This window comes from Oryctolagus cuniculus, chromosome 11 (assembly GCF_964237555.1).
Source record: "Oryctolagus cuniculus chromosome 11, mOryCun1.1, whole genome shotgun sequence".
Classification (NCBI taxonomy): Eukaryota; Metazoa; Chordata; class Mammalia; order Lagomorpha; family Leporidae; genus Oryctolagus; species Oryctolagus cuniculus.
In genome coordinates this window covers 99,829,047-100,117,404 of record NC_091442.1, presented here as the reverse complement: position 1 = coordinate 100,117,404, position 288,358 = coordinate 99,829,047, and the positions used below count along the sequence as shown (strand labels likewise).

Genomic DNA, 288,358 nt, shown 5'->3' with positions numbered 1-288,358 from the left:
GTGAGACGCCGTCCCCCTCAGGGTGAACAAGATGGTGCTGGCAGGGAAAGGAACTGCTGAAGAAGTAAACAACAAAATGGCAACGAGGTGCATGCCTCCCATGTGATCCCGTAGCTGATTGGATAGAGGACGCATGCCTTTCACATGATCAGCTCACGGATTGGTCGCTGCAGGTATATAAACCGTGTGGCTTTGTGCTGGGGGCACTCTCTGGACTCCCGAGTTCAGGAGGCCCGTCTGCGCAGACGCCGAATAAATCCTCTTGCTTTTGCATCAGCCGGTCTGGACTCTGAGTCTTTGGGGTGTGCCTCTCGACGTGTTAGCATCCTCACTCCGAGGGTCTAACATTTATAGTACTTTGAAATACATTGCAGAACTTAACTGGTAAAAGCTCAAGCATCCCACGGATAGAATTCTTTCCTATTTCTTTGGAGTGGGCCTCTCCTGGTACCTATGCTCTTACAGAAATTTCAGGAACTGTGGCTGAAGAAATAATGCCGGCTTCTGTGGTGGAAAAGAGCAGTCGTCAAGACAAATGTCAGAACTAGAATTAAGCTGGTTGGCACACATTAAAATGCAACATAATGGTGTATTTGTCCAAGTGGCTCTCTCCTGCAGTTGGCTCATGAGGAATAATGATGGCTTACTGAGGGGAAGCAGGGGCTCAGCCGCTTGATAACATTGTTGCACTGATGGTTTGAAGTGGCCCCACTGTCTCTTGCATTTGGCTGGAAACAGCAGCCATTCACTCATTCAGGCAGGGCACTGAAAACAGACTCTCAGCCATGCAAAACAATGTCCATTTTGAAAGCCTTAAATAAAGCAATCTCTGCATAATTTCCATTGTCATTCTTCTCCCACTGTTTATATAATATGGCCAGGAGTGGAATTGTAAACTAATACCACATTCAAGAGACTCAAACAGCACAGGGCTGTGTTTTCAGGGAAGAGGACTTCCCAGCTTCCGCAGGGCTGGCATGCCACCGTACACACGACCACCTGCCTGATTAAAGCAGTCCGTTCTTGGGAAAAGAACATTGCCACGGAAAGAACGAATTAATTTGGCATTTCATTCCGTTTCACTCAGCACGCCGTGTGCTTCCCTAAGCATGAAAACAGCATATCTTCACAAAATCATGCCTAAAATGATGTGCCTACTCACAGGAAAGATTGATTTGAATAGATTCAACCCCCAAGAGGGCAATCCAAGACGAAAAGTTTTCACCAAAAGTCAAGACAGATTGTCCAACTAGTTTTTGCAACCAACATAAGCCATGTTATCGTTGCCCATATTTCAGCTTATAGACCCTCTCTCTGTGTATATACATATACAGACATATAGATTTATTTGTAGCTCTTCATCTACCGAGAACAAACTTGCTAGGTCAGCATAAACTATTGCTATTGAGGTGATGGGGAAAAAGTATTCTCCAACACAGAGAATCGAAACATAAAGTTATTGAATGTGACTTTTGCCTGAGAGGCTGTATTTGGGTTGCTGAAAGAAGAGGAAAGATGAAATGGCATTAAAGTGGGGCTGGGGATTGACAGAAAAATTGCTTAAAAGACTAGCTGGTAGACACTGTGTTGAAAACAAAGATTTGAGAGGTGAAAGCTCGGGCAGTACAGAACTACCACCATAGGATCAGGGCGTCTGTGACTAAAAATTAACAGGAAAATAAATAAAGAAGGAGGGAGGAAGGATAGGGTTGGAAGTATCATTATGCTCTTAAAACTGTACATATGAACTGCATGAAATTTGTTCCATTTTATAAATAAAACAATGTGTATAAAAACATTTATAAATAAAACAATTATAAAGTACAATGCGTAGATCCATGGTGGGAAACTGCATTGTAACAAGGAAGAGATCATGAGAAACAGCTAAGGAGAGGGTGGAAATCCAGAGGTGACAAGGCTGTGCTGCTGAGATGAGCTAGAGCTCCAGTTCACGGACACAAGGACAAAACGTACCATTCACCAACACCACAGCACAGGAAGTGGAAAATCAGCCAACTGTTGAGGTTTTTCCCCTTCTTTTCCTTTCACTGTTGCCACTGAATTTGCAAGTTTGGTTTTTGCCTTGCATCCACCAGAGACCTTATTGTTAGGGAAGCTAAAAAGCATCCAAGATAATATTCCACGTGTCTGGGCAGTTTCCATGCCACTGACTTTTGATGCCACAGACACAGCACTATTATAGCCACCATCCTCCCCCTCCTAATAGGTACCTGTGAACAGTTCATCACAAGCAACTTGAATTCTTTTTTTTTAATCTATTTTTTAAATAAATCTTTTTTTTTTTTTTTTTTTTTGGACAGGCAGAGTTAGACAGTGAGAGAGAGAGACAGAGAGGAGAAAGGTCTTCCTTCCATTGGTTCACCCCCCCAAATAGCCGCTACGGCCGGCGCTGCTCCGATCTGAAGCCAGGAGCCAGGTGCTTCCTCCTGGTCTCCCATGAAGGTGCAGGGCCCAAGCCCAAACACTTGGGCCATCCTCCACTGCCTTCCCAGGCCACAGCAGAGAGCTGGACTGGAAGAGGAGCAACCGGGACAGAATCTGGTGCCCCGACTGGGACTAGAACCCGGGGTGCCGGCACCGCAGGCGGAGGATTAGCCTAGTGAGCCGTGGTGCCAGCCAAACTTGAATTCTTTCAATACAGGGATGATGCTGGTGGGCATCACAGGTAAGAGCCCAACACTTATAAGCAAAGAGGATAAAGCAATGGTTTCTCAAAATGGCTACCCACTAGAATCATCTGTTCAGGTATTTGATATTCTATACTTTGAGGCTGCATCTCAGGCTAGCAAAAATTTCTGGGGATGAGATACAAGCTTTTTATTTAAAGTTTGAGACCACTGATATTGAGAAATCCCTGTGTCCCACTGACTTTGTAAAGTCCTATACCACAGATGCACCCCATCCTGTCCAATGCCTCAACCATGGCCAGTAGACTTAAAGAAGCTCCAATGTCATTTTGGGCAAATGATCACCGATTCATCTCCCCTACCTGGCAGAGCCACTCTAATACCAACAGTCAACAGCTTGATAATGAAGACAGCCAACAGAGGTGGCATCAGACAGCAAGAAGCAGATTCAAGACAATAAGAAATTTAACCCTGGGGCCGGCACTGTGGCGTAGCAGGAAAAGCCGCCGCCTGCAATGCCAGAATCCCGCACGAGTGCTGGTTTGAGTCCCAGCTGCTCCACATCTGATCCAGCTCTCTGTTATGGCTTCGGAAAGCAGTGGAAGATGGCCCAAGTGTTTGGGTCCCTGCAGCCACGTGGGAGACCCGAAAGAAGCTCCTGGCTCCTGGCTTTGATAGGCCCAACTCTGGTTGCTACGGCCATTTGGGGACTGAACCTGCAGATGGAAGACCTTTCTCTCTGTCTCTTCCTCTATCTGTAACTCTACCTTTCAAATAAATAAATCTTAAATAAAAATAAAAATATATAAAGTTACCCCTGGCCTGTTTAAGAAATAAAAGAAAGAAAGAAACATTAACTTACATATCTTCCCATCCGACCTCTGACATATAGTCCCTAAATATTATTGCAGCTGTCATGTTATGTCAAATTGGGAAAATTTACTACAGGTATTTTTCTACCCTATAGGTTTTTTTTTTTTTTGAAAGGCATAGTTACAGACACAAAGGGAAGGAGAGAGAGAGTTTCCACCCACTGGTTCATGCCCCAGATGGCCAGCCGGGGCTGGCCCAGACTGAAGCCAGGAGTCAAGAATTTCTTCCACCAGACCTCCCACGAGAGTGCAGGGACCCAAGCACATGGGCCATTTTCTGCTGTTTTTTCCAGCCCATTTTAGCAAGGAGCTAAAGTGGAGTGTGCCGAGTACTCAAACCAGCACCCAAATGGGACGTCGGCATCACAGGCAGCAGCTTAACCTGCTGAGCCACAATGTCCTTTAGGGTTTTTTGCTGTAGGTTTTAACATTCTCCCTTAATAAGTAGTAACCTGTAGGGTCCAGCATTGTGGCACAGCAGGTTAAATCAACTCATGGGATGCCAGCATCCCATGATGCTGGTTCATATCCTAGCTGCTCCACTTCCCATCCAACTCCCTACTAACGTGTCTGGGAAGGCAGCAGAAGGTGGTCCAAGTATTTGGGCCTGGGCTACTCACATGGGAGACCTGGATGGAATTCCTGAGACCTGGCTTCAGCCTGGCCCCAGCCTGGCCCCACCCTGGCCATTGGGGCCATTTGCGGAAAAATTAGCAGATTGAAGGACTCTTCATCTAACTCTGCCTTTCAAATAAATAAATCTTTCAAAAAGTAAAAGTAACCTGTTAGCAACTGAGGGGTTGCCCTGACCCCACTGGCCTCTTTTTATTCTTTGGGAGCCAAATGAGAATGTCGTAGCCCTACACACATTATCCTTTATAGCCACACTCAAGAATTCTATTAACTCTGAGTAGAAAGTAATTCCAAAAATTCCCTACTTGATTTTTTTCATATCAACTGAAGCTATAAAGGCTGACTGAGCTCTTCGATAATCCAATCACACAAAATGACACTAGATATCTAATGCCTTCTATATTGTTATGTGTTTGTTACAAGATGCACTATAATACCCTTTTCTACAGCAAATTTTTATGCCTCTATTCTTTATTAGGATGATTTTTTAGTTCTGACTTTAAACCTGATGTTGGTGCTATAACTCTACAACCTCATAAAACTGCTTAACACAATTCCCCCTACACCATTCTCTTTAACTTCTTAATTTTTATAATTCTTCTGAATTACTTCAGCATTTTTGTTACCCCTGTTTCTTTAAAAAGAAAAGAAAACAACAACTTGAAATTGCTCCCAAATGCCTACTGAATGAAGTTTAACCTCTGTGGGCTGCTTTTTAAAATATTTCAAAATTTGACTTCAACGTTCATTCTTGGCTTTTGGGTAACTGATCTCTCGTTATCTCTGGAACATGCCATGCACATTCCCCTTGATACACTTGTGTTTATGCAGTTCCCTGTATAGTGAGGACTGCTTCTGGGATTCTCCTAGGGTGGGCATGTAGCCTGGCTGTTTAGATACTGGTTAAGATGCCAGCAAAGAGGCATCTGGTCCCTACACAACAAATGAAACAGTCAATGAAATCACTGTCCCTGAGTGACTAGGGACATGAGAAGGGGCTGATGAGCACATTGAAGATTCAAATTAACCATCAAGAGAATGGGGGAAAGCTGCCAGTCAGAGATGAGTGAGTTGATGGCCAAGCATCATAGTGGACTCAACTGCAACCGGAGACTTAGAATTAAATGACCCATATCACAGTTTCTGAATTTGATACCTGACTCTGGCCCCTGACTTCAGCTTCCCACCAGTACAAACCCTGGGAAAGAAATTGGGTTCCAGACTCCCATGTGGGATGAGTTCCCAGCTTCTGGATTCAGCCTGAGCTAGCCTCAGCCACTGAAGGCATTTGAGGAGTGGATGGGAGGCCTCTCCCCGTCCCCCCTTCTTTTTTTTTTTTTTTCTCTCCCACTTGCCCTCTCTCCATATCTGTGTCTCTGCCTTTCAAGTAAAAACATAAATGCATAATTTTTAAGTCATTGGTGCTCAGTCATGAGTTCTTGGAGCAGTTAAATGGATTCATGGAATGTGCATAGTTCTTGAAGTTATGATAGAAGATTGTGTGTGTCCTTGCTAGGTGGTAATTTCAGTGGCCTACAATGAAGCATGCCTTTCAATATATATGCTCTTGTGTGGTTTCCTCCTTGTGAATCTGAATTCAGAGGAAGTAACTCCACGCCAATTCTGGCTCAAATCTTAAGAGTTTATGCTCTGAAGGGAGCCAGCTGCCATGTAAAAATTCCAACTGCTCTGAGACCACCAGACTGCCAGGAAGTCCAGGCAGCCACATGGAGAGATCCATGAGGACGAAAACTGAAGCCGTTGGCCAAAAGCCAACAATCAGCACCAACTGCCAGCTATGTGAGTGAGACCACTTTGGAATCCCTAGCTGCCCCATCGTCCCAGCTGAAACCAGACGGAGCACAAGAACCACCTGTCAACCCACACAATCACGAAGATATTAAGAAACATCAAACAGAGCTCAGTTGTTTTGAGTTTCAGGTTTGGTAAGGGGTTTTATTTTGTTTTTGTTTGCAAGTGTGGGTGATCCTGTGCCTGGCTGGAAGACTGCCTGCCTAGCCTTTGCAGGAGGTAAAGAGGGTATGGTACACCATGCCCCCTAGGGGAGAACCCTGGTTGAGGACTCAGCACACTGAGGCCCACCCATGACCTGACTGCTGGCAGGCAGCAGAGGCCCCAGGCACATTTCCCCCACCCCCACTTCCTGTTGAGGGGCCTTTAATTGTCAGCTAGATAAAAAGCTCCCAGGTGTGGCTCAGACTCATAAGACCACCTGGAAGGCTACGTGGGGTACGTTACCTTCAAACTGAAAAGCATAGCGGTGCCAGTATTGGCTTTACCCTATAGAATTAGTGCTGCTACCCTGAGCTACCCTGCCCTATAAAATCTTGTACCTAACTGCTAATAAATGGACATGCTCACCAAAACTGTCTGTGGTGCTTCTTGTTGAAGAATGCCATCACCTCACCTTCCTGACAGTGTGGACCTCGCAGGACAAGCCCACATGCAAGGTTAAGAGATAACAAAAAAGACGTGATGAGGATGCTGTTGAGTAGAAAGTTGTTTGGGAGAAGGACCAGATTTTTGATGGAGTTAGTGTTGCAAGGTAGCTTAAGCATTTTTATATGAAGACATCCTGGTAAAATACTGAATATAGTACCAGCCATATGGTGAGCACTTGTTAAGTAAAATATCTTTATGTAGACAATATTCCATGCTAGATATTGCAGGAAGAATTTCTGAAAGACAAGTCATATATATACATATATATATACACACACACACACACACACACATATATATATATTCATAGGTATATGTTATTTATCTCATAGAACGGAGACAGAAACAGAGTGTGATGATAGCATTACCTAAGATCAGTGCATGTATATCCTACCGGTTCTGTTTGGAGGACTGTGGCTAGTGCACTAGTTTTTTCTGGTGTTTCATGATAGCTGATGCTTATTCAGTGGAGACCTAGCACACAGGAAGTATAGAGCACTCAGGACCTCAGTTCCTTTTGACTGTGAATTCATGAAAATGTTCCTCAGGAAAGTATTTGGAGATTATGAAAGGCATTAAATCAGACTTGATGCTCTTTAGCTTATGAAGCTTAATTTTCCATGGCAGTGCCATTTTGTCTATCGGACCATGGAATGCTTCCCCTGTAGAACAATAGTCTCAGGTTCATGTCATATCTACATTTTGCCCAAGGCTTCTTATAAGCATAGCAAAATCTGTTGTCTCAGAGATAATAGTCTTTCTACATCACCCATATCTGAAGGCCTTTGGGCTCCATGCTACATTGCATTTCTCCAGCATTACAGGTACTGTAACCTTCTGTGTTATGTGTCAGAAAAGCTCTGTCATACATAGTCAGAAAATATTTGCCTGGAAGACGAATGCAGAGCACAATATGATGTAGGTGGAAGTGGCTCCTATCGGTTCGTCTTGTTCCATTTCAGATAATAAGGACTTTCTGCCTACTTGTTAAATGAGTATTTCTGCACCACTGGAACATTAAAAAAAAATCACTAAAAACCAACTTACTATTCAACTAATTCTAATTTCCCATCTTGCCTTGGTTTAATGACAATCTTCTTTTCACTGCATTTGCTGCTTATTTTTCATTGCCTCCTGCCTTTCCCTGTCTATTCACTGTGACTATTCTGTGGGGGTTTTGCTCTGGAGCTTGTTCTTCCTCCTTCTCAGACCTCTTTCCGCTGGACTATGAAAGGCATCCCATTGTTTTTGCTTCAGCTTTTGCCCACTGATATTCTTTCTTCCTCACTGTGAAAATGTAACCTTTCTGAATTTATTCTCTCTCCATCAAAATCTTTATTTTTTATTGCCTAATTCTAAAATAACAGCATCCTATTTCTTTTCTTCATAGCCTTTTACTTAATAGTTGAGAAAATTAGGGAAATTGAGCTGAACAATGACCACTTCTGGTGGCTCATTAACATTCCTTAATATTATTAGTTATAAGAGATAAGAATAGCAAGTAATACGTGACATTTCTAGCTGTAGGATGTTCAAGTCTTTCTCTAATGTCTCTGCCTTCAGTTAGTTTGTCTGTAAAGGGAGTTTGAAAACAATATAAAAATACATGCCTCAAAGGACTGGTGCTAGGATTACCTAAAATTACCATATTAAAGCATGTTTAAACTATGAAAATGCTAATGCCAAGGTTGGTATCCAGTCATCCAGGTGTGTATTCACCTGGGAACTTCCTGCGGATTAAAAATTAAATTAAAAACTCAGACATAACAAGTAAATAAACTAAACAACACACAATTACCAAACTTAGTCTCAATTGTGCTACATCCTTTCTGTCACCTAGAAACTAATTAGTACAACATAATCACATACTTCCTGCCCAGTAAACATACAAGTCCCAGAGGAACAAATGATTTGTATCATGAATCACTGGCCACCGCTTACTGGTAATTATCATATAAATGAGGTGCTTCAAGTTGACCTCTGATTCCCTAGTCCTTTTCTGAGACAGCAAAGATACACCCGTTATGCAAAAACTTGATAAAATTTAAATTACTTTTCTAGCCTTGGCCTTCTGGATGTTCTTTGTTTGAGAAGGAAAAAACAAGATGACAATAACAACAACAACAAAACCTATCAAAACAGACACTAAAATACTAAAATATTAGTACATAGCTGTTATGTTTAGAAATGGTTCCCAGAACTCAAAAATTGGAGAAGAATTTGTAACAAAGACACTGAAGTAACCATCCACTTTAGATAAATGGAAGTTAGTCTGTTCAAGCCTTTCTCAAGGAGTCTACAAGTCAAAATTAGAGGCACTCAACTCTGATCTTGATTAGTTTATATGAATTTCATCATTCATCTTACTTGTCTCATTCATAATTTCCTCCTTTGAACAACTCCTTGATTCTGAATCTTGAAGATACAAAGGCAGGATCTTCAAAGAGTTCTTGGAAAGTATGTATTATGAAAAATTTGTGCATGGACTTCAGATTTTTTTACACCAATATAAAGTTTATGCTTTAATTCTATTTTCCATAAACTTTTTTAAGAACCCTTAACATACATGGTAATATACTACAAATATTATTCAAAACCATCATTTTCAACATGAACTATACATCGGAATCATCTTTGGAGCTTTAAAGAGTACTGATGCTAGGATTCATCCCTCAGAGAGTCCAAATTGATTGGTCTGGGTACACCCTAGACATCAAGAATTTCAAAAACTCCCTGGGTGATTTTAATGTGCACCCACAATCAAGCCATACTTGCCAGTTACTACGTACTGTTTCAGATGTGGGTAGTTCCTCTTCTTTTCCTTCCTCATTCCCATATGTTGAATTTCCTCTCTGAGGAGTCCTTTTCTTTCAAACATGGAGAATGCAACCCACCCCCTGACAGCAGTGAATGCACCTAGCAGGCACTGGCACACAGCAGCAGCAAAACAAAGCACCCTTTATGCCTTTTTTCCCTCTGTTCTGGCCCCCAAGACTACCAGGACCTGGCTGAACCTCTACTATGTATCAAATAATGCAATCCCTCTGAAAGAACCTAAATGACTTTCCTCAAGTGGAATTTTTGCAAAGTATTCTATCAATTCAATGAAAGCATAAAGAACCCATCACCATTATTTATTTCTCATACTTAGAACAAAAACTTTTTTCAATGAAGAGACAAATGGCTCAACGTTTCCACAAATCTTTGGTCTCTGTCACTTGTCCTCCATCAAACACAACCCCTCCTCCCAACACACACACATACCTGTACCACTACGTCTTTTCTGATGAAGGATCTGAGTCTCACAGATCATACCTTTTAATTTCCTTTTATTATAGTATTGGTACTACATCTCACAAGAGATTTATCACACAGAGAGGGTCATACAGATGCAGTCATGTAGAGAGTTTCTATAAAAAAGTGGTTGGATGCATGAGTAAATGGACTCATATTTCTTTAATCACAAGTTTGGAATATGATAAAAGACATATAAAGAAATGATAAAATTAGGGGAGACATACTTAAAAAGATAATATTGTGAGTATGCAAAGCCACCTGAGGTTTGGTTTGGTAGCCCCTAGTGAGAGCCTCCAGCCGACTTCGGGATGGCTCCCAAATCGATGAAAGGATGAAAGTAAAGCTTTATCACATAGAGGCTTCTCCAGAGGAGTCTCTGTTTAGAGTGTTTGCCAGTCCAGTCTCTGATTTCAGTGATCATGTGATGGACAAGCAGGGCCAGAAATAGACAGAAAGAACAATATTCTATCAGCCAATGTTCCCAGTCAATCAGAATAATTCATGTGTTTTCTCTTTCAAGAGAGGAATGTGGAATGGAGTATGGTTGAAGTCTGAAGTCATCAGTGAACAGAAAGAGACAGAGCGAGAGCAAGAGTGAGAGAGAGAGAGAAATTGCCAATGTTCTGGTTTTTCCACCCATCAGTTCCAGTATAATAACAGTGTCTACTTCATCAGTTTCTTCATATAGTAAAATATTCGTGGGGGAATTTTGACCAAGCATCTTCAACTATCTGCCTGATTACTGAACAAGTCAGGCTGTCTTTGGCACTTTGTTCCAAGTCCTCACTGATGACTTGAGAAGAGAAGATTATAAAATACTTAACAGTGGGTAAGATTATTGAACTGTCTAGCATCCCACTCTTAACATGCCTTTATAAACCCATTCAGCACAAAATAGTCTTTATCCTGACTAATCATAACTTAAAATTACAGAGTGAATAATCAACCACGATTATGGAAACATCAAGGGGGTTGTCTTAATGTCACTTTGTGTGACCCATTTCCTAACCCACTCCCAATCAGACCCCCACCCTCTGCCATTTCTTAACTCTAGCAGGGACTGGAAGGAAATATTCAGAACAAACCAGATGGCTGGAGAGAAGCAAAGCTGTTTTTAAAGGTTGGCTAAATAGGTCAATGTTCTTCCTAAGGAAACCAAACTGTTAGCTCTGGGAACCCCTTAGACAAGGAGTGAGGTACAAGAAGGAGACAATTTCCTCTCCAGAGAATTGGAGGTGATTCATTCACCTTGAGGGGGGCCATGTGCTCGTTAAGCCCACCAGGGAAACATTTCGTGAACTTGAGTAGCAATTTTCTAAATGAGGAGTAATTTCCTTAATGAATCTCCCCCCAAACCTTTTGTGAGGATAATGATGTGTGATTTCTGAGGCAGAGACAAAGCCTAAGAGGCCAGAAATGACTTGGCCACAGTTGTACAAAAACTTCAGAGACTCACATTTGCTCCTTCAGCCACTAGACTACCCCTAGTGACTGTGAAGAAGAGACAAAGAACTGGGGCATGGGGCCCAAATCAGCCATCAGAGCCGCTGCCACCTGCTGCCTTCCAGAGACACCCGCTACGCTCCTGTTCCTTACCAGGAACCTTTCTGGGGCCTTCTCGCGTTCATCCTGCCATTTACCTATTGGCTGTAGGTTATTCACAAATGCTGAGTAATCAGAGAAATAGCATTTTCAACTTCTCAGAAAGAGAGGTTAAATTAATCATTACCTGTACAAAGGAGAATTTACTGAATACATAGAGTTCAAAGGAGCAGGGTAAGTTTTTCTCCAAATAGCATATAGGTAAAAAATGAGAAATATGTATACATGAAATATCTTCATGTATTTGCATATGTTCTAAGATTCTTGAGTCATGGATTTCTAGCTTTATTCCATTGTGATCAAAGAAGATGCATAGTACGATTTCAATTTTTTTTAATTTTCTGAGATTTGCTTTATAGCCTAGCATGGTGGTCTACCCTAGAGAACGTTCCATGCACTGGTGAGCAGAATGTGCATTCTGCAACTGTAGGATGAAAATTTCTGTAGATATCTGTTAGATTCATTTGGTCCATAGTGTCAATTAACTCTGTTGCTTCCGTGCTGATTTCTCTAGGTGATCTGTCCGTTGCTGAAAGTGGGTATTGAAGTTCTCCATTACTATTATATTAGAGTCTATGTCTCCCTTTAGATCCATGAACATTTCTTGTAAATAGCCAGGTGCCCTGTAACTGGGTGCATATACATTTTTTTTTTTTAATTTGACAGGTAGAGTTAGACAGTGAGAGACAGAGAGAAAGGTCTTCCCTCTGTTGGTTCACCCCAAAATGGCCGCCACGGCCGGTACTGTGCCAATCCGAAGCCAGGAGCCAGGTACTTCTTCCTGGTCTCCCGTGTGGGTGCAGGGCCCAAGCACTTGGGCCATCCTCCACTGCCCTCTCATGCCACAGCAGAGAGCTAGACTGGAAGAGGAGCAACTGGGACTAGAACCCATCACCCATATGGGATGTCGGCGCTGCAGGTGGAGGATTAACCAAGTGAGCCATGGCGCCGGCCCCAAGGTGCATATACATTTATTATAGTCACATCTTCATGTTGAATTCATCCCTTAATCATTACATAGTGCTCTTCTCTGTCTCTTTTAAGTTTTTTTGTTAAAGTCTATTTTGCCTAATATCAGTATGGCTACATCATCTCCTTTTTGGTTTCTATTAGCATGGAATATCTTTTTCCATCCTTTCACTTTCAGTCTGTGTATATTTTTGTTGGTGAGATGTGCCATAGGCAGCAAATCCATGGGTCTTGTTTGTTAATCCATTCAGCCAGTCTATATCTTAAGAACTGAGTCCTTTACATTCAAGGTTACTATTTATAAGTAATGACGACCCTGCACTTTTTCCTAGATATTCTATCATTTACTTTGGATCTCTTTTGTACTTTTACTGGAAGATTTTCTGCCTTCACATTCTTTCACAGTGATGACCATGTTTCTGTATTTCTGTGTGTAGCACATCCTTGAGCATCTTTTGTAAGGCTGGATGAGTAGTGACAAATTCTTTCAATTTTTATTTGTTATGGAAGGTCTGTATTTCATCTTGATTCATAAATGAGAGCTTTGCAGGGTACAGGATTCTCGGTTGACAGTGTTTTTTGTTTTTTGTTTTTTTGTTTTTCTTTTTTTTTTTTTTTTTTTTTTTTTTCTTTTCTTTCAAGACTTGGAACATATCTTGCCATTTTCTTCTAGCCTGTAGGAATCCGGATGAGAAGTCAACTGTGAGTCTAATTGGAGATCCTCTGAAAGTAATCTGGTGTTTCTCTTGTGCACATCTTACAATCTTTTCTTTATGTTTTAATGTTGAAATTTTGACTACAATATGTTGAAGACCTTTTCTGGTCATGTCTATTAGGAGTTCTATGTGCTTCCTGTACTTGGATGTCCCTTTCTCATAATTGGAGAATTTTGCTGTAATTACTTCACTAGAAAGGCTTCTAATCCTTTCCAGGCCTTCAGGAACTCCTAAGACCCATATGTTGAGTCATTTGATGGTATCCAGTAAAGCTTACACTGTTTTTCAAGTTTTCTAATTTCACCTTCTTTTTATTTTCTTTTTTTTTTTGACTGACTATAAAATTTCCAGAGATTTTTCTCCTAGCTTGGATATTCTTTCTTCTGCCTCACTGAGTCTTTTGTTAAGACTTTGCACTATATTTTTTATTTGTTCTATTGACTTCTTCATTTATAATATTTCATTAAGATTTCTCTTAAAATTTCAATTTCATGGGAAAAATTTTGATTCATGTCATGTATGGATTTCTTTAATTCATTGATTTGCCACTGACTTGTTCTATGTAATCCTACAGTATTTTTTTAAATTCCATTTCTAGCATTTCTTCAATCTCTTTATCTTCTCATTCTAGTATTGAAGTGTTGTTGTGTTCTTTTTTGGGTGTCATGTTGTCTTCCTTATTCTTGTTTCTTGAATTGCTTTGTTTATTTTTAGTTATTTGTGGAGATACTTTTTTTTCCCCTCTGATGGCTTTTATCTTTGGACTCTGCTTCTGGCTTAGTGGTACGTCTTCTCTTTCAGTGAATACCCAGAGGCATGTGCTGGGTGTGGCCAGGGAGCTCTGTTCAGTGCTCCAGGGTGAGGGGGTGTCCAAGGTGACACCCAAGTTGGGCATGGTAAATCTCTTTTTTTAATCAGAGGGGAGGGTTTTATCACCTCCATTGGTATAGTCTCATGCTCACCTCCTCTCCTCCAAAGAGACAAATGCTCATGTATTAGCCCCAGTGGATGCAATGTTCACCATGCTGCCATAAGAACCACACAAAGGATCCATGTAGTCCTCAGTGTGAGCACAGATCCTGCAGCAATGACCCTCACCATGCAATCAGGGAGTCCTGAGCATGTGGTGCTGCCAACAATGACTGCCCAGAGAACCAGCCATAGCCTGTGCCCTCACATGCAGTGTTTTCACAGCCCCAGCATACAAGGCTCCAACAGTCATGAGCACCCAGCTCCCTATCAGTTCTCCCAGCCAGACTGAGGCATCTCCTTTTGGCTGGTTGCTGGGCACGTGAACACAAGCTGGCACAGCTGTTAGTATGTCCAATTTGGTGCCCACCCTCTCTCAGCTAGTTACAAGATGCTGGTGCCAGGTGCTCATGGAGAGAGAACTGTGCCCTCCCCCTTTTTCCTATAGGTTGGCAGGTACACTGTTCCCCATAGGGCTCCAAGCCAACTTATGCCAGGCTCTTCCCACAGCTTTATCACCAATGGCATGGGCTGCTGCAGTCTGGTCTCACCTCACTCTCTAAAGCTAATGCTGAGGTTCTCAGCTACTGGGCTCCTGTGTTGTGCCTGTGTTCATGCTGTGTGCCCACATCCTCCACGAAGATCCCCAGTATCCCTCTAACTTGCATGGAGTTTCCTCTGGAGTTTTCTCCCTAACTCTTCCCTGAGATTGCACTCTCTCCAATTTTTTTAAAGATTTATTTATTTATTTATTTATTTATTTATTTATTTATTTCAGAGGTAGAGTTACAGACAGTGAGAGGGAGAGACATAGAGAAAGGCCTTCCGTCCATTGGTTCACTCCCCAAATGGCTGCAACAGGTGGAGCTGCACCAATACGAAGCCAGGAGCCAGGTACTTCTTCCTGGTCTCCCATGTGAGTGCAGGGGCCCAAAGACTGGGGCCATCCTCTACTGCTTTCCCAGGCCATAGCAGAGAGCTGGATTGGAAGAGGAGCAGCCAAGACTAGAACCGACGCCCATATGGGATGCCAGTACCATAGGCGGAGTATTAACCTACTGCACCACGGTGCCGCCCCCTCTCCACTCTTTTTTTTTTTTTTTAAACTATCTTCCCTTAGACTACAGCAGCGAGCTCCCTCCCTATTCCACCATCTTCCAAACTTCCTTAACATATTTATTTGATAAGCAGGAGGACAGAGAGTGAGAAATAGAGAGAGTGAGAGAACTCCCATTAGATGGTTCATTCCTTAATGCTTGCAACAGTTGGGGCTGGGTCAGGGCCCGGGCCCAAGTGCAGCGTGGGAGCCTGGAAATCACTTGCACACAGTGACCTGAGCCATTACTGCTGCTTCCCAGAGCCTGCATTAGCAGGAAGCTGGAGTCAAGGGCAAGCGCTGGGCTTTGGACCCAGGTTCTCTGTTGACTCTTCCAACTGACTTACAAAAACAAACACAAGAACTGTACAACTAAGAGGGTATGTACACATATACATACATGTGTCAAGAACATGAGATAAGAGATGTCTGTGAAATGGGAAGCATTTAAAATTTATTGAAATTTTTATCTACATTTTTCAAGGGTTGGCAATCACTGAAGGAGTAGGAATTTAAAAATCTCCTTGAAACTCTTCAAAATTATATGAAAGTTAATCACAGAACATTATCCATACTATTGGGAGTCGGGCATTGCTCTAAGCTCTTATATTTTTTTTCTTCTTTGGTCTTAATGAGGGCCCTCTACTGCAGGTACCAGAATCACTCAATTTTATAGGTAGGTGTGGGAACCGAGAAAGGCTACGTAAAATGCTCTAGGTCTTAAAGCCAACAAGTGGCCAGAACTCGAACTCAGGTTTTCTGAGTTCTTTTTTTTTTTTTTTTAATTATTTGACAGGTAGAGTTATAGACAGTGAGAGAGAGAGAGACAGAGAGAAAGTTCTTTCTTTTCCATTAGTTCACCCCCCAAATGGCCGTTACAGCTGGCGCGCTGTGCCGATCCAAAGCCAGGAGCCAGGTGCTTCTTCTGGTCTCCCATGCAGGTGCAGGGGCCCAAGCACTTGGGCCATCTTCCACTGCCCTCCCAAGCCACAGCAGAGGGCTGGACTGGAAGAGGAGCAACTGGGACAGAATCCAGCACCCATGTGGGATGCTGGCGCCGCAGGCGGAGGATTAACCAAGAGAGCCACAGCGCTGGCCCCAGGTTTTCTGAGTTCTAAGGCTCTCTTAACAACTATATATTTGTATTTCCATTTCACATTTGGAGAAATCAACCTCTAAATTTAGAGAAATTTATCAGGAATGGAAGGAAAGGAGAATATCAAGTAAATACAAAACAAAGGTATCCATATCTCAGGGATAGATATCAAAGGTATATTTCAGTTAGCCCATAAAAAAAGATAATTTCTAAAACAGCATACAATTCCATCTTTTTTTAAAAAATGATTTATTTATTTATTTGAAAGGCAGAGTTACAGAGACGCAGAGGCAAAGAGAGAGAGACAGAGAAAGAGAGAGAGAGGAGTTAGAGAAACTTCCATCTGCTGGTTCACTCCCCAGATGGCCATAATGTCAGGTGCTGCACTGATCCAAAGCCAGGAGTTAGGAGCTTCTTCCAGGTCTCCCACTCGGTGTAGGGGCCCATGGACTTGGGTTATCTTCTACTGGTTTCCCAGGCCATAGCAGAGAGCTGAATCAGAAGTGGAGCAGCAAGGATTCAAACCAGCGCCTTTATAAGATGCCGGCACTGCAGGCAGCGGCTTTACCCACTAAGCCACAGTGCCAGCCCCTACAATTCCATCTTAAAATGGTACCAATGCCTTATAAAATATTGAAAAAAAAAAAAAGAGTGCAGTAGATCCTCATGGTGGATATGTTCTAAGTCCTCCAATGGGCACTTGAAGATGTTGGTAATATGGAGCCCTACTAGGTATGCTGTTTTTTTGTTTGTTTGTTTTTTTACTGCACATATAAACATACCTTTGATAAAGCTTAATTTATAAATTGCAGACAGTAAGAGACTAACAGCAACAATATACTGCAATAAATTTATTAAAGCTTACAAATTATTTCTAGAATTTTCCATTTAAAACTTTCACACTATAGTTGACCACCATTGATTGACCACAGAAAGTGAAATTGCAAATAAATGTGTATGGGGCGTCCTGTTGCTTCAAAAGGTAGAGCTAAGCAAGCCCACTGTAAAAGGTAATTTGTAAGAAAGACCAGAGCAGGGTGGTTAGAGGGGAAGAAGTGTGTCAGGAGGGGGAATCTTTTTGGGAGAGGTTACAGCACTCTAAAGACTGCAGCCTAGTTTTCTTGAGGCTTATTTGCCTCAAGGAGGAAAAGAAAATGCATAGATGAGATATGTTGGTGACAGCTGGTAAAATATATGTTTTTCTTGACTAATTCAAATGCAAACTACAAAATTAACACAAAGAAATGGTTGCATCTTGAGGTCCTAATTCTCTATCAAGAGCTGTCAACAACCAATTCAGCATCGGTCTCCATGAGCCATCATCTCCTGTACCAGGTGTTAAGAGAGAAAAAAGGAAATATCTTCCTGTAGGGAAACTTCTCCATCTGGGAAGCTTTACCATCATGGATAAGTGAGTGGCCTGGGCACCAATAAATAAAAGGTAGCCCCAAACCATGTAAGAAGGGTGAGTTATCCCTCCTGCTTATTCTTTTTTTTTTTTTTTTTTTAGAAACAAGGGTTAAGTGGTTGCCACCAAGATCCACTGGCCCCTGATTCTGTGTTCAGCTCTGCACTGCCTTCTGTATTAGCTTTGTTCTCCTACAGGCTGCATGACACATGCAGCAGCTCCAGATCTTTATGACTTTAAAACAACTGGAAAAGATTAATGTTCTCCTTATACCAGAAAAATAAAAATAAAAACTAGGATTCAGTCTCAATGGCTCTTTTTGGTTTTTCTCTTTTTTGTGCTTATCCCCAAACTGCTTGCTGATAGTTTTAACTGCAGTGAAGTTTTCTACCCGCAGAGTTATGACACTAGTGTCAGTTTCACATGAGCTAACAGCAGACAGATTCATTATTCCATGTAAAATTAAGATTTTCCTGTCCCAAGAAGGGAAAGGACTGTTAAATGTTATTAACACAGGATCACACTGATATGATCAGAACCTGACCACCAAGACGCCATTATTAGAAATGGTAAAAGTAACAAAAGTCACCTAAATGCTCTTTACATCATAAGCATCACCAGGCACCTTGTTATAAAGGCAGAATCTTGGGTTAACCCTACATCAGCATCTGCAATGTTTTTAACAAAATCTTTAGGTGGTTTACATGTATCTTAAAATTAAAGGAGTTCTGTCCTAAAGTACCTTCTGTTGCATCTTGGTCTTTTGTCTCCCTTTTTTTCAGTTGCAAAGAGTGTTAATGCTAATACCAGTTAGTCAATTCCCTATACACTAATTCTCCATTTGGACAGTTTGTCATGTCCATTTTAAAGACACACAGTGCTAACATAATCACACGAATACTGAGGCTTAGAACAGATGACATCCACTGTGATACTGAGCCACTCACTCATTTCTCTATGCCAGAGTTTCCTCAGCTCTCTTCTAGTGCAGTGTCAAGGATGATGTAAAATTTTCAATTTCTTATTGCCATCCTATGGGATGCTCAAAATAAGCACTATTGGTGCAATTCTAGAGTAGTTGTTTAACTCTAATTACTCCTCTACTCATCACAGCTCCAGACGTCCATGGATTTGCCTGAAAGATTCTAAAAACTATGAAGCAATCATTCCTATTGGAAAGATCTAAACTACTCAAGTAACATTTTCAGTTTGCATTCAATTTATACCTTGGAATTTCAGATATTTTTAAAGATTTTGCTTTTAAAAAAATGATCCCAGTTTTTCTCTAAAGAAAACACACTACAGAAGCTCTATACGTGCTCCCACTGGTTATTGTCATTCTTCCTGGGGCACATTAGTAGTTCAGAAGACTAGGAAAGCACTGTGGGTTTCGTCTCTCTGTGGCCAGTCAGCTTTGCTGTTAACTGTAACCATGAACTTCATCTGGGTCTGCCATCTAGAAATTTGCAATAGGCAAGTAAAGCCAGAATGGATCAATCCAAAATCTACTTCATTTTTTAAAAATACCATCAGGTAAAAAACCTTTTTATTTAAAAATTGTATCAAAATGAATACTTTTTTACTTACATTACTTACATTTTGCTTGATTTTTATTTTAAAGGTTATTTATTTGAGAGGCAGAGTTACAGAGAAAGAGAGTGGGAGCCAAGGGAGAGGGATCTTCCATCTGCTGGTTCATTCCCTAGATGGCCGAAGCAAGGAGTCAGGAGCTTCTTCCAGGTCTCCCATCTTTTTTTCTTTTTCTTTTTTTTTGACAGGCAGAGTGGACAGTGAGAGAGAGAGAGACAGAGAGAAAGGTCTTCCTTTTTTTGCCGTTGGTTCACCCTCCAATGGCTGCCCCGGCCGGTGGGCTGTGGCCGGTGTACCACGCTGATCCAATGGCAGGAGCCAGGTACTTCTCCTGGTCTCCCATGGGGTGCAGGGCCCAAGCACCTGGGCCATCCTCCACTGCACTCCCGGGCCACAGCAGAGAGCTGGCCTGGAAGAGGGGCAACCGGGACAGAACTGGCGCCCCGACCAGGACTAGAACCCAGTGTGCCGGTGCTGCAAGGTGGAGGATTAGCCTAGTGAGCCGCGGCGCCAGCCTCCAGGTCTCCCATGTAGGTGGCAGGGGCCCAAGGATTTGGGTCACCTTCCACTACTTTCCTAGGTGCATTAGCTAGGAGCTGGATTGGAAGTGGAGCAGCCAGGACTTGAACCTGTGCCTGTGTGGGATGCTGGAGCTGCAGGCAGTGTCTTAACCTGCTGTGCCACAGCACTGGCTCCTGGTACTTCCATGTTCACATTAACTTTTTATAATACTCTTGAATGAGGCTGCTGCTGGCACAATGTGGTATACCATTTCACAGTGATCTTTTAATCTTTCATCATTTCACTTTTTCCATTTTTAATTTATTAATATAAAGTGAACAGATTTCATGTATTTCATAGATATGATTCTAAGAATATAATGATAGTTGCCACTCTCCTTCTTCCTTCCTTTTTTTTTCTTTTAATTCTTTGTAGTAACATATAACTTTGGATTTAATTTACAAACACATGCATAATGGTCCTCTAAATAAGGAGTTCTACCCATACAAATTATAAATACCACTGTCCCAAAGGAATATACAAGGGTTATTAAAAAAATCAAATCATAAGATGTCAGTTTTGCTCATACATATTGCGGGTTTTATGTACTGTACATTTTAGCTACCACAAATCAAAGAAAACACATGATATTTGTCTTTTGGGGTCTGGCTTATTTCACTAAGCATAATGGTCTTCAGTTGCATCAGTGATCTCCAATTGCATCACTTTGTTGCAAAAGATGGGATTTCATTTATTTTGGTGGCTGAGTAGTAGTCCATCATGTATATGTACCACATATTCTTTATCTAGTCATCAGTTGATTGGATAAACCTTTTAAGGTGTGTCAGCAAACAACATTATATCTAAATTATCTTATTGTATCTATATCTACATAGGAAATAAAAATATTTTTAAAATTCTCAATGAAAACAGAAGTTTTGGTCCTTTACATAAGTGGTATGGTATGAATGTCTGTGTCCATGTAAAATTTATATATTGGGCCGGCGCTGCGGCTCACTAGGCTAATCCTTTGCCTTGCGGCGCCAGCACACCGGGTTCTAGTCCCGGTCGGGGCGCCGGATTCTGTCCTGGTTGCGCCTCTTCCAGGCCAGCTCTCTGCTGTGGCCAGGGAGTGCAGTGGAGGATGGCCCAAGTGCTTGGGCCCTGCACCCCATGGGAGACCGGGAGAAGTACCTGGCTCCTGCCATCAGATCAGCGCAGTGCGCCGGCCACAGCGCACCAGCCGTGGCGGCCATTGGAGGGTGAACCAACGGCAAAAAAAGGAAGACCTTTCTCTCTGTCTCTCTCTCTCACTGTCCACTCTGCCTGTCAAAAAAAAAAAAAAAATTTATATATTGAATTCCTAATCCTGGGGCTTTTGTAGGGGTGATTGGATCAAGAGGGCAAACCCCAATGAACTAGATTAGTGCCCTTAGAAAAAACAGACCTAAGTAGCCTATTTGTGCCTTCTATCACATGAGGACTAAGAAGTTCTCGGTCTGCAACCTGGAAGAGGGCCCTCACCAGAATCCTACCATACTGTCACTCCAATCTTTGAGTGTTCAGCCTCATACGACCATAAGAAATAAACTTCTATAGTTTATAAACTATTCAGTTTATGGTATTTTTTATAGCATTCTGAACAGACTAAGACAATAATATTTGCCCATTAGAAGATTTTTTTTCTTACTTCAGGGGAACTAAATATACATACTTAGACAAACACATGTATGACTACCTCATTGTTCAATCAACTCCCAATCACATATATCTATTAGAGCTCATGGAGTTTTAAAACTCAATACTGAATACAACATTTTAATAAGAAAGAATAAATAATATGGATTTCATTGTTTACCCCAGAACTCACATGGGGTTGATTGGTCATTGCAATGAATTACAATTCTTTCTGACAAACATGATGATCTCATTAAAAGTTATAGGCTTAATGAAATTACAATTTCCCTCCTGATCAAGAAAAAAAGCAAAATGACCCCAGGGTGAAATAGAAAAATCATTCACTGAAAATTAAATTTGGTTTCCATTAATTCCTAGGGCTGCTATATCAAAGTGTCACAAACTTGGATGGCTTAAGACAACAGAAATTTATCCTTTCATAGCTTGGAAGGCTAGAAGTACAAAATCACAAAGTCAGTAGAATCGGTTCCTTCTTGGGGGCTCAGAGTGAGCATCTGTTCCATGCTGCTCTTTCAGCTTCTGTTGGTTATTGATTATGTTCAGTGCTCTGTGGCTTACAGCTTTATGTCTCTAGTCTCTGCCTCCTTCATCACATGGCTGTGCCTCTGTATGTCTGCATCTTCACAGGACATTCTACTCCATGTATATCTGTCTCTCTATTTCTTCCCCTCTTATTATAAGGATACCAGTCAAACTGGATTAAGAGCCCACTCTATGTCAGTGTGTCCTCATCTTAATTTATAGCTTAATTATTTCTGCAAAGACTGTATTTCGTAATAAAGTCACATTCACAGGGACCAGGGATATTTTCAAAATAGAAATAGGAAATTTTCACATCACTGCTTAAAATGTTTATTGCCCTGTGAATGAAATCAAAATCCAAAATTTGGCTTTTTTTTTTTTTTTTTTTGACAGCTAGAGTAAGACAGTGAGAGAGAGAGAGAGAGAGAGAGAGAGAGAGAAAGGTCTTCCTTCCGTTGGTTCACCCCCAAATGGCCGCTGCAGCTGGCGCACTACACTGATCTGAAGCCGGGAGCCAGGTGCTTCCTCCTGGTCTCCCAAGCAGGTGCAGGGCCCAAGCACTTGGGCCATCCTCCACTGCCTTCCCAGGCCACAGCAGGGAGCTGGACTGGAAGAGGAGCAACCGGGACAGAATCCGGCACCCCGACTGGGACTAGAACCCAGGGCGCTAGCACCGCAGGTGGAGGATTAGCCTAGTGAGCTGCAGCGCTGGCCCAAAATTTGGCTTTCAAGATCTGCGCTCTGCCCACTCATCCTATCTCCCCTTGCACAATCTCATCCTTTTCATATTCCATTGATGGTGGCCTTCCCTCTTTTCTTTCTTTTTTTTTTTTCTTGGCTATATCAAGTTTGTTTATTCCTTAGGGATATTGTAGCACCTGCTGCTCCTCACCTGGTATGCTATTCCTTCAGGCCTTTGTAAAGCTGGCCTCTGTCACTCAGGTCTAGGCTCAAAAGTCAACTCCTTAAAGATGACTTTGTGAACACACCAGCTCATGTTGTCCTCACTCCTAGCAAGCCACTCTGAAAATTAATGTATTCTTACATATTCATTGTCTGGACCATAAGCTAGAATATGGCCTAATTGGCTTTCAGCTCACATTTTTACAAGCAGAAAGGTTCAGTGCTTAAGATATTTGGCTCTAGAATCAGATCATTTGGGTTTGATCCTGGGCAACTTACTTATGTTGGGAAGGTTTCTTATGTCTTAGTTTTCTCATTTGTGAATTAAAAATAATATAAGAAAGCTATCTCATGGGCCTCTTTTAAGTTAATGTGTAAATAGCACTTAGAATGATGCCAGGCACAAACTCAATACCCTATAAAGGCATTAATATTGTTATATTATTATTCATTGTTGTATACAAATGCCTAGGACATTATTGGTCACATAATCAGCATTCAATAAACATTTGCTGAGGGGTAGATTGGATAAATAAATGAAGGAAGGAAGTAGTTGTCTAACAAATTCAACAGTTTTATTTCAAGGTGAAATAGTAGCCTGATTTCCCATGACTAAGCTCAACCATCTTACTGACCTAAATCCAAAAGAGAAATCACTGCCTATGTGAATATATAGAGAAAACAGGTCTGTTCATTTTCTAAAACTTGTTCCAGAAGCCAAAACATTTCCCATAAGGACTTCAAGCTCAGAGGCTATCCCATCTCAGAGAATGAAAGAAAAGCTTCCGAGCTTTCTGTACCCAGAAGCTGGCTGGTGTAGCGCCCCAACAGAAGAACTAACCAAACCACAGCACCTCCCCAGAGTGGGTCAACACTGTTTGGAGAGCCCGCCTGATTCTGCAGAGTTCCTTAAGATTTTGGCACCTCCACGCCATGTATTGGTTGATGTTTCCAGCGATGAGTAGAGAGGGGAGGAATAATTAATCCATTCAAAGTCTAGGATTACTTTTCCTTACTGGTAACAAGAATAAGCCTCCCTGGTAGGGATTATTTCTTAGTCCTCCAACTGAAATTTATAATTTTGAATACATTTACCTTATTAGCAGGCACAACAGCAATCCAAAAAGAAATAAACACGAACATTATTCAAAATTTTCTTAAAATTCAAATAGTGGGCACACACTTGGCACAGCAGTTAAGACCTCATGCGGGAAGGCCACAGTGCATACTGGGCCTAGGTTTGAGTACCAGCACTGCTCCTGATTCCCCCTTCCTGCTAATATGCACCCTGTGAAGTAACAGGTGATGGCTAAAGTAACTGGGTCCCTGCCACACACATGGATTGAGTTTCTGGCTCCTGGCTTCAGCCTGAATCAATCAGTCCTGGCTGTTTTGGGCATTTGGCAAATGAACCAGCAGATGGGAGGTTCTCTTTCTTTCTTTTTTTTAAGCTTTCATTTAATGAATGCAAATTCATAGGAATATGTGGTTTTTTCCCCCATACCCACCATCCCACCCCCTCTCCCATCCCACCTCCTACTCCCTCTCCCATCCCATTCTTCATTAAGATTCATTTTTAATTAACTTCATATACAGAAGACCAACTCTATACTAAGTGAAGATTTCAACAGTTTGTACTCATTGCTTTCTCTTTACTGCCTACCCTTCCCTCCTTCCTTGCCTCCCTCTCTCCATTCCTTCCTTCCCTTCTATCACTCTGCCTTTCAAATAAACCAGAAATTTAAAAAGAAAATAAAAATGCACATTTTATAAATTTTTTACATTACCTCGCCTCCTCAATAGTATGCCCTTCTTGACCTTTTTTACTTAAAAAAAAAAACAAAACGGATTATAAATGCTTTTCTGTTATAAATCCCCTGAAGTGGGGGCAATATCAAAAATCAAAGCAACCTCAGATTTGTGCCTGCTTTCATGTTTAGTTACCCCAGAAACCTCCGTAAGTTATATTTCAAAACCATTTCCAGTGTTTACTTGTGACTTTTTGAAAAGCCTAATGGCTAGTGCTTACAATCAATTGGGAGCCTGATAACAATCCTCCTCTACTGGAAACAGTGCCAAGAGCAGCCTGGCCTCGCAGTAACTCAGAGTTACAGTACTTTTAACAAAGGCAAGAATCCCTTGCAAAGCAGGGGAGCTGCGTTTCCAGGACATAACCATGACGGCAGGGGGAAAGGACAGCGGCGCTCACACACACACAGACCAGCCGCTTGATGACAGGCGCACTGTCACCTCTGCAGTTTCATTATGTGGATTAAGGGGAAGAGACTTCAGCGGCAGCATGACCCGACCAGGCTGAGCCTAGAAAATCACGAAGTCTTGTCACTTTCCTGCGGTGACTTGTTTCATGACCACAAACAAATCACTCACTTCCACCTGCTCCTGCTCCAATTTCTCCTAACCACAAAGAGGGTGATATAATAAAAACAACATACATTGCCAACTATGGTTTTAAGTCTTCGCTGATCTTTGAAGGCTGCATACATACCATTGTTAACAGGCAAAATAAAAAAAAAACGCTCCATGTTAAAGATGCCTTTTTATGCATATTTAAGAATTTTGTTGAAAGATGTTCACTATTCTAATCCTAAATCTGAGCAAACTCAAGGATGAATCAACGTATCTGAGGCTATCTTTGCTCCTTTCTGAAATACTTTTTAAAACGTCTATCCTTTATTCTAGGGTTTCTGTGCTAATCACAGGCAGTTACACGTACGAAAGTGCCTTGAAAAATAAAAAGTGCGATGAAAATGTACAAGCTGCGATGGGAGTCCAGCCAAACACCCAAAGTGCACCTCGATCTCCCTCTTCATTGTGATGTGACAAGAACTGAGTGTCTCTTCCCTGAATTACAAAACACCAACACATGAGAAATGATTCTGCCCTTTAGAGCGTGTTCCTCCTTCAAACCCATAACCAACAACGTATGTTTTCCTTTGCCTCCCACAAAATACATAATAAAAAGAGCGCAGTCTCTGGAGAATATGCAGTTATCAAAAATCAATATGAAAACTCAAAGGAAAAGGAAAAGAAATAGCAACACGTCCCATCGGCAGGTAAATAAGTCTTTGATGGATCAAAACTGAGAACAAGTGTCTGGAAGAGGAACATTCTAGCAGGCGCTGTTCCTGGTAAACAAGAAAGCAGATGCCACCCCACATTTTGTGAAATATTTATGACTCCACCACACACCCTTTTGGGGGAGCAAATTGATGACTCTTCTGTCCAACACAATCACCTGGGTGTGCCAAGCACAGCCTCAATCCATCACACTGACGTGATTTGTTTTGCCTGATTCAGAGGCTGCTTCCCTTCAGCCCAATGTCCAAGAGGGAGAGGAGGAAAAAGAGAGTAGCCAAGGCTTCTCCAATCAATTTTTTTTTTACATTTTTTAACCTCAAGAGTTATTGTATTTGGGGTATTGCTGCTAGAAACAGAAATGTTTAGTCTCCTTCAAGCTGGACAGTGGGAGACAGTGCTAATCCCATTTGGCAGGTGTTACTCACTCCATATTTACAGCTACACACATAATGCTGTGCTGCAAGGTAATGTTTCATTTTGCATAATATTTAAAATCAGAACACTTACTATCTAAAATTAAATTCATGATGGAAATTTACATCAACGTGGATGGAAGTTACTATTGCCCAGATTCAAGTACACAACCAAATTTGAGTTAATTCTTTAGTTCACAGAGAATTGTTCAAATATTCAAAAGTCTACACTGAGCATCCATTAAGTACTAGACAATGAATTATGCAAAGGTGTTTGCTTCCCTTAAAGAGGGTCTCAGACTCAAGAAGAAAAGTAAGCAGAATACACTAAAGGCTAAAATAGAGAGACACATGCAGAGTGCTTCAAGATCACAGGGGACAGGCGGCTTTTTCAGGTAAGGAAGTTGTCAGTCTGAAGGTGACTGTCAAGCTAGAGCTTGAATTCAGATTGTATCCTAGGCAGAAGTGATAGCAGCTACCAAGGCATGGACGTGGAGCCCAGCACAGGCCTTGCAGGAAGAAAGAGTTGCATGGGGCTTAGTGAAATGAGGCTGGATTCTAGGTGAGAGTCAATGAAAGGGCCTTGTAAGTCACAGCAGAAAGTTAAAACCTGATCCTCTAGGCTAGAGATTGACCAACTATGGCACATGGATAAAATCCAACCCACTCACTTATGGTCGTTTTGTCTCTACAACATCAGAGTTAAAGCATTATAAAGTTGAATCTAAAGTATTTACTATCTGATCATTTATAGAAAAGTTTGCCAAGCCCTGCAAGCTACTACTGATCATCAGATTCTGAAATGTGGGGGATCTGTCAACAACGTGGACAGTGTGGAGGAATGACCTACAAGACTATTTTAGTAATGTAGCACAAAAAATTATGATGCTATCTCAACCTGTACTACTCAAAGTATGTGTCTTCAGGGTAGAAGCATCAATATTACCAAGGAGTTTGTTAGAAACAGATTCTTGGGCCCCACCCCACACATGGTAATCAGTATGGTAATAAACTTCCAGGTGACTACTATGCATTTTTAAGTTTGAGAAGCCCTGGTCTAAACTACAGACATGGCTATAGGTATATGGAAGAGGAAAGATATTAGAGATAATTAGGAGGTAGATTTGATGATGGGTGAGCAATAGCATGGAGCAGTCAGGTACAGATGGGACCAAAACTAAATATGATTTCAGTATTTTCACTTTGGACAGCTAGATAGATGACAATGATGCTACTAGTAAAGATCAAAAACAGAATGAGCAACAGAAATAAATAAATAACAAGGCTCTGCTCCCAGTTTCAACTTCCTGGATTCAAGGAAGGCAGAAGAGATGACTCAAGTAGTTAGGTCCCTGCCACCCATGTGGGAGATCTAAGTCGAGTTCTTACCTCCCAAATTCTGGCCCAACTGACAGACAGAAACTCTCTATTTCTCTCTCTACCTCTGGAATAGTATTTTTTTTTTAAGAAGAGGTACTGAGGAAAAGATAAGAAATTAGGAGATCATCTAGAAAGAACTGAAAAACAGGTTTGGGGCTTTTGAGAAGAAAAGGAGTTGGAAATGTTCTGTGGGGAGTTGTGGGGAGCAACTCGGACTAGACTAAGTTACTGGAATTAAGACTTATTCTATGCATCTGCTCTCCCACAATATGGCGCTGAGAAGGGAGAAACAGCTTCTACACAGCTGCCTCCAGTTCAACCAATAAACTGTAGGACCTGCTCCTGATTGGAGGAGAGCAGCGTACTTGGCGTGTGGGTAGCAGAGTTGGGATTGGTGGAAGAGGACTATAAAGGAGGAGAGAGACACCATGCACCAGGAACATCTAAGGGTAACATCTATCTGAAGGAACACCTGTGCAGCCCCCGAGAGAGCCGGCCGGCGGTGTGCCACTCTCCTGCGGAAGTGGGGAAAGTGGCAGGGGGAAGCCCTTCCACGGAGGTGGAAGGGACTGTAGCCAACCCGGGAAGAACCAGCAGCAAACCCGGGGAGGGCCGAGCAGACGAAAGAACAGCGCAGGGTCCTGTGTCGTTCCTCCACGAAGAGGGGGAGCGACAGGGAGTCATTAGCATTTTGTAGGGGCCAACGCCAGCCATGCCAGTATATCTACTTACCCAGAAAAATAAAAAGAGTGAAAAGAAAAGAGGGGTAGGGACTGAACCCAGAAAACAAACACTTAAGACAGCAACAGAGGAAAGGGATTTTATTAAGGAGGCCAAGAAGAAATGGCCACAGATAAGGAGTTAAGAGAAACGATAACAGCTGTATTCCAAAGGGATCACACCATATCTGGATCTGGACAGTCTATTCCAGATAGTCAACAAAATTACATTTTACAGCACAGTATAGCGGTATCTCTTCTGTCTTGAAAAATGTTCAGTAGCTCCACGTGTTATCTACAAAGTGGCACTAACAGTTCTCCCCTCAGACCCCAAGTTCATCTCTCACAGCCATCTGCTATCCTCTGTTTCAACCATCTTGAGACAGTCAGTTGGCACAACTTGCATTCTCCTACCCTTGTTCCTCCTGCCTCTCTCACTTTCTTCCCATCCGAGTACTGATCTTTCCTTAAACTCCCTGCTCACAAAACACTTCATCCATGATATATCTTCCTGGATTTCCCATCCCCAATTAGAATCAATCTCTCCTTCTCTGTCTTCCAATTTCACATAATTTGTATATTTCAAAATAGCTCTAATTTAAATCTAACTTGTTCTAAATAAACTCTGGGCATGATTATCTCCACAGCAGGTATATCATGTATCCCAGGGAAAAGGCACCAAGTCTTTTTAAATTTTGTCCACTCTTTTTGAAAGACCACATCTAGTAGGTAAGAGATTGTGAGAATGAACCAAAAGGAAGTATACTAGTTCAGTAGGATAAACTGTTTTCCAAATTATCATCCTCAAGTAGAGAATCCCATGGCAGATTACGTAAACAGTTGTGTTAATTATTCTTCAGACTGATTCTACTATTTCTTTCCAGAAAGCACTAAGAAAGACTAGAAGATTCTAATCTACCCATCCTCCTTCATGTGGGGAGCCTAACCTTAGAGCTGCCTGCCCTGTTACAGTCACCTCCAGGAGTGAGAAACCCAACCACCTCCCCTCCATCCCCACTTCCTTGTTTAATCCCAGCCCAGATAACCTCAACTGTCAGAAATCTTCTTGCTCAAACATCTTCACACTTAGATATCTTTTCTCCTTGTCAGTACAAATGAAAACCAGTGGCTAAGTTGTTACAGCTTTTCATGTCTTAAGTTTTTTTCCTTCCTCAGGGCAAAAAGAAACCAGAGGTGGTTGGGGAGGGCAGCCTCTTAAAAACGGACCACAATCCTGTGGTTTTGCTCCAGGTTGTATGGTTTATGTGCCAGGTGAAAAATCTATGCAATAAAAGAAGCACAGAAAAAATACTCAGCAGTGGCAAGGAAACTGAGATGCAAAATTCATCCCCCTCCGCAAAGCCAGTAACTTAATGGTGAGCTTTATGACTGGAGAACTGCATGCGGGCATGGACATGATCAAAGCGGGGTGAGGCAAGGAATACAGAAGCTGAGGTATAAAATTGTAAAGGCGGAAAGACCTGCAAAATATATTCTTCTCAATATAACACTCCCAGCAGAGAGATAATTAAACTTCGAATGTGAGAAAGCACACTCAAACTATTTCTCTTTTTTCATCCACTGATCTGCATTCTGTGACGTATTGCTGTCACAATTCAGTTGAAGGAGATATAAAAGGACACAGAACCGCATTCATGAAAATCATAGATAAAAAACCACCAGGCTGGTAAAGCTGGGTTCTAATCAAAGTGTTGAAACTTCCAAACTGAACTCCAACGGGCCCATTACATGAATATATGCAAAGGCACGCCTTCATTCTGAAGAAGAGGAGAAGCTAAAGAAATTACATTAGTTGCTTATTCCCTACACCAAAATAAACATCATTACGCACTTAAAATTCTGAATAGTTCCTAGCCAAATAACAAATACTAATATCCTAAAAGGCTATATAAATTCTCAAGTTAATCCATAAGGGTCCTATTCACCAAATTCATCAATTACTACAGCTAAAAATTAGTTGAATTAGAATGTGCTGAGGTTTTTAAAAATTACATTTGTAACAAAATAATAAGAGGTCTCAATTTCCATAATTTGAATTTCCTCTATATGTTCACAGTCCCTGACTGTGAAAATCTCTGAAAGTCACCCTTTCTTGGCTGGAATTCTAGCTGTCACACAGTAACTATGAGACTCTGGGGCAAGTAACCTACTCTGTGTATGTCTGTTTCCTTATATTCAAAATGAGGATGAAAATAGCATCCTCCTCACTAGGTTGTCATGCAAATTAAAATAGTACACAGGAAGTAAAAGTGAGAGATAGAATATGCACTCAGTAACATTGGTTGATTTGGCGGGGATATTTGGGAGAGGGTAAAAACATTGTTTAACACTTTTCGTTTGTGGTTTCTGTGCCCATTGTAAGTAAGTAAAGTCTGAAGAAGGTGCAGACCCTTACATTTGCTCACTGTTCTTTCCTTTTGCTGAGAGTAGTCAATGCCATTTTCTTACTATAATCTATGCACCAAATTTTTCACATGTAATTTTCAGGGAAAGAAAATAAGTTTGTGACTATTATCAAATCAAGTCATATTTTCAACAACTTCTCTGTTATTGAGATACTGACACTATATATAAAGTAGAGATAATAAAATATTCAGGAAAGGTTCCTAACCTTTGAGGTTGACATCAAGGAAAACAAGAATGCCCTTTCCACAACAGGTCCCTGGGCAGCTCTCCGAGGATGGCCATGGGTACCTGCCTATGAGAGGTTCTGCAATTCCTTACTGCACTCTTTATTACATGGCATCACTGTGTATCGCATCAAGGTGATGTTTAATCATTAGGCAGCAATATCACACGATAAATGACAGAATAAAATATGTTCCCAATAATACCGAAAAAGAAGTAGAGGACTTAAAAAAGTTCATGGAAATGTTTTAGTGCACAAAATTTGAAATCCATGCATAGTTTTTCATAATATGCATTTTCATAAACTTTTTGAAGATCTCTTATATTCATGAATTTTATAAATTTTACATCCAAACAACTCACCATTAAATTTGATTTTCCACAAACTTTTTGAAGGAGCCTTCAACATATAGATGTTCTCCTTATAATTTCTCAAATTTCATAAACAAAACCAAAGCCAAAATCTAACTACTCTTCTGGTAATTACACTCACCAAGGTGTACATTTCCATGAGGTTCACAAGACAATTATAGCAATGAAATAGTCACTGCATTGAAGAACGATGTACATTTTTAAAGGTTTTCTTTGTTATACTGTTTTAAATTAAAAAATATTATATTCTTTCTGAACAAAGTAATATTGGAAATGGAAAAGGAAATACAATGAAAGATCATAATTAACTGCTGGCTGTCTTCATTCTTATCTCTTTCAATGGAATCACCGAATTAAACATTTGCTAAATGGTCTTCAACATGCTTATTAAAATATACTATAATATATACACATGCATATATAGAAGGTTTTTGCTTTCTATTTTACAAAAATGAGGTCAAAATATAGATGTTATTATAAAACTTATTTTTTCTCAACTAATAAAACATCACAGATATCTTTCATGGTCACTAGAGGTTTAACTCACTTTTGATAACTCCATAGCAATCCATATTATAGATGCTACATAAATTATTCCCTAATTTACCAAAGTTCATTTTTTTCAGTATTTTTTTTAACCACAAGAAAGCTGGATCTTCATATACTGATATTTTACATGGGGGACCGCTGTGCAAAAAGAAAGTCATTTTTATTAATAGCTATTGTGAGATTACTTGCACCCATGAGTATATTAACTCCCTACCATCTTTGCCAGAACTGGATACTGTCACTTTCTTTGATTTTTGCTACCCCATTAGGTGAAAAGGCATCGTGTTGCTATTTTCTTTTTCTCAATGTAGAGTTTTAATGTTCAGCAACAATTGTCATTTGACAATATCTATCATATTTCACTAAATTAGGGTTTCCTGACCCCCGTAGGATTCATATCTGAAGGCAGATCATTGCTTGTTGCTGGGCACTGTCCTTTATACTGTAAGAGGTTTAGTACCATCCCTGGACTCAACCCAGTGAATGCCAGTCACACCTGCTCCCTCAGTTTGTGCAGTCTCACCCCGCTGAGAACGTCTACTCTAAGTGCCTAATTAGAGAGATCTGATTTTTAAGTGTACCTATTACATTTAATAACTAAGATGGCACAAATCACCTCCAAGATATTTTTCAGAGATTTTGGAGATAGATTTCAGAACCTGATCGGCCATCTAAAGTTCAGGTCAAGTGCATATAGCACCCAGGTAACATGATGAACCGCTCCTTAGGCACACAACTATGTTAACCCCTGGGCATGATATCTATTTTTAATTCCAAGGTCAATAAGGTTTTTTTTTTTTTTCATTTAATTACAACTCCCTGTTTAGGATTTGTGAACAGGTAAAGATAAAAAAGAAGTGTTAAACATTTAAGTTTCTCTTCACCATGCCAAAATTTCAAGCAAGGGTCTTACTTTCATTATTTCTTCTATCACAGTATTTTAAGTTTCCTAATCCAATATAAACCACCATTTTTTCCTAGAATTTCCTATAATTGGCAAAAGATTCTCTTGTGTTAGAAAACATGATTCCTAAGTATTTTTACCATTTTAATTCTCTAAATTAAAAACCCCTACAAATTCCCTTTCTCAAGGAAAAACTGGTATCTTCTAATTGTTTTTAATGCAGAACAGTTTTTTTTCAGTCTCAGAAAAGAAAAATATCACAACAGAAAAAGCAATAGGAAAGTTTAATTGAAATTCAATTCCAAAAGCAAGAAGCAACATAACAATTAGTTATCTTCACCTATTCTTACCAACAGAACGCTGTCTTATTTATAACAGTGATAATACAAGACACAGACACACACAGAGAAGTTCTCAGCAAAGAAACTGACCTTTATCAATTTATTCCAGGCGTACTTTTCTGGCTTTAATTAGAAGCCAATATTTCTTTCTGATAAATTCATAAATAATAATTAAAAGGCTACCAGCCATTCCCAGCTGGCTTCAAGGTTTCAATTCTCTGTCATGGCAAAGGGGATGGTTTTAAAAAGGCAAAATGCCAGTCATGAGATCTATCTGACTATTGATAAAATACTGACAACAGCATTACAGGGAATCAATCAACAAAGCAAAGAGCTGACCACAAGACAACCATGGAAACCTGCCCTCCACTGCAGGACACAGGCTTTTGTGAAAAAATCGCATGGCCTGACAAAATCTCTCTGCATTGTTACAGCACGGGCTTCCAGCACATGCCACCCGGACTGAAGTCTGTTTTAGAAATTTATACATTTCGAGCTTAGAACTACTAACAGGGTTTACGTGGCAAGAGAAAACTAAAGTTTCTTGCCTATGATTGCGACCACTCTCAATCCTCTTTTTCCAAAGATCACTTCCCCCCAGTCCTGAAAAACGTGGTAACATAAGAGTTTGTGTCACAAGAGCTGGGGAGTCGATTAATAGCTTATATTTTCATCTCATTTCAACTCATTACCAGCTATTTCAGGTAGCTTTGTTTAATTATTTGAATCCAAAAATGAGTTGAGAAATAAATCTCCCAACTAATGCTAATTGGTTTCCTATTATATGCATTTTTAAAAGTCTGAATAAATCACTAGATTAAATAATAAGCAATTGGGGCTGTTCTTCCAATTATAGCACCTCCAGCAAAAAAAATTCATTACACAGAAACAAGTTGAAACAGGGTTAATTCATCAATGAATTTGGTACAGCATATAATGAGATTGTAGATATCGAAGCCACTTAAATTCATTTAAGTAATCAGAGTTCAGAGACTTAAAAATTAAGCTAACTTTTAACTAAAAGAACTCCAAAATCAAAAATGTATACAAGGAGGTAACAAAGCAAATGGTGGCTGGCTGGGCAGGCCACAGAAGTGCTACTTGAGGTAATCCCGTGGCTTCGGGAAATGGCCCATTCCAACCAGTCTCCCCCATCATCTGCACACAGGAGAGCTCTGGGCTGCGTAACGCAACTGCACATGCGGAGCAATCATTCTAACATCAAGCATCGAGATGCCTGGAGATTCTGACTTCTAGTGGTCAACTTTGCTTTCTCCATCTGTACTATCTATAATCCAGCCATAAGGAGAATACCTGTGACTGTTCCTTTGCTGATGGGAAGAGTATTTAGAATATTAAAACAGGCTTATATTATTTGTTTCTACGAAAAGTTATCATTACTGACATATCCACTGAGGTCTATTTCTGAACATAGCAACATGTCAAAATGCTTATTTGGAAGTGTGCATCAAGTCATGAAGAGGGATAAACATTTAAACTATTTTTTTCCCTTCCAGATTTAAATATTTAATTAGGGTTTGAAGTCTGATTTGATTTGTTTATTTTTGCTTTTGCTGTTTACTTTAGATGTGTTTAGCCACAAGAATCATAGAATTAAGGAAATCATGAATGCAGCTTGGTTTTTTTTAATGCCAAAACATTCTAAAAGTTAATATACAATGTATTGGCAATATTATTTATGGTTGTAAAGTCTGACTTTCATCTCAGGCATGTCATTGTAAGTTTCATCCTCCTATATCTTGTCCTTCATAGGATTTACATGATTGTAAGAAATTGTGTAACTATTTTCTGATGTCTATGTACTATTTGAACATACAAGCTCTCTGATGTCATAGATTGTGTTTGTCTTATTTATGGTGGGGTTGTCAGGGCCAACCACTGTGTTTGGCTCACACTGCTTGACACATAGTAGAAACTGTCAGTGTTTAATATTTTGTGACTATACCACACAAAGTATATGAAACATAAGCCTAGAATTTAGTTTTGCAATTACAAAGAATTATAATACACACACCAACATTACACTGCTCAGGGAAGACCCCAGACTAGGAACAACTCCCATGTGTCTTTCCCATCACAGGCAGAGGCTTAGCCTACTATGACAGAGGGCCAGCGCCATTTTATAATATTTAAAATAATTTTAATGTATCATAGTTTTGTCAACCAGTAAGTCCTCTGTGCCACACAATATACTAGTTTCTAATTTAATCCAATATTCAAAACAACCTTACAATGTAGATGCTTTTATCTCCATTCTATACACATGAAGATATTTCAACAAGTTAATGGAACAATGAAATTAAAAGATGTTTATGTCAGTAAAAAAAATTTTTGAAAGACATGCAGTTTTTTTTTAGGTATTTCACATGAACTTTTGGCAAACCTGTTAGAAAGAAATTGAACCACAGAGAAAATAAACTCATTAGCAACTGGGTATTCTCTAACCCACCAAGCCATATGGTTAGGTGTGCACACCATAATCCCATCATCATACAGAAACGGTAAATAGTCAGGTAATATACATGGTCATCCCATAAGAATATAACGGAGGGCTGGGCATCTGGTCTAGTGGTTAAAACGCCAGTACTGCCCACATCAAACTACCTGGGTCTGATGCCCCTCTCTGGCTCTTAACTTCAGCTTCCCACCAATGTGGACCCTAGAAGGCAGCAGTAGTGGCTCAAGTAGTTGATTCCCTGCAACCCATGTGAGAGAACCCAGACTGAATTCCTAATTCCAATTTTGGCTTTGGCTCAGCCCTGGATGTTACAGGCATTTATGGAATGAACCAGCAAATGAGAGTGCTCTCTTCCTCTCTGTACCCCTCTGTCTCTCTTCCTCTCATTTTCTTAAAGAAAATAATCTATGAGCTGGCGCTGTAGCACAGTAGGTTAGGTCTCTGCCTGCAGTGCCAGCATCACACATGGGTGCCATGTGTGTCCCGGCTGCTTCTCTTCCGATAGATCCAGCTCCCTGTTTGTGGCCTGGAAAAGCTGTAGAAAATGCCTGGGGCCTTGCACCCACATGGGCGACCTGGAGGAAGCTCTTTGCCCCTGGCTTAGAATCTGCCCAGCTCTGGCCATTGTGGCCACTTGGGAAGTGAACCAGTGGGTGGAAGACCTCTCTCTCTGTCTCTCCCTCTCTCTGTCTGTGATGCTGCTTCTCAAATAAATAAATAAATAAATCTTTAAAACAGAAAGAAATAAAATAATCTAGTGGAGTTGAAAAATCCCTGTCATCTAGGGATATCCTAGCCATCATAGCACCCCATTCATTACTTCAGGTTGGTCATGATGCTGATGAAGACACACCTACTGCATTGCCAGGTGTATGAAACTATAGCACTGTCCTTGACAATGACAATGATAATGAATGGCCACGTCTGGCTTTTGTATTTACTATAATATGTTTTCTTCTTATTTTATAATATACCCCTTATACTTCATATATGAAAATGTTTACTGTAAAATGGTACACTGTATTACCTGGCAGGAGCCTCATACATGTTGTGTTTAGTGCATGTCTTGATTGTAGCAAGAGCCCACAAGCAGCAACTGACCCACAACATGTGGGTTTATGCAAATACACTCTGAGACATTTGCAAAATGACCACCCCATCACTGCCCAAGGAACTTACGAACAAATTCATGGGTTAGGGGTAGAAAACCCAGGAATTGAACCCAGGTTTCTGGTTTCAAAGACGATGCTCATTACCACTACTTGTGGTTACCAAATAAAACTTAGGATGACTAGCTAAATTTGAATTTCAGTTAAATAATGAATTTTTAAAACTGTAACTATATCCCAAATAGTGCATGGAACATATTCACACTAAAAAAGTTTTTTTATTCATATTTAACTTGGACTCCTATATTTTATTTGCTAAATACTTAAACCCGACCACTACCCTATTTTGTCTTCCCACTCATAAACAAGTTATTATGCTTTGCCTTGATCATCATCTATTCAACTCTCATAGCATCTCATGTTTCTCCTTTGCATAAGTTATAAAATTATAATAAATTAATTATCAGTGAAATTAGTTCATTATATTTCAAGCTTGGCAGATTGTATATGTGTGTGTATATGTGTGTGTGTTTATGTGTGTTTAGCTATCTTATAATAGCTTAAAAGTTAACAACAATTGCAAAAGACAAAATTGTTGCAATTACTCGTAGTTGTCTTATTTTATTATAATTTCTACTTACTTTCTCTTCTGCCCCAGATGACTTTTAAGCAAATCTCAGAAAATATTTTATTGCTTCCAAAAGTATCTCAGCATGTGTTACTAAATGGACTATTTTTAGAAAACTCATAGGTCATCATTTTATGAAAAAAAATTAACAAAACTTCCTCAGTACCATTAAATATCTACTCAGTGTTCAGTGATTTCTGATCACTTCATTAACTTCTCTATAGTTCATTTGTTGGATATATTTGACCACACAGATTTACCAGGGAACAATAAAATAACTAAAGTTTGGATAGGTCTCCAATAACAAATCAATCATTTACAATTTAAAGGGTCACTAGAAAAGAACTTTAATTGGATTCCAGTTTTCACTTTTATTATGAAAGCAAATATTGGAATAAAAACAGGAAGAACTGGGGTAACATAATTTGTAAATGAAAATGGGCTTTAGACATTGATTTAAAGACTCTTCATAGAGATTTCAGACTCCCCACTACAGTCCATTCAGCACAATGAAGGCTTGGTACCAACTAGTGCTTCTGCCACAAAACATTTTTAATACTAGAATATATAGCATTCTAATAGTTCTATAGGCATACACGTGTATGTGTGCATGTATATATATATATAAAAGGGTGCTTCATAAAGTTTGTGGAAAATGGAATTAAAAGATAAATTTAGTTTAGTGTAAACAATTTTTGGAATCCATGCATACTTTTATCATAACATGAGATTCTCATGAACTTTTTGAAGAATACTGATATGCAAGGATTTCAAAACTATTTACACCAAAATAAACCTATGCTTCTTTAAATTTTTTAGTTGAGAAACAGTGGCAGAGAGACAGACTTAGAGACAGACAGAGCTCCCACCTCTAGGTTTCCTCCTTAAATGCCCACAATGGTTAGGGCTGGGCTGGGGCCCAAACCAAAAACTGGGAACTCAATCCAGGTCATCCAAAGGGTGACAGGAATCCAATTACTTGAACTGCTGCCTCCCAGTATCTGCATTAGCAGGAAGCTGGAGTCAGGAGCCTGAACCCGGAGACAAATTCAGGCATTGCAATGTGGACTGTGGGCCCCCTAACAGTCTTAACTATAAGGCCAAATTTCTGTCCCTAAATTTATCTTTTCATTTCATTTTCCCATAAAATTTTGGAATTACCTTTGTATGCTTAAAATTTTTTTCCAGGCATTGGTATCAGGCCTGTGATCCTGGAGAGAGGGGGTAAAAAAACCACAGGAACCTGCATATATTCCCAGGAGCATGATCCACTATGAGGTACAGATGGAGGAGTGCAAATAAAAGCACACTGGTATCGCTCAGCTGAGGAAATGGGCATCTAAGTCCGGAGCTACTGACTCAGCTGGATTTGCTGGGCAGGGTAATAGACTTGAACAGTGCTTTGAAGAATTCCTAGAAGTTTGCACTGAGATCCCTTTGAGTCCTTAAGCTGAACCCTAAGCTGTGTATCTGTACTGGGGGACCACAGAAAGCTGGGCAAAAGACATTTACTGGAGAAATAACGAGTACATATCATGGCCCCATATTAACCAAAGAAACTGAAGTTGTAACTAAAAATCTTTCCCCAAAGTAAAATAGAAATTCAGGTGGATTCACTGAGTTCTGCAAAACTGACTTTTTTATTTGTTTATTCATTTGAAAGTCAAAGTTATAGAGAGAAAAGAAAGACAAAGAGATCTTCCATCCACTGGTTCACTCCCCAAATGGCCAAAACAGGTGGGGCTGGGCCAGGCTAAAGCCAGGAGCCAGAATCTTCCTCCAGATCTCCCACATGGGTGGCAGGGCCCAAGAACTTGGACCATCTTTTGCTGTTTTCTCAGGCCATTAGCAGGGAGCTGGATTGGAAGTGGAGCAGCCAGGACTCAAAGTGGTGCCCATCTGGGTTGCTGGTGTCACAGATGGCAGCTTTATCTACCACACAACAGCACTAGCCCCCAAAACTTTTTTTTAAGTTTTTTTTTTTTTTTCATTGTAATCTACTCAAAATGCAGAGAGAGACAGAGAAAGAACACAAATTCTATCTGATGCTTTACTTCCCAAATGTCCACAATAGTCAGGGCTGGGCCATGACAAAGCTGTGCGTCCAGAACTCCACCTGAACGTCCCATGTGGGTGGCGGGAGCTCAAGCACTTGAGCCATCACCTGCAGCTTCCCAGGATGCATTAACAGGAAGTGGACTGGATGCAGAGTAGCTAGAACTTGGACCAGGCACTTGAATATGGGATGCAGGCATTCAAACCAGTGGCTCAACCTACCCACTGTGCCCTAATTACATGAAACATTTGTGGAAAAAGTAATACCATTTTCATTAAAATTGTTCAGAAGATGGAGGAAAAGGAACCGCATCCTATCTCATTTTGAGGCCCACATTCTCTAATTCTAAAACCAAGGATGTTTCAAAAAGAACACTGTAAACCAATTTCCTTCTTGAACACAGAAGCAAAAGTTATTAACATAATATTAACAATTTGAATCCAGAAATAAATTAAAGTAGAAGGCTAGTTAATTAATTAATTGAAAGGATAAATCATAGAGATCTAAGTGGATTTGTCAATAGAAAGCAAGATTGATTTAAGTTTGAGATCATCTGCATAATTCATCATATTACCAAAATAAATTACATAACCATATAATCACCCAAATATACTGTGAAAACCACTGGGCAAAATTTGGCACCCACTCAGATAATAAAAAAAAATCAATACACTAATAATTTTCTCAACCCGATTAAGATGCTCTGCAGAAAACCTACAGTTAACACCACACTGAGTGGTGAGAGACTGAATGATTTTCAGCTACTCTCAAGGACAATGTGAGAGAAGGAGCAGGCATTCGGCTTAGTGGTTAAGATGTTGGTTAGGATGCCCACATCCTGTAACAGTAACAGAGTGTGTGAATTTCACTCCCAGCTCTGTCTCCTGAATCCAGTTTCCTACTTATTCCGGACCCCAGAGGAATAGCAGTGATGGCTCAAGTAATTGGGTTTATGTCATCCCTGTGGGAGACAGATTGAATTCCTGGCTCCCAGCTTCAGCGCTGGGCCATTACAGGAATTTGGGAAGTGAACCAATAAACAGGAGCCTACCCCGCTCTGTTTTTCTGCCTCTCAAATAAAATAAATAAATAAATAAATAAATAAGAATAAAATAGGGCTCATAACTTTTAACCAATATTGCACTGTCAATAAGACCAAAATATAAGTGAATTTAGCAAGGTTTCAGAGCACAGTCAATATAAAAGATGTGTTCTGATAACTAACAATTAAAATAATTTAAAAGCTAGCAATTTTAACAGCATCAGAAACATAAAATACCTCGGAGAAAGTTAACAAAATTACTGCAAGATACTATAAAACAATGCTGAGAAAAATTAACCACCAAAATAAAAGTTTTACCAAACGTATGCTGAGAAGATTCAATATTGTTAAATGATCCTTATTAAAATCCTTTACAACTTCAATCAAAATCCCAGACCTTCCTGCAGATACTGACATTCTAAAATTTACATGGAAATACAAAAGACCTAGAAGAGCTAAGACAATCTTGTAAAAGAACACAGCTGAAAACCTGACATTGTCTTATTTGAAGGCTACCTATAAAGCTCTGATTATCTGGACAAGGTGATTTGAGTGCACAGATGGATGAATAAGGAGATCAATAGAATGGAATATAGGATCCAGAAATAGATCCATGTTACACGTTCTACTGATTTGCAACCAAGGCAATCACATAGTTTAATAGAAAAAGAATCTTTTCAACAATTGTTCTAGAAAAACTGTCTTTATAGAAAAAGACACATACTGACTCATACTTCATGCCACATGCCGATATACATTTAAGTGAATGCAAATGCCAAAAATACAAAGTTCCTCAATGAAGAGATAGAAAAATATCTGAGTAACATTGAAATAAGCAAAGATTTCCTAGAAACAAGAAAGCACTAACTATAAATTTTTCCTTTACATTTTAAAATTGTATTTTTTGGGGGGGGGCAGAGAAACAGAGAGAAAGAGATGGAGATGAAGAATTCCCATCTGTGATTCACTCCCCAAATGCCCACAACACAGGGGCCAGGGATGGTAGAGGGTGAAGCCAAGGCCTGGGAACTCAATCCTGTTCTCTCATATGAGTGGCAGGAATCCAGTTACTTGAGCTTTCACGCTTCTGTCTTCCAGGGTTCGCATTAGCAGAAAGCTGGAATGAGGAGCCATAGTATTGTGTATTGAACACAGGTGGTCCCGATATGGACAAAGGCATCTTAACTAACGTCTTAACCAGCTGACCAAATGTCTACCCTTACCATGAGCTTTTAAAAATTAAATATACATATACATAATGGACATTACCAAATTTAAAGTTTTCTACTCACGAAAGACACACTGTGAACATTAATAAGGAAATTGCAGGCCAAGATTACCCTTATACCAAAACTAGATAAGGACAATACAAGAAATAAGGTTACAGATCAACCTGTCTACATCATAGAAGAAAAAAAATAACTAATAAAGACTTAATTAATTAAAAGTTAATTAATACAATTTAATTGATATTAATTTCTAGAACAGGGAAACCTAATCTAGAGGTATAACAAACCAGAAATGTAGCTGCCTTTGGGTGAAGCTCGCCAACAAGAGATTTTCCTGGGCTGGTGGAAGTACTCACTTTGATACAGGTGTGGGTTATACAGGTGTACACAGTTGTCAAAACTCATCTAGGGCCAGAGCTGTGGTGTAGTGGGCTAAGCCTCTGCCTGAAGCACTGGAATCCCATATGGGCACCGGTTCAAGTCCTGGCGGCACCACTTCCAATCCAGCTTCCCTGCATATATAAAGCCTTACAGAAAACTTTAAGCTAAATATATCTCATTCAATTCACCCATTCATTCATTCATTCATTCATACAAATATTCAAAACCTTTACCAAAACCCTGAAGCCAGGTAGATAGGATAAACAAAAATTAACTAGTTCACAAGAACCTAGGTGCCAAGTTTCAAGAGACAGTTGATCCTCATTATCTACCAATTTCATTTGTGAATTCTGTATCCACTAAAATGTACCTATTACATCAGAATCAATATCCACAGTGCTTTTGTTTTCACTCAGAGACAGGTACAGAGCAGTGAAAACCACGAGCTGCCTGATGCGCACGTCCCAGCTGAGGTGGAACGGGGATGCTCTGCCTGCTGCCTCAGCTCTCGCACTGGGAACGCATGTCCCCCGCGAAGTTTATTTAGTGCCACGGGTACCATCTTTTTGTGCTTTGGCCAATGATTCAGCTGTTTAAAACGGTCCTCCAGTGTAGTGTTGCAGTGCTGTGCCATGTTCTTAGGCACGGAAGGCACCCCGCAGGGAACAGATGCGTGCTTGGAAAACTTCCTTCAGGCATGGGTTACATTCGTGCTGGCCAGGAGCTTTGTTTGAGCTAATGAATCAACAACATACATTACACAAGATGTCTCTGGACAGATAAATGAACAGGAACTGCGTTTGGCAGAACATTATGACTAGAGGCTTATAGGAACCTATCTCTGTATTTCCCCCCAGGAGCACTGGTTCAGTGGTCACCATCAGTGTTCCATTGACTTTGTAGACCCCAACTCCCATGAAAAATGAGAAAAGACAGAAAAGCGTAACATGATCTATAAATGTGCATTATTCAAATACTGTTACATCAAGGAAGATGGCTTCAGTAAATTTAAAAAAATTAAAAGTTCAAAAGGGGGTGGTGTAGACGAAGAGCAGAGGAAGGCATCTCAGAGAGAAGAAACAACGGACACAAAGGCACAGGATAGCTACAGTCACAGGTAAGATCCAGCCTCTGCCTATTTTTGAAAATAAAGTTTTATTGGAACACAGCCACATCCATTCATTTACTTATTGCCTATGATTATTTCATAGAGGCTCCAGAGATACCATATTCAGGGGATGAGAAGATGTCTGTAGCAAGCTGTTCATGTGGGAAAGGGATGGTGGAAGACAGATGGTTGGCAGAAGTCAGACAATGAAGGGCCTCAGACTCCGGGCAAAGGGTTTACTTGAGGTAGTGTTCAATAGGCATGTGGATGCACTGCGAAAGAGAGGGGAGGGGAGAGACCTGAGGCTGGGAGGCCACAGTTAAGGGAATATGGTGGGTCTTGCACTGTAACATAGCACGTTAACTGCAGTGCAGGCATCCCATACTGCAGTGCCAGTTCAAGTAACAGCTGTTCTGCCTCTGATCCAGCTTCCTGCTCATGTGCCTGGGAAGACAGAAGATGGTCCAAGTACTTGGGCCCCTGCCATCTATGTGGGAGACCAGAGTGGTGTTCCTGGCTCCTGACTTTGGCTTGGCTCAGCCCTGAATGTTGTAGCGATCAGGGAGTGAACCAGTGGATGGAAGACCTGGACTCATGAACCAATACATTTCCGTTCATTATAAATTACCCAGTCTGTGGTATTCTGCTATGGCAGTGCAAAGTGGTCTAAAATGACAGTAGAGGGGAGGTGGCAAAACATGGCTCTCATATTGCCACTGCCCCAAGTTCAATGATTGAATTAGAATTAAAGTCTGACTTTCTAAGAGAGGGATGAATTGAAAGATTTGTTGAACTTGTGTGTATCAGGCACGGTGCTCGGTATAATTACAGGACAATTAACTGAATGGGGATTGCTTGGTATAGGGGGTACAAACAGTGTCTTCAGAGACTAGTTATCCCTGTGCCAACGCCCATTCCTTGTGGAGGAACCCAGCTACCTGCTTTCCAAACTCATATCTTGTTGTTTGTCATCAGCACAGAGGAAGAACACATTTCCCAGGCTGCCTTGCTATCTGTGGGATAGAACTGCTGTGCTTACTTCTGGGCCTGGACAATGAAAACTTCCCTTGGGTAATCCTCTCTGCATTCCCATCTTCCACTTGGGGTCAAAACTGAGCGCTGTCTTGGAGGTGCAGAGACTCCATCTGCTGAGGTCTCTGCACTAGTGCCTGGAGAGAGGCCCTGTTCCAAATCCCCACTCTTGGTTATAGGTTTGACTTTTTACAAATGAAATACAGACTGCTGCATTACATCCACTAAACTCCAGGATCCGTTTTTGTGGTATTTCCGTAAATATCTTAATTAATATACTGTTTTCAATCTGATCAGTACTATATCATTTTTACATAAAGAGTTTCTTTCTTTCTTTCTTTTTTGGACAGGCAGATTTAGACAGAGAGAGAGAGACAGAGAGAAAGGTCTTCCTTTCCGTTGGTTCACCCCCTCAAATGGCCACTAGGCGCGCTGCACCAATCTGAAGCCAGGAGCCAGGTGCTTCCTCCTGGTCTCCCATGTGGGTACAGGGCCCAAGCACTTGGGCCATCCTCCACTGCCTTCCCGGGCCACAGCAGAGAGCTGGACTGGAAGAGGAGCAACCGGGACAGAACCCGGAGCCCCAACTGGGACTAGAACCCAGGGTGCCAGTGCTGCAGGAGGAGGATTAGCCAAGTGAGCTGCGGCGCTGGCCAATATAAAGGGTTTCACATACATAAGTGTGTGTTTAAAGAGAAAAAGCCTTCCTCTATTAATAGTGTTATAAAACTACTGATGTAATGCAACCTTTCCATTTCAAAAGATGTACTGAGTTTCAGACAGGTTAGATATTTTGCCAAGGCAGGCTACTGAGCACCTAATGATTCTACTGACTTAGAAAGAAGTCCTTCCCATGAAATCAGTGCTACAGATAGTATTAATACATCTGAATGCTAAAAGAAACCAAATTGAGTGAGATATAATGGTTGTTTAACTGATCTCCCTGTTCTTGCTAGAAATGGAAGAAAGAAAAGCTAACCCCCATAAGCAAATGTTCCGGTCTTCTTCTATTGACTTAACATTTTCTGGGTACCTGAGGTTCTCCTAGCTTTTTTCTAAGCTTTATCATAGACTTTGCAGAAGGATTTTTGTATTTGGCATTTATTTTTAAAAACTAGGCAGTTACTTGAAAGTAGTTGGACTAATTTAATATTCAAGATAAATCCAATCAAATGCCAACCAAATATGTGCTAAGCATTGAACTACATCCTGGGAATGCAATAATGAAATTTCTTATTACCAAAGAAGTTGTGAGACAGACACATAATGGGAAAAATACATTCTAGTGAGATAAATGTTAACAGATGAATGAAAAACTAAGTGTCAAAGAGCCAGACCTATTTGATTTTATGTAGGTTTCGTATGATTTAATATCCTAGAGAATCATATATATCTTAAAGATTATTAATAACTGGTCAGAAATAAAACTTAAGAGAACACTAATGAGTCTGTTCACAATCACCAGTCAACAACCCCATATCAACGATGACCAATGATATTGATGAATTTCCACTTCTGAGTCATAAAAACAATTAAGGTTGTATGAGTTGTTTCACCAGTGAAATACAAGGGAAGACCAAAACTTTGGGGTTAAAATACTTGTGGATTCCTACCAGTTCCTATTACACCAGACAGAGGTGATGAATTTCTGTACTTGGTCTATTGTTGGGATGGAAAAGAATAATAGAATCTTAGAGATGGAAAGGACCTTGGAGATCATTTAATCCAACAAAATGAATAAACTTCTTTTCCATCGCCTATAAACGGGGGAAATGTGATGAACACAACTTTTTTGAGTTATAGGTAGTCTAATGAATTGAGACGGCCATGGTTCAGTCTAAGACACTCGAGTTTCTCCATACCTCAAAAATAAACTTTTTTCATAAAAACAAAGTCAATTTAAGTTAGGTGGTTTTGATCACTTCTATGAATACACTAGCAATGTGGAAGCAAAAAGAAATGCACCTGAAAGAGAAACAGATGAACTTCTACTTGGCTTCTCTCTGAGTCTGAAACACAGAAAATGCTGCGACACTCCACTTAATGCTTTTCAAAAACAAATTATTTTTGAAGATACTTGTGGCATATTTTCAAAAAGCTACTGTGAAATACATTTAACAAACAAGAATTTCCCAGTTACTGATAAGATTGTTCTAACAATAGTCTGACAATAATCATAGTTTCTTAATTTCTACCTTTATTAGGTCTTTGAGGCCATGTCAAAAGAAAAGGCTGTTTTCAGATGTCCTTATCCCCAGCATCTTCTGTAGATCTCCAGAGCCCCTGGCTTTCCACAGAATGGGAAACTGTCTTGGTTACCATCATTATTTTAATCAAAGAGTTTTTTCAATAGTTCATAAGGAAAGCACATGCATAGAGAATGAGGGGAGTTCATCATATGTTCTCAATCCTGGCTGTACATCACAATGACCAAAAGGAGATTCTGAAAACAACAGATCACCAAATCCTACCCCTAGGCACTGATTACATAGATCATGTATGGGCAGGGAATAAGAATTTCAATGTTTCCTATCTTGAAGTTTCCCAGGCAATACACATACACAATTAGGTTTGAGATCTAGTAATGCAAATTACCAATCTTTCAATAACAAATTATTTGTGTTTCTATTACATGCAAATCTGTTGATGCTGTGATATATATAAAAGAAAAAAACGTGTGGTAGTCCACTTCCAATTCCAACTTTCTGCTAATGTGTACTCTGAGATGCAGTAGGGATAGCTCAAGAACTTGGGTCTCTGTCACCCCCATGGGAGTCCCATACTGAGTCCTTGAATCCTGGCTTCATTCTGGCCTACCCCTGCATGTTGCAGACTTTAGTGGAGTGAACCAGAAAATGGAAGATCTCTCACTGTCTGTCTATCTCTGTCTCTCTACCTTTCAAATAAATAAAACTAAAAATTTCTTAAAATAAAAAGCCTTTTGCTTTATCAAAAATAATCAAGTGGGGATTGTGACACAATGGGTTAAACCATTGTCTGCAGTGCCAGAACCCCATTTGAGAATGTCAGTTCTAGTTCCTGCTGCTCCACTTCCTAGCCAGCTCCCTACTAATGCTCCTGGGAAAGCGACAGAAGATGGCCCAATTGCTTGGGCCTCTACCACTCATGTGGGAAACCCAGATGGAATTCCAGTCTCCTGGCTTCATCCTGGCCTAGCCATGGCTGTTGAGGTCTTCTGAGGAGTGAACCAGCAGATAGATGATATCTCTCTTTTTCTCTCCCCCCTCCCTTCACTACCTATAACTCTGCTTTTCAAATTAAATAAATCTTTAAAAAATAACAATAAAGACAGCTCTGACCCCAACTGTATCTTAAGAATTAGTATTTCCATGATAGATGATACATGTGCAAACACATTATTACCCCCAAACACTCTCTGCTGTTATTGTCATAATTTTGTAGTTGACTATATCCTACCAAAGAGCTGAAAGGATTTGTCTTGTATTTCATTTTTTCTTGTGTTAGGAAACATTTTTTTTCTCTTCTTATTTTAAGATTACCAGTTAAAAAAAACCACAAAAGTAAAAAAAATTAATTTTTTTTTTTAAAAAAGACTACCAATTAGAAGGCAGCCATTAGTTTTCCATAGCAGGTACAATGATTTGCTTCCTTTCCTTTCAGAGGAAGCCACTGCTTGCTTTCTGTTTGGTGGATTGCACTATCTTTCCAGCCACAGCACAATTACAAATCACCCTATAAATTGCTTTCATTACTAGAGCTTCAAGGGGATTTCACAAGGTTTTCTGTATGTAATTACCCAACTGGAAGTTAGCCAGATTCCGTGGACTATAGCCCCTTACACTTGTGAACAGGTCTATGTGATTGTTAGTAATCACACCCACATGGCAAGCTGGTGTTTCGAAATCCTTAGAAAGAGACTTCATGCTCCATGAAAACAATGTGGCAGATCACAAGAGGAGTAGTATTTCCATGGAGCTGCCAAGGGAGTGTAGGTGCCACTAGGTGACAATATAGCTGACTGGTATTCAAAATCATCTGTTTTTGCAATGAAGGTGTTTAATAATTGAATGCTAGAACAGATGTGTACTTCTTGAATTATCTCCAAGTTCATTTTCTGAGAAGTTCCACACCTTTCTCATGGCTTTATTTTTACCTGCTATGTGTGTCATTTTTCTTCCTTTTCAATGACAACGTTGTTAACAATGCAGCTCTCTGTGAGCATGAGAAGGGCCCAAGATGTCAAAATGTACTCTAATGATTTTTCACATCGAATGCTGCTGATTACTTGTAAGGGGCACCTATTGACACTGCTCGTTGTCATTTGCCACTCCAATGTTTTTCTGTTTTATTCACAGAATGATTCTCTCCTTGTTTTCCTCTAGTGATGTTATTGGAATTTAGTGGAACCCCGTGTTGTTTCCTCTGAGCTCATATGGTTCACTTGGTTTTCAGTACTATTATTGAGGTATTGTGCTGTCATAACACTCATTCTTTTCTTTTAATTAAGTTCCTTTAAGAAAACTCTTCACTGTTGCTCCAAATAAGTCCTCAACATTCCTCACATAATAGGCTTTCTTTCTTCCCCCTGTGTTATCTAAAAGCTTGCCCAGAGAGCAGGGAAGTTTCAGAATTAGTACCCTAGATTTATACAAAGTTCTGATCCTGGTTTCACCACTTAAAATCTGTGCAACCTTGAACAACCTGCTTAACTGTTTTGTCCACCTGTTGTCTTGTCTGAGACATGAGGGTTCTCTTACATGGGTTAAGTGAATTTATAATGTTAAATATGCCTATTATTATATTTGAAGTCTCTCCTTTTTTGGTGAGTCTTTTGCTGCTGCTCCAGCCCACAGTATTCCCTCAAACCTCTTGAGTAAATATATATTTTTCACTCAGTATGCATGATTCTCTATACATAAAAACACACACAATATTTCCATATATTATGTCTCGCTCAAGATCGAGGAACCAAATTTTTGACTTCTGTACCAAACACAGTGCTTGACATATGGTATAGATGTAGAGCGTTTGTGGGATTGTGATACTGAGACTATGAAAGCTAAAAAGATTTCTCAAGAAAAGTGCAAATTTCTCAAAAAAAAAAAAAAGTAATTCTCACATACCACTGCAAATACATCCCACTAAGAAGAAAAGAATTACCAGAAGTTGCCAATTCTCTGAGAAGTTCAGCTTTTGAAACGGAAATATTTGGTTAGGAGGGGCTCTTAACACTATGAAAGAAGCATTGACTGATAAGGACTGTGTCAGAAAGAGGAAAGCCCAAGTGAACTAAGTTTGATGAAAAGAATGTAAGAGACAACCAAAGGGGCACTTCCAAATTTTATTCAGAACCAGTGTTGACAAGAATAAGCAGCTTTCTGTCTTAGGTGGGTGGTCTAATTCAATGGATCACCAAGAAAAACATGTCTTTGGAAAAGTGGGAGATTTCAAACCAAAAGAGGTAGCCCTACAAACCAGTAAGAAGAAACGATAGCCTGAGGAAGTGTATCAGTTGTGGCCAAAGGCTGGGAAGCCACATGGGGACATAAAATGAACTTTGAATTTGAACTTGGTTCTGCCAATCAATCAAGCTGTGTGACCTTGGGCAAGTTACTTAACCCCTCAATGACACAGCTTCTTGATCTGTAAAACAGAGATAAAACAGTTCCTTTATAAGGGAAAAATTGAAAGGACTTTTGCAGAGTGGACAATGATAGAGAGAGAGACAGACAGACAGAAAGGTCTTCCTTTGCCGTTAGTTCACCCTCCAATGGCCACTGCGGCTGGCGTATCATGCTGATCCGAACCCAGGAACCAGGTGCTTCTCCTGGTCTCCTATGCGGGTGCAGGGCCCACGCACTTGGGCCCTCCTCCGCTGCACTCATGGGCCATAGCAGAGAGCTGGCCTGGAAGAGGAGCAACCAGGACAGAATCTGGCACCCCAACCGGGACTCGAACCCAGCGTGCTGGCGCCGCAGGCGGAGGATTAGCCTGTTGAGCTGCGGTGCAGGCCAGGATTTTTAACCGTAGTATTTGCATAATATGTAGTCCCATGGAGCTGCTCAACAAATTATTATAGGTGCTGCCATTAAAAATAATAATGCTTATAACAGTGCTACAGTAATGGCATCTGGATTTTCTTCTATCTTGTATGAATTTTATCTCAAAGGACAGAGACAAAATTTCTAGATAATTGTTCAACTTCTACAAGTAGAAACAGAAGAACCAGAAAAAAAAAAAAAAAGAATTTAAATGCATACCCTGAAACAAGAGGCCAAAAAACACCCTTCTGGTTTTCTTTTTTTTTTTTTTTTTTTGACAGGCAGAGTGGACAGTGAGAGAGAGAGAGAGAGAGAGAAAGGTCTTCCTTTGCCGTTGGTTCACCCTCCAATGGCCGCCGCTGCAGCCGGTGCACCGCGCTGATCCTGGCAGGAGCCAGGAGCCAGGTGCTTTTCCTGGTCTCCCATGGGGTGCAGGGCCCAAGCACCTGGGCCATCCTCCACTGCACTCCCTGGCCATAGCAGAGAGCTGGCCTGGAAGAGGGGCAACCGGGACAGAATCCGGCGCCCCAACCGGGACTAGAACCCGGTGTGCCGGCGCCGCAAGGTGGAGGATTAGCCTATTGAGCCACGGCGCCGGCTCCTTCTGGTTTTCAAAGAAGACAAGAAGAAAGGTGGAATCTGTGAACAGACCAGCTAATCGGATGGTTTGAAACACATTAAGAAAGAACAGTGATGGCTAAGACATGCTACCAAAAAAAGTCTTGTCTGGCTGACTTTATGTTCAGCCCCACAGCCAAATACACAAACATTTTTACAAATCTGAATCAAGTGACTAGATCAGGAGGTGAGCAACAATGATCTCCACTACAGTACAACTAGCCTCTCTCTTGGTCACAGCCAAGCAAGTCCTCATTGCCCCACACATAGTAGGCACCCAATGATTCCTGTTTGAATTGAGTGGGTAAGTCAACAAATAAGTAAATGAAATGAGATAGACCTACTATATCTTTATCTGTATAGGATGGCCAATAAAATTTTATAATATCCTTATAGATGATAAAGAGAAGTAAAAAGATGGAAATACCCTGAGAGGGAAAGAGAGAGAGAGAGAGTCAACTAGAGGAACCCTTATACCCAAACGGTGTTGATCAACTGGCTCATGGCAATGTCTATGAGCAATCCAATTTCAGGCCTCAGTGCTCTCCCCATGGCTCTGTTTTACTCGAAAGTCCTTGGGGCAGGCACTGTGGTATAGTGGGTAAAGCTACCACCTATGTTGCCAGCATCCTATATGGGCACCAGTTTGTGTGTTGGCTGCTCTAATTCCAATCCAGCTTCTTATTAATGGCCTGGGAAAAGTAGCAGAAGATAGTTCAAGTCCTGGCTTTGGTTGCAGCCATTCAGGGAGTGAACCTGTGGATGAAAGGTCTCTCCCTCACTCTGTAACTCTGACTTTAAAATATATAAATAATTTTGAACAAGTCTTTTCAATCAATAACTGGGATAAATATACAGCAAACAAATTCAACAATTTTACTAATGACTTGGGGTTAGAAAGAGCAATGAACATCCTGGAAATTAGAATCCATATTTAAACAAACTTCTATAGGTTGAAACAACAGATCAGATCTGAGAAGAAAATGTTTCAATATGCTCCAAAAACATTAATATATTTTAATGTTAAACAAAAAACTTCATATGTACAGGATGGAAGGAGGAAACTTAGCAAGAATGTGAATTAGTGGACAAACCCCAAAAACTATTATAGAAGAGCTAACAGCCTCCAAACACAAAGATAAGGAAATGGAAAACTAATTATGCTAATTACATGATTTGATGCACTGTAACCCCCCACCCCAAATATGTAGCACCATACAATAATTTTTTTAAAGCTTTATTTATTTATCTAAAAGGCGGAGTTACAGAGCCGCAGAGTCAGAAAGAGTCTTTCATCTGCTGGTTCACCTCCCAGACGGCCACTATGGCCAGAGCTAGGCTGATCTGAACCCAGGAGGCAGGAGCTTCTTCTGCGTCTCCCATGTGGATGCAGGAGCCCAAGGACTTGGGCTATCTTCTACTGCTTTCTGAGGCCATAGCAGGAAGCTGAGGCCACAGCAGGGGCCAGCACTGTGGCATTGTGCCCACAATGCTAGCATCCTCTATCAGCACTGGTTCAAGTCCTGGCTGCTTCACTTCTGAAGCCTGTAACTCTGCTTTTAAAATAAGTATATTTTAGGCCAGCGCCGTGGCTCAATAGGCTAATCCTCCACCTGCGGCGCCGGCACCCCGGGGTTCTAGTCCCAGTCAGGGTGCCGGATTCTGTCCCGGTTGCTCCTCTTCCAGGCCAACTCTCTGCTGTGGCCCGGGAGTGCAGTGGAGGATGGCCCAAGTCCTTGGGCCCTGTGCCCGCATGGGAGACCAGGAGAAGCACCTGGCTCCTGGCTTCAGATCAGTGTGGTGCACCGGCCACAGTGGCCATTTGGGGGTGAACCAATGGAAACGGAAGACCTTTCTCTCTGTCTCTCTCTTTCTCACTGTCCACTCTGCCTGTCCAAAAAAAAAAAAAAAAGTAAATCTTAAATCTTGTGGCACAGTGGTTTAGCCACCCCTGGTGACACTAGCATCCCATACTGGAGTGCTGGTTCAAGTCCCCACTGCTCCACTTCCAATCCAGATTCCTGCTAATGCGCCTGGGAAGGCAGTGGAAGATGGTCCAAACACTTGGGTTCTTGCTACCCATGTGGGAGGCTTTAGTCTGGCCTAGCCCAGGCTGTTACAACCATTGGGGACTGAACCAGCAGAAAGAAGATCTATCTCTCTGCCTTTTAAATGAGGTAATTAATTAATTTTTTAAACACTCAAAAGTTGAGAGCAAGCTCACGTAGACACTCCACAGGATGACTGCTCTCAAGAAAGCAGTCTCACACCCCCTGACGGGAACAGCCTTAGGCCACAGTTGTTGATGACAGGCTTAGTGCATCACATTTGGTTATGAGAGTTACACTTTTTTTTGTTCAAGATTTATTTATTTATTTACTTATTTATTTATTTGAAAGGCAGAGCAAGAGAGAGAGAAATCGATCTTCTATCAGCTGGTTCATTCTGCAAATGCAAGCAACAGCCAGAGCTGGGTTAGGTTGAAGCCAGGAGACTGGAACGCCATCTAGATTTCCCACATGGGTAGCAGGGAGCAAGTACTTGAGCCATGACCTGCTACCTCTCAGGGTATACATTAGCAGGAAGCTAGAATTTCAAGCAGAACTGGGACTGTAGCCCAGGTACTCCAAGATGGTGTCTAAACTACTATGCCATGAGGCCTCTTACTAACTTTTATCTTATTGCTTCTCTATCAGATCTTGGGTTACCTTCATCCCACAAAAAGATAATTGAATTCCTCCAATTAATTAGTAAAGCTATGAATGACGTACCCAATAGGTCCAGTTATAATTATGCCATTCACACTAGTCACCTGATGGAATTTACTTTAGAAAGATTCAGACACACTTAATTCTCTAGCTCTTCAAAGGTCTACAATCAAATAAAAGTCAGTAATAATGATTATATATCTCATCAAACTATGGTTGTGCGTTTAAACCAGTGAAATACCTCTTTTTAAAAAGTGGAAACAATATAAATTATTATTAGATAACTGATAAACACCACAATGATGAAATGTTCTTGCTAGAGTAAAATAATTGAGATGATAATTGGGCATAATTAGCATTATTATGAGTCAATCATATTTCAGTGAAAAGAAAACATATTTGGCTAAAAGGATGTAATTTTGTTGTTGGTACTGTACAAATTCTCTCTGGTTCAGCTAGGTCATTCATTGTATTTGCCAATCAATTATTTTAGAGATGACTGGAGATTTCCATTTTAACAAGAGCCTATTTTTTTAAAAAAAATGGCAAAGCTTTTAGAAGCCTCTCTCACTGATGCATCCTGAGTCTATTCACTGGCTCTTGTCACTCTTTCTAATCCACGTATCTCCTAACTACTTGCCCATGTCACCATCAAGCCCACAACCTGAGATACAGTAACAAGAGGATGGTATTTAGAAGAAAGGATTACTTTATTTTCTGGTTTATTATTTCACTCACATATTGAACAGGGGAAGCTTAGGGAGTAGCCAATATCTTATCATAGAAAACAATCTTTCTCATTTTCTCACACAATCCATGATTTTTAAAGTTGTGTTTATTCACTAGAGAAAATTCCTGTGTATGCCATTCACCCTGAATGCTATAGAAGTATAATTCTATTCTACAGGGCTGTTGCTGTGGCATGGTGGGTAAAGCTGCCACCTGTGATATAGGCATCCCAAATGGGCACCAGTTTGAGTTCTGGCTGCTCTACTTCCAATCCAGCTCCTTGCTAAAGGCATGGGGAAAAGCAGCAGAAGACGGTTCGAGTGCTTGGGCCCTTGTGCCCATGGGGGAGACCCAGATGAAGCTCCAGGTTCCTGGCTTTGGCCTAGCCTGGCCCTGGCCATCGTGACCATTTGGGTACTGAATGGAAGATCTCTCTCATGCATGCTGTCTCCCTCTCTCCCTGGTGCTCTTTCAAATAAATAAATCTTTAAAAATATTGTACTCTAGAATTAAAACCTCAGAATATTTTGTTATTCGTCCTTCATCATACACACACACACACACACACATACAATCTTTTTATAAAAGAATTCTAAAGATCTTGATTAAAAAAGGAAGCAAATCTTTACAAGTATGGGAAAACATATTAGTAAAAATAACAGAAATTTTCTATTGAAAAAGTTTAGGCAAACACCTTGTGAAAAGAGAAAATTAGAAACACATAAATCTCTATTTAAAGTCCTAAGGACCTGGAAAGTTTTAGTAATAAAAGCCAGAGAAACTGGGTGTGGAGAGTTTAAAATGTAGAATAGGGGTCAGGCATTATGGCGCAGAGGGTTAAGTTGCCCCTTGTGAGGCCAGCATCCCGTATCTGAGTGCGCAGAATTGAGTCATCGCAGTTTCCTGATAAGGTGCATCCTGGGAGGAAGCAGACTATGGCCAAGTACTTGGGTTCCTCCCACTCACATGGGACCAGGATAGAGCTCCAGCCTTTGGCCTCGCCTAGTCCTGACCATCGTATGTAAGGGGTGAACCCGCAGATGGAGATCTTTCTGTCTTTCTCCCTCGTTTTCAGTCTCTCTGCCTTTCAAATATTGTTTTTTAAATGTAGACTAGAAAGTGGATTTCTGGCCGGTGCTGTGGCTCACTTGGCTAATCCTCCACCTGCGGCACCAGCACCCCGGGTTCTAGTCCCAGTCGGGGAGCCGGATTCTGTCCCGGTTGCTCCTCTTCCAGTCCAGCTCTCTGCTGTGGCCCAGGAGGGCAGTGGAGGATGGCCCAAGTGCTTGGGCCCTGTGCCCGCATGGGAGACCAGGAGGAAGCACCTGGCTCCTGGCTTCGGATTGGCACAGTGGGCCAGCCACAGCATGCCAGCCATGGCGGCCATTTTGGGGGTGAACCAACAGAAAAGGAAGACATTTCTTTCTGTCTCTCTCACTGTCCACTCTGCCTGTCAAAAAAAAAAAAAAGTGGATTTCTATAGGGCTAATTCTTCAAAAATATTCTCAAACACACTGAAGAGAAAAAAAAAAAAGATGGCCCTAGAAAGGATGCTGCTAGCAAAAACCACAGTCACAAGAAAGAGGCAGCCCAAGCTGGTGGATGAATAAGCAGCTTGGTCAGCTCTGTCCCTCATAGCTATACACACACCAGGTCACTTTCCCAAGAGCTACAGGTGCCAGATGAGAGACCACAGTGCCTCATCTTGTTATAATTAAAAGAAAAGTCACATTGAAGAAAGCCAAAAAGAAAGGTGTTGTCCACGACACACCTGCCCCAGCTCCAAGGAGTACAATGTGGAGAGGCGGAAATGGAGGGAAATGGAGAACAATCTGAATCCCGGTATCAGGCCCACTTCAAAATAATTTAGCCAGGCTGGGCCCACCAGCCCTGGTCCCAGCCCCTTGCTGTAGAGTGCGTATTTAAGAGTTTTTGCAAGCCAGGCAGCCTCTGCCACCCCTCTCCCAACTCCCAGCAAGGAGACAAACTCCAGCTGTGGAGAGAAGATAGGCGAGGGAACCTAAGACCACACCTTGGAGCTCAAAGCTGGGCCTACTGTGCTGAGACCTGGCATCTGGAAAGCCCCAAAGCTCCCACTGTCCAGCCCGTGTTCACAGCACGAGCATCGGGCAGACACCTCCAGCGAGTACTTCTTATTTTGGTGTGTTTCACTGCCAGCCTCAGGTGGGCCCATAGGGCACCCTAAAGACTTTTGGAGGTCAAGGAACTGTAGGATGCAGGGAAACAGCATAGGGTCAATCTGGGTGGCAGGGGCCTAACATTATCAACCTCTTCCAACTCTGAGAAGGTAGCAAGGGACTAAAGGATTGTGTTTAAGACATCAGCACTAGGCTGGTAAAGCCCTAAGCTGAGCAAATCCGTAGTTTCGTCCCTAGGCTAGTGCACGTGCATGGGGTCTCCAGACTTGCCCAAATGTAAGGTGAAGATCTGCAGCCTAGTGAGACAGATTTGGTTTAGCAGGCAGCATCTCCAGGCTCTCATGGGTTTCATGTATGCCTCAAGGTTGCACAGGCTTGATGACTGAGACTTGGGTGTGACCCACCAGGGGCCTGCCCAAGTAGCTGAGTGGGTACTTCTTTCACCTCTCTTACAGCCTTGGGCAGATAGCAAGGACTCACGGGACTGTTTTGGAACTCGGTGCCAGGCTGATAGAACCCAGCAAAGAGCAGATTCTAATGGCCCCTGCCTCCGAGGCAGTGCCTGCAGACAGACTCTGGATCTGCTCCAGTGTCTAGTGGAGTTTCACGGTGACAGGCAGAGTGGACAGTGAGAGAGAGAGACAGAGAGAAAGGCCTTCCTTTGCCGTTGGTTCACCCTCCGATGGCCGCCGTGGCCGGCGCGCTGCGGCCTGCGCACCGCGCTGATCCGATGGGAGGAGCCAGGTGCTTCTCCTGGTCTCCCATGGGGTGCAGGGCCCAAGCACTTGGGCCATCCTCCACTGCACTCCCGGGCCACAGCAGAGAGCTGGCCTGGAAGAGGGGCAACCGGGACAGAATCCGGCGCCCCGACCGGGACTAGAACCCGGTTTGCCGGCGCCGCAAGGCGGAGGATTAGCCTAGTGAGCCACGGCGCCAACTCTGTTTGAGCAGTCTTATACTCCAGCAGCCTCAACAGCAGTTTATAGGTGCAGACAGACCACAGCTCACCTTAGCAAAGCAGACGACTTAGAATTTCTGGAACAGCCACAAAGATAGCCAAATTACTAAACTCATCTTACTGTGTGCAGGTGACATTGTACTCCAATAAGCAACAAGAATTCTCAGTGAACCGTAACCTCAACCAAAGGCAAAATAATGTGCCAGAAACCAACCATCTAGGAATTAAAATTTCCAGATGCTTGAATGAAAATTTCAAAGTAGCTGTTAAAGGAAACAGGAAATTCAAGAGGACACAAATATCATAACAGAGAGTTTTGATAGAGAGATGGAAGTAATTAAACAAAATCAAGCAGAAATCCTAAAACTGAAAAATATACTAAGTGAAATTAAAAGGTTAATGGCAGATATAAATAGCAGAACAAATCAAACAAAAGAATCAGTGGGCTTGAGGACAGGCTATTTGAAAACACACAGTTGGAGGATAAAAAAGAAAATAAATGTATAGAAATGAAGAACACTTACAGGATACATAAGAAAGCATGAAAATAGCAAATATTCAAGTTACTGGCATTTAAGAGGGAACTGAGAATGCCAAAGGGGTAGAAACCATGCTCAAAAGCACAATGACAGAAAACTTCCCAAACCTAGAGAAAGACACAACTATGCAGATACAGAAAGATCAAAAGTCACTAGATTCAATCCAACCAAGTCTACCACAAGACATATTATAATTGAGCTGTGCAAGGTCAAAGAGAGGATTCTCAAAGCTGGAAGAGAACAGAAGTAAATAATACATAAAGGGGTCTCAATTTTCCTGACTAGAGACATCTCAACAGAAACCTTATAGCGCAAGAGGGAGTGGAATGAGATTTTTACAGTATTGAAGGGGGGAAAAATGCCTTCAGTGCTGTATCCAGTAAAACTATCTTTCAAATACGAAACAGAAAGATTCCCAAACTACAGCTGAGAGAATTTATCACATCCAGACCTATATTATTAAGAAATGTTAAAGGGAGTTCTTCAAACTGAAAGAAAGAGTTGCTAACAGTAAACAACAAAAAAATTAAGAAGTAGAAAACTCATTGGTAACTAGCTATTGGTGCAACTATGTCAAGAAATTCAGAAAACTATAAATACTATGCTAAAATGATAAGAGACAGGTAATATGGAAGAAGTAAAATATGACATCAAAAATTCAAAATGTTGGGAGCATCAATGTTGAATATCTTCTGATAATTTCTTATCACTTTGATTTCTGTTTGCCTCTTTTGCTATTATTATGACCAATGTTAAGTTATTATCACTTCAAGATGGCTTGTTATAGCCAAAAGAATTTTATATAAGCCTCAAGGTAACCACAAAGTAAAAACCACATATAGATTTACCAAAAATATTAAATGAAGAATCAAAGTAGACAACTAGAGGAAGTTGCTTATGAAGATTGCCCAAAGGGACAAATACCACATGTTCTCCCTGATAGGTGACAACTAACTGAGCACCAAAAAGGAAACCTGTTAAAATGAAATGAACACTATGAGAAACGGTGACTTGATCAGCCCTCGCCCTGACTGTTGATGAACAACTTGATATGTTATCCCTCTTAGTATTTTTTGTTTGTTTGTTCTACTTAATACTTTTGGTTGAATACTGTAATCAATACACAATTCTTCTTAAGTGCTGAAACTTAACTGAAAAGTGATCGCTGTTAAATATAAGAATGGGAATAAGAGAGGGAAGAGATGTGCAATTCGGGACATGCTCAAGCTGACTTACCTCAAATGGTAGAGTTAGAAACATACCAGGGGATTCCAATTCAATCCCATCAAGGTGGCATGTACCAATGCCATCTCACTAGTCCCAGTGATCAATTTCTGTTCACAATTGATCATAATGATAGGACTAAGAACCAAAGGGATCACATAAACAAGAATAGTGCCTGCAAATACTAGCTGATAGAATAAAAAGGGAAAGAACGATCCAACAAGGGAAGTGAGATATACAGCAGACCCATAGATTGGCGGATGTCCTAACAGCACTCTGGTCTCATAATCAGCCCTTAAGGCCTGCGGATCCAGCTGAAAAGCTCATGAGAGTATTTCAGGCATGGAAAGCCAAGACACTCTGGGGGAAAAAAAAAAAAAACCTAAATGAAAGATCTCTGCTAGTGAGATCCCAGTGGAAAGAATGGGTCCTCAAAGAAGGAGGTACCTTTCTCTGAAGGGAGGAGAGAACTTCCACTTTGACCATGGCCTTGTCTAAATATGATCAGAGTCAGTGAACTCAGGGGGCTTCCATAGCCTTGGCAGCTCATGACAAGAGCCTAGGGTGATTACTGATGCCATAAACAAGAGTGTCAATTGGTTAAGTCAACAACAGGAGTCACTGTGCATTTACTCCTCATGTAGGATCTCTGTCCTTAGTGTGCTGTACATTGAGATGTAATGCTATAACTAGTACTCAAACAGTATTTTTCACTTTATGTTTCAGTGCGGGAGCAAACTGTTGAAATCTTTACTTAATGTATGCTAAACTGATCTTCTGTATATAAAGAGAATCGAAAAGGAATCTTGATGTGAATGGAAGGGGAGAAGGAGTGGGAAAGGGGAGGGTTGCGGGTGGGAGGGACATTATGGGGGGGAAGCCATTGTAATCCATAAGCTGTACTTTGGAAATTTATATTCATTAAATAAAAGTTAAAAAAAAGATTGCAATTAGTAGCATAGAATGAAAGGAACTACAATAAAAATACAAAAAAGTATCAAAATAGCAGTAGTAATACCTTACCTAACAACTAGCTTAAATGTCAATGATTTAAATTCTCCAACTAAAATATCTATATAGAGCAACCAAATGGATTGGAAAGTATTATCCAACTATATGATGCTCACAAGAAACTCATTCACTTCTAAGACAACACATAGACTGAAACTGAAAGACTGGAACAAGATACTCTATGCAAATGGAACAAGAAAGAAAGCAGGGGGTAGTTTTATCTATGAGACAAAATAGTTTTAAATCAAAAGCAGTAAAAAGAGATCAGGAAGATCATACAATGATAAAAGGTTCAACGCAACAAGAGGAAACAACAGCTAAACTATAAATGTACCCAATAATGAAGCACTCAAATACATAAAGCAAATGTTAATATACCTATAGGAAGAAATAGACTCTAATACAATAATAATGTGGAATTTTAACACCCCAGTTTCAGAACCAGATGAATCATCAAGACAGAAAATCAACAAAGAGACAAATCCTGGATCAAACTGGATCTAACAGACATCTACAGAACTTTCTACTGAAACTTCCTACACATTCTTTTCAACAGCACATGAAACATTTTCCAGGGTAGATCATATGGTAGGTGGCAAAGCATGTTTCAAACATTTTTTAATGTTTGTATATTTTCATCTATTTGAAAGGCAAAATGACAGAGACACAGAGAGACAGAGACTGAGAGAGAAATCTCCACCTGCTGGTTCACTCTCCAATTGCCCAAAAGAGCGAGGGATGGGGCAAGCTAAAGACAGGAGCATGGAACGCCATCTGAATCTCTGATACAGGTGTCCATGGCCTAAGCACTTGGACCAGCCTCCACTGCCTCCCAGGATGTATTATCAGGAAGTCAGATCAGAGCAGAGTAGCTGGCACTAAAACTAACACTCAAATATGCAATGGGGGCACCTCAAGTGTTGGCTAAACCATTGTGCCACAATATCTGCCCCTCCACAAGTTTAAAATAGTAGAAACCACATGCAATTAAAAAAGAATAAAAAAAAAGAAAAACGTTGTAAACTACCAAATACATGGAAATTAAACAACTTAATCCTGAAAAACCAATGGATCAAGGAGGTAATTTAAAAATTTCTTGAAGTGAAGGAAAATGGAAACACAATTTACCCAAACTATTGGATACATCAAAAGCAGTACTCAAGAGTGAAGTTACAGCAATTAATGCCTACATCATAAAGCCAGAAAGATCTCAAATAAACAACTTATCACTACACCTCAAAGAAACAGAAAAACAAGAACAAACAGAATCAAAAATTGGTAAAAGAAATAAAATGAGGTGGAAACTAAAAAAAAGCTATATAAATGCTCAACAAAATAAAAAGTTGGTTCTTTGAAAAGATAAACAAAATTCATAAACTCTTAAGTAGACTGTCCAAGAAAAAAAGTGAGAAGTTTCAAATACACAGAATTAGAGATAAAAATGGAGACATTATCACAGAAATACTGATACCACAAAAATACAAAGTATTTTTTAGTATTACATTATGTGGCAAAAAATTCTATAACCTAGAAGAAATGTAAAATTTCTTGGATACATACAACTTACCTGGGTTGAATCATGAGGAAATAGAATAATATGTAGACAAACCAATAACAAATAGTAAGACTGAATCAGGGAAAAAAGAGTCCCACGGCTCAATACGCTAATCCTCCGCCTCCAGTGCCGGGAAACCAGGTTCTAGACCCGGTCGGGGTGCCGGATTCTGTCCCAGTTGCCCCTCTTCCAGGCCAGCTCTATGCTGTGGCCTGGGAGTGCAGTGGAGGATGGCCCAGGTGCTTGGGCCCTACACTCGCATGGGAGACCAGGAGAAGCACCTGGCTCCTGGCTTCGGATCAACGCGTGCTGGCCGCGGCGGCCATTGGAGGGTGAACCAACGGCAAAGGAAGACCTTTCTCTCTGTCTCTCTCTTTCTCACTGTCCACTCTGCCTGTCAAAAAATAAAAATAAAAAAAAAAAAAAGCCAAGGACCAGATGGTTTCATTGATGAATTCTACCAAAAAAAATTTTTTTTTTTTTTTTGACAGGCAGAGTGGACAGTGAGAGAGAGAGAGACAGAGAGAAAGGTCTTCCTTTGCCGTTGGTTCACCCTCCAATGGCCGCCGTGGCCAGCGCGCTGCGGCCGGCGCACTGCGCTGATCAGATGGCAGGAGCCAGGAGCCAGGTGCTTTTCCTGGTCTCCCATGGGGTGCAGGGCCCAAGCACCTGGGCCATCCTCCACTGCACTCCCGGGCCACAGCAGAGAGCTGGCCTGGAAGAGGGGCAACCGGGACAGAATACAGTGCCCCGACCAGGACTAGAACCCGGTGTGCCGGCGCTGCTAGGCGGAGGATTAGCCTAGTGAGCCGCGGCGCCGGCCTTTTTTTTTTTTTTTTTTTTTGACAGCAGAGTGGACAGTGAGAGAGAGAGAGAGACAGAGAGAAAGGGAATTCTACCAAAAAATTTAAAGAAGAATTAACATTAATCCTTCTTAAATTATTTCAGAAAAAAAGAGGAGTGAATTAATCCAAATTCATTCTATGAGGTTAGCATTACCTTGATACCAAAAGCAGACAAGAACTCGACAAAAATAAAGCTACAAACCAATATCCTTGATGAACATAGATGCAAAAATCCTCAAGAAAATACTAGAAACCAAGGCCGGCCTTGCAGCGATGTGGGTTAAGCCTCAGCTTGCAATGCTGGCATTGCATTTGAGTGCTGTTTTGAGTCTGCTCCACCTCCAATCCAACTTCCTGATAATGCACCTGGGAAGACACCGGAGAAGATCCAACCACTTGGGCTCCTGCACTCACGTGGGAGACCTGGATGGAGTTCCTGTGGTCCTGGCTTCAGCCTGGCTGAGTTTTGGGTATTGTGATCATTTGGAAAGTGAACCAGCGGATGGAAGATATTCTCTCTCTTCCTCTTCCTGTCCTCCTCCTATCTTCCTCTCCCCCTCTCCCTTCCAACTCTCCTCCCTTCTCCCTCTCCCTCTCTGTAATTGCCTTTAAAGTAAAATTAAAAAAATCTTTTAAAATAAATACTAGAAAATCGAATATAATAAGACCTTAGGATCATTCACCATTATCAAGTAAGATTCATCCCAAGGATGCAGGGAGGCCGAACACATGGAAATCCATAAATGTGATACATCATATTGAAAGAATGGAGGACAAAAATCCTATGGTCATCTCAACAGATGCAGAAAAGACATTTGTTAAAATTGAACAACTGTTCACAATATAACTCTGACCAACTTAGGTTTTGAAGCTTATCTCAACATAATAAAGACCAAATATAACAAACCAATAAGTAACATAAATTAAATGGGGAAAACCTGAAGGCTTTCTAAGATCTGGAAGAACACAAGACACCCACTTACAACCTTTTATTCAACATAGTTCTGAAAGTTCTAACTAGAACAATTAAGCAAGAGAAAGAAATAAATGACATGCAAATTTGAAAGAAGTTAAACTGTTACTGTTTTCAGATGACATGATCTTATATGTAGAAAATCTCAAACATTTCACCAAAAAGCTGTTAGAATTAATAAACAAATACAGCAGAGTTGAAGAATAAAGTCAACATACAAAACTCATTGTTATACACCAATGGTGACTCATTAGCAAAAGAAATCAAGAAAGCCATCCTATTTCCAATAGCCATCAAAAAGGGAAAAGAAAATAAGGAATAAAAATTTAGAAATTTAGAAAAAAATTTCACCAGAAAAGGTAAAATATCTCTATAATGAAGTCTATAAATAACTGATGAAACAAATTAAAGAGGAAAGCAACAGAAAAAAAACAACAACAAAGAAATGAATTGGAAAGCCAAATAAATGGAAGAATAAATATCATTAAAATGTGCATACTACCCCAGCTGATTTACAGATTTAATGTATCAAAATCCCAATGACATTTTTCACAGAACTAAAACAAACAAACAAACAAACAAAACAAACACTACTAACATTTGTATGGAATCACAAAGGATCCCAAATAGCCAAAGAAATCTGACCAAAAATAACAAAGAATGAGGCATTATACTACCTGATTTTAAAATACATTGCAAAGCTACAGTAATTAAAATACCATGGTATTGGCATAAAAACAAATCCACAGACCAATCAAACAAAATAAAGACCTAGAAGTAAACCTACACATCTACAGCCAACTGATCTTTGACTAAAGTGCCAACATGCATTGGAAAAAAGACAGTCTTTTTAACTAGGTGCTAGGAAATGTGGATATCCATATGCAGAAGAATGAAACCATACTCCTCTCTCTCACTATTTATAAAAATCAGCTCAAAATGAATTGAAGACCTACCTGTGAGACTAGAAACTTCGAGACTACTTGATGAAAACATAGGGAAACATTCGGACACCTGAATGAACAAGGATTTTCTGCACCAGAAAATCACAAGAGCACCCCCAAATCACAGGAAATAAAAGGAAAAATAATGAAATTTCATCTAACTAAAAAGTTTTTGCACAGCAAGGGAAATAATTAGCAAAGAGATAACCTATGGAATGGGAGAAAATATTTGTAATCCATACATGGGACAAGAGGTAAATATCCAGAATATATACAAAAAACTCAGTGGAAAAAAATCCAATTTAAAAATGGGCAAATGATCTAAACAGACATTTCTCAAAGGAAGAAATACAAATGACTGAGAGATACATGAAAAAAATGTTCAACATCACTAATCATCAAGGAAATGGTAAGTAAAAGACAATGTGCTATCCCTTACTCTAGAAAGATTGGCTATTATCAAAAATACAAAATATAACAAATGTTGTTAAGGATGTGGAGGAAAAGGAACACCTGTACACTGCTACTGTTGGGAAAGTAAATTAGTACAGCCATTGTGGAAAACAGTATGGAGGCTCTGCAAAAAAAAAAAAAAAAAAAAAAAAAACCAATTATATATGATTCAGCAACCCCACTTCTGGGTATATAACCAAAGTAAATAAAATTCATTCTGCATATATATATCCTAAGTAAATGAAATCCATCTGTCAATGAGGCATCTGCACTCCCATGTCTATTGTAGCACTATTCCCAATACCTTAGAAATGGAAACAACTAATGTGTCCATCAGCTGATAAGTGGGTAAAGAACATGTGGTACATGTACACAATGGAATACTACTCAGCCACATAAAGGATGAAATTTTATTTTCAACAGCCTCGATAGAACTGGATGTCATTATGTTAAATGAAATAAGCTAAGCACAGAAAGACAAAGATCACATGACCTCACTCATATGTGGAGAATAAAAAATTAAAAGTGAAAAATATAAGTATATTGTTCAGCGTTTAGGACAGGTTGATTGCTAGGTATTAGGTTATAACTAGATAGGAGCAACAAGTTACGGAGTTCTACTAAACGATAGATTGAAGATTCCTAATGTTAATTTACTGTATACTTCTGTATTTAAAAACTAGAAGATATGACTTGGGGATGTTTTCACTACAAAGAAATGTAAAATGCTTGAAACTATGTTTTCATGATTGAAAATTATAATGTATACATATAATGAAATATTACATAGTATTCCATCCATATGTATGCATTTTTATGTGTTGATTTCTAATAAAAATTTCAAAAAGAATAAATATAGGTTATATAATTATGATATATATTACAGAATACTCATAATAATGATTCTGGATTGCAACAATGAATAATTGCATATTTAGGTCTCTTGATACAATCCTTATTTAAAGTGAGAAGCAGCTCACTCCTCACTCTGCTCCTCAGAGGTTCTCTAAGAAAGTTATGATAGGGAACTAAAAATTTCACATAAATTTAAAAGTTCAGAATGCTTCCTTGATAGTCAACGTAGTCCATTTTATGTTGCTGGAAGAGAATATTGCCAACTGGATTTTTAAGGAGCAAAAACTTATTTAGCTCACAGTTCCACAGCCTAGAAATTCAAGACCATCATGTTGACATCTGCCAACAGACTTTGTGTTGTGTCATCTCACAAAGGAAGGCAGAAAGACAAGAGAGGGCGAAGGCAAATGAGCAAGACAGGGGCAAACTCACTTTCAAAACAAATCTATTCCCATTACAACTAACCTACTCCATAGATAGTAATAATCTAGTCCTGAGAACACAGCTCTAGTGATTCAGCCACACCTCCCAACAATGTTGCATTGGGGATAACATTTCAAATACATGAATTTTGGTGGAAAGATTCAAACCACAAGGCCGGCACTGTGGCTCACTTGGCTAATCCTCCACTTGCGGCGCTGGCACACCAGGTTCTAGTCCCAGTTGGGGTGCCGGATTCTGTCCTGGTTGCTCCTCTTCCAGTCCAGTTCTCTGCTGTGGCCCGGGAAAGCAGTGGAGGATGGCCCAAGTGCTTCGGCCCTGCACTCTCATGGGAGAACAGGAGGAAGCACCTGGCTCCTGGCTTCAGATCGGCACAGCATGTCGGCCGCAGCGCGCCGACCGTAGCGGCCATTTGGGGGTTGAACCAACCAACTTCCAGCCAGGAAGACCTTTCTCTCTGTCTCTCTCTCTCTCACTGTCTAACTCTGCCTGTCAAAAAAAAAAAAAATTCAAACCACAAACCAATAATCAGAACTTTCCATAGAAGTCACAAAAGTCCAAGGATCTCTTTAGGTATACATTATAATGAAAACAAAGCGAATTTTCACAGTTTAAATGGTCTAAGGAAATTCAATAATAGTTGGCATTAAAAAATGAACTACAGGATGCTTAAAAATAGATAATAGTAGTTGCACAGCTCTTTACAACTCTCAATGCACTTATCAATAATTTATTAGGAAAATGTCAAAATGTCCTTGTCAGTAAGGTACACGGGATAATGGTACTTGTTTTTTAAAAACAGCTCATGCAAGAGACTGCAAAATAGCTATTCAAGGCACACTTCTAATTCTTGGATCTAGTCATATTTTCAAGTGTTATAGAAGATAAATTAAGGAAAGCAACGTAAAAAATATGCAGCCTTCTGAGAGCGGGCATTTGGTGCAGCAGTTAGGATGCTGCATGGGACGCCCACGGTCCATATCCTTGTGTACAGGTTCAAGTCTCAACTCCACTCTTTATTCCCGCTTCTTGCTAATGCACAGCCTGGGAGGTGGAGGTGAGAGTTCAGATGACTGGGTTCCAGTTACCCAAGTCGGAGACCTAGATTAATTCCCAGCTCCTGGCACAGTTCTGACTATTGTGAGCATTTGGGGAGCCAACCAGCAAGCAGAAGACGCACTCTCATTTTTCTGTTCTCTCTCTCTCTCTGCCTCCCTCTCAAGTGAAATAAACAGTTTTACACAGTGAAACTCAGATTAAGTCTGGTCTTATTACTGACATATATTTATCATTGTCCTGTGGCTAAGGACTCAAGGAAATCTATTTTGCAATTCTTGCTTTTCATCAGATCCCCAGCTGATCACCATATTATCTCATTACTTCAATGAAGTTAGTATTTTTACCTCTGTCATCTCTTATTTTTCCAGATGTCAACTTTTCACCTTAATGAAATGTGAGCATGTAGCAACAACATAACATGAACGAATTTTAACAAGCACAATGGAATGTATGTCTAAAAAAGTGATATTGCCATGGAAATCACAAAAATGTGAGCCCTGGTAGCAAAATAAGATTAAATAAGGAGCCTGCTTTACCATGTTTGAAGGACAGCATTCAATAAGAATTATAATTTGTGGCATGGATGGTTGAAAACATAATATTTTTACTTTTTAGCTTTTCCCTGTATATTACATTCTATTGAGAACATTAGTGTTTCTGTTACCCATAAGACTATTGAGTAAATAACACTCCTTGTGATTCAAGGGTACTAATATATACCTTACAAAAATCATAATTTTACTACAATGATATTCATCAATCTTTTCATTGCTCACTAGTATGCACTAACTACCATATTATGTACTGGGGTTGCATAAAAAAAAACAAACTTCACTTTCAAGAAACATATGAAGTAATGACAGTGATTAGTTCAAGATATAATTTTTGTCAACATTCACATAAATATTATATCAAAGAAATGTAGCCAATTTGATTCTGTTACTAATGTTCACCATTGCATTTACTATTAAAGGGGACCAAAACATATAATCCATCTTCTATGAGCCATTTCTAAGTTCCCTTCCAGTTCTATGAGTATTTGAGACTTCTAGTATGGTATTTTTCTGATTATGTACAGGATACAATTAAGCTCTAACCTTAAATAATAATGGATATGCTTAAAGAATGTAAGTAAACAAAATAAACAGCAAAAAATATGATATTATAGAGGGTCAAGGGAGAGACCACAATTAGTTGCTGGACTCCAGAAAGTCTTCTTGGAGGAGAGAGCATCTACTGTTTTTTGTTGTTGTTGTTGTTGGTTTTTTTTGTTTGTTTTTTTGTTTTGTTTTGTTTTTTTTGACAGGCTGAGTGGACAGTGAGAGAGAGAGAGCCAGAGAGAAAGGTCTTCCTTTTCCGTTGGTTCATCCCCCAATGGCCGCTGTGGCCGGCACACTGTGCTGATCTGAAGCCAGGAGCCAGGTGCTTCTCCTGGTCTCCCATGCCAGTGCAGGGCCCAGGCACTTGGGCCATCCTCCACTGCACTCCCTGGCCACAGCAGAGAGCTGGACAGGAAGAGGAGTGACCGGGACAGAATCCGGCACCCCGACCGGGACTAGAACCTGGTGCGCCGGCGCTACAGGCGGAGGATTAGCCTAGTGAGCCGCGGTGCCAGCCAAGCATCTACTGTTGATACCACAGCCTCAACAGAATATACAAATCTGAACTGAATGAAAAAGGTGAAAAGTTTTAGGCTTTTAGTGTTTGTGTTTTTTTTTTTTTCAGTAAAATAAATTAAATATGTTTGTACATAGCTCCATACACAAAAGCATCCTTTTTTACAAAGAAATGATTACTTTTTATAATAATTAAATCTTTAGTACATGTATGGGAGATAAATATTTTAAATATGTAGTCTGATTAATTCATGTCTGCACAGAAATCAGCTTACAGAGCAACCAGAGTGTAACTGGAAGTTACATTTTGCTTCTTCATTAAAACAAAAATCAACACGTGCATATAGATTAGCTAACTGAAGCTGGGTTTCAAATGGCTTCCACATTTGGCACAAGAACTTTCCATGCAGTTTTTTTTTTAAGATTTATTTTATTTATTTGAAAGACAGAATTACAGAGAGAGGTAGAGACAGAGAGAGAGGTCTTCCATCCGTTGGTTCATTCCCCAGATGGCCGCAACGGATGGAGCTGTGCTGATCTGAAGCCAGGAGCCAGGAGCTTCTTCCTGATCTCCCACGTGGGTGCAGGGGCCCAAGGACTTGGGCCATCTTCTACTGCTTTCCCAGGCCCTGCAGAGAGCTGGATTGGCAGAGGAACAGCCGGGATTAGAACCAGTGCCCATATGGGATGCCAGCACTTCAGACCAGGGCGTTAACCTGCTGCACCGCAGTGCTGGCCCCTTCCATACAGTTTTATAAGCAAGTGCCCTAACTATCTTAAGCTAAGGAACTAACAGTAAGTGTTGGTGCTTGGCTCATGGATTAGCCTGACAGACTGCATTATTGGTCCCAATCTGTCACCATTCCCCTTTCTCTTGCTCTTTAGCATTTGACTTTTCACATCTTCCCCAAAGACTTCAAGTATAATTCTCCACCTCTTTCTTGACTTTGGGTTTGGTCATGCAATTTGCTTTGGCCAAAAGAACAAAGCAAAAATGTTAGTGGGCCAAAACCCAGGTTAGGCCTCAACAGATCATGCACATTTCTCCTATTTGCTCCCTTCAAAAAAAGAGATTTATTTACTTATTTGAAAGGCAGAGTTATAGAGAGGCAGAGGCAGAAAAAGAGAAGTCTTCCATTCACTGGCTCACTCCCCAGATGATCACAACAGCTAGAACCAAAGCCAGAAGCCAGGCGTTTCTTCCAGGTCTGCCACACGGATGCAGGGGCCCAAGAACCTGGGCCATCCTCCACTGCCCTCCTAGGCCATCAGCAGGGAGCTGGATCAGAAGTGGAGCAGCCAGGACTTAAACTGGCACCCATATGAGATGCCAGCACTGCAGGTGGGCGCTTTACCAACTTGGCAAGAGCGCGGGCCCCTCTCCTTATCCTCTTGTGCTTATGCCAAAGCATGAATAACAACAACAAAAATCATGGCTGTGTCCACCTGCAGGTCCCAGGGAAATCTGAGGTATTTGGAATGGAACTTTCCCTGGTTATTCTCAGAAGAATGAATAAGCTAGCCAACCTGCAGAAGTCCCCTCTGCCAGCCCAGGACAGCAACCCAGCAAAGCCAAGTCTATGTCAATTGAACCAACCCAAAGGCAGTTATGTGGTGTTTACAAAATGTTTTACTTATTTATTTTTTAACAATCTACTGATTTTAGGAGTGATTTATTATGCAATAAAAGCTAGTTTGTATAGTTTCATAGTTTTCAATTATAAGTAACAAAAACCCAACCCAACCTGCTTCACCATTTTTCAATGCATTTTTTTGCCAAACTGAAAAGGCTTCAGGAACAGCTAGACCCAGAGGTTCAACATGTCTTAACGAATATCTCTGGAAATTTCTCTGCATGTCTCCTTGCCTGTGCTGTTCCATGTGTCAGTTTTGTCACTGGATCAAGCTACTCTCTTGGGGCAAAAATGGCTGCGGAAGTTCTAACCTGTTATCTGCATTTTTCACTTTGCATTTTCATCTTGAAGAAGAGAGAGGGTCTGTATCCAACTACTGTGGCTTCCTGAGAGTTACTCTGATCTTATATGCTTATTTGCCCATAAACCAAGCAGTGCAGCCAGGGGAAGAAATGTTCTGACTGACGCATTCTAAATCCTAGGTTCCTAAGAGGTGGAGGGGTCAAACTTAACAAATTCCATGGATTTTTTTATAATGAGACCTACTATTGGGAAAGGGGGAAGGGGAAAATAAGTATAAGAGAGGAAATCAGCAGTGCACACAACAATGTATTTCCTATTTTATCATGCATGATCACACCTTTCTCATATTGTATCTCAGATATCTACCCCTGAAAAATACTTATATTAACATAAAGATATGCACTTAGTTGAATTTACTGTATATGTTACAAGGTATACAGGTTTTTTTAAAGATAAATAAAGTATAAAAAGACAAGAAGACAAAAGAAATTATAATGCCACCATTTATCCTTCAGTAATTAGAGAAACACTCTATTTGGAAATCTCAGTATCACCTGCTTTGCATCTGCTCTACCAACTGAGAAATGCAGATCTGGCAAAGAGAGAAAATCCATTCTAAGTAGATCTGTGACAATACAGGGCAAGGGGGTCTTGAAATCCACCAAGAGTTTTAATCAATAAGACTGTCAGCACGGAGCATAAGAGAAGCTAAGAAAAGAAGAGTTTGCAAAAAAGAATTCCAGAAACAGCCCGAGCTGCAAGGTTCTGGGGACACAGTAGGGCCAATGAGGTAAAGGCACACACCCCCTTGTCTTCTCTGATCTAAGAAGGTTGAGAGAGGAAAAGACTGATGGGCTCTGTCCTTTTAGATTCAAACTTCCTGAATCAAGGGGAGAATTCTAAAACCCATTGTCTAGTTTCCAAAGTTGAGTTTGAAAAACAAGCTCTTTCTTTCTGTTACCGGATTCTCGGTTGTAAACTGAAGCTTCTTGAGTGTGCCTGCTTCATAAAAGGCAAAGGGACATAATTGAATTTTGCATGCCGCTTCTAAGTGGATTGCTGGGGTATACTAGGATTAATTAGTTTCGTGTTGTAATTCAATTCAAAGGTTGCTGATAAACTAAGACCATCAAACTCCATTAGGAGAAACAAAAACTTCTTAATTATGACAGCATCTTCGGGGCTGTGGATAAGTTTTATCAGCATGTTAAAAGTTCAGTTTCAGTTTTCTAGAATTGGTGATGGAGCCACTGCAGTGGAGCAGAGAGACTTCCATGATTAAAATCTTTTCACCGAATTCTTAACTTTTCAAATTTGGTATCTTAAAAAAAAATCCTGGGGGCTGGCACTGTAACATAGCTGGTTAAGCCACCACTTGCAAAGCTGGCATCCCTGTGGGCGTCAGTTCAAATCCCAGGGGCTCCATTTCTGATCTAGCTCCCAGTTAATGGCCTGGGAAACAGCAGCAGATGGCCCAAGTGCTTGGATCCCCGTACTCCTATGGGAGTCCTGGAAGAAGCTCCTGATTCCTGGCTTTGGGCTGATTCAGCCATTTTGGGGGAAAGATCCAGCAAATGTCTCTCCAACTCTGTATGTAACTCTCTCAAATAAATAAAGTAAATCATTTCTTAAAATTTTAAAAATAAATGAATTCTTGGTTTTAGTGGCTCTTTGTGCCCTTTTGAAGGTGAAATTGTATTTTGCAAAAATAAAAAATCCCCAGGAGAATGAGTCCAGTCTTGCTACAGGCGTGACTGTAAAATGCACAAGGTTAAAGGGGTTGGTTTTGCACTAAATCTTTATCCTTCACTGTACTTTCCACAGCATCATGACCCCTTATGCATGGGAAAAAAAAATCTTTTGGCACTGAAATATTTTATTCTGTGTAGAGAACATTATCAATATGACATGTGGTCTTGCAAATAACTTTTCTTACTCTCATCCCCATTACACTCCACCTTTGCATAATAACACACAGTGAGGGGTGGGCGTTGTAGCTCAGCAGTTAAGACGTTACTTCAGCTGTCTGCATCTCATTTCAGAGTGCCTGGGTTTGAATCTCAACTCTGCTTCTGATTCCAGTATCCTGCTAATACAGCCCTAGGAGGCAGTGTGAAGGCTTCAGTACTTGGTCCCTGCCACGCACATGGGAGATCTGAATTGAGTTCTCAACTCTTGCTTTGGCCTGGTCCACACCCAGTTGTCTTGCAGGCATGGTGGGGTGTAAACTAGCAAATGGAAGATCTCTGGGCTTGTCTGTCTCCCTATCTCTAGGTCTCTCTGCCTTTCGAATAAATAAAAAAAATAAAATTTTTAAAAAAGAAATGTTTTAAAAACAACACACAGTGAACACATAAGCATGTATATGCACACACTAGCTGATATCATATTGCATGCACATTGATACTGCCATTCAGGATCTGACCAACTTTCTTTGCAGCTTGCCACACTGGGGCCCTTTAACATCTTTCCATAGTCAGTACAAGGGGCTTCTGTACATCTAGAATACTCCCTCCAGGATGTGACTGTGCACATCCACTGAGACGCACACACATGCTTCTAATTCCTCTCCATGACTCAGCTCTCCGTGCAGCCCTCACTCCACCTGGGACATGTGTTTGACCCCCAGGAGTAGTGTAGATGTCACTCCTCTGAGACAAGTCAGCACCCAAATTTTGGTTGCAAGTGAAATATTAGAGTACCCTGTCACATACCAGTAACCCATTAGAAGTGAAGTTCCTGAATTACGGAAGTATATCTTATTCATGGTAACATCATGGAATGGTGTGGTGCTTGGCACACAGAAGGCATTTTATGGACAGTTTTGGAATAAGTGGATGAAGGCCAGTATGATTGCAAAATTGCCTATGAAATTTCTGCCTTTATCTATTAAAGATCTCCTTTGCTTCCCCCTCCCCATCAGCCAGGCATCTTTGTGGACTGAGGCTTTTAGCAGCTTCCCAAAGTCCATTCTCGCCATTTCCCCTAGAAAAGAACACTTGATTTTTAACTGAGAATACTAACATGGGATAAACTACATTGTCCATTTGAATAAATTATGCTCATTAAAACATAAAAGTGTTATATAGGACCTCTGGGAAGTATTCTTAAAAGCCAAAATATATGTTCTTTATCAATTTTTCTTCCTTCTAGCTACTTAAGATATGGAAGTGATAGATGGTTATCTAGTAGCCATCTTGTACGGTGAGGCAATACGCTAAGGACAGAACTATGCCCCTGAATGTTCTGGAGCACTAAAATAGCCATATAATACCATAATGCCCTGCCAAAGTTCTCGTATAGGAGAGGAAAAACACAGAGATCAGCAGTCACTGTGATCGCAAGTATTTTTGATATAATGGCTCAACCTAATTTTAACTATCACAACCAGACAGCCAGAAACTTTCTATATCCAAGCACAGGTCTTTTTCTTTTAAAGATTTTATTTTTTTATTATTTGAAAGGCAAAGTTACAGAGAGGCAGAGGCAGAGAGAAAGAGAGGTCTTCCATCAGGTGGTACATTCCCCAAACTGCTGTCACGGCCGGAATTATGCTGACCCAAAGCCAGGAGCCAGGAGCTTCTTCTGGGTCTCCCATGTGGGTGCAGGGGCCCCAGGACTTGGGCCATTCTTCACTACTTTCCCAGGCCATAGCAGAGAGCTGGATCAGAAGTGAAGCAGCTAGGACTTGAACTGGCGTCCGGATAGGTTGCTGGCATTGCAAGGTTTACCTGCTATACCACAGTGCCAGTCCCATGCATAGGTCTTATGAGTCATTCCTGGTTTTTTTTTTTTTTTTTTTTTTTTTTTTTAAGACATGAAACAGGAACCAGTGTCTGGTTACAATTTTTTGTCCCATATATAATTTCCCCCTGGGAAATATACTCATCTTCCCACCAATTTTCATTAAGCAATGTGCTCTGAAAGACCGTTGAACAAGTAGTTCATCATGAAATAGGGTATAGTTGGTCAAACATACTTTCTAGACTTTAAGCTCTATGAATGCAGGGAACATGTTTTGATTATACATCTTACTTGGTTTCATATATTCCTCTCAGTAAGTATTCCAAAACATTTATTGAAGTTTGATGTATATTTTATTATTATCAACATTAAGTACATTCTGAGTATTAAGCAAAGAGGATAAATAAGGTAAAGCCACCGCCTGCAGTGCCGGCATCCCATATGGGAACCAGTTTGAGTCCTGGCTGCTCTACTTCTGATTCAGCTCTCTGCTATGGCCTGGGAAAACAGTAGAAGATGGCCCAAGTTCTTGGGCCCCTGCACCTGCGTGGGAGACCAGGAAGAAGCTCCTGGCTCCTGGCTTTGTATCAGTGCAGCTTTGGTTGTTGTAGCCAACTGGAGAGTGAACCAGTGGATGGAAGACCTACCCTTCCCTTCTCTCTCTCTCTCTCATTCTCTCTCTGTCCCTCCCTCCCTCTTCTTCTCTCTGTATAACTCTGATTTTCAAATAAATAAATAAATTTTAAAATGGAAATAAGACAAATTCTCTACTCTCCAATTATTTTATGGGATACCTAAATGAGTTTTCTCCTTCCCCATTTTCTATCTTCCAATCCTACTTGATTCTTCTTTGTAGCGCTATTCCCTCCCCGGCATTTCATTTGCATATGATCATACTTACGTAACACTGTCTTCTTCCTCTGCAATGTAAGTTCCCCTAGAGCCTTTACTTTGTGAGTGATTAATAAATATTTGTTAAATGAACTGATCTTTTTCTTTGAGCATGAGTCTGTGGTTATGTCTGGAATGACTAGCCACTAAAATAACAGAAATGTTGATGGGCCCAGGAAAGAAGGCACTGAACACACTGCCTTGCTGTACAATGATGGCAGCCAGTCTTGCTGATTTGGGCTTTGTTTTGGTAACATAATAGGTTGGCCCACATTCAGATTTAGCAACAGAGCAAGCACCCTTCCAGAAATCAAATGTCATACAGAACCATGGCTGTTCTAGAGGAAAGGGGCCTTTTTCTAGTCTGCACAAAGGCTCTTATGGACTACCGGTGGCCCTGCATGGAACACTCATGAGGCCGATGAAAACTACATTGCTCTCCTACAGTAGGGATGAGGAACCTAATCCTCAGGGTTTCCACCTTTGTAGTCCCTAAGGCATCTTTGAGAAGACAGAATTCAATGAAAAGCACTTTCAAAGTCACATTATTGATACCTGTGGGGATACTTCCAGCTCCAAGCATCATTGATCAGGTGGGGCTTTCCAGTCTGAAACAACTGAGGCCTAAGGAGGGGTGAGGTTTTGAAGGGAGCTGATTTGGCACTGATTTCAGAGAGGAACAAGTCAGGGAGTCTGGCAATTGACATCTGTAAGCATTTAGATTATAACAGAACTAGGGGCAATAAGCAGCCTGGATTTCTAGATTGAATCAAGCTGAGAAAACCTAATTGCTTTTTTTTTTCTTTTCTTCTTTTTTAAAGTAGTGGGAATTGCATAAAAGTGGGATTAATAAAAGAGCAAGAGAAAATGAAGATGTAACACAACTTAATTTTGGCAAAGTACTTGATACAGTATCCAATAAAGTCTTACTTGCAAAAAGAATTCAAATTGGGTTGGATTTGGACTCCAGCATTCCAACTGGTTGGAAGCTAGGAGCTGGTGACATAGAAACCAAGGACAGATGTGGTGTGTCACATTACAGAGGTGTCTGGTAGCCCTGCCCCAGGAATCAATGAAACTCTAGTGTTAGTTAACAGCTTCATTAATGATCTACATGATGAGACAAGAGAGTATCTTAATGAATGTTATTGAGAAAACTGTGGGGAGACGTTGTGTATTCCACTCTCACTGAGAGGAGGCTTACAACGCGAAAATAAATATGCAGAAACAACTGAGAAGAATCTGGTATTCTGGAAGAAATGGTTTGCGAGATTTTAAATGCATTTCTTAAGTCTTACAAAATAGTGTTCTTGAAATTTGAGTAAAACAAGTATTCAACCCAACCATGAAATTAAGTGCTAACCTATATGCCCAGGACATTTCTTTCTACCAGAATCAAATATATAAATAAATAACCACAGGATACTATAAAGTAGCAGCTAAGTAAAAATAACTTCTTTTCTATTTGACTTTCCCTTTTTTTCCTAGCATGTTAGTGGAAAACTCTGATAAAGAATTGGTATAAGGAACAATAGAAAGGGATTTAATTCATTTAACAGTGTGTGTGTGTGTGTGTGTGCGGAGGGGGGTGATAGCAGCACATAGAGGTAATACTCAAAAAGCTCCCCTTAATAAGAAAAGACAAACTACAGTAATTTCTTGATTTTCTTTTCAGGTTAAGAAAAAAAAATCTAGGGGCCAGTGTTGTGGCATATGGGGTAAAAACCACCCTGCAGGGCCAGAATCCCATATGGGCACTGGTTCTAGCCCAGGCTACTCCACTTCCAATCCAGATCCCTAATGTACCTGGAAAAGCAGCAGAAGATGGCCCAAGTACTTGGACTCCTGCACCCACATGAGAGACCGAGTAGAAGTTCCTGACTTCTGGCTTCAGATTGGCCCAGCTATGGCTATTGTGGCCATTTGGTGTTAAGGCAGCTAGATAAATATTAGCCTATATGTGTGTAAGAGGGGCTAAAGAAAATGAGAAGTTTTAAAGAAAATTAATTTATGTATAATGGAATGAGGACACAAGTCCTGAAAGCAGGACCCAGCCTCTTGGCTCTCTCCCCCAGCCCAAGGTGTCCTTGCCTGTTCTTTATCCAAAGGAATTCCCTGAATTGAATTATACAGCTGGCCCCACTGGACTGAAGGAGTACTTGCTTCTCCAATAGATAAGAGCCCTGATGGTCAGTACTGTCTGGAAGGATTTGTTAAGGGAAATTCCACATCCAAAAATCCCCCACCCAGACTTCCCCAGAAGGGAAGAGGGCAGAAGGAACAGGGGACCCATCCTGAAGTCCACAAAAACCCCAGTCTGAATGTAGACTGGGCTCTCAGTCCTTTACGGAGATGCCCACCTGGTCTATCAGGTGTAAGAATTTCTGTCTCTTCACTTTTTCCAATACACTATGCTAGAATCAGCTTCTTGTCTGCTTGTTCATTGGCCACATTCTTTGTTGTCGACAGACAAGTTCCCAGGGTTCAAATCAGTGGTGACGTAGGCAGTCAGATAGCCAATGGAGAAGGCTAGTGATTGATACCATTTCCGGCCTTGGAACTAATCAGTGTAGTCATGGGACTCCGGAACATGAATCTGTAGTTTTTATTCCTATTGACATGTATTACAGTAAAGGAAACTTGGTCATAATAGTTGAAATAAGTTTCTAGATATATTACTGAGGATATAATTTTAATATTATGATAGAACTAATAAGGACAAGTGTGATCCTCTGAGTTGACAAGGTTCAGAACATGCCATCCCAAAATATGACTGTAGGAGACCACAATGCATGACCCAAAATATGCCTCTTTAGCAGAAGTATTACATTGAGATGATTATTTTTAAAAACAAGAATAAAAGTTACTCTTTTGTTGGAGAAATTTATTTCTACAGAGGAGATCTCTATTTGTAAAGGTGTCCCCCATGGCCGGCGCCGCGGCTCACTAGGCTAATCCTCTGCCTTGCGGTGCCGGCACACCAGGTTCTAGTCCCGGTCGGGGCGCCGGATTCTGTCCAGGTTGCCCCTCTTCCAGGCCAGCTCTCTGCTGTGGCCCGGGAGTGCAGTGGAGGATGGCCCAAGTGCTTGGGCCCTGCACCCCATGGGAGACCAGGAGAAGCACCTGGCTCCTGGCTTCGGATCAACGTGGTGCGCCGGCCGCAGCGCACCGGCCGTGGCGGCCATTGGAGGGTGAACCAGCGGCAAAGGAAGACCTTTCTCTCTGTCTCTCTCTCTCTCACTGCCCACTCTGCCTGTCAAAAAAAAAAAAAAAAAGAGTCTCAGCAAAGAACTACAGGAAGCAGAGAGAGAAAAATATTTTTGTTTTCCTGCTGAGTCACTGTAAAAAACAAAAAAGTTTGATAGGCCATGAGCAATTTAAGTCCTCATGCACAATGCCGGCATCCAATACGGGAGAGCCAGTTCAAGCCCAGCTGCTCTACCTCCAGTCCAGGTCCCTGCTAATGCACCTGGGAGGTAGCAGAAGATGGCCCAAGTGTCTGGGCCCCTACCATCCACATGTGACCTGAATGAATTCCAGGTTCCTGACATTGCAGACATTTGGCGGGTGATCCAGCAGACAGAAGACATTATCCTCCTCATCACCCTTCATCACTCTGCTTTTCAAATACATAAAGTAAAAATTTAAAATAGAATCTGGCATTATGGCAAATGGGTTAAGCTGCTGCCTGCAATGCCAGCATCCCATATGGGCAATTGAGTTCTGGCTGTCCCAGGTCCCACTTATTCAGCTCCCTGATAATGTGCCTGGGAAAGCAGTGAAAGATGGCCCAAGTGCTCAGGAATCTGCACCCACGTGGGAGACCAGCCAGGAAGAAGCTCCTGGCTCTTGGCTTTGGCCTGGCCCAGCCCCAGCTGTTGCAGCCATTTGGGGAGTAAACCAGAGGATACAAGATCTTGCTGTTACTCTGCCTTTCAAGTAAATAAAATAAATCTTTAAAACATTTTAAATATAGTTTAAAAGATTGAAAAAACACTAAGAAATGTATTGTCACCAGAGGCGATGTACACACATATGCACACTCACATAATAGCCACTGAGTTAAGGAGTTTCATCATGAAGGCTCTTGTAACCATATCACTTTGAATCGACTTTGTTTTTTTCTAGTGTATTTAGGTTTTTATCCCTAGGTGCTGGATAAATGTACTGTAAGAAAGGATATTATAGTTCTAAAGACGTGCTCACCTCGGTGAACTCAAAAGGCCTCCATAGGCTTGGCAACTCATGATAAGAGTCTAGGGTGATTATTGACGCCATAAACAAGAGTGTCAATTTGTTAAGTCAACAACAGGAGTCACTGTACTTACTCCTCATGTAGGATCTCTGTCCTAAATATGCTGTACCTTGTGATTTAATGCTATAACTGTTACTCAAACAGTATTTTACACTTTGTGTTTCTATGTGGGTGCAAACTGTTGAAAGCTTTACTTAATATATGCTAAATTGATCTTCTGTATATAAAGATAATTGAAAATTAATCTTGATGTGAATGGAAGGGGAGAGGGAGCAGGAGAGGGGAGGGTTGTGGGTGGGAGGGAAATTATGGGGGAGAAAAAGTCACTGTAATCCATAAGCTGTACTTTGGAAATTTATATTCATTAAATAAAAATTAAAAAAAAAAAAGAGGTGCTCACCAACTTACTCCACAAGGTCATTTGCAGTCAGAGAGTTCCACGTGTAATGAATTTACATTCTGTTCTATGTTTGGATAGGCCACAAACATGTTTTTTGGCCTTTATACACCATGTCAGAGAGATGGAGAGGGAGCATGTTCTGTGACTTTCCACTGTGTTGTGCATTACCTCTACGTGCTTTGAAACTCTTTCAAGTTCAAGCTTGGTTTTGCCCTAAAGTTTTTCATGTTCTAACTATTTCTATGAGCAGTTTGAGAGCATGGTCACTGTAGTCCTAGAAGGTTTTCTCCCCTGGAAGCTGATCACCTGAATCTCTACCACCTTCCAAAGGCTCCCTCTGTCGCTCCTAATCTGCTAAGGAATATGCCTGCCCAAAACTAGCTGGAGGAATTGCTATAGAACCCACAAATCTGGGTCCACTTGTTTGATGATCAACAAGTCAATGACTGACCCTAGGGTGGTGAAAGGATGTAGGTATTTGTTGCAAAACACAGAGTGAGGAGGCAGGCAGTTTTCACCTAATTCCTGGGCTCCTAGACAGGCAAGGCATGAAGGGTCTTACAGACTGAAACTGGGTTGAGAGGTGCATTTTCAGTGCAGGTCCAGGTCCCTAGCTGCTTGATAGTGTTCTTGGCTTTCCTTTGAATGGTCAGCAATACTGTTTTCTTTAGGGAATTCTGCCGATGGTAAGGTGGAATCCACGTAGGTGGCAGTTCTTTTCTGCTCAGGGTCTGAATTGCCTAGAAAATAAATCCCTCTTGACAAGACCAAATGCCCAAGTGCTATCTAGAGGGGAAATAGATGATTTGCATGGGTATGATGACTGGGAACTTTGAAGGGACTGGACCACATCACTCCCTCAATTTAATGAGTTCCTTTGGTAACAGGTTGATTTGCAACCATAAAAACAGGGAGAGGAATGTTTAAGCTAAGGGAGATGGGGGCTGGGTGACTGTGTGTGACTAGGTCCTGAGGGTATCTAGCATTGGCATTCAAGGCACTGGATAGGGGCCTGGATTTACAGCCATCTTCTCTCTGGCTTAGTAATTAACTTCCACTGTAGAAGACCTTCACTACATGTTTTTCTTTGAACTGTTTGTTAGTTACAGAAATTTGTTTATATTGCCAATTAATGCTATTTTTCCACCTGTGAATATTTTGGGGTTATTCTGGATTGGGCAGAATGCATCACAACTTTTTACAATGATAATTGATGGAATTTTTTAATTTAATTAATTTTCACTTAGTGACAGGGTTTTCAGAAACAAAGGCATTAAAGGAGGAATAGAGGTTTCTGGTTTATCTGTCTAGAGTCTCTTTCCTTACAAATCCAAGGAAATAACTCTTTCGAAGTTAGTAAAAATATCAACACCCTGGTCCCTGTATTTTATTACCACTGCATTGGTCCTCACCCGGTGGTGCGGTGCCACTCTGTAGGGACCTCAGGTCTCAGTTGAATACCCCTGCTCATCTGCCCAGAGGCTGCACTCTGTAAACAGTTTTTCCCTTGCTGGGGGGACTGAGCAGCAGGGCAGCAATAACAGGGCTGACAGGCTCTTCCGGATTGTCAGCAGATTCAATTTTCTCCAAGAAGTCCAGCCCCCAGCTAAGCTGAGTGACAGGAAAGCCATGCCAAAACAGGAGCCCAGACTGTCTGGAATGCTTGAGCATTTAATGACTGACAGCGGGAGTCCAGCTGTGTGAAGGGAAGTAGCACAGAGAGGGGGAAGGAGGTGGGAGAAAGTTCTGCAATGGGGTGGGATGGAGCGGGGGAATGGAAGCATTTGGAAGGGGACCCATGCAGACACACACACACACACACACACACACACCACCTAAGAAATCACCAGGTAGATTCTTAGTGTCAAGTTCATGGTAAGGCAGAGAGACCATGAAACTAAATCCTAACCTTTTTTCTGATATAGTTTTCATATATTTCCCCCCTCTCATCAGATGCTAACACAAATCACTCTAAATGTATTTAGATATTAAATGCTTTTAAATACTAAATGTATTTTTTTAAAAAAAGAAAAACATTGATATGCTTCCTCAAAGCCAAAAGGATTTTACTAGCTCAAGTGTAACATGAGTCCTAAAGACAGGCTTTTTAAAATATGGAATGCACTTACTCAAACAGGTCTAGCAGAAGACACGTGACAATCTCTCTCTTACACCTGATGGGGTAAATTAAGGGTTAAGTGGGCTTCTTTTGGATTCAGCAGATGACAGTCAAACTGAGTAGGAAACAGTGTTACTAAGGACAGACTCTCCCACAGTTGATTCTTAGCTGGGAATTACTATTAAAACAATGGAAATAAATTCTATAATAGAGACATTTAAAATCTAGAAATCTGCATTATTTGGGGTGTCATTCGTGTGAATTACACCTGATTAAAATCTAATAGAACAGCCCATCAATAGAGACACTTCACAATCATTAAATATCACTAAAAACAGAGAGTGAGAATTCCTACTTTTCCAACTTTGCATTAGGAAAAATTTCAAATACACAGAATAATTCAAAAAATTAAGTGTCATGAATACCAATTTACCCAGCACCGAATGAATAGTTATTAGTATTCTCCATTCTTGCATTATGTTAACGTAATGATCCCGCCTAACGTTGTCAAGTCTCTCCTGCCCTCTCTGCATTGATTAATGTTTTCTTTTTCCATTCAGTGATTTAAATTCAGTTATAATTATTGGAGTTCTGATGCTCAAGTTGCCACAAACACAGGCCAGTGGAAGCCCCCAAGGAGCTGACTTTGGAGCCCTCTTGTTCTGACCTTGCTGGTGTTTGAGTGCTTCTTTGTCTCCCAGTACTATTCATTCCTGGCACACACTGTCCCACCCCCAAAATGGAATTAGCTGTTTTTCTAATGAGCTCTGGCTTTCTCTGAGTGAGGAGCAGATTTAGAAAACAAGATCCAGTTTTCAGATGTGCTGTTTGCTACCAGAGCATTTTTGTTTCTGAGCCTTAGAAATAAACTGTGGACTCGTAAATTATAAATTCATATTGGCATTTTTCAAATTTCAGTAACAGAATCTTGCTTAATCCCTTCATTTTATGCTTACAACACCTTGGTTTCTAACAGCATTAACAATGTTATTTGTTGTAGCCCAAGAACATCCAGAAAATAGTTAACAAAACTCTGAAACTAGCATTACCAACAAAATCACTGAAATTTAAGATTTCTTTATGATTGTTTTAACTATACATCCCACTAAGGAACACTCAGAGCATAAAGTACTCAATCTATATCCTGATTCTACAAATTGTCAGAACTGTGATTCTGAACAAGTCATTTCATTTCAATAATCTTCATTTTTCCTTGTGGTAAAACACAGGTGACAAATACTCCCTGAGTCACCACACCTGTTGTGGGAATCAAAGTCAAAATAGATCAAGTATAAACTGCCAGAGAAATAGAAGAAGGTGTTCCTAAGGACACCTTTCATCACCCATTCTGCTCACTCCCAGGCACCTGCATCCCCACCCCCACACGCTGTTCAGCTCTCAGAGTTATCTCGACTGAATTCCGTCCATGAATCATCTTTGCATGCGCAGGTTGTTCCTGGATGATGGCAGCTGTGCACTGCTAATGGCCTCCCTAGCATCAGGGCTGCTCTAGTGCAGCAATTATTTGCATTAATCAAAGGCTTCAAGCACATCTCCCACTTTCGACTGAATAGTAAAAGTGCATATTCATGCTGTGCCCAAATGAGAGATTTCGCAGGAAAAGGGATACTTTGGGCACAGGTTGCCACTGTGGAATTCAGCTTTTAACCAACCCCTCGTTCACAGAAGGTCAATTTTGCTGGAGAATATCTTCTGTTTGCAAGTTTTTGTCAGAAAAGAGAAGGTAGTGGCAAAAGTGCACTGACACACTTGCAAATTAATCGATATTTGAATGGGATGACTATACTATTGTATCCATTCCAATACAGGAGAACTCTCTAAATGTGGCAATGAGAGCTAATCAGCGAAGACAGACACCTGTTTGAATAGTTCCAGGTGGGATTTTAAATGAATTACTCTCAGCCTTGCATTTGAAGGGGCTCCCGTGGACACAGCATGGACCCCAGGGAAGTAAAACACCAGTTCACTCTGAACATATGGGCAGTGACCATTTTCCCAAGGCTCCGTGGGTCCACAAACGAGGCGTCTCAGATAACAGTGTGCTCTATGAGCTTTTCCTTTCATGCTCAGTGGAGAGAAGACAGCAAAATATATCTCACCAAACCAGAACAGATTTTAAAGGCCTGCAAGATATGACCAAAAGAGGGCTCTGGGAGCTTGCAAGGACTATTGTGAGCCTACAGAGTTCTCTGAGAATAAACTAAATCCAAACGCTTCTCTAAAAAATAAATTCTTTATATTTTATTTTGCCTTATTTAAAAGGCAGAGAAAGAGATCAATCTGCTACTTGGTGGTTCACTCCCCAAATGCCTGCAACAGCTGGGACTAGGCCAGACTGAAGCCAGGAACCCAGAATTCAACCCAGGTCTCCCATGTGGGTGGCAGGGACCCAAGTACTTGAACCATCACCTGATATCTCCCAGGGTCTGCATCAGGTGATTATAATGGAACTGAAATATCCTCAAGGTTAGCGATGTCATAGCCACTGTAACATCACAGCACCATGCATTGCTCACATGATTTTTGGTAATGTTTGTGGTACAAGCTTGTATAAACCAAGCTACTATGCTGCCAGTTGTATAAACAGTACAGCCAATGCAATCATGTGCATGACATAATACTTGATAAATGACTGTTACTGATTTATGTATTTACTGTAATTTTTGTCATTAGTTTACTCCTTCTACTTAAAATACTACTCTATGGGAAGACGTCATCCCAAGCAGAGCTGGAATCAAGCACAGGCGCTCCAGCATGGACCCTGGTGTCCTAAGTGGTGCCTTAACCACGGTGACAAAGACTTGCTCCTGAACCCAATTAACTATCCAGCCCAGAGGGAAAGGAAAAGAGACACTGAAATTTTCACAGTTAGTCTGTGGTGGCATTTTCTCTGCACGCTGCAGGAGTATCAGAACAATAAGAAGGAGGTTCTGCAGCGATCGAGAGCTAAGAGGCCCACTGTACTGAGGCAATACGTATCGAGGAGCAAGGTGGGTGAGCTGCGGAGCAGACAGACTGGGCCACGCTCTAAGATCCCCTCCTCCTGTGTGTCCTGAATTCTGCAGCCTATCAGCAGTCAGCTCATGTGATTGCTTTAAAATTTCTCCCTGTATGTTTTTTCCTAAAATAATAACTTACATTCTAATGAAAGAATCATTATCATATTCCGGCTTACTCGTTCCCACAGGATTTTAACTACTCTTTACATATTTATGATTCTGTTGGCCTAAAGCCGAAAGAAATTTACAAATGAACAAAGGAAAGGAAGATGTTGCCTTCTGAGAAAACTGTCATAAAATGCCATTTGTAATGATTATTTGCTGTTTGCACTGCCCACATCCACTCAACTTTTGTCAGGTAAACACACCCAAATCTGCCTCCAGAGAATCACCTTCTCACCCACTCTCAATCTTCTGTTAAATTAATCTTACTCTTGGCTCCAAGGGAGGGACATGGCTCAGGCCTATCACATCCCCTAGAGACCTTGAGAACAAGTCTGGGAAGGGGTTATGATCCATCTCAGCGAATAAGCACTGGGGAAGAAAGGGATTCTCTTCTTTATCAAAAGATTTACTTTTTTATTTATTTGAAAGGCAGAGTAACAGAGAGAGCTTCCATCTGCTGGTTTACTCCACAAATGGCCACAACAGCTGGAGCTGGGCCAGGCCAAAGCTAGGGGCCCAGAGTTTCTCCTGGGTTTCCCAGGTGGGTTTAGGGGCCCAAGCATTTGGGCCATCTTTTGCTGCTTTCCCAGGCCATTAGCAGGGAGCTAGGTGGAAATGAAGCAGATGGGTCTCAAATCAGCCCCCAAATAGGAAGCCAAGATTGCAGGCAGAGGCTTAACCTGCTACGCCACAACGCCAGCCCAGAATAGGATTCTCTTCTGCCTTAGATATGAATCTGGCAGGATTTAGCCTCGGCTCTGTGGGTAGCAATCAATGGAGCCACAATAGAGATCCAGATCTGCATTAAGCCCTGGACTTTACAGTTGCATAAGCTACTAAGTTCTGTTCTTTCACTTACATGCACTTGGAGTGGACTTGCCTGCATCCTTACCTGACTAGACCTGAAAAGACCCTCCCAAAGAGGTTCAAAACTGTGTTGCATATCTCCCCCTCCAAGGAAGGAAACGCCCTGCTTTTATCTGTTCATGCTGTAATAACAATACCACAGACTAGGTGAATTTTAAACAACAGAAATCTATTGTCCACAGTTCTTACAGAAGTCGTGGAGTTCAAGGTGCCAGGAGATACAGAACCTGTGAGGACCCACTTTCATAGATGGTACCTTGGGGCAACAGGTGTTAGAGGTTCAAAGTCCAAACCATATGGCACAGGCTTTAGCTTGCGTGAGGGGCTCATGGTAGTGGTGCAGCAGGTGCAGAGGAAGGATCACTTAAGAAGACAGGAAGCAGAGAAAGGCTTTTCTATGGACCTTCTCTCAAGAACTGCCTTCCAAGGGCAAAAATCCCCAATGACCTGAGGTCCTTCTGCCGGGCCTCACCTCCTGGAGGCTCCACCCCCTGTAACAGTGCCACTCGGGGGACATACACAGATCTTGAGCAGATATCTGAACAATAGCAGGGCCTCTCTGGTCCTGTGTTAGGGCACAGACTCTCTGCTCATGAAGAGTCTCATGATCTAACCATCTCATCATACCAATATGAGACTCGGTGGGCTAGAATCACCCAGCTGAGAGTACGCCGTAACTCTTTCCATGCCTAACTTAACATTGTAGAGTAGTGGGAAAAGGTTCTGCTCAGGTACGAGAAGACCTGCTTTCTTAACTGTGAGAAGGTGGTCGAGTCCCTGAGTCCGTGTGCAGTTCCTGAGGATTCTCGTCGAGGAAGTTGAGGCCAAACTGGAGGATTTCCCACTAATTCCTCTCCAATGCTTGCAAGAACCCTGACTGGCAAGATTTTGGAGAAATAATCACGAAAAAAAAATTTTCCCCTCAGAAGGGTACTCACTCAAATGGACAGAATTTGGTGTTCTTTAATCACCTTCCTCATAGAATCTAAGCCTGGTGGCAAAGAGCATGGCAATGAATCAAAGACACATACGCTGTAATACACGCACTTTCCCACCTGCTAGAAAGGCCATGCATGTGAATCACAATAAGCCATCTTCCATTTTCAAATCAGGCCAGCTGGGCAGAGCTACCCCACCTTTGATAAATAAGAAGGAGAGCCTCATTAAGAGACCCTCCATGCCTTTTCTTTCATTTTTCTTTCTCCTTCTCCTTTTTCTTTCTTCTTCTTCTTCTTTTTTTTTTTTTTTTTTTTTTGTTAAGAATCTCTGAAAGCTGCAGTTAACGATTGGAACAGTCTGCAGGCTGCAGTTAATGATCCACGTGGTGTTTGTATCTCTGCTGAACTTGTGTATTTGCATTTAAAAGAGATTTAGGGGTAGATGTAAACACTTTGATGGGATTTATGGCAGAGACAAAGGATGGTTAACATTTTGATCCAATGGATAGAAAACTGAAAAGCTATCATTAAATTGGTAACCAATGGTATTGAAGTTCTTATTTTAAAATCACTGATAGGATGTTTGGAGCATGAGGGATCAAAAGAGAAGATAAAACTAAAGGGAAGGAGAAAGGGATCACTGGTCTTGTACGTGGAATTTAAATACTTTCATTTCATCATCATAAAATGCAGACAAAAGGTAATTTATGAGTCTACTAATCAATACACACCTGAAGTAGAAATCTGAAATGGTATTGGCCATTTTGCGGGCAATTTGAAATAGAAATAAGTCATATGTTACATAAAGATGTTTTGGTCAATGATGGACAGCATATACAACAGTGTGTTCCCGTAAGATTATAATGGAACTGAAATATCCTCAAGGTTAGCAATGTCATAGCCACTGTAACATCACAGCACCATGCATTGCTCACATGATTTTTGGTAATGTTTGTGGTACAAGCTTGTATAAACCAAGCTACTGTGCTGCCAGTTGTATAAACAGTACAGCCAATGCAATCATGTGCATGACATAATACTTGATAAATGACTATGTTACTGATTTATGTATTTACTGTAATTTTTGTCATTAGTTTACTCCTTCTACTTAAAAGAAAGCTTGCAGTAGGTGGCATTTGGCTCAGTAGTCAAGATGCCGCTTGGGACATCTATATCCCATATGAGAGTGCTTAGATTGGAGTCCTGGCTCCACTCCTGATTCCAGCTTCCTGCTAATGCATACCTTGGGAGGCAGCAGGTGATGCCTCAGGCACCTGGGTATCTGCCATCCACATGGAGACCTACACTAAGTTTCTGGTTCCTGGCTTTGGCCAGCAGAGTCCTGGCTATTGTGGGTATTTGGGGAGTGAACCAGCAGATGGAAGATCTCTGTATTTATGTCTCTGTGCCTTTCCAATAGATAAACTATGAAATTAAATTTCAAAAAAAGTTGGCAGCTTCTAACATCTCAGGTTTACCACATCTCTTGATCATAGTTTGTTCTTGTGCTTGATTTAATCTCTTGTAGTTTTTCTCATCATTGCTTTGGAAGCAATAGGTTATCCTTTTTATGGACCACATAGCCTAGATGTGTAGCAGATTATAACACACTGCAACATTCACAATGACAAAAATCCCCAGCGACAAACTTCTCAGAATCCGTCCCCACCATGAATGACGCATGACTATACACGAAGGCTGCGCCTATAGGACAGCCTTCAGAAGGATCACTGGGAAACAGGGGAGAAGCAGCTTGGGAACATCTGTCAGTTCATAAACACCACATGGCAGAACCTCTTCCATCTCCAATGTCTCTGATACCCCTAGAGCTCCTGGACACTCCCCTGGGAAGACTGACCTGTGCACTTTCAGGAAAGAAAGCAGCACCAGGGTGAAAGGACTGAATGCAGACCCACCTGTGGATGGCAGACCACAAGCTCATTGAGGGCAGGTACTACGCTTCTGCCATACCTCTTCCCTATTCATCAGTGAATTCTGAGTACCCAAGAGGCTGCCTGTCACATGGTCTGCAATCATTAGCAATCAGTGAATGGAAATTTACCACTAATCCCTGTAGTGTCCCAGCAGACTCAGAAAACCACACAGATGACACCAGTGTCTATGGAATGGCCTGTGCAAGGAATGTGTGTGTAGTTTTAAGAGGCATAAAGAAGAGACAATGGCTCCAGCTTGGTGGGATCAGGGAAAAGTTCATGGATAAAGTATCAGAACTTTGCAAAAATTCTACAATTGAGTGTTATTCTATTCGCTTATAAAAATGACGTGCACCTATACTTAAGGCTCAAAAATTTCACAATTTAGAAAGTATTGCATCTGGGTGTTCCATCCACAGGTGGGTCTGCATTCAGTACTTTCACCCTGACTCTGCTTTCTTTCCTGAAAGTGCACAGGTCACTCTGATCGCATACAATGGGTACTCAGAATCCACTGATGGATAAGGAAGACATATGGCAGACGTATAATACCTCCCCTCCAAGTGCTTTCAGTCTGGTGGTGACAAAGGAGACATAAATTACAGCACAATAAGAACTTTGTGAGATAAGACTCTTTTAGAAATAAAAGGAATCCTGGTTCCTCAATTATTTGTTAAAGGGATGATTAAATGAATATAGGAATGAATAAATCACTGTTTATTTCCTTCCCTTTAAAGGCAGTAAGAACTCCTTAATTATACAGGTGTGGAAATGGAGGGTTAGTGAAGTTAAATGACTGTCAAAATCTGATATTTGGTTGATGATGGCTTTGTGTATTTTCTGTCACTTTGTTCAAAATATTTAGAATCATCACAATGTCCTTATTTAAAATTCAGTCTCAGTTTAGAGGGAAAAAACCTCTACATCTCAGATTTATTGGTGTTTAGAACATGAACATAGATCCCTTGATCTATAAAACAATGTTCCTATGGGGAATCAGATGGCATAAAGGGTAGACTGTCTACTGCACAATATTAGTTCCTTCTTTAGATATTTATTTAAACTCTCTTCAAAGCTTCAAATTCTTCAGTAACTCCTAGGAGTGATAACTGTAACTCTCAGGAGGTATGTCTAATGTTTAAAAAGAATCGTTCACTTTTAGGACAATGAAAGAACTATTTACACTTGCCATAGCAGCCAAATCTATTTATCAATAGCCTGTCTCCACTAAATGAATTAGCGTAACTATTCATAGGTCCCAGGATAGTGATGTTCAGTATATCTCAGGCCTTTTGAACTAATTTTTCCACTACTAATGGCAATGAGCAACAATGAAAGAATTGTCTATTGACATTGGACTAAGTAGAGCTGTAACAGAAACTGCATTGGTCCAATTTAAGTGTTCAATATTTAGATCAACTTTCCCAACCTTATTTTTTAATTTTTCTATCAAAACTGTTAACTTCTCTGGACTCAGTTTTCTCATTTGTGAAATGAGACAATCATAGTCTCATAGAAAATCTCCTGTAGTTCTGATAGTCTAGAATTCTAGTATTTCCATTTTATCAATAGAGGAGGTACAAAGTCAGGTTCTTTGGGCCCAGACACCTTTTTTTATAAAATAAAATAATAAAAATAAGCAAACATTGAAAATGAAGAGTTTATGCCATTTAAAATATACCAAATCCCAGTTAAAAACCAAACCAAGGTCATGTTAAATTTCAAAGATGGAATAATGGCACTAAGAGAACTCTTCAACCAAATTGACCCAGATAGTTGACTGTCACACAATTCAGAGAAGAAATTGCTGAAAATTGGTTTCTTTATTACACAGCTCTATGTAGGACAACTCCCTTCAAAATTATATCTGCTTTGGTTCTGCTGGTGAGGGAAGCTTAGCCCCTTACAGCTACTTTACAGCCTCTGTCCTCACCAACAAGAAGATACAAAGGTGACTGGAGACACCTTAGCAGGTTTCAATGCTTCTTTCATTTATTAAACCCATGTTGAGTTCCTAGAAAGTAGAAACATTGAACTAGATGCTGGAGGTGCTGTTGTGAAAACATCAGATAAGGTCTTTGCCTTTGTAGATTTTAAAATCTAGTTAGTGGGTTTAAAGTGGAGGCTCACATCCATTAGCAACAACTAAAAGACTGTGAACACCAACCAGAAGGGACTGGTGGCCATGGGGATAAAAGTGATGGGCTGAGGGGGGCCAGCGCTGTGGTGCAGTGGGTTAATGCCCTGGCCTGAAGCGCCGGCATCCCATATGGGCGCTGGTTCATGACTCGGCTGCTCCACTTCCTGTCCAGCTCTCTGCTATGGCTCCGGATAGCAGTAGAGGATGGCCCAAGTCCTTGGCCCCTGCACCCACATGGGAGACCCAGAAGAAGCTCCTGGCTCCTGGCTTTGGATTGGCATAGCTCCAGCCATTGTGGTCATCTGGGGAGTGAACCATCAGATAGAAGACCTCTCTCTCTCTGCCTCTTCTCTCTCGGTATAACTCTGACTTTCAAATAAATAAATATTAAAAAAAAAGTGATAGGCTGAGGACATGCTAGTCCCCCAAACGGAAGGTCTTTCTCACTTTCCCCTCACCTTTGTCCCTTGAAACAGGTCATAAAATCCTCTTTCAAAAAATGCCCTCTGTGTACCCAGAGGAAAAGAACTTCTTTACCTCTGAAGACACTGGAACACAGAGAAGAATATGAACAAACAGGCCTTGCTAAGTTCTCCCCAAGTTTTCAGAATTAGGTCATCTCCCTTTGTTAAATCATATATCCAAATAACCACTTGTTCATCACATCTGGCAAAAAAAAAAAAAAAAAAAAAAAAGGTACACTTCTCTTTTTGTCTACATTTTTGGAGGCTTCAGTGTCACATAAGACTTACACTAAATATAGTTAGACACTTTCCTCTTTTTGATCTATCTTTTGTTTTTGGGACTCAGCCATGAACCTAGTGATAGATAAAAAAAAAAAGAAATATTTCCTTTCCTATAGAAGCAAAGAGTCAGAGGTCATCACTATAGGAAAAAAATATGGCACAAGGGGCCTCTGGGGAAGCCCACATAGGGAAAACCAGAGACCACCTGCCATAATCAACACCCATATGCCAACCATGGAAAGGAGTCACCAAGAAGGCATTCCAAGATGACAGAATACGGAAAGAGTATATTGCTCTAAACAAGGGGAAGATAGTAAAAAAAATAAATAAAATGGAGGAGGTACACTGAGGAGAGAGAGAAAAAACTGCAATGTAAATTCTACGGAAGGAAGAAGGAAGCCCTGGTTCCGTGTGGAAGGTGCAGACACACAGCAGCTAGCACGGACACAACATACAACACCAGTAGCTGAGAGCTGGAGAAAGCACCGGTTTTGGAGAGCAAGGAGCGATCAGACTACAGCAAGTCCATGCCACTGCTGATATAGCTGGACAGACAGCATGACAGACTACACAGTCTTTAAGTCTGTTCTGGAGCCCTAAGGGCAACAGGGTATACACCTAACCCAGAGGGAAAAAAGGGTGTTTCTCCCTCCTTATCTCCATAATAACAGTGCCTGGCAACTGGCTGAGAGAGGAGGGAGTGCCATTTTTGACATAAGTAGCACCTACAGAACCTCTTCTGTGCACACTCAGAAACTGGCACGGACAAGACACCATCTTGGCAGCAGTAGCTGAGGCAGCAGCTCAGGTGAGCGCACCTGGTAACAGGCAGTGAGGAGGAGCCATTCTGACATCAGTACCTGCTGCAGAGGGCCTTGTGCATGCCAGCAGCCAATGGGAAGAAGGCACCATTGTGAAATAGACAGAGGCAGTAGCCGGGGATCTTGTCCAAGTGTGTGTTCCAGAGATTTTACCAGAGGGAAAAATCTGCACTCCGCACTGACTTTGAGTCTGGCTGGGAGGACTGACATGGGGCTGGGCACCCATGTGGGACTTTGGGGTGCCTTCCGCCTCTCAACATATCACAGGCTCTGGTGCTCAAACTGCCTAGGTGGGGCAACCACAGACAGCTGGCTCTGGGAACATCTTAGCCTCTCCATGGATAGGCTAGGCTAGTGGGGCTCAGTGGATCCTCTGCACCCTGTGACAGTGGATGCCTTGAGTGCTGAGACTGTGGGAACTCTGTGATTCTAAGAGGGCACAGGGTGTAGCTGGGTCTCCGGGTAATCAATGTGTATAGCTCCACATGCTCAGAGCACCTTGACTGCCTGGTGTGGGTCATTGTAGTGGCATCCACGCTCATACTGAGGATTGCAGAGATCCTTTGCGCAGTTCACGTGGCAGTGCTGATAAGTATTGCACCCACTGTTGGCTAACATCTGGGCATTGATCACACTGGAAGGGAGGAAATGGGATGGGATTATGTCAACAGAGGTGATCATACCCTCTGTTTTTTTTGTTTGTTTGTTTGTTTGTTTGTTTGTTTGTTTTTTTTGACAGGCAGAGTGGATAGTGAGAGAGAGAGACAGAGAGAAAGGTCTTCCTTTTGCCGTTGGTTCACCCTCCAATAGCCACCACGGCTGGTGTGCTGCGGTCAGCACACCGCGCTGATCCGATGGCAGGAGCCAGGTGCTTCTCCTGGTCTCCCATGGGGTGCAGGGCCCAAGCACTTGGGCCATCCTCCACTGCACTCCCGGGCCACAGCAGAGAGCTGGCCTGGAAGAGGGGCAACCGGGAAAGAATCCAGCGCCCCGACCGGGACTAGAACCCGGTGTGCCGGCGCCACTAGGTGGAGGATTAGCCTATTGAGCCGAGGCGCCAGCCCATACCCTCTGTTCTAACAAGAGGAGATCTACCATACCCAACTTAGGTGTCCCTACGGATACTCCCCCAACCCTAGAGCGCTCATCAGAGCACCCTGACCACATCTAGCACACGCCTCTGGATATTCACTGAAAGAGCAGACACTCCACTAGGCCAGAGGTTTTATTCAAAAGCAAAAGCCACCAGAGTAGAAAACCAACATATATTTCCACAAATGCCTAAAAATAGATATAGAAATTTAAGAAATAAGAATAAGAAAGACAACAGGACCCCTGCCCCCAAAGGAATACAACACTTCATTATTAGAATGAGAAGATGGAGAGACTGAAATGCCTGAAATGTAACTCAAAAGATTAATCATAGGATTACGCAGAAGCAATGAGAAGCAAATTCACAAGTTAAAGAAATCCATTCAGTATATGAATGGAAAATTTCCCCATGAAATTAGATTTTTAACTGAAATCAAACTGAAATATTAGAAATGAAGAATTCACTATTTCAAATAAAAAATACAGTGGAAAGCCTTAACAACAGATTTGGTGAGGCAGAAGAAAGAATAACTGGCTAGAAGACAAATTTTTGGAAATTTTTCTAACAAAACAACAACAAAAGAAAGATTTATGGGATACTATCAAATGACCCAATATATGGGTCTTAGGAGTTTCTGAAGGTATGGAAAGAGAATGGATTAGAGGACATATTCAGTGAAATAATTACAGAACACTTCCCTAATTTGGAGAAAGAAAGGGACATCCAAATACACAAGACACATAAAACTCCTTACAGACATGACAAGAAAAGATCTTCTTCATGACATATTGTAGTGAAACTCTCAACAGTAAAACATAAAGACAAGATTCTAAAATGTACATGAGAGAAACTCCAGATTACTTTCAGAGGATCTCCAATTAGACTCACAGCTGACTTCTCATCAGAAACCTTATAGGTTAGAAGAAAATGGCAAGATATAGTGCAAATCTTAAGAGAAAAAACTGTCAACCCAGAATACTGTATAGTGCAAAGTTTCATTTATGAATGAAGGTGAAATAAAGACTTTCCATAACAAACAGAACTTGAAAGAATTTGTCACCACTTGTTCAGCCATGCAAAGGATGCTTAAGGATGTGCTAGATACAGAAAAACAGAAAGATAGCTATCATTATGAAAGAATGTAAAGGCAGAAAAATCTCCCAGTAAAAGTACAAAGGAAATCCAAATCAAACAATAGGAATATTTACAGTTAAATGGCAGGGCCAAGTCATTGCTTATCAATAGTAACCTTGAATGTAAGTGGCATAAATTCTCCAATTAAAGGATATAGTCAAGCTGAATCAATTAAAAACAATACCCATTTATTTGCTGCTGATAAGAAAGATACCTCAGGAACAAAGATACACAGAGACTGAAAGTGAAAGGATACAAAGATATTCCATGCTAACGGAAAGTAAGAATAAAAGGGGCGGATGTAACCATCCTAATATCAGAAAAAGTATACTTTAACACAAAAACTATGAAAATAAAGAAGGGCACTGTGTAATGATTAAGAGATCAATTCAGCAGGAAGATGTGACTATAATAAATGTATATGCATCAAATGCTATTTATTTAAAACAACTGTTAACGGATCTAAAGGGAGACATAAACTCCAATACAATAGTAATGGGGGACTTCAAGACCCCACTTTTGTTAATAGACAGATCAACTAGACAGAAAATCAACAAAGAAACAACAGAGCTAATCGACATGATGAACCAGATGGACCTAACTGATATCTACAGAACCTTTCATCGCATAGTTGCAGAATACACATTCTTTTTGTCAGTGCATAGAACTTTGTCCAGGACACACCCCATGCTAGGCCACAAAACAAGTCTCAGCTAATTCATAAAAAATTGAAATCATGACATGCATCTTTTCTGACCACAGTGGAATGTGAGGCTGGAAATTAACAACTCAAGAATCTCTGGAACAGATCAGCTGCAAACACATGGAGACTGAACAACAAGCTCTTGAATGAACAGTGGTTCACAGAAGAAATGAAAAGAGAAATAAAAAAATTTCTGGAAATGAATGACAGTGACAATACAACATATCAAAACTTATGGGATACAGCAAAGCAGTGCTATGAGGAAAGTTAGTAGCAGTTGGTGTCTACTTCAAGAAATTGAAAAGGTACCAAATGAATGAGCTATCAGTCCATCTCAAACACCTAGAAAAACAACAACAAACCAAACCCAAAAACAGTAGGAGAAAATAAATAGAGAAGCAATAAACAAAATTGAAACAAAAAAAATACAAAAGATCAGTAAAATAAAGAGCTTTATTTTGAGAAAATACACAAAATCTATACATCATTGCCCAACTAACCAAAAAGAGGGAGAAGACCCGAGTCAATAAAATCAGAGATGATATAGGAAATGTAACAACATACACCACAGAAATAAAAAGAATCATCAGGAATTACTATAAAGAACAATATGCCAACAAATTGGAAAATGGAGAAGAAATGGATAGATTCCTGGACACATACAATCTACCAAAATTGAGTCATGAATACATAGAAAACATAAACAGACCAGTAACAGAGGCAGGAACTGAATCAGTAATAAAGACCCTCCCAACAAATAAAAGCCCAGGAGCAGAAAGCTTCACTGCTCAGTTCTACCAGGCATTTAAAGAAGAACCAATTCCAATTCTTCTCAAGGAATTGAAAGGGAAGGAATCCGCCCAAACTCCTTTTTTGAAGCCAGTATAACTGCGTAACCTTAATTCCTAAACCAGAAAAGGATACAACAGAGAAAGAGAACTATAGAGCAATCTCCCTCACGAACATAGATACAAAAATCCTTAACAGAATAACAGCTAATTGAATCCAACAACACATCAGAAACATCATTCACTCAGACCAAGCGGGATTTACCTTGAGTATGCAGGGATGGTTCAACATTCACAAATCAATTAATTTGATATGTCATATTAACAAGCAGAAGGAAAAAATGATTACCTCAAGAGATGCAGAAAAAGCACTTGATAAAATACAATATCCCTTCATGATGAAAACCTAAGCAAATTTGGTATCATAGGAACATTCCTCAACACAAGCAAGGCAATTTATGACAAACTCATAGCCAGCACCTTACTGAATGGAGAAAAATTGGAAGGGAAGCATTCCCATTAAGCTCTGGAGCCAGTCAAGGATGCCCACTCTTGCCATTCAGCTATTCAATACTGTCCTATAATTTTTAGCAAGAGTCATTAGGCAAGAAAAATAAATAAAAAGGATACAAGTTGGAAAGGAGGAAGTCAAATTTTTCATATTTGCAGATGACATGATCCTATATATAGGGGAACCAAAAGACTCCATTAAGAGATAACTAGAACTCATAAAAGGGTTTGGTAAAGAGGCAGGATATAAAATTAACATACAAAAATCACTAACTTTTGTATACACAGATAATGCCATACTGAGAAAAAACTTATAAGATCAATCCCATTCATAAGAGCTACAAAAAATTAAATACCCTGGAATAAATTTAACCAAGGAGGTCAAAGATCTCTATGATGAAAATTACAAAACATTAAAGAATTAAATAGAAGATACAAAAAAATGGAAAAAAACTTCCAGTTTGCAGATTGTAATAACAACATCAAAATGTTCATACTGTTGAAAGCAATTTATAAATTCAATGTGATCCTAATCAAAATATCAATGACATTCTTCTCAGATGTAGAAAAAAATGATGCTAAAATTCATATATAACCATAAGAGACCCAGCATTGTTAAAGCAATCTTATACATCAAAAACAAAGCTGGACACATCACAATATCAGATTTCAAGACATACTACAGAGCATTTATAATCAAAAGAGCCTGATACTGGCAGCAAAAATGAAACAGATGTATAGACCAATGGAACAGTATAGAAAATCCAGAAATCAATTCATGCATCTTATCTTTTTTTTTAAAGACTTATTTATTTATTTAGAAGGCAGAGGTATAAGAGGCAGAGGCAGAGAGAGAGAAAGTCTTCAATCCACTGATTCAATCCCCAAATGGCCACAATAGCTAGAGGTGGGATGATCTGAAGCCAGGAGCCCAAGGCTTCTTCTGGATCTCCTACATGGGTGTGGGACTTGGACTATATTCCACTGCTTTTCCAGGTACATTACCAGGGAGCTGGATTAGAAGTAGAACAACCAGGATTTGATCCAATGCCCCTATAGGATGCAGGGACTGCAGGTGGAAGCTTAATCTACTACACCACAGTGCCAGCCCCAACTAACTTGTCTTTGACAAAGGAGGTAAAATCAATCCTTGGAGCAAGGACAATCTCTTCAACAAATGGTGCTGGAAAAACTGGATCTCCAGGGCTGGTGCTGTGGCACAGCAGGTTAAAGCCCTGGCCTGAGGTGCTGGCATCCCATATGGGCACCAGTTCAAGTACAGGCTGCTCCACTTCCGATCCAGCTCTCTGCTATGGCCTGGGATAGCAGTAGAAGATGGCCCAAGTCCTTGGGCCCCTGCACCCACGTGGGAGACCAGAAGAAGCTCCTGGCTTCTGCCTTCAGATCGGCGCAACTCTGGCCATTGCAGTCATCTGGGGAGTGAAACAGCAGATTGAAGACCTCTCTCTCTGTCTCTACCTCTCTCTGTAACTCTGTCTTTTAAATAAATAAAATAAATGTTAAAAAAAACCCTGATCTCCACGTGCAGAAATATAAAACAAGACTCCTATATTACATCATACACAAAATCCACTCAAAATGAAGCAGGGACGTAAAACCATTACCTGATACCATCAAATTACTAGAGAACATTGGGGAAACTCTGCAAGATGTTGGCATAAAAGACTTCTTGGAAAAGACCCCAGAAGCACAAGCAAGCAAAGCCAAAATTGACAAAATGGGAGTACCTCAAGCTTAGAAGCTTCTGCACTGAAAAACATTCAAAAAGTGAAGAGGCAACCAACAGAACAGAAGAAATATTTGCCAACTATGAAACAGATAAAGGATTACTATCCAGAATCTATAAAGAGCTCAAGAAACTCAACAATAGCAAAATAAAAATTCCAGTTAAGAAACAGGCAAAGGACTCAAACAGCTATTTTTCAAAAAAAGCAAATTCAAATGCCCAATAGACATAAGAAAAAATGCTCAAGACCACAAGCCATCAGGGAAATGCAAATAAAAACCAGTGAGGTTCACCTTACCCTAGTTATAATGGTTCTCATACAGAAATAATCAAGGGGCCAGCGCTGTGGCATAGTGGGTAAAGCTGCCACCTGCAGTGCCAGCATCCCATGTGGGTGCCAGTTAGAGTCTTGGCTGCTCCACTTCTGATCCAGCTCTCTGCTATGACCTGGGAAAGCAGTAGAAGATGGCCCAGATCCTTGGGCCCCTGTATCCACATGGGAGATCCAGAAGAAGCTCCTGGCTCCTGGCTTCAGATCGGCACAGCTCCGGCCGTTGCAGCCAGTTGGGGAGTAAACCAGCGGATAGAAGACCTCTTCCTAACCCCCGTCTCTCCTTCTCTCTGTGTAACTTTCAAATAAATAATAAATCTTTAAAAATAGAGAAAGAACCAAACAATAAATGCTGATGAGAATGTGGGGGGAATAGGTACCCTAATCCACTTTGGTAGGAATATAAACTGGTGCAGCCATTGTGGAAGACAGTGTGGCAATACCTCAGAAAGCTGAATAGATCTACCATATGATCCAGCCATCCCACCCCTGGGAATTTACCTAAACAAAATGAAATCAGCATGTGAAAGAGTTATCTGAACCCCAATGTTCATTGCAGCTCAATTCGTAATAGCTAAGATATGGAATCAACCCAGATGTCCATCAACTGAAGACTGAAGATAAAGAAATTATGATATATATATATATATACACACACACACACACACATACTATGGAATACTACTCAGTGGTAAAAAAAAATGAAATCCTATTTTTTACAACAAAATAAATGCAAGTGAAAATGATTATACTTGCTGAATAAGTCAGTCCCCCAAAGACAAATATCATGTTTTCCCTGGTTTGTGGTAACTAATAGAGAACCTTAAAATGTAATGTATAGGAATGAAATTGACATTTTGAGATTTGATGATTGTTTACAGCCCTTGTCTCTACTGCTGAAGAACAGTCTTTTTCTTCAAACTATTTGTTGAACTCTTTATTTAGTGTAGGGTTAATCTTATGAGTACAAAGTAAACTGAAAATAGTTCCTTATAAAAATTAATAGTGAGAATAGTAGAGAGAAGAGGAAGAAGGGTAGGAGTGTGGGTGGGAGGGAGGGCAGCATGGAAAATATCGTCATGTTCCCGAATCTGTATATATGAAATACATGAAATTTGTATACCATAAATAAAATTTTTAAAAAAGAAAAAGCATATTTTCTATACCTAGTCAAACTTTCAGATAACTGAAGTCAGCCAACATCTTACTGCAATTTCATAGAAGAGTCCTGTTTGGGGTCGTTGTGCCCCTCCCAGAAGATACACTGAGGTTCTAATTCCTGATACCTGTGAATGTGATTTCATTTGGAAATAAGGTTTTTGCAGATGTAATCAGGTTAAAATGAGACCAGGATGGTGGTCCCTAATCCAATATGACTGATGTCCGCACATAAAGAGAACATTTAGACACAAGAATAGGCAAATAACAAGAGAAGACAATGTGGAGACAGATAAGGAGAAAGCAGCCTTGTGACAGGGAGGTGAAGAACGCAGTGATGCATCTTGGGAATACCAGAGATTGCCAGAAAACACCAGAAACTAGAACAGACAAGAAAGGAATCTACCCATCAGGTTTTAGAGGTACAATGGCCTTGCCAAATTTTGGATATTTAGCATACAGATCTCTGAGATAATGAATTTCTGTTTTAAACCACTCAGCTTATGGTACTTTGATAGAGCAGCCCTAGCCAACTAACATAAACCATAGCCATCCAGATAAGCCACTCCTGAATTCCAGGCCTAAACAGACTGTGTAATATAATTTAAGCTTACTGTTGCTTTAAGCCTCTAATGATCACAGACTGCCCTTTTACTGTTTCCTCTTAACACCTCAAATGCTGAATCCTCTTGTTATTCATCCCCATTCTTTTCCACAAAGTTTCTCCATCAGTGTCCATAACAGTGGATTTGATTTTGGAACTGAGCCCCAAAACAGTGCCTTGAATGCAGACCCTGGATACCATCAGGACATGGTCTGCCACCCTCCCCTGCTTACCTCACTGAATTGAAGGAACCATACAGCTAACCCTGCAAGATTCTAATCACCAGACTCATTTGCTTCTCTAGTAGATAATACATTAGTGGCTGGTAGTGACTTGAGGGGCTTCATTTAGGGGAATTCCAGGCCTAGGACAGAAAATAACTATCACCTGCATGTTGCCTGCAGACTGCATAAAGTCCACTTGGCCATCACACCAGCGGAGCATCCTGTTGATGCTTCAGGGCTAGACCACTGGTTTCCAACTAGCCCCTGTCCTAAAGCACATGCCACCTTCTTCCTTAACTCAGCTTCTTTCAAAGTCAACCAGAACAGGAAACAGAAGCAAAGTATGATGCCTTGCCAGAGGCCAACATGTAGCTACCCATGTTCTTGAGACCCACAGATCTGCTACCCTCTCCTCGGTCAACACTTTAAATGTTCTCTTTCCTTCTCCCCCAAACCTTATCCTAGTTATCCTGATTGGACACCAGGGACAGGGACCAATCTTTTGGTAACAATCACAGCTTTCAGGGCCCTGCTTTTTAGGATGTGTTTGTGCATGCATGGGGGGAGGGAGGCCAAAGCAGAGAAGTACATGTCAAGCAAGCTAAGCATGTGCAAAAAAAAAGGAAATCTAATGGAACCACGGAAGCCACAGCAACACTGGAAATTGAGTACACTGGATCTGTTTCAGAAGCAACAGTTCTCTTAAACACAGCAATTCAAAATTCAAAGTCCATCTTACCATGATGGCCTGGTTCCAAGCCTTTGCAATCAAAATGCACCTTCCTTGGATTTTCCACCTTTCAGTCACAAGTGTTCCCCCACCAGATTTCAGTCATATTCCCCCTGCCACCTTGCTCATGAGTAATAATAAAGTCTCTCTCCTCAAAGGATTGGCCCCACAGTGAGTAATTGGAAATAGTGGGCAGGGGAACTTAAACTTAGAACACAAAGTTTTGGTCCAGTATGTTCTACAGAAATAGTTGACCAGCTGGGACCCAGGCTTCTTTACTTCAAGTCCAATAACCTTTCTACTACATTGCATTGCTGATCATTATCTTTGAAGAGGAAGAAATGTCATGAATATGTAGCTTAAATACTGATAATGTTTTTGGAGTCACTGACAGAACTTTCTACCATGAGATATCCTCTGATAATAAAACCAATCTGACCTAGATCTATGTTTACTCTATATGATCTTCTACATTTATATAGAAGATGCATCAAATGAACAAAGCTCATGAATGTAATCAGCAAGACTGACATATGCTATAAAGAGCATTATTGGTAATTGTTCAACTCCTCTCTAGATAAAGATAGATAGATAGATAGACAGACAAACAGATAGATAGATAGAAGAAAGTAATGGAGGGTTGATTAGGTAAACATACAGAGAAAGAAACTGGGAGAAAACACACAAAAACACATAGAATTCCACACGCCACAAAGGTAGAATAATGCTCAAATTATTGCAGTACTTTCACACCATGGTTTTATCTACCTTGTAACTGGATCCTTGTTTCTACCTCTCTTCACACTCCAGTGGTTTTTTTAAATTTAGTGCATCATTTTTTCAATTTCTGGTAGAGGGACTAGATGGACATAGTCACATCTCAGTTAATGATTATTGAACCTCAATATTATCATTTTAGAGGGCTCTTATTTAACATCATCAATTTATTGATTACAGTTTGATCCTGATGAGATTGCCACAGAATATTTGAAGTTTGAAGAAGAAAAGAAAGATAGATGTAAAGTACCTTGGCCTACAATTTCTCTTCTCAGGAAGCAAATGACTGAGTTACATGTGGCCTAGCACAGGATCCAGTTAAAACACATTAAGCTTATTATGAGCTAATAAGCTACTTGTAGCTTCAAATTCAACAGCACCTCTCCCCATCATTATTTGATTATTTATTGTATTATCTTCCCATTTTGCTGTACTGAGACAGGGAGGTGTAGCAAGCAGCTGAGCCATCTGGAGGTAGTTCCTATTATCCTCAGACCTAGAGGTTATAGGTTTGGTTCATCTTGCTCTAAAGATGAACAGAACCTCACCCCACCCCCACACCGATCCCCACCCTGACATGAAGCAGGCTCATACCAGTTTAGGAGACCAAATCTGACCTACATTGACCTAAAACTCACATACACTCTTTGTAATATAATAACATGTTAAGGGGCCGGCGCCGTGGCTCACTTGGTTAAACCTCCGCCTGTGGCGCTGGCATCCCATATGGGTGCTGGGTTCTAGTCCCGGTTGTTCCTCTTACAGTCCAGCTCTCTGTTGTGGCCCAGGAAGGCAGTGGAGGGTGGCCCAAGTGCTTGGGCCCTGCACCCGCATGGGAGACCAGGAGAAGCACCTGGCTCCTGGCTTCGCATCGGCACAGTGCGCCAGCTACAGCAGCCATTTAGGGGGTGAACCAACAGAAGGAAGACCTTTCTCTCTGTCTCTCTCTCTCTCACTGTTTAACTCTGCCTGACAAATAAAAAAATAAAATAACATGCTAAATGACACAACTACCCGCCACAATGACAGGAAACATGGAATCACATAAAGAGGGACAAGCGGGCGTATCCTAGATTTGCGAAAGCGCCATCTACTTTCTCAAAAAACATGAATATTCCTCCCTTTATTAGAAACAACACATAAAATGTTAAACTCAGCTCAGAGACAGAGCCAGTCCCCTCCAAGTGAGCCCACACTCTGTGGAGTGTGTACTTTCACTTTCTCAATGGAACACTCGTTGCTTGCTATTCATTATTCTCTGACACTGAGGAATTCTTTCTTGAGATGAAGTAGAAAATCTGGGTACTAAGCAGTGACTTGTGTGACACCAGTCAAAAAAAAGTCAATTACTTGGAAAACAGGAAAAAAAACATATCAAATAATGGTAAGGGCAATTTTTATGATGTTTTTTAAAACACAGAACATCAACTCTATGGGCCCTGAGTAGGGGATGTTATTTCAATTTTATTCTTTGGGCTATAGTTACTTTTCAGGAAGTTACACACAAACACAGCATACTGAGTACCTATTCATGCAATCCACATAACCACAAAGACTTGAACTTCATCAATTCATTCTATCCCAATGCAGCTGAATTAATATTTTTCTCATAGGTTTGTTTGCTTTTTAATCAAAGCATAGCAAATAGCAAATGAAAATGATAATTTCCTGTGGACCCACTGATTTTTTTTTTAAACTATTGGCTGTGATTAAGTGAAGACAAAACTACATGCTGTGGTAGTTGAAATACTTCTGGAATTTATTAACTTCAGCATACATGCTAAGGCCAAATGAGTTTCTTTAATTTCCATAATGAAATTGTTTTTGTAAAGTTAAAAATACTGTAATGAGGCCAAAATGGTGCGTTTTCAGGGGGCTCCCATGGTGAAACAAATGAGATTTTAGCTTCTCTAATTGGCCATACTGCAAGCTGGCTTGATGCAGTCCTCAACACGGGATGTTTGTTATCCTAACAAAAAAGGGGTCTACAGCTGTCAGCATAATACTAGATGGCTTTTCAGTAGCCAGGCTATCAGGAGGTACACTGCTGCTCTCTGGCTGGGACCACCCAAAGGGAAAGAGCAAGTAGAGGACAGTACTTCTCTTCCCTGATTAAGAAGTTACTCATAAAGGTAATTTGTTTACAGCTATCAAAGGGAAGCTTTGGAAGGAACTGGGGAGAATTCCCAGAATCCTCTGAAAGAATTTTATTTGATTAAGCAATGAATATGGATATTTTTGCTACTTTTTCTCCCCCCTCTCATGAATTAAATCTCATTACCTGTCAACACAGGCCTTTGGAGTCTTACTGTTCCTGTAGAAAACAAAAGTTAGTTAGGCCCATTTTGTTTGAGGCAGCTATGCCAAACTCAGCTGGTGAGCCACCACAGTGGGCGCCATGGTAACAGCCTATAACCCTCTTTGAGCTTTGGAAGGGTTTTGATGTAATATTGTCCTCATTTATTTTTAACCATTACTTTCAACTACAAAGGGAAGTAAAATAGAAGTCTACAGTCAAATTAATTTTTAGCCACCAGAAGTAAGTCAGTAACAGAATTTTCCTGGTTTGTAATAAGTACTTTATTTTGAATGTAAATATTCAGCAGGATCCAGAAAGATGAATAAAGTTGCTGTGATTTTACACACGAATCAGTTATACTTACTGGATGCCAGAGAAGTGAATCATTCATATTCCATCAAAATATATGAAAAATTAATAACATTCACCAAATGAGTTCAAATCTCCTAAATCCAATTATTCAAGGGGATAAGTATTTAAAGGATAATGTAAGCTGCTATGGTAGGCTATAATTATACATTACATTCGTAAAATGTGTATTTCCAACAGCATAGATCTAAATGCTATTTTTGTATTGTTGTAGAGAACATTGTAAATCATCACATATGAATTAGATGAAATAGTAAACTTTCTCTCCTTGCCCCAATAGCTTCTATCTACATTAGTTTAATTATTGTTTCTAATTAGTTCACAATGTAAAACAATCCCATTTTATAAAGATATCACCTTCTATTCTCCCTATTTATTGGTCTTATTTTTCATTTCTATTTTTTTAGTAAGCTTTCAAATAGTAGTCACTTCAAGGATTCTAATCAATTCCAAAATGAGTTTAAATATTAAAAAAACTATCTCAGTACACATCTGTTACTTTAAATTTTATAAGTATAGAATCTAAGTAAAAATGGAGTGATTAGTTATATGCATATATTTTGCAAATAAAAGGAACAAAATAAAATGTAGCTCCAGAATGATGGTGATATCAATTGTACATGAGATTCAAAAAATACATGGATAGTAGTTATTATCTATAAACATGTTGAAATATACTCTTACATGATTTATTTAATTACAAAGAATTCAAATTCTGATATTCTCAGATAACAGCAACCCTTAGCAGTTAACAACATAGATTCTAGAACCCAAGATATCTAGGTTGGCATCTTAAGTCCCTACCATTAGTTGCAACCTTCCATACTTGAGGCCTTCCCATCTTGGTTTCCTTACCTGTAAAATGAGGGTCATAGAAGCATATACCTCACTGAGCTGCAGTACAAAATACGATCATGCACTAGGACACACAGTGCCTGCATGTGTTAACTCACACGACAGCCATGACGTGATGAAGATGATGATGATAACAAAGTCCACACTGAAGACTCATGCACCACATAATACTTTGTTTGAGCATATCAGAAATTTTTCTTCATGCCTGGAAGCCAGAGTTTACAGTGATCAGAAACAGGTTTACATAAACATGTAAAATATACTTTGTTCTTATATTGCTTGACATAAAGTACAATATTTTAGGTAGGAGGAATGTCAAATGCCTCAGTGTTAGAGACAGTAGTGAACTTAAAAAAAAAAAAAAAAAGAGGAGCTGGGAGACATATTTAATTGGAAAGAAGAGATGAAGAAAACAGCAAAGCCAGCCACATGCCCGAGGATTTCTTTCTGCTATCAAGAATGACTAGAAGTGGAAGTCAAATATTCAACAATAATTCAACAGAGAGCTTCAAAGAGCAAAAACTAGCTTCATATTATTGGAACTGTCCAAGGTGAAGCCATATGCTTTCATATTTCTTAGAGAAAACAGGTCAGTAGAAAAGAGGATTATGTGTTAATTGAAGTCTACCAAACTGCCTTTTCACCAAACATGCCAAGCAGTATAGCTTTCCAGCCTTTGAGGGACTCCATGTGACCCAACTGGAGAAATTATATTTCTCTCCTATATTGGACATTGATCTTCTGCCTTTCCTATTTGGCTAGGTCCTACCTCATGATGCCTATCTCACATGGTAGCAGAAATTGCAGCATGTGAAGACAAAAACAAGAAAAATGTGGCCCGAATAAACTGTCACTTAAATATATTACGAGGGTCGATGAACAACACTCATTAGTAAGAGCAAGCCATATAGTGTCTGCACTAAAAGTCATCTGGCATTAGATCAAAATATTCATTTAGAGTCACTGAAATGGTTTTCTAAGCTGTTTATATCCATAGACAATAATAGAGAAAATTTGTGTTGTAGTCCCAAAGCCCTTACAGTTTGGATATCTTAATTCACTAATGGATCATTTTCTTTTTAAATAAAAATATATGTATATATGTATATGTGATACAAACACACACACACACACACACTCAAGAGCATTTATCCACTTATATTTTCAGAATGAATTTTCAATTGTGCAAAGCCTTTTGCAACATCTCCACTCATCTCAGACATGAATACTGTAACATGTATGGGCATAGCTGAGGCAAATTTATCATGACAGCAACCAAATAATAAATCTGTATCTCTATAACCAGTTCCATTTCCGAATAATTTCTCTGTCGCACATTATTTTAGTCTGGCAGATTGCTCCATTCTTTTTCTTCCCCTCCCTTTACTTTGGGGTTAAACTGCACTTTCAAATTCACATTATTTTGCAGAGAGCATGTCACCTTCACTTAAGTTGCTATAGCTGGCATTTCTCTTCTATCAGCTGAAGCAGTTAATTTACTTGCATTGACCAGTCAACAGTGTAATCTACCACCTGATAATTGTGTTCTTCTTGGGCCACCAAAGTCTTAACACATAAAGAAGACTTAATTTTTGAAATACTATAGTTTGAATTTTTATGGTTTGATCTTAAATTCTTTCATTTGATAACCTGTTATATATTTTATGAAGAACTAGAAGAGGAGCTTGAAGGCTCCAAACATTAAGAAATGACAAAGAGCTGGAAAACGCTCACTACCCTTATTTGATCAGTATACTCAATCTGAATAAATAAATGCTTTGAAATATCACACTGTACCCCCAAAATGTGGACAACTACTACACATTAACCTAAGAAATTGTATGAAATCTTGTGAAGTATAAAAAACTCAATTTAAAAAATTACTTGATTTACTGAGAAACTTCATGACTTGGTGAAGTATGATTTTAAAAAAAAGTAAACAAATCACATTTATGAAGCTATGTTTTATTTAATATAGGAGAACAAACCTTAGTGTAATTGATACAGCAATACAGAAATGTCAAACACAGTGAAATGTATCTTTACGGGCTTCTGGATAAATTATTTGTTCATAGGCAGGCAGATTATTACAAATAAAATAATTTTTGTCACTGACATTATTTTAAAAATGAACTTTGTAGGAAGAGTAGAACAAATATGCAACACCCAAACAAGTATAATATAGAGTGTTCACATGCCAGTGATTTAATATTGTAAAACTGGAATGAAAATATTTCTTAAACCCACCAAGTCATAGTACAAATAAATATTTCTGTTAAGTCAAAAATGTTAGACCATTAAAACATGCTAAAGTTGAATTTCACAGTTATTTTAATTTTCCATAAATAATTACTACTTCCATTTTTCTCTAGACAATTATAATACAAGGAAATGCTAATTCATACTTATCAAAATAAGATAGAGCTAAGAAACCAGAAACATGCCTGTTCAGTCTGCTACTTTATTTTGGGCTAAGAGACTGCAGTTTTGACAGTGGGGCCATCTGCTAGTAACTTTCCTCATCATCATGCCAGTCCAGTCAAAAGCAATTAAACCTGTTTTGCCATTATAATATGTAGATAATGATGATAAATTATAGCTTTAAAATGAGTCTCAAATTATGCATACGCGAGGTATTTTCCTTACAGCTACTGATGTAAAAGATATTCCTGTACTTGTGAAATTTTTCAGCTATTTTATTAATGATGTTAGCTCTATAATGAGCTACCTACCAGGATATTTTGCAGGCACAGAGCCTAGCAGTCATTATAAATCTATTTATATCCCAGCAAGATGTTTCAAGTGCAGAGCAGAGCCCTAACATTCCGCATCGATGTTGAACAAAATATATAGCACATACGGCTCCAACTTGCTATGTTTTATTATGTCACATAATCAATAAAACACATAAATACCACCAATAAAAAGTAGCATGGAGAAAATGCTATGGCTCTGGCACAACATGGGGTTATACAGTGGAGAGAAGATGAGGCTTAATGATTTCAAGGAACAGAGCAAACCTGTCATTCTTGAGGCCAGCCATATATAACCTCTGATTTTCCATCAAAAATGTATAGGCTGTTTTCAATGCAGAAACCATGAATAAGCCAATGTTCCAAAATGATAACGGATCAGTCATTTTTCAGGAACGTCTATGAAGGTCGCCTTATTGGACAACTGTACTGCTTGTTTGGGTTGAGTTTTCCAGTTTGCACCTGTTAGTATAATAATTTTCTTTACAGAATAGTTGTTCTAACTTTATTTCCACCTTTTGATTTTTAATTGTATCAAGAAACAAAAGACACACACACACAAAGGAATGAAGAGACGCAGTAAAAGTCATGAATGTCCTGGGAAATTCTGCTGAAATAAATTTGACTGGGGTGTTGTACTCCACATTGCAACTACCAGGGGTCTTTCAGATAGTTGATGGAAAATGGAATTAAAAGATTATTTTGGGGCCAGTACTGTGGCATAGAAGGCTAAGCTTCTGCCTGCAGTGCTGACATCCCATATAGGTGGCGGTTCAAGCCCCAGCTGCTCCACTTCTGATCCAGCTCCCTGTTAATGTGCCTGGGAAACTAGCAGAAGATGGCCAAGTCCCTGGGCCCCTGCATCTATGTGGGAGACCTGGAAGAAACTCCTGGTTCCTGGAGCTTCGGACCAGCCCCGCCCTAGCCATTGTGGTCATCTGGGGAGTGAACCAGCAGATGGAAGATTTTCTCTCTCTCTTTCTCTCTGTATCTCTGCCTTTCCAATATAAATAAATAAATCTCTTAAAAGATTATTTTGATGCAAAATCCATGTATATAAGAGCTTTTCCAAAAGGTTATGGAAAATGTATATTATGAAAAAATTTTGTGTGGATTTCAAAATGTTTTGCAGCAAAATAGGGTCATCTTTTAATTCTGTTTTCCACAAAGTTTTTGGAAGAACTCTCATATATGTGAGCTGCTCTCTACAGTAGGAAACTGCTGTGCTTCTGCTAGTTTGAGTCACAGAGTTGAGGCCCTCCTTATATTGTTTCCTGCGACACTTTTATCTAGCAAGAAACCATTTGGCATAGTAAACATATATTAATTATGGATATCCAACTTTCTAATTCTGTTTTATCATCAAAACTCAGACTAATGATTATGGGGAGAAAGAAACAATTTTGTCCGGAAGAAAAGAAACTCTTAGCAACACTGGAAATGTTCTGCTTTGCAGTGGTTCATTGCGGTCTATCTTTTCATTAGTATGTAACACTCATAAATAAGGCAGGAGGTGGCGGGACATGGAAAAATGAGACACTCACCAATTATATTTGCCACACTGCTATATAAATGGATGCAATCTATTGATATTTTAATAGGTCTTCTCCTAAACTGTATTGGAAATAGGAATCTCGATTGCAGCTAATTATCTACCTGCAGACAGGCATTCTTCATCATGTCTTATGCTAAGGATGCACCCTGATTTCACACCATTCTTCAAATCAACATTTTATGTCAGACATTTAGCACCCCAGGGTGTTTCCCAGAACAAATGTGAGTACCAGGCACTTACCCAGGGCCAACAAACTACCAACTCTAGAAACCAACAGCATGTCTGTCTGTCTGTCTGTCTGTCTCTTTCTCTCTCTCTCTCTCTCTCATAGTGAGGAACCTCTTCGCAATAGAGATCCATGGTTAAAATCTTACATTAAGTAAATATGCAAACCTTCCAATAACAATGAGGTTTCTTTACTTCCAGCCGTGTTGTGAGTTGAATGTATGCAAAGGTTAAAAGTATTCATTGTACCAGAAAACAGCTTTTGCAATGAACAATTAAACATTCTTATATTAGCCTTATAAAATAAAAATGAGAAGAGTAGAAATAATAAGAAAAATAACATAGAGGTGAAGAGGAAAATAACACAGAAGAAGGAAAAACAAAGGCAGTTTTCCAACAGTATGAAACAGTACAGAACGGTAATTTTGTTTCTGAGGCCATGTGACTTGACTATGAATAGCCAGGAATGATGAAGTTTAATTTTTTTAAAAAATATTATTTATTAGGGCTGGTGCTGTGGCGCAGCGGGTTAATACCCTAGCATGAAGTGCTGGCATCCCATATGGGCACCGGTTTGAGACCCAGCTGCTCCACTTCCGATCCAGTTCTCTGCTATGGCCTGGGAAAGCAGTACAAGATGGCCCAAGACCCTGGGCCACTGCACCCATGTGGGAGACCTGGAAGAAGCTCCTGGATCCTGGCTTTGGATTGGCACAGCTCCAGCCATTGGGGCCAATTGGGGAGTGAACTAGCAGATAGAAGACCTCTCTCTCTTACTCTCCCTCTGCTTCTTCTCTCTCTGTGTAACTCTTTCAAAGAAATAAAATAAATATTTTTTAAACTTTTATTTAATACATATAAATTTCCAAATACAGCTTTTGGATTACAGTGGCTTACAGATGGTTACACCTGTAACCATCCCATCTCCCACTCCCTCTCCCATTCCATTCACATAATATTCATTTTCAATTATCTTTATATACAGAAGATCAATTTAGCATATACTAAATAAAGATTTCAACAATTTGCATCCACATAGAAACACAAAGTGTAAAGTACTGTTTGAGTACTAGTTATACCGTTAATCCACATAGTACAACACATTAAGGACAGAGATCCTACATGGGGAGCAGGTGCACAGTGACTCCTGTTGTTGATTTAACAATTGACACTCTTGATTATGGCGTCAGTAATCACCCAAGGCTCTTGTCATGAGTTGTCAAGGCTATGGAAGCCTTTTGAGTTCGCCAGCTCCGATCTTATTTAGACAAGGTAATAGTCAAAGTGGAAGTTCTCTCCTCCCTTCAGAGAAAGGTACCTCCTTCTTTGATGGCCCGTTCTTTCCACTGGGATCTCACCCATTTAGGTTTTTTTTTTTTTTTTTTTTTTTTTTTTTTTTTTTTTTTTTTTTTTTTTTCCAGAGTGCCCTGGCTTTCCATGCCTGAAATACTCTCATGGGCTCTTCAGCCAGAACCGAATGCCTTAAGGGCTGATTCTGAGGCCAGAGTGCTGTTTAGGACATCTACCATTCTATGAGTCTGCTGTGTATCCTGCTTCCCATGTTCGATCATTCTCTCCTTTTTTATTTTATCAGTTAGTATTAGCAGACACTAGTCTTGTTTATGTGATCCCTTTGACTCTTAGTCCTTTCATTATGATCCATTGTGAACTGAAATTGATCACTTGGACTAGTGAGATGGCACTGGTACATGCCACCTTGATGGGATTGAATTGGAATCCCCTGGCACGTTTCTAAGTCTACCATTTGAGGCAAGTCTGATTAGCATGTGCCGAACTGTACATCTCCTCCATCTCTTAGTCCCACTCTTATATTTAACAGGGATCACTTTTCAGTTAAATTTAAAGAAATAAAATAAATATTTAAAAATATTATTTATTTTATTTGAAAGGCAGAGTGACAGAGACAGAAAGAGGGAGGGAGGGTGGGAGGTAAGGAGGGAAAGACAAAGAGGGAGGGAGAGAGGAAGGGAGGGAGGGAGGGAGGGAGAGACAGAGAGAGGGAGAAAGAGAAGCTATTCATCCTTTGGTTTACACCTCAAATGCCTGCAACAGCCAGCACCAGGACAGGCTAAAGCCAAGAATTCCATCTGGTCTCCCACGTGGGAGGCAGGGGCACAAGTACTTGGGCAGCCATCATCTGTTGCTTTCCCAGGCATATTAGCAGGAACCTGAGTAAGAATCAGAATGGTTGGAACTTGAAGTGGCACTGTGACATGGGATGCTAGCATTGTGGGTGGCAGCTTAACTCACTGTGCTCCAATGCTGGTGTCTGTGAAACTTCTCTTTAAAGTTAGGCTGCAGGAAGAGCAATGAATATCATGCAAACAGCTTTACAGTCTCTCTGCTCCAGGTATGGCTGTAGCTCCACTAGCTGTACAACCTTACTTCATTTTCCCAGAGTCTCTATTTCTGCATCTGTCAAGTGAATAAATCAAAATATCTCATAGGATCACTATGAAGACTGAAATAAATGTTACAGCAAAGTATCTGCTGTGTCCCTTGCCCAAGGTTAGATGCTAAAATAATGCCTCTTGTGCTCAGCACTTATTTTAGTTAATTTTTTTTTCCTGGCCTATAAAAGTTGTATATAATCACCATAGAAAACACAAGGAGACTTTAAAAGTTTATGGAGGGGAGGCATTTGGCCTATCAGTTATGACATAGTTGTCCATGTTGCCTACTGGAGTACCTGGGCTTGGGTTCCAGCCCTTTTTCTCAGTCCACTTTCCTACTAAGCAGTAGGTGATGGTTCAATCAGTTAAGTCCCAGACACTCATGGGGAAGACCTTGATGGAGTTTCCAGGTCCCAATTGCTGCTTGGCCCAGCTCTGGCTGTTGTGGACATTTGGAGAATTAACCAACAGATGGGAGCTCTCTACCTCTCAAATAAAAATAAAGCCAAAAATAATAAAAGTTCATGTCAAATTAAAAAAAATGTTAGATTTATTTTGTTACAAAAAAAGATCCCTCAGGGCTGATGTTGTGGCACAGTGGGTTAAACTGTCTCTTGGGACATCTGCATCCCATATCAGGGTGCTGGTTCAAGTCCTGGCTGCTCCACCTCCTATGCAGGTTCCTGTTAATACATCTTTGGAGGCAGCAGGTGAGGGATCAAGTGCTTGAGCCTGGCCACCCACGTGGGAGACCTGGGTAGACTGTTGGGCTTCTGGTTTCAGCCTGGCCCAGCCTTGGCTTTTGTGGAATTTTAGGAAGTAGACCAGCAGGTGGAATAAAACAAAAAGTAAGGCCCCTGAAATTTTCTTCTTGTTCTCTCCATCACAAAATATGCTTTCTCCCCATCACTAGTGACTTCTCCGCACAATTAAGACCATCACCTTTGCTGCCTATTCCAGGAAGCCAGGAGTTCAAAATCTCCAAACTTGTGGTTTGAAACTTTGGATGCACATTTGAACATTCAGGCATTCTTTAAAAATATGAAGGGTGAAGCCTCTAGTTAACTGAGCTGTGGTGCAGTTTGGGCTTCACAAGTTCTGAAAGCCACATCAGGGATTCTAATGTGCAACCAACACTGAGGCCACGGCTTCACTGTGTGGAGGCGTAGATGGGCGAGCAGAGGTGATCCGAGTCACGCTTGAGTCTGAGCTTGCTGGTGAGCATAGATCCCTTAACTTTAGTTCCTATTTTTAAAGACTCTCTTAAGGAGCAGAAAACACCTTCTACTCTATCTGGAGGGTGAGTAGCCTTTGATAGATGCTATCTTTTAAAAACTGTCCCCAGTCAACTAAATACATATAATGCATTCCATTTTTCCCTATTTGACCCCTTCACTCTTATTAATGAGTTGCCTGTGTGTTTCTGTATTTTTATTTCCCTTGGCAGAGAAGGGGAACTGCTCCTCAAAGAGCATGCGCAAATCCAGAGAGGGCAAGGTGGCAGCCAGACCGTCAGCATGCTTCCTCCCTCCCGCTTCTCCTCCTAGAGTTCCAACAGTCCAGCTCCTGAGACACATAACTATCCCCAGGTAAGTTTCTTCAACTTTCACATCAGGCTATCCTGTCTGTCCAAAATTAATTGTTATTTCCAAAATTCTGGTAATGTAATGTAGTGTTCTTACTATTCAATGATGAGTATGTAGTACTTCATTGGAACCGTATTTTTAAAATTTCTTCCTTAACACATCTACTACTGAAATCCTTTCATAATAATTAAAAGGTGACTTGACTGACATTAAACCCAAGTCTGACTTACCTGAAAGTTACACTGTGTTCCAGAAATCTTTTAATTCTTCTAATACTCCATGGGGAGGCGGGGGATTAAAACCATGCACCCACTCTTTTCAAGTTGATGAAAACACTGCACTGAGTTACCTCCCCTGCACATCCCTTCAGCAGCAGTTAACTGATAAACACTAATCCATCCACTGACTCTGCTGACATTAGTCAGTTATGTTAGGGCCAAACAAAAATAATCAGGCAGAGAAACAAGCAGTCTGAATGGCTGTTGCATCAAAATACCCATATTGATTTCAACTGCATTTTACAATGAAAAGCAGAAAAGGGTTTTCCAAGAAGAAAGCAAGAAAGAAGCAATGGGATATTTCCTAGTTGTTGTTCACTTTTTATATATATAAAAAAATTTGCCTTGGATCATACTCATTTGGAGCTGATAGGGGGATCTCTCACTCCTCTCCCTGCAATTTAAAAAAAAAAAGTGGAACTAATTTACACAGGTTGAGAAGGTCTGTTGGTCTGTTACTGTGGCAACAGCCATCCCCCAGATACAGCATAACTAATAAGTTAACTAGACGCACCTAGTCCCAACCATCCAGCATAAGCCATAAAACTAAACTGCTGAGAATCACGGGCAACTTTGCTGAGGGAGGAATGGTGCAAACTGGTACACTGGGGAAGCCAATAATCCAATTTAGAAGTGCAGATTCTCATTCCAGTTTCATTGGCATGTTCATTTTGAACTAAAGGGATCTGAGCAGTAATTCTATAAACAACCGGCACTTAGAAATCAGAAGCTACAAGATTCTCTAGAGGTATAATTGCTTTTAAACCAAGCAACTTGAAATCGCGTCTGCCTGGTGTAGCAGGGAGAAGAGCAGAAAAAAGTCTTAGGAAAATGAGGAGTTGGTGAAGACGCTGCAAACCAGGCATGGCTTTGATATTTCAATATATCCAATTGTGGAATTACATTTAATAAAATGAGGACTTTTATAGCACTTACAATTGTATTAGGTATCCTTATGTTTTATAAAAGCTAGATTTTATAATTCAAATCATAGTTTTTTTTTTGAATTTTGTAATTCAAATCAGAAGAACTGATGACATGAATGAAGAGCCCTGGTTCAAATCATATCCCTGCCATCTTGCAATCTATAGCAGTGAAAATTTTGGTAGGTAACATAACCTCGCTAGTCTTTGGCATCAAGTCTAAGATGGTGATGATATTGCATGTACTTTATGATTTTTAGCACCAAATGGAACAAGTATGTGTTTTTCATAGTTCTCAAAAAATGTTGGCCCATGGTACTAGTAACTTTCAATTTACCCATCAAGTTTTGTTTATATATTGACTATTAAAGAAAGATTCCATTGACCACAAGACATACAGTTTACATTACCAAAAGACAAGTATTCTAACAAAAAGGGGAAAAATATGTGAAGGTATCATTCCTGAGTATTCTGAGGTAGAATGCTATACGCAATCATCAATAAAGACATGAATATCTAAAGAACAGTTTCTTAACTAAAGTTAAGTAAGGTTGTTGGTATGAGCTCAATAGTAACAGTACTAGTTAACCGCTCTCACTAGGCATCTGGCCTGCTACTCTGCCTTGTCAAGGTCACCAAAGACCTCTACTCGGCAGCATTTGGCTCATTGCATCCCCTCTCTCCTCCAGGCTGCGCTTTCTGTGCTTGACTTCTGTTTCCCTCTTACATCACTAGTCATAATTAGACATAACTCTGCCTTTCAAATAAAATAAATAAAAAGTTACAGGGTTAATTAAGACAAAGAAACTGTTATATTGCTGAAGTTATCCTTTTTTTTTTTTTTTTTTTTTTTTTTGACACGCAGAGTGGACAGTGAGAAAGAGAGACAGAGAGAAAGGTCTTCCTTTGCCGTTGGTTCACCCTCCAATGGCCGCCCTGGCCAGCGCACCCCGCTGATCCGAAGGCAGGAGCCAGGTACTTCTCCTGGTCTCCCATGGGGTGCAGGGCCCAAGCACTTGGGCCATCCTCTACTGCACTCCCTGGCCACAGCAGAGAGCTGGCCTGGAAGAGGGGCAACTGGGACAGAATCTGGTGCCCCAACCGGGACTAGAACCCGCTGTGCCGGCACCGCTAGGCGGAGGATTAGCCTATTGAGCCACGGCGCCGGCCTGAAATTATCCTTTAATCCTTCCTTCTTTCAGTCCTTTCTTCTTTCCTTCACATTCCATACCCATTCCACCTGAACATGCTTTTACCCTGATACATATTATGACCTCCATCTAACCATTAGCACTCTTGGCACCAGGAATCTTCTAAGCTACTATCATGTTTCAGTGCAATCATTCCTGTAGCACCTTTTTTTTTAAAATCTTCCTATTTTTTCCCCTTTACCTCCAAAATATATTTTCCTCACAGGGACCAGAAAAATTGTTTAAATACTAAATTTGGATCATGCTACTCCTCTCCTCAACAACCTTCCAAGTTTTCCAATGTCTCTTATAGTAACTACCCAGCCTCTGCTCTCTTTGATCTGATTCCTCCCCACCCTCCCTCCTTACTCTGCTTTGTTCCACTAGATACCTTGCTTTGAACATCAAGAAATCTCTTGTCCCTCGGCCTTATATCCACTGCTCCTCTGGAACACTTTCTCAAGAGGTCCACTCAGTTCCTCAAGTCTCTGCTTAACTATAACTTATTCAGGGGATCCAAAAAACACCAACCTTCATAGATCCATCTACTCCCCTTACCTTAGTTTACTTCATAATATCTAATGCATCATTTATTAACATTTTTATTTATTGCCAATCTCCCCCAAGTATACTCAAAGCTTCATGAGTCAGGGGGAGAGTTTAGACCACTGATGTATCCCAGTGCCTACATGGGTCATAGACACATACACTCAAATTGTTGAAGAAGAAATGAAGTCAAGTCAAACGAGAATACAGTATTGCTTGTGCTGTATTATATGTATCTGTTTGCATAACTATACATTCAGGATCTTGGCATAAAAAGACCTATCTCCAGTGTACAATAAAAGTTAAAAGTAGCAGACTTGGAATATTCAAACCCTGCACATTCTAAGGAAAGATAACTCTTTGCATATCCCTCAGAAATATGTCCCTGGAACATCCTGCTTGAAAAGAGTGTCTTTGTATATCCAGAACTTGGGCCATTCTGTAAGGTTTATGCTCAAATACATGTATGGTGAATTCCTATTTTTATTGAACTGAGCCCCGGGCCACACCAAATCATGCTGACTTCTGAGGACACAGGGGATGGAGACTGAGTACCTAATTTCAGCTGTATCAGTACTTCATACCTACATGACTAGTCTCCAACAAAAGCCCTGGGCACCCAGGCTTGGGTGAGTCTCTCTGGTTGAGAATAGTCCTCACATGTTGTCATATACTGTCACTGGGAGAATGCAGCACTGTCTGCATGATCCCACTGGGAAAGGACAGCTAGAAGCTTGAGGAGGACTCTCCTGGATTCTGTCCTAAATGCCCTTTTCCTTTGTTGATATTAAAATGTGTCCTTTTGCCGTAATAAACCATAAACCTGAATAGAACAGCTTTCCTGAGTTCTGTGAGTCCTTCCAGTGAATCATCAAACCTGAGAGTAGCCTTGGAAATTTCTGACACAGCTGGCAGCACAGTGTCTGGTGTATAATAAGTGTGCAATAAAGGTTGATTCGGTGAATAAATGAATGAATTAATGAATTAACATAGACAACAGGTCAATGCCATGTTAATCATCCATCATCTGTCAGGTTCTTTCTCTCCACTCTCTCATGCTGCCCTTCCAAATACATGTTTCTTTTTTATCTCCCACTCTAATTTCAAAACCAGATCTGACCGCTGCCTAGTAAAACAGCAGCCCTTAAAACTGTCACTAAATAGAAAAGCAGTTGACAGAAAGGGAAGATTTAGAGATCAAGACCATTTGGGTAAACAGGGCTTTGCCTCTCCGCAGATCACCTTCCAGGCAGCCGTTCTGCATGGGATAATTTGCTTTGTTGCCTGACTCCTGCCCTTCGACCTGGCTTGAACCCAACTCAGCAATGTATTCAAGAATATCCAGTTCCAGCATTTCCTTGCTGTTGCTCACTGAATTGATAATAAGGGAACCTTCTTTGTTTGCTTGGGATTTGACAACTCGGTGACAGGACAGGGAAGTGGCTGCAGCCTTAGTTTGGCTGTACTGCGCTCATGTATAATGGCACGTGCATATGTGAGATTTAACGATGGATGATAACATTCAAGGTCTGGCACAGGTTTCCTCTAGCCCATTGCACTGACATCTATCATTTTAATAGCCACCAAGGAAGAAAAATATACGATTCTCATTAATATCCTGAATTTGACCTTCCACTTGTCTTGAATTGAAACTCAGTTATAGCCTGGAATACAATTGTGTCTATTAAAAGAGTAGAGAAATCCTCTTTCTTAGTACTCACTTTTCCCGTGGAGTATAAAACAGAAAGGAAGGAAGTCAGGACTGAGGTGAACAGGTTATGACAGCAAACCCACTTCTTTCTGAAGTGTTCAAATAAAGAAAGCTAGGAGATATCCTGCTAGCCTAGAAATTAAGATAAATTTCTTCTGAATCACTTATCTATAGGGAAAAAAATCCATGAAAATAACCTACAACAAGAATTTGCTAAAATTAGGAAAATCAAGCCTGTGAATTCTATGAGCCACCTGATAATGCAATAAAAATTGGGTATGGTCTGTTTCTGTTTCCTGTACCCAAAATCTGAAACAAGACACCATGTACCACTTTGTTCAGGATGGAACCACAACCTAATCTGCCAAAAGATGGCTCAGTAGAGGTATCACAGATGTTTATAAAAGGTTCCAATGTACCAGCAATGGTAATAGGTTAGTCACACTCCTGTGATATTTGCCTTGGTAATATATGTGGGTAGAAGACAGGACAAAGTATTCATAGTTAAGTAAATGAACAGTACGAACAAAAGCCAGCAAACTTTTAAACACTCGAAAGACAATTCTGTGTAGTGTAGGTGGGCTTATTTAAAAAGTATTGTTGCTTACCGTTCTTGAATGTCACACAAAATTTCTTTATAAAACCTGTAATTCTGCTTTATATTTTTAAAACAAGTAGACTAGACTTTCCCTTAATTGAGGACAATAAGCCCACCTTAATGGTCCTTAAAATCAATTTAGTTGAGATTATAGAGTACATCACTGGTCTTACATAATATCTTCATTGGGGGTGGCACTGTGGTGTAGTGGGTAAAGCCACTGCCTACAGTGTTGGCCTCCCATATGGGCACCAGTTCAAGACCCGGCTTCTCCACTTCTGATCCAGCTCTGTGCTGTGGCCTGGGAAGGCAGTATATCACTGTCCAACTCCTTGGGCCCCTACATCTGTGTGGAAGACCCAGAAGAAGCTCTTGGCTCTTGGCTTAGAATTAGTTCAGCTCCAGCTGTTGTGGCCATTTGGGGAGTGAACCACGGGATGGGAAGACACCTCTTTCTCTCTCTCTCTCTCTCTCTCTCTCTCTCTGCCTCCGCCTCTCTGTAACTCTGCCTTTCTAATAAATAAATAAATCTTTTTTAAAAACTTCATTATTCTTTTCCAAAAAGTATTGATTTGATGCAATCATTCAGACATTTGCAAAAATATATTTATTAAACATATACTCTAGGTAGAGCAGAATATGACATCTTATGAACTATACAATATCTTCCCTAACAGCATTCCGACTTAATTGGGAAGCTAAGACATTGACAGACACATAAAAAATTAAGTTTAAACAGGCAAAGTAGCAATAAGACACAAGAGATCACTCAAAAAGAGAATCAAGCTTGGTCCCTACTTTTGAGCTTTTTATAACATAGTTGGAAAAACAGGCAGTTAAAAATAGATCTTTATTAGAAGAGAATCCAGGTTTTCACAATAGTATAAAACAAATGGTCTGGGAAGAAAGAGGAGAGAACCGTTGATTCTGTCTCATACATCAGGATGGCTTCACAGAAGAGGTTACCACTAATATGGAACCTGTAGGATAAATACGATTTCTTAGGGATGAGGAGAAAGGCAGTCTAGCCTTGGGGCATTTTAAGAACAAAATTAGAACAGATTCATTTATCTAGGGCAAGTGTGGTTGTAGTGTTAGATAAGTGGAAGATGAAGAGTCAAAAGAAGGGGCCAGTACTGTAGTTTAGTGGGTTAAGCCACCATCTGCAGTGCAGGTTTCCCCTGTGTATACTGGTTCGAGTCCCAGCTGTTCTGCTTCTGGTCCAGCTCCCTGCTAATGAGCCTAGGAAAGCAGTGGAGGATGGTGCAAGTCCTTGGGCCCCTGCACTCTTGTGGGAAACCTGAAAGAAGCTCTTGGCTCCTTGGCTTCTGACTGGCCCAGTTCTAGCCACTGTAGCCATTTGGCTCTTGCCATTCTCTCTCTGTAATTGACTTTCAAATAAATAAATAGTCAAAAGAAGCCATGCTAACTGGTTTGTATTTTAACTTACAGGTAATAAACGAGGAATCAAGTGTTAGTGTTTCAGTAGAAACAACATGATCAGATTTGCATTTCATAAGGGTCATCTGGCAACTATGTAGAAGACTGATAAAAGGGAGAAGAAATTAGAAGCAAGAAAGATCAATATTTCATCCATCCATATGCCCATCCAACCACTCTGTGGAGTATTAGCAAGTGTTTGATTCCTTAGGGTAGATCTGTACTCCTGCACTATTTGATATAATTGTATTTTGTTTGTTGGTTTGTCTGCTTATTTTGACCCAAACGTCAAAATTTCCTATAAGAAAACTAGATTTTTTTTCCTTTTCTGAATCATCAGATCTGTCAAAAGTAGCCCCACATTTTAGTTGAAGTTGAATAATACATGAAGCATCATTTCCATAGTCTCCATCATTTCTATTTTGTCTCTGATGTTGAAGCCAAGTGCTACTGGCCACAGTTGTTGTACCTATAACACTTACATTTACATTAGAGAACAGCATCTTTATATCTATGTAGCATTAAAAATGGACACACGCAACAGCTCATCGCAATGAAAACTAGAAAGGAGCATATTCTTTGTGGAAATGATGAACTATTCCATGCTTTTAGTACAAATAAATTGTTTATGTTGAATGAATACAATTCAAGATGGACTTTTACTGGGGCTGGTGTTCAGCACAGTGGTTAAGATGCTGCTTGGGATACCTGGGTTGAGGTTCCTACTCTTCTCCCCATTCTAGCTTCTTGTTAACATGCTTTCTAGAAGGCATCAGGTAATGGCTCAAGTAGTCGGGTTCCAACTACCCACCTGGGAGACATAGATTGAATTCTTGGCTCCTGACTTCTTACTTGGCCTACCTGGCTATTGCAGGCATTTGAGAAGTGAAAAAGCAGATCAGAGAACTTCCTACATCTCTGTCTCTGCCTTTCAAATAAACACAATAATGACAATTTTAAAAGATGTTCTTTCACTTATATCATCCCATCACACTCATCTATATTCTCTATTTTTCATTTAAAGTTTCAACCCAAAGGAAAGGGGAACTTTAGGGTAGATTCTCCTAAGAAACTGGCATTAAGGCATGAATAGAAGCTAGCTTTATAAAATCTTGTATCACTGCTTGATATATAAGGGTGCTTCAAAAATTCTGTAGTAAAATGAAATGAAAAGATAAGTTCATCTCAGTGCAAAAAAGGCTTCGAGGGGTTGGAGTTGTGGCGTAGCAGTTTAAGCCCCTGTGTGCGACACTGACATCCTGAATGGGTGCCAGTTCTAGACCCAGCTGTTCTACTTGCTATCCAGCTCCCTGCTAATGTGCCCAGGAAAGCAGCAGGAAATAGCCCAAAGGCTTGGGCCCCTGCACCCATGTGGGAGACCCAGAAGAAGCTCCTGGCTCCTGGCTTTGGTCTGGCCCAGCCTGGGTGTTGAGGCCACTTGGGAAGTGAACCAATAGGAGAAATCAATCTCTCTCTCTCTCTCTCCCCTCCTAAGTCTGCCTTTCAAACAAATATTTAAAAGAAAGCTTTGCAATGTATGCATAGTTTTAGGATTTATTTATTTATTTGAAAGGCAGAGTTACAGAGAGAGGGACAGACAGAGTGAGAGAGATCTTCCATTCACTGGTTCACTCTCCAAGTGCAGCAATGGCAAAGCCAGGCCAAAGCCAGGAGCCAGAAGCTTCATCCGAGGCTTCCATATGTGTATAAGTGCCCAAGAACTTAGGCCATCTTCCACTGCTTTTCTCAGCCCATTAGCAGGAAACTGGATTGAAAGTACAGCAGCCAGGACTTGAACTGGTACCCATGTGAGATACCAGTGTGGCAGGCAGCAGCTTTATGTGCTATGCCAGCCCCATAGTTATTTTATAATACAATTTTTTTTTCCACAATCTTTCTGAAAACCCATTGTAGGTATGTATTTCAAATTGTGTTTGCACATGAAAATACTTACCTTTTAATTTTACTTTCCATGAAATTTCTGAAGTGGCCCCACAGTAATCCCAGATACTATCCCCAAAATGTTTAAGTCCACTAGTGATTGCCTCCTTTAAGTTAGTTCTACAACACTAAGGAAGTGTCACTACCAAGACAGGGTCTGGTACAAGCCACATTTATTCATAAAATATTTGTTAAGCACATTTGAGGTTCTTGGCATTATGCTAGGTTGGGGAGAGATACAATAGTGAAGAAATACATATGTACTAAAATGTATGCTATCATTTCACAAATGATTAAATAATAAATCATAGTAAGATACAAATGGTACATGAGAAGAGGCTGGCATACATAGGAGGGTATTGTGTCAATTAAGATTGCGTTCAGCTGCAAGCAAGCAAAAATCCAAAAGATGGTGGCTTGAACAAATAGGGATCATTTTCCTCATATTACTGTGAATTGGGAATAGAAAGCTTCTGGTGTTTTTATGGTGGTTCCAACATGAAAGTGCTGATGCTTGTTTTGCTTTCTAGGCCTCTCCTTCATGGTCACAGGAGGTGGGGTGGCTGTGATGTTTGACAGACAGGAACTGGTTTGTGGTATGAGGAGAAAGGGGAGCCAAAATCAAGGATGACACAGATTTCTGGCTTGGACCACTACACAGAACTGCAGAAATTTCCTGCAACAATAGCTACAGGAGAAAGAGCAGGTTTGTAAAGCAGGAATCACCCTATGTCCTCTCTCCTGCTATCAGGAGAGTGAACATGTGATCTTGACTCAGCCAATCAGAATGACCCTAGCAACACAGATTTGTTTATGGATAAACCAATCAAAATCATTCCTGGTGAAGGGGGAGAAAAATACTCATTCTTTGCTGGTATTGCTCAGTGGTCAAGAAAGAGACTCTGCTCTAGCGATAACAATGAAGAGATGGATTCTGGAGGTTGTGTTTGAGTACTTGGACAGTCAGACCTGATGCAAATCAAGCACTGCATGCTTCCAGCTTGTAAATCAACACATTCTTTTGTCTCTTTATATTTATTTATTTATACATTTGAACCATTTCGTTTCTGTTAAAAACTGAAGAGGACTTACTAATGTAGGGTCATTAATAGAAAAATGCCTATTAAAGTCATAAACATAGATAAGTTCCTCCAGGGAAAATGTATACAAGGAGAAGGAAAGCAAACCTAGGAGAGAGTCCTGAGGATCTAGACACTGCAAACACACAAAGGATACTGAGAAAGGGCAGCCACAGAGGTAAGAGAAGAGCCAGGAGAGAGCATGGATAAGGATTAAAATAGTCTCCACTCTCAGTGAAAGGGGAATGACTCTATCAGTGGTCCTGCAAAACCTATGGCTTGATAATGACTTGGCCTAAAGCTACGAGACAAATGGGGTCAGCCCCATCCCAATCAATGGACATGGACATAGGGTGGTCTGGTCTCTCATTGGAAGACTGGGTAGCCTACTAGATGTGAGGCTGAGAAACAGAAGGAGAGTGTGGATTTGAAACACTATGTCTATGGAAACAGAACTGTGTACCGCCTAATTTGGAGCTCATGGGAGGGCTGACAGAGAGGTAAGTTAAGTCTAAGGTAACTTTGGACTTTATAGACTGGCCAAGTGGGTAATGGTAAATTTTTATACTGAAGTTTGGACAGGGAATAAGGTGCATCTCGGGGGCCAGTGTCATGGCTCAGCAGATTAAGCCACCACTTGCAATGCCAGCATCCCATACGGGCAGAGGTTCCAGCTCCTGCCAATCCACTTCCAATCCAGATCCCTGCTAATTCACCTTGGAAAACAGAAGATGGCCCAAGTACTTCAGCCCCTGCCACCAAACTAAGAGACTCAGATGAAGCTCCTGGCTCCTGGCTCCTGGCTTTGGCCTCGCCCAGCCCCGGCTGCTGCAGCCATTTAGAGAGTGAACCTGCCTGCAGAATAGAATGTCTGTCTGTGTATCTCCCCCCACCCCTCCATATCTCTGCCTTTCAAAAAAAAGTACATCCTAATATCTTGAAAACGTTGATTCAGTGTCCTGTTAGGATACTTCTAACTTAACATTTTCTAGAAATAGGGAGAAATAGTTGAAGCCTTCTAGAACAAATGGGAGTGAGACAGTATTCAGGAAGAATCAAAGGGAAAGAATGGGGCTAAGATATTCAGGGCATCAGAAGCATCCAGAAAACTTTGCTGTAGCTGAGTTTGAATATTCAGTATATATAGAAATGTATGTTAATGATCACTGAACACTAGGAATAGTGATTAAAAACTGAGAGTAATGTCTAAACCAGAACTCATTGGTATAGGGATTTGTGAAAAGAACACAAGAAGCTGTATCTTGTTCAGTAAATAGAGCCATGGCCTTCACGAGTACATGAGAAATGGGAACATACATGTCGAAGGCCAATGTAACTTGGAGGTCTGCTCTTAGGTGACCTCTCATTACATAGGGTCTCCATTTGCACTGTAGGAAAGAGCACTGAAGGAAGTAAAGGCAGCATTCAACCTTGTTTTATTTTCATGTTATTCTAAAAATGATTTAATATAAGAATTTGCAAGCATGAATGGAGAGGAGCTTTGTGGAAAGTGTAATATCAAGTGTATTAAAAATGTATGACACACTGTATATTCTTGTAGGAGATCCATCCAGGACCCCTAGGAGATGATAAAATGGCATAAAATGTGATTAATAATATTGTAAATCCTGTTGATTGGAAAACTCAGGGACACATGACAGATTGACCCGACTCTTTGATTTAAGCCAATATCACAGAAATAACCTTTCAGATGCTGAAAAAGAATAATGTCTTGCCTGCAGGACAGAACACAACATAAGAAAATGCAGCTGTCTTCCAAGGTTTGTTTTCATACATTAAATGCCCTCAAAACAGTTTATGTCTGAAACTTTGTTTAGATACCATTCTCATTAGCCAGAATTATCACTATTTCAGTAACCCTTCTAAGTAATCCCTATAATTTCAGTAAAACAGAAGAAAAAAGGAAATACGCCAAGATGCTAATAGTGAAAATCTTCAGGTGATGAGCTGAAGTGGTTTCGCTTTACTTTATGGTATTTTTCAAGTTTTTTATGGAGACATACAGGTATAATTATAGAGAAAAAAGAGCCAATATTTACATTTAATAAAATCAAAGTGTTAAAAAACAAAAAGAGTTTTAAAAACAAAAATGTTATGAGCACTTTCCATCATATTTACACAAAAAATCATTAAGAATAAGTGAATCTAATGAACAACTCATGCAGAACGCAATGATGTTCACACCCACCGTTGTCTGCCCAGTCTCAAGGCATGCCTGAGTGTCTCTTCTTCATGTTCTTATACAAGGGCACTTCAAACAGTTCACAGAAAATGGGATTAAAAGATAAGTTTATTTTGGTAGAAAACAAATTTGAAATCCATGGTTCTTTTTTTTTTTTCATAGTACAGAGTCTCCATTAACTTTTTGAAGAATTTTGCCTTCCTTAGAGAAGAATGTTCTAGAAATCTAGTCTTTCCACTCCCTTTGTATTAGACTATTCTATTTTTTTGCCTCCCAGTGTCTTTTCTTCTGTCATTCACAACCCAATATTCCTCTGAAGAACGTGTGCTTCCAATCTTGGATCACAAGTTTATAGTAGAGTGGACTCCTGGCACAGGCATGGATATATGAGTCACTCCTGGCTAACCACAGCAGGACATCCTCTGGCTACAGCAGTTGGTACAGGAATGGGAATGATAAATCTTCAAGAGATATAGTGAGACTAAGGAAGAAGTGTATGTTCTTTTCTGCTAGACTTGAACTTGGTTAAGTGCATGTCTAGAGCTTTCATGAAGATGAATGGAAGGAGTCAGAGAAGAGCAGATAACAGCCTTCTGTTCTCTTCCTATTGTTGGAGGTGTTAGGGCAGAGCGGAAACTTGCCCTACAGTGCCCATACACTTTAACTCCATTTGTTATACAACTGCCACAGTATAATAATTTTGTGTAAACAGGACATTTTTAATACTGTTTAAAAAGTTTTTTAGCTTCCAAGCACAGGCAGCAATAATATGTCTGTGATATGAATTTAACCTAAGACAGAATACTCCTACTCAGTGCACACATTATAGAACTGTACATGGCAGATCTGTGAGCAAATTACGGTGAAGAATAACCATAGTCACCAGCCCACCACGAAGTTCAAGACTTTACTGTCACAGAGAAAAAAAATGTCATCAATATTAAACGTTTTGGCTCTGCTCATCTTTACCTACCCAGAAAACAGGTTAAAAAAAAATGTCAGTGCCTTGGTTTCTCAAACAAATAAATCTTTTTTTAAAAAAAAATGCCAATGCCAGTTGGAAAAAGGAAACAATCTCTTCTTAACACTTTTCTAAGAAACAGCTATTTTGCTATTTTCCCATTTTCAAAGTTATCATTTTCTAATTTTCATCTTATTTTTATCAAAAGGTTAAAATTTAAATAATCCAAGTAAAAGAGTCAAGTATGAAGGAGAAAATTAATTCTTTCTCCTAATTACCATCTTCTTCCTCAAAGACAAGTAACATTAATAATTTGAGTGTTCTTCTCAGAAGCTCCTATATCCATATGCATTGTCAACAAATAAAAACTTACCTGTGCATAGCAAATATAAATATTCAGATAAATGGTGTGCTTCGCAAGGCAGGGGTAAGTCTCATGACCCTCAAGCCTCCATCTATGGGTCTGAATTAAAAGGCCCAGAAAGTCTTTCTGAGGGAGGCATCTTCATTCTGCAAAGAAAATGTAGGTCATAGTTATGCAAATAGAAGGCCAGCAGATACCCAGTGTCCAGAATGAGAATGTAAGGGGACCAATTCCTGGATGTGTGCTTTAGCAAAACCCACCCCTATCCTAGTGTGCAGAGTTTGGAAAGGAGGTGGAACAATTTGAAAAGGGATTCCTGTCCTTGTCTTCTGGAAAAGAGGAGACATAAATCTCTCCCTTAAGTCAAGGAAACTAGTCGGGAGCCTGTGAGGTTCATCAGAAAAGCTACTGAGGTCTCCCTGGGAGGGCAGCAGAACATCAGGGCCCAAGGGCTTCCAGGAGAGGGCTTTTGCAGAGAACAGAGCTAAGGATGGATTTGTGATTTGTGATTTGGAGTATAATGGCTGAGCCTGGTTGCTAACTAAATACGTTCACAGCACAAGCATGGGTCATCCCAGCTCCCAAGGATCGTGCAGCCATGAGGCAACCCAGCAGCCGCAGACAAGTATCCCCTGGCAGTAGTGCCAGGACCATTCAGTACAACTCAGATTAGGAGCAGCTCACCATTAGAATAGGACTGAGTGGACTCTGCTGTGCGGGCTCCCCCTGGTGCTGAGAGCTGGATGGACTGTCTTTTTTTTTTTTTTTTTCTTTTCTTTCTTTCTTTTTTTTTTTTTTTTTTTTTTTGACAGGCAGAGTTAGATAGTGAGAGAGAGAGAGAGGGAGAGAGAGAGAGAGAGGGAGAGAGAGGGAGAGAGAGGGAGAGAGAGAAAGGTCTGTCTTCCTTCCATTGGTTCATCCCCCAAATGGCTGCTATGGCCAGAGTGCTGTGCCAATCCGAAGCCAGGAGCCAGATACTTCCTCCTGGTCTCCCATGCGGGTGCAGGGCCCAAGCACTTGGGCCATCCTCCACTGCCTTCCTGGGCCACAGCAGAGAGCTGGACTGGAAGAGGAGCAACTGGGACTAGAACTCAGAGTGGAGGATTAGCCTAGTGAACCGCGGCCCCGGCCCTGGATGGACTGTCTTTAAACTGCCTAAATCCTGAGGTTCTTATACGATGCATTAATATAGGTGGACACTTGAGCAGTGAGTAGGAAAGACAGGAGAGACGTGTTCACATCAAGGGAAGCATACCAAGCTGGTTACATGCAAGATACCACATTCTACATGTTTATATAATAGTGTCTCAAAAAGATCTTGGAAAATGGAATTAAAAGTAACATTATTCTAGTGTAAAAATTCTGAAATTGTAACATGAAGGATCTTCAAAAAGTTCACAGAAAATGTGTATTATGAAAAAGCAGCTTGGATTTTAAAATATTTTTGAAATTTTGAAAAAAAAATTTTGAGGGGCCAGCATTGTGGCATAGCTGGTAGAGCCGCTGCCTACAACACCAGCAAATGATAGTGGTTCCAGGTCGAGTCCCAATTGTTCTGCTTCAGATCCAACTCCCTGCTAATGCACCTGGGAAAGCAGCAGAAGACAGCCCAAGTTCCTGGGCTCCTACACCCACATGGGAGACCCAGATGGGGCTCCTGGCTCTTGGCTCCTGGCTTTAGCCTGGCCCAGTCCTGGCTGTTGAGGCCATTTGGCAAGTGAACCAGCAGATAGACAATCTCCCTCTCTCCCTCTCTGTAATTCTGACTGCCAAATAAATAAATAAATCTTTTTAAAAATTGCAGTTAGTATCCTAGCACATATATTTTTATTTATCAATGAGATAAACTCCTAGAAATAAAATTGTTGGTCAAAGGTATGTGCTTTTAAAAGGGTAGTAGATTCTGCCAAATTATCCTTCAAAATGTTTGCCTTAATTTATATTCTGATTAAAGAGGTTTGAATCATTTTATCATGTTTTTGAAGTACAGAGTATTAAATGCGTATTTTTTCATTTTAATGATGAAAATATCATTTCATTTAATGTTGCAAAAACTCCTAGAAGTTAAAAAAATTATCTCCTGGGGCCAGCACTGTGCCATAGTGGGTAAAGCCTCCACCTGCCACGCTGACATCCCATATGGGTGCTGGTTCGAGTCCTGGTTGCTCCACTTCTGATCTAGCTCCTTGATAATGTGCTTGAGAAAACAGCAGAGGATGGCCCACGTGTTGCACCCATGTGGGAGACTCAGAAGAAGTGCTAGGCTCCTGGCTTCAGATTAACCCAGCTCAGGCTATTACGGCCATTTGGGGAATGAACTAGTGGATGGAAGATCTCTCTCTCTGTCTCTGCTTCTGCCTCTGCCTCTCTGTAACTCTGCCTTTCAAATAAAATAAATCTTTTAAAAAAATTATCACCTATATTTTTCTAATGAGGAAACCAAAGCTGGGAAAGGTTGTATAACCATTATATTGTTAATAAATACAAGAACAAAGATTCAAACTCTGATGTATTTTGTTCTAAAGCTCATTTGTCATCCATTCATTAAATAGAGCTTACTATATTTCAGGAACTATTCTAAGCATATTATATGTGTCTGTCATTTCATCTCTGAATCAGGTCTTTAAGGCACAGGCAATTAATATCCTCATTTTACAGATGAGATAACTGGCAATGTCAAATTAACGTACTTGCTCAAAAATGACGAAGATGTGGCTGGAACCTCAGCTATTTGGCTTCTATTCATTTTTAACTCAGCAGCAACCTCTTCAAAATTATTGTTTTTCTGCAAAGGAAAAATTCAACTCTGCAGAGGCAATTGCTCTGTATGTCAGTATTTATAAAAAATATGATAAAGAAATGAGAGTGGACTGAAAGAAACCATTTCAGTGGTCTTCAAATGGTTACAGACTTTGATATCCATCCATTAGCATCCCTCCCTTTCTCTTTCTCAAACTCTAGATGTGACACTATCTCTCAGGGTTTAAAATGCTTGTCAGTCTTGTCTATATCCAACTTCATTGCTGTCATATACCTTGTGATATGAATTTAATCACTTGGGTTGAGGGGACCAGATCTGTAACATCTGTTGTACCCTCAGATCCTCTAAATATTATGGGCAGGTATAAATCAGATTAAGATTGGTTGATGATTTGAACAGAAAACTTAGAAAAATGCAAAATGAAAAGCATTACTTCAATATCTGTTTTTAATTAATCCATTTTACTATATAGCTTTTAAATCAAATTTTAAAAAAAAATTAAGCATTATTTTAAGTAAGAGGGAAATGGCAGTATAATTGTTTAAAGACGACATGGTAATACCTAAAAATTTTTGTTTTATAAAGGAACTCAAAACGGATTTCCAAAAAATACTATACACCCAAACAATTTTACAATTTAAATAATATAAAATATCTAGAACTTAACTGATCATAAAAGATCATTTAATAAGTTCTCCCTGATTGGTGACAACTAACTGAGCACCAAAAAGGAAACCTGTAGAAGTGAAATGGACACTATGAAAAACAGTGACTCGATCAACCCTTGTCCTGACCGCTGATGTACAATTTAATACTTTATCCCTTTTAGTTTTTTTTTTTGTTGTTGTTCTACTTAATACTATTGGTTGAACTCTGTAATTAACACACAATTATTCTTAGGTGTTTAAATTTAACTGAAAAGTGATCCCTGTTAAATATAAGAGTGGGAATAAGAGAGGGAGGAGATGTACAATTTGGGACATGCTCAAGCTGACTTGCCCCAAATGGTGGAGTTAAGAAATGTGCCAGGGGATTCCAATTCAATCCCATCAAGGTGGCATGTACCAATGCCATCTCACCAGTCCTAGTGATCAATTTCAGGTCACAATAGATCATAATGATAGGTCTAAGAGTCAAAGGGATCACATAAACAAGAGTAGTGTCTGCTAATACTAACTGATAGAATAAAAATGGAGAGAACGATCCAACATGGGAAGTGGGATACATAGCAGACTTGTAGAATGGCAGATGTTCTAAACAGCACTCTGGCCTCAGAATCAGCTTAAGGCATTCGGATCTGGCTGAAGAGCCCATGAGAGTATTTTAGGCATGGAAAGCCAAGACACTCTGGCAAAAAAAAAAAAAAAAAAAAAAAAAAAACTAAATGAAAGATCTCTGTGAGTGAGATCTCAGTGGAAATAACGGGCCATCAAAGAAGGAGGTACCTTTCTCTGAAGGGAGGAGAGAACTTCCACTTTGACCATCAAAGAAGGAGGTACCTTTCTCTGAAGGGAGGAGAGAACTTCCACTTTGACTATGACCTTGTCTAAATAAGATCGAAGTTGGTGAACTCAAGAGGCTTCCATAGCCTTGGCAACTCATGACTAGAGCCTAGGGAGATTACTGATGCCTTAAACAAGGGTGTCAATTTGTTAAGTCAACAAGAGGAGTCACTGTGCACTTACTCCTCATGTAGGATCTCTGTCCTTAATGTGTTGTTCAATGTGAATTAATGCTATAACTAGTACTGAAATAGTATTTTACACTTTATGTTCTGTGTAGGTGCAAACTTTTGAAATCTTTATTTAGTATATGCTAAATTGATCTTCTGTATATAAAGATAATTGAAAATGAATCTTGATGTGAATGGAATGGGAGAGGGAGCAGGAGATGGGAGGGTTACAGGTGGAAGGGAAGTTATGGGGGGGTAAGCCATTGTAATCCATAAACTGTACTTTGGAAATTTATATTTACTAAATAAAAGTTTTAAAAAAAGATCACGTAATAATATTGCTATACCAAATAAAGTATTTTACTAGATTTAACATCTTTGACTATACCAAGTTCCTTGATAAAGCTCATGGAAAATGGAGTTAAAAGGTAAGTTTGCTGCAAAAAAATTATGGAATCCACACATAGCTTTTGCATAATAGACATCTTCTATTACCTTTTTAGTAAAAGGCAAAAGATTTATATGATCTGAAGAAAAGCCAGAGTATCTATTAACTTTTTAAATTGCACTTCATATTGCTATGTCCATACAAATATAAATATATAAATAAAACTATTTCTGTGACAACTTAAAGCTATAAGGTAATCAGTTCATGGGAGTAATCAATTCTACTAAAATATTTTTAGTTAGAAAACTCAGATGATTTCAAAGTTTCTTGGGTTCAGTAACAAGGGGAGGCATCATGCATTTTTATTTTTTGTACCTCAGTTTCTTTGTATCATCTATCATCACAAAGCCAAATACCATGCCAAAGAGCTATCTAATTAATATTGAAACAGGATACCATTAATTAGGCTTATTAATGGACTTTGGAATGCAATAAGTATTTTAATGGGGTTTCAGGAGCAGTCAGCTCTTTTCATGGGTCTACTTTTCTTTGCTCACTATTGTTTATGAGAAATATTGTTACAGCTTTCTCCAATCAGTCAATAATGCCAACAAATATTTAGAAAAGACTTTACTCTTGTCCTTTTTATAATAATCTTACCTTTGATGTGATGGTTTAACTAATATTTTCCAGGATTTGCACAAAGTAATAATTTTCAAAGATTGTAATATACCTTAGATATAATAAAAGATCAAATACAACTGGTTTACTGCCCCATGTGGGATTATTACCATCACCATCTTTTCAACCAATTTTGAACCTCTTGCCTTTTTTCTCTCATATCCAGGCAATGTGAGTATCCCTCTAGAATTCTGTGCACAGGGAATCTGAGCAGATGTGCTCAGAAAGATAATGGAGTACTGATAACTTTTTAAGGCAATTTCATAAAGAAGCCTGCAATTCTAGATCAATAGGTTTGATTCCCACAAGCTTAAAGTAATTACATTGAGAACTACATTCATTTGAGGTACAGGTTTGATAGAGTTCTTCATATACCCTTAAATACATATTAAATCATATTATTAGCGTATATTATAGAAAGAAACAGTCTACTTGACTTGTTAAAAGGTAGATTAATCAAATAAACATTGCAGCTTGGGCATTACAGAAGGAAGGTATCCATTCATTCAGCAGATACTTAACGAGTCAATTCTCAGTTAAAGCCCTCAGCTGTTATGGAGTTCATTTTCTAGTACAGAAGGTTCACATCGAATATATAAATACATACACTTAAGTTTGTCACATGGTGCTAAATGATAAAAATAAATAAATAAAGACAGCAGAAATAGGGGTGTCAGAAGAGACCTCTTTTAGATGCTGTCGTCAGAGGATTTAGGAGAAGGTGACACTGGGATCCAGCCATGGAGATCTGTGTGGAAGAGCATTATGAGTAAAATAATGACCACAGCAGAGTGGGAGATGAACAAGTACCAATACAGGTGGAGCAGGGCAGGGGGATGGAGGGTAGAAGGACCAAGGTCCACGAGGAAATCGCAGAGACAACACTAGCAGGTCCAAGGCCACTGTAAGGCTCTTAATCCGAGTGAGAGGGGGAGCTGTAAGTGCTCTTGAGCAGAGGCATCTCACAACCTGACTTCAAGAAGGGTCTTAAGAACAGTAAAAGTTGTCAGAAACAAAATGAAGTCACAAGCGTCAACCTTAACAAAAATCACTAAACATAGGAGGGTATAAAAGAAGGGTTCTAATGCATGATGGCCTCATCATAGCTACCACGAAAGACTCTGCCGGAACCACTAGCTTGCACAAAGGCCACTACAACCTTACACAAGAACAAATTCCATCCAGCAGCTACCTACACAACCACAGACTGATGCCACCCTTGCTATTAATCATGACTGAAGATTATTATTTCAAAAAAGCTTGTGTAATACCCCCTCTTGATTTTTATCTTTCAGACTCCCCTTTGAATATGCCCATGGTTTACTGTGGCACCTGTATTCCCATTGCAGTGCTCTGCAATTGCAATGGCATTCCCAGATAAAATCTGATTTGGCTTCAATATTAATGTCTTTATGATGATCTTAGTTGACCACTCTGGCTGCCATGCCAAGAAGGCCTTAGGGGAATTGATGAGAGCAGACAACCACGATCATCCAGATGGGAGAGGGCAGCAGACTGAACCCTTAGCTGTAGCCCTAAATGGGGTGAGAAAGCTTGCAGTCTGGATATTGTGGAGCAAGGAAAAACGGGACATACTCACTGGAAGTGAGAGTGAGAGAAGAAAAGAAGTTACAGGATGACTCTGTGGTTCTTGGCATAAGAAATGGAAGGAGGCCGGCGCCATGGCTCACTTGGCTAATCCTCCGCCTGTGGCAACGGCACCCCGGGTTCTAGTCCCGCCTGGGGTGCTGGATTCTGTCACGGTTGCTCCTCTTCCAGTCCAGCTCTCTGCTGTGGCCCGAGAAGGCAGTGGAGGATGACCCAAGTGCTTGGGCCCTGCACCCGCATGGGAGACCAGGAGGAAGCACCTGGCTCCTGGCTTCGGATTGGTGCAGCACGCCGGCTGTAGCGGCCATTTGGGGGGTGAACCAATGGAAGGAAGACCTTTCTCTCTCTGTCTCTCTCTCTAACTCTGCCTGTCAAAAAATAAATAAATAAAAAGAAAATATTTATAAAGACAAGAAATAGGAGAGAAGCACTGTTAAAATACGAAAAGGAGGGTCAGAGAGGGAAAATGCAACATCAAACAGTATTGACAGTGTCACTGACCAAATCTAGACAGGAAATTATCCCTGGTGCTTAAAATTACCCACAAAAGGCAAAGAATGAACAGACATGGCCCTCAAATTGGAGATCATAGCTTTCTCTGACAAAGATGTTTATTACAGAGTATAAATATCTGTTACCTTTAAAATTCACACACATCTTCTCATTTTAAAAATGATTCAGGAAATTTGGGCTTTAAATTAATTTTGGCCACTGGCAGTTACTACTCTTATAAAACTGGAGGAAATATATATTTGGCACATAACAGGGGCCAGCCAGGAACCAGGCGACTGCGACAGGAAAGTGAGGCACTGGGGACATGCAAATGGCACACGCCTTCTCTTCTTCTCTCTCTTTTTTTTTTTCCTACCACTTTGACAATGCATACCCCTGTTACAAATAGGCTGTTAGGATGTAAACAGTGCTGTGCCATCTCCATTGTAGAAACTAAATTTTGCTAGAAAGGATTGGAAAGAATCTTGATGTGAAAGTACCAAGTGGAGAGAGAAGAAAGAAGGCAGGCTGGCATATAAAACTGATGTTAACTATGAAGTGTAACCTGGGAGTGAGTGGGGCCATTCATAGTTACAATGTAGAATGCCTTCCATTACAGACACACTTCAGCTCTGCCCTTTTCTATATTAGGAAAATCAGATGTGCCACATTAGGGATTTCTCTGGGGCTCGTAGGCTCAGGAGCTCAGGGCAACTGTATATCAAAGTGCTATGGCTATGCTAACTTTAGACCGAAGGAGGAGGAAAACACAGGAGATGGATTTAAAAAGTCACTAAATCAACACGACTCTGGCAGTACACTAAATTGGCAGAATTAATCAAAGGGCTAACTTTGAGGGAGTTCACAGAGGTGAAGAGAAAAGCATCTCATTGTCATCAGGGCACCCAGAGATACGTAAGCTGCATTTAATACACTTGGGTCTCATTGTGCCACACACCTGCCAGCAGCCACCTGTACTTACAGTCGCCATGTTTTGGCATTCCCAGTTTAGTCCAAGTTCCTTTAATCTACCCAACTTAGCCCTGGTCTTCTCATTTTTTATTTTAGAGTTTTTTCCTTGTAGATATGAGGGTACTTCCAAAAGTTCATGAAAACATGGATCAAATGATAAGTTTATTTTGGTGTAAAAATTTTGAAATCATATATACAACATTTTTTTCAAAGTATACACTTTCCATGAACTTTCTGAACACCTGTGAGTATGGAAACCCAAAGCTAAGGTACAGCCTTAGTTCCCCCTTCTCTTTATTTAAAAAACATCTGTGTGCACATTAACCATCAGGTACTTACATGTAAGTACCATGCTTTATTTTCACTTTTATACTAGCAAGTTCTACAGGATTTAGGCTGGAACAATATTAGAAATGTTTTAATAGTTACTAGCTTTTACCAACTTCTTTTGGAAGTACTAAACAGGTTTCCCTTTTTTTCATTAGTGTTGATTCCCAGGGATTTTTCCTTTCTTTGTCTTCTTTCTTTTACACTTTCATTTCTTCCATTTCCATGGATGAGGTGCTGAGACATGAAGTAAAGTGTAAGGAAGTTACCCAGAGCTGGGAATTAAACCTGTAATGCCTTTTTCCAGCCTCTCCTGACCTTTCAGATCAATGGAATTTCACTGCTGAATGCTTTAAAGCTTCAGAGACAAATCCAATAAGGGCGCTGGAATGCACCCTACCACTTCAGTCCCTGTGGAGCTGGAGAGACAAAGGAATCGGCCTCTCTGTGTGCATGCTAATCAAATCTCTCACGAGTACCCCACAAGCTAAGTACAGGAAATCTCAAGTTTTCTGCCAGACTTCAATTTCCTAATCACGGCCTCCAATTCCCTTTGGTCTTTATGCTTCAGCCAGCAGCCACGGCCTACCAGGCTGGCCAGCACATTCGCTGCCCTCTGTGCTAAGTGTTCGCATTGTTGAGAGGCAGTGGAAGGGGGCTGCAACACTCCGGCTCTGGCAAGGCTGCCTTGCCCTAAAAACATTTCTCTTCCTGGCTCTCAATCCCACAGTGTTTACTGGAGCCATATCTTTTCTTTTGCATTATTTCTTTCATTCTTGGTCCTGACTTTCCAGCTGGTAAGCTGATAAGTTTGGGACACGTTATTTTTAACCAGGCTGACAGTGAACCTTGCTCTGATTGACTTTTAAAAATAATTTCCATTTGACTTTCACATCGGCCACAACATAAAAGTGATTTGTTAGGTGTCACTAATGACCTTTCTCCGGAAAGCTTGAGTCAGATCCCTGACGACAGTAAACAGCATCTATCAAAATCTTCCTGCAGCACCTTGGAGCCAACAGAAATCTTTCTGAATCTTTTCCATGCTTCTAAGTTAGCCACATCCTGCACACACGCACACACAGCCCCACGCCACATAAACACATATATACACAGCCAACAGCTTTACATGTGCATTTTTTTGCATTTCTAGTTAATGCTGGTGAAAATCAAGCTATTCTATTCAAAGAGGAAATTTATCTTACCTAAACTGCTGTACCAATCATTCTTTCTCAGTCTTCCCTTTGGTGCCATGCTTACCTTATCAATGGGAGGGAAATGTCACCTGCCTGCCACAAGGAAGAATGGGTCTTCACATACACTGCATTTTTCCCAAAATGAGGGAGACAGAGTTGTGGGTCAGTAAACATTCAAAAGTGTATTTCTAGATATAGCAAGGACAAAATAGTCTTATGCCATCTTTTGCAGAGTAATTTGTTCCTGGAATCTATAGGGCTATTTCTCAGAAATGTTATTACAGTCAATTTCAAAAGGAAAAAGTTTTGTGTTTTCAACCTCCAAACTGACTGGTATTTATGTTAAAACAACATTAAATCCCATTAAAATTGGTTCAACTACCTCAATAGTTAACATTCAATATCATCATATGAACCAACAAGGTGTTTTTCCTTCATTAACTATTTAACAAAATTGTTTCCCTACTATTTTTTTTTTAGATCTTCCTTGGAGCTCTTTTCTATTTTAGTATTAAGGCAATGCTCACAAAAAGACCAATGATTCTCTTTGTTGTGTAATTCAACCTTTAATATTGAAAGAAAAATAAAGGTACAATAAAGACAAAATAGACCAAAGAAAACAGAACAGATAATCTTACCCTCAATGAATAAGTGGACATCATAAGACCAAGCTATATAAAATGTCCCTGACAAAAACAATGACCACGAATTCTCTAAAGGGAGAAATCCATACATCTCACAATGAAGAGAAAACAGGGAATAAGACTGTGTGGTGATAATTCTCGAGGTATTCAGTTACCTTTAAGATGCAAAATTTAAATTGGTACTAATAAAAATGGCATAAATGCCACAAAAGGGAAAATATATTTAATCAAATTCAGTGTAAGTCAAGTTCTTAAAATCCAAACAAGTAACTGCTATGCCAAAAGAGAGAAGAGGAAAGGAGAGGAAACTCAAGGAGACTGAGTTTGGGTACCAAGTTGGCTGTATCCCGGGAATATTTGATAGACTCTTGTCACACGAATCAAAGAGACTCATGGAGTTTAATACCCATGAGTTCATGAAGTTTAATACCCATGGGAGGTTAAGCAGTGACTTCCAAGGCTCAAAAATCCCTCTGAAAACTAATCAGAGCTATACATCCTATTCCCGTTACAAAGCACATACATAGACACAAAAATTAGCTTATAATTTCTAGTATTTGAAGGTTTCCTAAAATTCCGCCATGATTGAAGACTCTCAGTCTTGTCTAAGAAAACTCTCCTTCTAAAAGTGTAGATCCTCGAAGTGCCACGATGCTTCCTTTTTCTTGGATCGGACATTCTTTGTGTTGTGACTCATTATTCATAAATAAAGCACTACATGAGTGACGAGATTCAGGAGACTCCTCCAAGGGCAAACGAACTGACGGCTGTCAGTTGATTATCTTTCGGACATGCTCTGCTAGTAGTTCCTACTAAAACTTAAGCTTAGACTGCTTCCTGGGAATAAATTAAGCTGATATGTGAGTTACACTAACTCATAATACTTGATTCCTGCTGTTTGGGTGAAGTCATGGCAGGTTTGCCTCACAAGCAATGGCTATCTGTCCTAAAATTTTGTACCAACAAAATGGTTTTGTGCATTAAATCCAATTTTCAATCTATTTAGCAAATAAGCTTTGTTCCTTAGAAGAAATTTTATGGTGAATCTTTTGGTGGAACTAGTCATGACTTGAAATGTTCTGTAAATCCTGCCTTGTATACTCATATATGAGTTTTGCTAAAAATGAGAAGCTCCTGAACTAATTTATACATAGCAACCTGAATAGGTACAGAAACTCATACCAGAATTCCGTTTGGAGGATAAAAGGATTTGGTCAATTCCATTCAGGTGTTGATTTAAGGTTACAACTGGTTATTTGTGCCTTCTGGACACTTGTATAGCGTTATGGGTACTGCAGGATTTGTCTCCCTAGAACTCATGCAGACGATGAAACTCTGATGTCTTAATGGTGCACTGATTAAGGGTAGAGATTTGATATAACTGTGATGGGTAAGAGTTGGGGCTCATGGGAAGTCTCTGGGTCACTGGGGTCATGCCCTGGGAGAAGGATTCTTGCAAGATGTCTGACTATTTCAATTAGAGGTTGGCCTGGGTACTCTCTTGCTTCCTGCTGCACCATGTGATAGGGCCTCTCTACCCATCACCTAGTAGCCTCCATCAGACGTCACATTCTGGGGCCTCCCAATCCTGCAATGTGCAAAATCTGAGTTGAAATAAACATTTTCTTTCCCCCAAGAAGTGCCTCTCAATCCAAGTAATGAAAACAGGACTAATAGATGCAGTGATTTTGATTGTCACTTCAGAATTTAACCATACGGTAGAATTTTCTCTGCTGCGTCTCATAATGGTTTTGTCTTCTTGGTTAGCTTTTCAATGGCAAGGTCCTTTTCTTTTGCTTCACTTTTATCTTCCACAGTGCTCAGCCAAAGGAGGATCCCAAGGATTTTAGAAAAAGTGTTAGAGATGAGCCATAAAGAATGGGGAAGGTTTGGATAAATGGAAAAGAAAAATAGCAGAAGCAAAGGGTCAGAGGCAGGAACATGGAGTGAGTCAGGGAGTAAATCAGACGTCAGAGGCAGAAGGGGAGCCAAAGATGAAAGGCCCAGGAGAAGAAGGTGGGGGGAGGAGGGGACAAAGACGGTACCTAGTACATAAAGAAGGCTTAAAAATTATACTGGACGTTATTATTCAAAAACACTTCTTAAACCAGATGCCATGTCAATAACTGAGCATGTGTTTCTGGTGGGGTGGGGGAAATGATGATATGAAATTCCTAATATATATTTTTTTTTGACAGGCAGAGTTAGACAGTGAGAGAGAGAGAGACAGAGAGAAAGGTCTTCCTTCTGTTGGTTCACTCCCCAAAGGGCCGCCACGGCCGGCGCACTGCGCCAATCCAAAGCCAGGAACCTGGTGCTTCCTCCTGGTCTCCCATGCAGGTGCAGAGACCCAAGCACTTGGACCATCCTCCACTGCCTTCCTGGGCCACAGCAGAGAGCTGGACTGGAAGAGGAGCAGCCGGGACTAGCACCTGGCACCCCAACCGGGACTAGAACCCAGGGTGCCGGCACCGCAGGTGGAGGATTAGCCAAGTAAGCCATGGCGCCGGCCAATTCCTAATATTTTCTTTACTTATATTTTGGCACTCATGGATTCAAGCCAAACAGTGGAGCTTCAAACTCAAAAAGAGTTGACAGAACAAAAATGAAGAGAAGCAGCTTTTTTTTTTTTTTTTTTTTTTTTTGAAGTTCAAAGCCTGGCCTTTTAGGTTTCAGAAGCTCAGGCCCAGAGGGAATGCAGAGGGAAAAGCTTGATGAGATAAAGGAAGGCTTCCCACTCCTCTCTACACAGAAGCAGACAAGATTCTCTGAGGCTAGGAGTTGTAGAAAGGGAATGAGAAGTGGGAAGTTGAAGAGGAAGTCAGTGGTGAAGAGGCCAGTCAATCCACAGGACTTGACAGGACCCAACAAGGAAGAGGTGCAGATGTCGAACTCACATCAGTGATTACATCAGTATTATTAATGATAATCACGACCATATCTGCCAACATTCACTAAGTGCTTAATTTATGTAAGCACCTCACATGCATTAATGTTCATTTCATTTTCACAACAACCCTAGAGGTGATACTACATATTAGTTCAATTTTGTCCAGTCTCACAGATTAATTTATTTTGCAAGTTCACATAGCTAGTAAGTATTAAAACAAGAATTAATTATTTGTGAAACTGGTGTTTTAGAAAAATTCTTCTGAGGCCTGTGTTGTGGTACATCATGTTAAAATAAAGCTTGGAATAACTACATCCCATATGGGAGTGCTGGTGGGAATCCCAACTGCTCTGCTTCTGATCCAGCTTAAAGTGCTTGGGAAAGCAGTGGATGATGGCCTGAGTACTTGGGGTCCTGCCACCCATGTCAAAGATCATCATAAAGTTCTGTACTCCTGGCTTCAACATGGCCCAGTCCTGGCCATTGTGGGAATTTGGGGAGTAAACCAGCTGATGGAAGATCTCTCTCTTTCTCTCTTTCCCTCTCTCCCTCTCTGACACTATATTTTTCACAAAGATAAATAAATAAAGGTAAAGTTCTTCTGGCTGGAGAGTGCAGGATGAACTAGAGGAGTAGAAAGATAGGAATCAGAGCAAGTGACAAGAAGCTGTTGCACTGGACAGAAAAGCGGTATATCCTGGGAATCAGGTCCTGGGGAATGGACATTTTGGCGTATCAAAGATGCCACCACCAAAGATCAGAAATGCAAATAAACAGCCTACTGAGAATGGGGAAAAAGTCATATTAGAAACAAGCATGGATCTGATGCTGTCTTTTTTTTTTTTTTTTTTTTTTGACAGGCATAGTTGACAGTGAGAGAGAGAGAGACAGAGAGAAAGGTCTTCCTTTCCCGTTGGTTCACCCCCCAATGGATGCTGCGGCTGGTGTGCTGTGGCTGGCGCACTGCGCTGATCTGAAGCCAGGAGCCAGGTGCTTCTCCTGGTCTCCCATGCAGGTGCAGGGCCCAAAGACCTGGGCCATCCTCCACTGTACTCCCAGGCCTCAGCAGAGAGCTGGACAGGAAGAGGAGCAACCAGGACAGTATCCAGCGCCCTGACCGGGACTAGAACCCGCGGTGCTGGCGCTGCAGGCAGAGGATTAGCCTATTGAGCCATGGCACCAGCCCTGATGCTGTCTTAAAATCAGTGCAAAGACCCATAACACAATAAAGATAATCACGTCATAGCCACACATAATCAATAAATAATTCACCAGCAATATCTCATCTCATGAAATAGTTGGCTGATAATCAATGCCTGTGTCTAATTGTTTAAATTGGAAAACATTCAAGAGTACTGTGATGATTCTGAATTGAGACCTCTGAAGACTCTGGAGATTTGACTTCTAAGATTCCTTCTTAAATACTTAACATGAAAAAAAAAATTGTATCAGGGTATAGGCCCTGACATTAACAAGATCAAATCTCTACTGATTTGAAAAGACCTCCTGATTCCTATAGCAGGCAGAAAAGCGGTCCTTCAAAAATGTTGTTTCAGTTCAGGCTGCTTTAACACATCACAGATTGGGTGGTTTAAACAACAAACTCTGCTCTCCCCTCCCCTCCCTTCCTTGCTCCCCTTCCCTTCCCTCCCCTCTCCTCCCCTCCCCTCCCCTCCCCTCCCCTCTCCTCTCCTCTCCTCTCCTCTCCTTTCCTTTTCCTTCCTCTCTCTCCCTTTCTCTCTTGCTCTCTTTCTCTCTTTCTTTCTTTCTAGATATATTTATTTGAAAGACAGAGTTAGAGAGAGACAGAACAAGACCTTCCATCTGCTGGCTCACTTCCCGAATGGCAGGAGCCAAGAGCTTCTTCCTGGTATACCACATGGGTACAGGAGCCCAAGCTATTAGGCCATCTTCTACTGCTTTCCCAGGCTCATCACCAAGAAGCCAGATCTGAAATGGAGAGGCCAGGACTCAAACCAGTGCCCATACTGGATGCTGGAGCTGAAGGAGGTGACTTTACCCCTTGTACCACAGTACCAGCCCCAAGAAATTTATTTCTGATTGTTCTAGAACATGGCGGGGGGAGGTCTCAAGATCAAGGTACCAACAGAGTAGACTTATTAATGAGGGCCTACTTCCTAGTTTACAGACAGCCATCTTCTAGAACTAGACCAATCTGAGGTCACTTTTATAAGGGTACTATATTGCATTTATGAAGGCTCCATTCTTAGACCTCATCACCTTCTAAAGGCCCTTTTCCATAATGCTACCACATTGGGAATGAGAATTCAACACATGGACTTTAAGGGGTCGCAAACATTCAGTCCAGAAAAGATGCACACAATCTAATCTTCAGATCCTGTGAACATTTTAGCTTTTTTGGTACAGGGGGAAATTAAGGTTCCTGATGAGATGAAGGTTGTTAAACAGTTGACCTTAATCAGGGAGATTGCCTTAGTTTATCCAAGTAGACTCAGTGTAGTCACAAGGGTCCTAAAATGGATAGAGGTAGACAGCAAAGAACCAGAGAGATGCCAGCGTAGAAAAATAGACCAACATTGTTGGTGGGGCAGGTGTTGTACTGCAGTGGGTTAAGCCACTGTGTGGGCCATCAACATCACATAATGGAGTGCCAGCTCAAGTCCCAGCTACTCTGCTTCCAATCAAGCTTCCTGCTAATGTGCCATGGAAGGCAGATGATGATTCAACGTACTTGGTACCTGGCATGCACTTGTTTGTTGCAGGTATTTGAAGAGTGAGCCAGCAGATGAAAGAGGGATCTATCATTCTGTCTTTCAAATAAGTAAATATACTTAAAAAAAAAAAAAAAAAAAAGAAAACACTCTTGTCTTTGAAGAGGGAAAAGGAAGCCAGAACCAAGGAACACAGGAGTCTCTACAAGCCAGAAAAGGTTAGGGAATAAGTTTCCTCTAAGGGACTCCACAGAGAAATGTACCTTGCCATGTCCTTCATTTTAGCCCAATGGAATCCATTTGTACTTCCAACATCCAGACAGTCAGATAACACATTTCTGTTGTTCTAAGCCACTAAATCTGTAGTAATTTGTTACAGCTCTCATGGGAAACAAATACAGTAGGTTAGAAAATAAATCGTTTCTCCAGGTAGTTCAGATTTTTATTTTAGCAATATATCTATAGACTGTATGAAACAAATAATCCTGACAAAGAATCACAGATTTCCAGTGTATTCCTGACAATGGGGATAGTCTTAACTATGAATTGAGCATAAAAACTTCTAACTGGATCACATTCTAGTCCCATTTACATTGGAAAAACATGCTGGGAACATGTTCAACACATCCTGGGAGGTAACTGTTTCCTCTTATCAAGATGTACCTCCAATATAAAAGCAAAGACAGCCAAAAATGATTTTTTCTGAACAGACAGCAAACACTCCTTTGTCTCAGCTGCATAATATAGGGGAAAAATGCCTTGCTTGAGGAAGAGATTCTTAAACTACACCCATACTTGGATGTCATAAAAAGAAAAACTGTTGGAGCTGTCACCTTCTTTCCTTCCTGCCAGCTTCCTCACTTCCAGGTACATGAGATGCCCATCCTCTTGATCAAAAAGCACAGGTCTTGGCCGGTGCCGTGGCTCACTTGGTTAATCCTCCACCTGCGGTGCCAGCACCTCGGGTTCTAGTCCCATTTGGGGTGCCGGATTCTGTCCCAGTTGCCCCTCTTCCAGGCCAGCTCTCTGCTGTGGCCCAGGAAGGCAGTGGAGGATGGCCCAAGTCCTTGGGCCCTGCACTCACATGGGAGACCAGGAGGAAGCACCTGGCTCCTGGCTTCGGATGGGCGCAGCGCCACTTGGGGGGTGAACCAATGGAAAAAGGAAGACCTTCCTCTCTTTGTCTCTCTCTCTCACTGTCTAACTCTGCCTGTCAAAAAAAAAAAAAAAAAAAAAAAAAAAAAAAAAAAAAAAAAAACCGACACAGGTCTTTCTGCAAAGCTTTTAGTGATATTCTCAGCAGGTTGCTAGGTTAGGGATCATTCGGTCACTTTAAGATCAGTGCAGGCCTTAACTGAATTAAGTGACAAGAGAATTCCAGGGATTATGAGTTGCTGTAGACCAATAAAAGTTCACATAACCAAGTCTGGGTGTGATAATACAAGTGATGTTGTCTTGGAATATAAAATAAAACCTGCCATTTTCAGGAGTCAGAAAATAGGGGAGAGCTTAACTAAGTAAAAAGAATCTTTTTACGTATTTTAGATAAATTACTGCTTAGAGGATCTCTGCGATGGAGCCAGAATTGTGCTAGCTCCATACTATCATCTGCGTTAGAAACTGTACTACTCGCTTGCTTAACTTTAGTAGATTACAGAATATAGAACCTCTGACTTCAGTGTAATACTTTGACTTTCATGGGAGAACACAGATCCTCTAACATAATAAATTAATCTCTGACCACATCAAAAACTGAAGCACCCTCCTAAGTGGAAAATGGAAAAAGTTGGAACCAATTAGGAATTTATATCAGCCTTAGAGAACTCCTACTAAGAAGTCCTTAAACCTGGAATCTCTTCTCCTGGCCAGATGGTCAGATAATTAATAATCAACTAAGAGTTACTGAGAGTTCAACCAAGCATAGTGGAAGGACCCAACAAGTATAAGATGTGCCTGATGCCTTCAAGCAATTTGCAATTAAGTCAGGGAAACCAACCATGGGAAGGTTACAATGAGTAATTTTACACTTCTTTGTGCATTTATTGGTCCTGACTTTACACCAAGGTGGCATGTATGTTGGACAACCGTACCCACAGTTGGTAGCAAAAACATTATATATATATATATATATATATATATATGTATATATATATATACACCTCTATCTTTCTATCTATCTATCTATCTATCTATCTATCTATCTATCTATCAAAATGAAGCAAGCCCTTGTTTAAGGAAAGAGTAAAACCCCAAGTGTATGAATAGTAGTACCAGAGTTTCTATATATAAGTGATTTAGACATAAAAAAAGAATGAAATCCTGACATTTGCAATAAAATGGATGGAACTGGAGATCATTATACTAAATGACAGAAACAATACTAAGAAAGACAAATAGCTCATGTTTTCTCTTATTTGTGGAAATTAATATATAGAAAGTATAAAAATTGGGTGGACATCATTTGGTATATAGTTACAAATATTGTTACACTGAATTAGACCACATACATGATGATACACCTTACTTTCCCCACATAATGATGTCATGCATCCTTACTTTGTGATATTAATATCCTTGTTTTAAGAAAAAATAGCATATATGTATATATGCTTAAAATGTCTATTTATGAAGTAAATGTGGAAAAATGTCAAAAATTATTAAACTTTAAAACTAAAAAAAAATGTATAGAAAAAGTGGTTTATTCCATATACTCCACATAAAAGCTATATATTCTATATACAATTATGGAATTATACTAAAATTTAATCTCCACTCAATTCTTCCTTGTTGCCATATGACCACAAACGCAACAAAAGTGCAGCACAAGGAGATACTAATTTCAGCCTCTTAAGACAGACGTCATGGAAAATATTCTGATGTTTCCACAAAGGAGTGAAGGATGTGAACTCAACAGTGTCAGCAGCCTGAAATGAGGGAGTATAGGTATAAATAGGTCCTGACAAATGTGGGCAGGAGGTGGGGCCCTACAAAGGACATGATTTAGAACAAACTGATCTCTATTTCCTCTCCATACAATGCAGCATGGCCTTAGGAATCCAGACTGCGTTTGAGTCATGGCTCTGCAGCTCTCTAGCTGTATGATTTTGGGAAAATTATTCTACATCTCTATGCTGCAAATATCTCCATCTGTAAAATGTGGATAGTAAAGAATACTGCATTATAGGCCAAGGAGGAGCATTAGAGACAATAACATGACCAAAATGTTCTAGGTGGGTTGCCTTGTATCCTCCGTTCCTTTTGCAGCTGAATCATGTGGTTAGTTCTGGTCAAAGAGCTGTGAGCAAAACTAATTCCAGGACACTAAGAGTTTAGGAGCTGGCACACAATTCTCTTTGTTCTCTTATCTCCTGCCACTATGAATGGTGATGATCCAGGTAGTGGAACCTCCACTATCTTGAGTACCTGAGTGACCATATGGAACAGAGTACTCACACTACTACACGCATTCACATGTTGATGAAAAATAAATAAATCTTTGTTAAATGCCTTACTTCAGGGTAAATTTGATACTGAAGCCTAAACTGACCTGTCCTAACTAATGTAACTGACAATATGCTTGAAAAAATAACTAGTTTTGGGGGCTAGCACCGTGGCTCACTTGGTTAATCCTCCGCCTGTGGCGCCGGCATCCCATATGGGCGCTGATTCTAGTCCTGGCTGCTTCTCTTCCAGTCCAGCTCTCTGCTGTGGCCTGGGAAGGCAGTGGAAGATGGCCCAAGTGTTTGGGCCACTGCACCTGCACAGGACACCAGGAAGAAGCACCTGGCTCCTGGCCTCGGATCAGCATAGCTCTGGCCGTAGCAGCCATTTGGGGAGTGAACCAACGGAAGGAAGACCTTTCTCTCTGTCTCTCTCTCTCACTGTCTGTAACCTGTCAAATAAATAAATGAAAATCTTTTAAAAAAGAAAAAATAACTAGTTTTTAAAAATATACTAAAGCTTGACTCAAAAAAACAGCTACTATACAACTAAAGGCTACAAACTGAGGAAGTAGAACATGAATAATCATGAGTTATGATTTTTTAGATCAAGGTGAAATTTCTTTTTTTAAAGATTTATTTAGTCATTATTTGAAATTCAGAACTACACAGATAGAGAAGGAGAGGCAGAGAAAGAGAGAGAGGTCTTCCACCTGCTGGTTCACTCCCCAGTTGGCCACAACAGCCGAACTGTGCCGATCTGAAGCCAGGAGCCAGGAGCTTCTTTCGGGTCTCCCACGCGGGTGCAGGGGCCCAAGGACTTGGGCCATCTTCCACTGCTTTCCCGGCACCCATATGGGATGCTGGCACTGCAGGCAGCGTCTTTACCTACCACAGCGTCAGCCCTGGTGAAATTTCTTAAAAATGATCCTCTTCACTCCCACTGAAAAAAATCCTACACCAATAGAATTCCAAAGTTCTTAAGATTTCTGTGAATGCCAGAGCCTTACAAGTTCCAGGGATCTTTTGCCTCTGACAGCCATGTATGTGAACTTGGTTTTGTTCCACAATTACCCAAGCATTGTATTCTCAAGGCCTTCTCTGGTTGCTTCAGAAAAGCTAATTGTTCCTATTAAGTAACACTTCTAGAATATACCAAAGATTTATAATACCACAAACATTTCCAAAAACACAAAACATTTTGTCAATCCATTGTTTGATGCCTCCCTACTTCTAATCCCCTTTTCTTCTCTATTATCCCATACAAGTTCTAATTATCCTTCTTCTTTTATTTGGAGTAAGCTACTCTGACTTTTTTTTTCTTTCTTTTTTTTTTTTTTTTTTTTTTTTTGACAGGCAGAGTGGACAGTGAGAGAGACAGAGAGAAAGGTCTTCCTTTGCCGTTGGTTCACCCTCCAATGGCCGCTGCAGCCGGCGCGCTGAGCTGATCCGATGGCAGGAGCCAGGAGCCAGGTGCTTTTCCTGGTCTCCCATAGGGTGCAGGGCCCAAGCACCTGGGCCATCCTCCACTGCACTCCCTGGCCACAGCAGAGGGCTGGCCTGGAAGAGGGGCAACCGGGACAGAATCCGGCGCCCCAACCGGGACTAGAACCCGGTGTGCCGGCGCCACAAGGCGGAGGATTAGCCTAGTGAGCCACGGCGCCGGCCTACTCTGACTTCTAAAAACAAGGGACCTATATTATTTCTCAACAGCTGTATCATGAACTGGCTTTAAATAATAAGAATTTATTTTTTAAAAGTTTTGGAAGCTAGAAATCCAAAATCAAGGTGATAGCAGGTCCAACTGAAACCTGCAGGGGAAAATCCTTCCTTGTCTCTCCCTAGCTTCTGGGGGTGACCATCAATCCTTGGCACTTGTTGGTTTGGAGATGCATCACTCCAGTTTGTCTCCATCATCATATGATATGCTCCCTGTGTCTCTGTCTTCATGGGCCGTGTTTTTAGGAACAGCAGTCATAGTGGATTAGGAGCTCACCCTACTTCAGTATGGCCTCACCTAAGTATATCTGCAATAACCCTATTTCCAAATAAGATGACACACTGAGGGACCAGTGATTAGGACTGCAACCTATCCAACCTAAACCAGACCACACTACTATACAAATAGAATCTACCACATTTGTTTTGCAATCCGCATGCCTCAAACTGTACATGATGCATCTTAGATATTGATGCAAACAGTTCTTCCCTACAAAAGAAATTCAGTGTGATGGCAAGATAACATTTACACTAAAAACAACTTGAAATGCAGAATCTTAAGAAAAAAAGGTTTAAAGGCATCAGTAAGCTGCTTAAACAACTAGAACTAGAGGAGACAAGATTCTGGAGAAGGAAGCACTGGAAAAAGGCACACTGACATTTTGCAATGGTTTTGATGATTCTTGGCTGACAGCAAGAGCATACAAATGTGGGCTGTGGGCAGAAGACACTTCCAGGGACAGATAAATGAGCAATGAATTTCGTTGCAGTATAAGTAGCAAGAGACAAGACTTCAGACTGTAAGAGCCAAGATACTGGTAACAAGGTAGGGACAGAGAACTAAGCTTGATTTTACACCAGTTTTTCCGTTAAAACATATGTCAAATTCTAAAGGTAGACCAGGGGACTTAAAAGCAAAACAGGGAGCCGGCATTGTGGTACAGCAGGATGGGCTGCCACTTAGAAGCCCACAATCCATATCAGAGAGCCTGTTCGAGCCCCCACTATTTTGCTTTTCATCCAGCTTCCTGAAATGCTACTGGGAAAGCAGCAGATGGTATCACCACTTTGGTCCTTGTTGCCCATGTGGGAGACCTGGATAGAATTCCTGGCTCTTGGCTTCTGCCCAGACCAGCCCTGACTATTGTGGGAATTTGGAGAGTGAATCAGTAGTTGGAAGATCTCTCTCTCCCTTTTCTCTGTTACTCTGCCCTTCAAATAAATAAGTATATATAGCTTTTTAAATTGTAAGCAGATAAACAGGGAAGCAGAGCAGAGATTTTAGGATCCCAATGGTTAAATGAAAAGGATGAGAATTTAGGGCCTATCAGGATGAAACACCCAGTGAACTTCTCAAGCTCTTGGGTTGGTTATGTCTCAGAGGTGGAAGTGAACCAGGAGCAGACTGAAACTTGCCAAAATTGAAACACTGCCGTCACTTGAATTAAGAATCAGCCACAACTCTATGCTTGGCAGAATAAAGGGTAAACTGGCTAGAGGAAGAAACTATTATTTGCAGCCACTATAATTTGTTTTATTTACAATATGGGGCAAATAACAAAAAAATTTTTACTAAGTATGCCAAGAAACAGAACATGTTCAAACACCAAAAGAAGAACTAAATATAGAAGTAGATATGCAGATTGCCTGGTGCTGTGGTGTAGCTGGTGAAGCCACTGCCTGTGGTCCTGGCATTGCATGTGGGTGTGGGTTCAAGTTCTGGCTGCTCCATTCTGATCCAGCTCCCTGGTAATATACCTGGGAAGGCAGTGGAAGATGGCCCAAGTATTTGGGCCCCAGCACTCATGTGGGAAATCCAGAAGTGGCTCCTAGCTCCTGGCTTTGAATTGGTTCAGTTCTGGCTGTTGTGTCCATTTGGGGAGGGAACCAGCAGATGGAAGATCTCTCTGATTCTGTCTCCCCCCCCCCCCGAGAATCTGCCTTTCCAGTAAATAAATAAATCTTTAAAAAAAGAAATAGATGTATATTTGATCCAGTTTATTAGAATTAACAGGGAGAAAAAATCTTTAAAATAATGAGTTATAAGTCCAGAAAAAGCTGAGAAATTTTCAAATAGATGAAAAGAAGGAGAATTTCAACGAATAACTGAAAGTATACAAAAAGAATCAAATGAAAATTCTACAATTGAAAAATTAAATTAGTGAAATTAAGAACTAATTGAATGGATTTAATGCAAAGCTACTGAAATGGAAGACAAGTCAATAAAAATATCCAAACTGAAGAATAGAGAATAATTTTAAAAAGAGCATAAACACATGTAGAACAACAAATAATGTCTAATATTTATGCAATTAACATCACAGAAGGAGAGAAAAGACAGAATACCAGAAGCAATACTTTAGGAAATAATGACTGAAAATTTTCCAGACCTCATAAAGACAGGCAGTTTCAAAGATTCTGCAAATGTTAAACAAATTTAATACAAAGAAAAGTATATCTAGCTACATTATGTCAAACTGATGACAACCAAAGATAATAAAAAAAAAATTTAAAAGTAGACAGAAGAGGACAAAGCTGTATCTTTAAAAGAACATCAGTAGGATATTTAGCTAACTTTTCTTTTTTAAAGATTTATTTTATTTATTTGAAAGACAAAGTTACAAGAAGAGGTAAAGAGAGAGAGAGGTCTTCCATCTGCTGGTTCACTCCCGAAATGGCCACAACAGCCGGAGCTGAGCTGAGCTGTTGTGAGCCTGAGCGGAGCAGGAGCCAGGAGTTTCTTCCGAGTGTCCCACGTGGGTGCAGGGGCCCAAGCACTTGGGCTATCCTCCGCTGCTTTCCCAGGCACATTAGCAGGGAGCTGGATCAGAAGTGAAGCAGCCGGGGCTCAAACTGGCACCCATATGGGATGCCAGCACTGCAGGCCAGGGCTTTAGCCTGCTGCACCACAGCCCTAGCTAACTTCTTGTCAGAGACTATGAAAATGAGAAGGCTATGGAAGACAATAACAGACAACCAAGACTTCTATGCTCAAAAATGAAAGGAAGACTGAGATGTTTAAGGTAAACCCCCCAAATGCAAAGAATACACTGTTAGCATATCTGAACAAAGACATAAAACTACTAAAATGATTATTTTTAGGCAGAAGTAAAATGATACCAAATAAACAATGTAGAAATGCAGGAAGCAATAAAAAAGTCAACATTTTCAAAACTGTCAGAAATATCCACAACACCACAGAGTTCAAAAGCACACAGCCAGTGCCTAGCAGACTGAGTATCCTTCAGCAAAAGCTTAACTGTTAACATCATAATATTGCCTCCATTCTGCTCCAAATGAGCAGTTTCCTCACTCATCCTCACTGGAGTGAGAAAAATTTTATATTCCTAACATGCTCATTAACATTAGAAATGGAAGAAAAAGTCAATCCAAATGCTTATTCTTAGGTCTAAAAAATGATTCTATCTTGTTACATCTCCCAAAATAAACAAAAAGCTAAATATGAAGGAGATGGAGGTCTCAAACCTTTCCTTCCAACTTCACATTTTCTCATATTCCAAAAGACAAATTATTTCAAGTAGTCATCCTTGATGAGGAATAATATCCTTAAGGAAGGAACCTCACAGCTCTGCTCATGCTTTCACTCATCTCTAGTAACAATCCTAAACCTTTTACTATACTTTCAGGCACTGCATAGCCATGTTTTGGCCAACAACGAATACCGATGGTCCCATAAGATTATAATGGAGCTGAAAAATTCCTGGGGCCAGCGTTGTGGCATAGAAGTTAAGCCTCCACCTGCAGTGCCAGCATCCTACACAGGTGCTGGTTCAAGTTCCAGCTGCTCCACTTCCCATACAGCTCCCTTCTAATGAGCCCGGGAAAGCAGTGGAAGATGGCCCAAGAACTCGGGTCCCTGTACCCACGTGGGAGACCCAGATGAAGCTCCAAGCTCCTGGCTTCAGCCTGGCCCAGCCTTGCCCAGCTCTGGCTGTTGTAGCCATTTGGTGAGTGAGCCAGGGGATGTTCTACTTCTCTCTCTGTTATCTCTGCCTTTGACATAAATAAATAAATTAAAAAAAATTCTGTCACCTGGTGACGTTATAGCTGTCATAACACACAACAATGCACTACTCGTGTGTTAGTGTTGATGCTGATGTGAACAGCAAATGCAGTACAATACAGGCATAAAACTTGATAATGGCAACAAGTGACTATGTTATTGTTTTATGCATTACTATGCTATTATTAGAGTATACTCCTACTTATAAAAAAACCTGTGCCCTATGGAGCACTTGTGATGTGACGGACTCATATATCTAGTAGACTGTTTCTCTTGATTGCAACCACTGGCCACACCCAGTGATTGACCTACACCATCTAGATTTGTGTAAGTACACTATGATGTTCACACAACAGTGAAACTGCCTAGCAATTTCTTGGGATTGGCACTGTGGCACAGCAGTTTAAGCCACTGCCAACAATACCAGCATCACATATGGGTGCCAGTTTCAGTTCCTGCTGTTTCATTTCTGATCCAGCTCCGTGCTAATGCACCTGGTAAAACATCAGAAGATGGCCCAAGCACTTGGGACCCTACAACCCACATAGAGACCTGAATGAAGCTCCTGGATCCTGGCTTCACCATGGCCCAACCCTTGCTGTTACAGCCCTTTGAGGAGTGAACCAGAGATGGAAAATCTCAATCTCTCTCTCTCTTTCTCTCTCCCCCACCCTCACCTCCCTCCCTCCCTCCCTCTCTCCCTCTCTCTATAACTCTGCCTTTCAAATAAATAAATAAATCTTAAAAAAAAAATTCAATGCATTTCTCAGCATAAAAATGATATTGGACTGTATTTCGTTTTATCTCCATCACAGGTATCTAAGAGAAATCCTTTGGACTGCTTTAGGATACCTTAGATGCCTTCCATTACATTTGGTAACCACCAAATGTATTCAATAATCAACCATTTTAAAGGTTTAGAAGCTGGTGCAAGATTTAGTAGACTACCCATGTAAGTGTCTCCCCAACTCTTTAAAGAATGCCTGATGATGACAAGGAAAAGCAGACTGACCTTAACTGGTAAAACAATGTTGCCTGCATACCTTCTCATTCTGGAGGCTTAGCAATGCAATTGGCTTTGCTGGTTGCTATGCTTGGGTGTGCCCAGCACACTGCACCACTGTCTTTGTAGCTGAGAAGCTCCCTGCAGTGAAAGCCTCTCCCTGAAGGAGGTTTCTGAGCAGAGACATTTTCTTGCATCTTATTTGCAGCTTTCTACAATGAACCCTCTCCCACACAAATACATATTTTCATTATCTTATTTTTAGAAATGCAATTTGAAGAGAGGAAGTGTGATTTGACATTCTAATTGTGGTAGATTCTTCTATCTAAGTCTCTCTAGGATCTGGCTGCAAATACAACAATTTTTACACTAGATTTCAACACTCCAGGCATCAGCTCCATTTAGCCATATCATGAGCCATGTGCACTTCAGTCACAGAAGTGCCTTTCCAAACATTCATTAGTCAAAAGATAGCATGCGGTTTTGATTATCCTTCACTACAACAGAGAGCATTATGATATGAGTGGGAGTGCAGGAAGTAAGCTTAGGGTTCTGTAGTCCAAAAAAAACTGAATTCTCAGGGTATTTTCAGGTCTTAGGTTAGCTTCTCTTCTTTAAAACCACAAGTATTCCATTCTATGTATTGTAGCAAGTTTCAAAACTAGCAGGACTCTCAAGGTAACTAACTAACCAGCTGAGAGATATCTGATGACCTCAATCAGACATACCCAAACACAAGTCCAAGAGATGATGGAGGCTCTCTATTGATTTGTTTCTCTAGTACACTCCTCCCTTCTTTCCCTCGTTCACTTATTCCTTTTCCTCATCCTTTCTGCTTTCCTCTTTCTCTCACTCCTTCCATCCATTATTTCTTTTAATAAAAATTGTCTTAGCTTCTTGAATGCTCCATATTCTATTGGAGGCACTAAGAAGGAAAGAATAAGTAACACCAGGCTCCCTTCTTTTGGGGAATTTAGACTGATGGAAAACCATAATTCAAATGCAAAATGAGACAGATAAACTGTATTCTGCTTGACCAATATAGGAGAGAAGGAAACAGGTGGAGGATGAATTCCAGCCAGAGAGGAAGGGGGCTGCATTGCCCCGCTTCCTCTGTGAGAGCATAAATCAAACTCTGGCTTGATCTCAACATGCTGGTGGTAGGCAGGACTGGAACAGGGTGATTTTAGTTAGACTGATGGATCTAAGGAAAGTGACCAGTGATGGCGACAGAAGGAAGGGTCTGTGTAAATGTGTCAATCAGCAAATATCTATTACCTACTACATGGTGCGTACCCTACTAGGGACTAGGAGGAACACATTGGTGGACAAAGCAGATGTGGTCTCAGCCCTGCATGCAACTACCTCAAGAATATTAGCTGTCTACTTTCTAGGACTTGGATTGAGTGGTGTGAGTGATGAATTACAAAGAGATGCCAGGGAAGAACTGTTCATGCAAGTCTAGACCAAGAGACAGAAAGGGATGGGCAGGGTAACTTTGGGTCCAAGTGACAAACCACACAGGTAAAGGAAAGGAATTCTCAGACAGACAGCCAGAATGCTTTAAAATTTCAAATTTTGGGCCGGCGCTGTGGTTACTTGGCTAATCCTCCGCCTGTGGTGCCAGCACCCCGGGTTCTAGTCCCAGTTGGGGTGCTGGGTACTAGTCTCGGTTGCTCCTCTTCCAGTCCAGCTCTCTGCTGTGGCCTGGGAGGGCAGCAGAGGACGGTCCAACTGCTTGGGTCTCTGCACCTGCATGGGGAACCGGGAGGAAGTACCTGGCTCCTGGTTTCAGATCGGAGTAGTGCCAGCTGTAGTGGCCACTTGGGGAGTGAACCAACGGAAGGAAGACCTTTCTCTCTGTCTCTCTCTCACTGTCTATAACTCTCTCTCTGTCTCTCTCTCTCACTGTCTAACTCTACCTGGCCAAAAAAAAAAAAGTTTTCAAATTTTGGGAATGCTAGGGCGGATATTTGGTACAGTGGTTAATACATTGCTTATGATGTCTATATCCCATATAAGGGAGCCTAGGTTCAAGTCTGGCCCTACTTCCTTTTCCAGCTTCCTGCTAATACACCCTAGATGGCAAGTAATGATGGGTCATTAATCGGGTCCCTGTCACCTACACTGGGAATCTCAGTGGATACAATGCTCCTGGCTTTGGTCTGGCCCAGCCCTGACTATTGTGGTAATTTTGGGAAATGAGCCAGCAAATAATGGATATTTATCTCTCTCCCCCTCTCTCTTTCAAAAAACAGGGAAAATAAATGAGTAAGAATGTTTTTTTTTTTTTTTTTTTTTTTTTTTTTTTTTTTTTTTTTTTTTTTAAACAGGCAGAGTGGACAGTGAGAGAGAGAGACAGAGAGAAAGATATTCCTTTGCTATTGGTTCACCCTCCAATGGCCGCTGCGGCCGGTGCACCGCACCTATCCGAAGGCAGGAGCCAGGTGCTTATCCTGGTCTCCCATGGGGTGCAGGGCCCAAGCACTTGGGCCATCCTCCACTGCACTCCCTGGCCACAGCAGAGAGCTGGCCTGAAAGAGGGGCAACCGGGACAGAATCCGGTGCCCCAACCGGGACTAGAACTTGGTGTGCCGGCGCCGCAAGGCAGAGGATTATCCTAGTGAGCCGTGGCGCCGGCTGAGTAAGAATGTTTTAAAAATTAGTAACGCTCAGAGTACTCTCGGTGTACATATCTGTATCAGAGTTCTTCAAGGAAACAGAACCAATGGGATATACATAAGAGGAATTTTTTTAAGGAAATGGTTCATGTGATCCCACTTGATTGGCAAGTCTCAAATCCACAGGGAAGACAGGCAGGCCGGAAACTTTGGACTTCTGTGTCCCAGTCTGGAGGGTAGCCTTAGGTTTTGCTCTTAAGACTTTCAACTAATTGTGTAAGAATGTACAATTTTGGGAAAGAAAATCTTACTTAAAGTCAACTAACTAAATATTAGTCACATTTATAAAATCTCTAAGCAGCAATAGCTGGACCACTGTGTGACCAAACTGTTGGACATCAGAACCTAGTCAACTCAACATCTCATATTAATCATGATAGCATCAAATACAGAATTTGCAAATAACCCATGGGACAGACATCAGAATTCCCAGGAAAGACACAAGACACAGCAACTACAGTGGTGGTGGTGGCTGGTTGTGGTGAGCAGTGAGCACAGGTGAAGAAATACATGACTGGAGAGGACTATGTAGATGAAGGCACCATAGAAATGGCTTATCATCTTTGAGACACCAATAACCTGAGGGAAGACTTTACAGCTCAAAAGAACGAGTTTTAGATACTGCAGCCCAAGGGTGACAACAGCTCGGGATGTATGGATGCTTTGTCACAGTACGGTTGTGAGAGTTGAGGCAGAGAGGAGTAAAAATGTGTGGGCTCCTCACACAAAGGAGCTGTGTATGACTGGATTGAGAGAACATGACACTGACTAAGGCACAGTGGGTATGAACCTCCCCTTCAGATCCAGTGGTTGGGTCACTGCCCACCATAGCTTGGTGACTGTACCACCAGTCTACTCTCCAAGAGGTCAGTAAACTGAAAGTAGACTCAAGGTAATGGACACTACAAGTTATTTTGAGATGAAATTCCTCTATTTCCAAGCTTCTATGATTTTGGAATGGTTTACAAGAGAATCAATAATGATAATCTTAACAGGGACCACCCTGGCTGAATCAACTGAGACTGAGAATCTAAATACAGCTACAGTCATATACCATACAGCAGTGTTTTGGTAAGTAATGTGCAGCATATAAAACAGTGGGGCTGAAAAAATCCTAGCACTTAATGACATTGTAGCCATCACAATATCATAGCACAACACATTACTCATGTGCATTTGGTGATATTAGTCTAAACAAATCTACTACACTTCTAGTTATATAAGAGTACATTGCACAGGACCATATGGAGTGGTTGGCCTGTATCATCTAGGTTTGGTAAGGACAATCCATGCTGTTGGCACAATGACAAAAAGCCACCTAATGATGCATTCTCCAAGCTATGCCCATTGTCGAGTGATGCGTGACCATTTATATGAACACATGGCAAGTTAGGATGCCATGACTTGAACCTAGGTTCCCTGATATGGATTAGGCTGACAAAATTTCCTAGATTCCCATTGGGTTTGTGGATGCACCCAAATGTCATCTTTTCCTTCAAGCCTGCTTCTTTCCTCCTGTCTCTTTCTTCAGAGCCAGTATTGCCATTTAGCAAGCTACACATCTGGAGGAAGTCCCTAACTGCTTCCACTACACTTCGGTCACTCACTGTTGATCTACTCTACCAAAATATCTCGTAACAACATCCTGCTCTTCATCCTGCCACCACTCTTTGAACCAGGTCTTCCTGCCTCCAGTTGTCAGCCACCTCCCATAGCACCTACATTTTGCCAATCAGGATGATGGTTCTAAAACAGAAACCCAATGCTATAACTTTCCTACCTCCTCTCTCCCACTCACTAGAGCCTTCAGGATAAAGGAGAAACCTTTATTTTGGGAAACAAGGCCTTTGCTGGCTGCTTCTTCTGTACTCCTCCCATCTCACCCACACATAGCTGTATCAATCACTCACAGTTTCTTTTTCTTCTTAAATCTCTACACATTCATCCCTCACTGGAATGTTCTCCCACATTTCTCTGCTGAGCTGCCTCCTACTCCTTTAAGTCTTAGATCAAAGGTCTATTCATGCATCTCTGAGTTGAACGTGTCTCTCCTGGCAGAGGATTCTCAGATAAGCCACATTACGGGAGACTTTCTCTTTTCTTCATTTTCTGTGATAGGGATGAGTTCCCCTGATACCAGCATTGCCCAACATCCTGGCAGCCTAGCTCTGACGTTGACCTTGACACCTGCTTTGGCACAAAAGCCACATTAACTCTACCTCTAAGGCAGAGGAACTGCTGTAAACCAGAGTGGGGACTCTGCACAGACCATGCTGTCTGAGGCACAGGAAAATTGGAGTCCAGTGTTTGCCAGAGTCATTTGTTTTGTCACAGCACACCTTACACTGCGGGCAAAGCTTTATGAAGAGATACAGTAAACAGTCGCTTTCAGGCTCAGTGAGTTTGAAAGACACAGCAGCATCTCTGTAGCATCCATAGCAGGATTATAATTTTCAGTTCGTGATTCACCCAGGCATTGGTTTATTGGAATTCTTTCTCCACCACCTAACAATAAGTCCTTCTTCAAAAAATAGGTAAATAAGTGCAAATAAAAAGAATGACAATTTCTATTGCTCTCCAGTAAAGTGCACAAGCAAAAATAGGACAGGTCTCCAGTTTCTTAAAATTAAGGCTGAAACAAAGTTCACAATCTCTGCTGACAATGTATGTGGATGGTCGGCAAGGCCACTGACTTGCCAGGCAACATTGGGTATTATTGAGACAGTTAAAGAACCACAGTGGATTAAGGAAATCCTTCTGAAAAGACAGGCATCTGACAGTGCAAGGACAATTGAGGAATTAACTTCAGCCAGAGTCATCTCCAGCCTAGAAAACATGAGCGAGGGAACAGAATCAGGAAAACACCAAGAACAAAACAGCCCTGAAGCCTCTCTTTGTTACTGTTACAATTTCCTGAAGCTTTGTCTACAACAATAAAATAAATCATCATTCTTCTAAAGACAAGCAAATCACAGTTATTCCAACTAATAAAATCATGAAGAGACACATTAACCAAACACCTGGATACATTCGTAAACAGATTTTGTAAAGTACAGAGTGGTTCTTTAAATAAATTCTCATCAAAATTATGCCTTAAATAATATTAAAAACAAATTTGGAGTCATGTATTCCTGTGGATGGTGGTGGGGAGCATGTTGAAAAGAGCCACAGAACTCTTCATTCATTCATTCATTCATTCATCCTACAGACATTTGGGAAGCAAGCACTTGTACCCACCACATTCACCAAAAATAATTATGTTGAGGTTGAGAGAACAAAACCACAGTGCCCAGTTTGAGTTCTGATCAACCATTTATTAACTGTGGGGCACTGCATAAGTTCTTGAATGTCTATGTACTTCAGTGTGCTCATCTGTAATATATGGATAGTACAAAGGCTACCTTAACCTCACAGAGTTGTTGTGAGGACTAAATAAGTTTGTATATAATCTATTTATCACAATGACTGCAAGGCCACATGACAATAATAAAAATGAATAACCACCAATCCACAACCAGTCTTTATTAGACACAGACTACACACTATGGACTAGGCATAGTAAACATTTAATAAAGGTTAATTATTACTGTTATTACTTGGATACCTTAATTTTGTATTTTAACTAGAAAACCCAATATTCTGATTCTATAGTTCTTACTTCTGCTAAATTGGTAATTTTACATGTTTTCACTATACTCTCAACATGAAGTTAGAGAAAATAGGGGCAGGCATTTGGCACAGTAGTCAAGATGTCTTTTAAGAGACTTGCATCCTGCATCAGAGTGCCTGGTTTTGGTCTTGGCTCTGCCTCTGATTCCAGCTTCCTGCTAATGAACACCCTATGAGGCAGCAGGTGATGGCTCAAGTACTTGGGCCCCTGTCACCTATGTGGAACATCTGGCTTCAGTTCCTGGCTCCCAATCTCAGTCTTGCCTAGTCCCAGCTCTCACAGGCATTTGGGAGAGTGAATCAGCAGAGAGAAAAATGCTCATTCTCTCTCCTCTCTCTCTCAAATAAATTTGAAAAATCTGATTTATTTTAAAACAAATTGGAGAAAACAGCCTGAAGCCCAGCATAGTTCTAACATAACAGTCACCTGACTATGTCTGAGTTTAGCACATAAACCTAAGGATCTGAAGGTAAAGAATACATTTTTCCCCACCATCTGCACATTATCCAGGCCTGTACCTAAGGACTGTACCCAAGACCAAGAAGAGACTCTTTGACAAAATAAAGCAAAATTATGGGTCTAAGTCAGAACATAATACTAGTAAGGGATCTGAGGCAGACATTAGATTATGTTCAGAAAGCCAACTAAGGCAATGAAAATGAAGGCAGTTCTGTAAGACCAGGGACACTGGAAGGAAGGTGCCCTTAGAAAGATGAGCTAGGAAACAGCAAAAAATAAGGGATTCAGTCTGAAGATTAAGAATTCCAGCCATTAGCAACCAATGCAAGAATCAAATTTGTCCAGGGACCTTGATGATCCCCAACTTCTCCTCACTTGTCTGAGGCTGTGAGTGCCTAGCAAATGGTAGGCACTCAATATTGGTGGCTGGCAGATGCCGCTTGTACTTCATGGGACCACTCACACATTCTCTGGCATGTCATCTTTACATCTGCATGTCTTCCCTTACGAGATTATAAATACCCCCAAAAAGTATCAAACACTTCCTCAATTTGGCATTCCCAGAGAAACTTTTCCATATTATAGATTATTCAATAAACATTTTCTGAATGAATGAATAAATACCATGAACAAATTAGCAGACACCAAGGGATTCTGATCCTGAGCCAACTGCTTTCAGAGAGAAACGTTCCTTCCATCCTTCCCATCCAGAGCAAAATGGTTTCAGGGTGTGGGGACATCTGTTGGTGCTGTCTGCCAAGAATCAACAGTGCCATCTTCTGAGAAGAGCACATTAATTTTCCTTTGGGGAACTACCCCACCCCACCCTCTCCTGGCTAAGGGTGGGCTAGGAGCTTGGCCATGGAATTTAAACCTTAAGCAATAATCTCTAGGGCAGAAAAAGGCTAGGAACCCGTCTCAGCGGTGATAAGCTGAAGACGTTTTCCATGAGTCCATGGTTCCTAGGTTGCCCTGGGTATCTTGATTTCTGTCTTCTCTGATGCCTGTATATTTTGCATTTCTTTTTAACAGTGAACTTCCCTTTATCCTTTCAATAAATTCCTTTAGTGTATAAACTAGCAAGTCAATTTCAGTAGCTCTATTCCAAGAATCCAACTAATGCAGTATGATGTCTTTGCTCTATAACATTAGTTCTCAACTTTGGCTCCACATTAGAATCAAGGAGTTTTTTAACATCTCAGTGCTCAGGCCACAGCCCAAACCAATTAAATGGGACTTCCTGAGAGCTCCACCAGTATTTTTCGAAGCTCTCCAGATCATTTCAATGTGTAGTCGACGTTGCGAATCACCGCTCCAGAGATACATGTAAAAATGTCCACTCTAAGGAAATAAGGAAGCAAGGGACATTTTGTAAGCGATATGTGTTTAAAGACAGAATTTAACCCTAGAGAAAGAACTAAACTCCCACTCAGAATCTGTGCTTTTCTCAAGAATTAAAGAACTAGAACTAAGTTTTTTTTTTTTTTTTATTTTTAATTGCTATTTTTACTGCCAAGTAAATTTAAAGAAAACTTTACAACAGTAAGCACTTTCTAATTTTATTAACAACACAACTAAAGCATGGTGGCAGGGGAAAATATCCTTGTTGGCTTACATTTAATAGATCACAGGAGTCTATTTCAAGATTGGAAATGCTTCTACTGAAGAAACTTTAGCACCATGTTTAAGATAAGGTTGTGTTTGGTGATATCTGTTGATTAGATGGTAACCTGAGGGGGAAGGAAACTGACACCTTTCACTTCCTCCATTATTTCTGCCTTGTGAGAGATCGTGTTTTAAAGTTATATGAAATGCAATGAGGAAAAAGCTAGCTAAGGAGCAAAGCAATTAAATTCCACAGAAAACAATAAATGTGTCTACAACAAGAAAGATATGTTGAAATATTTGACATTTCGTTTCCTAAAGGGAAGACTTGCCTTTTCATAAAGAATGGTTTCCACAGCCAGACTAAGACAATACAGGGACATTCTAGAAAAAAAGATTTCTGCTCTGTACCCACACCACAGAGTGTATCAAATAGTAACAGCAGAACTCAGAAGAAGATGCCGCGATGGTGGAATGACCCGGGCACGGCTCCAGCTGCCCTGGGACCCAACCTCAGTCACTCACATCATTATCTCTTGACCATCATTCATACCCAGAGCATTGTGGGCCTGAGGCCGGATCTCATGGGGCACTATGCACCTGCAGAATCAGCTGTTTCCCAAGGCTTTGTGTGAGGCCCAATGTCCCCAGAAATTAATTTGATCCATAGTCTTCTACCATCACCTAAATAATTTTTTTTCCTACTGTTATTTTTAGCCCTGGTGAGATTGAGTCCACTGGAAATAGGTTGTGTACAATGAAGCACACTGAATACATTTAACAATAGAGCTTGACCACTTTACCAAATGTTCTGCAGATGAACAGAATGGAAGAGGAACAAAACACATAAGGAACATATCAAATGAGAATACTGGTGCATCTTGTACATATCAGGGGAATATTTTTTTTGCTTTTGTCAATTTAATTTCTAAACTTAAAGATTATATTAGAATACATTTTAAAGGATTAAAAAACAAAAAATCAGCCAAATGAATTTAAATTATATGGTACTCATTTATTGCCTTTTATTTCCATTTGACTGATATATGAGAAATAACTCCTTAAAAAGCTAAACCGATCACTAACAAACAGTTTAAAATATATTTCCTATATGTCTTATGCTGTCTATATATATGAATTTAAATCAAGATACCTGAGACTCTAGTATGCAGTAAGCACACGTAGCCAAAAAGCAAGATTCCCATCTTTGTGATTATGATACAATAAACCATCTTTTGTACTGCATAGTCAACTCATTGTCATCATTCCAAAGTCATTTCTAAGCAACTAATTGGCAAGACACCGTTTTACCTAAACTGAGAGAGTGATACCAACCACACTAACTCACTTATTATTAGAGAGTGGATAAAAATGGTTCACCCTGAGAGTACAACAGGTATGCAATGGAATTGTTCCCTGTGTATTACTGACTGAACACAGGGCAAGATAGCTCACACAAAAGAGAAACAAGGGTGTAGAGATTAAGACACTGGTTAGGATGCCCAAGTCTCATATCTGAGTGCCTAGGTTCAATTTGGGCTCCAGTTCTAGATTCCAGCTTCTTGCTAAAGTGGAAAACTAGGAGGTAGTGGTAATAGCTCAAATAGTTGGGCTCTTGATACATAAATCTAAGACCTGGATTGAGTTCCTGGCTCCCAGCTTTGGCTCTTGGGGAGCATTTGGGAAATGAACTAGTATATGGAAGTGCTTGTGAGTGTACTCTCTCCATTTCCCTCTCCATCATTCTGCCTCTGTCTCACAAATAATTAAATAATATTTTTTAAAAAAATTTAAAAGAGAGAAAAGAATAGGATAATGGAAAGAGAATTACACTTGGGATATGAATACCCAAGTTCAAATCCTCGTCTGTCAACCAAAGGGTAGGAAAACAACCCTACCCTCACTGGCCACCTCTGGTGAATTTCTTCCACTGCAAAATGAGGATGACAGTTATAACTGCCTCTCCTAATTTTAATGAAAAGTAATCAATAACATATGTACAAACATTAAACATAATCACTTGTGCTTGAATTTTTGCTAAACATGAACTTCAATTCCCTTAGCATCAAGTAATGAACATCTGAATTGGCTGCCATAGATGACTTTTTATTTTATCATGTGTAACTTAAGAATAAGCATAAAGAATTACTTGTGATTTTTTACCTTCTATTTTTATATATTTTCCAATTTTTCTATAGTTATTGTGTAACTTTTATAACTAGAAAACAGTTTTTTAAGTCTTTTTAAATACTTGAAAGACAAAGTTACAGAGAGGGAGAGAGAGTGTGTGTGTATGAGAGAGAGAGAGAGAGAGAGAGAGAATATCCACTGCTTCACTCTCCAAGTGTCTGTAATAGCTGGGGCTCAGCCAGGCTGATGTCATGAACCCGGAACTCAATCCTGGTCTCCCGTGTGGATGGCAGGAACCCAACTGAATCATCATCTGTTGCCTCCCAGAGTGCATATTAGTAAAGAATTGGATCAGAAGCAGAAGAGTTGAGACTTGGCCGCTTAACCTGCTACAATGCCCACTGCCAGAAAACATGTTTCACGAGAAAAAAGATGTGCGATGATTTTAGAGCTGGGAGTTAGACTGGAGGCACTGGATGCAGTAAACATATGTGGGCTAAGAGCAATCTTAATTTACTGTGAGCTGAACAAACACAGAATTTCAGCAACTCTAAAATTATTAAAGTAAGAACTTGGCTTCACACTTAGTATATCTCTTTTAAACTACACACTTTAATGTGCTCATTGCATAATTATGAGGGGACTTCCAAAAGCTATGGAAAAATGTAATTTAAAAACAAATTTGTCCAGCGCCGCGGCTCACTAGGCTAATCCTCCGTCTTGCGGCGCCGGCACACCGGGTTCTAGTCCCGGTCGGGGTGCCAGATTCTGTCCCGGTTGCCCCTCTTCCAGGCCAGCTCTCTGCTGTGGCCAGGGAGTGCAGTGGAGGATGGCCCAAGTGCTTGGGCCCTGCACCCCATGGGAGACCAGGATAAGTACCTGGCTCTTGCCATCGGATCAGCGCGGTGCGCCGGCCACAGCGCGCCAGCCGCGGCAGCCATTGGAGGGTGAACCAACGGCAAAGGAAGACCTTTCTCTCTGTCTCTCTCTCTCACTGTCCACTCTGCCTGTCAAAAAATTAAAAAAAAAAAAACATTTGTAGTGGTGCAAAAATTTTTGAAGTCCATGCATAGTTTTTTCAAACTGCACATTTTTCACGAGTTTTTGAAAATCCCTTGTATGTATGGATTTGTCCCCATTTTATCTATAGGAAAACTCAAATTATTTTACCCAAGATTATGGCCAATATAATTAGAGCAGGTACTTCCATTCATCTACTCAACTGCCTTCCATTGTACCTTCCTGTACTACGAAGGTTTGAGAGCTACAGTGTCCAGACTCCTTTGCAGTGCTCCTTCTACCTATGGCCAAAAAGATAAACCGCACGAGCCTGGGGAGATGCGTAAGGAAGGAGAGCAGCAAGCAGAAAGGCAGGGTTGTTTTGCAAGTGTAGTGAGCCTTTGGTTCTTACAGGACAGCGGTAGAGGGCATTGTGTGTTCCACTTGTAGAATGTATGAATGAGCCACAGAAAAGTTGGCAGTAGAATCTTATCTGAAGAAGCCCCTTACCACTTTAGAGCACTTCTCCTGGCTTTGTTATTTCTATCTCTGTAGCAGGCAAACTTGGTTCCCAGGCATGGAAGTCTAAATGACCCAATACCTCCTCCAATAATGAAGCCATTTCTGTTTTAAACTACCTGAAATGAATTCTGTGATCTACAACTAAGGACTTGGGGATGAACCAATGGATCATTTACACTCTGTGCTTTTCCCACCATTGTAAATTGTCATTTTAACTAAAATTAACTAGAAAAAAATAATACTGATCCACTTCTCCTTAGACAAGAGATGACTTTAAGGAAATAAAACTATAACCGAAAAGGGTAAGGAACCAAACAAGTTCAGTAAAATAACCATCTTAGAGCAAAGTCTCTAGAACAGGTGAAATCAACAGAGATCTAAAAAAGCAGCAGGAAGTGGAACTCAAGTTTCAACAAGGTGAGAGAGAGTTGAAAAGTATCTGGGTGTACCTTTCAGAGGAGTTCAAGACTAACACTGCTGCATATAAAACACAGAAGTTTGACTTGAATCTGATCACAGAAATTACACTGGAATCCCACATTACTAGTTCAAAGATTATAGGCTTAAACGAATATCCAAACTTGGTCGGGGTGGACCAACTATGATCCACAGATGAAATTTTGTCCTCTGGTTCTTTTGCAGATAAATTCTCTAGGAACACGGTCATGCTCATTCATCTGGACATTGCCTATAGCTGCTTTCAATCCACAGAGCCCACCGAGCCTACAAAACTTAAAATATTTGCTTTCTGGCCTTTTCCAGAAATAATCACCACCTTGGTCAAGGTGACTGGGAAGACAAAGTTATTTGGAATTGTTAAGTTAGTTTGATAAACAGTCAACAGAACAGGGGACTATATGAAGAGACAGAGGGTCCAAGGTTGCTGCATAATGGGAAGAAAACTTTCAACTCCTTTGGTGGAAGTCATATCCGAGAGAAGTCACTGTGCATGTCCTTGTGTGTGTGTGGTGGAGTCCGGATGAGTGACATCACAGGGACCGCGGCAAGTAGATAACTGTGGAGGTTGAGAGATGAAACAGTAAGCCATAGGGTATAGCTGCTACATCAAGAGAGAGGGAATGTAAGTGAAGAAGGGAATTTAGAAATTCAGGCTAAAGCTGCAAGAAGTATGTGAAGTATGTACGTGACAAAGGGGAAGGCCAGCAGAGTGGTCAGAGAAATAACAGGCAGCTCATTCCTCAGAGGCCGGAGTCAACGTGAGTGATCCCTGCAGGTGCTTCGAAACGGACGAAGCCTTGTGCTGGGTCCTCGCAGAGCTGGCGGGAGAACAGGGTTGGTCACTGCACCAGCCACAAAGTCGTGGCTGAGAAGCAGCATTTGGCTGTGACAAGGAGGTAGCCCTCAATAATCTCGGTGAGGGGGCTGGAGGGGGTGGGCTCTGTGTCATTTGGAGAAATAAGAGCTATTCTGAAAGGGTTCTCTGGGAATTTCAAATGGTGAGATGGAATAGTGCTCCAGAAGTGATTAAGATGAAAGAACAGAGATGAAACGGGGGCTGCAAGGCATAAATGGGTCTCGTGTTGCTTTCTGAAAGATGGGTGCTAGGGCTGAAAACCCTTTTCATCATACAGAGATACTGGCGGCGGCGGCATTCTTTGTAATAGGATTTGACCTGTGGGTGAGCAGCTTCCATTCTCTCTGACTACCAGAAGATTTTTCTTAGCTGTGTTTTGGAAAAACAGAAAGGAATGCCCACTCTACTGAAAACCACTATCAATGCTACCCACGCCGTGCCTGTGGCTACTTTACACAGGGGTAATGAGAGGATGACCAGAATAAAAATACTCTGCAGCCTTTCTCAGCGGTACGCAGGCGGTGTGATTGAGCAAGCACAGAAGAAAAAGTGAGAGCCCTTCCCGAGTGGAAAGCGCACAACAAAAGGCAGTTATTAAACGAATCAACCAACTCAGGCCTGCACAGAGACTTGTTGCGGCAGCTGCATTCCCTCTGGCAGGGAAAATGAGAGGGCAGCGCACACACCTGGAGGAGGATTATAGAAGCGGAAGGAGTGGAGAGAATCCTATAAGCTGCAAACTTAGAAGGGAAGCTGAAATTTCTTTATCTCCTTGGCACCTTTTCTATCACCTCTGAAGACTCGTAGTTCAACCCTGGAGAAGTCATTTAACCTTCTCAGGTCCCTGTTTCCATCTACAAAAATGGGGATGATCAAAATCAAGTCTTGCCCTCCTAAAGTTGGAGCTACTCCTGTCAAAATGTCTTACAGAGAGAAAGTCACTCCTGTGGAAACTCAACACGTGGTGCAATTTTCTCTAAGGTTCTTGAGCAGCATGTTAGAAACCACTGAACAGAGATTTGGATGTCTATCATGCCTAATGGGTACGAGAGTCTGGTTTCTGGAAGAGTCTATATAGTAAGTAACATTTCTACAGACTTTATTACCAGATGAGATGCTTCCAAGTCAAGCAAGGTACACTATGATAGGCTGTGGCTGGCAGGGAATGCAATACTTACAGGACACTCATTAAGAGCATGGATTCTAGAGCCAGACCACCTAGACTGACACCCTGACTCTTCTACTTTTTTTAAAAAAATTTTTTTCATTCCATTTTAAAGGCAGAAATACAGAGAGATTTCCATCCACTGGTTCACTCCTCAAAAGCCTACAACAGCCAGAGCTGGGCCAGCTCAAAGCCTGGAGCCCAGTATTCATTCCAGGTCTCCCATGTGGGTAGCAGCGTCCCAAGTACTTGAGCCACCACCTGCTGACTCCCAGGTTGTGCATGTAGCAGAAGGCTGGACATGAAGCAGAGGCCAGGACTCAAGCCAGGACTTCCTAGTCAGTACCTTAACCGCTGTGCCAAACGCCTGCCCCTTCTTCTTTTCACTGTGTGACTTTATATAAATCTCTCAACTGCTCCTAAGTTTAGTTTCCTGCAAATTATAGATAATAACTATATATCCTTCATTAGGTTATACAAAAGACTAAAAGTAGTAATGATTGTGACATACTTAGCACAGCGGCAGGTACACATGAAGCAATACAAGAACTTAGTTTTTAACATCACTTTTGATACCAACAAAGGCTCAGGGAGTCTGTCATGGGAAGGGAGTTATAGAGATACTGACAACACTTGAAATTAGTGAGTTAAAAAATGTTTTTGGAAAAATGCCAAAAACAATTCCAGCAACTGTAAAGTATTTTATTACTACATTAAGTGGACATGACATAGATAACTGAAGCCCAGAGACCACTACTTAATTTTTTTTTTTAATTTGACAGGTAGAGTTATAGACAGTAAGAGAGAGACAGAGAGAAAGGTCTTACTTCCGTGGGTTCACTCCCCAAATGGCCACTATGGCCAGTGCTGTGCCGATCTGAAGCCAGGAGCCAGGTGCCCCCTCCTGGTCTCCCATGCAGATGCAGGGACCCAAGCACTTGGGTCATCCTCCACTGCCCTCCTGGGCCACAGCAGAGAGCTGGACTGGAAGAGGAGCAACCGGGACTAGAACCTGGTTTCCATATGGCATGCTGGTGCTGCAGGCGGAGGATTAACGAAGTGAGCCACGGTGCCGGCCCCCACTGCTTAATTCCAGCTCACCTGGCATGTTCAGCTTTCTCCCCTATTGCAGTAAGTCTTGTAGAAGATATGAGCAGGCAGCTCCACAGCTCTCCTTTTATCTTTTTGTAAGGTCTATTTATTTATTTATTTGGAAGGCATAAAATACAGAGGGAAAACAGGGGAGAGAGAGAGAGAGAGAGAGAGAGAGAGAGAGAGAGAGAGAGAGAAATACCACTGATTCACTCCCAAATGGCCACAATGGCTGGGGCAAGGCCAGGCCAAAGCCAGGAGCCAGAAACTTCTTTCGGGTCTTCCATGTGGGTGCAGGGGCCCAAGCACTTGCACCATCTTCTGCTGCTTTCCCAGGTGATTTAGCAGGCAGCAGGACTGGAAGTGGAGCAGCCAGGACACAAACTGGTGTCCATATGGAATGCTGGCACTGAAGGCAGAGGCTTAACTTTCTATGCCACGCACTGGCCCCTATCCTTTCTTATTTATTTATTTATTTGACAGGTAGAGTTACAGAGGGAGAGAGAGAGAAAGAGAGAGAAAGGTCTTCCATCCAATGATTCACCCCCTAAATGGCCGCAATGGCCAGAGCTACACCGATCCAAAGCCAGGAGCCAGGTGCCTCTTCCTGGTCTCCCATGCAGGTGCAGGGCCCAAGGACCTGGGCCATCCTCCACTGCCCTCCCGGGCCACAGCAGAGAGCTGGACTGGAAGAAGAGCAACCGTGACTAGAACCTGGTGCCCATATGGGATGCCGGTGCTGTAGGCGGAGGATTAACCCAATGCACCACAGCATCAGCCCCTCCTTTCTTTGCTAATATCCCTCTACAATCAAGAAGATGTAGAGCAGGGAAAAATTCTAATGGTCTCAGGAGTAGCATCCTTACAAGCAGGGTAGGAGGTAGGAATTAATAACATCAGATGAAGGGATCTTCTGTCCATGGAGGAATTTGGGCTTGAATTCCCTAAGATAGGAAACCAGGGGTCCATGGCAACAGTAGCAAAGCAAGAGATGCTCAGGGTCTGCAAAGACATCTGAATGAGCAGCAGGAGGCAGCTCTGGTTTGGGACCAACGCTCTTGAGCCATTGGGAGCTGAAACGTTACAAGAGGCCATGCAGTATAATCAACAGACTCACACCATCAGGAAGGTGACAAGAAATAAAAAAAGCACCCTTAAATACACGTCTTGGACAGCCCAGAGATAAACTCAAGGAGTTCTATTCTAATCAAGGAATCCAACTTTCATCTGGCTACAAAATGCTACCTGGAAATAAACCAGTAAGGCAGAAAAGTAAAGAAACCAGTTGAGTACCTGCTTGTATTAGCTAAAACACCTCCCAAGTACTATTTAAACACAGCCTTTATTTTCTGTTGCAGTTATTTGACAAAGTCAAAGATCATTTTCAAGACAATGAAAAAATAAAAACAATATGAGAAATCCTCCAAAAACCAAATTATATGGTCCACTCTCTAGATTTAGCAAACATTTTTCTTCCCGCTGTGTTGTCCTTTATTAAAATCTAATACTAATGTGGGGTTAATGTGACAGCCCTGAGTACACAGACAAAGTTATAAAGGAAATAAGCTTTTATTACTTTTCCAAAGACAAAGCAATAACTTAGAATATCAGAATGATGTTAAACTTTTTACCACATTTTACCCTCAAATTTTCCCTTTTTCTTTCTTTGTATCTTCTTGCTTTGTACCACAGAGATATTTTCTTTAAAAAGTTAAAGCTCCACCTATGAATTTACTAGAGATTAGTAAGCAAGAATAACATAAAAGCAGGCGTTTAACCTGGAGGTCTGGATGCTGACATCCCAGGTTGGGGTGTCTGGGTTTGATTCCTGGATCTAGCTTCTGGCTCCAGCTTCCTGCTCATGCAGACCCAAAGAGGCAATGGTAACAGCTCAAGTGATGGAGTTCCTACCACCCTTCTGGGAGACCTGGATTGAGTTTCCATCTCCTAGCTTTAGCCTAGTTCCAGCCATTGGAAGCATTTGGAGAATGAATTAGCAAATGGGAGTTTGCTCCCCACCTCTTTCTCTTCCTTTTTCTTTTTCTCTCTCACTCTCTGTCCCTCTGTCTCTCAAATTAACAGAATTTTAAAAGATTACCTGTAGAAAAAGACAATGACAGATCCTTTGTGACAATACCTTCTAGAGCTATGGAAAACTGTGTTTGAAATTCACTCCTAAATTTAACCTTATATTTCTAATTTTCAAGTATACTGAGTTAGCCATTATATTGTCTGTTACTTGAAATCTGTCCCTTTAATTTATTCCCCACAATTAATTACCACTAAATTATATTTTTTTTAACTTCCTGGATCTCACATCCATCATCTCTTTTCAGGCCTCCTCTTATTTCAGATGCTATCAATTGTCCCAGCTGTATCCTCCTGGCTATGGATTGAGACCTTTTCAAACTGCATGTCCAATTTCCCCACTTCTCTGTTTAAAAAATTTCCCATCCCTTAGGGCATAATGTTCTCACTCTTGAGTATGACCCATGCCTCACCTGTTTGCCTACCAATTCTCTCTTCCATCCCCCTACCTTCTCTATTCTCACCCACCCACAAACACCTGTAGCACTGACACCACCCACCACCACCTTCTACCTCCTACAACTCTAGAAAGCCAATGGTTCTCTAACCCGAACCTGCTCTGGTCATCACTGTACTTTCCACATTGTATGCTTCATGTACCCTTACTTCTTGTTTATTATGTTTAACAACTGGGTTAGATGGCTCTTACCACATACCAGGTCATATTCAATGAGTTCTATGAGAATTAATTCATTCAATCACAGTAACAAGCTCATGAGACATGTACTACTACTCTCATCATGCTACAGGTGAGGGATTCTAGACACACACCGGTTACGAGGGGTGCCCAAAGTCATACAAGCTAGTAAGTGTTTTGAGGGTAAGGAGGGAGACACACTCTAACTAGGCAGTTCAGCTCCAGGGTTTGTGCTCTTTCCCGCACGTTGCGCTGCCTTGCTCTGCACCTTCAATTCTTTGTACTCTGCTCTGCAAAGTCCTCTTCGACCCCCAACCTGAACCGCGAATCATCCCCCTTTTGTACCTCATGAAGAGTCGTATCACATGGTCATTATCACAATGCTTCTTCTTCTCATATTAGACCATCAGTTACTCAGAGGAAGACATCATAATTCATCATGGTATCCCCAGAACAGGTGCTCAATACTTGTTTGATGAATAACCCAATAATGGTGATAGATAGCCTTATTACATGTTCCATACTTGGTATAGAAAGGAAATCACAGAAAGTGGAACCTAAGAATTGTTTGGTTCTTTCAGCATTGCATATTTCCAACCAACATTATTTCTAAGCCATAAATTGCAGAGAAAACCTATCTGTCATTCCCTGCCACTGGCGAAGCCCTATCCACCATGGCTCTGATGCATAGACCAGCAATGTGCTCTAGACATCTTGAGACCCAAAATGCTTTGCATCTGCCCTGTCCAACAGGATATCCAATAGATACATGTGGATGTTGAGCACTCAGCTAAAGAGACTAAGGAGCTGAAACTTTAATTTAATTTAATTTTAATTATTTTAAATTTAAATAGCCACATCTAGCTAGTGGCTATTATATTGTACAGTGCATGTCTGGAAAATTTGCATCTCATAAAGTTTCAGAGAACACAGTGATGATGGGAAATACAAAATAGAAAGCAGGAAAGAAAATTAAAAGAGCATTTAGTGCCAGGGAATGAACCTACCCAATTTGCCTGGGGCTGAACAAGGAGTTGCATGAGGCTTTCAGTGCTAAAGATGTGACAGTCCTAGGCAAGCTGGGACAGCTGGTCATCCAGCGAGGTACCTAGAAGGAATTAAGAGTAGATTACACCCAAGAATGAAAGATGGTGACACAGGAAATTGATTGGAGGAAATGGATTGGAACAGGGAAGGGATGAAAACATAGGGTGGGTGAGAAATGAACAGTTGTCTTAGAAACTTTACACTCTTTCTATCTCCATGTCACTACAGATTCTAACATCCAGTTCTACCACACAGGTTTCAAGCAAATCTGTGTCACTTGATTTTATGTCTGATTTTTTTCAAATACATGTGCTTCATTTTACTCATCTGTCTCTTAGTTGGGGAAGTCAAGACGACAGCCTACTCAACTCTCTTTGATCTGCCATTTAAATTTCCATTCTCATCCCATAATCTGTTAATCTTTCCAGTAGCTCAGTGCAAGGCAGAATTAAATTCCCATATTGAATCCCAACATGAAAGGCATTTCTTTGTGAGCAGCTCAATATAATGTTCTTCTAAATGACATTTAAAATGTTCAGCTCTGTAATGGAATGATAAAGCAGGGCACCCGGTGTTAGTACACACCGGTAAAAGAACATTTTTTTTTATTAGTCAGAAACCAAAAAGATAGAACAAGATAATTAAAAAAAAAAAGAAAGTTTATCCCTGCTAGACTGCCACAAGAGTATTATGACTCAAAATATAATAGTCACTGAATTCCTGTAGGAATCTAACTTCTTAAAAAGACATCAGACATCAAAGTCTGAGTCATGCCACATTAACCACCAATGGCCAAAGAAAAGTTTGAATGCCACTGGAAAAGTTAAATAGTAGACTTTCCCTGCAACATTTGAACTCAGAGATGTAGGTATTGGGGTTGTCATATTGCCTTGTGTGCATTCTTTATAGGCTTCCAGACCCATCATTGCACCCCCCTCCTGTTGCTATGGTGACCCAAATAAATCCTCTCCTGAGATTCATTTCTCTCAGATGCTGATGCATCAGGTCAGGCAGGCAGGCTAACAAATAATGTGCTGGCCCCAAACACTCTCTCCCAACAGCCACAAAGAAATATTCCTCCACACCTCATACCCCATTTCTGCAACTATAATTCCATTAGACAGAGCAAATTCACAATAACAAGGAAAAATTACATCAACCTGTGGTATTTCTTTTATTTGTCTAATCAACAAGTTGAATTCTCACACAAGGAAAAAGAGAAAGTGGAAAGTAAGAAATTCTCCTAACTTCTATTTCATTGGGCTTATATTCACAAATAAGACACAAATGATAGTTTTCAGTCAAATACACACAAAATCAAGGATTCTCATCTCCCCTCCCCTCCATATAGCACTATTAAACATGAAACTTAGCACTTAGAATTAGGGACTGAGGAGACTGTGTGGACAAAACCGACACAGTACCAAAAAATCACAAAGAAAAACATTTGGTTCCTAGAAAATAGGTACAATCGAAGAAAAGACCTCAAAGCCTCTTGTCATTAAAGATGCTGCAATTTAAAGCTTCCAGTATCTAGAACCTCTGTCCCACACATGTTAAATATGTAGTGCAAATAGGACAAATATTTCTCAAGAAAGAGCAACCTGACAAGCAACATTTCACAGTGACAGTATGGTACATGGGACAGAAAACAGATGCCAGCTACATTCCCTAAAAATCCAAGTCTACCCAAAGATGTACACTATTTGACCAGGGAAAATGCAAGACACCTAAACAGGAAGGGTGAACTTGGCATTTTACCATAGGGCTGCTGGTGACAACAGTCCACACATATTAACATTTACTCTTAGTAATGTGTCACCACAGCCCTATAAGAATTTTTACCTCCATTTTTCAGATGATGGAACTGAGGCACAAGGGAATAAATAACTTCCCAATAATATTGCAAAGCCATTTGGTTGTAGGGTTTGAATTCTAGCTTGCAATCTTTACGTTCCAATGCACTTAGACAAGCCCAACTCTGACTAGAGAATTTCAAATGTACCTACGTCATTCTCTCTCTCTCTCTCTCTCTCTCTCTCTCTCTCTCCCTCTCAACATCTCTTGCTTGCTGAGTCTTGCTCTCTACTTCTCCCAGTACCCTCCTAGATCACAGCACCAGCTATAATATAGGCTATGATAGCCCAGCTATCCTTCGGGGAACTTAGCACTAGTAAAACAAGACACTATTTCCCTACTGAATGTGTTGCCAAGGACAGACTTGAAACCCTCAGGAGGCGAGGGCCAAAGCCAGAGGAGGTTTTCACTGAGCCAAGGGAGCAGCCAGAGACCACCATCATTCTGGAGGCAAGATTTTGAAAGCGATGGTGAGATCAGGAAGACAAAAGGCAGCACATCTGGGCCTACAAAGACCTTTTTGTGCCACGATTACCCTCACCCCACCACTCCCCTAAGCAGGAAAAAGGAGCAACTCGGCAGCTGCTGGGAAAACATGCACCCAGAGACTACAGCTGGACTGCAAGGAGAGGACAGGTCAACCTTGGAGTTGAATAAACCCAAATGGTAAGCTTAAGCAAACAAATCACAAGTGCAATGGAGAGCGATTCTGAGAGGCAGAGAATGAGTGGGAGAGAGGAAGCCAACGTACAATGAGTCACTTTGGTGCCCACCCTTCACAAGCTCTGGGCCCCTTTATGAACCCTGCCAGGGTCCTGCAACCCTCCCTCGCTTATTCCATATCCTTACAGCTTTTCTCTCCACTACAAAATGGAGCAGAGTTTGTTATTTTGAGGGCCAGCATGGGTATTTTTCAGTGAGTTTTTTTTGAATACTGTTAACCTTTTCTTTTAATAAACCAGTGTTTCATAATGATTTCAAGAACATATATGAGGCTTGCAATTCTTGGGTCCTGAAATGCCATTTGGATTTCCTAATGGCCGTCAGTGCAGATGTAACTGGGGAGAAGAAATTTGCCTTAAAGGCTGCTAACTTTTGTAAGATAATGTATCTACTCCATTTATCAAGGGATACCTGTTTTAGACATCAAACGGGTTACAACCATGCATATTCTTCCTCAAAGGACAGCTGGGAATTTTATAAGCAGAGTCCTACCATGACTCACTTGTTAACATTTGCTGCCTGGGGCACAGAGTGTCTCATCAACAAGACTTCGGGTTTTGGTAACTGCCTTGTAAGTGGCTTCAGCTCTTAACCTGGATTTCATATTTTCCTCCTTCAATTCAAGTGATTTAATTTCTCAAGAATTAAATTATTTTTTTAGAGTTCTCTAAATTAAATGAGGAGTAAATAAAAAGGCCTTAGACAAAAATTGAGTAATTTTATTAGGAATATGATAAATGTGATAGGTTGCAGTAGCCTGAAAATTCCATTATACGCAATTAAGGAGCTACATTAATATAATTGTAGACTTCCTAGCATTTTAGCCGAGCACACACAGTATTTACAGATAATTGCATAGTAAGGGGGAAAATGCAAGCTGTGAGTCTGGCATGCACGTGACTAACGTTGTCAAATTTAAACCTGGTTGGGTTTCTCCTTGAGTTATTAACTTTACAAAGCTTAATTTTTATCTTCATGAGATGGGAAAATGCACAGGCATGAAAATGAAAAGCTTCCTGCAAAAAATCATACTAAGTGCAATGAAATTATGGATACCACTGAAATACAGTGATAGTCATTTAGACCACATTAATTCCAGTTTTGTAACTCTTTGGACAGACTTTACCAACAAAGGATTTGAAAGCAAATTAGGGGCTAGCATTGTGGTACAGTGAGTTAAGCCACTGGCTACAATGCTCAAATTGATACTAAAAAACTGTTTCAAGTACCAGCGTCCCTGCTTTCCAATTCAGCTCCCTGTTAATGCACCAGAGAAAGCAGTAGAAGATGGCTCAAGTGCCTGGGCACCTGCCACCAACATGGGTGTTCCAGATGGAGTTCCAGCCTCCTCGCTTCAGCCTGGTCCAGCCCTGGCCATTGCTGCAATTTGGAGAGTGAACAAGCAGACAGAAGACTCCTCTCTTTCTCTCTCCACCCCTCCCTCCCTCCCTCCCTGCCTGCTTGCCTGCCTGCCTACCTGCCTGCCTTCCTTCCTTCCTTCCTGTCACTCTGCCTTTCAAATAAATAAAAATAAATCTTTAATGAAAAAGAAAGGAAGAAGACTAATATCATAAACAGTATTGCAGTGAGGATGAGCAACTTACTTAGACATTTATGAGTCCCCACATATATGTTTAACATTATTCGCATGAAAATGATGCTAAAATAACAAAAAAGACAATGAGAAACAGAATGATATATTAGAAAAAGTGCTCAGCTCAGCTGGTGGAAGCCTGAATTCATCCTCCACTCTGTGGACAGTAAGTTAGTTATACAACCTTAGAGAAAAAAAAGTAAACTCTCTGTATTTCAATTTCCTCAATTACAAAACTCAATGGTTGACTGATATAAATCATCAAAATGTCTTCAGTTGCGAGATCTATCAAAAAGAATGTTATCTAATCATAGAAGCAGGCTCTGCGAAACAAATATTTGTATATGTTGGGTTGAATTATTAATCTGAATTTGAAGGCAATCCCACATTTGTTTATTTTTAATGAATTTGGTTTTTATAGTAGTTTCAGTCTCACAGAAAAAGTGAGCAAAATTTACAAAGACTTCCCACAGGCCTCCCACCACACACACACACATCCATAGTCTCCCCCATTAACAACACCCCCACCAGAGTAATATATTTGTTGCAAGTGATGAGCTCACATTGACAATCATTACTACTTACATTACATACTTTATATTAGGGTTCATTTTTGATGCTGTACATCGTATCAATTTGGGGCAACTATATAATGATAAATGGCATGTATCCTTCAGTATAGTGTCATATATTTTCCTTGTCCTGATAAACCCTCTATGCTTTACCTATTCAACCACTCTCCCTCTCCTAATCCCTAGCAACCATTCATCTTTTCCATAATTTGTCTTTTTTTTTTCTTTTTACAGATTTATTTATTTAAATGAAAAGCAAAATGAGAGAGAGAGAGAGAGAGAGAAAGAAATCTTTCATCCACTGGTTCACTCACCAAAGGGCCAAAGACGGAGGTTGGGCCAGGCTGAAGCCAGGAGCCTGGAACTCCAGTCAGGTCCTCCTACATGAGTGGCAGGGGTCTAAGTACTTAGGCCATCTTCTGCTGCCTTCCCAGGTACATTAACAGAGAGCTGGGTCAGAAGTGAAGCTGATGGGACTTACACTGACACTCTGATGTGGGATGTCAGTGTCAAAAGAGGAGGCTAAACCACTGCATCACAATGCTGGCCCAATGTTTTGTCTGTGAGAATATCATATAGTTGGAATCACACAACTGGTAGCCTTTTCAGACTGGCCCATAGCCGTCAACATGCCTCTGCTTGTTGAGTACTAGACACTTCACTGAGTGTATCAGGCCTTGAGTCCTGCCAAGCAATGTCCAGCAAAGGTGCAATTATTATCCCCATTTTGCACATGCACAAAGTAAGTCTGTGAGAGGCTGGGAAACTTGCCTGAGGGCACTAAGTCAGCATATGCAGGAGTCAGGAATTGAACTCAGGTCAGACTCTAAATCTAAAGTTATACAGAAACTGGTTCCCATGTGGACTCAAAAAAGAAGTTATTCTCTTCCTACTGCCCTCTCATTATTAAAGAGGTCAGAGGGGAATAGATATATAATAAACACACTCTATCTAATTTATCCTGCCGAATTCATGAAAAATAAGTAACCAATACAGTCATCTTCCCTCTTCTGCCCCTGAATGATGGAAAACAAATGTTCTTACTAACGGGCTTGGATGGAAGCTATCAACAGGAATGAAATCTCAAATGATAGCTGCCCAGAACCACACAGCAATACATTATCACTCATATAGTTCACGGAACACTCATTCATTTTCTTTAACACCAAGTTTAACTTTGCGGGAGGCAAGTTGTATTATAAAAAAAAAAGAAAAAACAGTTTGAAAATGTTGATATGATTGTCTATCTAACAGAGGGGAAACAATTTGCAGTGAAATAATTGGTACATTTCCCACCGCATTATGTTTCTCAAAACATGTTACTATGGGTGGAGATTAGCTTCCCCTTTCTTCAGGAAGAAAATGACTTGTCTCCCATAGTGAATAGAACTGTCATTCCGAGAGCTGACAAATGCTAACAACCTTTGGAAGTGCAGTGTGCAAAGCATCTCAAAAGCAAATAAAATAAAACGAAGAAATCCAGTAACCAAAGAAAGAAAGGTCATGAAAAGAAATAGTGGGATAGAATCTTTAAAAGTAAAAAAAAAAAAAAAAAAAAGGAAGAAGAAAAAAAGCAAGCGTTAGCAATTTGCATAGTGCCAGAAATAAATGTTTTACACTAAAATAAAAAGAAACAAAAACAAATCATTGTAAATTAAAACCATTCCAATTATTTTCTCTTTTTGCGTTAGGTTCCGTAACACCAATTAGATATAATTGATACTCTGTTTTGTTTTGCAAAAATGCAGTTGCACTTGGAAGATGATTAATAGAACTGGCCACTTATTAAAACCACAGATGTTTGAAATAATAACATGAAGAATCAGAGTAGGATCATTGACTGAGAAGGAACCTGCCCCATCATCCAACCTTGGATCTTTGGTCCCCATGGTCCTAGTGGGAACAAAATTAGTGACAGAGAAAAAAGGACAGGAGACCACAGAAAGATACTGGCTGAGTAAGGGGTTTCAGGAAATGGTGGCAGTCAAGAGAAGAGTCAGGTTAACATGGGTTTCTCTCTTTCTTGTTAGAACAGGTTTTCAAATAATGACATTGTTTTGACAGCATTTCTTTTTTTCCCCCCCATCAAATAAAAACTTATATTTAAGAAAACTCAGATTTTTGTCTGTCAACAAAGTATTTGGATTCTTGTTGTCCTCAGTACTTGTTATCACAAAATTGAGGGAAGGGAGGTGCTAAAACCCAAAGTGGCTACTGTTACTAGGAAGGGTCTTGAACCAGTGACAAATGTGTTCTATGTCTCATGGATATGGAGATATTAGAGGTGGAAGGCTCTCCAACAAAAATCCTGAAGCTGTATAAGAAATGTGGTTCTTCCACAAATAACAGCCATCAGCATGGAACACAAAACTAAAGTTTATTTTAGTGTAAAAAATTTGAAAATCATAGTTTCTTCATAACATGCATTTCCATGAGTTTTGGAGACCTCTCATGACTACTGAGTGTTTACTATGTGCCAAACGTGATGCTAAGTGGCACATGTGGCGTCATTTGCACTTCACAGTTCTATGACATGTCCTACTATCATCCTCATTGTAAAGGTGAAGCAGAAGATTACACAATCTGAATCTTTACTCAAGATGCAGCTGATCAGTTTTCAAGTTTAGATTTGCTTACTCTTTATTGGAAACCAGATACTGTGAATTTTTTTAACTTGATAGGAATTATATATTTTTCTGTTCTTTTCCTGTGTGTTGCCATTAGGATACCTGAGAACAACTTATTCTTCAGGTCTTTAAGTTTGGTTAGCCAGGACCACAGCAGTGTTATTCAAGGGCTAATTATTCCCCCACTTTGCAGCCTAATTCTTCAGAACTTATTACATGATTGATGCCCCATGAATTATGAGATTTTCTACTTTGGTGGGAACAGAATATGGTCCCAGCTGGGTGTGAGCTTCTGTTACTGTCTCTCTAACCACATAGGTCATTCTTTCTTGATCCCTGTATAGTTCCCTCACATGAATGTGGCAGTAAATACTCAGCTCCAGGAACTGCTCTACAGATTTCCAGAATTCTCTCCCCACTAGCTCTCTCCTCTCCACTGCTCTACCCTGTAAACCTGGTCTTGCCCTCTCTGGACCCTTAGCTCTGTCTTAACTCAGGGAGACTGCTCTCCTATGCCTGGCTTCCCTTCCCTGCACCTCAGCCTGGAAATACACTCCAGGCAGTGAGTGGGACAACTGGTAGACTCACCTTATTTGTAGGATCACTGTGTCTCCTGTCATCTATTGTCTAATGTCTTTAAAAGGGTTCAAAATAATATATGTCATCCAGTTTGCTAGTTCTTGCATAAAGAACCATAAATCTAGTCACAGTCATCCCATCTTGGCCATAAACAGATGGCCCCAAGTTTAGATTTGAAACCAAGCAGTCGGGTTTCAGAATCTGAGTCCATAATCATTGCCCAACCCCCTTTAAAGATTTATTTTATTTATTTGAAAGACAGAGTTACAGAGAGAGGTAGAGACAGAGAGAGAGATAGAGAGAGAGAGAGAGAAAGAAAGAGAGGTCTTCCATCTGCTGGTTCATTCTCCATTTGGTGACAAAGGCCCAAGCACTTGGGCCATCTTCTGCAGCTTTTCCCAGGCCATCAGCAGGGAGCTAGATTGGAAGTGGAGTAGCTGGACTATGAACTGGTGCTCACATGGGATGCTAGCTTCCCAGGCATTGGCTTTACTTGTTATGCCACAATGTTGGCCCCTGCCTTAACTTTTATGAAGTAGCTGGGATCTGGAATGTTAACTGACTCACTAAAAAATATCACATAAGGTTAAATGACTCACTAAAGAATATTACCCTGGGGCTAGCATTGCTGTGCAGTGGCTTAAGTAGCCACTTACTATGCCAGCATCATATCAGAGTGTTGATTTGAGTCCTGACTGCTCTACTCCCAATCCAGATTACTCCTAATGTGCCTGGGAAGGCAGCTGATGATGACCCAAGTAGCTGGACCCTGCCACCCAGGTTTCAGCCAGACCCAAACCTGGTTGTTACAGCCATTTGGGTAGTAAACCAGCAGATGAAGATATCTCTGTCTGTCTGTCTCTCTCCTCTGTTGCTCTACCTTTCAAATAACTAAATAAAAAAGTCTTTAAGAATAAAAAAATTTCCTCGTAATACATGTTTTTCTCTAAAATTCTATTATTTTACTATGGGTATTATGAGGGGATAGGAAAAATAGACACAGATCTTCTGTTTAATACTCTGTTAAATTCCCACCTATATTTTCCACTGGGTTCAATGATACATTTTCCTCAAGTCCTGAGAGATCATCCACTGATATTTTGGAAAAAGTGTATAAAACATTTTTTATGTTCATGAATCTGACATCATTACTGGCAGAGTAATAATAGTGTGGGACTTATTATTGTCTCTGACCATATGGAGAAATCAGATTTCAGATATCTCTCACTTTACCCAACAGGTCTGTTTGTGAGGAGTTGTACTTCAATCAAATTTGAAGAATTTCATATGTACTGGTAAGCTGTTTAAGACAAAAGTAATACTTTACAAGTAATTTTTATTTATTTATTTGAAAATCAGAGAAATATACATATATATATAAATATATTAATAGAGAGAGAAAGAAAGAGAGAATATTTTCCACCCGCTGGTTCAATCCCCAAATGCCTGAAACATGCAGGACTGGTCCAGGCCAAAGCCAGGAGCCTGGAACTCAAACTCAATAGTGGTTTCCCATGTGTATGCCAGGGACTCAACTACCTGAACCATCAGCTGCTGCCTCCCAGGATGCATATCAGCAGGAATCTGGATGGGAAGTAGAGCTGGAAGTGAAATCCAGACACTCTGATATGGGATGCTGCAGGTATCTAAGCTGTGACTTACCTGCTGTGCCCCCATACCCATGCCTAAATTAGTACTCCTTTTGAGAAATGAATAAAAACCTCCTTTGCCTTCATGAAAGTCTTCATGCTTTGTGGTGGAGGCCATAGGTGTTAAAAATTGGTAGGTTTGAATTCAAAGGCCAGATATATGTGACCTTGCTATATGACCTTGGTCAAGTTACTTAACTCATCAAAGCCTCAGATTCATCTCATAAAATGAGGATGATAAGAAGATCTACTGCTTGGGTATAGGAAGATTTGGTGACCAAGACATAATACAAATTCTTATACTTAGCACTAAATAAAAAACTATCAGGGTCAGCATTATCTCACAGAAGGTTAAGCTGTTGCTACAATGCTGGCATGCCATATGGGTGACAGTTCGAGTCCTGGCTGCTTCACCTTTATTTAGTCCACTCTCTGCTAATGAACCTGGGAAAGCAGCAGAAGGTGGCCCAATGCTTGGACTCCTGCATTCACGTGGGAAACTCAGACAGAGTTCCAAGCTCCTAGCTTCAGCCTGGCCCAGCCCTAGCCAATTCAGCCTTTTGGGGAGTAAAGCAGCAGATCAAAGATACCTCTCTTTCTCTCTTTCTCTCTTTCTCTTTCTTCCTAACTCTGTTGATACAATCCATGTTGTCATCCAAGCCAGAAATTCTAATGCCATCAATCACCTGCCTCAGGCCCAAACACATTGATTACCAGGTATTTTTGGTTAGCTTCTTAATCCGATTCAAACCTATCCCATTCTTTCACCTCCTAGTCTGGTGTCCACACTAGGCTTGCATTAACGGTCATCTGAATTACCCAGTGACCAGTTTCTTCATTGAGTATATAACCTCTCCTGGGCACCATGAGTATTTCCTCCTAAAGTGTTTCTTCAGTCCACAGGGAAAAGTCCAGATTGTGAGATATAAAGTTCATGATCTGGTCTTTCCTGCCAGAAAATAATCTAAGTTCTTCACCTATGACATCTCTGCTGAGCTTGGTCACAACAACTCTAGAATGCAGATAACAGATTCCTCAAAAGCCATCATGGTTTCTCAAGCCTCCAGGTGCCTGCAGATACTATTCCCACAACCTCAATTATCTTTTCCCACCTCTCTCCCTCTCTCCCCTCTCTCTGTAGCTTTGTCTTTTCAATAAAAATAAATAAATCTTTATTTAAAAATTGCAACCCCCCACTATCATTAGTTTGCTTATATAGAAAAATGAAAAATTCACAGAGGAAAGGAGAATTATGTCTTCTCAAGCAGAAAGTCCTTCGGAGCACATCCTGTGTGCTAGTATAATTTCAAATGTATTAAAAGTTAGATCACCCAACATTTTCACAGAAGAGTTTTATAATTAAAATAGTTCACCCTTGGTAACATGCTCTTTAAATTTTCATTTACTTAATGTCATTCATTAATACTTATGTACCATGGTAACTAATTCTGCAGTGTTCATATCCTGGATATTATTAGATGACTATCTCCACACATACTCATTTAGTTATCATTTCAATCACTACACATATTTATTTTTCATATTTCCAACTTACAAGAATCAAATCCTTTAGCACTAAGCACTCACCATTTTCTCCAATTACACTTTTAAAAATATATAATAATTCAGGTATTATTTCCCTTGAAATCATAGTAAAAGGAAATTTTCTTTTTAAATGTTATTTCTTTTTGTTAAGATTTATTTATTTACTTGAAACGCAGAGGCAGAAGTAGAGGCAGAGAGAGAGAGAGAGAGAGAGAGCACATGAGCTTCCAACTGCTGGTTCACACCCCAGATGGCCACAACAGCCATAGCTGAGCCCATCTGAAGCCAGGAGCCAGGAGCTTCTTCCAGGTCTCCCATGCAGGTTCAGGGGCCCAAGGACTGGGTCATCTTTTACTGCTCTCCCAGGCCATAGCAGAGCGCTGGGTTGGAAGTGGAGCAGCTGGGACTCAAGCGTTGACCCATATGGGATGCAGGCACGGCAGGCAGAGGCTTTACCCACTACACCACAATGCTGGCCCCTCCATCTGTTATTTATAATCCACACCCAAACATACCTATTTGGATAGCTACATCATATTTCAGACCAGCTGTTTATATCAGTCCACAGAAGCAGGTTAAACCCGAAAGTACTGATCCAGTAAGTCTAGAACATTAACTATAATAATAATCATAACTTTTTCATAGACTCCTAATACATCTATGTTGGAGAACAAATTCTAAGTATTTTTAGGGTTGCTTTATTTTTATTTGATAAATCTGGCAACCCTATGTATGTTTAAAATAGGCATATGCTTATATATTCACAAAATCTAGAAAAGGCTATATGTGAACACAACTGTGCAAGTTTGTTGAATATTGAAAAGCCTGAAGATTGTCAATGGTATAAAATATGAATATTTATGATATCTGAACAGAGCTTCATATAATTTCTCTTTCCCTGGTGATTCCAACAAGTTTTAATGCAACACAAATGTAAAATGTCATCAGCTTATTTAAATACAGTCTCCAGATCAAACACTAAGAAAGCAGATGAAAGCAAACTTTGTCGTCACCTCTGAAATATCCTGTCACCAGATGAATCATTGTTTAAGTTGATAGACTTCCTAGCATCTAGCAGACAGTAAGAGGTTCACACCAAAGCCATTTTCAATTAATCCAAAATGGAAAATTTCATGTGACACTATCAAACAGTTTACTAAAATTGAGATAGATTGCATCTACAATTTCACATTACTTTTATCTACTGATCTTGTAGCTCTATCAAAAAAGGCAATCAAGTTTGTCTGGCATGATTTGCTCTTTTTAAATTCCTATTTTATAATGTCCAATATCATTATCCTTATATGTTTCATCTATGCTTGCAAGTTTTCTATTAATTTTCATCTTATTCTTTTAATATATATTTACTTTGCATTTGCTAGATAATTATTCTGGTGCTGTTCATTTTTTAAACAACAACAATAATCATCATTAGGACAGCAGTTATTCCTCATATTTGAGTTGATAAAGGGAATCAAATCAACTCTACAAATACTTATTGCATATTTACTAATTGTTTATCTGCTAGGCATTGTGGGGAAGACAGACTGGAAGAAGAAAACCTTGCTCTGGAAGCCACTGATAGCATTGTGAAGATAAAATGCAGGTAATGGGAGTTCTGCCTTCCTTGGCAATCAGTATTTTGTGAACTCCAATAGGCTAAAAATACTCTTTAAATCTTAAATTTTTAAAAATATTTATTTATTTATTTGAAAGGCAGAGTTACGGAGAGAGGGAGAGACAGAGAGAGAGAGATCTTCATTCACTGGTTTGTTCCCAAAATGGTCACAACTGCTGGAGCTGGGCTAATATGAAGCCAGGAGCCAGGAGCTTCATCTGGGTCCTCCATGTGGGTGCAAAGACCCAAGCACTTGGGCCATCCTCTGCTGCTTTCCCAGGTGCATTAGCAAGAAGCTGAATCTGAAGTGAAGTAGCTGGGACTCAAACTGGCACCCATATGGAATGGCAGCACCTGCTACACCACAGCACCAGCCCATAAATCTTAATTTTTAAAATTCAAGCTTTCATGCCTCATTTTTAGACATTGTGATTTGGCATTTGCATTTTTGACAAGCATCCTCAGGTGATCTCCTCCTAAGTGTTTCTTATACTACATCTGAAACCACTAATCTAGAAAGGCAAGGAACAAGGAGCAGAATAAGGTTCAGCCAACATAGGTCACTTCATATAAAGAGACTGCCTAGCAGAAGCACAACTTTGATGACAACAGATTGATAGTATTATCCAAGAATGTTTTGGAACTGCTTTGAGATATTCTTGGTTCACAATTAGGTACTTTTCTTTTTTGACAGGCAGAGTGGACAGTTGGGTCTCTGCTGCACATGTGGGAGACATGGATGGCAATCTGGGCTCCTAGCTTTGGCTAGACCTACCCTCAGCTGTTGTGAGTTTTGGGGGGCTGAACCAAAGATCTCCAGCTGTTTCTCTCTTCTCTCTGCCTTTAAAATAAATTTTAAAAATCAAAAACAAGTGGCCTTTTAATACTGAAAGGAATGTGTTACAAAAGCGATGAAAAGAAATGAAAAACCAAAGGGTCCACGGAAGCACCAGAGAGATTAACAACACAGGAAGCCTCTTACCTTAAAGTGAAGGGATAAAGGGAGGGGGTCTACCTGTGAAGCTAGAACAATGGGGAGCTGGGCTAAAGGGATAGAAAAAGGAAGGAGAAGGAAGCAGCAGCAAAGGCAGACAGAAAAGGCAAGAAACACCTTGGCTTTTCCTTCGCCTCACCCTTCATTCTCCTGCATGTGCCCTCCGAGGGCTGAACCTTGCAAAATATCCGCTGACAACCAACCTCAGAGAACACACACAGAGGCCAAGCAAACGAAAAGGAAGGATCTGAGAGCAAATACATCAAGGAATCTCTAGGAAAGGCAGCAGAGATAGTGTGATTATTATTCTTATTTTTATAGCATGCATTTCAAATGGAGACATTTAGTTTACACAAAGATTTTGAAATTTTTATAAATTCTTAATCCAGTATTCAATTTAACAATTCATGTTGCCTCCAAATATATTACATTTTAGTCTCTTATTCTTTACCACTGTAGTTTCACAGAATTAAAATTCAGTGCTTGAAAAAACTTCATTATTCTTTTTATAATATTACTAAATGCAAATCCTTTTCCCTACCCATCTTATCTACATAAGGGGCCTTAAAAATTCATGGAATGTGCACTTATTTTAATTCCATTTTCCATGATCTTAATGAAGCTCCCTAATATACCAGGAGATATTATCTCATTTCTGATATCTTTATTAGTGTTCAAATGTCTTTATTCCATCTGTATATAAAGTGTACATTTCTGGGGCCAGCACTGTGGTGTAGTGGGTCAAGCTGCTGCCTGCAGTGCCAGCAACCCATATGGGCACTGGTTCGAGTCCTGGCTCTTCCTGTTCTGATCTAACTCCCTGCTAAGGCCTGGGAAAACAACATAAGATGGCTCAAGTCCTTGGGCCCTTGCACCTGTGTGGGAGACCTGGAGGAGGTCCTGGCTCCTGGCTTCAGATCAGTCCAGCTCTGGCCATTGTGGCCATTTCAGGAGTGAACCAGCAGATAGAAGACCTCTCTCTCTCTCTCTCTAACTCTGCCTTTCAAATAAATAAATCTTTAAAAAAATAAACTGTACATTTCTGAAGAACAATCTGGAATTTAAACCATTTATGATCATAATTTTGTTCTAATTTGTACTCATTAATATAATTTTGTATCTAATAATTTGCATTCGTATTACACCAAATAGTAGTGTCTTCAGTCCATTTATCAAGTAAGAAAGATTTGTTCAGACACAAAGTATGAGATGCCCACCTTTACCCCCAAAATGATTAATCTTATTAAGTGTTGCAATGGAGCTTTGTGATCAGCAACATGCTTTGTGTACTATGTATGCACACGTGTGCACACATGCATAAAAACAGAATAGCACCAAGTATGAAAAACAGAGACATGCAATGGCAGGACCTAATATCTCTATCCAAGTATTTATGCATAAATACATAAAGGCAACACATTAATGATTTAACAACTATATAACCATGTTCTCAGAACACATAATTCCTTTTTATAATAATCCATTACCCAGACTCCACAGATTATATTTTAGCTGATGCTCACGTCTCTGTAACACCTCGTTTCTTGCCTCTTCAGATCAGTCCCCTCAATGACTGCCCAACACCCTCACATTCAGTTTGGGATCCATATTGTCTTTACTCTTCTTTCCCTGTACCCCATTATCCATGACTTCTCCCTATCTAGCCCCGACTCCTTCTCACAGTTTGCTATGATTAACCACCTCAGAGAGGTCCTCTCCGCCTCCTGAATTCCTCCTTCTATCTAGGATTTAATTAATTCATTATTTTATTTTTTTATTTTTTTATTTTTTTGACAGGCAGAGTGGACAGTGAGAGAGAGAGACAGAGAAAAAGGTCTTCCTTTGCCGTTGGTTCACCCTCCAATGGCCGCCGCGGCTGGCACGCTGCGGCCGGCGCACCGCGCTGATCCGATGGCAGGAGCCAGGAGCCAGGTGCTTTTCCTGGTCTCCCATGGGGTGCAGGGCCCAAGCACCTGGGCCATCCTCCACTGCACTCCCTGGCCACAGCAGAGAGCTGGCCTGGAAGAGGGGTAACTGGGACAGAATCCGGCGCCCCAACCGGGACTAGAACCCGGTGTGCTGGCGCCGCTAGGTGGAGGATTAGCCTAGTGAGCCGCGGCGCCGGCCTAATTCATTATTTCACACATGTGCATCCTCAAAAGGTCTTTAAATACTTGAGACTAGGATGGTGGGAACACTGAACAAACGGCAAGGACCTCAAATATATTCCCTGAATGCTTCTGGAACTTTATAGTCCGTCCTGGAGACACGTTTTTGGAGTCACTAAGAGATGATGGGGAGAGACGTAAAGGAATGATTTCACAATGCAAACTCCAGAATACAAGACTAGAGGCCAGGGACCAAGAAGGACATTTAGTCCACTGCAGATGTGCAGGAACAGAAACTTCTCATCCATGTTGGGGAAGTTTTCAAGAAATTTTTTTTCTATCTGCGGGGAAAAAAAAATCACATTTTTATCTTTAGTGATTATATTCCTTTTGTTTTAGCCAGCAATGCATTTTTGCTGCCTCTTGCATCTTGAAAAATAACTCAGAGCAATTTCATCTCATAGTCACTCATTATTATCTGTCTTCGACCCCATCTTAATTCCATTTCATCAGGGGGATCAGATCCAAAGCCCATCTGTAGCTCTGATTAGGTGTTCTCTAAATGTGATTTTAAAACACGAGCCTCATGATAGCATCATTCTCAGAGCCTCCTGAAGGTCAAGGGGGATTACACAAGTGACAATTAAACAACCTGGTTGCATCTCCTCAGGGTGGCCCCCCATCCCACCACATGGACCCCATCATTCTGACCTATTTCCTCATTTAAACCTCTCCACGCCAATATGTTTTCAACTTAAAAATCAATTTTCTCCCTGTTTCAGTTGCTTTTTCACAGTTGCTTCTTCATTTAATCTTCAGGGTCATCTCAATCCCCATAAATCTAAACAGAGCAATCAAACGTCTTGTCTCTTTAAAATGTCTCACCACAGGTGGGGTTCAAATCCCCCACCTGATTGATTAGGCAATTTAAAAGAAAGATGGCAAACAGAGGAAATTATATTTCTAGAGAATGGCTACTTTATTGAAGAGACAGGATGCAGGGGCAGATTTTTGTTTTTATTATTGACAGGGGTTATATGTTCATTTTTGCATTCTGAATGTTTTCAGTTAAAAAAAAAAACAATGTTGCCATTTATGAATGAGATCTGAAAACCAAGGTATGGATACCTACTGCAAGTGTTTCTTTTACTAATGAAAAGATTCCCAACAACTAAACCTGAAATCGGTTGTTTTTCTTCTCCGTATACAGGTACCACACAAAGTATCCACAGTAGGCTTCCTACTACGTTTCTCTGTTTCTAGGTTCGTTTATATTTTTCCTGAAACACTTAGTGAGCCCTTAGGATCACCAAGGCAATGGACTAGATGCCCCTCTTCATTCCTCTGGGCTGCTATAATAAAATACCTTGGAGTAGGTCATTCATCAACAACAAAAACTTCTTACCCATTTCTGGAAGCTGGGAAGTCCGTGATGAGGGCAACAGCTTATTTTCTAATTTAAAAACAGCATTTCTCATCATAGCCTCACATGGCAAAAGTGGGCAATGCAGTTCTTCCAAGACTCTTTAATATAGGCATTAATTCTTTCATGAGCGTACAGCCTTCATGACTTAATAACTTCTGAAAGGCCCCACCTCAATATTATCACTTTCTTTTTTTTAACTTTTATTTAATGAATATAAATTTCCAAAGTATGACTTCTGGATTACAATGGCTTCCCCCCCATAACGTCCCTCCCACCCGCAACCCTCCCCTTTCCCACTCCTTCTCCCCTTCCATTCACATCAAGATTCATTTTCGATGATCTTAATATACAGAAGATCAGCTTAGTATACATTAAGTAAAGATTTCAACAGTTTGCTCCCACACAGAAAGATAAAGTGAAAAATGATAGATGATATTTTAAATGATGATGAAATCAGATCAGACCTATTGTCATGTTTAATATTATCACTTTCAATCCACAGGTTTCTACATAGGAATTTGAGAGGAGCTCCAATTCCAGGCCACTGCAATGTAGAAGGGCCAGTGAGGATTCATACAACACAGCCCCTGCTCTCAATGGTGGTGTGGTAGGCATGAGTGCAAACAATTATGAGGAGAGGTAGTATATGACACATGGTATACTCCATTCATTGATCCAACAGGTATTTACTGAGTGCTCTCGTATACGGAGACTATTCTGCCAGGTACTGAGGTACAACAGAGAAAAACAGACAAGTTCCCTCCCCCCGTAGACCTTCCAGCCTTTTTATTTTATTTTAATTATTCATTTTAGAGGCAGAGACAGAAAGGGATAGAAAACACATAGAGGGCCGGTGCCGTGGCTCACTTGGTTAATCCTCTGCCTACAGCGCCGGCATCCCATATGGGTGCCAGGTTTTAGTCCCGGTTGCCCCTCTTCCAGTCCAGCTCTCTGCTGTGGCCCGGGAGGGCAGTTGAGGATGGCCCAAGTGCTTGGCACGTGCACCCACCTGGGAGACCCAGAAGAAGCTCCTGCTCCTGGCTTCGGATCAGTGTAACTCTGGTCTTTGCGGCCTTTTAGGGAGTGAACCAATGGAAGGAAGACCTTTCTCTCTGTCTCTCTCTCTCTCTGTAACTCTACCTGTCAAATAAATAGAAAAAGAAAGAAAAAGAAAACACGTAGAGAGACACAGAGACACAAAGTGGGTGAGAGAACGAGTAAGCGAGCGAGCACACGGGTACATTCTCACCCAGTGATTCACTCCTCAAACACCCAATACAGTCAGGGCTGAGACAGGCCAAAGGCCAGCATTCTGGAACTCAACCTGGGTCTCTCACAAAGGTAACAGGGACCCAACTACTTGAGCTACCACCAGCTATTTCCTAGCATATGATTAGCAATAAGCTGGAATCAGGAGCCAGGACTCAAAAGTAGGCCTCCAATATGAGATGGAGGTGTCCCAAGTGGCATCTTAACCATTGAGCCAAATGTCTATCCCTGCTCCCCGTCTTGGGTGGGTGACACACACTAATGTAATGAACAGCATCACACACTGAGCTGAGTGTTCTATTGCCAGCATATATCAAAGGAGACTACTGTAGACCCAAAAGATGAGGATATGATTTTGGACTGAACCCTTAAAGATGGATAAGAGATGGGTGACAAAGCTGAGCACTTGTGAAAGAACATTCCACACAGGGCCAATGAAATGAGAATTTTCAGAAGGAGAAATCCTTTTGGGAGCAGCAAGGGACCAGAGGAGATAGAAGGTGAGCATCCTGGAGTGAGTGGAGTACCAACATCAGCCTTGCGTAGAGTATCAGAATCAGCCTTCACTAAAGGCAGGACTAGATTAAGCAGAGGTGGTAGGACGGAGATAGGCAGAGGTAGGCCGTGAATAGGGGTGCTCAGGAAAACAAATAGGTGGATGTAAGGAAGTTCAGTGAAGAGGCTAGAAAGGGATGGAGACCTCCACGTGGGAAGCCCCACCTATTCAGGTCAAGGGGATGGGTATTTTTCAGAGCATACAATAGAAAAGTCAATGAAGACACCAGAACAGGGCTATCATATGAGTGGAACACTTAAGGACAGCAGTCTGATTTGGGGAAATGGAAGTAGGAGCAGAAAGGAAGATAGAGATGCAAGATACAGTCACAGAAGTAGATCTCACAAAATGAGTCCTTAAAGGAAAGAAAGAAGGAAATCTCATTTTGAGAAAGAAAGTAATACACACTGAGACCTATTTCTAGATCCTATGCTAGGAACCTCTCATGAGATGTTTTATTTAATCCCAAAGAATCCTTGAAGTGGGTATTCATATCCTGTCCATACCTATATATCCTTAATAGTATCCTAATATCTAAGTGAGAAACTGAGGCTCAGAGGAGTTGGGTAACTTGCCAAAGAGCAAGTTGGTAAGTTATACAATCAGGATCTGACTCTGTTTGTTCTGCTTCAGGACAAAAATAACATTCTAAGGTCCTTCTTCTTTCCAGATTCCCAATTCTTAATCTGTTCATCATTCTTCAGACTCTATTGACATTCAAGAAGGATTTTCAGTGCTCTGAAAATCTCTGATTGAATATGAGAAATTCCTAAGGGGTTCCTCATCCAATGTCACATATCTTATCTACGGGATAAAAGAAAGAATATCTCTGATAAAACATGAAATTGGAAGAGGAGGGGGCAATTCGTTTCTCAGAATCTGGCCCATCTCTCCCTGAAACTGCAATGGTGGGACATATGCATTACCCAAAAGCCAGTTAATGGATTCAGTATATTAACTTCCATTTTGTTGTTTTTATTTTCCCTATAGGGCTCAAAAGACAAAGAACTCTTGTCGAAGCTCGTAACTTCTTAATTACTTAATTATTAACAGTGAAAATCTGATTTGCGAAGTTGTTTAATGGTCATGCAATAAACCAATGTGAGACGACTGCTGAGGCTGTAGCTCAGGTCTCCGTAGGGTTGAGCGATATCATAGTTACTTCTATTTCCAAAATGGAAATAGAAAAGCTATGACCACATTATTGCCTGGGATTCTCAGTTACAAACTGAATAGGCAAAGTGCCGTTTAGACTTGGATAGGTCAAGGAGGGGATTGTTGCATAACAAGTTTATTCCCCAACCAGTCTTTGTCATAGCAGGTAAAAATAAAGTTGGTTATTAGAGAGAGGAAAAAATGAACCAATTATTAAGTATATTGCTTTATGTTTATAGAGTTGTTTTCTGGCTCCTGTTACCAGCACTGGTTGTGCATCTCAGCCATAATTATGTAGGGGCATCAAAAGTATCCTGATATTGTAATTTGAAACCATTATACCAAGTGTCTCTACTCCAGGTCACCAAGCCCGGCAACAAACAGAAAAGGTGAAATGCAAAGTGGCCATAAAAATAGGAGAGGGAACAAATGAATAATAAACAGGCGATTTTATATTGGTCACAGGAATGCTGGGAACCTAAGCACAAATAAACTAACCTGTTCACAAGTCTCTGAAGGCTCACCCATAGGGCAGTGAATAAAAAAAAAAAGAGAGAGAAGTCCAGCAGATGGGTTTCTTAACTATTCCCCAAAGTGGTTTTCAAGAAGACTTGGCCATACAGAACATTTTAGATCATTTCTGATTGAAGAATGGTGGCATTTAGGAATCTGAGGAGAACAACCCCCCAAAAGGGTTGGTCCTGGCACTGACCTGTCCTCCTCTTGTAGAGAGACAGTCAAAGTTAACAGTTGAGGCTTGTGCAATTTTAGTCAAACTCACAAATTAGCCTGCAACTGCACAAGCTCTTTCACACTTCCTGCTAGAACAAAGGTGGCAGCTGGCTGCATGGAAAGTAACTCTTCTGACCGCATTTTCTTCCAGTTATTACTTTACTCTTCCCAAGGTGTTATCTATTGTTCTCATTCCCTCTCTCTTTCACTCTCCATTCTTCCCTCCCTCTCTCACTTTCCAGCCCCTCATCAGCACTTAATATTCTAAAGTTTCACCCACACCTAACAACAACAACAAAATCCACCACATTCACATCCAACCTCCAGATGACAATGTGTCTTTATTATATCTTTTTGGTTCTCAACCAACTCTGACCCATAATATTGATCTCCCTCTCACTCTTCATGTCACTTAAATCTGGACCATTTTTTTAAAGATTTACTTATTTGAAAGGCAAAAATACAGAAAAAGAAAAAGAGAGACAGAATCTTTCATCTGCTGATTCACTCCCCAAATATCTGTGATGGTCTGGGTTGGGCCAGGCCAAAGCCAGGAGCCAACAGCTTCTTCCAGGTCTCCCACATGGGTGGCAAGGGTGCAAGGATTTGGGCCATCTTCCACTCTTTCCCAGGCACATTATCCCAGGCACAGGAGGTTGGATTGGAATTGGAGCAGCTGGAACTTCAACTGGTACCCATATGGGATACTGGCACTGCAGGCAGAGGGTTAACCTTCTACACCACAGTGTGGGCCCTTGGACCACTATTTTCTCCGCCACTGAAACTACTCTCCAGATCACCACTGTTTCCACGTCGCTAAGCTGAATGGTCACTTTTCCATTAGAATAGTTATCTGAGCTTTCAGCAGCATGTGACAATACTGACCAGTTCATCCTTCTAGAATTCTCTTTTCTTGAAGGCAAATGCTTTTAAGTTTTCTTCTTACTACTTTGGCCTCTTCTCATCTTCTACTGGTAACGTAACTTTGATGTTTCCGTAGGCCCTGAGATACTGTTCTCACTTAAAAAAGCCTTCACATGACTTCAAGCATCATCCTTAGGCCGATAAGTCTGTTTTGCTCTCTCTCCAGATCAGAACTGACTTGTATGCTCAAGACCAATATATTTCTATTATTTGAGTGTTTCCTCCAAAATCCATGTGCCGGGACCTTAATTCTTTAATGTAGCAGTGTTGGAGGATGAGACAGAGTGGGAAATGGTGTGGCTATGGGAACAGAGCCTTTATGAATGGATTAATGTTTTTCTCATGGGAGTGGGTTAGCTATTGTGTGAGTTAGGCCCCTTTACTCTCTCCCACATGTACCTGACTGGCCTTCTGCTATGAGTCAAAGCCAAAAGCCAAAAAGATGCTGGTGTCTTGTTCCAAGACTTCCCAGCCTCCATAACTGAACCAAAACAAGCCTATTTCCGTTATACACCACCCAGTCTCAGGTATTTTGTTATAACAACAAAAGATGAATTGACACAACATTCTAACAGCCAATTGGACATCTCCTCTTGGTGTCCGACAAGTATCTTAAACTCAATATGTCTCTTAACATTTCTGCCTTCTCAACTTGCTCCTATTTTGGTAAATGGTACAACCGTTATTCAAATCAGAAATCTGGGAATGATTTTGGGCACACTTTTTTCCTCTCCCTATCTCCCATATTCCACTCATATTAAACCATAAGTCCCCTCATTTGTTCCACAGTTATTGAGCCTAACAGGTATATTAGGTTATTGGGAACAAAATAGCCAAAGTCCCTGCTCCTATGGACTTCATCAAGGAAAACACAAATCTTTAAACAGACAAGTAAGAACACAAGAAATATAAGAAGAGAGAGAGAGAGAGAGGGAGGGAGAGAGAGAGAGAGAGAGAGAGAGAGAGAGAGAGAAATTCTAAGATGGTGGAATAGGGAAATGATGTACCGCTTCAGGCTAGGGGAAAACAGTAGCAAAAAAGTGGAGGAAGTTCAATCCCAAGGTAGAGTTGGAGAGAAATCTAGAGTGGAAATTCTACAGAAGGAAGAAGGACAGCCTAGATCAGCATAGAACAGCATAGAACATAGGGACATACAGCAACATGTGTGCACATAACACATGATCCCTGCAGCTGAGAGTTGGAGAAAGTGCCAGCTTTGGAAAACAAGGCAAGAGCAGAGTGAAGCAGCTATGCCACTGGAGATACAGCTGGAGGGAGAGCCTAGTGGGGTACATAGTCTTTGAGTCTGGCCTGCAGCCCCAAGGGGGTCGGGGTACACACCTAACCCAGTGGAAAATAAAGGGGGGGCATGTTTCTCTCTCCCCATGCCCCCAAGATGGCACCTGACAACTGGCCGGGAAAAAGGTGCCATTTTGACATCAGCAGCAGCTGTTGCAGCTCTTGTGTGTGCTCACAACAACTGGTGGGGTCAAAGCACCATCTTGACACCAGCAGCAGCTGTGGCAGCTTGGGTGCACTCACCTGGCAATGGGTGGGAAAATGGTGCCATTTTGACTTCAGTAGCAGCTGTGGTGGCTCTTGTGTATCCCTGTGATCCAAGGATGTTAGCAGAGGGAAAAATTTGCATTTCCCACTGACTTTGAGAATGGCTGGGAGGATTGGCAGGGGGCTAGGCACCTACATAGATCTGTGAGGTGCCCCCAGCCTCTCAACATATCACAGGCTCCAGGGTTCAAACCACCAGCCAGAGCAACCATAAATAGCTGGTTCTGGGAACATCTTTGACTCTCCATTGGCAGGGCAGGCTAGAGAGGCAGAGCAGATCCTCTGTACCCTCTGAATGGGGGAGCATTGTGTTGTTGATACTGTGGGAAATCTGTGACTACACAAGAGGACACACAGTGTAGCTGGGTCTCTGGGCAATCACTGTGTATGGCATCAAAGGCTCAGGGCTCCCTGATTGCCTGCAGTGAGTCACTCATTGAGCACAGATCACTCCCCAATAAACATGACCAAAGAGATCCTCATCACGACATGTTGTAATCAAACTCACCACAGTGAAACATAAAGAAAAGATTCTAAAATGTGCAAGAGAGAAATGTCAGATTACTCTCAGAGGATCTCCAGTTAGACTCACAGCAGATTTCTCATCAGAAACCCTACAGGCTAGGAGAGAATGGTGAGGTATAGCCCAGGTACTAAGAGAGAAAAACTGCCAGCCCAGAATATTATATCCTGCTAAGCTCTCATTTGTGAATGAAGGTGAAATAAAGACCTTTCATAGCAAACAGAAATTGAAAGAATTTGTCACAACTCGTGCAGCCCTGCAAAAGATGCTTAAAGATGTGTTACACACAGAAACACAGAACCATGGTCATCAATATGAAAGAAGGTAAAGGAAGAAAACCTCACAGTAAAAGATCACAGGAAGCTCAAAGCATATATTAGAAAATATCTTCGGGAAAATGGCAGGGCAAAGTTACTACTTATCAATAGTCACACTGAACATTAACAGCCTCAACTCTCCAGTTAAAAGACAAAGACTGGCTGAATGGATTAAGGAACAAAACCCATCTATTTGCTGCTTACAAGAAACACATATTTCCAACAAAGATGCATGCAGACTGAAAGTGAAAGGTTGGAAATAGATATTGCATGCCAACAGAAACCATAAAAAAGCTAGTGTAACCATCTTAATATCAGACAAAATAAACTTTAACACAAAAACTGTTAAGAGAGACAAAGAGTGGCACTATATAGTGATTAAGAGATCAATTCAATAGGAAGATGTAACTATTATAAATGTATATGCACCTCATTATAGGGCACTGGTTTATTTAAAAGATATGTTAAGGGACTTCAAGGGAGACTTAGACTCCAATACAATAGTACTGGGGGACTTCAATAGTCCGCTCTCAGAAATAGATCAACCGGACAGAAGATCAACAAGGAAACAGCAGATTTAATCGACATTACAGCCCAAATGGATCTAACAGATATCTACAGAACTTTCAATCCTACATTTAAAGAATTTATGTTCTTCTCAGCAGTGCATGGAACCTACTCTAGGATTGACCACATACTAGGCCATAAAGTAAGTTTCAGCAAATTCAAAAGAATTAGAATCATACCCTGCAGCTTCTCAGACCATAGTGGAATGAAGCTGGAAATTAGCAACTCAGGAATCCCTAGAGTGTATGCAAACACATGCAGACTAAACAACATGCTCATGAATGAACAGTGGGTCATAGAAGAAATAAAAACTTTCTGGAAGTAAATGAGGATAACAGCACAACATATCAAAACTTATGGGAGGCCGGCGCCATGGCTCACTAGGCTAATCCTCCGCCTTGCAGCGCCTGCACACTGGGTTCTAGTCCCGGTCGGGGCGCCAGATTCTGTCCCGGTTGCCCCTCTTCCAGGCCAGCTCTCTGCTGTGGCCAGGGAGTGCAGTGGAGGATGGCCCAAGTCCTTGGGCCCTGCACCCCATGGGAGACCAGGAGAAGCACCTGGCTCCTGCCATTGGATCGGCGCGGTGCACCGGCCACAGTGTGCCGGCCGCGGCGGCCATTGGAGGGTGCACCAACAGCAAAGGAAGACGTTTCTCTCTGTCTCTCTCTCTCACTGTCCACTCTGCCTGTAAAACAAACAAACAAACAAACAAACAAACAAAAACGTATGGGATACAGCAAAAGCAGTGTTAAGAGGAAAGTTTATAGCAATAGGTGCCTACATCAAGAAATTGGAAAGGCACCAAATAAATGAGCTTTCAATTCATCTCAAGGATCTAGAAAAACTGCAGCAACCTGACCCGAAAATAGTAGAAGAGAAATAAATAAAATCAGAGAAGAAATCAACAGGATTGATTCCAAAAAACATTACAAAAAATCAGCCAAACGAAGAGCTGGTTTTTTGAAAAAATAAATAAAATTGACACACAATTGGCCCAACTAACTAAAAAAAGAAAAGACCCCAATCAATAAAATCAGAGATGAAAAAGGAAACATAACAGACACCACAGAAATAAAAAGAATCATCAGAAATTACTCCAAGGAGCTGTATGCCAGCAAACAGGGAAATCTATCAGAAATGGATAGATTCCTGGACATATGCAACCTACCTAAATTGAACCAGGAAGACTCAGAAAACCTAAACAGACCCATAATTGCGAAAGAAATTGAAACAGTAATAAAGGCCCTACCAATAAAGAAAAGCCCAGGACCAGATGGATTCAATGTTGAATTCTACCAGACATTTAAAGAAGAACTAACTCCAATTCTTCTCAAACTATTCAGAACAATCTAAAAAGACGGTATCCTCCCAAAATCTTTCTATGAAGCCAGCATCACCTTAATCCCTAAGCCAGAGAAAGATGCAACACTGAAAGAAAATTACAGGCCAGCGCTGCAGCTCAATAGGCTAATCCTCCACCTGTGGTGCCGGTACACCGGGTTCTAGTCCCAGTCAGGGTGCCAGATTCTGTCCCAGTTGCTCCTCTTCCAGTCCAGCTCTCTGCTGTGGGCTGTGAAGGCAGTGGAGGATGGCCCAGTCCTTGGGCCCTGCACCTGCAGAGGAGACCAGGAGAAGCACCTGACTCCTGACTTCGGATCAGTGCAGTGCGCCGGCCTCGGCACGCCGGATGCAGAAACCATTGAAGGGTGAACCAATGGATAAAAGAAAGACCTTTCTCTCTGTCTCTCTCTCTCTCTCACTGTCCACTCTGCCCGTCAGAAAAAGGAAGAAAGGAAGAGGAAAGGAGGGAGGGAGGGAGGAAGGGAGGGAGAAAATTATAGACCAATATCCTTGATGAACATAGACGCAAAAATCCTGAATAAAATTCTGGCCAATAGAATGCAACAACACATCAGAAAGATCATGCACGCAGACCAAGTGGGATTTATCCCTGGTATGCAGGCATGGCTCAATGTTCGCAAATCAATCAATGTGATACACCACGTTAACAGACTGCAGAAGAAAATCCATATGACTATCTCAATAGCTGCAAAGAAAGCATTCAATAAAATACAACACCCTTTCATGATAAAAACTCTAAGCAAATTGGGCATAGAATGAACATTCCTCAATACAATGAAAGCAATTTATGAAAAACCCAGGACCAGCATCCTATTGAATAGGGAAAAGTTGGAAGCATTTCCACTGAGATCTGGTACCAGACAGGGAAGCCCACTCTCACCACTGCTATTGAATATATTTCTGGAAGTTTTAGCCAGAGACATTAGGCAAGAAAAAGAAAGTAAAGGGATACAAATTGGGAAGAAAGAAGTCAAACTATCCCTCTTTGCAGATGATAGGATTCTTAATTTAGGGGACCCAAAGAACTCTAAGAGACTATTGGAACTCATAGAAGAGTTTGGCAAAGAAGCAGGATATAAAATCAAAGAACAAAAATCAACAGCCTTTGTATACACAAGCAATGCCATGGCTGAGAAAGAACTTCTAAGATCAATCCCATTCACAATAGCCACAAAAACAATCAAATTCCTTGGAGTAGACATAACCAAGGACATTAAAGATCTCTACCATGAGAATTATAAAATCTTCAAGAAAGAAATAAAAGAGGATACCAAAAAATGGAAAAATCTTCCATGCTCATGGATTGGAAGAATCAATGTAATCAAAAAGTCCATTTTACCAAAAGAAATTTATACATTCAATGCGATACCAATCAAAATACCAAAGACATTCTTCTCAGATACGGAAAAAATTATGCTGAAATTCATATGCAGACACAGGAGACCTCGAATAGCTAAAGCAATCTCATACAACAGAAACAAAGCCAGAGGCATCACAATACCAGATTTCAGGGCATACTACAGGGCAGTTATAACCAAACAGCATGGTACTGGTACAGAAACAGCTGGATAGACCAATGGAACAGAATAGAAACACCAGAAATCAATCCAAACATCTACAGCCAACTTATGTTTGATCAAGGATCTAAAACCAATTCCTGGAGTAAGGACAGTCTATTCAATAAACAGTGCTGGGAAAACTGGATTTCTACATGCAGAAGCATGAAGCAAGACCCCCTACCTTTCAACCTACACAAAAATCCACACAACATGCATTAAAGATCTAAATCTACGACCCAACACCATCAAACTGTTAGAGAACATTGGAGAAGCCCTGCAAGATATTGGCACCGGCAAAGACTTCTTGAAAAAGACCCCAGAGGCACAGGCAGTCAAAACCAAAATTAACAATTGGAATTGCATCAAATTGAGAAGTTTCTGTACTGAAAAAGAAACAGTTAGGAAAGTGAAGAGGCAACCAACAGAATGGGAAAAAATATTTGCAAACTATGCAACAGAAAAAGGGTTAATAACCAGAATCTACAAAGAGATCAAGAAACTCCACAACAACAAAACAAACAACCCACTTGAGAGATGGGCCAAGGACCTCAGTAGACATTTTCAAAAGAGGAAATCCAAATGGCCAACAGATACATGAAAAAAAGTTCAGGATCACTAGCAATCGGGGAAATGCAAATCAAAACCACAATGAGGTTTCACCTCATCCCCATTAGAATGGCTCACCTAGAGAAATCCACCAACAACAGATGCTGGCGAGGATGTGGGGAGAAAGGGACACTATCCCACTGTTGGTGGGAATGCAAACTGGTTAAGCCACTATGGAAGTCAGTCTGGTGATTCCTCAGAAACCTGAATATAACCCTATCATAAAACCCAGCCATCCCACTCCTTGGAATTTACCCAAAGGAAATTAAATTGGCAAACAAAAAAGTGGTCTGCACCTTAATGTTTATTGCAGCTCAATTCACAATAGCTAAGACCTAGAATCCACCCAAATGCTCATTAACAGTAGACTGGATCAAGAAATTATCGGACATGTACTCTATAGAATACTATACAGCAGTCAAAAACAATGAAGTCTGGTCATTTGCAACAAAATGGAGGAATCTGGAAAACATGCTGAGTGAAATAAGCCAGTCCCAACAAATATCATCTGTTCTCCCTGATCACTGACAACTAACCGAGCACCAAAAAGGAAACCTGTAGAAGTGAAATGATGAGAAACAGTGACTTTATCAGCCCTTGTCCTGACTGTTGATGAACAACTTAATACTTTATCCCTTTTAGTATTTTTTTTGTTCTACTTAATACTATTGGTTGAACTCTGTAATAAACACACAATTATTCTTAGGTGTTTAAATTTGACTGAAAAGTGATCCCTGTTAAATATAAGAATGGGAATAAGAGAGGGAGGAGATGTACAATTTGGGACATGCTCAAGCTGACTTACCCAAATGGTGGAGTTAGAAATGTGCCAGGGGATTCCAATTCAATCCCATCAAGGTGGCATGTACCAATGCCATCTCACTAGTCCAAGTGATTGATTTCAGTTCACAGTTGATCACACTGATAGGTCTAAGAGTCAAAGGGATCACATAAACAAGAGTAGTGTCTGCAAATACTAACTGATAGAATAAAAAAGGGAGAGAACGATCCAACATGGGAAGCGGGATACACAGCAGACTCATAGAATGGCAGATGTCCTAAACAGCACTCTGGCCTCAGAATCAGCCCTTAAGGCATTCAGATCTGGCTGAAGAGCCCGTGAGAGTATTTTAGACATGGAAAGCCAAGACACTCTGGCAAAAAAAAAAAAAAAAAAAAAAAAAAAAAAAAAAAAACAACAACAACAACTAAAAAACTAAATGAAAGATCTCTGTGAGTGAGATCCCAGTGGAAAGAACGGGCCATCAAAGAAGGAGGTACCTTTCTCTGAAGGGGGAGAGAACTTCCAATTTGACTATGACCTTGTCTAAATATGATAAGAGTCGGTGAACTCAAAAGACTTCCATAGCCTTGCCAACTCATGACATGAGCCTACGGGGATTACTGATGCCATAAACAAGAGTGTCAATTTGTTAAGTCAACAACAGGAGTCACTGTGCACTTATTCCCCATGTAGGATCTCTGTCCTTAATGTGTTGTACATTGTGAATTAATGCTATAACTAGTACTCAAACAGTATTTTATACTTTGTGTTTCTGTGTGGATGCAAACTGTTGAAATATTTACTTAATATATGCTAAATTGATTTTCTATATATAACGATAATTGAAAATGAATCTTGATGTGAATGGAATAGGAGAGGTAGTGGGAGAGGGGAGGGTTGTGAGTGGGAGGGAAGTTATGGGGGGAAAGCCATTGTAATCCATAAGCTGTACTTTGGAAATTTATATTTATTAAATAAAAGTTAAAAAAATATATTTTCTGATACAAGAAATGCTTCTCACCAACAGAGATACATACTAGGTGAAAGTGAAAGGATCATAAAAGATATTCCATGCTAACGGAAAGCAAATACAACCAGATGTAGCCATCCTAATATCAAACCAAATAGACTTTACATAAAAACTATTAAGAGAGACAAAGAGAGCACCACATAATCATTAAGGGATCAATTCAACAGTATGATGTGACTATAATAAATGTATATGAACCCAACGCTATTTAAAACAATTTTTAATGGTTCTAAAGGGAAATATAGACTCCAAAACAATAGTAATGGGAGACTTGAACATCCCACTTTATCAATGAACAAATTAATTAGACAGAAAATCAACAAAGAATCAACAGAGCTGATGTACACAATGGACTAAATGGACCTGATTGATATATACAAATTTTTTCATCCCACAGTTGCAGACTACCCATTCTTTTCATCAGTTCATGGAACTTTCTCTAGGATGGACTATATCCATAAAGCAAGTCTGAGCAAATTCAAAAAAACTGAAACCATATCATGCATCTTTTCTTGACCACAATGGAATGAAGCTGCAAATTAACAACTCAAGAATCTATAGAACATATGGAAACACATGGAGACAGAAGAACAAGCTCCAGAGTGAACAGTGGGTCATAGAAGAAATCATAAGGGACACCAAAAATTTCTGGAAACAAATAAAGATGACAATACAACACATAAAAACTTATGTGATACAGCAAAGACAGTGTTAAGAGGGAAGCTTAGGGGCTAGTGAATGGCAAAGTAGGATAAGCCTCTGCTTGCAGCGTCAGCATCCCATGTGGGCACTGTTTCAAATCCTGGCTGCTCCTCTGCCAATCCAGCTCCCTGCTAATGACCTGGGAAACCAAGATGGAGATTGAATCAGTAATTAAGACTCTCCCAACAAAGAAAATGGATGGCTTTCACTGCTGAATTCTACCAGACATTTAAATAACTAATTACAATTATCCAAGCTATTCAAAACAATTGAAAGACAGGGAATCCTCCCAAGCTCTTATGAAGCCTGCATCACCTTAATTCCTATGCCAGAAAAAGATTCAACAGAGAAAGGGAACTATAGACCAATACCCATGATGAACATAGATGCAAAATTCCTCTACCAAATAATAGCTAATCAAATCCAAAAAATACATCAGAAAAATCATTCACATGAACCAACAGGGATTTATTCCTGGTATGAGGGATGGTTCCACATTCACAAATCAACAAATGTGATACAGCGCATTAACAAATTGAAGAATAAAAACCATATGATTATCTCAATAGATGCACAGAAAGCATCTGATAAAATACAACATCCTTTCATGGAATATTCCTCAATACAATCAAGACAATTTATCACAAGCCTATGGCCACCATCTTATTGAATGGGGAAAAGCTAGAATCATTCCTACTAAGATCCAGAAGCAGACAAGAATGCCCATTTCCACCACTGGTATTCAATACAGACCTTGAAGTTTTAGCCAGAGCCATTAAGCAAGAAAAAGAAATGCAAGTGACACAAATTGGAGAGGAGGAAGTCAAATTATCCATATTTGCAGATTACATGATATACAAAAGACTCCACTAAAAGACTATTGGGCCAGCACCGTGGCTCACTTGGTTAATCCTTGGTTAAGCGCCACATGCAGACCAACAGAACAAAATAGAAACTCCAGAAATCAATCCATGCATCTACAACCAACTAATCTTTGATAAAGGAGCTAAAATCAATCCCTGGAGAAAGGCCTGTCTCTTCAATAAATGTTGCTGGGAAACTTGGCATGCAGAATTATGAAACAAGACACCTACCTTATACCTTGTACAAAAATCAACACAAAATGGATCAAAGATCTAAATCTATGACTTGATACAACTAATTACTGGAGGAAAACTTTGGGGAAGCTCTGCATGACATTGGCATATGCAAAAACTTCTTGGAAAAGATACCAGAATCACAGGCAATGAAAGCCAAAATAGACAAATGGGATTACATCAAGCTGAGAAGTTTCTGAACTGCAAAAGAAACACTCACCAAAGTGAAGAGGCAACTGAAAGAATGGGAGAAAATATCTGCAAACTATACAACAGATAAAGGATGAATACCTAGAATTTATAGAGTTCAAGAAACTCAACAACAATGAAATCAACTATCTAGTTAAGAAATGGGCAAAGGAATTGAATAGGCATTTGTCAAGAGAAGAAAATGCTCAGGATCACTAGTCATCAGGGAAATGCAAATCAAAAGCACAATGAGGTTTCACTTTACCCCCGTTAGAATGGCTCTCATACAGAAAGCAACAAACCATCAATGCTGGTGAGGATGTGGAGAAAAAGGTCCCCTAATCTATTGTTTGTGAGAATGCAGACTAGTATAACCGTAATGAAAGACAGTATGGAGATACCTCAGAAAGCTGAAAATAGATCTACCATATGATCCAACAATCCCACTCCTGGGAATTAACACAAACAAAATAAAATCAGCAGGAAAAACAGTTATCTGTACTCCCATGTTCATTGTAGCAAAATTCATAATTGGTAAAATATGGAATCAGCTTAGATGTCCATCAACTGAAGACTGGATAAAAAAAAATTACGGTATATATACACTTGGGAATAATACTCAGCAGTAGAAAAGAATGAAATCATGTCTTTTGCAACAGAATAGATGCATCTGGAAGCCATTATATTTAATGAAATAAGCCAGTCCCAAAAAGTCAAACAACATATGTTCTCCCTGATCTGTAGTAACTAATAGAATACCAAAAATGTAATACCTACCGAGTGAAACTGAAATTTTGAGATTTAATGATTGTTTACTGTTGAGGAACAGTGTTTTTTTCTTCATACTACTTGAATTCTTTGCTTACTATAGGGTTAATCTTTGAGTACAGTGTAAACTTAATGTAGATCATTGTAAAAATTAAGAAAGAGAATAGGAGAAGAAGGAGTAGGAAGCCTTAGGAGCATGAGCAGGAGGGAGTGTAGGGTGGGAAGTATCAATATGTTTCTAAAGCTCTCTATATATGAAATGCATGAAATTTGTAAACCTTAAATAAAATTTTAAAAAAAGAAAAAAATAGTTTGAAAGAAAATCCTGCTTGGAGTAGAGTTGGGGAAACCAGAAGGAAGTGTTTGACACAAAGATGCATCAGGATGTAGACCTGAAAGATCTTCCTAACAGACTGGGTACATTCATTAAAGGAAAGAAACAGGAATATTACTGACTTCTTACCTAAGCACCCAGGTGGATGGTATAGCTACTGACTGTAGTAGTGCAAAGGTTGGGAGTTGACAATTTAATTTTTGATACGTTGAACTGAAACATCTGTTAGAGCTCCAAATGAGCTTATCAAGTAGACATTCACATGCTGAAACTTCAGGGAGAGCTAGGCCTCAGACATACACATGTGAGTCGGTAGCAAATGGGCAATAAAATCACCGAGGAGAACAGTGTTGACACTACACAAAAGCAAGCGAAGGGAAGCAATCCCAGGATCAACCCTGATGACTTCCATTATGATTGGTTAAAATATAGAGAAACAGTTCGTAACAGATTACTGAGAAGGCAAATAGGTAAAAGGAAAAATGGGGTTTTAAAAATTAAGACATCACAGGGTAAGGACTAGCAGTTAAGATGCTAGTTAGGCTGCTGTTGTCCCACACAGGTGTACTTGGGTTTGATTGCTGCTTCCTGCTAATGCAGACCCTTGGAGGTAGTGATGATGGCTTAAGTAATTGGGTCCTTGCCACCCACATGGGAGATCTGGATTAAGTTCCTGGATCCTGGCTGTGCTCCCATGCCTTCCCACTGTGGACTTATGGGGAGTGAATTGGTAGATGGGAACTCTGTGTCTCTCTCTCACATAAAGAAATAAAATAAATTCAACAGATCAAACTACCAGGATGCTTTCAAATAAAAATAATACAGGAAAGTATCCACAGATTGAGTACCATTAAATGACTTTATGACAGAGGCAATGTTTAAGGGATAATGAAATCATAAGCCAGCATTCTATAGATCCATTTTCTAAACACTTCCCAAATAGGACTAATTCGTTCTGTCTCTTTGAAAAAGATTTATTTATTATTTGAAAGGTAGAGCATGACAGAGAGGGAGAGACATGGAGAGAAAGATATCTCCCATCTGCTAGTTCACTCCCCATGAAGCCAGAGAGGCAGGATTGGGCCAGGTCAGAACCAGAAGATAAAACTTCACCTAGATGTCCCACATTAGTGACAGGAGCCCAAGTACTTGGGCCATCATCCACTGCTTCCTCAGGTGCATTAGCAAGGAGCTGGATTAGAAGTGGAACAGCTGCAACTCAAACTGGCCCTACAATACTAGATGCCATTATTGTAAGTGGTGGCTTAAATCACTACACCACTATGTCCACCCCTCATTCCATCTTAATTCAACTTTAAGCCACTACCATCATTTGTCGCTTCCCCTCTTTGCAGTGGAACGACACTAGACCCTGCGCTGTTCTTTTGTCTGCTCGGCCCTTCCCGGGTTTGCTGCTGGTCCTTCCCGGGTTGGCTGGCAACCCCTCCACCTCCGTGGAGGGGCGGTTCCCCCTGCCACTTTCCCCACTTCCGTGGGGGAGCGGCACACCACCAGCTGGCTCTCTCGGGGGCTGCTCAGATGTTATCCGGATGTTCCCCTTAGATGTTCCTGGTGCATATTGTCTCTCTCTCCTCCTTTATAGTCCTCTTCCACCAATCCCAACTCTGCTACTCACACGCCAAGCATGCTGCTCTCCTCCAATCAGGAGCAGGATCAGCTCCTGCAGGTTATTGGTCGAACTGGAGGCAGCTGTGTAGAAGTTGTTTGGTCTCTTTCTCTCAGCGCCATATTGTGGGAGAGCAGATGCATAGAATAAGTCTTAATTACAGTAACTTAGTCTAGTCTGAGTTGCTCCCCACAATCATTCACATGTATTGATCTTGCAATTTCAGTTTATTCACCATCCCTTATCCAGAATGTTCTTGTCAAAAAGTAATTCTGAGCATGTCATTCCCCTACCCTCTTAGGATGTAGACCAAATTCTTTATTCTGACTTCAATGGCCACACCATCTGGCCCTAGCCAGCCACTTCACTCTCAATTTATAACATTCTTTCTCTTTCAAGTTCAGAACATCAGCCACATTGAACATCTAAGTTTCCAGGCACACCCTATATTAGGGACATCCCTGAGTCAATTCTGAATCAGGGCAGAAGAAGTAAAACAAGAAAGGTGCATCTATATAAGATTAAGGGAAGTGTGTGAAGGTCAGTATTGTACACTTGAATCAACTGTGCTTCCCTGTTCTTGTTTTTATATCTGATTCATGTTCTCAGTTTAGAATTAGTTTCACACATTACACACGATCAGGAAGGGAACCCAATGCCTGATCCCTTTGTTTTATGCATATCTTACAATGCTGGATCTCTTCCAGAAGAGCTATATTCCTTGTATTGCCAACTACATTTTAAACTCCTTTAAGCCAGGGAACATCAAACACCAACAATATGGACATCTGTGCTTGATTCTGGTTTTTGCAGTTCTTGGCCAATGTTTTGAAAAATCTCTTTGGATCTCAGTTTCTCCAATCAGAAAAACCAGTATCATAAAAGCTACCTATTTCACAGGGTTGTTTTGGGGATTCCATGGGATAACAACTATCAAATGCTTTCTAAAGCCTGCCACATAGTGAACATTTGATAAACTCCATTATTTTGACTATTGTTTTCTATACCTTAAATTGCTTTACACAGTACTGGGTACAGAGCGTTATGTTTAACAAATACTGCTTTGCAAGCTGATAAATGTTATTCACTGGCCATTTTCCCATGACTGCTATAGTGTTTTATTCAAGGACAAGAGTGGTACACCCATGCTTACGATTAATTCCTTCTTCCTTTTTCATTTTGAGTTATGTAAATCAAGTTTGCACATTTCATCCTTCAGACAGAAATGGAGTGGCTCTAATTTGATCTAACCTAAGGCAGGGGGGATGCAATGGAATACAGAAGACTGCAGAAGTTAAAACTTTCTGGTATAAAAGAAACAGCAGGCTGCCTTATGTTTTCAACATTAGCATTTAAGTTCACTGCAGCTGAACTCAATTCGTATCAGTGGAGATTTATATCAAACAGTGGGAAGGCGAATCATATCCTACTGCTGTCTTGCAGAATTATCATCAGGAATGTAGCCAATTTTAGCACAAATAAATGGTAGTTAGGGGAGTAACTTGTATGATCAAGTCCTATAATGGTCATTCTTTGATTCAGAAATATGTTCTAAACCTGTCACTTTGCATGAGCTTGATTTTCAAAGGAAAAAAAAATCACGATGCTTTCTCCTGTGGGAATAGCACCATATACAATAACAAAATACAGAAAGCTAAAGAAAATTCTGCTCACCATTTTATCATTTTAAGTGTATAGAAAATAACTTGAAGTGGTTGATGCATGCTTAAGGATTAAATTACATGCAACATAGCTCGCTATATTTAGTGTTACACACTGAGACACTCCCATCTTGTTGGCAAAAAAAAAAGCTGTTGAAACTGTTTGGATTTTCTCTATTTTATCTCCTTTATAAGGTGGAAGGGTTTAGTGAGATTCACAGATGAGTAATGAAAAACCAAGCTGGTTCAGTGAATGAAATTCACCCCCTAAACAATTCTATATGTGGTATTTATTTGCTTATTATTTCCTTTATAATTCATTAATGAGGATGTTTTTAAAAGATCATGTAAAAGCTGGAATTAAAAGATAAGTTTATTATGCTACAAAAAATGTGAAATTCATGCATAGCTTTTTCATAATCCCTGTTTTCATAATATGCATTTTCCATGAACTCAAAGTATAGCCATAAGTGTCTGCCACGGGAGCAGCCTTGCCCCCAAATCAGGAGAACTTCAAAGAAAAATAAATTCTTTCCACCACAAACTCTCATAAACCCGAGGCACAACTCAGAGATCGTCATACGTAGGCCCCTTAATTTACCGATGAGAAAACAAAGACCCAAAGAATTAAAACAACCATCCCAAGCACACATAAGCGGGAATACACCTATATATCTTACCACTACCAAGTCATTCTCAAACATGGCCAAACACTGGTCACCTGGGAACACACAGGGCCCTAGACATACAATTTGAAAAATCCTATTATTTGGAACTGGGATCCAAAATCCTGTGGATTTAAAAGGCTCCCCAGATGATCCACATGCCAAACATCCAGGGACCAATGTTCATGAATCACAGAGCTATATGATCCATAGCCATTGGCTGGCTGGATATTCAACTTAGGACCGGGGTAGGCATAAATTATTTTCTTCAATTTGAGTAGCCATGTTATTACAAAACACCAGATTTATAAATGTCTTTTTACCAACTTACCTGTTGACAGTACCTCCATCCTAAAAGTGGTTAGGCTCGCAACATTTTGTCTTGTTTTATGCATTCTATGCAATATTGTGACCCCCCTACCAAATCACAAGGTGACATTCAAAATACATGTTTTATTTATCCTGAGAAGAAAAACTGGTAACTTAAATACTTGATGGCACTACTATTGTATTAAGAGTTTTATATATATAAACATCAATTGGACAAAAAAGTATATTCATCACAAAATAATCCTAAACATGGTATCTATTTGCTGCCTTTTTTCATTATAGTTTACTAATGTGCAGGTACTTCAAAAAGTTCATGGAAAATGGAACTAAAAATCAGTTTATTTTGATGCAAAAATTTCTGAAATCCACACATAGCTTTTTCATAAAATACATTTTCCATGAACATTTCAAAGTAACTTTGTATAACTTAAGAGTCTGCCATGGGGGCAGACTTGCCCCCAAAAAGGAACTTCAAGGAGAAATAAACTCTTTCATAACCACAAAATGTGAGGGATCCAACTCTGTTTCTCCAGTTCTGATCTGTCTTCTAAGTTTCAGGCTCATTTATCCAGTGTCTATCAGATATCTCCATATGCAAGCCCCATAAGGAATACAGGCTCCACATTCTCTGAACCAAAATTATCATGTTTCTACTGGATCTCCTCTTCTGTGCTTCACATATTGGTTAATCCATCCAATTATACAAGGCAAAACTCTGGGACGCACCTGCACACAGGTGCAAATCAATTTGGGATTTGAGGATCACTTGGGGATCAATTCATCAAAACTTTAGTTACAAGTGAAACAAATTCAACTACAGTCAGCTTGATTGGAAAACAGTTTATTGAATCACTTAACTCTGATGCCCATAAGAGATTCTATGTCTATATAGTGCTAAATTATTATTTTTTTTAAATCATGCTCTTTTTTTCTCAGCTCCTCTCCATTGCTGTCTCCTTTCTAGATTGGGTGCACTGAGCTTTTACCCTTTTAGCATTAGTTCCAAAGAAACAGTTTCTCCTTCCTGATGATTTGGTAGGAGCCCTGATCTGTTTAGATCAACTTTGTTCAGGGCCCACTCCTGGAGCAGTCACTGTAGTCAAAGATATGGAACTGTTGGGTCATTTGCCGACATGTTGGGTACATGGGGCCAGGGAATGGGCTGAATAGGGGTGAGCAGTATTTTTGAAAACTGCAGAGAGGAACACTGTGTTGGCAGAAACAACTGTCAGGTATCTTCTATATCATCCTGCATGCCTCTTCTGCTCACCTCTTGATTCAAAGAAGTGCTTAGTTCCAGTGATTCCCCTTCCTTGTCGCCTCTCAGATTCCACCGTTAGGACCTACTTTAAGCCCTCAGGGTGTCTCACCTGAATTACAATGACCACAGTTAAAATCCTGTATCCACACTGAAATTCAAATCTGATCATGGTATTTCCTACCTTAAATGCCTACCAAGGCTGGGGTTTGGTGCAGTAGGTTAAGCTGCCAGATCTGATATCAGTATCCCATTTCGAGTGCCAGTTAGAGTCCTGGCTGCTCTTCTTCCAATCCAGCTCCCTACTAATGTGCCTGGGAAAGCAGCAGCAGATGGCCCAAATATTTGGCCCCTGCCACCAATATGGGATACTGGGATGGAATTCTAGACTTCAGGCTGCTCAGCCCTGGCTACTGCTTCCACTTGGAGAGTGAGCCAGAGGATGGAAGATTCATATCTATTCATTCATAGTGATTCATTCTCTCTCTCTCTCTCTCTCTCTCTCTCTCTTTCTCTTTCTCTCATATCCTGTCTCAAATAAATAAATGAATTTCTAAAAATTAACATTAAAATTTAAAAAGTCTACCAAGGCCAGACTACATATGATGGTGCTTCCAAAGGTTCACAGAATATGTGTAATATGAAAGACTGTGTATGGATTTCAAAACACTTTTTTGCACCAAAATCAACTTATCTTTTAATTCAATTTTCCAAAAGTTTTCAAAGTAATTTCATGTAATATAAATGTCATACCCTTTGCAGGATGAGAATATTTAAGGCCCTGTTGGATTGTTCAGCTTCATCTCTAATCACTTCCTATAACATATCCTAAGGTGGCTGATAAACATACTAATATTAACAAAGAAATAATATTTCTTTAATTCATTCAGGCATAGGACCTATGCAAACAACTCTCTGTGCCCTTGTGACAATTGTATTATAATCTTCATTTTATATATAAGAAAATCCAGCCTTGGAAAGGTTAGGCAAATTAATTATCCAAAGTCACACAGCTAGTAAGTGGCAAAGCCAATAAACCTCAGACAGGATGTGTTTGAAAACAAAGTCCAACATTTTCACTATTATATTGCTACACCAAGCAACTTTCAGTTCTCCAGGGATCCACGAGTTTTCCTTCCCATCCTGGGTATGTTCTCTTACAGGTACTACTGGTCAACTCCCAGGCAACTTCAAGATCTAGCCCAAGTGTCTTCTTCAATGAAGACTTCTATGATAAATACAAGCTGAGCTTACCACTCTCTCCTTTATTAGTGATAAATGATAACTTGTCATATTAGAAAACTAAAGATTTAAGATAATGCTATTACTAGATAAATAATGGTCTACAATAGAATATTAATATCAAAAATCATTTTTAGAAAAATATTAATGACCTGAAATACTGTTTTCAACATCAGGTGACTGGGGAAGGAAAAGCAGAATATGGAGTATTAAGCAGTTCATCCTCTACCTTCATAAAATTATCTGTGTCCAATAAACTGACACATTCAAAATACAGACTAATGACTATGAGAATAGGATTTAGTGTCAGACAGAAATAGGTTTGACCTCCGTGTTTGTCATTACTAGCTCTGGGGCCTTGATAAAGGTACACGACTCCTCTGAGGTTCTGAATGTGTGTGTGTGTGTGTGTGTGCGTGTGTGTGAATGCACGCTTGTATTTATATCATGCCTGTGTTATACCTATGTCACTTCTACATCTATATCACTACTTACAGAAAGTTGAGAAGGACAGTAAGGAACTGGGAGAAAATAAATATTAAAAAAATAAGAATGATGGTAATTTTGTTGATGTTGACTATATTCTTTATATTTTTCTCTATTTTCTAAATATTCTACAGAGTACATGTGTTTCCCTTAACTATATTCTGATACACCCTCTGTATTAATATGTTGTGTCTAATTTAAAACTGGGCCCAGGAGGAGAGGAGAAACTGCATCAAGTTGTCTAATGATGTATCCCACATCGCCCCTCACCCGGCATCAGTGTGAAATGACCTGCTGGTTAGCAGCATCGCAGCCATGGCAGATCTATCTGGCACACTTAGGGGGTCTTCTTTTGAAATACAGTCAATTTTTGACAATTTAAGGGATGGTTATCCAGTCTTAAATTATCTATATCCTTATAGTCTACAACATTTCCCTCCTGCTGACCAAATTTGAAGGTTTCATGACTCTTTAATATCTCTACCATGACACGAGGTGAAAAAGTAAAAATGATGATATTGTAATCAATCAAATGGCTTACTCTGTGGAACCATTGATCATTATGTTCACTCTAGAAGCTCCAATATAATTTTTTAGATATATTAGCAGGGAAAAACTTTCTTTCTCCTAGGAAAATGTTTTATTTTCTCTTTTTTTCATAAAACCATGTAATCTGGTTTCACCTTTTTGTCTCGGCTATTACACGATTTGTCATTATTTGTTGCCTTGTCTCCTCTTTTCCTCAAACTTGATTTTTCCATTAACTTCATCTTTAATGTCCAATTTGGGTAGCAAGTTTCTAATCGCTTTTTTTTGACAGGCAGAGTTTGACAGTGAGAGAGAGAGAGACAGAGAGAAAGGTCTTCCTTTCTGTTGGTTCACCCCCCAAATGGCCACTAGGGCCAGCACGCTGCAGCCGGCGCACTGCGCCGATCTGAAGCCAGGTGCTTCCTCCTAGTCTCCCATGCGGGTGTAGGGCCCAAGCATTTGGGCCATCCTCCACTGCCTTCTCGGGCCACAGCAGAGAGCTGGGCTGGAAGAGGAGCAACCGGGACAGAATCCAGTGCCCCAACCAGGACTAGAACCCAGGATGCTAGTGCCACAGGCAGAGGATTAGCCAAGTGAGCCACGGTGCTGGCCTATAATCACTTTTTGAAACATCTTGGGTAGAAATATTCACCAAATGAATACTAATTTTGAAAAATCATGCTAATAAATATCAAGACCTTTTATATTGTTTTGCACTTAATTTTAGTGATTTAATATTCATGATTCCACCTGTTTTTCCCAATTTTACAGATATAAAAATCGAGAAAAGACCTCAGAGAGAATAAGAATGAAAGACTACAAGTTTGGGGACTAATTATCTGAGTTTGAATCTTTCTTTTATTCTGGTTTTACCTGGAGTCATTGAATAAACTGTTCAATTTCCCTGTCTCTCAGTGTGTTTATTTTTTTTAATTGTTTATTTACTTTATTTGAAAGTCAGAGAGAGAGAGAGAGAGAGAATACACATGCGTGCTCCCATTCTTTGGTTCATTTTCCAAGTGCCCACAACAGCCAAGACTATGCCAGGTCAAAGCCAAAAGTCAGCAACTAAATTTAGGTCTCTCACATGGGTGGCAGAGACCCAAGCATCATCACTACCCCCCAGAGTCTGCATTAGCAGGAAGCTGGAATCTGAGCAGAGCCATACATTGTACTAGTACGCTGGTGTGGGATGTGGGAGTCCCAAGCAATGTTTTAACTGCGTTGCAAAATGCTCACCCCAGCATTTTTACCTGCAAAGTGGAAAGGAAGATAATACAGCAGTTACCACAACAGTAATTATGAGAATTGATCCAACAAGGCATACACTTGCATGGAGATCAAGGGAATCATACTAAACCTGATTTCAGAAGATAAATACCTTTTAGGATGTTTCCCCACCTCACTAGAAACACACAAATTCCTTCATATGGTACAATGGTTCACGGAAAGCTTTAGCACTGGACAGCCTTGGTGTGAACCACCCTTGCCCTTGCTAGCTGTGAAGCCTTGGCCAAGGTCCATAATGCTCAAAGCCATGTTGTTCTCAACAAGAAAGTAGAGAGAAAAATGGCCTTTCCTTACTATGGTTCTTGTGTTAAGCACATCATCCGGTGCCAGCATCATAGCAGGCAGTTAATAAATATTACAGTGCACACTGCTGTGCTGCTGTTATTATCATTATACAGTAGGCCAAGTGTACCAAAAGCCATCAAATTCAATTTCTTTTGTAATATTTTGCAATTCAGACCTTTAAACAATAATTCATCACTTTGTCCAAGAGAATTAAAGTTACACAGAATTTATTGGAGCTGAGAAAAAAAAATACCCACTTTCCCAAAATACAAAATTTTGTTGAATTTTTCCTAGCAGATTTTTGGCTTACTGCTAATTACATCAATTTAAAAAAAAAAAAAAGCTTAATAAAGCTTGATGTAATATAGAAACAATCACTTTTTTGTTATTTATAATCCAAGAATTATATGACAAGTATAGATTTTAACAGTCATTTAAACTCTCACTCTGGTTCTGAGAAAAATCTTGGTAAAAATCTAATGCTCAGATTTTATAGTTGGATGTGTTTTTTGTTTTGGGAGATGGAGAGGTAGGTTATGTGTTTGAATATTGAAAGGGATTAAGTCTAATTGTCTGGTAACTAAAATCAACTTAATTAAATTTATAGTTGGCAACAGATTTTATTAAAGAACAATATCTATCACATCTCTAGATCTAGCTTTTAAAAAAAAATCACACCAAGAACACAGGTAGTCTCAGAACATCTGAAATTCAAAGCCTTTAACATAATAAAATGGAGAGGATAACAATTTGCTTTTCAAAAAAAAAAAAAAAAAAAAAAAAAGCTGTTCCTTGCAAAAAGCTTTCATCCAAAATCAAGCTTTATATATATTTTCAGTGATTCAATAGCAAGAAATTTCATTTGCACAGATCACAAATTGAATGATTGTGAAATCACGCTTTGCTAGAGTGAATAAAAAACCTACTTTTCCACTTTGATGCCATTATTTTTATGCATCTTCTAGAAGACTCCTTGTAGTTTAAAAAATACTAATCAGTTTGGATGTATTGGCCTTCATCATTGTAAAGTGAGTCTGGTGATCCTGTGTACTTCACTGCAACTGATGGGAAAAATGCAAAGCCCTGACAGCTCGTATTAAGCATCACACAGAAAAAGTATAATTAGCATTTCTGTGCTAATTAAAAGTGATGCTGGGTTAGTTCCAATATCATGCTTTTAAATGGCTGATGTCTCAAGAGAACAAAGTTGGGGAGGGAGGTAATGCATTTCAAATGGAAAAACAATGTGCAAACTTTCTTAAATGACCAGGATTTGTGCATGTTGTTATTTACATCTCATTATAATGGCGGATTTCAAGATGACTACTTTTAATCAGCTGACCATTTTCACTTTGCCCATTTTGTATGTGGAGGGAACTCAAGATGTTTTTCTGCTTGTTTAAATCCTCTAACCGTCTGCTTTCACACAAAATTAATTAAAGATTTTCTAAATAGAGAACATGCCATGAAAGAAAGAAGCAGTTCAGGATTTTTGCTTTCTCGTTTATACAGTGTAAAGTACATAGTGTACTCAGCCACTTCTGTCTTTGCTGCAAGTGAATTTTAAAGGCAAATACTACTGCCCCAGACCCAACAGTTTTTCAAATAAACAGATGATTGCCGTTGATTAAATACTTTTTTCAAACAGTCCAATTATTCAAAATCACAAAGGTTCTACATGGTGTTAAATCTGATTTTCTTTCCAAACGAATGTCAGAGGATCACCAAGAGGTGGGGAGAGAGGGAAGCTATTGTTCCACCACATTCCATTCCTGTTAAATCAACTTGATATACGCGATAAATTAAGTCTGCACTGCAGGTCAGTGAATTTCTATTAACTACTTATTATGGAAGAAAGGAAAGCAGCCCAGTCAAGAACTCTTAGACATCAGCCAAGGCAAGCTGTCACTCTGTTTAACTTTTACAATAAATGCTCCTCGGTCTCACACATGGGAAAGGAAAAAAAAAATCATTTGGCATTTAAGCTCTCATTGCCAATGTGCATTAAGGCAAAGAACAAGGCTAGCCTACATTGACTACCTGTTCTAATTTTAAAAGCCAGGAAACTTTGGATGTTGTTAAGAATTTGCAGGTTTATAACATAATCATTTGAAAACAGGCCTCTAGAGATTCTGAAATATGGCAGCCCTGCTGAGCTTAGTCCTAGCTGTGCTCCTAACCCAAGCGGCTATGTCATTACTGAGTCAAATGACTGCTGAGTGAGGTGAGGGAGTCCCCAAAAGAGGTGGTTGAAGTTTTCTCCACAGCGGCTGGAGGAGCAGGACATTGTAGAGGACTAACCTCAAAGAAATCTAGTCCTGAAAAACATAACTTTTGATCCCAAAAGTTTGGAAAGAACATGAACCACAGAACTCAGTGGGTTCTAAGGCCCCATGAGCAAGCCTGGGCTCTTTGGACAAGAAGTAGTAGGTAAAAAGTCAGCAGCTAGGACTAGCGCTCCCTATCCCCGGCCCTAAAGAACAGGAACTGGGACAGGAGGCTTCCTTCTGGGAAGGAGGCCTTCTGGGTGGCTGACAGCCTGCCTGTATCTACAGCCACTGCCTGCCCACAATGAGAGACCACATAGCCTTCAAACACTGCCTGTCGTGCTACCAGTTCAGATCTCTAACGACCAACCTCATCCCCTGGAAGGATATCAAAAAATGAAGGAGGGGGGGGACACATGAAAAAAATTTTACAAATTGGAGAGTTAGAGCAAACAGAAACCACGTTGAGAAAAATGCAATTTTTTTTCAAGGAATACAAATGATGATGATGTAAATATGCATATAAATATTGTAATAAGAGCAATCACAATTAAAGAACAAAAAGCAGTATAGGAAGTAAAATAAAAATAAAGACTGATTTTTCAAATAATCCAATAGATGAATTTAAATAATGAATGGTTATTGTTGATATCCAAGTTACTGACTTGGAAAAGAAAGTCAATTAATAAGTAAGTAAGTGGGGCCAGTGCTGTGGTGCAGTAGGTTAAGCTGCTGTCTGCAGTATAGGCATCCCATATGGGCACTGGTTCGTATCTTGGCTGCTCTACTTCTGATCCAGCTCCCTGCTAATGCACCTGGGAAAGCAGGGGAAGATGGCCCAAGCCCTACACCCATGTGGGAGACCTGGAAGAAGCTCCTGGCTCCTGGCTTTGGCCTGGCTCAGCCCTGGCCATGGCAGCCATTTGGGCAGGGAATCAGCACATGGAAGATCTCTCTTTGTCTGTAACTCTTTCAAATAAATAGTAGATCTTTAAAGACAAAATAAGTAACTAAATTGAGAAAACTTCAAAACACAAGATATAAAGTGATGAAAATATAAAAATAGAGATTAAAAATATAAAATGTTACAAATATTAAAAGAAGAGGCTGGCACCTGCAATGGACTGCCACCGGATGACAGTGTACCTTAGGAACGTGGGTTCAAGTCCCAGCTGTTTCATTTCCAATCCAGTTTCCTGCTAATGTGCCTAGGGAGGCAGAAGATGGCCCAAGTGTCTGGGTCCCTGTCACCCACACAGGAGACCCATATGGAGTTCCTGGCTCCTGGCTTCAGCCTGGTCCAGCCTAAGTGTTGTGGCCAATTGGAGAGTGAACCAGCAGATGGAATATCCTCTCAGTAACTCTACTTTTCAAATAAATAAATAAATCTTTTAAAAAAGAAAGAAAAAAATACCAAGAGAAAATAAAAAAGATTTAGAGGACAAAGCCAAGAAGTTAGCTTTTCTCTTTCCCAAAAGAAGGTAGGAAGAAGCAAAAATTGAGGTCTGGTGCTGTGGCATAGCAGGTAAAGCTACCACCTGCTACACCAGCATCCCATATGGACACCAGATTGAGTTCCAGCTATTCCAGTTTTGATCCAGCTCCCTGCTAATGCACCTGGAAGAGCAGCAGAGGCTGGCCCAAGTCCTTGGGCCCCCAAACTCACAGGGGAGACCTGTAAGAAGCTTCTGGCTCAGATAGTTCAGTTCCGGCCATGCCATCGCAGCCACTTGTGGAGTGGACCAGTGGATGGAAGTCTTCTCTGTCTCTTTCTCCCTCTTTCTGTAATTCTGCCTCTCAAATAAATAAATCTTTAAAAAAAAGAAGAAAATTATTGGATCAAAAGAAAAATCACAAGCTATTTTGAAGCAATGGAAAGAATACTTTTAAACCTAGGGGAAAGAGACATTAGTACACGGGTTTGAAAGGCTGTAACAAAAAAGAACATAAAATCATCATAAAGAAGCACTGAGATCTAATAGGTTTTCAATTGAGTTTTTAAAATCCAGTGTTTTTCAACTGGGATACCATTGACATTTTTGATGGAGTAATAATTTGTTGTACAGGACTGTCTCATACATCGCTGTATGTTAAAACATTTCTAGATTCCCAGTACAAAAGAATATTAGTATTTCAGTAGCACTGATGTAACCAAAATATCACGCATTTAAAAATGTTCTCATGAACACATAACTCCAGTGTCACTCCAGGCCACAGAAAATGGAGGTAACGTCATTAGTTAAATCTAGCTTTACCATTGTACTGAATTGTGATAAAAGTATAGGGAAAGAAAGCACTAGTTCACTCTCATTTTAAAAATTGGTTCGCATGATCAGAAAGGGAGATCAGTTTCTATGAAACTGTCTATATCAATATCTTTCTATATATCTATAATTTCTTTTTTTTGACAGGCAGAGTGGACAGTGAGAGAGAAGAGAGACAGAGAGAAAGGTCTTCCTTTTTCTGTTGGTTCACTCCCCAATGGCCGCTGTGGCTGGTGCACCGCAGCTGGCGCACCACGCTGATCGAAGCCAGGAGCCAGGTGCTTCTCCTGGTCTTCCATGAGGGTGCAGCAGCCCAAGGACCTGGGCCATCCTCCACTGCACTCCTGGGCCACAGCAGAGAGCTGGCCTGGAAGAGGGGCAACCGGGACAGAATCTGGTGCCCTGACCGGGACTAGAACCCGGTGTGCCAGTGCCGCAGGTGGAAGATTAGCCTATTGAGCCGCAGCGCCGGCCTCTTTATATCTATAATTTCAACATAACTTCAATTAGAGTTCCAGTATGACATTTAAAAAATTTTGGCTACAGTGATACTATTATTTATGAAAGGATAAATATTTGCCAAAAGTAAAGGATTAAAAAAAACAAAAAGGAGATCTAAAGGAAGAGAGACTTGTTTTACCAAACATCAGAACACAGTATAAAGAGATGATCATATTAACTTAGATCAATGGTACATAATGGAAAATCAAAAATTAGATGCTGGCAAGTGAGGATTTACTATGTGCCAAAAGTGGTAGTTCATTTCATTGGGTTAAAAAAAAAATGAAAGTGTCATTAATAAATTACCCTAGTTGTCCATCTGGAGAAAATTTTCTGGACTACCAATACCTATAAAGAACAAATTTTATATGCATTAAAGATATAAAGATAAAAATACTGAACAAAAGTATTTCAAGAAAATCTGGGATGCTATATGTATTGTTGAGGGGAAAGGAAGACCTTCCTTATCCAAACTGAAAACCCGCAGACCATAAAAGGTAAAATAGACATATTTGGCTATACGAATGTCGAGAAAATATTCCAAGATGTTTAACGGTACTAGTGGTGCAGAAAAAGTAAAAGATGACATATCCTTTATACTAATTAGATTGGCAAAATATGAGAGTAGCAGTCACTACTGTTGGTGTTAACATGTCCATTTCATATTTATTAAAGAGGATGAAAGTGTGTACAGGAGTAAAAAATGTATTCAAAAGGAAATAGGAGTTGTAAAAACCTCTTGACAATCTGTCCACATCTATTCAAAATAAAAATATACACATTAACCTAAAAAAAAAATCCCCCTTCTGAGAACCTAACCTAAGAAATAGAGCTCTGGCCGGCGCCACGGCTCAACAGGCTAATCCTCTGCCTGCGGCGCCAGCACTCCGGGTTCTAGTCCCGGTTGGGGCCCCAGATTCTGTCCCGGCTGCCCCTCTTCCAGTCTAGCTCTCTGCTGTGGCCCCAGAATGCAGTGGAGGATGGCCCAAGTGCTTGGGCCCTGTACCCGCATGGGAGACCAGGAGAAGCACCTGGCTCCTGGCTTCGGATCAGTGCAGTGCAACGGCCACAGCGCGCCAGCCGCAGAGGCCACTGGGGGGTGAACCAATGGAAAAGGAAGACCTTTCTCTCTCTCTCTCTCTCACTGTCCACTCTGCCTGTCAAAAATAAATAAATCTATAAATATAAAAGAAATAGAGCTCAAATACATAAGAACGTTACAAGATATTTATTGCAGGTAAAAGCCAAAATAAAAATAAGAACAAAATAGAAACAAAGTAAGTACTCAACAATTGTCTCCATCACAGATTATACTGCCATCCAAATGAATTAGGGGCCGGCACTGTGGCACAGTGCGTTAAGCCAGAGCTGTCAGCAATGACATCCCATATGGGGGCCTGCTAAAGTCCTGACTGCTTCACCTCTGATCCAGCTCCCTTATAATGGCCTGGGAAAGCAGTGGAGGATGGCCCAAGTCCTTGAGCCCCTGCACCCACGTGGGCTGCCCAGATGAATCTCCTGGCTCCTGGCTTCAGCCTGGCCTAGGCACGGTCATTTTGGCCATTTGGGAAGTGAACCAGTGAATGGAAGAGCTCTCTTTCTCTGTCTCCCCTTCTTTCTCTGTAACTCTGACTTTAAAATAAATAAATAAATCTATTTAAAAGAAAAAAAAAAAGGATGATCAGAGTTCCATAAATTAGAAAAAAAGTCTTTCCATACAGTTTTTGAATGAAACAAGCTAAATATAGAGGGGGATGCTTCTAAAAAATAATTATAAAACAATGATAAACTTCTTAAGAGTTTTGATTTATTTCTGTGTATGCATAGGTTATGCATGATTATATGTGTGGATATCTGTGTTTGCATGATTATATAAGCATGTAAATATAAATTTTACATGTCATAGAATTTAATTGTACGATATACTTTTTTATATAAGTATGTATAATTTAATTATGATAGGTAGATAGGAAATGATACATGAGAGACAGACAAACAGAAAATGCATGGCAATGGTGGATGGGAGGATAAACAACTACTGAAAATTTTATATTTGTGTAAAATGATATATATGTAAGAGGATACTCCAAAAATATGAAAAATGAAATTTACTTGGCAAAAAAATTGAAATCTATACACAGAGATGTCTCCAAAAAGTTCATGAAAAATGTGTATTATGAAAATAACAGGCATGGATTTAAAATTTTTGCACCAAAATAAAGTTACATTTTACTTCTACTTTGCCATGAACTTTCTAAAGTTCTCTCATAAGGTATGTATACCTATTTTATTAATTCTAAGGTGTATTTTTTGCCTTTTAAAATCTCTAAAATCATAATGAATTTGACAACTGATGGCATCTGATACCTGGCAATTAAGTGGCAGGGTTTTCTTTTTCATAATGGTACATAAAAGAATGGTGCCCTGACTGGATGGGATGTGCTATTACATTAACATATCCTTCAAAAAGTGCTTTTAACCCAAGTTGATAATGGTGTATCCAATTGAACAGTAGAACAGAACTTTGAAATAAAAGTCTTTTTTTCACATTTCTTTAAGTGGGTTAAAAAAAAAAAAAAAAAACAGTGTGGAAGGGTAAAAATGGATCCATTAGGGAAGCCATCTAGTGTCCAGTGGCCAAATAATCTAACAGTGTATTAGACCCTTCTGAGTGGATTGAAGGAAAAGAGGCCATGCACTGAAATGCACATAGCAGGGCAATCCAAATAAGAGGATTTCATTGGCCCTTTGGCAACCCTTAGGCAACCACAGCAAGATAACAAAGGATCCTTCCAGCCTCAATTGCCATCACACTGGCAGCTTCAGCACCTGATCACTGCAATCTTCCCTTTTCTACTCCTTGAGGGAATAGCAATCTGAGACAATACTGCTTCTCTGAGCTGGGAAGTACCTGAACTCCCAGAGGAAGCTGAAATTTAGCCACAGGGCTCTCTAAATTAGTAGAAACCTTAGTTTGAACCCCAGCGCACCCATTTGAAAATACTAGGTCTGTCTGACTTCACTTGGGAGTTTCCAAAAATCAGCATTTAGGAACACGAAATGTTACCTGCACAAATTTTCCATTTGCTTTAAAAACAGTCCCTTACAATTAATATGTAATGAAAAAAATGAATCTATTTAGAATCTTTCTATGTCTAAAACACTTCCACTCTTTTGCTGTTTGAACTTTTAGTGCATTCAGACAATCTAAAGCCAGTTTTTATACTTAGGACTTCCAAAGTCATTTATATTTCTCTAAATATTCCCCATCACACTGGTCAAGACCTCCTAATCTAAAAGAAAAGAGGAGACAGAGACCCACAAAAGAATAAAGACAAACACTTTGGTTCCAAAGGCGATTGCTTAGGAATCACTGTTTGATTAATCATCTCTACTGTAGTCACTCTCAGTTGCTATGATAAATTATCACAGTGGGGGGAGCGCTGTGGTGTAGTGGGCAAAGCTGCTGCCTGTGATGCCAGCATCCTATATAGGCGCTGGTTCAAGTCCCAACTGCTTCACTTCCAATACAGCTCTCTGATAACGTGCCTAGGAAAAGCAGCAGAAGATGATTCAAGTCCTTGGGCCCCTTCTCCCTCATGGGAGACATGGAAGAAGTTCCTGGCTCCTGGTTTCAGTCTGGTCCACCCCTGGCCATTGCGACGATTTGGGGAGTGAACCACCAGATGGAAGATCTCTCTCCTCTCTCTGCAACTCTGCTTTTGAAATAAATAAAATAAAACTTTTTTAAAAAGTTATCACACACTGGGAGAATGAAACAAAAACATTCACTTCTCAAAGTTTGGGGGCCAGGCCGGCGCCACAGCTCAATGGGCTAATCCTCCGCCTGCGGCGCCAGCACCCCAGGTTCTAGTCCCGGTTGGGGTGCTGGTTCTGTCCCAGTCACTCCTCTTCCAGTCCAGCTCTCTGCTGTGGCCCGGGAGTGCAGTGGAGGATGGCCCAATTGGGCCCTGCACCCGCATGGGAGACCAGGAGGAAGCACCTGGCTCCTGGCTTCGGATCGGCGCAGCGTGCTGGCCGTAGTGGCCATTTCGGGGGTGAACCAACGGCAAAGGAAGACCTTTCTCTCTGTCTCTCTCTCTCACTGTCTAACTCTGCCTGTCAAAAAAAAGTTTGGGGGCCAGAAGTCAAAGAACAGAGTGCGAGAGTGCGACATGGCTGGATTCTGAAGAGGGCCTTCTTCCAGGGTGCAGATGGCCAACTTCTCTCAGATCCTCATGATGCAGAATGCCAGCTAGCTAATTCTCTGGACTCTTATGAAACCACTGATCCCATAAAAAAGGTGTTTACACTCATGACCTAATTACCTCCCCAAAGCCCCCACCTTGAAATACAATAATGTTGAGATTAAGGCTTCAACACACAACTGTGAGGGAAAGGAGGACGCTCAGTCCATTGTAACCTTGTTAGCTGGACAGTGAAACATACAGAATAAGTAGATGCTAATTCCAGATCCTGGTGACTTGTAGTCAGAGAATAAAATATAGGATACGTACTACTAACCAGTCCCTCAGTGTGCTCCTCACAAATATACCATTTAGATGAATGTCCTTTCTTCCCCAAATGATGTCCCCATTCTCTCTCCCACCGACTTCCCTGTCCATCTGCACAGTGTCCAAGCTGTTCTTGACTAACAGGTTTACCAGGTAACTGGTTCAAGACATTGTGTCAGCCCAAATTCTTCATCACCATCCCATCCCTTCTTTGGTACAATCATACATGTGGGATCTTAACACATTTTCCTCTCCCTCACCCAGTGATAGCTCAGTCAATTTTACTGCAGTCATGACTTCTTACTCATTTCCTTGTCCAGCTGCTCCAGGAAAGTCTATGGAAAGGTTCAAACATATTGTAATATATTGTGGGGAGCAACTCGGACTAGACTAAGTTACTGGAATTAAGACTTATTCTATGCATCTGCTCTCCCACAATATGGCGCTGAGAAGGGAGTAAACAGCTTCTACACAGCTGCCTCTCGCCAACTTGAGTGATGACCTGCGGGAGCTGATCCTGCTCCTGATTGGAGGAGAGCAGCGTACTCGGCGTGTGGGTAGCAGAATTGGGATTGGTGGAAGAGGACTATAAAGGAGGAGAGAGACAACATGCACCAAGAACATCTATCTGAAGGAACACCTGAGCAGCCCCCGAGAGAGCCGGCCGGCGGTGTGCCGCTCCCCTGCGGAAGTGGGGAATGTGGCAGGGGGAACCGCCCTTCCACGGAGGTGGAAGGGTCGGTAGCCAACCCGGGGAAGAACCAGCAGCAAACCCGGGAAGGGCTGAGCAGACAAAAGAACAGCGCAGGGTTTAGTGTCGTTCCTCTGTGAAGAGGGGGAGCGACATATATCATTAAAGTTAAATTGTTTTAAAGCCTTCTCTGAATAATCAGCATTTGAAATTTGAAAGATTTTAAAAGAGGATGATAACTTTAAAAATAAGGGCCCGCACTGTGGCGCTGCGGGTTAATGCCCTGGCCTGAAGCGCCGGCACCCCATATGGGCGCCGGTTGGAGACCTGGCTGCTCCACTTCCCATCCAGCTCTCTGCTATGGCCTGGGAAAGCAGTACAAGATGGCCCAAGTCCCTGGGCCCCTGCACCCGTGTGGGAGACCTGGATGAAGCTCCTGGCTCCTGGCTTCAGATCAGCGCAGCTCCAGTTGTTGTGGTCAATTGGGGAGTGAACCATCGGATGGAAGACCTCTCTCTCTCTCTGACCCTCCCCTCTCTGTGTAACTCTTTCAAATAAATAAATAAATCTTAAAAAAAAACTTTAAAAATATTTGCCAAAAAAGATGAAAGATAGGAAATACAAATCACTAAAACTGAATCTTTTGGAAACAATACCTATTATTTGTATTATTTGAAGTATATTCCGGGGAGAGATGGGAGCAGGGGAGACCAAGTAGACAAGAGAACATTCAGTAACAGATAATGTGAAGATGGCCAGCCACAGGAAGCCCAGAACTGGCACAATCCATATGACAGAACATTGTCATTAAACAAAGCCAATCACACACACACACACACACACACACTCATTTCCTGCGGGTTTCTGACACAGGAGAGAAAGTGAGAATGCAGGATCACTGAGTCCAGGGCCTTTGTGTGTAGCTGTGCAAGTAGTAAACTTCTCAGGCTCTGAATATGGGTACTGAGTAAGGCTGAACCCAACCTGTGTACTGTAGTGTGGGGCTACATTAGTTTGGAGATCAGGGTATTGTTTTTCTTGTCTGAAAGGGTGTGTCTTCAAGAGGTGGCATCTTTTTCTGATGAGGCTGTAGCAGTTTTAAAAATTCTTCAACACTCCTCCTAACAAGTAGGGCTATTGTTCACTTCTGGTTTCTCGTTGTTTTTAAAAAATGCGATTACTTTTTTAGGTTTATTTATTTATTTGAGAGGCAGAGTTACAGAAAGAGAGACAGACAGAGATGTCCCATCTGATGGTTCATCCCCCAAATGGCCACAATGGTTGGCGCTGGGTGAGGCTGATGCTAGAAGCCAGGAGCCTCATCCAAGTCTCCTACGTGGGTGCAGGAGCCCAAACACTCGGGCCATCTTCTGCTGCCTTCCCAGGTTCACCAGTAGGGAACTGGATCAGAAATGGACCACCTAGGACTTGAACCAAGGCCCATATGGGATGCCAGCATGGCAGACATGCTGGCCCCAGATTCATTCTCTTTGAATCTGATCCCTTACTTTTTTATTCATATAAAGAGAACAGATTTCACGCATTCCATAGGTACAGTTCCAAGAAGACAAACCACATTCCCCTCACTCCCCTGCTCCCCACCAATCTTCCTCCCTCCCACCATTCTCTTCATCAGTTTTTACAAGGACATAATTTTAATCTACTCTATATTCAAAAGCTTAATTCACCACTAATCATAACAGTCAACAAGTAAAAAGTAGGAAGACCATAGTTCCACAGGAATATAAACAAGGACTAAGAACAGCAATCTTATCCCAAAAATGTCCATTTCATTCTTATACATTTTTGGTACTCTACATTACCTGCCACGTATCAGAGAAAATATATGATATTTATCTTTTTCAGACTAGCTTATTTCACTAAGCATAAAGTTGCACTCATTTTGTTGCAAAATACAGGATTTCATTTTTTTTTATGACTGAGTAGTAGCCCACAGTGTGTATATACCACATTTTCTTTATCCAGACATCGGTCGATAGACATCAAGGTTGATTCTATATCTTAGCTATTGTGAACTAAGCTGTAGTAAACATGGGGGTACAAATAACTCTCTCACATGCTGAGTTTATTTCACTTGGGTAAATTCCCAGGAGTGGGAAGCCTGAGTCATATGATAGATCTATTTTCATATCTCTAAGGAATCTCCATAGTGTCTTCCATAACAACTGTATCAGTTTGCATTCCCCCCCCCCACAGTGTATTAGGGTACCTTTTTCACCACATATTCACCACGATTTATTGTTTATGGATTTCTGTCTGAGAGCCATTCTAACAGGGGTGAAGAGAATCCTCACTGTAGATTTGATTTGCATTTCCCTGATGGCTAATGGTCGTGAGCATTTTTTCATCTGTCTTTTGGCTTTTTTGCATTTTATCCTTTGAAAAATGCTTGTTCATGTCCTCTGCCCACTTATTCACTGGATTCTTAACTGGATTGTTTGTTGTGCTGTTGTTGAGTTTCTTGAGCTCTTTATGATCCTGGATATCAATCCTTCATCAGTTGCATAGTTTGCAAATATCTTCTTCCATTCTTTTGGTTGCATCTTCACTTTGTTGAATGCTTGAATGTTTTCATTGCAATACAGAAGCTTGTTAGCTTGATGCAATCCCATTTGTCTATTTTTGTCTTTATTGCATGTGCTTCTGGGGTCGTTCACAAGAAGTCTTTGTCTACACCAATGTCATGCAGACTTTCCCTGATTTTTTCCTCTAGGTATTTGATGGTATCGGGTCATAGATTTAGATCAGCCCATATGAGTTGATTTTTTATAAGGTATAAGGTAGAGGTCTTATTTCATACTTCTGCACTTTTGATCATTTTACTACTTGGTCAACAGATTTCAGTGAAAGTAACTAAGTGACAGCTTCCCCTTTCTGCCCGGGCAGCCCTGCCACCATGCTGTGAGGAGGCCCAAGCAACAGAGAGAAGCCTCATACAAGCCAATGTTCTGTCTGTTAGCCATGGTTAAGATCCTGACAGCATTGACAAGCAAATTTATACAAGGACACTTTAAAAGGTTAATATAAAGTAGAATTAAAATATAATTTTATTTTGGTGCGAACCAAATATGAACAAGGGTACTTTAAAAAAGTCATTATAAAGTAAAATTAAAATGTATGTTTTGTGCAAAACAACTTGAAGTCCATGCATTATTTCTTCATAATACATATCTTCCACGAATTTTTTAACTTTTATTTCATGAATATAAATTTCCAAAGTATAGCTTTTGGATTACAGTGGTCTTTCCCCCCCATAACTTCCCTCCCACTCACAACCCTCCCCTCTCCCGCTACCTCTCACCTTCCATTCACATCAAGATTTATTTTCAATTATCTTTATATACAGAAGATCAACTTAGCATATATTAAGTAAAGCTTTCAACAGTTTGCATCCACACAGAAACACAAAGTATAAAATACTGTTTGAGTATTAGTTATAGCATTAATTCACAATGTACATCACATTTAGGACAGAGATCCTACATGAGGAGTAGGTGCACAGTGACTCCTGTTGTTGACTTAACAAATTGACACTCTTGTTTGTGGCATCAGTAATCACCCTAGGCTCTTGTCATGAGTTGCCAAGGCTATGGAAGCCTTTTGAGTTCCTTGACTCTGATCATATTTAGACAAGGTCATAGTCAAAGTGGAAGTTCTCTCCTCCCTTCAGAGAAAGGTACCTCCTCCTTTGATGACCTGTTCTTTATACTGGAATCTCACTCACAGAGATCTTTCATTTAGGTTCTTTTTTTTTTTGCCAGAGTGTCTTGGCTTTCCATGCCTAAAATACTCTCATGGTTCTTCAGCCAGATCTGAATGCTTGAAGGGCTGATTCTGATGCCAGAGTGCTGTTTAGGACACCTGCCATTCTATGAGTCTGCTGTGTATCCCACTTCCCATGTTGGATCATTCTCTCCCTTTTTTATTCTTTCAGTTAGTATTAGCAGACACTATTCTTGTTTATGTGATCCCTTTGACTCTTAGACCTATCAGTGTGATCAACTGTGAACAGAAATTGATCACTTGGACTAGTGAGATGGCATTGGTACATGCCACCTTGATGGGATTGAATTGGAATCCCCTGGCACATTTCTAACTCTACCATTTGGGTAAGTCAGCTTGAGCATGTCCCAAATTGTACATCTCCTCCCTCTCTTATTCCCACTCTTACATTTAACAGGGATCACTTTTCAGTTAAATTTAAACACCAAAGAATAATTGTGTGTTTATTACAGAGTTCAACCAAAAGTATTAAGTAGAACAAAAAAAATACTAAAAGGGATACAGTATTAAGTTGTACATCAACAGTCAGGACAAGGGCCAATCAAGTCACTCTTTCTCATAGTGTCCATTTCACTTCAACAGGTTTCCCCTTTGGTGCTCAGTTAGTTGTCGCCGATCAGGGAGAACATATGATATTTGTTCCTTTGGGACTGGCTTATTTCACTCAGCATGTTTTCCAGATTCCTCCATTTTGTTGCATATGACCAGATTTCATTGTTTTTGACTGCTGTATAGTATTCTATAGAGTACATGTCTGATAATTTCTTTATCCAGTCTACTGTTGATGGGCATTTGGGTTGATTCTAGGTCTTAGCTACTGTGAACTGAGCTGCAAGAAACATTAAGGTGCAGACTGCTTTTTTGTTTGCCAATTTAATTTCCTTTGGGTAAATTCCAAGGAGTGGGATGGCTGGGTTGTATGGTAGGGTTATGTTCAGGTTTCTGAGGAATCGCCAGACTGACTTCCATAGTGGCTTGACCAGTTTGCATTCCCACCAACAGTGGGTTAGTGTCCCTTTCTCCCCACATCCTCACCAGCATCTGTTGGTGGTAGATTTCTGTATGTGAGTCATTCTAACCGGGTTGAGGTGAAACCTCATTTCCATGAACTTTTTGTCCCCTCATATACCTAGACTTTCAAATTTTCTGTACTAAAACAAACTTATCTTTTCCTTCCCATTTTCAGGGAATATTTTGCAGTATTCTAACTGTAATGACATTTCCAGATATTCCCCAGCAGTTGAATGACCTCCAGCCTTCTAATCTTCTCATTGGATGCCCTAAACACTGTCACACAGAGACCAGTTTCAATGCAGATGCTGTCTGAGTTCCTGATCCACAGAATCAATGAACATTAAAAAATGGCTGTCTTATGCACTGTGTTTAGAGTCATTGATTATGTAGCAATTACCAACTGAGCTATCATCCACCTAAAATGCATTTCTAATTCCCAATGAAGGCTCTTCGTAGGCTTGCAGCAGTTTTGACTTATGCTGGGCTAGGCTAGAGCCACCAAGTTGTATCCACAGGCACCTGCTATCATTATTATCATTTCAAAGAGCCAGCTCTCCTTATTCTCTGAAATTCAAAGTCCAAATTCCTTTCCTGGCATATGAGTCCCTTGGTTCTTCTCTCCGGTCTCATCGCTCTCTACTTCCCCCAAATCACACATCACATTCTTGCTTGCCTCTGGGTCTTTGCATGTGCTGAAGCCACTACCTGAAATATCTTTCCTCTCTTCCCAACCTCTGTAGCTGTACTCTTACCTTCTAAGTTAGTTTTCTAATGCCACTATTATCAGTAATGCAGAAGTTTTTTCTGTCTTGTTTCATCTTGAACTGATTATAACATGGGAAAATTATTTGGCAACACACTATTCCCAATGACTTCCCCTACAGCTTTCAGATACACTTTTCTTTCCACTAATGTTGGCCTTCCATGGTAGTGAGGGAAGCCACATTCCAGAACCAACCACCTTCTTAGATGTTACCATGACATGTACTCAGATGAAATGTATGGAAACTGATTCTCCTCACAAAGGAATAACACATTCAAGAAGCCAAGTCTGTTGACACAAGGACATCTGAGATCCGTTAAGCCTCTTACTAAAACTTTAGAGTAAACAAGAGTGGAAAATAGCCTAGAAATCAATTCAGCCTTCATATCGTTTGGCTCGAGAAAAGCTGTTATGAGGTGCTACTGAGCTAACAGCAGGACAACCGATGGCCTCAGTTGGCCACATTGGGCATCTGAGACGACTGAGCTTTAATGAGAGCAGCTTAAGACCTGTAGACAGGCAGCTACTCATTTGTGCCCTGTGAGTTTTTGCATTTTTACTTTTGGTCTCTTCTATATGTTATCCCCACCATGAAACAATTAGAGTAAAAGCAAAAAGGACTGGATTTAAGAAAAATGATAGATTTGAATTGAAAAAATGCACACAAAATGAAATAACTGTTGGTCTCAAACATAATCTTTTGGGTATTGTGAAATGAGACAGCCCTAATCTCTCAAATAACAAAGATAGGCAAAAATGATAGAATGTAAATGTCAAAGAGGCTCACAGGAATAACTGGAAAATTGATTGACACCCTGGAGTTTCCAAAATGTTTTTTAAAAACCCAAATACATTCTCTGACACAATACAAAACCTGTGAGTACTCCATGGGAAAATAAATGTTTATTTCAAATACAAGCTTTGAAATTTGTAAATAAAAGCAGACAGGCTCTTGTCCCCAATGCTGATGGTGCTAGCATGCTAACAAGCACTTCAGTGAAAAATACACATATCTGTTTGAATTAAAGAAAGCCTTGCCTGTCTCATTCTTCTCTGCCTGCCTTTTCCTTTCCCCCCCTCTCTGTCATCTCTACTTTCTGTCTGTCCCATCTCTTGTTTTTCTCCTCCTTCAATTTGCCATCTTGATATTATGTCTTATTTCAATTAATGGTCTGTCCATTACAGACACTCTCTGTGCTTCAATTTTGCTAGGACTAAAGATAAATGTGAACAAAATGCAGGGTCTTTATAAAACTGAAAGTTCAATTGAGTCAAAGAGATAAGAACCCAGAGAGCTGATACGCAAAGTAGTAGCCCATCGTAAATGTTGGAGTCTCGCAGGGTGCAGAGATGACTACTGGTTGCTGGGAACAAAGGACACAGCATCAGAGCTGGGTCTTGAACGACTCTGGCAGCGGGGAAAACATTCCAGAAATAGATATAATGAGCAAAGAACTAGGGTGGGAGAGAACAATATTTGCTGCCAAGGTAAAACCCAGAAAACAGTTTTGCATTTAATTCAGGATTCACAAAAGAGAGGGTAAGGGATAAGACTGTAAACACAGATGGCAACTGAATTACAGGTGACTTTGAATGCCAGGAAAAGGGGCTTAAATTCTACTGTCCACCATGAAGGGCCATTAGTGTCTTCTAACTGGATTTTAAAGATGTATCTTTTTCTTTTCTTTTCTTTTTTTTTTTTTTTGATAGGCAGAGTTAGACAGTGAGAGAGACAGAGAGACAGAGAGAAAGGTCTTCCTCCCATTGGTTCACCCCCCAAATGGCTGCTACCAGAAGCCAGGAGCAAGGTGATTCCTCCTGGTCTCCCATGCGGATGCAGGGCCCAAGCACTTGGGCCATCCTCCACTGCCTTCCCAGGCCACAGCAGAGAGCTTGACTGGAATAGGAGCAACCGAGACAGAAACTGGCGCCCCAACCGGGACTAGAACCCAGGGTGCCGGCACCGCAGGTGGAGGATTAGCCAAGTGAGCCATGGCACTGGCCTAAAGATGTATCTTTGAAAACCCTCTGTCCTTAATGTGCTGTATAATGTGAATTAATACTATAACTAGCACTCTAACAGTACTTTATATTTTGTGTTTCTGTGTGAGTGCAAACTGTTGAAATCTTTACTTAATATATACTAAATTGATCTTCTGTATATAAAGATAATTGAAAATGAATCTTGATGTGAATGGAATGGGAAAGGGAGCAGGAGATGGGAGGGTTGTGAGTGGGAGGGAAGTTATGGGGGGGAAAAGCCACTGTAATCCAAAAGCTGTACTTAGGAAATTTATATTTATTAAATAAAAGTTAAAAAAAAAAAAAAAGAAAACCCTCCCATTCTCCTCCACTCATTCTGGCCAACTCTTGTTGTTCATGACTTTTATGGAATAAAATGCTATATTCTTCATTATATTTTCTAAGATATAAATAGGTGAACTAAAGGTTTTATATTTGTGTTTTTAAAGCCATGTACATTGCTTGGGTTTCTATGAATAAGTATTCAGATGTTTCTGCCCTCAAAAGAAAATAATAGTTTGGGTTATTTAGAAATACAAGATTTTGAAGCTGATCTTTCATATGAAAAGGAGAAAGATGAGGTAAACCCACATCACCTGTGAAATCAAGGAAATACGTTACTATCCCAGGGTTAGTAACTGGTGCAGCAGGGTAAGATGCTGCATGGGATGCCAGCATCCCATACTGGAGAGCTGAGAATTGAGTCCAGCCTCCATCTCTAATCCAGCTTCATGCTAATGTTCGGGGGAAGCATGAGATGATGATAACCCGGGTTCCTGCCACCAACATGAGAGACCCAGACAGATTTCCTAGCTCCTGGATTTGAGACAAGCTCAGCCCTGGCTGGTGCAAACATTTGGGGAATGAACCAGGACATGAAGACTGACATTCTCTCTCTCTCTCTCTCTCTCTCTCTCTCTCTCTCTCTCTCCCCCTCTCCCTCTCCCTCTCCTTCTTCCTCTCCCTCTCTTTCTGTCCCTCTGCCTTTTACAAAAATAATAGGAACCAGAATTGTGGCGTAGCAGGTAAAGTCACTTCCTGTGACACCAGCATCCCATATGGTCACTGGTTTGAGTCCCAGCTGCTCCACTCCCAACCCAGCTCCCTGTTAATGGCCTGGGAAAAGCAGGGGAAGATGGCCCAATTGCTTGGGCTTCTGCCCCCATGACAGGCCAGGAAGAAGCTCCTGGATCCTGGCTTCGGTTTGGCCCAGCCCTGGCTGTTGCAGCCATCTGGGGAATCACCCAACAAATGGAAGATCTATGTGTATGTGTGTGTGTGTGTGTGTGTGTGTAACTGACTTTCAAATAAATAAATTAATCTAAAAAATAAAATAATAAAACTTTAAAAATAAATAAAACCTATCCCACAGACATCTTTAAAAGTTATAGCCAAGTACTTCTGACTTAAGTAGATCTTGATATGTCCTTTCCAAACTCCTAGCTAAAATATAAAGTCAAAGAAAAATGTAAAACACATATCAACATTAAAAAATATGAGTTACAGGGATAGGTGTTTTGATATATGTGTTAAGATGCCCATATCTTCTATTAGAGTGCCTGGGTTCAATACCCACCTCCACCTCCTGGCTCCAGCTTCCTGCTGATGCAGACCCTGAGAAGCAGCAGAGATGGCTCAAGTAATTGGGTCCCTGCCACCAGAATACCTGGTTTGAGTTTCCAGTTCCCAATTTCAGCCTGGCCCAGTCTCATTCATTAGGGAATCAGCCAGTGGACAGGAACTCTTTCTGTCTCTTAAATAAATTAATTAATTAAATCAGTTATAGACAACTTACTACTGGATTCTGATAAATACTTTTTAAAGTATAAGCCAGTCCCAAAGGGACAAATATCATATGTTCTCCCTGATTGGTGACAACTAACCGAGCACCAAAAAGGAAACCTGTTAAAATGAAATGAACACTATGAGAAATGGTGACTTGATCAGCCCTTGCCCTGACTGTTGACGAACAACTTACTACTTTATCCCTCCTAATATTTTTTTTATTTGTTCTACTTAATACTTTTGGTTGAATACTGTAATCAATACACAGTTATTCTTAAGTGTTGAAACTTAACTGAAAAGTGATTGCTGGTAATTATAAGAGTGGGAATAAGAGAGGGAAGAGATGTGCAATTTGGGACATGCTCAAGCTGACTTGCCCCAAATGGTAGAGTTAGAAACATACCAGGGGATTCCAATTTAATCCCACCAAGGTGTCATGTACCAATGCCATCTCACTAGTCCAAGTGATCAATTTCAGTTCACAATTGATCATAATGATAGGACTAAGAGTCAAAGGGATCACATAAACAAGTCTAGTGCCTGCTAATACTAACCGATAAACAAAGGGGAGAGCGATCCAACATGGGAAGTGGGATACACAGCAGACTCATAGAATGGCAGAGGTCCTAAACAGCACTCTGGCCTCAGAATCAGCCCTTAAGGCATGCGGATCCGGCTGAAAAGCCCATGAGAGTATTTCAGGCATGGAAAGCCAAGACACTCTGGCAAAAAAAAAAAAAAAAAAAAAAATGACCTAAATGAAAGATCTCTGCGAGTGAGATCCCAGTGGAAAGAACAGGTCTTCAAAGAAGGAAGTACCTTTCTCTGAAGGGTGGAGAGAACTTCCATTCTGACTACGACCTTGCCTAAATATGATCAGAGTCAGTGAACTCAAAAGGCTTCCATAGCCTTGGCAACTCATGACAAGAGCCTAGGGTGATTACTGATGCCATAAACAAGAGTGTCAATTTGTTAAGTCAACAACAGGAGTCACTGTGCACTTACTCCTCATGTGGGATCTCTGTCCTTAATGTGCTGTACAGTGTGAATTAATGCTATAACTAGTACTCAAACAGTATTTTTCACTTTGTGTTTCTATATGGGTGCAAACTGTGGAAATCTTTACTCAATATATGCTAAGTTGATCTTCTGTATATAAAGAGAATTGAAAATGAAAAAAATTTATTTATTTATTTATTTATTTCAAAGGAAGAGTCACAGAGAGAGGGAGAGACAGAGAGAGAGAGAGACAGAGACAGAGAGAGAGAGGTCTTCCATCTGCTGGTTCACTCCTTAAATAGCTGCAATGGCCAGAGCTGAGCCAGTCTGAAGCCAGAAGCTTCTTCCAGGTCACCCACGTGGGAACAAGAGTTCAAGAACTTCAGCCATCCTCCACTGCTTTCCCAGTCACATCAGCAGAGAGCTGGATTGGAAGTAGAGTATCTGGGCCCCAAACCGGCACCCATTTGGGATGCTGGAACTGCAGGCTATGGCTTTACCTGCTATACCATAGCAATGGCCCCATGAGAAATATTTCAACTAAATATATGACTTAGGAACATGAGTTACAAGTTATGCTTGCTGGGCCTTGGAGATCCTCATCTAAAACACTACCTGCTGATTCACTCTCCTCACTCCCCTCCCACCTTGTCTAACCCAACCACCTTACTCCACTGCTTTAGACTGAAACTCAACCAGGAAATAATAGGGTATGACCTAGAAAATGGTGGGCTTGCAAAAGGATGCCCCAAAGTAGGGCATTTGGGCACACTGAGTACTTTAAACTAAAGGAGACCAGAAGGCCCCCGGAGCAGTCTCAGAAGCAATGTCTTTCTGACCTCTTCCAGCTTTTCTGTCTCCTACCCTGCTCTTTCCACTGAAGCAAATCATAATTCCTCTATAATTCCTCTTCCCCAAGGTAGATCATAGAAACTGAACTGCTCTCCTCTCAAACCAGTCATAAAACCTAGAAACACTATCCAACATCCCCCTACCTATCTGTGTAGGAGCTGGCCATAAAGAAATTCTCAAATCTATCTTGTTGGACTATAGATCATAAAATACTCATTCTAGTAGGGTCTTGCACTATGCCTGGGATAAAGGAATGCTACAGAGAGGCCAAGAAGAATCTTAACAGAAAGGCCTTACTGAATTCCTTCAGTCTACCACCATTAGCTTTTATCCAATCACATTTCTATAGAGTTGTCCATTCTTCAATGAACATAAGCATAAAAACAGTTATCCATCAGTCTTTGGATCTTTATTTCTTTTTTTTTTCTTTTTTTTTTTTTTTTTTTGGACAGTGAGAAAGAGAGACAGAGAGAAAGGTCTTCCTTTTCCATTGGTTCACCCCACAATGGCCACTGCGACCAGCGCACTGCGCTGATCCGAAGCCAGAAGCCAGGTGCTTCTCCTGGTCTCCTGTGCGGGTGCAGGGCCCAAGGACTTGGGCCATCCTCCACTGCACTCCTGGGCCTGTCCTTTGTTATAGGAGTATCCGTCTGAATCCTAATGATTAGTGAGAAAAGGCATCACACCTTTCAGCCATATCAACAGTAAATAATACTTTACTTCCTTCTCTCTTGCTGGACATCATGAGAAAATCTGTTCCCTTTCCCCCAAGGAAAAGGTCTTTACTTAGAGGAACCAGAAGAAATTCTAAGAAATTTAGTTTGGCAGTCTCACTGTGCCAAGAGGATGCTGCGCAAGAGAATGTAGCATCTTTGAAATTCAAAAATGAAGCCATTAGGAAAGAAAGATTCCTTAACAGGATAAATTTCGAATACAATAAACTGAGTACAAATGAAGTAGGGTGAAACAAGGAAGAATTTCAAGAAAACTAAAATTGCAATAACAGAATTACAACTCACACTGAAGAGCATAAATAGTGAGGTTCACACAGCAGAAAAAAATCAAATCAGAAACAGGGATAGTGGAGAACATGAGAACAGAGTTATCATATGAATGCCAGGTAAGAAGGCAAGAAACATAAAAGAATATGATTGACATAGTTGTGACAACACACACAAAGGAATGAGAGATGAGCAAATTCAATTATAGGAAAGATGGCTTTTCATTTGCACGAAAATTCTGCAAATGAATCAAAAGTCCAACTACACAGCAAAGATGCTGGAAGGAAGTCCGCTTCAGCTTTAGCAGGACTGTTATAAAACTAAAAGCATAACTTGAACCTAAGACACATCTCTCCCCTCTTAAAGTCTGGGTTCTTTTGTGCCCTTTGATGTTAGCTACAACAGAGAAAAAACAGTGTTTCCTAGTGCGTAAGCACAAAGACAATGCCAGGGTTGGAATCCTTAACCCATCACTATGTGACTTTGGTTAAGCTATTCTATTTCATTTTACCTAAAAATTAAAATTATAATAACATTTTTAGATGAGGACAATCATAGGACTGCTTGGAGATTACAAGGGTTACATTATACAGAGTACTGAATATGGCACATGGCACACATGCTCAGTAAGTCAGTCATTGATATGTGTGATTAGTCTTGTTTTTATTATTATTATTCAAATCAAAGGAAAGAATTACATACATGGCTCCAAAGATAAAGAAAAATACATGAAAATAATTTAAAGAAGTGCATACTCCAAACAGGCAGCTTTGAAATTAGTTGCAATATTCAGCAGCCTGCAAGAGCCCACCTATTCAAATGGAAAGGAAGAAAGACAATTTGAACCAAAAGACACCAACCTTATACACAGGAACAGGACTAGGAGTCTCTTGTTGTCATAACACAGGGTTGGTACCCTGGACCCAATTCAACTTGGTCAAAAACCTCTAGACAATATGCATCTTCCACTAACTGATGGGACAACCACCTCTTTCTAAATACTAACTCCATTTCCTGCAATGGTAACTCCAACCTTTTTGGAATAGTAACCTCAAATTATTTTAGATAATAAAATCCAGGGGATATCTGTCTTCTTGCAACAGGAATGTTTCCATTAACTACAGAAACAAAAACAAGTTAAACTGAACATACAGAATACTTATGTGTTACATTTAGGAATGGGGTTCTAATCATGGAGGAATATTTATGTGTACAATATGTTAAGAAGTTTAATGCTTAAGGGTATATGTCATACAGGCAAATATGACAGATGAGACCTGAGATTCCAATTTAAGGATGTAATTGAGTAATGGATTTTAGACTTACCTTTTAGTGGAAAGATTTAGAGAATTTAATCAAGTTTTTAAAGTATTGGAATGTTTAAGAGAACATGTGATTCATTATTTAATTTATTAGATTTACTGGAGTTGTTAAGGTTTGGCTGGTAGTGCAGGCACTTGAAAAGCTTAAAAAGAAAACTGAATGTATTAAATTTATAAATGGAGTTTAAATACTTAAGGGGATTTTATTAACTATGTTATAAAGGGAACTGCTTGGGAGTTGAATATGTTCAAGTTAAACAGATCAAACATTATTCAAAGGCTCCCTTGAAAGCAATAGTTAAAATTTACTAGGTTCACAAATCAAATAATAAAATGTATAAAGTGAACTTAAAGGTTTGAGAAAAGCTGGAGTCTTAAAAATTTGTTCCTCAATAGATGAATATTAAATTAAAAACCTGAATAACAACATGGGCTTTTCTTCTGCAGAAAAGCAGCCCGAGGCATAAAAAATATATATTCACTGTTGACATGTAAATCCCACCTAAGAATTGTAAACGTTTCTAAAAAGAAATCTATACAAGTGAAACAGAAGCAACTTGATGAAAATTACTTTCCGAAACTAGAAAAAAAAAATTGAATATACAGACCAAGTAGGTTTACCATGTTCATGACAAAATTAAAGCATGCCAGGGGAAAAATATTGAATTACATGCATAAAAGGAAAAATCAGATTCCAAAAAGAAGAGGGACGTAGGGACAGAGACAGAGAGAGAGAGAGAGAGAGTGTGTGTGTGTGTGTGTATGTGAGTAGCATGTATGATCCACAGAGGAAAAATATCAGACTGGCCTCAGACTTCTCTTCTCTACAGCAAAGGATAAGAGACAACAGATCAACAGCCACAAGATTTTAAGGAAAAAGGTTACAACCTAAGTATTTCATACTTCACAAATTGTTATTAATCTATGAAACCAAGATAAAGACATTCTCAAACACATAATGAATCTATAAATAAATTTCCAGATATATTCCCACGAACAGAGATGAATTATAAGTAGAACAAACTTCCCATAAGAAAAGATAAGAAATCAAACAGTCACTTATAAGAGGTAGAGGGTGAGTATTACACAAGTTAAATTAAGCATAAATCACTGCAAATATTTTTTTGGGCCAAATGGCAAATTTAGTTTATTTCTTCCCATTTTCTCAATAAATATAGGAGAACTCCTGTATCAGCAAGCCCTGGAAAGGAAGGATAACATTCAAAGGCAAAACTTTAAAATCTTTCTCATCACCGAAGACAAAGCCAGACGGAGAAAAGGCAGAGAATGTATTAAACTCACATGGGCCCCTTCTAAGAAAAACCTGGAAATTTAGGATTAAAGTGATAGAAGGATGCAGGACTACTGGGGACTACTTGTTTCCCTTTTCACCCTCATGATCATTAAAACTGAAAAGAATATGTCACCAAGATCCGCTTGGCAGCATTCTGAAGCAAAAAGCCAGCACAATGTAGGGAACACAGTGGGCAATACTGCAGAAGATGATATTGGATGCAATTATTGAGCCAGAGCTTAATCCAGACATAGTAGGTACAAAAAACTGCTCTGTGCTTCAGATATTTTTTTTCCAAACTCAAGGCAGAATGATCCACCACTGGTATTTATTTATTCAGTCAACAAATATTTACTGAGTATCAAACAAGTAGTAAATACAATTGACATGATCTTTGTGCTCTGTAGCTTAAGGTCTGTGGGGAACATGAGACACAGAAATAGATAATGGCAATGATATGCACAACAATAGATGGCGTGCATGAAGATAGCAGATCCAGCTTTGACTTGGGCATATGGGAGAGACTTGTTAAAGGAAATTGTTTGCTTGAGAAAAACAAGTTGTGAAAGGTGAAAGATCTGGAGTCAGAGCAAGTCAGTAAGTACACGAGAGAGTACTCAGGCAGAGAGTTCAGTGAGAGTTAAGGTCAAAAGTCAGCACCAAACAATGTATATATGACCTAAAACAGAAGAAAGAAGGAAGGCCAGGTCACAGAGAATCCTGTGAGTCATGTAGAGAACTCTGGACTTCACCCTGAAAACATTGTAACAGTGCTGTAGGGGAATATTATCCAATTCCATTTTTTAAAAAAGATTTATTTTATATTTATCTGAAAGTCAAAGTTATAGAGAGAGAGAGGGAGAGACAGAGACAAAGGCAGAGAGATCTTCCATCCACTGGTTCACTCCCCAAATGGCCACAACAGCCTGAGGTGGGCCAGACCAACACAGGAGCCAGGAGCTTCTTCCAGGTCTCCCAAGTGGGTGCAATGTCCCAAGCACTTGAGTAATCTTCTGCTTTCCTTACCCCACTCCCATCCTGGTGCATTAGCAGGGAGCTGGATAGAAGTGGAACAGCTGGGACTTGAACTGGTGCCCATATGGGATGCTGGCATCACAGATAGCAGCTTTACCCACTGCACTACAATGCCATTCCCTCAGAATCCATGTTGAAAATATGTCAGATTTGTGACATATCAATTAAAATAACTGGACTTGTGGATTCATTGTATATTATATTATTGCTGTACAACCAAGCACCACCAACCTAGTACAATCACCTTCTTTATCTCACAGTTTCTGTGGGTCAGGATTCTGGGCATGGCTTAGCTAGATGCTTGTTTCCGGGGGTCAGAAACCAAAGAGTTGGCCATGGCTGAGGTCTCATGTGCAGACTCCACAGGATGATCTGTTTTATCAAAGCTCACAGGGTTTTTGAGCAGATTCAGCTCCTTGCAGCAGTTGGACCTAGAGCCTTCGTTCTTTGTGATGTAGGCATCTCCACCATAGCAGCTGCTTTAACAAAGCTAACCAAGCACTGGATCTGCTAGATAGGCAGAAGTCATAATCTTATGCAACCTAATCATAAAGTGGCAAGCCCAGGACATCTTTTTGTTACAATCAAGTTTCCAGGCCAGACTATACTCAAAAGAAAAGGTTACGCAAGTAAACGAATATCATAAGGCAGGGATCACTGCAAGCCATCTCTGAATCTGCCTGGCTACATAGGTTGGAATTAATAAGAGGTTGGATGGCCATACTGTGGGTAACACTGAAATCGTGATCAGTTTGTTCCATGAAGTAATGAGATACATTTTTGGATATACTGAGTTTGAGGATCCTATAGTTGAAGAACACTTGCTGGAATACAGAATCTGACACTCAGTAAAGACATTTGGATTAAAGGTAGGAATCCTCAGCATTTTAATAGGTCATTGAACCTTAGGCAGTTGATGAATGACCCAGAGAGTGTAAACAAACGAAACCCTGAGGCACATAGAATGTGGTACCATTAAACACAATGGAATAAAGTGTTTCAAGGAAAAGACCTACTGAAAGTGAGTCTCCAGAGATTAGGTCTGGTCATCTGCATTTTTTTAAAAGCATCACATGGGTAGGACAGGCATTTGGCTTGGTGGTTAAGACATTGGTTGGGATGCTTGCATCCCATAGTGGAGTACCTGGGTTCAACTCATTGTTCCACACTCTATTCTAGTTTTTTACTAATGTGAACCCTAGGAGGTAGGGTGACATCTCAAATACTCAGTACCATGCCAACCACATGGAAAACTGGATTTAGGTTCTGGCTCCACTCAGGCTTAAGTCTTGGAGTCAGCTGGTAGATGACAGATGTCTGTTGGTCTGATCTCTCTCCTCTGTGTTTCTCTGCCTCTTGAATAAACACATAATAAAAAAAATTATATCACCATATCTGCTTCAGATAAGCAGCATGCTTGAAAACCGCTGAAATGTATTCATTAAAAAAAAAAGACAGAGACTAAACATATATACAACTAGGCTTCTACTATGCTTATCGCCGGGAGATAAGTTTACAGGTAAGCTTCATTTTCTCTTTCTGCTTGCCTGTACTTTCCAACTAAAATATATCTCTTTTATAAAAAGAAAATCTATTTGCTCTTTAAAAAAATAATTCTAGCACAAACAAATAGGGTTTATCTAAGAAGTGCATTAAAATGAATTGTATTAATACATAGTATAAAGGCCAAAGGAATGTAGAAAATTTACATCATCCCCATTTTTCACATGTGCTAATATTTTCATTTTAATGATAACACTCAAGGCTCATGATGATACTATTGAAATAAGAACCATTATGTACTATGAGTTAGAGTAATAAATTCATCTACCTATCCTAGAAAGTAATTTAGCATTGAGTATTGAGGCCCATAAAACTATCTATGCTCTTAGATTTAATTCACTTCCAAGAATTGGTCTAAAGCAAATAGCCTGGGATATGCACATAAAGTTATACAGAGAAAATCACAGTATTATTTAAGACAGTGAAAAATTAGAAACAGCTAACTGTCAGTCATTCATGCATCACACAACATTTTAGTCAGTGATGTCTACATATACAATGAAGGTCCAATAAGATTATAATGAAGCTGAAATATTCCTATCACATGGTGACATCATAGCCATACTATAACATCATCATGGTGCAATGCATTACTCACATTTGTGGTGATGCTGATGTAAACATATCTACTGTGCTGCCAGTAGGAAAGTATATACATATGATTATGTACAGTATGTAATACTTCATAGAGCTAATAAATGACCATGTACTAGTTTAAGTATCACACTATATTTTTTGTCATTAGATTATACTACTTTTACTTACTAAAAAAATAAAAATTATTATAATATTGTGCACTAGGTCATACTGGCAGCTACCCTGTATATCTTGATCACATCAAGGAGCTACATCCAGTGATTGATCTAAACCCCTTAGGTTTATAGAAGTATACTCTATGGTGTTTGCACAATGAGAAAACTGCATAACAACACTTTTCTCACAATTGGTAATGGTTAAACAAATGGTTCATATACATGCTGCTTGAATGTCTTTGACCTTATTCAAGTGTATGTGAACACGTCATGTTTCCAATAACTCTACATAGATTATAATAACACTATAACAGAGTATGTTATGATACTATGTGCTATAATACTATACTATAATATACATTAATACTGTATACTATAATATCATATACTATAACACTATGTACTTTACATATATTATCATGTTTACCATGATGCTAATCTGTAAATTCCCACTGGCTTTATTCCCAGTAAGTCTGGGCTTTGCAGGAAGCATCCTCCAGTTTTCTCTTTTTTGCTTCTATGGTAGATGGAAGAGAAGGTTGGGAGGAAGATGGCCATGGGATTGAGCCCTGAATTCCTCTACTCTACTCTTCACTTTCCTCATCTCCATCTGCACCTCTCACCCAGCTGTCACAGCATCTACCAGGGTCTGCAGAAGGCCACTTTCTGATGTTCATCTCTGGTCAGGAAAACAGTTCCTCCAGTTTTCTGCCACTAGCTATAGTAAAGGGGACCAGCACTGTGGCAGAGGGGGGTTAAGCTGCTGCCTGCAATGCCAGCTTCCTGTATAAGAGCACCAGCTCAAGTCCGAGATGCCTGGCTTCTAATCTAGCTTCCTGCTACGCACCTGGGACAACAGCAGAAGACAGCCCAAGTATTCCATCTCCCATCACCCACGTGGAGTTCCAGGCCTGGCTGTTGAAGCCATTTGGGGAGTAATACAGGAGATGGAAGATCTCTGCTTTTCAAGTAAAGAAATGAATCTTTTAAAAAGAACATTTATTTTAAGGGTTTTCCCACAACAGACTTTGTACCTCCAAAGACATGATGCTTTCCAACACATCAGAATATACAGGTGGTCAAGAGGCTTAAAAGAGACCAGTCAAGGTCATTCATGGAACCATTGCTCCTCTGAGCAATGATCTTGACAGGTGCACCTTGGCCAACTTCCAGACGTCTTCCAGCAGGGTGACTTCACTCAGAGTCCCCCATGTGCCTCCTTCTGGAACCAGGTCCCTTCCACAGTGCAGGTTAATACATGGGCCTGGTTATGATTTCCTCCCAGACTCAAGGATGTGGCTGGGAATCATTTTTAATGTCTCTAATCAAGATATCCTCCCACATGTCAGTCACCAGTAAAGGCCAGTCTTCTCAAAGCACATAGAGAACCTCTGAAGACAAAACTCTCTTTCTCTTTAAGCCTACCATGGCTTCCTACTGCTTTTCTTTTTCTTCTTTTTGACAGGCAGAGTTAGACAGTGAGAGAGAGAGACAGAGAGAAAGGTCTTCCTTCCATTGGTTCACCCCCCAAATGGCTGCTATGGCCGGTGTGCTGCGGCCGACGCTCAGTACTGATCCAAAGCCAAGAGCCAGGTGCTTCCTCCTGGTCTCCCATGGGGTGCAGGGCCCAAGCACTTGGGCCATCCTCCACTGCCTTCCTGGGCTACAGCAGAGAGCTGGACTGGAAGAGGGGCAACTGGGACAGAATCCGCTGCCCCGACTGGGACTAGAACCTGGTGTGCTGGTGCTGCAGGCGGAGGATTAGCCTAGTGAGCAGCGGCGCCGGCCATTCCCATTGCTTTTCACAAATAAAAAAAGAAAGTCCATTTATTTATCTTTTATTTTGTAACTGACAAAAAAACTGTCTACTATACATTTAAGTCATACAACATGACGTTCTGAAATACGTAAACATTGTGGAATGGTTAAAGCAAACTAATTAACACATGCATTACCTCACATACTTATTTCCTACTACTTTTGAATCAGATTTCCAATTCATACAGATATGTGTTACTATAAAAGCAGTCTAAGTTATCAAAAAATACCTTCGAGGAGGGGCAAATGGCACTTTGGTAGTGGCACACTTCTCAGGGCTAGAGAGAAACAGCGAGGAGAAGCACAGGAGGTATACACTCGACGGAGATTAGGAACGAAAATTGCCTGGGAAGCCCCACAGGAGGAGGGGAACCAGCTTGAACCAGTGTGGTGAGTGTTGGCGCACACCCAAAGAGCTCAGAAAACCAAAGCCATGGACAGCCACGGCCAGTGGTACTTTGGGGAGGGAGTGAGAGGCAGGACGGATGGCAAGGATGTGGCTGGGACCCGTGGGTCTTGGGTCTGGTCGAGTATCTGGGGAGCCAGCAGTTGCTGGCGGTCACCTGAGGTCAAGTGGAAGTGGAAAGAGGTGGCGGATGCAAATCAATCTCTCCAAAACAAAACCTGTGACCCAGCCAAGAAAGGGTGTATGACATTTTAAATCAGGACTACAAGCAGAGAAGCCTACAGGTGTGCACATAACAGCATACTGTTATGCTGGGGAAGCGGGGGGGGACTGAATACAGCACTGGCAGCAGCAGTGCGCAGGCGCTAGACCAGTGACTGTAGCGTGTGATCCAGAGCTGGGAAGAGGGAACGGCCCGCAGCCCCCACTGTCTCAGACATCGACAGGGCAATAGCCGGACAATTACCAGAAACAAAGGGTCACCCGTTCCAGCAGCGACCAGGGGGAACCTTAATGCTGAGACCTTGGAGCCTACATGGCTACAAGAAAAGCTGCAGGATGTAGCTCAGATTCATTTTCTTGGAAACTCACCTCGCCCTAGAGCAGTGACCAGAGCTCCCAGGTCACACCCACCACACACCTCCTGGTATTCACTGGAAGGGTAGATATTCCAGGAAGCCACAGAAACATAGCAGCCCTCGCCCCAGAAAAAAGTCAACAGAAGAAAAAATTAAAAATCAATTCCAAAAAGTGCTGAAAAAAAAAGAACCAAAATTAGAATAAGAAAATGGAAGTCACCATGAACCCCACAGAGGAACACAACATTTCAATACTAGAATTTGAAGAAGAGATAGAGGAAATACCAGAAATGGAATTTAGAAAATTAATCATAGGATTATTTAAAAAATCAGAAGCAAATCCATGAACTAAAGAAAACTACACAAGACATGAATAAAACTTCTACCCAGGAAATTGTGAATATAAAGATAAATTAAAATGAAATCTTGGAAATGAAGAATTCAATAGATCAAACAAAAAATTGAGGTGGAAAGTCTTAACAGCAGACTTGATGAAGCAGAAGAAGAATATCTGCACTAGAAGACAAATCTTTGGAAATTTTACAAAAAAAAAAAAAATAGAAGAAGATAATAGAAAACTTAAAAACAGTGTTGGAGACCTATAGGATACTATCAAACAACCAAACATCCAGGTCTTGGGTGAGCCTTAAGGAGTGGAAAAAGAGAAAGGAATAGAAAGCATAGTTAGTGAAATAATTACAGAAAAATTCCCCAATTTGGAGAAAGAAAGGAATGTTCAAATAGAGGGAGCACATAGAACTCTTAACAGACGTGACCAGAAAGGATCTTCCCCATGACATACTGCAGTCAAACTCTCCACAATAAAACACAAAGAAAAGATTCTAAAATGGGCATGAGAAACCAAGAAAGAGCTGATGCTGCCATCCTAGTATCAGACAAAACAGACTTTAACACCACATTACTTTCAGAGGATCTCCAATTAGACTCACAGCTGACTTCTCATCAGAAACCCTACAGGCTAGAAGGGAATGGCAAGATATAGTCCAAGCCTTAACAGAAAAAAAACTGCCAATTTAGAATACTGTACCCCACAAAGCTTCCATTTATTAATGAAGATGAAATAAAGATCTTCCAAAACAAACAGAACTTGAAAGAATTTGTTGATACTCATCCAGGATATGCTACACACAGAAATGCAGAAAGATACCCACCATCATGAACGAATGAGAAGGCAGAAAAACCACCAGTAGAAGTACAAAAGAAATCCAAAGGAAACAGTAGAAAGAATTACAGAAAAAAGGCAGGGTTAAGTCATTACTTATCAATAGTCGCCTTGAATGTAAATGGACTCAATTCTCCAGTTAAAAGATACAGGTTGGCTGAATGGATTGAAAAAAGAGACACACCTATTTTGTGCTTATAAGAAACATATCTCAGGGCTGGTGCTGTGGCGCAGTGGGTTAACGCCTGGCCTGAAGTGCTGGCATCCCATATGGGCACCAGTTTGAGCCCCGGCTGCTCCACTTCCCATTCAGCTCTCTGTTATGGCCTGGGAAAGCAGTACAAGATGGCCCAAGTCCTTGGGTCCCTGCACTCACATGGGAGACCAGGAAGAAGCTCCCAGCTCCTGGCTTTGGACTGGCGCAGCTCTGGCCATTGCGGCCAACTGGGGAGAGAACCATTGGATGGAAGACCTCTCTCTCTGTGCCTCTCCTCTGTCTATGTAACTCTGACTTTCAAATAAATAAATAAGTCTTAAAAAAAGAAACACATATTATCAACAAAGATGCACATAAACTGAAAGTGAAAGGTTGGAAAAAGATAACTCATGCTAACAGAAACCAAGAAACAGCTGATGCTGCCATCCAAGTATCAGACAAAACAGACTTTAACTGAACAACTGTTAAGAGAGATGAAGGGCATCATGTAATGATTAAGGGATAAATCCAACAGGAAGATGTGACTATAATAAACATATATGCACCCAATTACAGGGCACCAGGCTACTTATAAAATGCTAATACACCTAAAGGGAGACATAAACTCTAATACAATACTAATACTCCACTTTCAGCAATAGACAGATCAATCTGACAGAAAATCACCAAGGAAACAGAGTTAACTGACACTATAGACCAAATGGAGCTAATGAATAGCTACAGAACATTTCACCCCACAGTGGCAGAACATACATTCTTCTCACCAGTGCATGGAACTTTTTCTAGGATAGATCACATGCTAGGCCACAAAGCAATCTCAGCAAATTCAAAAAAATCGAAACCATTCCATGCACCTTCTCAGACCTCAATGGTATAAAGGTAGCAATCAGCAACTCAAGAAACTCTAGAACATATATTAACACTTGGAAAATGAAAAACAAGCTCCTGAATAAACAATGAGTCATAGGGGAAATCAAAATATTTCTGGAAACAAATGAAGATGACAATACATCATGCCAAAACCTGTGGGATACAGCAAAAGCAGTGCTAAGAGGGAAGTTCATAGCAGTCAGTTCCTACATGAAGAAACTGGAAATGTATCAAATAAATGAGCTATCAATGCATCTAAGGACCTAGAATATCAACAACAAACCAAACACAAAAGTAGTAGAAGGAAAGAATAATTAAAATTAGAGACAAAATAGGCGTCGTGGCTCACTAGGCTAATCCTCCGCCTAGCGGTGCCAGCAAACCGGGTTTTAGTCCCGGTTGGGGCGCCAGATTCTGTCCCGGTTGCCCCTCTTCCAGGCCAGCTCTCTGCTGTGGCCAGGGAGTGCAGTAGAGGATGGCCCAGGTGCTTGGGCCCTGCACCCCATGGGAGACCAGGAAAAGCACCTGGCTCCTGGCTCCTGCCATCAGATCAGCGCGGTGCGCCGGCCGCAGCGCGCTGGCCGCGGCGGCCATTGGAGGGTGAACCAACAGCAAAGGAAGACCTTTCTCTCTGTCTCTCTTTCTCACTGTCCACTCTGCCTGTCAAAAAAAAAAAAATTAGAGACAAAATAAAACAAAACAAAAAAACCCCAGTGACTTAAAAAGCTGGTCTTTTGAAAAAATAAACAATCAATATACCATTGGTATAACTAATCAAAAAAATAAGGAGAAGACCCAAATCAATAAAATCAGAGATGTGAAATGAAATGTAACAACAGACACCACAAAAATAAAAAGAATCCTCAGAAATTACTACAAAGAGTTGTCTGCAAACAAACTGGAAAACCTAGAAGAAGTAGATGGATTCCTGGACACATACAACCTACCTAAATTTAGCCATGTAGACACAGAAAACCTAAACAGACCTGTACCCACAATGGAAGTTGAATCAGTATTAAAGACCACCCCTACCCAACAAAGAAAAGCCCAGTACTGGATGGCTTCAATGCTGAATTCTACCAGACATTTCAAGAAAGAACTAACTCCAGTTCTTCTCAAGCTATTCAAAACAACTGAAAGGAGGGAATCCTTCCAAATTCTATGAAGCCAGTGTCACCTTAATTCCTAAATCTGAAAAAAGACTCAACAGAGAAAGAGAACTACAGACCAATGTCCCTGATGATGCAAAAATCCTCAACAAAATACTAGCCAGTTGAATCCAACAACACAACAGAAAGATCATTCACCCAAACCAATTGAAATTTATCCCTGCTATGCAGAGATGCTTCAACATTTGCAAATCAATCAATGTGATATATCACATTAACAAATTAAGAACAAAATCGATATGATTATATCAATAGATGCAGAGAAAGCATTTGATAAAATACAATACCCTATCATGATGAGAACTTTTACCAAATAGAGTATAAAAGAAACATTCCTCAACATTCAAGGCAATTTACAACAAAGACACAGTCAGCATCCTATTGAATAGAGAAATGTTGGAAGCATTCCCACTGAGATCCAGAATCAGAGAAGGATGCTTACTCTCACCACTGCTATTCAATATAATCCTGGAAGTTTTAGCCAGAGCCTTTAAGCAAGAAAAAGAAAGCAAAGAGATATAGACTGGAAAGAAGGAAGCCAAATTATCCCTATTTGCAGATGAAATGACTCTATATATAGGGGATCCAAATGGAGCCAGCACCATGGCTCAATAGGCTAATCCTCCACCTGCGGCGCCGGCAAACCGGGTTCTAGTCCCGGTCTGGGTGCTGGATTCTGTCCCGGGTGCTCCTCTTCTAGTCCAGCTCTCTGCTGTGGCCAGGCAGTGCAGTGGAGGATGGCCCAAGTGCTTGGGCCCTGTATCCACATGGGAGACCAGGAGAAGCACCTGGCTCCTGTGGCTTCAGATCAGCATGGTGTGCCGGCCACAGCGCACTGGCCACAGCGGCCATTGTGGGGTGAACCAACGGAAAAGGAAGACCTTTCTCTCTGTCTCTCTCTCTCACTGTCTACTCTGCCTGTCAACAAAAAAAGGAGAGAGAGACTACTGGAACTCAGAGAAAAGTTTGGCAAAGTAGCAGGAAATAAAACCAACACACAAAAATCAACAGCCTTTGTATACACAGACAATGCCATGGCTGAGAAAGAAATTCCAAGAGCAAACTGTTGAAATCTTTACTTAATGTATGCTAAACTGATCTTCTGTATTTAAAGAGAAATGAAAATGAATCTTTATGTGAATGGAAGGGGAGAGGGAGTGGGAAAGGGGAGGGTTGCAGGTGGGAGCAACGTTATGGGGGGGAAGCCATTGTAATCCATAAGCTGTACTTTGGAAATTTATATTCATTAAATAAAAGTTTAAAAAAAAAAGAAATTCCAAGATCAAACCAATTCACAATAGCTACCAAAAAAATCAAATACCTTGGAATAAATCTTACCAAGGATGTCAAAGAATTCTTTTATGAGAAGTACAAAACATAAAAAAATCAACTCCCGCCGTTGTGGCCAATTGGGGAGTGAACCATCGAATGGAAGACCTCTCTCTACCCTCTCTCTCTCTCTCTCTCTCTCTCTCACTCTCTCTCTCTCTCACCTCTCTGTGCAACTCTGACTTTCAAATAAGCAAATAAATCTTTTAAAAAAGAGAATATTAAAAAAAGAATAATATATAAAAAATGGAGAACTCTTCCATGTTCATGGATTAGAAGACTCAATATCACCAAAATGTCCATATTACTGAAAGCAATCTACATATTCAATGCAATGCCAATGAAAATACCAAGGACATTCTTCTCAGATACAGAAAAAATGATGCTGAAATTCATATGGAAGCAAAGGAGACCCCAAATAGCTAAAGCGATCTTATACAACAAAAACAAAGCCAGAGGCATCACAATTCCAGAATTCAAAGAATACTGCAGAGCAGTTATAATCAAAACAACCTGGTACTGGTACAAAAACAGATGGACACACCAATGAAATAGAATAGAAACACCAGAAATCAACCCAAGCATCTACAACCAACTTATCTCTGACAAAGCAGAAAAAATCAACCCCTGGAGTAAGGAAAATCTCTTCAATAAATGGTGCTCATAAAATTGGATCTCCACATGCAGACTTATGAAGTAAGAACCCTACCTTACATCTTACACAAAAATCTACTCAAAATGAATTAAAGATGTAAATCTGTGTCCCAATACCATCAAATTACTAGAGAACACTGGAGAAACCCTGCAAGACATTGGCACAGGTAAAGAGTTCTTGGAAAAGACCCCAGAGGCACAGGAAGTCAAAGCCAAAATTGACAAATGGGATTACATCAAATTGAGAAGCTTCTGCACTACAAAAGAAACACTCAGCAAAGTGAAGAGGCAAGTGACAGAATGGGAGAAATTATTTGCAAACTATAGAACTGATAAAGTATTAATAACCGCAATATATAAAGAGATCAAGAGACTCAACAACAAAAAAAACAAACAACCCAGTTAAGAAGTGGGCAAAGAACTTAAATAGACATTTTTGAAAAGAGGAAATCCAAATGGCTAACTGACACATAAAAACATGTTCAGGATCACTAGCCATAAGGGAAATGCAAATTAAAACCCCAAAGAGATTCCACATCACCCCCATGGGACTGGCTCTCATATAGAAATCAACAAATAAGTAATGCTGGCAAAAATGTGAGGCTAAAGGTACCCTAATCCACTGTTTGGTGGGAATGTAAACTTGTAAAGTCACTATGAAACACAGTATAGAGATTCTTCAAAAATCTGAATATAGACCTATCATATGACCCAGCCATCCCACTCCTGGGAATTTACCCAAAAGAGATGAAATTGGCATGTGAAATAGTTATTTGTACTCCCATGTTTATCACAGATCAATTCACAATAGCTAAGACATGGAATCAACCCAAATGCCTGTCAACTGAAGACTGGATAAAGAAATTATAGTATATGTTTACCATGGAACACTACACAGCAATTAAAAAATGAAAACTGGTCATTTGCAATAAAATGGACAAAACTAGAAAACATCATACTTAGTGGAATTAGTCAATCTCAAAGGCACAATTACCATATGTACTCCCCGATCTGTTATAACTAATATATCACCTAAAAAGCAATCTATAGAAATGAAACTGACACTTTGAGAAGTAATGAATTTGAACAGTCATTGTCTTAACTGTTGAGGAACAGAGGAACAGTTTTTATTTCTTTTTTTTTCAAACTATTTGTTGAACTCTTCTTTACTTAGCATAGAGTTAATCATATGTGTATAAAGTAAACTGAAAATAGGTCTCAGTGAAAAATAAGAGTGGGTATAAGAGAGGGAGGAGAAAGGGGGTGGGAGTGTGGGTAGGAGGATAGGCATGGTGGAAAGAATCAAAATGTTCCTAAAGTTGTAATTATGAAATGTATGAAACTTGCAACTGTAAAGCTGTATAGTTCAGTATACATTCCTACAGATTTACTTCTAAACATACAGCTTAAAAACTTGCCATGGGACACCAAATGCCTACAAGTGGGAGAAAGGGGAAATAGAGGAAGCATTTTAAGTATTAAAGTGATCATAGGGATAAGATTAAGTGTTAAAGTGATCATATAGATAGTTCTAAGCATTAAAACGACCATACAAATAGGATTAAGTGTTTGGTAATAATGATAGATAGAATTAAAAAGGTGTGAACACTCCAACATGGGAAGCAGTCTACACCAAAGACTAATAGAAAGACAATTGCTTAAAGTAGCACTCTGACCTCAGAATCAGCCCTCAAGGCATTTTGGTCTGGCTGAAAAGCCCACAAGAGCATTTCAGGCAAGGAAAGCCAAGACACTAGGGCAAAAATATCCTACAAGAAAGACTTCTGTGGGTGAGACCCCAGTGGAAAGAACTGGTCATCAAAGAAGGATGTGCCTTTCTCTGAAGGGAGGAGAGAACTTCCACTTTGCGTTTGACATTGTCTAAATATTGATGGAGTTTGTGGATTCAAAAGGCTTCTATAGTCTAAGCAGCTCATATCAAGAGCCTGGGGTGATAACTGATATAATACATAAAAGTGTTAATTGTTAAATTGACAACAGGAGTCAATGTGCACTAACTTCCTATGCAGAACCTCTGTCATCCAAGAGTTGTATTATAAGAGCTAATAGTAAAACTTGTTCTCAAAGATTTACTTCCTCTTAGAATATTAAGTGGAGAATATTCTTATGTCTCATAAGTTTTAGATAAGCCTAAGTGCCCAAGGCCATTGCTTATTTCCTTAGGTGCTTCTGCAATTAATGATAAAATTTGTTCTCAAAGAAAAAAAAGTATATTATCAAAAAAATTAAAAGAAAAACAAGAACGGAAGTAGGAAGAAAGGTGGGAGTGAGAGAAGAAGGGAAGATGGGGTGGGAAGTGTCTTTTAAAACTGTATGTATGAGATACATGAAATTTGTTATATTTATATAAGTTTTAAAAAAAACACTTTCATGGTAAATCACTTCTTTGGGATATAAAATATAATAACCCAAACTTCTACAATTCTCCATTAAGAACAAATAACCAAGAGAACAATGATTCATCCTTTTAACAAATATTATTTTTGATTTATATTGCAAGGGCCAATGAAATAGATAATATGCAGGTCCCTGCTCTTAAGTATCAGAGGAAGAAGCTAACAAAATAATCATAAAACAACAACATGAATTAAGTGTGACAATAGTATGAAAAATGAAATATGTTTACTGAAGGAAAATATAAGTTGAAAAGAATGATAAAAAGAACTACATAGCATGAGTCGTCAGGCATTGAAATAAGTGAAAATAGTAATATTTCAATGGTAAGTTGTTGGGTTTTACTTTATTCTTTTTAAAAGTAAAAAAATAAACAACTTAATGATTTATACACAACATTTTGCAAAAAAAAATTGGTTCTGCATTTATTAGTTGAGACATTTTGATTTATCATGAATTTCCCCTGTTCTATAACCAGGTCATGATTTACCATGAAAGTGTTTTTTTTTTTATTAAACTTATATAAATAGAACACATTTCATGTATCTCATACATACAGTTTTAAAAAAGATACTTCCCTCCCTATCTTCCCTCCTTCTCTCACAGATTTTTGGTCACAGATCTCAGAAATCCAACTTGGATATCTGGCTTGAGGAAAAAGGAATTTATTGGATTTGAGGGAAAAATACTAGTGACATTTCATGAAGGGTTAAAGACACAGCTATTTTATGACTGGTCCAGTTTTCATCAAGTAACCATCACTGAGCCAATCAACAGAAGCTTTGAGTGTGGGCATGTTTTATAAACATGGTAGAATGTGAAGATGCAAAAAGTTGCAATAAAGAAAATAGGACTTCAAAAAAGTAATGGATATGGAACAGATAAAACCATAAATTTCTGCTCTTAGTTATGTGAAATTTTAGTCCTTTTTACTATAAGCAAGACCTCTCCCTGAAAATTATTTAATATTATATAAATATGGTTGGGCAGCCATCTCCTCATTTCTGTTTAAGGTTTACCTATTGTATAAAAATCATCAGAACAACATGCACTTGAAGGGTGGGTGGGGAAAGAATGCCTCCAAGCATTCCTGGTAAATCTAATACCAAAAGTACAGATAAATTCCAGGAACAAGTTTCTCACGGATCACTAGAACTGCAGGTTTTGATGTAATCTACTTCATGTACCCATATTTAAAACAAAGGCTCATATCTCCTTTATTTTCCCCTGTTCTATAACCAGGTCATGAAAAAATGTAAGCTTCACACTGGCCTTCCCTGCTGGATATCCATACATGTTAAACAAAGTTTAATTTAAGATCTACTTCACCTAGTTAAATCTAAAGATAACTGTCCTAGCTCCTAGCACCTAGAATGATTAAATCTAAAGATAATTGTCCTAGCTCCTACAATGAGGCCCATGGAAGTTATGGCCTCATACAAATAAGATGCTCAGTGAGAAACCTTGATGACAGGCAGAGATTTTCAGATCCCAACAAAATTTGATGCATATTGAAATTCACTTTTACAGTAAAATGATCATTAAAAGATATGCCTACTAGGTATGCCCAGCAGGCTTTGTTCTGATAAATATCAACACATTGTACAGGAACCTTCATGGTCATCACTGGCATTCCCATGAGCTTTCCTGAAATAATTGAAAGTCCGGGGGCTCAGCACACAATCCAGCAAACAACTCTCAAACTGTTCCCTGAGCCCTCCAAGCACAATTGCCTGATTTACTAAACACACAAGACATCCAGTTATACTTGAATTTCAGACAAATAACAATATTCTTTTTAGTAGAAGAATGTCCCCTGCAATATTTGTGAGGATGTACTTTATTTAAAAATTAATCATTACCTGAAATTTGGCTCTAGTTGAATATTCTGTATTTTATCTGGCATCCTTATCCCCCCTAAGGTCTCTTTAGTATCACCTTTAATTTTTGTCCTTAAATGTTTTCAGTCTAAACCACTACCAAGAATTAAATTTTTCCAAGCTCTTTATCCAAATCCTATAAGCTTTTTACTTCCTCCATTAGTGGTCACAAAACAGGATTTGTAGAATAGAAGGAAAAAAAAGAAAAAATATAATTATTTCCTCCCACAAATAATCTCTTACCCCTCAAGCCACTCCACACCCAAAATAAAGTACTAATAGTGTTGAGCCTATTATAGAGTAATGCCATTGTTACTTCCTAAAATATCTGACAGAGCAAACTAGCAACACCAAATATGTCCTTGCCAGGTTACGTGACGGCCAACGGAAACAGTATTGTCATGGCACCGTCCTGTCTATATATCATAAGTGTGTGCATATCCTTGCAAAAGGCCTGCCACAAGGGAAGGAGGAGACTGTACATCACCTCTCAACATCTAGACTTTATATTTAAACCTACCCTTGCAGTGTCAGGTCTGGGAGGTCCTTGTATTAAACACAAATCATAAAATACTTGAAGAATGAACACGAAAATCATAACTCTTACTTCAACTCAATGCCTCTACTGTCACTTTTATTTGAGAATTTTTACTAGTTTTTGTTGGAGGCAGGGAGTATATATGGAGGTAAGATGATTACATTTGACCAAGAAAAACAATATAATTCTAGAATGGAGGGACAAAAACATTTCATCATTGACTTTAGCAAATAGTTTCAAACAAACCTCCAGGTCCCAGCTGTTAGGTGGCCCCATGTCCAGTTGCTGAGCTCACAACATGGGGTTCTTAAGGTTGATAAATTAAGGAAATGAATCATGCATTTATTCTTCCCTTCCTGAGCTTGACGGTGATACTTCCTGAGTTTCAGTGTAATCAAACAATCGGTAAGGAACATTTCTTCTATATGGGAAAATTTCTGTTAATAAATGCATAAGGAATAATAGAACTAGAAAATCAAAATCACCTTTTGTAAGCCCTTAAATGAAATAATGGATCTAGACAGCAACCATCAAAGGACTCAAAGCTTTGTAAGCAACGGGTAAGACTGACATACCTGAACCCACGCATCGATCTTAGCATCACTTAAAATGGGACAAGCAGACTTTATAGTCTCCTGATATGAAGCAACAGGAAATGCAAAACACTTCCCAGAAAAAGTAGCCTTGCCTAAAAATTTGAACTTCAATGCCACTGAATCTCTAGATCACCATATCATCCTCTGTACTTTTTTGTGCATTTGAAATTTTTCATTTAAAAGTAATGTTTCAAAAATATCAATTATTCAGAATGCTCTTGAACATTGTACTTCAACCTTCATGTTAAATCCTTCTAAGATGCATTATTAGTTCCCTTTCCGACCTAACTACATTCACCATCCTGAACACAGCAGAGGTTTTCTTTGATGACTTGGGTCATCATTTCAGCCTTATTATAATAAATTTCAAATAGAAGTTTCCATAGCTACTGATTTAAACCATGTAAAGGAGATTTAACTAACTCACCACTAATCCCAAAATACTCATTCACTGATCATAAATAGTTTTTGGGATCTTTCATGTACTAAATATTGCCACCCTCTATTTTCTTGATATTTGAGCATTTTCTGGAAAAAATACATAATGTTGAAAACCATTATGGAGCTGAGAACTGGGACTACTAAAACATTCTGATTAGTTGGGTTCTGATTTTTATACACACACACACACACACACACACACAAACACACACATACAAGAACCAATGGAAGAGAATGCAGGAACTCCACTTTTTGCTGTTATTCCTTTCTTCCAATCTGGTTGTGCAGATTTTGGTTGTCTGTATGTAAAAAGGCTTTGTGTGGTTAACTTGAGACTTCGTGAAGACAATAAGTGCAAAGAAAAAATTGAACCTTATTCACATCCAAACACAAAGGAATGGCAGTAGGGTTCTAAAAGAAGATCCTTATTTTTCTTCATGCAACTCATGCTGAAAACCCTTATGTAGCGTAAGGACTATGCTTCTGATATAACACTAACTGCCATTTTTCCCCCATCTTCACCATCATATTTTATTCCACCCTGGCCCACAGTGGCAGAGCTGCATTTCTTATGAGTGCCCTTTTGTTAAATCTCTCCTAATGCACTTCAAAGTTCATTGTCTGCACCTTTATTATCACTCATTGCTAAGGATACTCAGCCTCCTTCCAGGCTTCTCTGTAGCACACAGGTTGCCTACACTCTGTAAACTTCTGGAACATACTGCTTGCCTCTCCGTTCATGATGTGCTATGATTTGCTACCTGTCTTCTCTCTGAGCTCTTAAGGAGCTGTTCTGTATTTTCTGGCTGCCTGTGGCAAAGGAAAGAGAAGGGGCTTTTTGTTTGTTTTTATATTTGTGGTAAGGGTAACTTTCTGATTGGAGTCCCTGCTAAAAACTGACTTTTTTCTGCCTTAGTTTGTTTTGGATGCAATGGCATTGGTCTTGAACACACACAATCTATCTTTTGGCTGCTCTGAAGGGTGGTGCGTAGTTCCTATAGGGCCATGCCCAATGCCAAATAGGCTCCAACAGCAACCTTTTGGAGACTGGTTTTGCATTTTCAAACTCCACAAATTAGAGAAAATTTGCTTGTGGATAGAAGTTGAGCTCAAGTTCTAAGAAAGGAAAGGAAACTACAAAATTCAGAACTGACTTTAACAGAAAGAACCTCTGTCACTGTGATTCTTCCTCTTTTCTGATAAGGTAAAATGACCACTCATCTCTATCTCCCTTAAATTATCTTTCTCCCCGCATCCAACCCCATTTCCAGGATAAAAACTTGAAGATTAAGGCCACCAAGCATCTGCTACTTGAGAAGCACAATATATAAGTAGAAGTCTCAAGTTAAAGTCCTGTGGGTAGGAAAATGCCATCACCTAGAAAGGGTATGGTAAACTCATAAGCAAGAGATGTAAGTTTTCATGGGTACCATGAGAGAACTGAAGGCAAAGAACTGGAGTTCAGGACAGTAACTGCAGGCTTAATAAGATGGAAAATTACTCTGCTGCAGACGGAAGAGGACCAAATCAACAACAAAATGAAAGAACTAAGGATCAAGGGAGAAGGTCCAAAATCAGGGACTACCATCAGCTGTCTGACTGTATTGAGAAAAAAGGATGGAAATAGGCTGGATGAGTATGAGGAAAGCCATCCCAATACAGATCCAGAAGGAGTCACTTCCCTCTACTGATTACATCTCAGGCCAAGAGAATAAAGGACATTCTGCAGAAGCTGGACACGTCGTGCTCTTCCACATGACAAAAAGGAAGCCTAAAGATAGAAAACAGCACAGCTTGGGATTTAAGGGTAAAATCAGAGTGAACTAACCAGCATTCATAATTGAAGGCAACAGAACCTAGAGAAGAGGCTGCCGCCTGAAGAAGAAATAAATCTATGCCATTACTGAAGCAGCAGGGATGGGATTTAATGTTCCCAACTTGAGTGGGGTGAGCTGAATTAAGGCAGCTGTATCTGTGGGAGGCATCCAGGCCGTCTCACTCCGGGAGTCTTCAGTTATGCACCCAAGCTGTCAAGGTTGCTAAGCTATAGTGGGTGATGCTGGGAGTAAGGAAGTTCCACTGGGATGGAATGAAACAAAAGGGGGAAAATGTGGCTCAGGCAGATCAGTTTTGAGTGATGGAAATCACTTTTCTGCCTTCCCAAAGAGAAGGATTCTCAGGTTATCCACTGCTACAATCTACTTAAATCTAGAGCTATGACCAACATTCCTTTAACAAGTAGTTACGGTAATTCCACATTCAAGGCATTTGCAATCAAAGTATGGACCAAAAGAAAATAACTGAGTAGGTGATACTGAAAGGAATGGGCCAAAAGAGAAATTCATTTCCAAGTTGGAATATTAGTTTGCTGGATTATAAACAATATTGGGCTGCTGACTATCATCTGATCTAAACACAGATTCTATTCATCCATGCATCTATCCAAGATTCAACAAATAAGCATGCCAAATATGTATTCTCTGCCAAGATTTGTACCAGATGGTTGGAATAGAAAGATGGCAGACATGATGCCTAACAATGAATAGCTCTGCATGGTAGGGAAGAAGGGAAAAAACATTACAGCAACATAAGCACAAATTAGATAGATAGTCCAAAGTACTTGAAGAGCCCAGGTATGGCAACACTTTACCTCCAACTGGTAAAAGTGTGGTGAGGCATTGCAGTCAGAGGGACCAGCATGTGCAAAGATAAGGATAAGCAAAACAATATGGTATTTTCTTGGAAGGGCAATTAGTTTCCTGTGATTGGAGTCCAGATTGCAGAGGGGAAAAACACAGAGTGGATAACCGCAGAGTTTCTCAACATCTTGGACTACAATTGCTTGTTAGGGGGATTTTCCTGTGCATTACAGGAGGTCTAGCAGCATCATGGCCTCTACCTACCAGATGCCAGTCATGTATAACAATAATCAAAAATGTATGCAGATATTGTCAATTTCCCTTGAAGACAGCAAGTGACCCTGGTTGAGAATCTTCTGTTTAGAGTGGTAGAAATGGATAAATGTTATGAATGGCTTTTCATGAGGCTAGGATTTTATCTTCCCAAGCAAAGGAAATCATAGGAGGAATTGGGATGATCAGGTACATCCTTCAAACATACTGCTTTTGTAAAGGGGTTTTGCTGAGGGGCAAAGCTACAGTAAGAAGACTAGTCAGGAGGAGGCTACTGCTATCGTTCAGGCAAAGAGGAATGCAAACCTGAACAAGGGCAATGGCACCAGAGCAGAGAAAGAGGGCAGAAAGAAGGAAAAGAGGTGAGAAAAAGATATCATGCCTTCCCAGTCAAAACAGTAACCAAAGGGCAAGCAAACTAAATCTTAAAATGATTATCATTGGTAAACAGATTTACAGTATGGTGATAGAAAAATGAATACTTCATGAAGCTTTCCTAAGGAAACATTACTGCTTTGTCAAAAATGATTCCACATTAAAATTAATACATTCATTTATTTAACAACACCATTAACTTCTAGGGATACCAGAAAATGGGAGAAACTCTGTGTAAACATATATAGGATTACATGCACAAAATGAAACCAGGAAGCTTGCTGGGTTGGTGACCTGTGAAATCTAAACAGACCTCAATCTCTCCTACTGCTGCTTCAAAACTTACTCCATCTCGAGAATGAGGGAAAAAAACCACTTTATCAACACTGCCTTTCTCAAGGAGAGACTTGCATACACCCAAGCACGTTCTATGCTTGAGTTTATATAACCATTTGTCCAATGATCTCAGTGTTGAGGCATTTCAGAAGCCAATTAATTGTCCTTCCTCTGTGAGCACCTTTACGTGAGAAAATTAAAATGCTCTTGCTGGGATGACTGTCAGATCTTGACACAGAGATACCCTACTTACCAGTACCTCCATTCCTACTGAGATCCACAGAGCAACAGCACAATGAGCTTAACTCCTGGCAACACCACCACACTCCCACACACTGGGCTGTGCAATCAGACAGCACACCTGCTTGTCTCTGTAACACCGCTGCCGGACCCCTCCCAGCACCATGCCTAATATCATGTTCACTGTCTTCCCCAGATCAGCTCTGCATGACCAAAACACACAACCCCATGTTCCTGGAGTCATCACACAAATTGAAATCAGAGTAAAACCACAAACTGTGTGTTTCTCAGACTTGAGTATCACTCTGGTAGGAGAAGCATTGAATTGGCTAAATTAACATTTTTCTCCTTCAAGATGTTTTTTATTCCCCTACCTTTTCTATTTCATTTTCAACACTCAGGTAACTGACTTATTAACCAATCTCTCTGGAGACTGCTGGTCTTTCCAAGGAGACTGTTATAGAAAAAGCGTATTCTGCCCAAACTTACTATTACTAGAACACCTCAGGAGACACAACATTTATAAACTTCCTGTCACCCAATATGCTGTTCAGAAGCCATTCATTTTAACTTAATTTGCAGGACTGCAAGTCTCAAGCTCACCTGCTATATAAAAGTGACTTTTTTACCTATTACCTATTATCATTTTGCCTCCTGCCAATGATGTAAAGTTAAAGAGTGCCACAGAGCTGAAAGTCCTTCATTTATAGTTAAACATTGAACTCCAAGACAGTTCTTATTTAAAAGACAACCTGTCCCAGCCCCAGATAATATTTTGGAGTAATGAATTCTTCATGGAAGTCTTTGAAAAATAATTTCAGAATCATTTTTCCTGTCAACTTGTCTTCATTTGTTTCTTCTAAAGTTTATCTGAGTTTTCTTATTTATGCACAGAAAACAAAAACTCTTATCCCTAGAAAATGTTCTAATTGCTAAAAAAGAAATTACATACCAGGTGGGCAATGCACATTCTGTATCAGAGTGCCAGGGATTAAGTCCTGCCTCTACTTCCATTCATCTTTCTGTTTAATGCACAGCCTGGGACGCAGCAGGTGATGGCTCAAGTGCTTAGGTCACTGTCACCCATTTTGGAGACCTAAATGGACTTCTGGGTTCTAGGTTTTGACCTGGTCTAGCCCCAACTGTTGCAGGCATTTGGGGAATCAGCAAACAGAAGAGCTATGTGTATGTATGTGTTTGCACATGTTCATGTGTGCATGTCAGTCTGCCTTTCAAATAAATAAGCACTGATGACAGAAATTATGTATCATTTTATGGTTTGGTAATGATAAACTAATCAAATGACTCAAGTCTCCTTCTGCTAGTGAAGACTGCCAGTCAGTACCATTGTAATATGTGCCCTAGATTCCTGAAAATAATTTAATAATAGGGATAAGCTTGGCCCAGTTTATTAGTGGTGAGAGGTCAAGATAGTGAAGTTAATGTCTATTGCACTATGGGTGAGTTAGGGTCATATACTAGAATACTTCAAAATGTTCTTGGGAAAATGAGATTAAAAGAAGCTTTTAGGGCCTAATGTTGTGGCACAGGGGCTTAAGTTGCTGTTTGCAATGCCAGCACCCCATGTCAGAGTGCTGGTTAAGGTGCCTAGTGCTGTGCTGCTGATCCACCTCTCTGCTAATTTGCCTGGAAAAGCAACACAAGGTGGCCCAAGTACTTGGGGCCCTGCGACCCAAGACCCAGATGGAGTTCTGGGTTCCTGGCTTCAGCCTCGCCCGGTCCTGACTGTGCAGTCCTTTGAGAAGTGAACCAGCAGATAGAAGATTTCTCCCTTTCTCTCTGTTTTTTCTCTTTGTCACTCTGCCTTTGAAATAAACAAAAAATAAATACTTTTTTTGTCAAAGATGAGTTCATTTTGGTACCAAAAAATTTGAAAGCCATAGTTTTTTTGTAATATGCACTTTCCACAAACTTTTTGAAGATCCCCTGCATGGATTTCAAAAACTTTACACCAAAAATAAAAATCTTTTAATTCCATTTTTTCCTCAAAGGGACTGCTTTCCTCTAACTTTAAACTATTGTGTCAACTTAACTGAATCACATCATCTGCATATTTGTGTTGCATCCACGCTATTGCTCCCCTGAAACTATTTTTGGCAAGATCACCAGCGTCTCCATTTTTGCTAAATCCATCCACTGACATTTTAAAGTCCTCTTTTTAATTGCCCTTTATATTTTCTCCTCTTATCCTCTCTTATTGAGCTACTTTTGGGAAATTTCCTCAACTTCCCCTACCCTATTATTCTGGTGAAATGTTTTGTTTGAGCCATCTTCCCTATATTTTCTTCCCTTGTTCTTTGTACTTTTCAATTTCATGGCATTTTACTCTCCTTTTACGGCAGTAATAGCTCCCAGTACCTTCTTAAATCTGAGAACAGTTGAGCTGTCATTGTTGTTTCTAAATGATCTCTGCTTCTCTGAGTTCTGTTTCTTTAGGGGTCAGTTCTTTATGGCTATCTTTCACTTTCTCATCTAGGCTGTTTACTTCCTCCGATATAAAGGCTTCCCTTCAGGATAACAGGTGAGGAGGTGAGACCTAGCTTTACTAGGGCTTATCTAAATGACAGAATGTGAAGAGCTTTTCTCCAGGGTGATAACACCCACACTATCACCCCAAGTTCTTCCCAAATTGTTGTACAACTTCTTTAGAAAAGAACACTCTGAGTTTCTGTTTTGTTGCTGCTGCTGTTTTTGCCTGGAGCAAAATATTTAGTTGCTAGACTTTCTGAAGGAGAAAGTAGATAATGTATCCTTATATAAACAGATGTTTAAATAGAACTTCCAATTCTCCACTTTCAGCAAATTCTCATTCCCACTCTCAGTTATCTTCTGTTTCTGAGCTTGAAGTCTGAAGACTTTTTGGAGTATTCTTGGCAAGCAGGCTGGCTCCTTTCTCATCTGAAACCTTTCCAGCAAATACTATGGTGGGATTTTCTCCACTTTGCTCCACCAATTTTCCATCTGTTTTCTAGAAGTGAAAATAGTACCTGTGTCATTTCTCTCTAGGTAAACTGAGGACAACATTGTTTCTCCCTGAATTACTTGTCAGTCTTTGTTAATACAATATGAAATTTGATACCTCTGTTAGGTAGGAAGTCAGAAATTGAGCCTATGAGTGTATTAAAAGGCCTGAAGACCAGCACCTATTGCAGAAGCTCCAGAAGCCCAGCATCTTGCACTTCAAAGTCCTGCCCAGACCCTGATAACCTCCCAGGTGGTCCCAGCCCTTCCCCCAAGGAAAGCTCCCAGGAGAACTCTCTCTCCTCAGGACCAAAGGGGTTACCTGACAACATGGGGCAATAAAACCTTCTCAGATGCCCCAAGAGAAGCCCCCCCTACTCTACCTGGGGCCCAAGCAAATCTGGGGAGGAATTTGCTACCTTTCACCCAACAAACCCTTCTGGCAGCACTCCCCATTCTTTGTCCTGGAGGAGAGAGGGAGGTGGGTAAACAGATTCCCTTAAAAACCTGGGGAGTCCAAACAGACTGCGCGCTCAGCCCTCTGGTTGGCCTGCCTGGGTTTATTCCCCCCACTCAACCCTGTAACCTCGCTCTCCCCTGGCCCGAGTGACTGGGTGCTCTCTCTGTCCCTTCCATCCTGACAGATGCCCTGTCCCCAATAAAGCCTTATCATTCCGCTCTCTGTCTCATACCTGAATTCTTTCTTGCATGAAGACAAGAACCCCGTGGCTTCCACGGTCTTCCCTCCGGTAACACCTCCATATTGTTAAATTTTTATAATACAAAATTTCTCTTTCTAGAAAGCATTAGCAAACACATATTTAGTAACTTTTCAGGAATTGTACACATGTGATAGTCTTTCTGAACCCATAAACCTATGAGAGTACTTTTCTGTTGCTTTCATGCATTATTAAAAACTTGGATGAGTACTTTCATCAAAAAAAAATTCCCTGAAAAGCTTATTATTACCTACTTGTTATACAGATTACCCTATCATAGCTTGGTTGAGTTTTGCACAAAACTTTTGGGGGATTCAGGGTTTTATATTAATGCTCTTATTGGTCTATAAATTTCAGGCATCCTTTTTACTTTCAGGTTGTGTCTGAAAACAGGTCTTAATTCTAATTTCTTTTGGAATTAAATGGTATTAAATGCTGACTCAACCTTGCATCCATTTGGGAAATTTTTCTTCTTTATATCTTTTATTATTACTTTGATACAATTTATGCTGACATTATCTTCAGAAATTCCTGATACTCATCATTTCACTATCTATTCTCTGGCTTCCACATGGATTAACTTTATTATCCTGTTCATCTCTCTGATCACTTCTTTTGGGTTCTGAAAGAGCCTCTCAACATTCTCTTGTAATGGATGCAATTTTTTGCAATTTCTATTAGGTCCTTTCATCCTTCCAAAGATTTCGAAAACATTCCTCTGTTTCCTTCTGTAGGTCATTTTCCAAGTACACTGTATGTGCATCTTCAAGGCAATGTCCCTTTTCTCAGGTTGCGGAAAGTTTCCGAAAGCCCCATATTGCTTTTATTTGTTTGCTCCTTCTGTACTGAAGAGAGTTTCATTCAGGTCCTCTCCTCTGATGGGTAAGTTACAAATACTGCTCTCAACCCCCTGCCCACTCCCTGCCCCTCAATATTTCCAGTCACCTGGATGTCAATAGAATTTTCCATTCAGAACTTAACATGCAAAAATGGTGATTACTTATACTTACATACATACATATATGAAGATCTTCAAAAAGTTCTTGGATAATCAAATTAAAAGACAAGTTTATTTTAGTGCAAAAATGTGAAATCTATGCATAGTTGACTCAGAATTCACATTTTCCATGAACTTTCTTGTTTTGTCTTCCCAGAAAATTTTTATTTAAGGTATATAAACTTCATGTATTTCATAAATACAAATTTATGAACACAGTGATTCTTCCCACCCTACCGTCCCTCCTAACCCTACTCCCACTCTTCTTCCTTCTCCTATTCCCATTCTTATTTTTTACTAAGCTTTATTTTCAATTAAATTTATACCCATAAGATTACCCTATGCTAAGTACAGAGTTCAACAAATAGTATAAAAAATATAACTAATCCTCAACAGTCAAGACAAGAGCTGTTCAAAGTCATCGCATCTCAAAGTGTCAATTTCACTTTGAACTTACCATTGAACTGGTTGAAGATCTTTGAACTTTTTGAAGACCTCTTATATATCCTTGTGGTAGATTCTGTTTCACTTTTCAAGATGTTTGTGACAACATCCACCCACCACCCCAACATGCCCTTCTGTAATGTAATATTGCCACTTGCCCATCAAGAGGAGGGGCTAACACCCCTCCCTTGAATATGGGCTGCCTATAGCTATTCATGTAAGCCAGAGAATGCAGTGAAAGGGATCACTTCATGATTTTGAAACTAGACCACATGACAAAGGTCATGTTTCTACCCTCTGCTTCATCTCTGGATACGCCCCCCTTGAAATTCAGCTTCTGTGCTGTGAAAAGCTGAAGCCCCATGGACAGACCATGGGCAGGTGCTCTGGGGGGTGTTTCCTGTGGATCCCAGCCTTTAGGTCACCCCTCCCCAGGTTCCAGATCAGAGTGAAGAATCATCTAGAGGATTCTAGCTATCAGGCACTTGGAGATCCCATTCATGGTACAGGGGAAATTAACTGTCTAAATTCCTGACTCACAGAATCTACGGGATAATTTGCTGAGAAGGAATTAACTCTTAGTCCTAATGCTTGGTGTACTACTGGAACAATTTATTTCTGGACACATTTCATAGGAAGCTGAGAAAGAGTTCGATGTCTCTTTTATGTCCTTTATTATCTTTACATCTTTCCGTGGCAGAATTCAGGTCCCACGATACAAAATTGTCAAGATGTCTACTTGAACTCTCAGTCCTTCACTTAACTGAGGAGGGATGAGGAGGAGAACAGGCCATGCCTGCCCCAAAAAGGATTCTCTGGGTGGCAGGAAGGAGTAGTCACAGGGCTTTCCCCACTAATATGAGCCATGTAGAAAACACAACGGCATGCACGGAAGTCTCTTCTCGTTTTTTCCCCTCTCTAGCCCTGCTAATATGTTCAGAATTTACATGATGCATGTACCACTCCAGTTGTTTCAATCCTGACCCTGCCTCATTGTGTTAATGAAAACAGCCCCCAGCAACTGACAAACCACCATTGGGCTTCCTGGAATGGTGGGATGTTTTCTCAAAGAAAAACACCCCTACAGGGTGAGGAAATTGTGTCCATTATTTAAGAAAATCTTAGGGTACATGAGTGAATAAACTGTTTCCACCTCAAGGACATAAATCTTGTCCTATTAGGTCACCTGCCGAGTAAACACAGCTTAGCGTTCTGTCTCTGACACGGTACCAACCCAAACACAAAATGTCAGGCAGGGACCACTGGACAATATAATTTACTCTCTTAAACTAGTGTGCTTCTACCACTCATAAATATATTATACCTTCTCTGAAACTTTATTATATTTAACCCAAACCATATCTTGGCAGTGACTTGTTCCACAAGTTTATGATTCACTGTGTAAACTAGTGGTTTTGTTTTTCTATTTTCCTAAATTCCTCCTCTTTCAGCTTCAAAGAGTCCTCCCTACCCGTTCTTGTACTTTGGAATTTGGTGAACACAAACACATTTATGCCCTTTGTGGCTTCGTTGTCTTTGATCATCTCCCCATGCAGCCTTCATCTCTGTGCGCTGGAAGTCTTAATCTTCTTAGTTTGACCTCATGTTTTAGCCCACATATTCCCTCAATTCTTTCATCTGCCCTTCACTGGCCTTTCTAAGAATCATATTTCTTTGTTGAGGGGCAGTAACCACATTCGCGAATTCAAAAGCAGGTGTTCCTAGCCCTATCTTTAACTCTCTCTGGTGGGCTATTCAATCAAGCATGCTTACCTGTTTCCAGTGGGTGGGGGCAAACAGGATGGGAGAAATATTTCAAAGTCAATGTCAAAGCACAGTGTAGAAATATTTTTGCTGTCCAAATGATGCAACAGGAAATTACTCCCTAGACTCCCTTAGTATCTGTTCAAACTTGAATGGCGTGATTTCCAAAGCATGTGGGAGCTACAGCAGTAGGCAGTGTAGAAAAACAAGGAGCCTATTTTTATGCACAATGTTCAGGGTGTGGGGTAGGGGGGAGACATGAGAAAAAACAACCCTGAATTTTGTACATGGGGAAAAAAATTAAAATAGGATGGCAGCTTCGTTTTGATATTTTGGTTCTTAGAAGCTGTTGTTTTTGTAGGAATGGGAAAAAATAAACAAGTGGAACAGAAGGTGTTATACACAGGAGGAATATAAACACAGACTAGTGGTATGCTAGTGCTGAGAGAAGAATGCCAAAGTTCCTTCGCAGCATTCCCCCAAACCAGTCTACAGACCACAGATGATCTGCCACTGTGAGGTCCTCATTGGGAGCTTGTTAAAAAAAGTCCCCCGAGACTGCCCCTGGAAATACCAATTCAGGAGGCCAAGAGGAACTTGCAAGAAATTTGGGTTTTGGGGTTTGTTCTTTCTTTTTTTTTTTTTTTTTTTTTTATTTTTATTTTTTATTTTTTTGACAGGCAGAGTGGACAGTGAGAGAGAGAGACAGAGAGAAAGGTCTTCCTTTTGCCGTTGGTTCACCCTCCAATGGCCGCCGCGGCTGGCACGCTGCGGCCGGCGCACCGCGCTGATCCAATGGCAGGAGCCAGGAGCCAGGTGCTTTTCCTGGTCTCCCATGGGGTGCAGGGCCCAAGCACCTGGGCCATCCTCCACTGCACTCCCTGGCCACAGCAGAGGGCTGGCCTGGAAGAGGGGCAACCGGGACAGAATCCGGCGCCCCGACCGGGACTAGAACCTGGTGTGCCGGCGCCGCTAGGCGGAGGATTAGCCTAGTGAGCCGCGGCGCCGGCCCTGTTCTTTCTTTTTCAGGGTAATTTCATGTACAAGTAGGCTTGTGGTACATATATCTAGATCAATGATTTCCAAACTTTTTATTGTATGGTTTTTTTCATGGCTTTTTGTTTTAATGGTTAAACCCTTCTTCAAAATAAAATCACATACTGACCCTAACTTACAAAATCTGTAACAGTGGCTTCCTGATTAAACTGGGGGTGGCAAGGTAGAGTCCTCATACTGTGGTTTGAATATGGTTTATCCTCCAAAATTCCTAAGACAGAAGCTTGGTCCTACATGTAATGACATTGAGAGGTGATGTAGAAACTAGCGGAAGGTGGTTAGGTCATAGGGATACCAATCTTGGAAGGAATTAATGTCCTTATCATGGAGTGGGTTAGGTCTTGCAGGACCAGATTAATTACTGTAAAACAGAGACTTGTGACAGAGTGAGGCTTCTCCACGCGCTTGGTCTCTTCCAAAAAGCCCACTGCTTCTCCTGCATGCTCTCCTGCCATGCGATGCCATCTGCACAAAGCCCACAACAGAGGCTGTTGCTGGACCTCTAAGACTGTGAGCAGTGCTCAGCCTCAGGGATTCTGTTATAACAACACAAAGCAGAGTAAGACATCTCCTTTCCAGTTGTACCCCTCCCTCCATAAATAACCCAACAGAATCACCAGGGAATTCTAAAGGTGCCACTGACACAGACTGAAGACAATTGCTCCTGATGAGAGAACTAGGATCCAAATAGGGATTATTAACCAAATTCACATAGTAAATGCGATAGTAGCTCAAGGCGAGAATCCAGAACAAGATCCCAGACTATGTGCAGAAGCTGCCAAGGACCCTGGGATCAGCACAACACCCAGGATTGGCTCCTTCACTAACGCTGGGTCAGTGACCTCTCATCTTCCTTGTGGTGCCAGGCTGTTCACCTTCCCAGAAGGTCAGGCTGCTCTCTACCCTCTCTCCCCTTCAACAAATCCAAGCATATACTTTTTTACTCTCCTGGGAAGCCCAACTTAAGGAGCTCCTGCCAAAACCAAAAAGAAAGTAAAGCCACACATGTCATCTTGAACATAACGCCTTCCCATTAGTCACCCACCATCAGCTCTCATGTTATGAACAGACTATCTGTATATCCAAAGAGCATATGTAATATATGTAAGGTATGAAGTGCAATAAAACAAATTCTCCGAAACCCTAAGAAACAGCGTTTCCAAAAGAAACTTCCATGTGCTCCCTTCCCAGAGCAATTCTTGGGTTCCCCACCCCTTTTCCATGACTACTACAATCTTGGTTCTTCATCCTTCTTTTGTATTTATGTGTAGATTTGCCACACAAAGCTATATACAAAGCCTATTATTTGGTTTTGCTTGATTTTGAGCTTGAAAGAGTGACACTGTACTGTGGTTACTCTTTTGTGTCATCTTGTACACTCACATTTCTGACATCCGTCCATGGTGATGCCTGCAGCAGTAACTGACTTGTTAGTCCTTGCTGTCAGGTATTCCACATAATGGGATTACTTAGACTAGGCATTGCTGTAGATGCTGGGATGCAGCCGTGGCTGAAACAGGTATCATCTCGTTCCTCGCAGTGCTTAAAATCCATGGTCAGTATACAATGCACAACTGTTTCATCCTCTTCCCTGTCACCACACATTTGGGCTTCGTGTTCCTCCCCCCAGCATTTGTGCTCTTTTGAGCGGTGCTGCCCCAGATGTATTGTAGAGTCTTCTGTGCTCGTGCGTTGAAGTTTCTCTAGGGCAGTAGCTCTCCACACTGAGGGACCATTAGAATCACCTGGGGAGCTAATCGATCACAGTTACTAATGATAACAGATTAAGAGCTTAGAACCCTCAAGATGCAACTTACAACACAGCCGCTACGTGAAAATTACCTCGGGAGCTCAGATACTTTCTAGCTTCACTGGAGGCTAATAACTTTTCAAGACTTCAGAAAGCTAATTATTAATCATTTTACCCCTACGAAAATGAAAGGCAGCCTGGTGTAGTAAAAAGAAGATGGGCTTAGAAATCAGAAGAACTCATTTAGCGTCCTGACACTGAGCAAATAAATAAACTACCCTTTCTGAGCTACACTCTGCAGGTCTATGAAATGAGAATGTGTATAGCTTGTAGTTTATGGTAATAACTGGAGAACACCTTGTCAGTGACTGTTGCTGTTCACTGTGCTTATTGCATGCCAGGCATGATCCTCAAGCCTCCTGCATCATCATTCCTGGATCTTATAGGAAAATTGGTATCTCCACAGTAGAAAGTTAACTGACATGCATAAGTTCCCACAACCGGGTGGGGGGTGGACATCTGTCTGATTCTGAACTTTGTTTTACTAATTCCTAGAAATGTGGCTAAAGCAAGTTCCTTAACTGTCCGAGCCTGAGTTCCCTCCTCTGTGAATTGTACATATACACAGTAACCAGAACATTGCAGTGCTGCAAATATTAAATGACATAATGCATAGCCAGCATTCAGCACAGAGCCCGAAACCTACTAAGAGTTTAAAAACTTATACCTCTTGCAACCAATATTACCACTGACTGCTTTTGTTTCCTTTTTTTAATTCCTTATCTCATGAAGGACATTGCCATCTACCCAGTTAGTTATTTAATGACCAAAGTCATTTAAATAATTATTTTTAAAAGATCTGTTTATTTATTTTAAAAGTCAGGATAGGAGCTGGCACATGGCACAGCAGGTAAAATGGCCACCTGCATCCCATATGGGCACCAGTTCGAATCCAGCTGCTCCTCTTCCGATCCAGCTCTTTTCTATGGCCTGGGACAGCAGTGGAAGATGGCCTAGGTCCTTGGGCCCCTGCACCCACGTGGGGGACCCAGAAGAAGCTCTTGGCTCCTGGCTTCAGATTGGTGCAGCTCTGCCTGTTGTGGCCATTTGGAAAGTAAAACAGTGGATGGAAGACCTCTCTCTCTCTCTCTTCTGCCTCTGCTTCTCTCTGTGTAACTCTGACTTTCAAATAAATAAATAAATCTTTTTTTTAAAAAAAAAAAAAGGGTAACACAAAGAGAGGGAGAGACAGAAAGAAAGGAATGAGAGAGAGAGAGAGAGAGAGAGAGATCAATCTTTCATCCACTGGTTTATGCCTCAGATGGGTGCAAAGGCCAGGGCTGGGCAAGACTGAAGCCAGGATCCAGGAGCTGCTTCTGGGTCTCCCACATGGTGGCAAGGGCCCAAGCACTTGGGCCATCTTCTGCTGCTTTTCCCAGGCTATTAGCAAGGAGCCAGATTGAAAGTGGAGCAGCTGGGACATGAACCAGCACCCATATGTCATGCTGGTGTCAAAGGCAGCAGCTTTACCCACTACACCACAATACTGATACCATAAACAATCTTTGATAATGCCCCATTCTCAACCTCTATATCCATTCACCATGGCCCTCATATCACTGCCACTCCACCACCTTGGGTGAGATGACTGTTGCTTCTAACCTGTGTTATGTCAATAACCTCCCTACCGCTCCCTCTGCCTGCCTCCCCCAGGCCTCTCATAAGTACTTAAAAACACCAAAAACAAATAAAAACCTTATCTTACATAAAAAAGCCATTCTATTGAAATAGTAATTATTATCATTATCATTCCCACTGTGCTAAGTTCTCTACATACCTCTCTAAGCCTCACAGCCTAGGCTACGATCCTACAGGACCTACCTTGAAGGACAAACGCTTTTCATATCGCTCCGCTTGATCCAGGACCCAAACAGTTCATATGATTCACAAGAAAATCCCAGCCCTGGCCCTACAGTGACCAAATTTGGGAAAGAAGTCAATCCCCAACTCCAAAAACACTTTTCCTCCCCAAAGTTACAGACCCAGAACCAAATACTTAGTGCTGCCAAAGACACAGCAGAGACCGAGCGGCAGCTGAGAGAAGGAGAGGAGGTGAGAAACGTGTGGCTCTAAGCCTTGGTAGGATGCCAACCATTGAGTGCCGGCTGTCCAGAACACATGACCTAGGACCTTCAACTCTATTAGGAGAAACTGTCCTTCAGTTAATAAGTCAGGGCATTTTGTTAACCATATTTGGTGAAAAAAAAAAATCCCACTAGATAAACTGTATCTTCTCTCAAATGAAAGAATAATGGCAAAGTGGAGAAACGTCTCTCTTTTACATCCAACTCTTCCAAGCCTCCTAAAACCCATTTCCTTTTTAGCTCCTTCCTGTGCCTCCATGGGCTCCGTCTAGCAGTGCTGCTCCACTCCTACACTATCCCCGCAGAGAAAATATCCGTGTCCCTCCCTCAGGGCTGCTCAGAAATTGCGGGGCTGACTTTTGGGAAGCTTTCTCTTCAACCTCACATTTGTTTCACTTGCAGAATCCTCAGCAAATTCCTAAAACTGAACCTGTTGACTTCTGAGCCCCTGGCAGCCTTGTGATGACCAACGTCTGGCCACAGGCTCTCCAAGACAGTCTTCTCTAAGCTTCTGCACACTCCCGACAAAGCAGCAGTTCCACAAGTTTGGCCTTCTGTAGTAGGAAGGCATGCCTCTGAGCTTCCCTTCCAGGTCCTGCCTCTTCATCCAGTTCAGGAAGGCCAAGTGTACTCCATGACAGATTTCATCTCGTCAATTGGTCCCCTTTGTCCCCAACACAAGTAATACCAGTGCTGTGTGTTGGAACTCAATGTCTCTTCTCCTTGTACTGTCCCTTGTTTTCTTAACATGCTCTTCTAGTGAGTCTCATTAGGTCTCCCATAGGGAGAGAACACCATTGAGTCCATGAACTCTGAGACTACCAGTAAACTTCTTTAAAAAAAAAAAATCTGAATGAAAGATCTCTGTGAGTGAGATCCCAGTGGAAAGAATGGGGCCATCAAAGAAGGAGGTACCTTTCTCTGAAGGGAAGAGAGAACTTCCACTTTGACTATGACCTGTCGGAATAAGATCAAAGTCAGCACACTCAAAAGGCTTCCACAGCCTTGGCAACTCATGACTAGAGCCTAGGGAGATTACTGATGCCATAAACAAGAGTATCAAGTTGTTAAGTCAACAACAGGAGTCACTGTGTACTTACTTCTCATGTGGAACCTGTCTTTAATGTGTTGTCCAATGTGAAGTAATGCTATAACTAGTACTGAAACAGTATTTTACACTTTGTGTTTCTGTGGGTGCAAACTGATGAAATCTTTACTTAATATATACTAAATTGATTTTCTGTATATAAAAAGAATTGAAAATGAATCTTGATGTGAATGGAATGGGAGAGAGAGCGGGAGATGGGAGGGGTGTGAGTGGGAGGGAAATTTTGGGTGGGGGGAGCCATTGTAATCCATAAACTGTACTTTGGAAATTTATATTTACTAAATTAAAAAAAGATGCCAAAAAATATGTTTATTTATTTGAAAGTCAGAGCTACACACAAAGAGAAGGAGAGGCAAAGAGAGAGAGGGGTCCTCCATCCGCTGGTTCACTCCCCAACTGGCCACAACTGTTGGAGCTGTGTCAATCTGAAGCCAGGAGCCAGGAGCTTCCTCCAGGTCCTCCCACAGGGGTCCAAGGACCTAGACCATCTTCCATCGCTTTCCTAGGCCACAGCAGACAGCTGGATCAGAAATGGAGCAGCTGGGGCTCAAACCATTGCCCACGTGAGATGCCAGCACTGCAGGCGCTGGCTTCACCCGCCACACCACAGTGCTGGCCCCAGTAAATTTCTTTGTTTAAACAAATCCTATTGTCTTTGCTTTTCTTAATGGAATTGTAACAACCAGGATGTAAGTTCCCATCAGATCAACATATAACCTAGACTCAGACTCCATATATCAACATCCAAGTTGGTTCCCTATTAATATGTCTCCTCTTCGAGGTGCCATGCTTACCACTAATCCAAAACATCTCTTGGGTGTGTGACCCCACCATCACAATGCCATGTTTTGAATATTTGTGATCCTCCAAAGACTCCTATGTTGGAACTGAAACCCCAACATGGTAGTGTTAAGAGGTGGGGCCTTGGATGGCTATTATGGCCCACATCCAATACCAGAGAGCTTGCTTCAGACTCAGCTTCCAGTCCAACTTTCCTGGGAAAGCAGCAGATGATAAGCCAAGTATTTGGGCCCTTGTTACAAAGAGATCCAGATGGAGATCCAGGTCCTTGGCTTCAGCCTGGCTAAGCCCAAGCTGTTGCAGGCATTTGGGGAGTGAACCAGCAAATGGAAGATTGATCTCTCCCTCTGCACCATTCTGAAACGGGTAAATAAATAAATCTGTTTAAAAAAAAAAAGAGCTGGGGCCGGCGCCACGGCTCACTAGGCTAATCCTCTGCCTAGCGGCGCCGGCACACCGGGTTCTAGGCCGGGTCGGGGCTCCGGATTCTGTCCCGGTTGCCCCTCTTCCAGGCCAGCTCTCTGCTGTGGCCAGGGAGTGCAGTGGAGGATGGCCCAGGTGCTTGGGCCCTGCACCCCCTGGGAGACCAGGAAAAAGCACCTGGCTCCTGGCTCCTGCCATCGGATCAGCGCGGTGCGCCGGTCGCAGCGCGCCGGCCATTGGAGGGTGAACCAACGGCAAAAGGAAGACCTTTCTCTCTGTCTCTCTCTCACTGTCCACTCTGCCTGTCAAAAAAAAAAAAAAAAAAAAAAAAAAAAAAGAGCTGGGTGGTTGGGGGGGGGGGGTTTGTGTGGCTTTGTGGCATAGCAAGTAAAGCAACCACCTGCAATATTAGCATCCCGTATGGGCAACAGTTCATGTCCAGGCTGCTCCACTTCCAATACAGCCCCCTGCTAATGGCTTGGGAAAGCAGCAGCAGATGGCCCAATTATTTGGGCCCCTACATGGGAGACCTAGAAGAAGTTCCTGGCTCCTGGCTTCAGCTAGGCCCAGCCCCAACTGTTGTGGCCATTTAGGGAGTGAACCAGCAGATGGAAGATCTCTCCCTCTGTCTCTCCTCTCTCTGTAACTCTATCAAATAAATAAATCTTTTTTTTTTTTTTTTTGGACAGATTTAGGGAAAGAGAGAGACACAGAGAGAAAGGTCTTCCTTTCCATTGGTTCACCCCCCAAATGGCCACTTTGGCTGGCATGCTGTGCCGATCCGAAGCCAGGAGCCAGGTGCCTCCTCCTGGTCTCCCATGCGGGTGCAGGGCCCAAGCACTTGGGCCATCCTCCACTGCCTTCCTGGGCCACAGCAGAGAGCTGGACTGGAAGAGGAGCAATGGGGACAGAACCGGCACCCCAACCAGGGCTAGAACCCGGGGTGCCAGCGCCACAGGCAGAGGATTAGCCAAGTGAGTCACGGCACTGGCCAAATTAATAAATCTTAAAAAAAAAAAAAAAAAAAAAAAAAAAGAGGTGGTACCTGAAAGGGACTTTTCTCTCATGAGTGAGATTAGTCACATCATAAAAGGGCTTGAGAAAATTAGGCCCCTTTTGCCTTCTACTCTCTGTCCTCTAAGATGAAAGCAGTGGCTGATCAGAAGGCGCCAGCAACAAACCAGCTTCCTGGAAGCCAAGACCAGGCTTTCATTAGACGCCAGACCTGAAAGCACCTTGCTCTTGGACTTCCGAACCTCCAGAACTGAGAGAAATAAATCTCTGCTCTTATCAACGATCCAATCTCAGCTATTTTGTTACAGCAGCACAAAAGGCCTAAGACACACCATACCACCTTGCAATTCACTTGGGAATCCCCTGAGGATTTTTCACGTTTCTTCCTGGTCTTCCTGCCTCAATCAGTCCGAGCATCTGTAGTCAGTTAGTGTAGCTGTCAAAATTCCTGGGTCAGAGGGACAGGTGTACTCTGTAACTTTTAGGGGGTACTTATTAGTGCTTTTCTCGACACGGGTGCTGCTGGTTGCAGTCATTCATTCTAGTAAACTCTAAGATCCTGCTTTCCTCCTCCAGTCACGGTGAGCTCCAGTCACTGTTTTTGATCTAATAATAACTAAAATAACTCTTAGCTCCATCTTTCCAGTAGCTGAGGACAAAACTCTCAGTTCATTCCTGACTCTTTTCTTTCTCTCACAAACTACAATAAGTGTCCTAATGGCTCTACCTTTAAAGCAGTCCCAGACACTGACTAAGCTCCACTGCCACTGTCTGGTCTGAGCCACTTCAGTCCTCTCCTGGAATCCCACAGCAATGGCCAGACGCCCTCAGCCACCGCCAGTGCCCTGCAGAGTGGCTAGAGAAACCCCGTAATGACCTGAGCCAGTTGATGCCACTACTGTGTTCACAAACCCTTCACTGCATCCCATGTCACTCAAACAGCAAAGTCCTTACAACAATCTTGACAAAGCTCCACCACATGGCCCTTATTACATCTCGAAAGCTATCTCCTGCTATTCCCCCGCTGCTGCCTCTGCCACCACTTCCCTGGCCTTCTTGCTCTTCATCAAACATACCAGACACACTGCTGCCTCGGGGCTTTGCATATGCAGTTCCTTTGACTCCTAATGCTATTCCCCTTAATTCACTTATTCACTACCTCACTTCAATCAAGTCTTAGATAAAACCTCTCCGTAAGACCCAACTTGACCACAGTCACCCCATCCCACCTAGCAATGGTGAATCCCCTCTACCTTGACATCATTTCTGTAACTCATCATTTTCTAATATACTGTATTATGTTTCTAAATTATGTTTGTTGTCTGCTTTAAGTGCTAAGATATAACATCTACAGAGATAAAAATGTTTTTAAATATTTATACTATATAATACATGGCCTTTTCACTTTTTTAAATTTTAAATTAAATTAATTTATTATTTATTTATTATTTATTTTCTTTATTTGAAAGGCAGAGTGATGGATTAAGTTTACATTTGCTGGTTCACTCCCCAAATGTCTGCAATGGCTGGGGATAGTCCAAGCCAATGCCAAGTGTCCAGAACTTAAAACAGGTCTTCCACATGGGTGGCAGGGACACAAATAACTGAGCCATTGCTGACTGTCTCCCAAGGGGCACATCAGTGGGAAGCTAGAATCCTAAGTAGAGCTGGGACTCGAATCCAGGCACTCTTGATGCGGGATGTGGATGTCCCACATAGTGTCTTAACTACTGTGCCAGATACCCACCCTACAGATAGACTCTTCATGTTTTCTATTCACAATGTGTATTTCTACTTCCCAAGATCAGTGCCTGGCATAGGAAAAGCACTCAGACATGCGATGCATGGTTTCTGAATGAATCTCTCCCTGTTTTTAGTACTTCCTTTCAGAACAGGTAGATCTGAATGAAATTTAACGTTGTATATATCTTTCCCTAGCCTTGAATACATTATCATTCTTTTCTCATATCTGTTTGGTGTGCCTAGGATTACCTCAGCTTTCATCTAAGGGAACTCTCTCTTCCTACAGTCTGTTTTCCCTGGTTTTCATTCCTCTAGTACTCCTAGTCTACAGTAAGACTGAAGTATATTTTGCAAACCACTCCAGGCCCTGCTTGACTTCCTGAGCAAACCTGATTCTGAGACACAGATACAGGTCAGATGTAGACCTCTTCAGCTGCCCCTCCTGGCCTTCCAGTGTGCAAAAAGTCCACTGAATTTTGTTTTTCTACTGCAACACAAGTTGACGCAGCATCTTTTCTCTATATTAAGGGTTCCTCTTTCTCTTGTGATTTCTAAATAAAATCTACCACCTCTTTATAGGTAAAGCCCGTGTTTGAGTGCTGGGAGTCTAAACAAAAGGCCAGAGCTTGCACAGTCAACAACCAAGAGCCAAAATGAGACCACAGAGAGGACATGGTCCTTAGGAACACAAGGCCAAAAAAAACAAAAGATTTAGCCTCACAATAGCTTTCCCTCCCGGCAGCATGAAGATCACCACTTATCTGGGGGACCATTATCTGGGGCACTCAATTTTTTCCACTGCTCACAAGCTACTGAAAGCCCGTGATTAGGAGGTGGTGGGAACCTGGACACCTTCCAGCAGTTCTAAGTCATCCATGAAGATCTGGTTGAATTACAGAGACGTTTGTTCCAAGAAGGAAAAGAGGTCAAGCCAGGTGTGCCCCGGTTCTCCCCAGAACTCACCACCAGGTGGGTCTCTCCTTCTGTGGGGAGGAACAGGTGTAGGAGCAGCAGAAGCCCGGTGGAATGGTCCACGGGTACCTCTCCACCTGGAAGAAATATCAGGAGTGTTTTCACCTATCTCATACGAAAGTAAAGGGGCAAACAACTGATTCATTAGCTTCACACTCAACTGCTGAATGTCACTCTACTCCTATTTCATTTTTCATTCTTCACTTGAATAATTTCTTTTTCTTAACTATTGTCATTTTAAAACAGAACCATTCAGCTCCCCACCCAGGAGACAGCAGCTTGAGACATCGCCCCATGCCAGCAAAGAGTACCTCGTCGCCCCATGTCAGCAGGAAGTAGCTCTAAAGACAGATCATTGTCCCACTACCCCTCCTGGACTTTTTGAACTAATGTAATCCCATACAACTCCTGCTTTATAAAAAACAAAAGGGGGCAATGTTAGTAAAATGGCTCAGTCTTATCTATGGCGCAATCTACACCCTGACACCATCCTGGGCTCTAGCCCCCCTGCTGCCATTGCTGGAAACCAGGTGGCCACATGGCCCAACCACTGGTGTCAGCCCCACCCCCATCCTAATGGGATCCGCTGCTCCTACTTCCCTGCCCACCCATCCCCCCTCTGCAAAGTTTTAAAAGGACCTGTTCCTGAACATGTGGCTCGCTCTCTCTTTTTCTTTGTCTCCTGATCTCTCTATCTCTTGATCTCTCTCTTAATGCTCTCTTCTCCCTCTTTTCCTTCTCTGCCCCTTCCCTCCAGTCTGTAGGGTTTCCCCCAATAAACTCTTTCCCTTAAAAAAAAAAAAATAGAACCATTAGCAACATGATGGCCAACTTGCTCTCCATCCATTCTTCTTGTCCCTTTCTGGATCTGACCAAGTTAAATACCTTGTTCTGTCAATAGAACGGAAGGCGCCCACCAATGTCCTCAGGTCCTTAAGTCTCTGAATTTAATCATAAATGCTCTGGAAACTCCCTCCCTCTTCCTCAGCAGCTACCCCTTCCCTGTGGTCTGTCCATCTGCCCTTTCTTCTCAGGGATCCTCACCTGAGCCTTTGGTGCTTCTGTCTCTTTTCCCTTTATTGCATTGCTTGAAGCAATTCCACTCCATCCCTACTCACCTCTATCCTTATGCCTCCCAAACCTCTACTTGGCCAAAATTGGCCCTCCACTTGGACACTGGCATCTCGACCTTAACAGGAGCAAATTTCACCCATTATCATCCCCAAACCTGTTCTTTATCTTGGATTCCCAGTATCCAAAGCCAGAAGCCTGACTTCACCATATGCAGTATCAGGCCTGAGTCGTCTAAAAGTTCCAAATCCATTGTCTTCTCTTAATTTGAGAGGCTGAGAAACTGAGGGAGACGGGGAAGGAGAGGGGAGGGAGGGAGGGAGAGAGGGAGGAGAGACAGAGAGAGGGAGAGAGATAGAGCTCCCATCCTCTGGTTCACTCTCCAAATGCTCACAATAACCAGAGCTGGGTCAGGCTGTAGCCAGGAGCCTGGAACTCAAGCCAGATTTCCCCAAACAGGTGGCAGGTATCCAAGTACTGGAACGATCACCTGCTACCTCCAACAGTGTGTATCAGCAGAAGCAGAGCTGAGACTTGAACCCAGGCACTCTGGTATGGGAAGCAGGCATCCCAAGCAGCATCTTGACCACTGCTCCAAATGATTGTCCCTATAGCCTCCTCTTTATCCCTGCTGTCAGTATCTTAATCTGGGTCCCTGATCTTTCCCCTCAGAATTGTTGCAACAGCCTTTTAACTGATCACCTTTTTTCTCTAGTCTTGACAATTTTACATCTATGTTCCTGCTGCCAACAAAGTTATTAAAGATCTAAATCGGATTATGTCACCTCTGTGTAAAAATCCTCTGGCTCCCCAGCATCCAGAGAGTAAAGGCCGAGGCCATTAGAAGGGCATTTAAGGTCTATCCTGATGTGATCCCTGCCCCCCTTTTCACCATTAGTTGCCACCTAGCCCCACCTCAGAATCTATCTTTCAGCAATTTATAGCTGCTTATAGTTCCCTAAGTACACATAACCAGGAAGGATTTGCTTTATGATGCATTGGAGAAATACCACATTTCTTTATTTTTCTAGTTCAAATTAAAACTGCCTTAGCCTTTCTTTACCAGAGTTGGTGAGTAATCAAATCCCAGGGAATGCAGTTTTGGCCAGTGGTCACCTCCCTTCACTGACTTTTAGAAGAACCCCAGGCCTCACAGTGGGAAGAAACCTCACCCTCACTCCTAGTCCACATGGCTGCCTTTACTGTGATTTTGTCTTCTTAGTGCTTCTGTCAACGCTCTCCATCGGCTACGGGAGGGAATAGTAATAGAAATACTGGCACATCCTTATAGAGCCTGACCCTGCACTAGCCAGTGTTCAAAAAATGTTGCATTTATTAATGTACCTATTCCTCATAGCAATCTTGTAAGGTAGAGAGTTGAAGGGTAACAGAATATGCCTCCCCCAAATATGCCACGTTAAATTATTCTGAGCTAAAGACAACTGAGAAGTGTGGGGAGCAACTCGGACTATACTGTTACTGGAATTAAGACTTATTCTATACATCTGCTCTCCCACAATATGGCGCTGGGAGAGGAGCAAACAGCTTCTACCCAGCTGCCTCTCACCAACTTGACAAGCTGCAGGACCTGCTCCTGATTGGAGGAGAGCAGCGTACTCGGCGTGTGGGTAGCAGAGTTGGGATTGGTGGAAGAGGACTACAAAGGAGGAGAGAGACAACATGCACCAGGGAACATCTATCTGAAGGAACACCTGTGCAGCCCCCGAGAGAGCCGGCCGGCGGTGTGCCGCTCCCCCGCGGAAGTGGGGAATGTGGCAGGGGGAACCGCCCTTCCATGGAGGTGGAAGGGACGGTAGCCAACCCGGGAAGAACCAGCAGCAAACCCGGGAAGGGCCGAGCAGATGAAAGAACAGCGCAGGGTCCTGTGTCATTCCTCCACGAAGACGGGGAGCGACAAGAAGGAGATACAAAACAAAACAAAACAAACAAACAAAAAAAAACTACCCTCCCCTATTAGCCTAAAAGCAAGACATATATTTAGAGGTGTCCCTCCTCACATTTCTATCAGGGAGGACAAAAATCAATTATGAGATCCAGAAGATCTTAGACTCACAATGTGGAGGTGGCACCAGAAGGATTAGCATAACAAACTTGACTAACTAGCCTTTATCTACCATTGGTGTCCCAAACATTTGCCTTCCTACAATTTTTGCTCCTAGAGACTCAAGGTCTTCCTTTGTCTTGTGACTTTAAAAATGCATTGTTCTGTGTTAGGGAACAAAAAGCTGGCTCTCATTCCTGAGTGTTCTCTCAGATGCAATGCCCACGTTAATAAATGTATTTGTTTTTCCTCTTGTTAGTCTGTCTTTTGTTACAGGGGCTCTAGCTGAGAACTTTGAAAGGCAGAGGGCAAATCACTTTTCTCCCCCTATATTCAATCTGTACCTGCTGCATGTTGAAGTTGGGGAAGCTGAGGCACAGAAATTAAGTGACTTGCCCAGGATGGGTAGGTGGGACTCATCAGCCCAAGACCAGAGTTCTTGATCTTCACCACCACCCTCTACAGTCTCTCACAGAGCTGCTCTCCATGTTCCTCAGGACTGGCCACAGAGGAGCTCAGCCATTGCTCCTCGGACAACTAGGAGTGCCAGCATGGTGGCTTCATATCCTGTACTTAAGGAAATCCTCACACTCCTCTCTCAAACACTAAGAAGCTACCTAACCTGTCTTAGTCACTTCTCTCTTCATTTCAAGGTATGAAAGTTATTCTCCCTCCCCTGGAAAAAACTCGAGATGAATCTCTGAAGGCTCCACCCTCCATCCCATTGACTATGAGGCATCTGTGTCTCTGCTGGCTCTTTATCTTGGAAGGTGAGCCTCTCTAGTCCCCTTGTATTCTTTAACACACAAAGCAAGTTTGTACTTTAGAATGTTTACACATAGCTGTTCCCTCTATCTGGAACTCTTCCCCCAAGACAGATCTTAAACCACAAATCCTGCTGGGCTATGCAAGACTACTTGGGGCATAGGATGGTGGGCAGGGAATTCTTGCTTTGATACTTTGAATCTACTGTATCACCAAGAGTAAAACAGAAATGAACAATACAATAGCTTACACTGCTCCACAAATCTTGCTGTTTCCTTCATCTAGGAAGAAAGCCTATAAAACTCTTGTTCTTCATTTAAAATAGAGCTCCTCAAAAAAGCCCTTCCCACCTGCCTTTCGTTTTTGGGGTCTGCTTCTGTACCTTGGATGTATTTCTGTCACATGCTTGCTGAAACACATTGCAATGCTCTTAGTATATTTTTTAATACTTGTCTTTTCCATAAAATTGAGCACACTGGGGTTAGGAACTGGCTTTTACATAACTTTGTATCTTCTCTAACCAGATCCCTAAAATAATAAATATGCCACATTACGTGATATCGGAATGAATTAACACAAGCATAACATTCCAACTATCATGATCCTGACACCTCTCTACCTTCACTGCCAACCTCCTGGGGTGGGAGCTATGGTCATTCTGCTCCTGGATTAGTGCCATGATCTTCTTGCCTGCCACAATGCTTCCATCCCTGTCCCCTTACATTTATTTTTCAATCCAACAGCACAGAAAATCCTCTTAAAATACTATCACTCAAAACCTTCCAACAGTTCTCACCTCATATGTTCTATACTCCTGTCTACGCTCATGGACTCTCACCTCCTATTATTCTAGACATCAACTTTGGCATCCTGTTGTTCCTCAAACATCTCAGGCATACCCCAACCCCAGGGCCAATATACTTCCTGTTCCTTCAACATGGAACGTTCTCCTCCATATATCCCCATGGTTTATTGCCTCACCTCCTTTGTTCAAATATCACTGTCAAGCCAGGGCCTTCCTTGATCGCTTTATTTAAAATGTCTTGCTTTGTTTTTCTTGATGGCATTTTTCCCACATTCTGCATAATGCAAAATAATATATGGGACACACTGCATATTTTTCATTTATTCAAATACCTTGATTATTTCCAGTCTCCTCAATATAGAATGGAAGTGTGAGGACCTGGCAAAGCTGGCGCTCAGGAAATCTATTGAGTGACCAAAAGGTCCAATGGCTAGTCTCATCACTGCCGCTACCTCAAACAGTAATTCAACTGAACTGCATTCAGCAGCTTCAGCTCTGAAACAAGGTTGAGCTGGATTAACCTTAAGGATGAAATTTACAGTGGAGTATGAAAATATAACCGGCCGGCGCCACGGCTCACTAGGCTAATCCTCTGCCTTGTGGCGCCGGCACACCGGGTTCTAGTCCCGATAGGGGCGCCGGATTCTGTCCCGGTTACCCTCTTCCAGGCCAGCTCTCTGCTGTGGCCAAGGAGTGCAGTGGAGGATGGCCCAAGTGCTTGGGCCCTGCACCCCATGGGAGACCAGGATAAGTACCTGGCTCCTGCCATTGGATCAGCACGGCATGCCGGCCATAGTGGTCATTGGAGGGTGAACCAACGGCAAAGGAAGTCCTTTCTCTCTGTCTCTCTCTCTCACTGTCCACTCTGCCTGTCAAAAAAAAAAAAAAAAAAAAAAGAAAAAAGAAAGAAAAAGAAAATATAACCTATTTTCCCCTTCCCACTTTTTGTATTCCTTAAGGAAAACTGACAATCAGGATCACAATCTCAAAATATCTGTTGAATGCTATACATAAGAATTTGGCTTGGAAAAAAAGCTAATATTTCACTCCAGGGGCCGGTGCCATGGCTCACTTGGTTAATCCTCTGTCTGTGGCGCCGGCATCCCATATGGGCGCCAGTTCTAGTCCTGGTTGCTCCTCTTCCAGTCCAGCCCTCTGCTGTGGCCTGGGAAGGCAGTAGAGAATGGCCCAAGTGCTTGGGCCCCTGCACCCGCATGGGAGACCAGGAGGAAGCACCTGGTTCCTGGCTGCTGATTGGTGTAGCACTGGCTGTAGTGGCCATTTGCAGGGTGAACCAACAGAAGGAAGACCTTTTTCTCTGTCTCTCTTGTCTATAACTCTACCTGTCAAATAAATTTAAAAAAATACTTCACTCCAATAGTGACTTGAATTCTGATAAGGAGCCACACTCATACAACGTCATATAAAAACACACCATGCATAAATATACATACACACACTATGATCCCCTGACTTCGGAATCTTTCTCAAGTTTCTGCAAACATCTATTCACCCATATCCTCCAGGTGACCTCAACCTCAAGGGTATAAGGAATTGCACCACATCCAGAAATCTCACTGGATTCCCTGCCCCATGTCCACGCTTCATAGGAAAGGCCCTTCTACTTCCACTTCCCACTTAGTCCCAGGTGCCTCTGAGAGGTTGCATCTGTCCCGCTTCTCACACTTACTAATCTCCTGCCCCAAGTCCTTTGCTGATTCTCCTCATGGGCTTCACACTGGCCAGTGGCAAAGCTCCTCCAATTATGCAAATTTCCTACTGGGGACACCAATTTCTGCCTTTTACACATGCAGGGACCCCGCTAGACCCTGGGTGAGATATAATAATGAATAAGACATTATCCTTGCCCTCTAGGCGCTTACAGGCTAATAATACCCATAGAACTAATTAACTTCTATCGAAGAAAGAGAGAATGTCTGCAATTGTCCTATTTTTACTCACATTCGGGTTAGACAAAGCCACACCAAGAAGAAACCACTGCCAAATCAATATTTTTTAATTGGAAGTGTTTATGAAGCCCAAGAGAGTTTCCTAAATGTATTAATTGCTTCCCAAGGAAATATAAAATTCACAATTACTAAAACCATGAAAATTAATACAGTGACAGCTGTAAAAGATTGCTTTGTAAACTGTTGCTAAAAACATGAAAATAAACCAATTGACCTTTTAAAAAAGTTTAAAAAAAAGAAAGCAAGCTTTGAATGATCACCAGACTCTGCAAGAACTCTAAGAACTATCTGCCTTGAGACGAACCAACTTTACTTAGGACAGCGCTGCGATTCATTTAGAAGAGATTTCATCAGCTGTATCATTAGTTTTAGAAGTTATTTCAACAAAGAAGGAAGCTAAAAGGTTCGATGTGAATTACCCTTTCCTACTTCTTACGCCCACAGCATATTAGTTTAGGTAAAAACTTCTTAGTTTTGAATTTAGACTTTAAAAAG

At 40.7% G+C, this 288,358-nt stretch overlaps 1 long non-coding RNA gene across 1 annotated transcript; it reads right to left on the bottom strand.

Annotated features, from left to right (window-relative positions):
• Positions 1–128,266: 128,266 nt before the first annotated feature.
• LOC138844413 (uncharacterized) lies at positions 128,267–281,617 on the bottom strand. The gene is made up of 3 exons (XR_011380206.1): positions 281,182–281,617; positions 174,130–174,230; positions 128,267–128,395 (listed from the first exon to the last, which is right to left on the bottom strand). It is a non-coding gene; the product is annotated as an uncharacterized lncRNA (long non-coding RNA).
• Between the last annotated feature and the right edge of the window lie 6,741 nt (positions 281,618–288,358).